Source organism: Polyodon spathula, chromosome 19, assembly GCF_017654505.1.
Source record: "Polyodon spathula isolate WHYD16114869_AA chromosome 19, ASM1765450v1, whole genome shotgun sequence".
Taxonomy (NCBI): Eukaryota; Metazoa; Chordata; class Actinopteri; order Acipenseriformes; family Polyodontidae; genus Polyodon; species Polyodon spathula.
Genome location: NC_054552.1, coordinates 34,710,114 through 34,998,471, shown reverse-complemented (window position 1 = coordinate 34,998,471; position 288,358 = coordinate 34,710,114). Strand labels below are relative to the sequence as shown.

The following is a 288,358-nucleotide window of genomic DNA, read 5'->3' as shown; positions in this document are numbered from 1 at the left end:
AGGACAACATTTTTGCTGCTCTTTTAATTAGCCTCTATTCTTTTATTGGCCTGATTTCAACGCCATCTTTTTCAATTAGATCGCTGGTTATTTTGCACGGTGAAGATATTTAGATTGAAATATCTACACAACCGGGGAAGGCCTCAGGATCGTCCTGTTTAATTTCGTACGACTGTGATCACAGTCACACTGTCAGCGGGGTCTGATAGCCAGCACTCTGAGGGCACTGCACACTGCTATAGCTGAGCCCCTATTCATTCACATTCACACCCCTGCATCAGTGCAAGTGGACCTCGCTGCCAAGCTGTGGCGCTCACCTTCTCTTTCGAATGCCGCTGCATGAACCCGCGCAGCTCCTCGATGTGGCACTCCACTTCGCTGGGCTGACTCCCGGGCTTCGTGACCACGGTGAGCGTGTAGGTGTTGAGCCGAGGGTGGTGCTTCACCAGGCAGTCCCCTGAGAAGATCGGCTTCGACGCATCTGCCCAGGGCTCCAGATCTGCACCCTCCTCCCTGAGACAGACAAAGAAACACGGGTGAGAGCGTGGCCGCTAGCAGACAGCGGCTTGGAAAAATTTCACCTGCATCACCCTTCCCACTGAATACACCAAAGAATCACTTTCAATACTCACTCCCGTTTACAATGTTCCTTTTATTCCGTTTTCATATTTCACGAGCCCTGAATGGGGCGGTTTACTCGAAACAAATAGTGGATTCCAACAAAGAGTGGAAAATGCAGCCCTGTGCATTTTCAGGTGTCAGACACCCTTGCTGTGGTCAATTGGCACTCATAGTGTTTGTTAGAAGGAGATTCTGCGTGCCCATCTTTCTGTGCCCAGCACACCCTGAAATCGAGTCAGTCTCTGCTCTCCAGCGCTTGTTTATTTGACGGTGTGTATTTAAACAGAACCTTTAGCTATAGTAACAGCAAGCACACGGGCAGCGTACCCCACCTTGTTTCCATCATGATTATCGGTTAGGAGTGTGGGTGGTGCTGCGGAAGCAATCCTTGCTCAGGACACTGTTCCTAACAGCTGGTTCACAGCTCCAGCAGGATATCATGGAAACTGAACCAGGGCGAATGCACACTGAGCTCTCAGGCCAGCTCGTCTCAGGAGTCTGAGCACTCAGTATATTCATTTAGCAGGCAAGGAAATAAGACTCCCATTGCACAGAAGTTTGATCCATTCCTAGTTTTACTATGAGCTTATTAAAAACACGCCTGAGCTTGTTATGTACACACTGTGCCTAATCAAGCTTGCACTAAAACATGGAATGGGTGAAACTGCTATGCAATAAGAGTCTTATTTCCATTCCTGAGTTATACTGTAGCACATGAGAGCATAAGCACTACTGTAAATGAGTGTATTTGTTTAATACAACCACTTGTGATTTTAAGGTGTACTCCTCCCATTAAAGCGACCCAATCACAGCTTTCTCTGCAGTCAGGAGAGAAACAGGCATGTGCACTTCATTATAGAGAAGGGAGTTTTTAAACCAAATACAACACAACTGTCTAAAGACTGGACCAGATGGCACAGCAGTAAATCTGTTTTTCCTTTGAGTCAGCGGAAGGAAATGTTGAAAATTCTTATTACCTGTACTTTTAATTAAGAGAACAATAGAAAGACAACAAAGGATTTGCCAAGGAAACCCAGTGACGTGACGAGCAGAGAACTGAAAGAACGTGGAAGGAGGCGAGCACTAGCAGCCCTGTACTGTAGAAAGCAGGGTGTGCTGGATTAGCTTTGTTATTATAGGGAGAAAATGCATCGGATCACGAAATGGAAATTGACCATTCGACATCGGTCTTGGAGGAAAAAATCCAGGCGTGTGCAGCTAGTCCAGAATCAAGTAGCAGATATTGTGGCTACTGTCCAAACCTAACAGCAGGCTGCCCATCCATAAGAATCCCACAGAGACACATATACACACTCCTCTAACCCAGATATGCAGCTTCATCTCCAGCTCTAGAGAAGCTTGCCCTGCTCGCTTCACATGCATGCACCCAGTCTACACTGCACAGTGTAACCAGACCCTCAGGAGCTCAGATCACATGGGATCAGCATCTCTTATCATGGATCGTGTTACCTGAGAAGAGCATCGCCTTTCTGACAGCCAGGCAACACAGGGACAGCCTCCTGAATTTGCAGCAAGAGCAGGCAATATAGTGCCCACTACATTATTATATACCATGTGAAATCCACTTCTTCAAACAGTATGTTAGCATATGTGAGGAATATTAAAAGATGATAATGATTTAAAGACGGCGCCCACATTAAGAAATGATTGTAAAGTTTGTGATCGCCAATGTCTGTTGGCTACTCACTGTGAGAACAGCTGTTGCAGCTGGCTGTAGCCTCTATCGTGTGCCAGGCTGCCAGGGGTGGCGCCCTCTGTGTTGGGGAGGGAGAGTGCCGCTCTGCCTCCCGGCTGCTGCAGGAAGAACCAGGCCAGCCTGTGCAGCCCTCGCCTGGCGGTGAAGTGCAGCAGAGTCTCCCGGGGGGGCATCGCTGCAAGAGAAGGGAAAAAGAGAGGAGGTCATACACACAATCACAGAGGAGAGAACATATAGGAGGGGGCAGTCAGACACAATCACAGAGGAGAGAGCAGACAGGAGGGGGCAGTCAGACACAATCACAGAGGAGAGAACAGACAGGAGGGGCAGTCACACACAATCACAGAGGAGGGAACAGACAGGAGGGGACACCCACGCTTCACATAACTTCTACAAGGTACCAGCTTGTACTGACACATTCTAGCAATGGCACCTTTTGGCAACTGTATCAAATCAACTTTCAAACATAGCAGTGAGCAGCTCTGCTGAGCTATTGCTAGGCATCTCTAAACAGCAGTTGTTTCCAAGGAGGGGCCCTTGGCAACAGTTTTATCAGGAGAAGTGATAAGAGGTACTGTATTTGTATATACACCAATGGACAGCACGTCCACACCTGCTGGCATACACTTACACTGTGCACTGTACGCATGCACACAATCTCCCGTGGTTGTGCTGCTATACCGACCTCCCCCACAAAAAGAGAAAGCTGCAATAATCTTTAAATAGAATCTCCAGGATGTCCAGCCTCCACACCCACATGCTGGAAAACCCACCACTCCGGTCCACTGCCCTCCCCATCCCAGAGGAAGATACACTGCCACACACAAGAGAGAGAGTGCCCAGGAGGAATCACTGCAACCACACTGCAGGTCCCACACACGAGAGAGAGTGTCCAGGAGGAATCACTGCAACCACACTGCAGGTCCCACACACAAGAGAGAGTGCCCAGGAGGAATACAAAGTGGTGAGCCACAACAAAACTCTTACTGTAGTTTAAACTATACAAATCTCAGCCTCAACTGCCTGTGTGTTGAATATCAAATCCATCCATTCATTAAAAACACACACACACACACACACCACCACTGTCATTGGATAAAAGAGGTCTCTGCTGGACTGGAGCAAACTCCACATTATGAGCAAATTCTGCCTGACAAAAAAAAAAAAAAAAAAACACACACACACACACACACACACACACACACATATTTCACATGCCCAAGTTCCACCCCAGGGGTCATCCAGGCGAGATCCTGGATGGAGAAAAACGACTATGAAATATGAAACGGTTTTGAATACAAAGTCAGAGTCTAGGTCTGCATATAAACATCAGTCTGGAATTTCAACTGCTGGCCAAAAAGCCACATACATTATTCCCTAATTTAGTCACATTTTATTTAACAAAATTTCACAATCAATACCTCTCTCTTGCTCATAACTTGTTCAGAGTTAAATAAATAAATACACACACTTGATGAAACATCTGACAACAAAGTAACTTTTTGTGTCTTCAACCAAGCAAAATAACCAAACCATTACGCCTGGATCTGTGTCAAACATTTATTTAGTGTTTGAAGTTATGGATATAAAACTGGCACATTAAAACAAAAACCACAAAGAAATCCCTAAAGACTTATCCAATTACACTGAAGCAATTAGCTTTGACTGCTAAACCAGATAGCATTGTACTTATAATGCTGTTGGCTTGCTGAGACTGCATTTACAGTATCAGATGCAATCATCATTCCAATGAAATTTCAAAAACAAGGCGGCTTAATGCAGTGATTAAGGGTGTCTGGGTCTGGTATCCGCATGGCATCCTTCTGTGCATTATTCAAAAAAGAAATCTTTTGAAAGCTGGATATAGTGTCCCTTTTATTTCCATGAGCAATAACAATGATCCACTCTCTGTGACTGAAATGCTGTAAAAATGACACCTCATTGTCTGCATAATAACTAGCAAACCCTCCCCTTGCCCGGTGCTCATGTTCTGCAGTCTCCTGTAACGTGCCCTCCCCTTGCCCGGTGCTCATGTTCTGCAGTCTCCTGTAACGTGCCCTCCCCTTGCCCGGTGCTCATGTTCTGCAGTCTCCTGTAACGTGCCCTCCCCTTGCCCGGTGCTCATGTTCTGCAGTCTCCTGTAATGTGTGCTTCACAATGCTCAGCTCTCTCCCCGCTGAGGCTTTGTTCCACTGATCCTGTTTATTTCCAGTAGGAATCGCTTAATGGTTTTGATTGTGGTTGTGAATAGCCTGGACCCCCTCCCTCCTCTCCCACAGCCACAGGTTCTAAAACCCTTTAAATGGGATTAGTGAACTCACACACACACACACACACTGCAGATAACTAAATGCATTAGAGAGAGTGTGAGCATTTAGATAAGGGAAGACAGGTTGGAAAAATTAAATAAAACATGCAAGTTCCAATTACTGTCTAGAGTATATTCTAAACAATACTCTCAGAATGGCCCAAACTACATCCAGGGTCTTGCTCCCAATTTTAAAGTCCCCCATTCAGAGAGTATGTATTTAAGAAAACAAAGAGAACCCTTGAGCTGGTGCTGCTCACTTGTAAGTTTGGGGCGTGAAGTAACACAATAGTTACTACAGCTCTGAACCTTGCTGCAGTGACTTTTAACCTGCACACAGATTAGAAGGGCAGAGCAAGCTCAGAGGAAAACCTTGGCTGTGTTGTCCTGAATCAGAGACCTGTGACCTGTGTTAAGCGGATTCATTCACTGTAAGGAACCTGTGTCACGTCTCCACATTCATCCTGCAAATCAATGAGCAATCAGTGAGGCTACATTTCAACATCACTGCACTTCACATGGGCAATGTGCTTCTTCTGAGGCCAAACCAAAGTGAACTCTTAACTGGGGTGGGAATGTTTGTTTTAGTGTATCCAACATTGCAATCTAGACCCATAATATAATGGTGACCGAACCGAGAGCAGAAGGGAAAAAACAGCTCAACACAGAGCCAAAACAAACTGGGTGTCTGTGTTCCTTTAACATGTGAGCGAACTGGCGGAATCAGGCCCCTTGAGATCAGTGAAGAAATGGCATTGCAGGTTTTCACTTTACATACAGGGCTTCCAGCACCGAGACCCGCGTTCCAATCCCGCCCCTGTAGCATCAAGAACTAGAAATCACTTGATGGGTCTCCGCCACTGAGCCCACAGACACTGCCATCAATGTGATTTAAACAGTGCACACACTGCCACCTGGTGAAAAAATGCAGAATTCAATCAGAATTATCTGTACAGCCACTGGATTAATAATTGTCAATGGTAATTAATACAGTGCACCACAAGGCAAGTGTTAACGTGTTTTGATGCAAGCAGTCGAGCAGAGCCCTCATTGGCCCACTTGATCTGAAATGACCAACAGGGTTAACTATGTCATGACCAGCTTTGCAGGACATGAGTTCCATACAAAACAAGTTTCAAACAGTTTAATTTAAAAGGAAAGGGTTAAAAGACAGACAATCCAGACAACAAGCGCCAGCTTTTACTCACCCTGACTAAACCCAGTGCCACACATCGCTTTACTCCATTACCATTGCTCATTATTTATCATCTCCCAGATAATAACCTTTCAAAGCGACAGGGGCTGATCTAACCCTGCTCATCCTAGCTGTAAAAACCTCCTCATATAAATTCAGCAAACATTAATCATGTATCTGCCGCTGTGTGTGCTGTAGAGTACAGCTCTTTCTAACCCAGGCTGCAGATCAAACGCACCGTCACAGTGGAATCCATTAGAAACAGCTACAACAGAGCAGCTTTGCGACAACATAGACATTCTGCCAAGCTGACGGGGGCACCTCGCTCCATCCAACTCTGCAGCAAATTCAGATGCCGTGGGCATGTTTTTATTCTTGAAATTATTGAAAACATAAAAAAAATGCTAAAAGAGGGCAGCCAAAATGATGTATATAGTAAATATTAAACCTTTTTGCCTTTCCCCCCCCCCCCCCATTGTTTAGCATCGTAGTGACCGTTCCCTTCAGCAGTATGTCCAGTGTCCACTCAAACACACGCACACACTCACCATGGTGGGAGCCCCCCTCTGGACCCAGCACACTCCAACCCTCGGGCAGGAGCAGGTGTTGCAATGCCAGGGTCACTCTGTCTTCCAGCCTCTCTTGCTCCTTAGCAGGGATCTGGAACTCATCCAGCAGCCTGGCGCTGTCCAGAACGTCTGTGCAGCCCGCGGAGCTCACCAGGACCTGTGCCACTTCGAAGGCCACATCCTGAACGAAGTGGAAGCCCTGTTCCGCCACGCAGCCCACAGGCCGGCCCGGAGTGGAGGTGCAGAGGGTGACTGTCACCTCCTCACAGCAGTCATGGGCTGCAGGGAGAGTGTACAAGCAACATGGGTACAAAGAGATCTCAAAGTGTACACTACGGAAATGCAGGACAGTCCACTACAAAAAGCTCTTTGAAAATCATTGCACAAGGACTGTATAAACACACAGAGCAGATGAGGAGGAATTGCTTACATGAAGATGTTTTTTTTAATGGAAATATTTAGATTTAATATCCAAGAGCAGGTGAAAGTGCATGTTAACACCCTGCTGGCTGAGAGATCGGTCTTCCCTTTTAATCACTGCTGCTTGTTTTAGAGCACCCTCCAGAATCTACTATAGCTCCTCTGGTAGCTAAGAAACAGGCATCACACTAAACATCATGTCATCTCTGTTAATACTTAACACACCAGAACACAACTGGCAGGTCTGGAGGAAGTGGGTTATTATTTAAAAGACATTTAAAAAGGTAGTGTTCTGCTTTAGCAAGGTCAGTAGATAAACCAGGCATTCCCTATTTAAAGAACAAAGTCCACAAGCAAGAGAACAAGCAGAGTTCACAACCACATAGCCTGCAGAATTGGTCGGGGAGGCGCTTCGAGGAAATCCAATACATGTGACAGCCAGGGACATTTCCACAGCTTCGTTAACCTACACCCGAGTGATCCAAGCCAGACGATCCAAGTGATCCAAGCCAAGCCTGGCACTTCCCTCTCCTTGTTCCAGGCAACCAAGTACAGAGCTTTACTGCTGTAGCAGGTATGGGGCAGGTAGCTGAAGCAGTGCCTTATCCTTGCCCGGGACAGTAACCCCACTACAGGCTCATCTCAATTCACTCCTGTTCACACACTACAGTACGTTTCTCCAGTCTCCTGTTAGCCCTTACTTGCAGTAATAAATGAAAGTGGCTTAGTGTTCAGGAGCTTCGGAAATGCTCCTGTAGCTGAACGCAGCCCAGGTATTGAAGCTGCTACAGCATTCCTGGCCAGGAGAAAGCTCAGCATTAACATTGCAGAGAAAACTGAAATACAGTGAAGACAACAAACTCCTCTGAGGTTTCCACTTCATCCCAAGCATCCCCAGAAAGACCCAGCGCTGTTCTTGCACTTCTACTTGCAACGATGCTTACGCAGCACAGCTGTCTGCTTTCTGAGCTTCGGGAATGGTATGTGCAAACGGAGCAGAGGATACCAACACAAGGACATCTTGTGCTCCATTATGTGAATTCCAGCAAGCTGCACAGTATCTACAAAGGGATTTCAAGACACTTGAGACTTTCAAAAGGAGCCCCAGACCATTGTTTGGAAAGCGGCGCTCCACACACTCACTGCCCAGTGTATAAAAATAGCAATGTTTTATTCCTGTTGATAAAGACAACTTAGCAACCTCAAATACTTTGCTAAAACGAGCATTGGGTTCACTGCAGTGGGATTCGAGAAGGAGGCAGATCCTTTTATGAACAAGGATGGCCTGATAGCAAAACAAAAGCTCTCGTTTGTGAGGGTTCTATTCCTAGTCAGTGCATTCAAGTGTTCCAGGCGGAATGCTGCAGATTCATGCAGGAACAGCAGAGGCAGCGCACAGAAGAATAAATGGTGCTACAGACTGGAATCTCAGCTCTACAGCTTTCTCATTGCAGAAATAACCACTTCTGTACTTTTCTTTGACTGACCCTGAACTCCAAGCAGCTTACATATTAATACAAACTAAACAGGGATTGAACAGGCTCACGCATACAGGCAGCTTTCGCTTTGTTTTTTCATTTATTGAAGAACCCAATGATGAGTAATGACCTGTACCATATCCATTATACAGCATGAATGCTTCTTACTCACATTCAGCAGAGAGAGTACAGTCAGAGCCCCACAGTTTCTGTAACTCACGTCACATTAAGGGTGGTGTGGAGTGCACTGCCATGTAATCTACTCAGTAAAGGACCTGTAATAACTGGATGACTCTGATTCAGTAAAGCTTACCAGGACAGATGGCTTGGAGAGTGTCAGGGTTAACCCTGTGTGTGCTGGTGAGGTGCCTCTGAGCGGTGCCAGCGAACAGCAGGTAAAACTCCAAGCCATCCTCGTCCTCAAAGTGGTCTTCATCACACAGCTGGACCGTGAGGAGACATTCGCCCTGCAGAGAAGGAAAAAAGAGCAGGCTGGATCAGCATGGCTTATTGAACAAAGCAGGCAAGGGTCAGCATGGTCTGTTTCCACCAGATTCCCAACCCACTTTAACCTTGTCTACACAATGTTCTGCCCATGACTGTGCTGCCACTTCAGTGGAGCATCCAGATCCACCCTCAAAATATAAATCAAAAAAGCCATTTCAGAAGGGGCTGGGGATGCAGCATTCATCTGCTGTTAACATCAAATCAATCTAACCAATACAATAAAAGCAATACAAAATACAGCCTGATCTGAACTGCAAGTTCAAAACGATCCTGGATAACTAGGTGGCTTTATTTTTTAAATCAGTCACTTCACATGAAGCAAACCAGAACTCGACGCATTGTAATAATGTAGCCTGCAAGGAAACAGATAAGACAGGGGACAGCTATGTTTCCTGTGTTTGTCCCACTTATTTATAGGCTTATTTATCTAAAAGTGGGACTGCAATACAAATCTGTGACTAAAATAATTGTTGCCTAATCAGATTGTACAGGCCTACAGAACCACCAGTGCTGAGTCCTGTCAAAACTCCTGCCAAGAAACATCCCGTCTCGACTCAGCCAGGGGCCAGGGCCCCTCTGAAAACACGCCGCTCACAGAAACACTGAATTCACAAGAGGCACACACGCTTACTGCACATCACACAAGCACAGAATTATCAATGACAAACTGACACGACAGGGATGGGAGAAAAAAAAACTCCTATTGCATAGCAGTGTCACCCATGCCAGTTTTTACTATGAACTTGATTAGCCACAGTGTATAGGTAACAAGCTCAGGGGTGCCTTTTTAAGCTCACCCAGTACACTCAGAAATTGATCAAACTGCCATGCAATGCAAGTCTTATATCCACCTCTATCAACATGGTCACCTGTCCCTGCAGTGGCTCAAGACAACTAGAGATTGTCGAACCTTTCAAAAATGTTAGCAGCAGCATCATTAAATTGTACACATCCATGCAGTAGAGGCATGATAAAACTCCAAACACACATTTAATCAAGGGTTCTCAAATTCATGATTCACCAGGTTCAACAGAAAAGAAAAAAAACTGAAATCTACAAAATCAGCAATAACATGGTGCAACCAGCACTGTATTTCACACAATGCCACACTGCCCCCCCACATTCCAAGCACCACACCGCTATACAGTTACAGCAGACAGTCCAAGACAGCAAGCCTTGTCCTGCAGTCAGGACATCACGCAAGGCTGGCTTTGCTCTCCCTGCAGGACATATTGTCCTGGTTACTGTATATCCAGTCTGCTAATACCAGAGCGCTGGCGCCCGTGATCCTGAGCAGGACAGGCTCAGGAGACTTCACAGCTGTTGCCACGGACACAAGACGTTTGTGGGTAGAAATGCTGATGGGACAGTATGGTACAAGGCTAAGAGAGGCCACTTCAAGCTTGCCAGACTGGTCAGCTTTACAGAACAAACAGTGCCCTCAAGGTGAGGGGCACTCAGGCTTCCCAAATGGGAATGTCAACGTGTCTCAATCTACCTTAAAGCTTCAACAGATCCAGCCCAAATGAATTGGTGCTACATTTAGTTTTACATAAGACAGCATCTCCCTGTCGCACCCTATTAAATATCCAAAAAGAAGACAGGTTTGTTTTTTGTTAAGTTTTGTTTTGAGAAATGAGCTCCTGGAGCTGTGAATTGTGTCAGCGGAGGGAAAGCTCAGATGCAGACAGACAGAGGGGTAATGGTGTGGAGTCTGCCCCCAAGCACAGAGCAGCTGCACTCACTCGCTCGCTCACACAGCAAGGCCAGATCCAAGGGCACACTAAAGAACACACACACTGTGGATTGCACAATGGCAGTCTTGCAGATGTTCTCCAAAGGAAACTGCTACACATGCAGCAACGGAAATAAATCATTTTAGGGGGTTAAATTCTTATGAATTTACAACATGCATGGCTACGAGATCCAGCTAACAGTGTGTTTGTCTAAAGTGCACAGTGGGATGACTCTGGTGTCCAACGAATCCCCTGTTCCCCTCCTTGAGCCCTCATCTCTTGCATACAATATGGATTGAATGGCACAGTGCAGCCTGGAGAGGAGACCTGCCCTCTGCCTCTCATTGCAATGTGACAAAGAACTTCATGAAATCACATCGAAAGAGGCAGTGGATTGCGAGAGAAGGCATTGCAATGCGAGAGAACTGAAACCAGAGACACCCTACCCCCTTCCCTCTTTCAAAAGGGTGCTGACACTTCATGTATCCAACAGCCGCTTGACTTGAAGCCTATTTTAATATTTTCTCACTGCAGCTGCCTGAGAATGGGCAGTGCCATATTAGGGGGGTGGGTCACACTTATTTTTATCTCTCACTACTTTACTTGGCTCAAGCAAAGCCATCTCGTGAGTGTAGCCCTGCAGTCTGAACACACACACACACACACACACACACGGCTCAAAAGCCACAAGCAATAAAACGTGTAAAAATGCAGATTCTCATTTCCTCTTCCATTATATGTCAAGTCACAGAATCAGTCCCTCCTCTATTCCTGCATCTAAAACTTAGGCAATCACCCTGCTGTAATACTCAATGATGCAGCAGACAGGCTAGCTGAGGTGCCTACTCCCCCCCCATTCACTTTAATAGACAGGTGGGACATGTGCAGAGCTGCGGCTGACAATGTGAAGCACATGAAATACTGCAGTTGCACAGGCAGAGAATAAAACAGCCAGGATACTTCACCTGCATGCTGAATCAGAGACGCGGTTTGAAGCTCAATGAGCCCTGATTAAATCAAATACAGGTTCCAGACTTTCATTTTAAACTTTGGAACCCACCAGCTTCGAAACACTTTAAATCACTTCTGCATTTCCCATGCAGCATCCTGCCCTCCCTCCTTCCCCTCTATGTGTGCCTTGTGTAAATGTTCTCAGCAATGACCTTTGCTGTGTTGTTTTTCTAGGAGGGGGAGGGTGTGTGCGTGTTTGAATTTCGCACTCACTAAAAGGTGAGGATTGATACAGACTCGTTAATGTATTTCTGTCTTGGAGGAATGTTAGAGCAGCAGGGAGGGCCTCTATTTCAATGATTTAAAACAGCCAGTCTTTATATGTGTCGACCATTGGATCAACTCGATAACCTCTTCAAAATGGGGAAACCCATCATTAAACAAGCTGTTAGTCTTCATTACCACATGGTAATGAAGACCAACAGTCTGTTTAATGATGGGTTTAGTGAGGAACAGAATGAGATAATGAACTGCTTGGAGACCAGCATGGTTAGAAAGGGGACCTGGCCTGGTTAGCTTGGTTTTCTGTAAGATTTCCACCAGGATAGCCAATATAAAACACCCCACCAATAAAGCTGCAATACATAAACTGACTCACAGCAATGAATCAAACCATAAATACAGTGTATACAAAAGGACAAGCTTTGAGAGTCAGCTGCTGGGAGGGGGTGAAGGTTTCATGTGGCACGGATTGGTTTTGATTACAGAGATTTAAGGACTAACAGTATTCCTAAAATATTGAAATATAAAATCACCAGAAATTGAATACAGAGCTAGTTCACCATCAGAATCTGTCCTAGTCAAGGTACAATTGATAAATTAATCATCGTCTATAAAGATAATACAAAAAGCTAGACGATCATTCTCTACTGTCTGGCACAATGGCATAAATGCACATAGCAAATTGTGATAATGATCTCCATCCATTCAATAACTCCCACAGCCCTGGAGATAAGATTAAACACACACACAATCTCCAAAGACAAGCAGCTCAAACACTGACATGGTCTCCTCTTGAATGGATGCAGCCAGCCCAGCTCCTCAAAGACGATACAAGAGTGGGTGTGTGTAAATCACACAGCAGAACACCAGGAAACACAGCCCTGTGTTTCTGATAATTCACAGCCGTGAATCTGTACAAGGATTGCCTACAGCGTTGACACCTCCCTCTCCTTCTCAGAGTCAGGGCCCTGCCTTGCCAAAGGACATTTCTCAGTGAGCAACACCCTTTCTGTTTGAGCATGTTCTCAAATTACAACCGAATCTATTTCCTGAATATCTCCTTTGTCTGCCCAGTCAGTCAGATTACAACGGCTTCCTGTGCAACTTAAAGAATTGGAGAATTTGAATGGAATAAATGAGTTAAGGGAATTACTACATAATTCACTGGTCTTATTAGCAAAGTCCTATATAAACAAGACATGACTGCAGCAGCTCAGACCTAGAAAACAGAGACCAGATCAATATGTGCATGTCAAAAATCAACAAGTAAATAATGGATGTGAACTTTAGGCAGAAATTCAATGCACTTACATATAGAGGAGCTTGCTGTGGATTCAGTTTCATGACACTGGACACTGCAAAACAAAAAGGAAACAAACAATTATATTTAGGAATATAATAAGGTATGCAGGAGATCAGACAGTTAGAAAGTGAACTAGCTAATTGTATTCATACCCCCCCCCCCTTGTACTCTCCTCCTCAGAGCTGGGATATACAGCATGCTGCGTGTAGATATAGGCCTGTGTGTCCACTGTACTGCAACTCAAAACCCAAAGTCGTCATGGAAACAGGTGTTCATCTGACATGGAAAGGCTCATCTGTGTTCTAATGCAGAGAGAAGTTCAGGGACACTGCTTTTTGAATGATGTCAGGGAGTGAAGAGCGTTTCGAGATTGATTAGAACGCTCATAACAAACAGTACCAGTGTAAAGCACAGGTTTACCCAAAGCGTCAGGTTACAGTGACAGGAAGTGCAATGGCATGCCTGGCCTCACCTCCTCTTCAGAGAGGACTCCTCTCGTTTAGCAGCACCAGTCAATGTTCAAATGGAGAAGAGATTTCCATTTACTGGCTAAAAATACTGCACCGTCTGACCTGCTCTTAAATACACCAAGAAGACAAAACAATACTAACTATCATCAACAATTGTCTCTTCACTGCTAATACAAGGGTACGGTCCAGACAGGATTCACCTTGCAGTCAAAATAAGGGCTATACACTGAAGGCTTGGAGGAGAGTAGGCGTTGCAGGAGAGGATGTTTAAGGTAGCTGGTTTGGAAGCAAGGACATTTCCTTCCACAACACTTTGTTACAAAAATACAACAAAGAAGCCAAAACAAAAAAGATAAAAAACACAAAGGCCTTGGCGATCTATAAAGTGTAAAGTGTATAGGCACAGTGACCATGGAGTACTGTTCCTTCACTGGGAAATGCAAGCTGCAATCTCATGCTGACCCTCAACACCTAGCCTCAAATTACTTGAACTGCACAGACTATTGCTGGGTTCAGGACATGGAGCTGTTTTGAAGGCTTCCACAATAAAAGGAGCCATTAAACAATGATCTCTGAAAAGCAGATTACACCTCCAGCATTTCAGCTTCAGAAGGAGAGTCTAAACAGTGTGCAAAGGCATTGCCCAGCCCTGTATTATAAAAGGCACCAGCTCACAAGTTTACCACATTATATAACTGCATAAGCACCCATGTACATCACACTACATAACTGCATGTGTAAAAACAACTTTGTCCCGTGCGTTCTTGCACTTTTAGTGTGAATATACTGTAGTTGCACCGATGAAGGCACTAGCCAACTGTACAATTGTACATTTGTGGCAGGCTTGTGTGTTATTGGAAGTGCACTGCTCCTGTGTTATTACATGCAGGGGAGTATTGTGTAGATTTGGCCTCCCTTGTTCTTGTGCACGTGCCTGGTCATGATCACGGAAGCTGGGGTTAAGTAATCAGGATCATGCCTCTCTGAAGGGACTGGAGCCCAAAACACTGAGTTGAACCAAAACCAACAAGCAGCTCCACTAACTCGCATTCAACAGCTACAGGTTACAAGAACGCGCACAGAGGGGGGAGTTACTCCGTTTCTGTTCGGGTTTGTTTTCTTCCCAGGGCAGCTTTGGTCCACCTGTGGTTTTCAGAAGCATTGTTATAAATGCCGGCTGTCATCTACACATGTTGCTGTTGGGCTACTGACAAGGACCCCTTCCAAGACTCAGCAGAGCAATTACAGAGACAAAAAATAAAAGAAACCATTAGCTTCCCAAACCCCAGCACTTAACGATTAATTTGTGACGGATTTTCAACAGCATCTTTTATTTTAACAAGACATCCCAGACAAAAACTACAGCAATGGTTAGAAGAGAGCTTTCTACCTGCTTATTTCTCTACTACTGAGAGCAGTCAATTGCACTGTAGGGTATGCCTTGTTTGCACATATACTGCATTTAGAGTTTTAATGTCATTTGCACACATTGGCACACAAACAACTTAACCGTTGTAGTATTTCATGGTTACACCTGATGTGAGTGAAACAATTTGACCTTTCTGGACAGAGTCCTCTTTGAACAGGGCTGAGAGCACAGCAAGGTGCATGCTGTGGACAGAGTGCTCTTTGAACAGGGCTGAGAGTTGACAGCCAGCTACATCCTGTCAGGCACTTTCACCCAGCACAATACATCTGCAGAGGTTTATTTTAGAATGGCAGATAAAGGGCAGCGAGACATTTCAGTTCTGCATCAACCGACATCAGCTGCAGCCAGGTCCACAATGTGAGCTTAGACACACAATATTTTAACAAAGAGGCACACATCTATTCTGGAAATGTAAACTGCACAGGAAATGTAAGTGTAGTAGTGAAGTTGTTCATGCAAGTATTGCAAATAATACTTCAACCCTAACCCTAACCTACCTAGTCCTTCAATATTTCCAAGTACAAGCTTAAGTACAACACTGAAACGATGCAAACGATCTGTGAGCTTGCTACAGCATGACTCATTATAATAGATGTCCATTTTGCGGCAACAGAAAAGGGTTACTACTTATTCAGCATCACATTGAACACATTGAACAGGGAGACCTGGAGTCCAGTCACACACTGTGGGGGTGTCGCGGCAAATAGGAGGACAGGCAAACACAATGCAAAAAGAGAAACATCGGTACCTATTCAAAACACCTTGGACATCAAGTTTTCATCTATAAAATCTGCACTCGCTGATGCAAAGCGTGTAAAGTGTCTGAATAAATTCCCATCACATGCCATCAGTGCCATGCTTTCTGTCCATGGGGGGGCGTGTACTGGACCCCCTACTGTAGACGGAGTTTCCAATCTTTTGCCTTGACCCTGTAATTGCCAGCAGAGAGTTTCCCTGCACATAATGAAGTTGCATCCCATAGACAGTCCTTTGTCCAGAAGCTGCTGTGACGTCAAAGCAGAGCAGCTCCCAGCGGCTCCAGTAACAGTCCTCACAGCTCGTGCCATGAGGAGTCTGGTCAAGGCACGTGGAAGGGGCTGTGATAATCAGGCCAGGACGCTGGTGAAGAAGATGGAAGACACTAGTGCGCCCACCAACGGTCAAAGCACTAGCTCTCCACGTGAAGAGCCAGTAGGGTTGAATACTTAACTACCAGGTTATTAAAAACAACAACTGTGCACTCTGTGGCTATGTTATGCTATAAATCTTTCTTTCTTATCTTCAGTGCTATTTCAGTACGTTTCAGCTCTTCATGCAAAGAGTCTGTCACTGCTTAACCAACAGGCCTGACTGTGAGCAAACAGGAAGTGTGCAGGTTTGTGTTATCGCATTGCTGCAGCAGCAGAGGAAAGAGCACAATGGAACGTTCTGGTTAACGTACATATTTAGGGCAACTCTAAATAGAGTATGCTGCGGTCCAGGTTTTCAGAGACGACACAATTTCGAGGGGCAAGCCTTCCTTGGAAGGTTTTTTTTTCTGATAATTTAGACTGCATGCAGACTGCCTGTCTGTACTGTACTGTACTGTGCTTCCTATTACTGACTGGGACTGGGGCAGCATGCAGACTGTCGGTCGGTACTGTGCTTCCTGTTACTGACACAGTACAGCACAGCATTCACACATTTTTGAACTACGAACGGCACGAGCACACTGCGACAGCAACACCATGCAGTTGTCAAATTCTTTTCTCTTCTCTCCTTTTGGTTGGCTGGTTGTTTACAGCTCTTGGCCATCTCTTCAGTACAGCTGAAAGTCTAAACGACCTGCATATTTGGTTGACTGAAAAACCCATAAACCTGACAAATCCTTCTATTTAAAATTAAGTAAAGAAAAAGAACTGGCAGTTAAATGATGCATTCATGTGCTGAACTCCACAGCACAGAGCAGAGAAAGGCAAGGGAGACAGGACTTGGGCAACTAATGGTGCTCTCGATTCTTAGTACAAGCTCCCTATTCTTTCCACAATACATAGGGTACTGTTAGAGTCAGGAAGGATTAAATCAGCTGTCTAATTCTACCCACTGATCTCATCCTCTTGTCATAAGCCCTCTGTCCTGCAGTCCCCATTCCAGTGCTGTAACTCACAGCCCTGCACAGGGCTGGTACACACTAACCCGCCGAGTGCAATCAGAGCTCCTCTCTGCAGAGAGCAGCAGGGACACACTAACCCGCCGAGTGCAATCAGAGCTCCTCTCTGCAGAGAACAGCAGGGATGCAGCCGGGCACTGGAACTCAATCACTCAACAACAAGGCTGTACAGAGGGCCTGAAAAAACTTTGTTTCAGGATTCTGTAAACTTCAATGAATGCTACAAAACTGGGTGTGCGGCTCTCGGATCTTACCTCCAAGCACTGCAAATGGTTCCCATCCAGTAGCTGTAACCACTGGGTGGATGGAAGGGTAAGGGTTTGTAAAACGCATGTGAAGCGGGTTCTGAGGGACTCAGCCCTGTACAAATCCTCTGCACCCAGAACATGAGAAGGCTTGCTCGTCTCTCTCGAGATGAGGAGTGCAGTGAACAGTGCCAGAGCTCATTACTGAAGGACATTGAGCCACAGGGGATCTTTCTATGGCTTTTAAACTGCAGCATTTTCAATAGTGTGCAAATCGTCTTTAAGGTGGTCCTGTAATTTTTTTTTTTTTTTTCCCCTCTCGCCAACATCAGCGGTTTATGTTGATCTGGCTGCTGCCCCTAATTGTCACTCGTCACACCCAGTTTCGAGAAGGGCCAATGCTTGACCAAAAGGGCTAACCAGTGTAGTCAACAGCCGCAAGTGTTTCAGAGAAGTTTCTCTTCTGCACATCTCAAAACGAGATGAAAAAACCATAAGAAACTGCTGGGTTTTTTAATCTCCACAACCCACGTGTTGGCAGTGCACCACCACAACAGAGCTGGCAATACTGTACTGTAGCTGTGGGTGATATCACAAGATCTCTGTGGGCACTGCACTGCACTGCTGGCTGCACACAAAGCCTGACTGTGGTGGAGAGTAATGTGAACACCAGCCACAGGCAGCGATAAAACAACAGCAAGCGAACAGGACTGCCAGCCCAGAACTGCAGGAAAACAAGTTGTGTATGTGAAGGCATGCAAATACAGCTTCAGCTAACACCAGCCACAGCACACGCGGGAGCGGACTGCACTGCACTGCACTGGGGCTGGCACAGGCTTCACAAGAGACACAACACATGAAAAAACAATGTCTGTTAAATAAGGGTGGAACGGAATAGAGCAAAAAAAAAAAAAAAAAAAAAAAAAAAAAAAAAGAAAAAAAAAAAAATCAGCACAGGGCGCGAGGTCACCGCCAGATTCAAAAATCACAGGGCGCGAGGTCACCGCCAGATTCAAAAATCACAGGGCGCGAGGTCACCGCCAGATTCAAAAATCACAGGGCGCGAGGTCACCGCCAGATTCAAATCACAGGGCGCGAGGTCACCGCCAGATTCAAAAATCACAGGGCGCGAGGTCACCGCCAGATTCAAATCACAGGGCGCGAGGTCACCGCCAGATTCAAATCACAGGGCGCGAGGTCACCGCCAGATTCAAATCACAGGCTCCTGCATTTTTAAACACCGCCTGCTGATTCTTTTTTCAGTTCATGTTTATAACAAGTAACGGATATACTGGAAGGAATTGAATACCTTTAGAACTAGAAACCAACAACAGTCGTCCAGTCCACTAACTAAGCAACATTTTACTATACTGCTATAGACAGGAATGCAGGATTGGCAATAAAGTTCAAATGTTAAATAGCATTGTCCTGGGCGTTCTCCAGGGGTTCAAGGGCTGTGAGAAACATGCCACATATTTACTGTACCAGTCATATACTGTCTGCATTCAGAGCTGGGCTCACCCTCAACACCATGCTGGTGACAATGACATCTGAAAGAGATTTAGGTCTCCACCACTTCTGCGTACGCACACCCTGGGCTGCTGCTCATCTTTCTTATAATAAAATACAAAAAACTGCCTCACAGCAACAAAGGGCGTTTTACTACAAAGCTAAACCAAATCTCATTCTTGGACAAATTCTTCTTGAACCCCTGGACTCGGCAGCTGTTGAGATGTGAAGCTGTGAGACTTCTTGCACACACATTCAAAAAGAAGACTGTGCTGTCTGAGCTGCAGAACTGAGCAGTGAGATAGCCCATGCCAGAGAGGAATGGCTCACAGTGCACAGTCTGTTTCAGACAGGCCAGCTGATTCTACTGTAGGAAGACTTCTGCAGGGTGGAGCTCTACAATGCAATACATTCACATTGTGGAAAAGTTGTTTAAGTTATGATTGTACAGTACATGCTTCAGCTTTACCCAACCCAACATGGTTCTGAGTGAGTGAGTGAGTGAGTGAGTGAACGAGTGAGTGGTTGACTGTTTTTCACTCTCCCATCAGTAATATCAGACAACACGCGACCCTGCCCTGTCTGTATTGAGGCGTTTCAGGTGTCGGCTCCCTTTCAAACTGGAACAATAGAAACTGCAGGGGAGGGACCTGGACAGGCTTGTCATTGCTCTGCTACCCCCAGAGTAACTCTAGGAGCCCGCATTAACCCCCCTCCTCACACTCTCTCACTCTGCTCTTTCCAGGCATATCTGTAGGAAGCAGATTGTTTCAGCTGCTTCACATCCTGGTGCACAACCTATCACCGCAGCGGCCCTCAGCTTTCAAAAAGCACCGTCTCTACCAACAATCCCCACCCCTCCCCACTCACCACTGTGCACTGCACAATTAGATTCACTAATCAGTTCTAAACACTGCCTTATAGTCCTTGATGAATGAATATGGTACCCATTTAAATACCCAGCTATATGGATCCTCTTACATTCAACTAAACACAGACACACCAAAACAGCCAAGTGCTGGTGAAAGCAGCCTTGCGACAGAGCAAGCGGTTAGTAAACACAGCATGAAGGTCAAACAGCCCATTACCGACCGGCTGCAAAAAACTACAAATCATTTACCCACAAGAGGAGATTCCAGGTGCATGGTTTGGAGAAGCACTGTGAATAAACAAAACACATGGGCCAATCCACAAAAGCCAGCAAGCCTGTCTGAAAAACTGCACAGATTCCAGAGCCAGCCAGTTTTCATCTCTGTGCAAGTCTGTGCTGGAGCATCACAGGAGGCACAGCCAGCAACACATCCAGGCTGTTACAATGAGAAGTTCAACTTGTTGAGAAAAACATTGGGAACAGTGAGAAATAGGTTACTACGGAGAGGAGGAAGAGAGAACTGTGTACGAGAATAATGTGGCAGATTTAGTCATCCTTTTCAGAATGCTCTCCACCTCGAAGGGAGTATACGGCAGCACAACCCTTGCCACTGCAGGAACTCCCTGTTTCCAAGCACAGTAGAAGATAAAAATCAAGCAATTACTGTTAGACACAGTCACTGACTGGCTATGCACGATTACCAAGCCAAGGTGGAGTGCTTGTCAAGCATTATTCCCACCCAAAGAGACTCACAGCACCAGGGATTCAGGCTTGAAAAGCAATCTGAATGCTGGCCGCATCACTCCTGCGTGTTGCCGTTTAATAGAAGGAGCTTGTTGTATTCAATGCAAAATCATTTTGAAAGGAAAAGAGGACTTGACATCTCTTTAACAAAGAGGGTTCATAGAGAACGGTTCTGGTCAATACAACCGGTGAAGTCAAAGATTCAAACCTCTGTCGGCACAGAGTTTCAAACACTTTGACCTTTCCGTTAATGCCTGCTGCTGCACTGAAATCACAAACAAGTTTAAGAGCAGTCTACAGTATCAAGAAAGTCTCTGTGAGAGCGAGAGCCAGACTGAATCTCGCAATCTGGCCACGCTGCTCGAGGAGGTTTAGGAAATGCAGACTACTGAACATGTTACTGGAGCTCTTTGGATTCAAAACTGGGCCAGCAGCTGGTTCTGTATGGCAGTAGGCCTACACACAGGCCAAGACCGGGCCTCACCCTCACTTTGTTCACTGCAAGCTTTAACCCTTTCCCTGCACTGAACAGTGTGTCTGGCTTTCACGCAAACCTTGAGTGTAGGCACTTAAAACATACAGAAAAGTGGGTCAACAATATCAGCACCTAAGAGGCAGTATGAATGTGTTCATGATTTTCAGCTGCATGGCTTCCTGTCCCAGTACACCACACACAACGTGCTTTCAGTTCACACTGCAGAGAAGTCCTATGCCTGTGCAGAGCACAGACAATTTCAAAACAACTGAGCACACAAGAGGAACACTTACATAACCAGCTGTGAAGGCTCCTATTCACATGATTGAGATTTGAAAATACACCTCGGGTAAGACGTCCTATTTGGGACGGTACCAGGGTGCAGCGATTCCCGGCTCACTACGGGCCTCTTCGTTTGCCAGGTCCCATTAGTTAAACAAACCTGCTTGTTTATCTCCCTGAAAAGGGAACAACATTGGGCTTAAAGCATGGAAACCAGCCAAGAACTGCAGAGTCTGAAAAGCTGAGGAGAGCTGAATCCATAAAGAAAGACAATGAGACATTAAAGACAATTTTAAAACGATCCAAAGAAGGTCTAAAGCTGAAATGAATGGAGGAAAGTGTTAAGCAAAAAACTTTTAAAAAGTGTTTAAAGATGTGGGGTTAAAACTTAAACCACAACCACATACAAAACTGCAAATCAAGCAATGCAACTTTACATCTCCTCTCTGATACACAAGCAATGCAACTTTACATCTCCTCTCTGATACACAAGCAATGCAATGATACCCGCCTCAATCTTATAAACAAGCAATGCAACATTACACCTCCTCAATCTGATAAATGCTCCAGAGCGTCGTGGTTTGAGGTTTTGTTGTGAAAGCAGGTGATGTAAAAGCTTGTGCTGCTTACATCCAGTTAGGCCCAAGCACTGATATGACTGGCTACAGAGAACAGAACTCCCATACACTGCAGGGATGGAAATGAGACTCGCATTGCATAGCAGTTTGATCCATTCCTGGTTTACTTCAAGACACACCTGATCTTGTTATCCATACACTGGCTAATCAAGCTCATGGTAAAACCTGGAATAGGTGAAAGCCCTATGCAATAGAAGTCTTGTTTCCATCCTTGCACAGGGTGCACATAATGAACCGCGGGTTCAGGAGAGCACTCCAGCACGAAGGGGGAATACACAGGGTGCACATAATGAACCGCGGGTTCAGGAGAGCACTCCAGCACGAAGGGGGAATACACAGGGTGCACATAATGAACCGCGGGTTCAGGAGAGCACTCCAGCACGAAGGGGGAATACACAGGGTGCACATAATGAACCGCGGGTTCAGGAGAGCACTCCAGCACGAAGGGGGAATACACAGGGTGCACATAATGAACCGCGGGTTCAGGAGAGCACTCCAGCACGAAGGGGGAATACACAGGGTGCACATAATGAACCGCGGGTTCAGGAGAGCACTCCAGCACGAAGGGGGAATACACAGGGTGCACATAATGAACCGCGGGTTCAGGAGAGCACTCCAGCACGAAGGGGGAATACACAGGGTGCACATAATGAACCGCGGGTTCAGGAGAGCACTCCAGCACGAAGGGGGAATACACAGGGTGCACATAATGAACCGCGGGTTCAGGAGAGCACTCCAGCATGAAGGGGGAATACACAGGGGAGGGTCAGGTTATGGAGACGGACGCACGATACCTAGAGATGGGGAAACCAGCCAATATAAACGGAACACGCCAACAATGATCATCCTGTGAACGTCAACATAGAAGAAGCAGGGAAAGAGGCTCCGACAGCACTGCGCACAGGAAGCTGGCCAGACATGGTTACTGTAAAACTGCAGATGTGCTTGCATATCAATCACAATGAAGAGAAACTGGAACCCATTAGAAGGGATAAGGAGTCTTTCATTGAGCCAGCATGAAGGGGGAATCCTGGGGGGGGGGTGGGGGTGGGGGGGGGGGGGGGTTATAGCATTACCTTATGCTCCTGCACCAACAGGATGTGAAACAACACTGAATTGAAAATGAGACTCTGTCCTCTGCTAGAGGGATACCATCCTCATAATACTGTCAATTAAATACACACAGCGGGGGGGAAAAAATAAATAAATAAAATGTCAATAAATCTTACCCAAAGCAGATTTCAAGTCTAAGCATCGAACATTCTTTACTTCAAAATAAGAACTCCAAAAAAAAAAAATTAAAAAAAACACACACACACACAGTTCTGTGTATGAAACAGAGTTTTCCCCAACAAATCTCTACCTAATTAGTCATCTGATTAATGATTTCCAATCCTGTATGGATGGCCCTGTGTATTGAATTCCGATGCATTTAAAAACATAAGATAAAGTCCCGACATCACAAGGAGAAATGAGAACAGTGTTAAGGGACTAGTTCTCTCTGAGGTTAATGGTAACACATTACAACACTGACACACTGATCTCACTTTATCATCAAACTTCTTCTGTGGTGTATTGATCCTCCTCAATTGAAATGCTTTTACAATATATAGCAGACCCTGGCATTAATGCAAGGGTGCTGGAACTAGGGGTGCTGGGGGTGTGGGAGCACCCCCTTGGCTTTGCATGGCTTCCATCGTATACAGGGGTTACAGTTTTGTTCAAAGGCTTTCAGCACCCCCACTTTAAAAACTGTTCTAGTGCAATTGCATTGATGCGGTACAGCCAATATCTTATAATAGATAACTTGTGTCTGATGGAAATTCATTGCATGAACATATTTGCTTGCTGTTCAATTATTATTATTTACCAATAAATATATGTTATTACAAAATATAGCATATGGGTCTGTGCAAGATGCAAGCTGATTTCCACCCACTCCCAGATCCGAGCTGGGAAACTGGATGTACAAAACAGGCCACAAAGCCAATGAATTGGAGGAAGGAGGTAGAAGGAGAACCAGACCTCTCTCTTTAGAAAGGGAGGGCAGTACAGAACAGCTTACTCACACACACCAGATCTCCACTTCTCTACCTGCATCGTCCTGTCACGTGACTCACACAATCAGCTCTGATCACTGCTACAGTGAGCGAGGGATGCTGCAAGCTTACTCTTTATATATGAACAGCACACAGGTTTTACTACAGAGACACATTGTCAGAGAAACAGCTTCCCAAGATGCACACAACTCAAACACCTTGATGTGAAAATCCCAACACCGACACTAAGAAAAAACAAGCATGTCCCATAGGCTTAGCTGGTTGCCGAATGCATTACAGGGCAACCTGCAGTTCAAGCAACACCCAAGCTTGCCATGTAAATACTGGGGTGTTTAAGGTTAACTGGAAAAAAAACATTTTTTAGGACAGGGAGCACTTCATTCTGAGAAAATTGCAGCAAGAGGGCAGACGGGTGTGTTTGCATCCGGGACACATACAAGCAGAGCACCAGAGGAACGCTGTAACTGAACACATCAGGCACCACCTGGCTTTGTCTTTCAAACAGAGCGTGCAGCTTTGTAAACACTACTGTCATGAGTTTAACTGCTACAACCATAAAGAACGGCTTTGAGAGATTTATTCAATGATCACGCATCGGTTTCCAGGTAACAACTTCAAAAATCACTCGCAATTAACACTGATCAAAAAGAAACAAAAAATAAAAAAAATCAACATTCCCCCAGTCTTGTTCAGATCCACATTCCTCACCCCACTGCAACTTTCTCTGGGGAGCAATGCATCACAAAGAATGCGTTCTTCCTCTCCAGATAAATCGCAATTGCATCTATTAACAAGAGCATGCATTGTATTTCTACATTTCTCCCTTACAAGGAAATAATTTCCATATTTACGGTTCCTTGTGAATACATCTGATTGTGAGTCGCAATGCAAGTATAACAATCCATATGATGTATGGATGATCCTTAATGAAGAAAGACAATGATGTGCACTCACAGCACGAAAACTCAGAGCTAAGGACTGCTCTTAGAACTAGAAGGGGTCAGGTAGGGTCCTGTTACCTGGGAGTAAAATCAACACATTTTGAACCCTCACCCTCACGGCCTTGGGGAGGAGGTTGGCATTCGACTGATCAGCTTCCCGGCAGAGACTACGCTAGTTGTTCAAGACAACGTGACACTCACTCCCCACCCCCCAAACACTACACTAAATGCCATGCCTGTGCTTGACAGACCCACTGCATAGTTGTTCCTAACTTCATGTCTCTGGGCTTTCCTGCCAGCTAGAAATGAGTTTGTGTGAACAAAAACAAAGCATCCCTGGGAGCACAATGTAAGGGTTTGTCAAATCACATGGAACTCTTTGTAAATGTGAGAAAAGACGCTGTCAATGACCGGCAAGTGGATAAATACATTAGAGGTACAGTTCTACTGGCCATGCAAGCATGCCTCATGGCAGAACAACAATTCTAATAAACCCCAAAATGTATCTTGTAGTGCCGAGATCTACTCTGAGGGGAAAAAAAAAAAAGAAAAAAAAAAGCCCAAATGCAAAATGTGGAAAGCCTGGTATTGCCTGGTGTAGGAATGCTACACCCCAAGGACTCCTATTTGAGGTTTCCTGGGTGCTAAAGTACTGTAGATACAGTATGATGAAATGCTGCCACACACACATAAAGAGATGGTGACACAGAGACAGACAGACAGACGACAGACAGGGCGCGCACACGCACACACACAGAAACCAGCACCCAACACGTTCTCAAATCAAACTTGATTTATTTCAGGTCTTCTGGTGGACACTGATTCTCAACAATTTCATTCGGTTGTAAAAATGTCTTAATTTTACAGTACTCAACACATTAACAAACAGTGACTCATGATCAGGTTGATGTAACGTATGCAGTGTAACAATGAAACACTTGAGTTCGTCTTTAGACAGGTGGAGCAATTAACCACGATGCAGTGTAGACTTTAACCATTGTTTCTATGAATGCATGTAAACAGCTGTTCCACTTAGTGTTATGCAGGTGCTGTTTGTGCTTCACACGCTTTGCTTTTGACAGTGTACTTTATCGGGACTCTAGAAGCCATTTCAGTTGGAATTTTAGTTTTATTTTGATTTCTTTTTTGGCAGACACATTTTCTTCTCAGTATTTTCCTGATACAAGCACAAGTTCTTCACAAAACTCCAAACAAGGAAGCCAAGTTGGCCCTTTATCTTTCATGTCAAAACCTATTCCAATCGCATTCTTTAAAGCTTAACTAGCCAAATGTTTACTGGCACTGCAGCTAAAGCAGCATGGATAGACAGATAAACAGACAGAGACTGGGTTAGACATTAGCTAGTTACAGCAACACAAGGAATGTGTAGATCACTGGGTTCATCACACAGTACATAGCCACACAGCCAGTGACATGTGGACAAGCCCACCCCAGCTCTGCTCTGCTCTTTATGGGCTGTTTTGCTGAGTTATGCAGGTTCTCCTTGTTGCAATGATCTGTATGAGGCTCATGTTGTAATGGATTCTGATTTCTATATTGTATTGCATGCTGTAAATGAAGCACACCAGTTCTGGAAACCCTGGAGGTTATTATGAACGTGCATTCAGACTGCATATTGTGTGTGTTTCGAAGTGTTCAGCAGCTGCCTCTAATCAAGGTGTATCTCTCCCACACTCTTTGCTGTGTCAGCCTGCAAGCAAAGAGAATTGGGTCCGAAATAGAGTTCAAGAGAAAACACACGCCACTTTTTAGAGGTGGCCATCCAACACTAATAACATCACAGTAAGGCACTGGATCAAAATAAAAACCAGACAAGTGAATATGAATGTGTTGAATCGGTTTATGGAGCTTCGGGTGTGGCTGAAAAGTTTGAAATGCCTGAGCTCCACTCTGGGAAATTCCCAGTGAAGTTACTGCTAAAAGGTACCAATGGGAAGTGTCTAGTATACAGTATATAGAGAGCGCACAGGACACTAAAGACCACTCAGTCAGCACTAGCGCGGGTCTGGAGCAGCCTGCGGGCCAGCAGCATTAACAGAGCTGGAGGTTCAGATTCGCTGCTTGACCTTGCAAACCAGGCTGCTGGGAAAAAGAGCAAAGAGGTATTAAAAGCCGTCTGCCAGCAACAATGATTCTATAAAGCTGTCACTTTGTAAAGCCAGCGTGCTGTGACGTCAGCCTGCATGTCCAGAAGCACACGGGAGAAATGCTTCACTTCAATTGGAATTGTGAAACAAAAACGAATAGAAAAAGGAAAGAAAACCCAAAGGACAGATCTAACCCGTTAGTTCTGGAGTGTTTTATCATGCAGTCAGTGATTCTGTAGGAGAGTCGAGCTGGGTGGTTACAGCTGTATCACTGTGTGTTACACTGTACAGCACTGTGTCTAGACTTGGACAAGTGGACTGGGAAACCTTGTAACAATTTCGACTGAATTCCGCCTCGTGTTTAATTGCTTGAGCCTGCAGAATGAAAGCATGTTTAACTCACATTGTTAGAAGTAACATCGGGTTGCCATAAGAATTGATGGGGCTGAGCCCAGTAGAAAACAAAGCGTTACAGACAGTGCCCTGCTTCCAAACAACTAGAACCACCTGGCTGGGCTCCAGAACCCAAACTGAGGCAGAATGGCCTACAGACAACAATCTTTATGCAGCATATTTTGAACGTTACGGGAGGGATCAGAGAGACTGTACGATATCCAGGTTCAATTATACACAATAAAAAGTATTTTCCACTCGCTTTCAATCCAAACCTCTGTGTTTGGAAACGCTCTCAGTTTGCAAATAGACTAGTTTACTATGGGCTATCTCGGGGGGTCTCTAAAGTATTGCTGGAATTCTCTCGCACGGTCAAACCAAGGACCTCACAGTGCAGCTATAAACAGAGCCAGCCTGCCATTCAACATGGCTGCAGGGATTGTACACTTCAGAGACCTGCGTTCACACGCCGGCTGGTCATAAAGGCTTCATTTCATTCAACGCGAAGTGCATCTTGGTTTTAATCGCCTGTCAATATCTCAACAAAAAGTTAATAACTGAAAAACATCAAGAAAATTACATATACAACGTCAAGGCACTTGCGTCAATAACTCAATACTGTGGTCTGTATCTTGGCGGTGGAGAGCATGTGTTTTTAATAATTAATATACAGCATCACGCCTAGCCTCTTACATAGAACAAGACGTCAACGCACGACAAAAAAAAATAAAAAAATAAAAAATACGAAAGACTACCTCCCTTTAAAGCAATTTCCAAATGACTTACAAAGTGCACAAGGTTTATATTTACTATATATATATATATAATATATATAGTATATATATAATATATATATATATAATAATAAAAATGTGTGTGTGTGTGTGTGTGTGTGTGTTTAAACAAGTTTAAAACAAGGCCTTTTTGAACTGCTTAAAGATACAACGAAATGACGTAATTTATCCATAAACCTGTATTTTGTGAATGTTTAAACTAAGGCTTGATCCTGACGCTAATAGAAGCTTATAATCACTGAGGAGTCTACTTGCTGTCTTCTCGATTGCAGCAATTATTACCAGTACAACTGCTCTTTAAAACAAAACAAAAACTTAACGAGAAAGTAACTAAACAGTACGGTACTCGCCAATTGTTTTGCGTCGCAGTCGCACCCGTTCCTCCAATTGTTTTCATGGGACTCACTCGATTACATGGATACTATGTGAATCGCCCTGCATTATAGTCTCGTCCCGAGTACAAATAAACTAAAAAGACCACTAACCTGAAAACTCCGGATCTCTACGCGATTGTCTCTTTAAGTTGTAAGTACCATCGCCGCAGTCTGTGTTGTATTACAAGTTAGAAAAGCACAAGCCAACATATGTAATTCAAAAAAATACTTCTGTTCCCGAAAAAAACACTCCAGAAATTCAAAACCAATCCTTTGAAGCGCTGCCTCGCGGTTACATTCAATTGTTCATTCGAGGATTCAGGCTCAAAATGTTGCCCCCGTTTCTCGTTTTAAAGGGATAGGGTCCACTTGTTGCAATCTACAGCAACTTCTATTCTTCTGGGACGCGCTCGACGGAGCATGTCTGGATAGGCGGAGCTTGGTGTCTGTGGGGTGAACCCGGAGAGTTCCTCATCGGTTACTCTAGCTATCAGTCAGCGTCAGCTCTTATATTATTGGCGCACCAGAGCACTGATTTCATTCTTGGCCAGGGGGAGCTGTGTTATAAGATTTAGTCGGCTAGTCCTGTATGGTTCGTTGATACATCATAAAGAATGCAGCTCTGCTGAGGTCTTGCACACTGCAGGTGTGATCCCCTGAAGGGCTGCTGGGGGAGGGAGGGAGGGAGAGAGGCAGGGCTCACACCAGCTGTGGTTTCATGTGGAGAGCATTGCTTCAGGGCCAGTGCAGTAATGCAGGCTGGGTCACCAGAGCAAGGAAGGTGTGAGGGTGACCTATGAACCTTGGTGAAAATCTACCCATCTGCCTCCCTCCCTGTGCACAGATCTGCTCAACACCCCCGCCCCCCCCCTCCTGCATTGCATCAGTGAATTCTCATTGCATCAGTGAATTCTTCTTCAAGAGGCAATGTGGTCCAGTGGTTAAAGATAAGGACTTGTAACCAGGAAGTCATTGGCTGAAATCCCAGCTCAGCCACTGACTCATTGTGTGACCCTAAGCAAGTCACTTCGCTTCCTTGTGCTCTGTCTTTCAGGTGAGATGTTGTTGTAAGTGACTCTGCAGCTGATGCATAGTTCACAACCCTAATCTTGTAAAGCACTTTGTGAGTGGCTGTCCACTATTAAAGGTGCTATATAAAGATTATTCTTATTATATTATTGTGGGTGCTGATGTAGGCCTTTCCGGGGGCCTCTGCAACCGTTGTCTTCCCCTGTCTCCTCTGGTCGTGACAGGGCACAGCGCTTCTTTATTACCTGGTGTCAGGGTAGGGGTGTCCTAATCTCATGCTGCTTTCAAAATAAAATCCATTCAATACACAACTAATTACAGTTATGTAATTAACCACTATCAGAGCTTGCAACAGAGAGCGATATTATCACACTGACACGGATTACCAGCGATATTTTGTTCCAGGGCCTGGTTTAAGAGATTGTTTGGAATGTATAATACCATCCCATCTACAATAGAACAAGATGACTAATTACTTTAAAGAGAAACACTGACTCTCTGTGAGCAGTGATGAAAGTATACAGGTGTGTTTGTGAATGGAGAGTCTCTCACAATTCAACATGAAAACCAGCAGCCTCCCATGTGGAAATCCCCTCCAGTGTGTGTGGGGGGTTTATTTCACTCTGAATGTAATATTGCACATGTCATCACACACCGTCCTGGGATTGCATGCAATGAAAATGCATGAAGGATAAACACAACAGGGCAGACCTGGTGTATAATGGGTACAGCAGTGACCTCTAGTGGAAAAAACAGTAATGTTTGATTTATGTTTTAACTACATCATGCCACTGCACAGTATGTGTACCAATGTACACTGCTATTTAATTGAAGCTGGTTAAAAAGGAACAGAACCATATCAAACATATTCCATCTGCATGTGGGATGTGTTTCTGCATTCCTAATGCACAGTCGAAACAGAGCTCTTTCTCACTCAGCGTGAACCACGACCTAAACTATACTACCAATATCCACCTTTCTAAAGGATGAACCGGGCCTCACACATTTCACAAAGGGCTTTTTCTAGGTTTTGTATTCATTGCCGTAGATACACAGTTCTTTGGCAGAGCTGCCCACCAGCAGAGAAGCTGAGGGCATGTGAAGCTGTCAGAGCAGTAGGGGGCGTGGCTGCTGCTCTCCACTGATTAAGAGACACCACATGAAATGTATGTGTGTCCTTCTTGAATGATCCTGTGTGTTTCCTGTACCAGAGGGATGCGAAACTGGGCTGGGGGCTCTGTAATCTGGTCATGGAACCAGCTGCTCGCTCCAGGCTCATGCGTTCAGGGGAAACGTGAAGGGAATTTCAACATCTCACCTGAGGCTGATACTGCATCAGCATGGGCCAAAGACATCGACAGCTAGCCAGAGATACTGGAAGAGAGATGCCTCATGTAAAAATGCACAATGAAGTTTCCAAGGTCATTTCTATACAGTTCAATGATATATTCTGAACACATACAGTACAAATCTATAGATATTATGAGGACAGAACCAAACAAACCCCAAAGTGTTCGTTCTCTGATCGGAACCGGATCATAGCATTAGTGCATTTCCTTTTTCAAGGAAGTGCAAAAGACAAAAGCAAGTAAAAAAGAGTTTTGAAAACAATTGGGAGTGTTTTAATACAAGTTGTTCGGTGTGTCCTGGGCAGCTTCCTGCCAGCGCAGTGCTGTTAAAATGAATGGATTTCCTCTCCGACTCCAAACGGGACCCTTTGTCTGCTTTCCACTAAATAAGAAATATGTCCTGGGTATGGTTCTCGTTGTCTTCATTCTTACTGAGCTCAGTGTATATCTGCACTGTCTGGAGCTGACAGCCTTGGAGGGAGTGTGAGAGCAGCAGGGCAGCGGAGCGGGAGGGAAGGAATGGCACTGGCACACCAGCTATGTCCCAGCACCCCTGCCAAGAGCAACAGGCAGTAACGGCAGCTGCTGACAGAAAGAAAAGCCAGGGAGCTATATTTAACCTCAGAGTTATTAATATAACCCCAGGTGGGTTTACAATAGGTCTGTAGAGAATACAATGTACAGAACAGGGAGTTGCTACACGCCCATATAGCCTGCTAGTTTAAAATAAATTATACATATTGTTTCTAAAATGATATTTAAAAGGATAGTAATTCTAGTTGCATCAGTGCGACAGGACTAGATCTGGACAGAGTGCGAAATAACTACATGGCGCTGCCCTCTAGTGGCAAGAAGAGTCTATTTACTCTTACAAAGTTGTGTGTGTGTGTGTGTGTGTGTGTGTGTGTGTGTGTGTGTGTGTGTGTGTGTGTGTGTGTGTGTGTGTGTGTGTGTGTACGTTGAGTTTGAATTACTCAGTTAACACTACTGGTATGCAAATACAGATTATATCAAGTTAAAGAAGGAATTGAAATGCATTGCATTACATTTGTTTATATATGAAACAGTCATAATGCTTTTATCAGCTTTACCTTATCAGATCAAACACGCTGGCACAGCATAAGACCTCGCAAGAATCAAAGCGATGGACTTAGAGCCCCGATTTACACGCTTCATATAAGCGTCATACATTAGCTATTATTACATAAAAACACAGCTGTCAATTCTGAATGCAAACTAAAACATTTCTGATTGTGACGAAGGGAGGCTGAACTGTGTCTGTGTATCGATATATAAAAACGTGCACCTTTTGATGGGCTCATGGAAAACTATCATCTCCGTTCAAACTGCTTGCCCGCTGCAGTCATACTAGTGCTGTGTCGCTAATGACCGCCAGGTGTCACTGTCAGATCTGTACAGTACCACAGTGCTGAGGATCACAACAGCAGCATCACATCTAAAGATCTGCTTTGAAAGGAAGTGCAGCAGCAGCGAGCTGATTGGTCATCATTGTCAGGCCATTGCACACCAGCAACAACTTCATTTCTCATCTTAAAAGTAACAAAGCATGTTCGCCGGCTAAAGTTACCTAGATCTATCCATTTATCACGCAGACTTCAAAATGATGTGGTCGACATATTTCAAATACAGTGTTATCTTAGGTAATCCTTATGAATGGTTACCCTAGTAAAAGCAAAGTGGGATGAAACACGGTGAAAGCATGGAAAAGCATCAGTAAGCATTGTAAAGATTAGAGAGGTATGATAAAGCATATTAATAAGCATGGCAAGCCTGGACAACTATGGTGAATGCAGAGTAGAGCCTTGTGAAAAACAAGATAAAACTGCAGCAATACCATGTGAAAACACTGTGCTAAACCTTTATAAGGGCAGCTATTCCAAGAGCAGCTTGTTCTGTGAAAGCAGCCGTGTGTGTGTGAAACTGGGCAGGGTACAGTAACAGTCCCATCCCAGAACATGAGCCCCTAGAAAAGGGATGCCTTGTGTGTTTTGTGCAAGCTGATGGTGCCCCTGCAGAGAGCAGTATGTGAGGAGGCTGCCGCATGCTGCAGAGAGGAGAGAGCCCCCGGTCTTGTACATTCAGGGAGTGTGTGGGTGAATCGAGACTGACAGCAAGACGTATGGATGGAATCAGCGCTCCTTGCTGTACCGGGAAGCCATTCAGTGTCTCATTAACATTCACTGCCTGCCCGGACTGCATCACTGCTTCAAGAAACTCTCACAAAAACACAGGATCCCTGCTGAAACCCAGCAGGAGACTCTGCAAAGTGTTGCTGTAGCCTGCATGCCAAGGTAAGGCAGATTGCACGTTCTGCATACAGGGGAAGGGAGTAAGAATCACTCATCACTGAATGCTTTGGAAATTCTGGAGTAATAGCAGTATTTGAGTAGATTTGCATTTGTGTTTAAACATGTACACAGCCAGGATTCACACCAGTGATAGGGCAAGGAGGCTGGAGAGCAGCTATCCTCTCTAAACAGCTGGAATCCATGGAAAGAAAGCATTGGAAACACTCAGTGTACAATGCACATTGTGTTGTGGTGGTGACTCTAATGTAGTGTTATAAACCAGTACATCAATAAATAAATCAATACATTAGAGTTTACTGAACTGGGAGCTGCTACCACTGTCCTTAGACTTGGTATATTTGTTTGAGGATAACAACGACAATGCCATCTTGGTTTTTGAAGACACAGTTTAACTGTTTAACTGTGCGTGTGTTTCGAGCCTCAGTTGGTAAAATTATGTTCTGACAAACATCCCAAACTATTATCATAACTATTGTGAAGGCCTCATTATATACTGTGTTTGTATACTTCATTTAACAATATTATCAATTAGGGTGTCTTCAGCATGCCTCCCCCTTTGTGCTGATTCACATGAAGCTGGGGAGGCGAATCCTGCCAGGCTCCTCAATATGCAGCACAGTGTTGGTACAGTACTGTACTAATTAAAGGCTAATGGATGGTTACAATAATAAGACTACAGTGCACAGTAATTACCTGACTAGCTTAATATAACCCTCTTACTGAATGCTTAATAAGAACAAAGCGAGGAGGGAGGAAAATAATGTGACATGATGTTTTCTTTATAAGACACTGTGATTTGATTGAGTTGCACAGGAGCCAAGGATTCTCTGAATCCTCACTTTTCAGCCCTAGCTTTGTGTGCATCAGGTCTGAGACGGTATGTAGGGTGTAATGCCATAATGAAAGATTACAGCACAGGCACATGGTTATCATTGATCTCTGCCACGGAGTTTGAAAAACCCTTTGAACAGTATTGGTACAGCAGGTGAGTTCCTTTCTTGCTGCAACGATGAAGAGGTGAGTCCATGGAAGTCATGATTTACTTTCGTTACACTTTATTTAACCCGTCTACCTGTATGTGGTGCATGAACTCAACTGCAGTCACTAAGAAGAAGACACAATGTGATTACGTTGTCATGAACTCAACTACAGTCACTTAGAAGAAGACACAATGTGATTACGTTGTCATGAACTCAACTGCAGTCACTAAGAAGAAGACACAATGTGATTGCGTTGTCATGAATTCAACTGCAGTCACTAAGAAGACACAATGTGATTACTTTGTCATGAATTGAAGTGAAGGTGTAAATTGACCGTGTTGAACTGTTATAAAGCCCGTTTGTTATATTACTCAGTGTTTGTACCAGAGTGTTAATATGGCAAAAGCAGTCCAGTTTAGTCCCCTCCCCTTCCCTCTCCTTCGCTCCCTGCTTCTGGATTTCAGTGTCAGGCTGACGTGTGTATGTTCCAGGGTCTGAGGTACCTGACTGGGTTTTTTATGAGATGTCTCCCCCAGCTTGTGCTGCACCTGGCCGGGTTTGCCCAGAGCTGCAATATGCTGTGATCTGAGCTGGAGCCAGCTGTGCAAAGAGAGGGACAATGAGGGGAATCACGCCAGCACTCCCTGGCTGCCAGGCTCCTCTGTATTGACTGTTCATTGAGCATTTGTTCTGTTTCCTCTCTGTCGTTGTGCCTGGCTGCATGTTGTGTTTTGTGTGTGGACAGACAGTGCATTATTTTTATAGGAGTATCATTCTCTTATCTAGGGCCTGAGAATGGAGTTTGTTTAGGAAAACAAATTAAACTAGCCCACAGGGAAAAGGCATTCAAAAGGCTAATGTCTGTAATAAATACTTAGAAGAAAGCAGTCAGTTAAATGTGGCACATGTCTGATGTAGAATTTAAAATACACAAAAGAATTTAAAACCTGTTCAGCGCCTCTAATCATTTGTTTTTATGGAGAACCCCCCAACCCCCCCCTCCCCTTCAAGCTAACTGATTTTCTGCCTAGAAATTAAGAATGATAACGAATAAAACTAAACTAAGAAAAACTTAAACATCTCCTGGAGCTCTTTATTCAAGATGTATAGAAGAGAGAGGGGCTTTCTGTTGGGGTCTGTGTTGTGCATTTATAGAAGACACAGGCTTTCTGATGGGCTCTGTATTGTACAGGTATAGAAGGTTTAAAGGCTTTTTGTATTCTAGATGTAAAGCGTGTTTGAAGGCTTCAGTACAAGTCTCAAAACTCTGATGAGGATGTGACTTGGCAGACCCTCCCCCCTCCCCGATTAGATTTGAATGAGAATTTGTGTCGGTGCAGGTCAGCTGTGAGGAGGGAGATGGGCTGGTGATTAATGAGACAGGAATGTCCCTCCATTCTGCCAGGGGATTTACACGGGGCGGGGGGGGGGTTACTGCAGTGTCCCTTCACCTCGTCAGGTATTACAGCCCAGCTGAGAGGATTACAGCAAATGAGAAAGAAAAAATGAAATGAAGGCAGCTAAGCAGCTTGTAGCTTGGTATTGTGGTGTATGATAACCTAGAAATAATATTAGAACAGGAGGAGGGGTATCCACAGATACACGAGGAAACACAGAAGTGATGATGTCACGGCTCACACAGCAAAGGCTTAGCAGGTATTCCTATTGCCTTTACCTGCTTGGTGTGAATGAACGCAGCACCACCTTGCACCCCAGTACTGCCCAATACTTGCATAGTACCATTACAATACACAATACATACTGTATATGTGTGTTTTACATGGGGAACCAGCTGCAGCTGTACTGCAGTAAAGAGCAGTGAACTGCAGTGTTGCAGTGATATCAGTTTGCAACTGAACTGCAGTAAAGAACAGTGAACTGCAGTGTTGCAGTGATATCAGTTTGCAGCTGAACTGCAGTAAAGAGCAGTGAACTGCAGTGTTGCAGTGATATCAGTTTGCAGCTGAACTGCAGTAAAGAGCAGTGAACTGCAGTGTTGCAGTGATATCAGTTTGCAGCTGAACTGCAGTAAAGAGCAGTGAACTGCAGTGTTGCAGTGATATCAGTTTGCAGCTGAACTGCAGTAAAGAGCAGTGAACTGCAGTGTTGCAGTGATATCAGTTTGCAGCTGAACTGCAGTCTAACCACGGTGCTGCAGGTTGACCATTTAATCTGCTTCAACAACTGCTGTGCATGTGCCATACAAACTTGCTTTGATCAGAGATTTAAACAAAGGTTGGAGCCGATGCAATTTGGAGGTCATTCTAAGCAAAGGCTGCTCTGTGTCTAAAAGAGAGTACCCAGTCTAGTGCTGTGATGTCGAGACATGAGAGCATAATAAATAAGAAGCACTGATGTACTACAGATTGCAAGTGGCAGTCTCATTAGTTACACTGGTTTCACGGGGAACTGTGTGATAGATCGCAAACACGCTGGTGCTATTGGAAATAAAGAATTGCAAAGATAAAGGAGCTGTCATACAAGCAAGGGAGGCAACCACCTGTTAGTCAAACAGCATTCTCCCAGACTACTGCGCAAACTCTCACCGCTTATAAATCCGCGCTGGACGAGAGGGAGCCTGTGTTTGTGACGTGGTGGTTGAGGCTACGTTGCAAAGCTATTTTTAAAAACAACCTTTGAGATAAAAGGCAAATCAATAAAAAAAAAAAAAACTGAGAGAAACAACTTTGCAAGCCCTGCGCTGTGTACCTTCAGCCTTTACTGGGATGAATAAGCTGTTCAGAGATATTGAAACCAGTTTAACCAGCTACCTTGTCAAGCGTGGGTGTCAATTAGCCCTGTTCATTTCCTTCCTGTCCTGTTTGGCAAGGACCCGGGTTCATAAAATATTCATGGTTGACATTCAAGTGAGCCAGAGTCTGGCAGGGCTGCTTGAGGGGGGTGGGGGTGGCTGGAGATGGAGACATGGCTTGTCGGGAAGTCGAGTGGGGAGTCTGTGGTCTATATTTAGGCTTTGCTGGGGTGGAACTAATACTCTTTGCACTGGAATTATCTGGCCTCGGGATTAGGGAGCTTTACCTCTACTCTCCATAATGATATGCTGAACTGGGACGAACCAAGCTAGTGTGGTGGGCAGGGGGCAGGGAGCAGGGGGCAGGGGTGTTGTGTGCGTCACCTGGTGCATTGCGCAATGAATTCTGCCACATCGTCTCAGGGGGTGGACCCAGCTAGAAGCACCCATCTGCTCCTTAGCTACCTGTATAACATGTGAGGGTTTACAGCTGTTCTGACAAATATATCCCGGAAGAGCAAATGTTATTTACTAAGGGAAAACAAGGAACTCCCAATAAGAGAAAACAGAAATGGCAATCTTAAAACACCATCAAGGCCAGCATACAGTACTGTCCACAGCTGAAGTACACCAAGTCAAACTGGGATGCACTCATTAACTACCAGTGCTGTCTTTCCACCATCGTCACAACTGTTTTCATATTTTGTTATTGTTCTGGGTCAACACCTTGCTGTTGATGGTGGTGTATCCAAATAATCTTCCCCTCCTCTTTACATCCAAGCAGCTGTGTTTGTTTCCTCAGCGTGTGGACATGCTCAGCATGGTTGTGAGGGGGAGGTTTTATTCGGTTGCACCTCTTGTTATGGTCTGTCCAGCTGCACCGCTCCAGTGAATATGATATGTTGTTCTGTAGCCTTTTCATCACTGGGGAGCAGCGTCTTGAGAAGGTAACCAGATTCCCTGCTGAGATACGAGGACACTCCCATTTTGAAAAACCACTGCATAAGAGCACTGAGTGCTTTAGACTCATCGCTCACTTGTAATTTTGAACAATGAATTGTCTACCAGTCACTCAGCACTGTTGATTTCATTGCAGTCTCCTAGGACAGACATTTCAGCACCTGGGGGTTACTGGGACCAGACCATTCTGAACTCCTGCAGTGTTATCAGTGGCGTCATATATTTCTTGTCGGCACCCTGACTGCAGCAAAGTGATATACAGTTCAATTAGGCTTTGGGAAAAGGTCTATATATTTTGTGATCGCTTGTTGCTGGTTTTTCATCTCTCCCAGCCTGATAGCTTTGCAGCTTTTCATTCTCAAAATGTTGCTGCTCTAAACACAGTTAAAATAATTGGAAAGCCTCGGGAGTAAACAACGAAACTAACTGTCACCCCAAAGTCCTGACATTGCAGACAGACTTGGCTGGAACTGGTCTTGATACATTAGCTGATTGGATGAAAACGGGCCCTCTCCAAGCAAAAAGAACAATAAAGTGCCTCTGAGGCTTTTAAAGGGTCGTTGAGGCTGGGAAAGCACTTCCACACTGAGGATGGTCGCAGAGCTCGCTCACATGAAAGCACCACTGAACACCACTGGGATTCTTTTACAGATACTCTTTTATACTCTGTTGAAAACTGCAATCATCCTGACGTGGTCAACGTTGGGGCATGAACCACATCATTATCTAATCCCACGTCACATACAGTCCGGTTATGTAGAGTTATCCATGAAATAAGCAGCAAGCCTTCATGTGATGGAGGCTCCCATCATGCCAGGTCAGTGTGACGGAGCCTCAGTGAGGATGTTAGTGCAGCCAGAAGCTCGTCCAGGGAACAGGGTAAATAGCTCTTGGTTGAGAGCAATCCTTACTGGGAGCATGGTTAGTTAATTGGTCCCACAGTGATCCTGAAGTGAAGTGATGATACAGTAGGTGCAAGCAACGTTATACAGCCATTTGAATGAGAAGGAAGAAAAACACCCACACATTCAATACGAAGATAGGGCATATGAAGAAGACCTAGCTTAATAGGTTTTTAGTTAATGTTTTTTTTTTGCATGTATTATTCAACAAAAGCAATGAGCAGAAGTATCTGCTAAGTTATCGGAATGCAGACCAAGTGCTTCTATTGTTCTTAAAGGACACCACCAGCTGCATTTTGGAATCAATATCTCTACAGGTACTGAAGAGATGGGATGATCCGCTCTCACCAGGGAGTAAAAGAATATGAAAACAATAAAATCGTTTTACAACACACATGAAATTGTAATTAAACATGTGGTTGTGAGTTTCTGTTTTTTTGCTGCTTTGTTTATAGCTATTGACAATCTCACTTTAAAGAGTACGTTATCAAGTTGGAACAACACACACACATTTTTGTGAGCAGAAGCAGTTTTGGATTCTGATTTGATCAGTGGAAATGTGAACTAGAGCTCAGTGAAGACGTTCCCATGGGATCCCATTACAGCACACTGGCAGCGGTGAGGTACTATGGCACTGCAATGGATCACCAGTCCATATCTTTACATGCTGTTACAGTTGCAATGATATGCTGTGGTATACCAGTGGCAGCCTCATACCACTGTACCAGCCCCTATTGTCAACCCTCAGTATAGACCCATTGCCACTGCCTTGCCGTTGAAGACCATTGGGGTAGGGAATCTCTTGCACTTTTTATTTATTTTTATTTAAAGCAAACCTTCCTGTAGTATTTTGTACAAAACATTTTTTTGAGTGTGATTTGAATGTGCAACACAGCGCAAAAATCTGTCCTCAAATTTTTTTCTATTTTTTGTACTGTACTGTACACAGAGCAGGGCGGATGCTGGTGTTTACCTGCACTGATGAGAAGCCTGTGGGTTTCAACTCCCCGGGCAAAAAACAGCAGCCATCCACAGCAGCACCCAATCACTGCATCCTCCCTGCTACAAAGGTGAGTCATTTGTGTTCAGCATCATCTATTTCCTATTTAACCGCAAAGTCAACACATCTGTGGTATTAGGCAGAACCCTACCCCCCTCCCATCTGCTGTTGTCTCCCTTCATGTCTCCCTCCCTCCCTCCCTCCCTCCCTCTCCCTCTCACTCGCTCTCTCGCTTGCTCTCTCGCTCACACGCACACTCCAGGAGCTTGTTGCTAGTGAGCTCGGACGGACTCTACCATTTCTGCTGGCAGAGGCTGAGAGTGCTTCTCCTGGGATGAGCTCAGAGGATCTAAAGGTTCCATCCTAATCTCCTGTTTTGCAGCTTGGCTGGCTGCTCGAGTGATTCAAGGGGCTAACTCTCTCTGGATCTTGTTTTGCACCCTTTTATATTCGGAGAAGAGGGAAAGCTGGTGCCAGGGGAATGCCAATTTCTTCTGGTAAGAGATCTTTATTTGTGCCATGTTTGGTTGGTTGTTTTTTGTGTGTTTATTTGAGGAAGATCTTCTCTTTTGAAAGCAGGCTTCCTCAGGCAGAATCACAAAGTTTTTAAATATTAAAAAGACGTCAACCAGAGAACTCTCTCTAAGGGGTTTCTCAAACAATATTGTGGGGTGGATTTTTTTTAATAAAAATTAATAAAACAATTAATTAAAAATATTTCCAAAGAGATCAAACATACATTAGACATAATTAACAATCATTTATGATGTTTAAATATCTGACTCATTTTATAGCAATGTCTGGAGATAATACATTGTCAAAGTAAAATAAGGCGTTTTAATTTAAATTTTATTTTTACAGCCCCTTTGTAGCAAAAGCACTAGATTTCGCAATTCATAAACAAAATGGGCATTGCAGAGAAAGTTGCTAGCAATGGGGTTGAGCCTGTATGAAACCACACGCTTGTATGATATAGCACTTGCAACAATACTACAGTACAGTTTGCTGATATCTTTGTAAGTAAGAGAGCTGCAGTTGTGCTACAGAATACACAGAATGCTGGTGAGGGGATCTTTCTGTTCTAAACTGGACTCCTTTTTAATGCAGTGGGGGCTCGGGGGGGGGGCAAATTGAACATAAGAGATCATGCATTGTTTACTATGAAGAAATCTTTTTGTCTTTCCAGAGTCTTACTGCACTACACTTTGTTTTTTAACCTAGAAGATGCCCTATATTTGGTGCTCTTGAGTCACAGCACAGGCGTTTCCCCCCCCACCATAGCAATCCGTTGCGAGTTCAAAAGATAAAACACATCACGCTGAAGGTGATGGGAGTGGACATCTAGTTCAATGCAGTAATGCAGTCTTCATGTAAATGACACCATATAGTAAAACTGATCGAGACATTATCGGGACTTCATCCATACCAAAAGAATGAGTGGCACGGTTTCGTTCAGCTGTCCTTCACAATGTATATTAAACACATACTGTATTATGCATTGATTTTCTATGTACAGTATATGCTGCTTGGCTAGAAGCTTGTTAAGGGTTTACTGTGGGCTTTTGTATTGAAGCTGACTAGAGTTAAACTGGTGTGAAATACAAGGTTAATATAATTGAATGAAGTGTCCAGAGGTATAGTCAGGTCCTTTCATATTAAAAGATAATCAGTTTTGGTGTGGTGTTGAGATCACTGGTGTGAAATACAGGGTTAATATAATTGAATGAAGTGTCCAGAGGTATAGTCAGGTCCTTTCATATTAAAAGATAATCAGTTTTGGTGTGGTGTTGAGATCACTGGTGTGAAATACAGGGTTAATATAATTGAATGAAGTGTCCAGGGGTATAGTCAGGTCCTTTCATATTAAAAGATAATCAGTTTTGGTGTGGTGTTGAGATCACTGGTGTGAAATACAGGGTTAATATAATTGAATGAAGTGTCCAGAGGTATAGTCAGGTCCTTTCATATTAAAAGATAATCAGTTTTGGTGTGGTGTTGAGATCACTGGTGTGAAATACAGGGTTAATATAATTGAATGAAGTGTCCAGGGGTATAGTCAGGTCCTTTCATATTAAAAGATAATCAGTTTTGGTGCAGTGTTGAGATCACTGGTGTGAAATACAGGGTTAATATAATTGAATGAAGTGTCCAGGGGTATAGTCAGGTCCTTTCATATTAAAAGATAACCAGTTTTGGTGCAGTGTTGAGATCACTGGTGTGAAATACAGGGTTAATATAATTGAATGAAGTGTCCAGGAGTATAGTCAGGTCCTTTCATATTAAAAGATAATCAGTTTTGGTGTGGTGTTGAGATCACTGGTGTGAAATACAGGGTTAATATAATTGAATGAAGTGTCCAGGGGTATAGTCAGGTCCTTTCATATTAAAAGATAATCAGTTTTGGTGTGGTGTTGAGATCACTGGTGTGAAATACAGGGTTAATATAATTGAATGAAGTGTCCAGAGGTATAGTCAGGTCCTTTCATATTAAAAGATAATCAGTTTTGGTGCAGTGTTGAGATCACTGGTGTGAAATACAGGGTTAATATAATTGAATGAAGTGTCCAGGGGTATAGTCAGGTCCTTTCATATTAAAAGACAATCAGTTTTGGTGCAGTGTTGAGATCACTGGTGTGAAATACAGGGTTAATATAATTGAATGAAGTGTCCAGGGGTATAGTCAGGTCCTTTCATATTAAAAGACAATCAGTTTTGGTGCAGTGTTGAGATCGCTGGTGTGAAATACAGGGTTAATATAATTGAATGAAGTGTCCAGGGGTATAGTCAGGTCCTTTCATATTAAAAGACAATCAGTTTTGGTGCGGTGTTGAGATCACTGGTGTGAAATACAGGGTTAATATAATTGAATGAAGTGTCCAGGGGTATAGTCAGGTCCTTTCATATTAAAAGATAATCAGTTTTGGTGTGGTGTTGAGATCACTGGTGTGAAATACAGGGTTAATATAATTGAATGAAGTGTCCAGGGGTATAGTCAGGTCCTTTCATATTAAAAGATAATCAGTTTTGGTGCAGTGTTGAGATCACTGGTGTGAAATACAGGGTTAATATAATTGAATGAAGTGTCCAGGGGTATAGTCAGGTCCTTTCATATTAAAAGACAATCAGTTTTGGTGCAGTGTTGAGATCGCTGGTGTGAAATACAGGGTTAATATAATTGAATGAAGTGTCCAGGGGTATAGTCAGGTCCTTTCATATTAAAAGACAATCAGTTTTGGTGCAGTGTTGAGATCGCTGGTGTGAAATACAGGGTTAATATAATTGAATGAAGTGTCCAGGGGTATAGTCAGGTCCTTTCATATTAAAAGACAATCAGTTTTGGTGCAGTGTTGAGATCACTGGTAAAGGGCAGCAAGCAACACAGCACTCGCAGTTCCATACTTGTCCACAAGGCTGCCCTGTGCTGGATCTCGTTACTCTTATAAGATGTATGAAATGATTTGAAATGGTTCAATCAATCCTGTAATGGATGAAATTCAATATCCAACGCTGGGTTTGCTTTTATGGGTTCATCCTTTTTATTCAGTAAACAGTGGGCAGGCTCACACTGACGTTTTAAGTTTCTGATCCTTTTTTAAGCACAAGAGCCTCCCTTGAAAATAAAGCAAACACTTATTAAATGAAACACCTCCAGAGACACACTGCCGCTCAACACGAACAGCATAGATTTGTTATGACAGTTTGGCACTGGGGGTGTGATATCACTTCCTATTGAATTGCTATTGAAATTAAGTAAAAAAAAAAAAAACAATTCTTGATAAATTCCACTCTTGTTCATAAGTGAAAACAGATGCAGACCACAGTACAACAAACTGCCCTTACTGTCAGTGTTAAACCGAATGTAAAGAAGATTCAAATATATTGTGCTTTTCTATTTATTTTTGTCTGCTCTTCTGTGAATTTCCATTCATTGTGCAGTACAGTCGGTTATTAGCAGTGCACAGTTTTGGTTCTGAAAGCAACGTTTCTCTCTGTGGTTTTGCTGAGCCAGTCCCTGGTTATTAAATGTTAATGTGATGTACGTTCAAAGTGGCTGCTGCTCTTTCTTCTCTGCTGTTTGCTGCCTCTCTGTGTGTTCTGTACTGCTGGGTCTGGCTTTCATTTCATATATGTTTTCTGCCGATCATGACCTCTGTTTGAAAATGTTCTTAATTGTGTTTGTATATGCTTTTTAAACTTCTTGCTTAATGCACACAGGGAGCACAGTTCGTTATCTCGAGGAGCACTTGATTTGAATTGTTTTCCCACTGCACCCTAAACATTTTACTGCTTCTTCTGAGTCAAATCTCTGAGTCCATCGACTTTTACTTTCTGTAGAAGAGGTTACCATGTTGAATTTAATATTTCACAATGCATTACAAAGGCGTAGTTCATTATCCCTGAACTCATGCTGTAGTAGTCATTGGAAAATATAATCTCACAATAGCTTCCTGTTCTGAATAAAAGAGGCTTTCATTCTTCATTTCTGTAGTCAGGTCCTTACTAAAGCTGACACATTGCATTATTTTTTGGGGAAAGGATAACAAATAGCATGGAAAGCGAAAGCCATGCAATCCTGTTTTCTATGATGAAAAATAAATGTGCTTGGAGAGTACCTGACAGAGTTAATGATTGGTTTATGAGCAGCGAGCGCTTCCGCAGTATAGATTAGTCAGCTGGAAGCAGCTGTCATTGGTTTGTGGCATGCACATTAAACTGAATTGCTAACTTTAAAATGCCCAGCGCCTTGAAGATAAGAGCAGACAGTGGAAGATATTTCCAGAAAGGGGACAGCGATTCAGCACAGGTGGTATTTTGCGTTCATGCTCTGGCCTGGCATGACAGATCAGGGTTCAAATCACATCAGTATTTGTTTAGTAAAGTGGTGTGCAGTAAATGCCCCTATTGTTTGAAGTAGCAGTTCTCATGAGTGGTTTGCAGAAATACTCACAGTTGGGCATGGAAGGATGGGCACGGGGGTCTGAGTTGCTCTCTCACTCTTTAGGGAGGCTTGAGGCTTCACAGTGTAAACATAGATTTAGTTGTCAGAGCGTTTACCTGGGATTAGCCTGCATTGTACCCATCTCCATTCCTGCTGTAGCATCACAGACCATCACCATCTCCATTCCTGCTGTAACATCACAGACCATCACCATCTCCATTCCTGCTGAAACATCACAGACCATCACCATCTCCATTCCTGCTGTAGCATCACAGACCATCACCATCTCCATTCCTGCTGTAACATCACAGACCATCACCATCTCCATTCCTGCTGTAACATCACAGACCATCACCATCTCCATTCCTGCTGTAACATCACAGACCATCACCATCTCCATTCCTGCTGTAACATCACAGACCATCACCATCTCCATTCCTGCTGTAACATCACAGACCATCACCATCTCCATTCCTGCTGTAACATCACAGACCATCACCATCTCCATTCCTGCTGTAACATCACAGACCATCACCATCTCCATTCCTGCTGTAACATCACAGACCATCACCATCTCCATTCCTGCTGTAACATCACAGACCATCACCATCTCCATTCCTGCTGTAACATCACAGACCATCACCATCTCCATTCCTGCTGTAACATCACAGACCATCACCATCTCCATTCCTGCTGTAACATCACAGACCATCACCATCTCCATTCCTGCTGTAACATCACAGACCATCACCATCTCCATTCCTGCTGTAGCATCACAGACCATCACCATCTCCATTCCTGCTGTAACATCACAGACCATCACCATCTCCATTCCTGCTGTAGCATCACAGACCATCACCATCTCCATTCCTGCTGTAGCATCACAGACCATCACCATCTCCATTCCTGCTGTAACATCACAGACCATCACCATCTCCATTCCTGCTGTAGTATCACAGACCATCACCATCTCCATTCCTGCTGTAGCATCACAGACCATCACCATCTCCATTCCTGCTGTAGTATCACAGACTGTCACCCTGCACCTCCTTTACATCTTGAAGAAGCTGTAATCCAGCATGGTCCCGTTTTAACTTGATTACAAACACATTTTCTTTAGATAAGCTAAACTTGCTTTAAATTATACAATTTTCTGAAAACTGAAATATTATCTGTTTAAAATTTCTACAGAACATCATTTCTGAGTAGCTGACTCTGAAATTGTCAAGATATCAAGTTTTTCCAGGACACCTTTTCAATGCAGAAATAAATTAATCATAGATTTCACACATCTTCCTCCAAATAGGACTTCAGTCTGCAGCTGTTGTACATGTGTTATACAGAGTTAAATAAATCTCTTACTGACAATGTGTGTTACTCAATACCCTGTAATCACACATTAATATCAAAGGTTCATGTGCAGCCCCTTAACTGAAGTGTTACCTTTCCCTTTACTGTGTTGTTCTGCAGTAATAAATTAATCAGGATCCTGGTGCCCTGGCTGGATTTAAACCAGAGGAGTTCACAGTGGAAAGGTAGCGTCCTCTAAAACAAGGACAATCTCACTGTGCCAAGAGGATTACTGCGCAGTGCCTGCCAAATAAAGGACTACAGTATATGAAACTAACCATGACACTGCAGTATTTATTACACCCGTCATGCGAGGGACGTCGTGGGTCTGCATTCTTAACCACGACACTGCAGTATTTATTATACCCCCGTCCTGCAAGGGACATCGTGGGTCTGCATTCTTAACCACGACACTGCAGTATTTATTATACCCCCGTCCTGCAAGGGACATCGTGGGTCTGCATTCTTAACCGTGACACTGCAGTATTTATTATACCCCCGTCCTGCAAGGGACATCGTGGGTCTGCATTCTTAACCACGACACTGCAGTATTTATTATACCCCCGTCCTGCAAGGGACGTCGTGGGTCTGCATTCTTAACCGTGACACTGCAGTATTTATTATACCCCCGTCATGTGAGGGACGTCGTGGGTCTGCATTCTTAACCATGACACTGCAGTATTTATTATACCCGTCATGCGAGGGACGTCGTGGGTCTGCATTCTTAACCATGACACTGCAGTATTTATTATACCCGTCCTGCAAGGGACGTCGTGGGTCTGCATTCTTAACCGTGACACTGCAGTATTTATTATACCCCCGTCATGTGAGGGACGTCGTGGGTCTGCATTCTTAACCATGACACTGCAGTATTTATTATACCCGTCATGCGAGGGGGGTATAATAAACCAACTGCAGCTAGTTCAGAATGGCGCTGCCAGGATCCTTACCAGATGTAAAAAGCGTGAACACATCACCCCCGCCTTGCCTAGCGATACTGGCTACCTGTAAAGTTCAGGATTATTTTCAAAACTCTCCTGGTCACCTACAATGCCCTTCACCACACAAGTCAGGAGAACCTCCTCAACCTGCTGACTTGCTATACTCCTGCCCGCAAGCTGAGGTCATCTGACTCTGGTCTGCTGCAAAAGTGCACCACACTTGGAGAACGCTCGTTTAGCTTCATGGCTCCGACTCTTTGGAACTCCCTCCCAGCTCTGGTGCGTGATGCACCCACCTGTTCTCTCTTGCTTTCCAGGCTGTTTAAGCCTGATATCTGCTATTGGCTGTTGTGTTGTTGTTATTATTTCATGTATTATGCATTTTCCACTGTATTTGTATCTGCACTGTACTGAGTGCAGCTTAAAAGGAAACTTTATATTATTTTAAATGAATATTACATTTTCCACCTGTTTAAAATCATATTATGTGTCTGGATTATTGACTATAACCGCTCCTCAAGACAGACTGTGGGGAAGTGCAGTGGGGACACATATTAGTGGTGCACTGTGCATGCCATGGATCCACCCTTCTAGGAAGCTAAGAGGCATATTAATAAAACATCAGCACAGCAGTACAATCCGTAACACTGCACTGCTGCAATGCACCCTCTGCGCTGATGTGTGTGAGCAGATTAAATCACTTGCTCTTAGCTGCTTGTCTGTTATTATTGAATTAGCAGACAGCGGCTTTTCTTGTCCCGTGGTAATGCTAGTTGTTTTATCTTCATCGGTAAAAGCCAGGGCTAAGTGTCACTCACTAGCTGATTACATGTCCTTTATTACAGTGTGTGAGTGACAGAGTATCCCACTGTCATCCCCTGGGGAAAAAAAAACAGCAAGGCTGCAGTGAAAGGATATCCTGCTGTTGATTCTTTTCATTTTTTCTGAAGCGGTAATCTAAAGCTTTGGGCAGGGGACAGAATGAAATGTCCGCAGTCATAAGCAGGATTAAACCCCGGCTCTCATCTGTCAGGAATGGGGATTTCAATACATTTCTACTCACTCACAGTGTTTCATCTGTCTCGCGATCTCTTCCCTCTTCTTTTCCCTTCTCTCTTCTCTCTGAAGTGGAGTACATTTCATGCAATAGATTTTTTTTATAGCAGCAAAGAAAGAGGCTGTGAAGAAGTGACATTTCCACCTCCAGCTCCAGACATACAGTAAATCCGGGAATGAGTGCTGGAGGCTCCACAGGCTTTGAGGAGTGTGTGGATGAGGCTTAGCCCCATGGGGCTGCCAGGATTATTATTAATACTGCCATTATGATTAATGTAGCCTGGGTGTAGTTATGTATTTATACTGGGAAACCTTTCTGAGATTGTATAATACAGCACTCGCTGGAATGATGAAGAAATCCAAAAAGGCTGGTGCTACGAACACATGATTGCTAATGCAGAATTCAATAGAGATGCTTCATAGCCCTTTACAATGCTAATCTGTGCCCACACGGCACTACGTGTTGCACAATGCTACCACGTAGTGTAGCATACAGTCTGTTTAAAGTCAAGGTCCTACACTGAGCTGAGCGCAGGGGCTACTGATTGCCCAGCCATTGGGCATTTGGTTTGGAAAATGAACTCAAGGACAGAAATGGTGGGAAGTGCAAATTCAAAAACCCTAAAAGCAACTTAATAAATCCAGTGAGAAACGTAGAGCATTAACAGTGAGGTGTGAGTGCTGGAGATCAGAGTGAAGCCGTGCACAGTACCCTTCTCTCACTGGGTTAATGCAGCCTGTGGGCTGTTTCAAACTCTGAAAACCTGTGAGGATTGAATGACGCTCTCATCAGGGCTGTGGGCTGTTTCAAACTATGAAAACCTGTGAGGATTGAATGACGCTCTCATCAGGGCTGTGGGCTGTTTCAAACTCTGAAAACCTGTGAGGATTGAATGACGCTCTCATCAGGGCTGTGGGCTGTTTCAAACTCTGAAAACCTGTGAAGATTGAATGAAGCTCTCATCAGGGCTGTGTGCTGTTTCAAACTCTGAAAACCTGTGAGGATTGAATGACACTCTCATCAGTGTTGTGGGCTGTTTCAAACTCTGAAAACCTGTGAGGATTCAACGATGCTCTCATCAGGGCTGTGGGCTGTTTCAAACTCTGAAAACCTGTGAGGATTCAATGATGCTCTCATCAGGGCTGAGTGCTGTTTCAAACTCTGAAAACCTGTGAGGATTGAATGACGCTCTCGTCAGTGTTGTGTGCTGTTTCAAACTCTGAAAACCTGTGAGGATTGAATGACGCTCTCATCAGGGCTGTGGGCTGTTTCAAACTCTGAAAACCTGTGAGGATTGAATGAAGCTCTCATCAGGGCTGTGGGCTGTTTCAAACTCTGAAAACCTGTGAGGATTGAATAACGCTCTCATCAGGGCTGTGGGCTGTTTCAAACTCTGAAAACCTGTGAGGATTGAATGAAACTCTCATCAGGGCTGTGGGCTGTTTCAAACTCTGAAAACCTGTGAGGATTGAATGAAACTCTCATCAGGGCTGTGGGCTGTTTCAAACTCTGAAAACCATCTTGTCCTCGGAAGGGGTAGCCTGTTAATCTCTCAGTTATAGTTTAATTGATGTTTCTTTAAGCAGCTTGTCATTCAGGCTGTTTAAAAGTTCATTCACGAACTGATGTTTTTCAAGCTTCAAGTAAAAAAACCTGAAATCCCATAAAAAGACAGTTTTGATGTACATCTCAGTACAGTATAGCATGCACTTAGTGGCTCCGCCAGGTGGCGCTTCATTTTGTAGACAGTAGTATTGCGCTGTGTAGTATACTCAAGCGATCTTCTGTACTCAGATATTTGTATCAGCCCCCATATGTTTCATTTAAAAGTTCTTCAACAAATCACTTTACCATTGAGTGGCTTCATGTAAATGCTTGTGTCTGCTCCGGCTTCTCACTCCAGGTCGCATTCACTTCACAAAGCTCTTACAATAAGGGAGGAGGGATGGAGGAATACTCCACAGCCCTCGATGACTGAGACACGCTGAGGGATTGAGGTTCTCTCAGTCACTGGGATTAGTGTGCAGTGCAGGGGAGCGATGGAGGAACACTCCACAGCCCTCGATGACTGAGACACGCTGAGGGATTGAGGTTCTCTCAGTCACTGGGATTAGTGTGCTGTGCAGGGGAGCGATGGAGGAACACTCCACAGCCCTCGATGACTGAGACACGCTGAGGGATTGAGGTTCTCTCAGTCACTGGGATTAGTGTGCTGTGCAGGGGAGCGATGGAGGAACACTCCACAACCCTCGAAGACTGAAACACGCTGAGGGATTGAGGTTCTCTCAGTCACTGGGATTAGTGTGCTGTGCAGGGGAGCGATGGAGGAACACTCCACAGCCCTCGATGACTGAGACACGCTGAGGGATTGAGGTTCTCTCAGTCACTGGGATTAGTGTGCTGTGCAGGGGAGCGATGGAGGAACACTCCACAGCCCTCTCTCAGTCACTGGGATTAGTGTGCTGTGCAGGGGAGCGATGGAGGAACACTCCACAGCCCTCGATGACTGAGACACGCTGAGGGATTGAGGTTCTCTCAGTCACTGGGATTAGTGTGCTGTGCAGGGGAGCGATGGAGGAACACTCCACAGCCCTCGATGACTGAGACACGCTGAGGGATTGAGGTTCTCTCAGTCACTGGGATTAGTGTGCAGTGCAGGGGAGCGATGGAGGAACACTCCATAGCCCTCGATGACTGAGACATGCTGAGGGATTGAGGTTCTCTCAGTCACTAGGATTAGTGTGCTGTGCAGGGGAGCGATGGAGGAACACTCCACAGCCCTCGATGACTGAGACAGGTGGAAGCTCCAGCCAGGCAGAACTTTGAATGTTGAGCTTGTTCACTGGAAAGTACGCTTCAACTTGTTTTCAAACACTAGCCCTAACCCTAACCCAAAACCCTAACCCTAACCCTACCCTAACCCTAACCCTAAACCCTAACCCTAACCCTCCACTAAAGAGAGGCAAAACCGTCTGAAAGGCTTCCACAGGCATCCTTTACAGTATATAGTATGAGAACAGTTCTGAGTATGCAACAGACTTCCTTCCAATCTGTTTCATTGCATTCTCAGCCTGGTTAATTAATGAAGAATTGTAATTGAATTGAATTGAATCAAATGCAACTCCTGTGTATAATGTGGATGACTAAGTATGCATAAGACTCGTGACTTCTATACTTCCCTAGTAAAAACCCTACAGCATAGAATACTGCAATCCCAGTATACTGCACACTGTGGGAATGGTTTGCAAGCTGTACATAACACAGAAATGCAAATAAAGTACGTTACTTTATACAGATATACAGGGTCTGCTGAGAGGATTTTCTATAGCAGCAAGAGAGTGAACGATTATCTCACTGCAAATAAAGGTCATAGATAAAGAAAAGGGTATAAATGCTTAAGAGTCACCAGGGATCTAGTGAAGACATTAAACTAGAAAGTGCATTAGTGCATCCCCAGTCTCTGACAGAAGCCTCAAGGGGTCTCTGCTATGTGTGGATGAGTGAAGTCCTGCCCTTTTCATGCATAAGGACTCTATTCATTTATTTGAAATGTTTTACTTGGAAACCTATTGAGGTTAAATCAAGCACTTTGCTTACATTGACACTCAGTGGAAAACACGTTTGAGCGACAATGTACAATAAAATACAGTCCATACAGTCTACCCGTCCATACAGTCTAACCGTCCATACAGTCTATAGGTCCATACAGTCTACCGGTCCATACAGTCTATAGGTCCATACAGTCTACCCGTCCATACAGTCTACCGGTCCATACAGTCTATAGGTCCATACAGTCTACCCAGTCTACTGGTCCATACAGTCTATAGGTCCATACAGTCTACCCAGTCTACCGGTCCATACAGTCTATAGGTCCATACAGTCTACAGGTCCATACAGTCTACCGGTCCATACAGTCCATTTAGACTATTTGTATTCTTTCCCTTTACAATGCAGCCCAGCGCCTAGTTTTTTTTTCATCACAGCTGTGCATTGGTCTTGTTTTGAATGATTTTTCATCAAGAAGTCCCAAATCCCTTTCCTGATCAGTATGCTGCATCCCTGTCCCATTTACACACACACACCCTTACTCTCACACTTATTTCCCTGCAATGAATTCCATCTGCAACTTCAGAAACTGCGATTTGAAAGATATCAGATGATGTGGTAGAAATTTTGAAGTGAAGTTTCTCAAGCAGTGCCTCATTTGCATGCAGGATCATGTGTGCTGAAAAGCAGCTCTCATAGTTTTTCTAGCTACCAGCTGCATTCAAGCTTATTAAAATCCTCCCTGTAGACAAGCCCATGTGCCCCCTGTTAATTCCTGCAAGTGGCCCCAGCCCCTGCAGTGTGAGCTGTAATGAGGATGTCAAGGTCACTCATGTTTAACACTCTCGAGGTTTCACATGCGACTCTGCCAGTGTGGTAACAGGCCCTGCGGCTGCCAAGACATATGAGCAGAGAAAGTTTCATAAGCAGTGCTTTTGAATTTTCTTCTTAAGACTTAAGCCTTGTCAGAGCTCATTTAAAATAATGAGATCTGAACGTTCTCGAGCCAGGAAGAGGAATCACTACCTGGCGCTTCACCTGTCAATGCTTAAAATGCCACTACAGAAATCCACATGCATGGAATACACACCTGCAGAGCATTTAAGCTGCTGTCTGGACTCGGATGTGGTTTAACAGCATTGGTAGTCCCTATCCTTTTACAGTTGCAGTAGAAGAGCATATTAAAATGCAGTAAAGCATAATAAAGTATAACGTTAAGTGGCACAGGCAAAGACAGACGATCAAAGGTGAGTTTGATAAAGCATGGTAAAGGCATTGTATTACCATATTAAAAACATTGGAGACTGCCCTTCTTGCTCTGGTAAACTTTCACAATGGAATAGTTATTAATATTACTAATTTTGTGCTGAATCTAAAATACTGAAAGGGCCTCAGCAGGCCACTATGCCCGCCATGTCGGAGCCTGGCACAGGAAACGGCTCCCAGACCCCATTCTGACGCACTGACTTCCACCACTTCCAGCTTCCTGCTGAAGCTTCGTTTTTCTCTTCTCAGTGATGCATTTCTCCCCTTTTTTCTGTACACATCTGAGGATTGTATCCATCATTGATCTAAGAATAGAACAGATGGTTATTAAGGCTTAATGCAGTAATGCATCTCTGGCTAAGTGGCTGCTGCTTGTAACATAAGATTTATTTCATCAGGGACAAGAGCCATCCCATGACTGCTCCAAATAAGAGCACAGCAAAAGAAACGAGAAAAAAGAGAAATACATTGCTCAGCTTTTCCTCAGGAGAAAGAGAATGTGTGTTTTGAGCAGGTAGTGTATACAGAGCAGGCTCCCTTCTACAGAGCTGCTTGGTTTGTTTCCTTCAGCCACCACTCCTTTCAATCAGCAATGGCAGCATTTCTGCAACACTTCGACACAGGTGCAAAATTCAAAAAGAGTCAACAAACAGGCCAGGCTGCCTTTGCTAATCGAATTTGAAAGTGCTCAGTTCCCAAGCTCTATGTCTATGGAGTTAGGATATTACCAGTTGTATCTCAGATAAATATCTCCACGTAATCAAATAATGCATTGACATTTGGCTGGGTATGTTGCATCAACCCACCAACCAGTGTTCAACCCACTGCAGCAAACATGAATGAATATCCAGCATCGCTGGAAGCGTGGTAAAGCACAGGACTGTGTGTAATCTCGGTGGTGACTGGGTACACAACCTGATACCAGGATTGATCGTGCTAATTGAGTTAATGTGCTTCTGCAAGAACAAGCAATACAACGAGTTTAAACAGTGAGTCTGTCAAAGCAGAAACCACAGACAGTTACCCTTGCAATGGAGGTTTGCGTTTCTGCCGCAGGAAAAAAAAAAGAAAAACTGCCTCTGGCCATAATGAACCTTGAAATGATTGCTAATTCAGGTTTGACTTGGGATCCATTACAGAACAGGGCAGGAAACTGAACCCTGCTTCATTATGAAATCCATTGCAGAGAAAAAACAGTCACGTGAAAGAGGTTTTAATACCTGGACAGCCTCCAGAGGTCTTGTGTTCATCTTGAGAGCGAGATACAGTATCCATCCTTGTGAACAGAGACGGTCACTGGATTCTGGATATACATAGCCTTGTGAACAGAGATGATTGCTGGATTCACTGCACATCTGTATATACATATCCTTGTGAACTGTGTGTTCATAGGTATGTGTATGTAGGGATCCATTCTATTCTATATTTGCTTACTTCCTGTCACATGAGATTCTATTGTTTTTCGTCTTCCGGTCACATGTCTGGATGTTTACTGATCCATACGTGCTCCTGTCACCTACATCATTATGGTGAGTAGTTACTGGATGAGAAGCAAAACAAACAAATCCGCTTTTACACAAACTCAAACCTGGAAAGCTCTAGAAAGAACACAGGGTTAAACGATTCCATCAAGTTCTCATTGTGCTTGTATGTTTAATCCTCAGTATAGTACTGTAATATTCCTGGGTGTGAAAGCCATTGCATTTTGTTTAGCACCCATCCTTCCTGGCAGGACATGTGTTGCTTTGTATTATTAATGCTTCAGGCTTGTATATAATGCATGGAGTGTGCTGCTAGGAAGCATGCGTGAGCCTGGATTGGTGTGAATAAAGCTTGTTTGCTTTGCAATCAAGACAGAATGCAAGTGTTGCATTAGCCTCCTTCTCACCACCTGTCTTTATTCAAGACACTCTGAGTTCGGTACAGAATGTCCTTTCATTTTGCCAAAATCCGATATTATCCAGCCTGAAAGCTGGCATTCATCCTAGTTTAACAAGGAAGAATTACAGGATCGCAGCAAAGTAACCCAATCTCAAAACCTTTTCAGAGCATTAGAATACACCCTCATATGTTTTTAGCAGCATCAGCTGAAAGTTTATTCCAATGTAAACTATTGATTTGTATACTGATATAGTAGCCTACAAGCATCCTATATGCAATGGAAGCATGTTCAGCATTGTTTAATACACTGTGTTTTCTAGCTGTCAGTTTTATTTACGCTTTTCCATCAGACATGCTGTTATTTTTAGTATTTCCCATAACTTTTGATTACTCTTTACGGTTTGCTATTCAACAGGAGCATCAGCAAAATTATAGTTAGGCTTGGGTAGACACTAAACAAAGATGCTTTGATAGAAATGTGTTCCTTAATTCAGTTTCATGCACAGTAGAAGCATGTTAAGCTGATGAATAGTCTTGAGATGGAGAACGAGTCGACATTTTGTATTTGCTTTCATGTGCTGTCGCCAAACCCATTTCCTTTTTCTTTTTTATTAATCTTTACTTAGAAATAATCCTGATTTGTGACATACAGTGAAATGAGTGCCGGTTCAATTTAAGAGTCATAAAAGGTTTTACCTGCAGGAAATACAACATTAATTTAAATTCCTTTTAAACACAGTTACTTGTGATACTGAGAATAACTGCTACTACTTTCTCTTTGCACTGTCAGAAAGATACTTGTATTTCTGTATTAAAGAAACAGTGCCCAGCAATCCTGTAACTCTTCTACTAAAATATGACCCTTATTCTGCTTATGTTCTTCTCTACTGTATATAAGCAGTGTACAAGTATAAGCAGTGTTTATTCACAGCCTTGTATGCAGACACAAACTGCCTTTTCCATGGACCTGATTATTACTGGCGAACCAGCCTCATTCACTTTGAATTTAGGGGTCTGCAATGCAGATAAGAAACGCTAATTGTATTCAATTAACATGCTGTCAATGATATGATATAATAAACGGAAACAGAAAGTACAGAGACCATTAAATAAAGCCATTGCTGCAGAATGCAGCGCCCATCCATGGTGGCTTGGTTGCACAGCAGTTGTAAAGGAATGGCTTGCTCCCGTGCCAGAGCGTGTTGAGAACGTGGTATTAGGTGGAGCTGTCCATGGTGCTGACAGCGATTCCCTGGGATCAGTCCATATGGAATCCATGACCGTCAAACGTCTTTGTACTGAAGAGGGGGCGGCAGCACTGGAACGGATACAGCATTACAGCAGCTTACTGGAGTCAGAGTGTTACAGTCCCTGCGCGTTTCTTTATTCTGATTTTTATTTTATTTTTAGGTTTGAAACAGGATTTTTTCCTATACTTTGACTTTATTTTGTTTTCCTATGCTCCTACTGTTATAGCAGAGCCAATATACAGTACTGTACTTTCATTCTCACCAAAAAATGTGCTGCAGCTTACCATGAGAGAAGCATAACAAACTGTAGCAAAGCCTGGTGAAAGCACGGTAAGGAACAGACAAGGAATTGTGAAAGGACAGAGAGACGTGGTAAAGTATAGTAAATACTGATGATCTCTTCTGAACACCCAGGTGCATTCTTTATACACTGCATCTTCTCCAGCCTACCACAGACCATGAAGAAGCAGCCAGAGACTGAGAGCCAAATTGAACAGTCTCGTTTGGAAAGGTATCCTGGGCGCACTGTCTTAGCAAAAACAGAGTTGCTAATTAATTGGCTGCTGTAATGAGTGCTTCATAGGAATGGCTGGTTTTGTGCAATTTGTTTTAGTGATGACTCAGGGCTGTGATCCAGGGCTGGAGAACAGTGCAATCTGAGATGTTAATTAGATACTGGAGAAAGGGAAATCTCAGGGGGAGAGAGAGAGAGAGAGAGAGAGAGAGGAGAGAGAGAGAGAGAGAGAGAGAGAGAGAGAGAGAGAGAAGGACATCTGCATCTCATTAGCATTAATAATTAATTACTGTAATTGATTCACACCTCACCCCTCCACCTTTATCAGTGGAACAGTCAGCTCATGATGATGCAGTATTAAAGATGGTTCTTACCCTCACAATATGTACTGTATCTGTCTTTCTAATTTCCTTCTTTTAATTCCCATCATACATCTTCTAAACCACACAGTAAAATGTTTTAGGTAAGCTTTTGAGGGGCAAAGAGCCATCATCTGCACACTTGATAAGTATACACATCAGCACCACCTGCTGGACATTTAGCACATTGCAGCTAACCCTATACAATGATTTGCTCCAAGAACCCAAAGCAGGCAAGGATTACCATGCCTTCCCTGTGATCTGGCAGATCCTCCCTGTACACAGTTTTACTTTGGTTTGTGCATTCAGCACTCAAAGCTAACAGAAAGGACTGAAAAGTGGAACGGATTTAATTAGGTGAATTAAGAGAATGATTTGGTTTGGAACCGTAGATAAAGGCAACCTTTACTAGCGTGACAGCTTTAATTCTGCTTTGCTCAGAGCTAAAAAGATGCAAAGTGCGCTGTAATGTTACGGATTAGCACTAGGATTTGTTCAGGTCCCTCTGATCCCATTAAATGACTGGAAATGTGAATACTTAATCCTACATAAAAAATGAGTCATTATAAAATATGTCACTCCAAGTCCAACAAAGAAATCAAGTCTGGTCTCGCAATTATGTTTCAACATAGTCTCTAATGCTTTCTGCTTCTATCTGAAAAAAAATTTGAATTGTATTCATGTAGGTTTCATCTGCTATGCTACTGCTTAGGATGTGCAGAATACCTTATGATATACCTTTGAATTCCTGCCTTCTTTCTTGTATTTTAGTGCAGGACTAGTGGCTCTGTCTTCAGGCAGACCAATTTGAAGGAACGGTGCCATGCACAATTCCCTACAAAGCAGCTCCAAAACCAGAGCACCTCAATCCAGTCTATAGAACAGCTGAACCTGCTTCTTTACACACATTGTGCAGCAAGCATTTCCAGGCTCGCCCGCAAGCAGGCAGTGTGTGTCACAGCTTGCCTTTCCTTGCAGTCCATGATGTCAAGCTGTTCTACTCTACCTTGTTAAGGTGGTCTAATCTAGTTGAATGGATTCTTCAGTGACTATGAAGGCTACATGAAGTTTTATATCTGTGTTCAGCAGGTGCTTTGCATATGAGGGGGTCGGGTTTGCAAACATAATTCTTATATAAATAGTTTTTTTATTAATCAGTGCAAGTGGTTCTTTGCCTCTGTGTCTGCATTATTTCTTGTCTGTGTAAACACAATGCCAGGTGCTGAACCCTTACCCCAGAAGGAAAAGGTTAGGCATTGTATTTTTTGATGACTTCTGTAGAACTGTATGTGAACAGTGCCCTGGAGGCAGCGTACATTTTCCAGAGCACACATATACTGTGTTAAAAACAGATGGTACTATTGTTAGGAATAACACAATGAACTAGTCTTTCTCTTTCCATATTTTGTTTCAATACTGAGGGAGTACTGGATAACTAGTGAGTACAGCTGCTGTGTTTTGAATGAGTGACAATGTCTGTGTTGATTCATGAATACTCAGATATGCTTTAATTGCATGGTAAGCATTGAGCCCTCCAAACAGTATACAGCATTGCTCGTGTGACCAAGCTTTACATGTTTTACCAGGCTTCAATACATCTTTTTTTCTTTCTTTTCTAGAACGTTGCCTTCTACAGAAATCAACAGCAAGAGGTAGTGGAATCCTGTTCGTCCATTTAAAGCCTTATCCCAAAGGAGAGTCCTGCTGTATATTTACAGAAAAAAGCAGCTCAAACACATCTAGAATCGTTTGCAACATCTCCAGAAGACTTTTTGTCTGAAAAAAATATATACCCTGGTCCGCAATTTTGGTTGTTGGAATCTGAGAGCACTGACACAAGCGTGTAGGGGGACTATGCCAGTATAGTCAACGCCTGCTCTAGGAGTAAGTACAGCGGCGCTCTCTCACACACTCTCTCTATCACGTGTTTCTGTCTGTCTGTAAGAATGGACGACCGCTACAGAAACAACCCTAATTCCTACCAGGACCCCCAAGGAGGCAGCAACACCTACTCAACCTTCAGGGAAGGAGGGGACCAGGGTGGCTACTACGGCAGCAATGAGTACCCAGCCCAGGACGAGGACGCGGCAAGTGACGCCACAGAGGGGCACGATGACGACGATGAGATCTACGAGGGGGAGTACCAGGGCATCCCCCACCCCGATGATATCCGGGCCAACAAGAAGGCAGCGCAGGCCCAGTACGAAGGGCAGGGCGACAGGCTGGCAGAGAGGATGCAAGACCAGGAGCAGTTGGCGCACCAGTACGAGGCCATCATCGAGGAGTGCGGCCACGGGCGCTTCCAGTGGACCCTGTTCTTCGTGGCTGGGCTGGCCCTCATGGCGGACGGGGTGGAATGCTTCGTGGTCGGCTTTGTGATGCCCAGCGCCGAGAAGGACATGTGCATGTCCAATGCCAACAAGGGGATGCTGGGTGAGTACCATTGGAAATGGAGATGGGATAATATCACACTGAGGTTGGAGAACGTACAGCTGTTGTGGATTGATTGAGTGACAGCTGAATACTCAGATATGCTTTCATTGCATTGCAAGCATTGAGCCCTCCTACCATTGAGACGGGAATAGGTTGGAACTCTCCTCCCACAGTCCAGTTTCAGAAGTACTCAAGCCCATTGTAAATGAAAAATTTGCACAGCCAGCTAATGGTATAGTCAACGACTTGATGAATCACACTGCTTGCTCAAGTGCACGCTGACATGAATAAATTTCTGTTTGCAAAGATTAATGATGCCTTCTCTTCTGAAGTTCAGGAGCCTGGCCTGCTTCATGATAACTAATTAGAGTGGCTACTGCTTGTATAGCATTCAGTGTCTCAAAGAGTCAATGCAACTCTGTAGGATTTTACTATGATGATAAAATACGTAGGGCGACCAAGAGATTGTGAATGTTGTACTGTATGGCATGCATGGGAGTAAGGTATCACATATAAGATGTAACACAGAGCTCCCTACAACACAACCACTGTGTATAAGAAATCCATTCCTCTGAAGCTGATGGGTCTGAATGTGAAACCTCAATACTGTATCTCTTCACGGTTTATTTCACGTCTTTCTGGTACCCAGCTGTAATGACAAATCTGATTTGCAGAGTGTTCAGTGTTTGCGGGTCCCCTGCTCTAACCATTTGGCCACACTGCCTTAGGTTTATAGCTCAGGCAGGAAAACAGTCTGAGCTGTTAATAGTGCAGTGCAGTGGGTTTTGGTTTTTTTTGCCTGTACAGAGAGTTAAGTCAGCATGCACTAGTGGAATTGATAGCTACTGTCCTGACCTTGCTTCTAGGATACATAAACCTGGCCCACTGCCCTTGATACATTTTGTGCAGAACTTTCCATACATACTGTAGTGCCAGTCCATCCTCTGAAGATTGTACAGGACAGTCCATACATACTGTAGTGCCAGTCCCTCCTCTGAAGATTGTACAGGACAGTCCATACATACTGTAGTGCCAGTCCATCCTCTGAAGATTGTACAGGACAGTCCATACATACTGTAGTGCCAGTCCATCCTCTGAAGATTGTACAGGACAGTCCATACATACTGTAGTGCCAGTCCCTCCTCTGAAGATTGTACAGGACAGTCCATACATACTGTAGTGCCAGTCCCTCCTCTGAAGATTGTACAGGACAGTCCATACATACTGTAGTGCCAGTCCATCCTCTGAAGATTGTACAGGACAGTCCATACATACTGTAGTGCCAGTCCATCCTCTGAAGATTGTACAGGACAGTCCATACATACTGTAGTGCCAGTCCCTCCTCTGAAGATTGTACAGGACAGTCCATACATACTGTAGTGCCAGTCCCTCCTCTGAAGATTGTACAGGACAGTCCATACATACTGTAGTGCCAGTCCATCCTCTGAAGATTGTACAGTTTGCAGTCCATACATACTGTAGTGCCAGTCCATCCTCTGAAGATTGTACAGGACAGTCCATACATACTGTAGTGCCAGTCCCTCCTCTGAAGATTGTACAGTACAGTCTACATACTGTAAGTCCGTCCTCTGATTGTACAGTACAGTCCATACATACTAGTGCCAGTAAGATTGTACAGGACAGTCCATACATACTGCCAGTCCATCCTCTGAAGATTGTACAGGACAGTCCATACATACTGTAGTGCCAGTCCCTCCTCTGAAGATTAAGTCCATCCTCTGAAGATTGTACAGGATACATACTGTAGTGCCAGTCCAGTTCTGAAGATTGTACAGTTTCCATACATACTGTAGTGCCAGTCCATCCTCTGAAGATTGTACAGGACAGTCCATACATACCCTCCCTCCTCTGAAGATTGTACAGGACAGTCCATACATACTGTAGTGCCAGTCCCTCCTCTGAAGATTGTACAGGACAGTCCATACATACTGTAGTGCCAGTCCCTCCTCTGAAGATTGTACAGGACAGTCCATACATACTGTAGTGCCAGTCCGTCCTCTGAAGATTGTACAGGACAGTCCATACATACTGTAGTGCCAGTCCCTCCTCTGAAGATTGTACAGGACAGTCCATACATACTGTAGTGCCAGTCCCGCCTCTGAAGATTGTACAGGACAGGGGTCAGGGGGGAGGAGGAAATTACATGTTGCTTTGGTCAGGGGTTATGTATGACCAAGCACCGGTCATACAGGCTGTAGTGCCAGTCCCTCCTCTGAAGATTGTACAGGACAGTCCATACATACTGTAGTGCCAGTCCCTCCTCTGAAGATTGTACAGGACAGTCCATACATACTGGTGCCAGTCCCTCCTCTGAAGATTGTACAGGACAGTCCATATACTGTAGTGCCAGTCCCTCCTCTGAAGATTGTACAGGACAGTCCATACATACTGTAGTGCCAGTCCATCCTCTGAAGATTGTACAGGACAGTCCATACATACTGTAGTGCCAGTCCTTGTACAGGACAGTCTACATACTGTAGTGCCAGTCCAGGAAGATTGTACAGGACAGTCCATACATACTGTAGTGCCAGTCCCTCCTCTGAAGATTGTACAGGACAGTCCATACATACTGTAGTGCCAGTCCATCCTCTGAAGATTGTACAGGACAGTCCATATATACTGTAGTGCCAGTCCCTCCTCTGAAGATTGTACAGGACAGTCCATACATACTGTAGTGCCAGTCCATCCTCTGAAGATTGTACAGGACAGTCCATACATACTGTAGTGCCAGTCCATCCTCTGAAGATTGTACAGGACAGTCCATACATACTGTAGTGCCAGTCCCTCCTCTGAAGATTGTACAGGACAGTCCATACATACTGTAGTGCCAGTCCCTCCTCTGAAGATTGTACAGGACAGTCCATACATACTGTAGTGCCAGTCCCTCCTCTGAAGATTGTACAGTACAGTCCATACATACTGTAGTGCCAGTCCCTCCTCTGAAGATTGTACAGGACAGTCCATACATACTGTAGTGCCAGTCCCTCCTCTGAAGATTGTACAGGACAGTCCATACATACTGTAGTGCCAGTCCCTCCTCTGAAGATTGTACAGTACAGTCCATACATACTGTAGTGCCAGTCCCTCCTCTGAAGATTGTACAGGACAGTCCATACATACTGTAGTGCCAGTCCATCCTCTGAAGATTGTACAGGACAGTCCATACATACTGTAGTGCCAGTCCCTCCTCTGAAGATTGTACAGGACAGTCCATACATACTGTAGTGCCAGTCCCTCCTCTGAAGATTGTACAGGACAGTCCATACATACTGTAGTGCCAGTCCATCCTCTGAAGATTGTACAGGACAGTCCATACATACTGTAGTGCCAGTCCCTCCTCTGAAGATTGTACAGGACAGTCCATACATACTGTAGTGCCAGTCCCTCCTCTGAAGATTGTACAGGACAGTCCATACATACTGTAGTGCCAGTCCCTCCTCTGAAGATTGTACAGGACAGTCCATACATACTGTAGTGCCAGTCCCTCCTCTGAAGATTGTACAGGACAGTCCATACATACTGTAGTGCCAGTCCATCCTCTGAAGATCGTACAGGACAGTCCATACATACTGTAGTGCCAGTCCCTCCTCTGAAGATTGTACAGGACAGTCCATACATACTGTAGTGCCAGTCCCTCCTCTGAAGATTGTACAGGACAGTCCATACATACTGTAGTGCCAGTCCCTCCTCTGAAGATTGTACAGGACAGTCCATACATACTGTAGTGCCAGTCCATCCTCTGAAGATTGTACAGTACAGTCCATACATACTGTCCATCCTCTGAAGATTGTACCAGTCCATACATACTGTGTCCCTCCTCTGAAGATTGTACAGGACAGTCCATGTCCACACTGTAGTGCCAGTCCCTCCTCTGAAGATTGTACAGGACAGTCCATACATACTGTAGTGCCAGTCCCTCCTCTGAAGATTGTACAGGACAGTCCATACATACTGTAGTGCCAGTCCCTCCTCTGAAGATTGTACAGGACAGTCCATACATACTGTAGTGCCAGTCCGCCTCTGAAGATTGTACAGGACAGTCCATACATACTGTAGTGCCAGTCCCTCCTCTGAAGATTGTACAGGGGAGAGCTGCCTGAGCTGCTGCTTCATGTGAAGGAGAGGCTGTGTTTAGTTTGCAGACGGATTTCATTGGAATCATAAAGGATCTAATTCAATTCACCTTTTAGCTGGGGAAAGCTAACATTTACAGTAATAGGTAGTATTGAATTAGCACATCCATTCTCTTTATAAATATTCCCTCATGTTTGATGGGGTTTTTTTTAATTAAAAGGAAAGAGTTGGGTCCAGTTTTACTGTGGTTTCCCATGGTAAAAGTAACCCTAAAGCAAGAAGGTAAAGAACCAATATGAACTCAAGCCAATATTAATACCGCTTTAAATTAGTATAACCGACAACATTTACTGTGCTGTAACTAAACTGTTCTTATACTATATTGCAAAAGCAATTCAAGATGCACTCAGTTTTACTGCAGGGAACCCGCGGTTCAGTGGCTGTAGTTTAACTGCACTCCACTCTGTTTCTGACCTATTTCTTCCCTAACTTCCTGCGGTTGCTTCTATTGTGGCTGTTGCAAGGCTCCTCAATCAGAGCTCTGAGTAATGCCAGCACACTGACAGGAGTGCTGTGAAGGTGCAGCTGTGTTGGGAGGCTTGTCATCACATACCTCCATATGCTGCAGAGGTTCCTGGAGACCCATGCTGGCTCTCTTGCTATCTGTGTGCCAAGCTTCTTGGCGATGATGCCATCTGCAGCTATCGCCTGCCCAGGCAGGGGTGGATTAGGACTGACTGTGGCTGGTTTGGTTTTACGCTGCCTGATCCTGAGTGTTAGTTTCTCATGAAACATCAGCAGCCAAAGCACAGTGCAGCAGGGTGTGGTTAGGCACGGCATGATTGCAGTACCAATGATATTGAGTGATCTCAAATTGCAGCTCAGCTAAACCAACAGTGCTGTTTTGAAAGCACTACTAGCTGTGGTTATAATAGTGCAGTTAAACCCCTGTTAACAATCTCCAGTGTGCACTGTGATGTATAAACACTCCCACACTCACACAGACACATGCACTTTATGTGCTGCTTGCTCCCTCCGCAGGACTTTCATTATAAATCAGATTCCACAGGGGCTGGTCCTTGCGTTATGCCTCCACTATAATGTGCTCTGGCTCCCAGCTCTTAACTGGCATGAGATGCCGACAAATGAATCTTGCCCGCTGTCCACAAAATGTGTAATCCTACCCGCTGTCCACACTGTGTGTAATCCTGCCCGCTGTCCACACCGTGTGTAATCCTGCCCCCTGTCCACACAGTGTGTAATCCTGCCTGCTGTCCACACCGTGTGTAATCCTGCCCCCTGTCCACACCGTGTGTAATCCTGCCCCCTGTCCACACTGTGTGTAATCCTGCCCCCTGTCCACACAGTGTGTAATCCTGCCCCCTGCTGTGTAATCCTGCCCCCTGTCCACACTGTGTGTAATCCTGTGTCCACACCGTGTGTAATCCTGCCCCCTGTCCACACCGTGTGTAATCCTGCCCCCTGTCCACACTGTGTGTAATCCTGCCCCCTGTCCACACCGTGTGTAATCCTGCCCCCTGTCCACACAGTGTGTAATCCTGCCTGCTGTCCACATCGTGTGTAATCCTTCCCCCTGTCCACACCATGTGTAATCCTGCCCCCTGTCCACACTGTGCGTAATCTTGCCCGCTGTCCACACCATTTGTAATCCTGCCAGCTGTCCGCACACACACACAGCATTAAGCTGCTTACTCCAGACCAGCACAGTCACATAGTAATTGCAGGGCCAGCTGGGAGACAACAGAACAGAACGGAACTGGTACAGCGCCTTTCATCCACATGAGATCTGAAAGGGTTTTCTTTATGAACACTTTGCTGCTCTGGATAAACAATACTTCAGTGAAACCGAAATAATGTGCCCCACTGCACTACTGCACTACAAAATGCACTGCGAGAAGTGACCAGTGATCATTTTGATCTTTGATTTAACATCATGTAATCAAAGAAACCTTAAAATTATATTGTAAAAGTGTACCAGAAGCCATAACAGTAGTGCAGTATTTCATGTTATTTTGAAATGTCACTTTATTCAATATGTATCCGGGGATCGGTAACATATGGCATACCTGGCTCTTCAAGTAGCAAATATGGCTCTCGAGTTGCTGGAGCATGTTTCCAGAGCTGTAGTTGTGAGTGGGTTTGTGTGCAGTACTGCTGCTTGTGTCCAGAGCTGTAGTTTTGTGTGGGTTTGTGTGTAGTAATGTTGCTTGTGTCCAGAGCTGTAGTTGTGAGTGGGTTTGTGTGCAGTACTGCTGCTTGTGTCCAGAGCTGTAGTTTTGTGTGGGTGTGTGCAGTACTGCTGCTTGTGTCCAGAGCTGTAGTTGTGAGTGGGTTTGTGTGCAGTACTGCTGCTTGTGATCAGAGCTGTAGTTTTGTGTGGGTTTGTGTGCAGTACTGTCGCTTGTGGTTTTACAGAGCCATCAATGGAATTGTGACTTCAGTGCTTGTGATTGAAAGGGCTCAGGTGCTTGGATAACCATTCCCTGACACGCACTCCCCGGCAGTCTTTACAGCAATGGATGAGCGCTCATTAATTTACAGTAACACCCTGTTCTTCACAATGCTGCATGTGCCGCTCCATACCGGCTCATTAAAAACATGAGAACCCATCCACAGCCAGTTCCCATTGAGGACCAATCCACAGCCAGTTCCCATTGAGAACCCATCCACAGCCAGTTCCCATTGAGGACCCATCCACAGCCAGTTCCCATTGAGAACCCATCCACAGCCAGTTCCCATTGAGAACCCATCCACAGCCAGTTCCCATTGAGAACCCATCCACAGCCAGTTCCCATTGAGAACCCATCCACAGCCAGTTCCCATTGAGAACCCATCCACAGCCAGTTCCCATTGAGAACCCATCCACAGCCAGTTCCCATTGAGAACCCATCCACAGCCAGTTCCCATTGAGAACCCATCCACAGCCAGTTCCCATTGAGAACCCATCCACAGCCAGTTCCCATTGAGAACCCATCCACAGCCAGTTCCCATTGAGAACCCATCCACAGCCAGTTCCCATTGAGAACCCATCCACAGCCAGTTCCCATTGAGAACCCATCCACAGCCAGTTCCCATTGAGAACCCATCCACAGCCAGTTCCCATTGAGAACCCATCCACAGCCAGTTCCCATTGAGAACCCATCCACAGCCAGTTCCCATTGAGAACCCATCCACAGCCAGTTCCCATTGAGAACCCATCCACAGCCAGTTCCCATTGAGAACCCATCCACAGCCAGTTCCCATTGAGGACCCATCCACAGCCAGTTCCCACTGAGAACCCATCCACAGCCAGTTCCCATTGAGAACCCATCCACAGCCAGTTCCCATTGGTGCTGCAATGATTCAGAGCAGTCCTTGGTGTTTATTATTCATGGGGAACGACCATCATCTTCAGTAAAGGTCAGTGGGTGAAGGCTGCTTCCATTTCCATGGGTAAATGTTGTTTCAAAACCCCATGCATGACAACTGTGTGACTCTCATGAACATGATGACTGCAGCACAGCATGGGGTTTTTCTTTTTTTAAATGGTGCTACTGTTCCCCCTGATGGACACTTGCCATAACTGCCGAACACAGAAAAGCTCCTTCTCCCATGTCACTTGACTCACAAGTGTGCTATCGATCGCCTTCCAGTAACAGAGAAGTCAATGAGGCGGTACTTAAAAATAACATTGGTTTGCCCTTTTTGTCTGGATTACAATGGGAAATGTATTCTCACACGATACAGGATGTGTGTGTGCCTGTGTGTGTGTGTGTGCCTGTATGTGTGTGTGTGCCTGTGTGTGTGCCTGCGTGTGTGTGTGTGCCTGTGTGTCTGTGTGAGTGCCTGTGTGTATGCCTGTGTGTGTGTGCCTGTGTGTGTGTGCCTGTGTGTGTGCCTGCATGTGTGCCTGTGTGTTTGTCCTTAACTGAAGTTGTTCTCTCTCCACGTTTCTTTCTAGCACAAGTACAAAGATCTGCCTCTGCAGTCGCGCTGCCCGGAGTCTTCTTTGCAGGATTCCTATTAGTAATGTAGGCTCTGTGTATGACTGTAGATGCGGGGGAGTGTTTCCTGATCTGCTGTACGGTCTCTGTCCCACAGCTATGCCAGCTAAAGGAATTGCTTTTCATTATTTTAGTTATTAAAAAAAGATAAAGCGCTACCCTGAAGGACAGCGTTCCTGAAATGCTGCCTCTTGTTTCAGTGTGAGGACTGATCCCTGTAGTACGCCATGGTAATAAATAAATAAATAAATAAAAACAGTTCTGTAAAGCACAGTACATTTATGATTAGCATTAATATCTGACTAGTTTTACCTAAGGTAACATTAGGTAGTCAAAGATTAGTCAGTCTGTAGTTACTTGTATCTTATATCTGCTGAAGATTGCTGTTAAACTTCACTAGGACACACCTATTTCAATACCAAAAAAATGGTGCAAATGCAGTACATAGCAAGTCTGAGAGATCAATCAATCTACAACACTCAAGACATGTGTTTACGACAGAAGCCACTACCTCGCTGGAACGACTCAGTGCACATAGACGTTAAAAACCTTTTAAGTCATGAAAACTGCTGAAGCATGGAATAATTCCACAGCGAGGGACCAGCATACAGCATAAGAGCCCTGTGAGACGGGTTCCTGCCTTACATGGGCAGCGCTCATAGTCAGTGATGCATGCGGGTGGCAGGCCGCTGACGCCCGTCTCCCTTCTCCTCCTGGCAGGATTGATAGTGTACCTGGGCATGATGCTGGGAGCATTCATGTGGGGCGGACTGGCTGACAAGATGGGCAGGAGGAAGTGCCTGATCATCGCTCTGGCCATCAACTCTGTCTTCGCCTTCATCTCCTCCTTCGTCCAGGGCTACGGCCTCTTCCTCTTCTTCAGGCTTGTCTCCGGTTTCGGGTGAGTGAGCAGAGGTGTGTGCGGGGTCCATGTCTTCTGTGGTCCACTCATTAGAAACACCATTAGAAAAACTCTTCTGCAGGCCAGCAGCAAAGTACAGCAAAGTGTAGCACAGTAAAAGCTTGGTAGAGCACAGGCAAGCAAGCTGAATCACAGATATGGTTAACCACAAGTACAGTATTGTGTAGTTGAAGCATGGGCAATTGTGAATTTACTGTGCAAATTTAACTTGGAAGTTTAGTTACATTGCAGTTCAAGTGTGATGATGCTCTGCACCTGTCCATTGCAATGTCCAAATAGGTGCTTGTGATGGGAAAGTACTGAATATAAATATATTTAAGAGAATCAAGTGTAATTGGAAAAAGATCCTCCATGCATCTGTCTAGCCCCACCCTTTTTTCTGTAATCCTGAGTGAAACCCTGCCCAGCCCCAAATGACTCCAGAGAGCATTATTGGCACTTGACAGATACAAACACACAGAGCTCCAACAGTGCCCCTGAGGCCGGTGTCATGTGTATGGAATACAGCCTCCATTGTTCGTGTGCTTTAAACAATGTGCACAGTCCCTCATCAGCAATAACACATCTGGAGAAGCTTTTTTTATTTAGATAAACGACAATAAAAGAAAGAACAATAACATCTGGCTTCCAGGTGAGATACTGTCACTGATCAGGGGCTAAAAACAATAAACAAACGTGAAATATAGTGTGCAGCAAGGAGTTACTGCAGGATCACAAGCTATTCGGCAGAGAGCTGCATTGGTAAATGTTAGAAAGGTTTTGTAGAGCATTGTTTACATAGTTTAACAATAGCACTGCATAGCTTCATGAATCTAAAATGAGTTCCTTCATTTTTTTTTTTTTATTTTGATGATTTAATCAGTGTTATGAATAAGGTTCCTGTTTCTTCCAGATCAGCGTCCAGTCCAGTCAAGGAAAGCTATTTTTGTGAATAAGCTGCAATGTTTCTAATTGCTTGTCCCTTTGCTATTCATGCTGTAGTGAGCAGGATGGCAGGCTGGAATTGATTATTGAAGGCTCTTGAGAGGCAGTGTAATACTCATTATCCTGATGAAAGCCTGCCAGGCCCACCTCAGCTCACAACCACTCAGATTACCACAAACCCATGAGCCGCTGCTCCATTGCAGCCAGAGATCAAAGCACCAGCACAGCCTGCAGGAGCAGGCTGCATCCTGCACCCATTTCCTTGAGTCTCATTCAGGAGTTTAGCGGGTCACTTCTAGGGTTAGGGTAACGTTTTGTTTTTACTGTTTTCACTCCAGTGCTCACGCTGCTATATTGAGAGGATTGTAAAAACTCCAGTAAAACTCGACAGGTGGACGGTTAGTTGAGCTGAGTGACGGCCTCTGTATCTCACTGCTTGCGCTGCCCTGTGCCTCTCCCCAGGATCGGAGGCTCCATCCCTATCGTGTACTCCTACTTCTCGGAGTTCCTGTGCAGGGAAAAGAGAGGCGAGCACCTGAGCTGGCTCTGCATGTTCTGGATGATCGGTGGCATTTACGCCTCGTCCATGGCCTGGGGCATTATCCCCCACTACGGTAAGAGCCACAGACCTACATGATAAGCATGCACTATAGAGGACTGAGCTGGTAGTACAGTAGTAACTATACAGCCTGCTTCATTAATGGAACCTGGCCCTGTCAGCCTTTGAGATTGATCCTCAGACACTACCCATCCATATCTCCGTTATGCAGTTAGACTACAATGTGAACCCAGCAATGAAGGTAAACAAGCTGGTAGGAGCTCTGTGTATTAGCCAGGTTATTACAGCCCCCTCCCTGTAATGCAGAACCCCATCCCAGACAGGCCCCTCTATAAGTGACTGTGTTTCTCCTCTAGGCTGGGGTTCCAGCATGGGCACCAGCTACCAGTTCCACAGCTGGAGGGTGTTTGTGCTGGTGTGCACCCTGCCCGCCATATCCTCCCTCATAGGACTCATCTTCATGCCTGAGAGTCCTCGCTTCCTGCTGGAGGTAAGTGCACTGAAGCACTTCAAACCTGCCATGTGCTGGTATCTCTTCCCAGGCTTTCAGCAGCTGGAGTGATGTCATCACACCATTTCTGTGCGTGGTGTTAAACACTATTGGGTGGTCAAAACATAGGTCCAATATGACTGACACAGTTAGGGCCCTGATTCAAGACTCAACAGAATATCTTGATTTAACTAGTGCAATAGTACCCCAAAGGGCCTTCACAAACCCTGTTTGTGTGTGTTTGTAACTGCAGCTAAACTGCCATGGTTTTTGTTTATGATAAGAACTAATAAAGCTGTGTTTGGTTTGATACAGAATGGCAAACACGACGAGGCCTGGATGATCCTGAAGCAGGTTCACGACACCAACATGAGGGCAAAGGGAGAGCCTGAGAAGGTGTTCACGGTATGTCAAATCTGCCATATAACCAGCCCGCCTTTACTGGCCTCATCGTCTGCTCCTACTAGAAATCCTCTTGACATGGGGAATCAGGGACACCTGATGGCTATTTCCATTGCATTTGTTTATCTGGGTCTCTCAAATGCTCCTTGTTTTTTGTTTTTTTTTTAGGTCTCTCAAATCAAGACGCTGAAGCAGGAGGACGAGTTTATTGAGATCCAGAGTTCCACAGGGACTTGGCACCAGCGATGGTTTGTCAGGATTATGACTGTGGTCAAGCAGGTAGGCACCCTTTCAGGTGAGATGTTGTTGTAAGTGACTCTGTAGCCGATACATAGTTCACAGACCCTAGTCTTGTATCTTGTAAAGTGCTTTGTGATGGTGGTCCACTATGAAAGGCGCTATATAAAGATTATTATTATCTGCAGTTCATGAATTATAGCGCATCCTTGTCATGAATGAATGTTCTGCAATGTGGTGTAAATCCAGAGGAGCGGGATTGTCCTGCTACAGGTGGCCACCGTGCTCACGTTGGCTATTGGTGTATAATGCATGTGTTTTGGTGTCTCAATTCAGGTCTGTCAGAACATCCTGTCATTGCTTTCACCCCAGTTCAGGATGAATACCTTGTTCATGGCAGTGGTTTGGTTTACGATGGCCTTCAGGTAAGGAAGTGTTTACTGTTTTCCCTTTTAAACTGTTTGGGTCCAATGCAGCAGATGAACATTTGGAGTTGTATTAATAAAGCAGCAGCACCATTGGTGCTGTAATGATTGTTGCAGTTCATCTTCACACTTGCATGCACATACTCTAGGGTTAACTGTTATCAAAGAGCCCAGTTCACTCCCCCCAAGCCAGCACAGTCATGTGCTGCTGTGTGACTCTCGCATTTCAGTTACTATGGGCTGGCGGTCTGGTTCCCAGACATGATTAAACATCTACAGAACGAGGAATACGAGTCCAAAGTGAAGGTTTTCTACCGGGAACGTGTTGAACATTTCACTTTCAACTTCACCCTGGAAAATCAAATCCACAAGGAAGGAAAATACTTCAACGACAAGTAGGTGCAGAGATTTCAAGCATCAGTTATTGATTATACATATATATATACATCTGTACATGGTACTAATCCTCTTGTTGCTTTGTTGATGTCCCTCCAGGTTCTATAAGATCGATTTGAAGTCTGTGACCTTCGAGGACTCTTTGTTTGAAGAGTGCTACTTTGAAGACATCAGATCCACAGACACTGTCTTCAAGAACTGCACCATCGTGTCCACTGTATTCTATAACACAGGTGCACATTCTCTCAAGCAGGGCAGAGAAATGACATTTCATTAAGACTTTTATGATGCCTATTTGTTGATCAGAGCAATGGCATGACTTTTTGTATGGTCCGGAAAGAGAAACATTGCAAGAGAAACTTGCTTTGGAAACATGGTTTACAGTGTCCAGATGAATTTGATACAACAAACATTTAAAAGAATGTCATTAAACGTATCTACAGTATATGTCTTATCTTCAGGGAAAATCAATGATCTAAATCTGGTCTCGGTTGATTGAAAGCCACCTTGATATGCTGAACAGCACTGTCGCTCTGCAGCAGTCTTGAATGATTGCTTGTATTTTTCAGATTTGTACAAGCATAAGTTTATCAAGTGCAAGTTTGAGAACAGCACGTTCCTCCAACAGAAGGAGGGCTGCCACCTGGACTTCAACGAGGAGAATGACATCCTTATCTACCTGGTCAGCTTCCTGGGCAGCCTGGCCGTGCTCCCTGGAAACATCATCTCCGCTCTCTTCATGGACAAGATAGGGAGGATAAAGATGATCGGTGAGAGACAAGGGGAATCACAATCACCAGCTATGCCAGTTGGGTAAAGCCACTGGAGGACTGGATATATTTAAACTACAAGCCTGAAACTACACACTGACCCAGATTAACAATGATCTTGGACTTAACATTAGGCAGTAACTAGATGTCCAGTAATTTCACATTTTCGAATGAGCACATTTGATCTACTTTTGCATTAAAAAATAATAACTCCCCTATTGTTTTTGTTGCTGCACCTGGCAAACTGGTTTTAACACATGCATACAAACTCATGTCCAGGAACTTGTTCACGTGGCTAAGACTTGGAAATGTGTATCTACTGCATTTCCCTGCAGGAGGATCCATGCTGATTTCATCTGTGTGCACATTCTTCCTGTTCTTCGGGAGCAGCGAGTCTGCCATCATCGGCTGGCAGTGCCTGTTCTGTGGCACTAGTGTGGCAGCGTGGAACGGCATTGAGGTCATCACGGTGGAGCTGTATCCCACGAGTAAAAGGTAAGGCATGAACTGACTTTCAAGTTGCAGCTCCTGACACCCTCTGTCTCATAATGTAAAAGGAGCAACTCATAAAGCTCTTGTGCATTGTTGTACATGATGTCATTAGAACAGCCTCACCATAGGAACTCCTTGTACAGTAAATTAAATGCCAGCGATCAAATATTCCAATAAAATAAATAACATACAGCAAATGCTCAAGGGAAGGTCTAAGCATGGTCTTTATACAGTGTATATGAGGGGGCACATCATATATAGGAACTCTCAAGTGTTTGACTGTGATAAGCACACAGACCCGTTTTCTTCTGCCTGTAGAGCCACAGCGTTTGGAGTCCTTAACGGCCTGTGCAAGTTTGCAGCCATCCTTGGCTCCTTCATCTTCGCCTCCTTCGTGGGAATAACCAAGGTGATGCCCATCCTGCTGGCCTCCACGGCGCTGGTGGCGGGGGGGCTGCTGGCTCTGCGCCTGCCCGAGACCCGGGAGCAGGTCCTCATGTAAGCCTGGCCAGCACAGGGGTGCCACAGGGGAGTCACAGCCCAGCAGAGCTGGGGGATAGACTGATACAGGCAGGACAAGAGAACAGGAGGGCTGGCTTTTTGTAAGCATTAGGTAGCCCCCTATATTGTATTTTTATTGCATTCATCTTCATTTATTAAAAGGGCAACAGTCAAGTGTATTGAATTGCTGATGAAAATGCAAGGCTTGTTTTGTGTGCGCTTCTTCTTGTTTATTTGTATTGCTCTGGACAGCATAAAAACCTGCACTGTTTAATTCTGTTACAAACAGCACTAAATGAGCAGCATCCTTTTAACTGATCTGCTCTGCTTACGGGAGGCCAGCCAAGGCTTTTAACAAGAATATGTTATCTGTTAGTACAGTTCCAGTATGATTCGGGATTGCATATTAAATGTGCAAATACACAATAAAAAGATCTAGATGTTTCAGCTTTGCACGGAACATTGTGTCAGTCTATCCTTTAGCACAGTGAATTCTAACTGCTGTTCTTATCACCTGGAGTCTATCATAGGCACAGCGCATTAATAAGTGGCCAGATTACTGTCCCAATATAATACACTGTCACAGCAAACTCTGCCCTTCCATCTGTCTGTGTGTTTTAATACAATAGTTCCATTCTTAGGGCCTTGCTTAGAAACAAGTGCAAGGGCAAAGGCGAACTTTCTCAGAGGAACAAAACCATTTGAATGGTATAAAACTAGCAAGAGCTCGGAGGAATGATTGTACTGAGCAAGTCCTCCTTGCTAGTTTAATACTGTTCGGCTTGCCTTTGCCCATTCCCTTCTCTATTATTCAAAACTGTGCTGGTTTGCCTCCACACTACTACTGCTCCCCACACAGACACTGTCAAAATATATCTGGATTTTAAATGAAGGCAATAATTCATATCCAGCCATACCGCAAAGGGAAGCTGCCTGTTAGTGTTCACCCTTGTCTTTAGTGTGCTACGTAGGGGATTATCTTTGCTACAGCTTCACTTCACTTTTTTTGAGGAGGTCACATTTTTCCCCAAGTGACCCCCAAGATATGACACCTAGGCCATGCTTTCTACAGGTGTTTCCTTCCCGTGCCCGCGGCAGAGTGATACCGTTAACTGTGCATCCTAACCCCAAGATAGGTTAGCCAGATAAAAATGGGACGTGCATTTAAGGTTACAAAAATTCTTCATGCTAGAGATGATTTTGCCAGCAGGTACATGTAAAATGGTTAAAACAAGAAAAAAGAGAAAAGGGGGGCACTGTATCTTTGAATACAAAGAGGGTGATCAGCATGCTGTTTTGAGCTTTTCAGTATCACAAAACAAGAAGAGTTTAAATGTCCTTTAAATGTCTACAATAAAGAGAAATCATAGTCTAACGGTACTTGCTGTATGTCTCACTGTAAATACAATCATGATGAACATTAGCCATTCCTGCGTTATACTGCATCGTTTCTGTCTGATTTAAGGGTGGATTCCTAAGCTGCTGCTTACTTATAGTGGCTGTTCTTAAGGAGCCAGTATTATATTCTAAGAAGCCGAGCTCTGACATTCCATGACTAAAGTTACTGCACCAGGATAGCACTTCAACATAATGGCATGGAAATGCTGTTCAATTGATTGCACACTGAAGGGCATTATTCTGAAATGACCATAGTAACTTATTTGTATGTTCACTCATAATTAAGAAGTCAGTCCTATGAGTCTCCATACCAAGTCAAGTGAATTTGCAGCCATATTACTTCGTACCAGTAAGTACGTTGCAGAGCAGTCAATAGCATTGACTGGTACAGGCACAGCGCCAATTTTTCCAAACCAAGAAAAACGAGCAAGGCTTTCTCCAAATCCCCTGCTGTCCTTCTAGAACTGTACGAGTGGCAGGAGGCAGGCCTTACACACATGCAACTGATCCGATTGGCTGATCTGTGCACATGTGCGACTCAGAGGAGTCACTGTGAGCGAAGGGGCAGGTTTATGAATACTGCTCTTAAATGTTACACTTTGAGTAAGTTAGTTAGTGAGTCTGTATGTCACGATGTATGGAAAGCCATAATGTTTTCTTGTTTTTATATGTTCATTTTTAAGTGTGTCTGATTGTTGTTGGAAAACGGAGACAGGTGATAACAATCTGTATTTATTTTTTATTTTGTTTGTTTTTTGTTTTGTTCTGTGACTGTCAAAATAAATAAAAACATGAATGTACATTGTGGTATGAGTCTGGATCTTTGAAATGTATTATACGCATGTGTTTATTGAATTGCTGGTGTATTTATGGGAAGGGAAGCTCTTCGAACCCTCCCCCGAGATTAATGAATGAGCCTAGCTCCACTGCCCTTACTTGCTCAATGCGTGCAGCCAGTCCTGCTGTTCCCAGCCCCTCACTTGCACACTCAGTTATATGCAGCACATGTCTAAACAAGGCAGGGCTGAGGTGTGGGGCACGGCACCTAGCAGGAGGATCTGTTTACTCTCAGAGTACAGTGTGAAAAAAACACAAGGATTTATTCCACTGCCATTACTAACCCATAGCCAGGATGTGTATAGTCACAAGGGTTCACAGAAGACACAAAATCTGAATGTTAGAATCCTGTCGTCCATATACAGTACGTATATACATGCGGGAGATATATATATATATACTATATATATATATATAGTAATGCAAATGCTGTTACAGGGCTAATATAAAAAAATCTAGAATCTATTTTGCATTTATTTAGATATCTGTATTACGGTTGGTAAAGCATGACAGCCACTTCACAATTTAAAATATTTAACTGACTTGGTTTATTTGTTTTCTAAAATCACTGCAGGGTTCTAAGAGATCAATGTCCTCTCATGAGAAGACAGTCCTGCGCTTCATCGCACACACCGAATAAGAATCCTGCCTTAGCAGGCATATAATGCATTCTTTCTGTGGTCTTTTTCTAAATCAAAATGGATTATGTTGCAAGCGTTCATCTAGCAAAATACTGTAGATATCTGTATTCATTATTTACCAAGTTGCATGAATCCTGTTGTATACATGCATTAACATTCATAGAAACCCATTTTCCAATTTTGCTTCCATCATGCATTTTGAATTTGACATCCATTTCAAATCTGTTTTAAATCCATTGCTTCCTGGAAATTACATGTATCACCACACCCACAATAACACCAGTAATAATGATAGAAGGAGCACATGTCCATAGTGTGTGTAAAAGCAATGGTGCGCCTCTCTTCTTTCCTATTATTTCTGTTGCTGCTGTGACTCCTCAAATCTCTATGAGGTTCAGCTAACAAGGGGAGCCCGTGTGGCCGACTAGGTGCCAATTTCATCTCTTGCAAGACACTGTTGTTGCCAGGTGCCAAAATAAGCACCATACCAAGATCCGAGAGAATGAACCTGAGCCAGCAGGGTGCTAGGAATGACTTCTTCCATGATGTTCCAGGATGCCTGTTTCTTGTTTTTTTCCAATGTCAGACAAAGGTTTTCATTTCTAGGAATGAGATGATATATTACTTACCCCTGAAAGGGAGGGGGGCAGCCAAACACTCTGCATGAAAGCCACCCCTTGGTGGAATACTTTTCTTCCAGTAAACGGTTCACAAGTTGACACGTAGCGCTAAAACTATGGCACTTGTACAAACACGATCAACACGAAGTGTGAAGCGATCACGCACACACAGGGCAGTGCTCTTTGCTTCTTAAAGAAAACGGTGCTGTTGCTTTTACCATTTCACCAACAGCTGCTTCATTTATTTATTTGTGTGTCTCATTATTACTGTTAATCACGATTGTTAAATAAAACATTTTAGAACGCGAGGAGAGACTGGGAAATGTCTAACGGGCAGACCCCTGCTCTCCAGTAATACGGTCCTTAATGAATGAAAGTGGGGTGATGCTCAAGGCTGACACACAAAAGGAAATATTGCACTACCCTTTACCTGGCAACACCCTAACCCCTGAAACTCGGGTAGCAGCCTCTAGCCGCTGCCAGAGCACAGCTGAGTAATTCGCTGTCATGGAGAGCGCTGAGGGGCTCATTACTGTTATTTAAAGCCTGTTCTCATAGCTGAAGTGTGAACTCTCACCTCTAATGACCTAAATAGGAGAAGCACAGCCCTGACACCACAGTGCCTTTCAGTAATTGCATTTCACACCACTCGCGTAATCATCATGATGCACACGTTATTAAATGTTAGAACTTTGCAGTGCTTTCTTCTTGCTCTGAAAGTGAATATCTAGCTCTTAAACTTAACCCTAAACCTACAGCTGACAAAATCGCTCAGTTCTTTTTACTCATAATTGCTTGTTACATTCAGCCTTCGTTTCCGCTTTGTGTTTGTGAGCAAGTCCATTGGAAATGGCCTCCCTTCAATTTCCTGCTCCATTAGGTTTGATAAGCATCTCTCTGTAGTATTGAAAATGCAGCTACTATTCTCCCTGTGTTTAAAGATGAAACTGTTAAGAATAGTTTATTATTCATCTTGAAATACCTAACTAAAGCTGATAATTAGAACAATATCAATAGATCTGTTGATTACTAGAGCTGCAAAGCCATCCCTCTGATTAGATATATATATATATAATATATATATTATATATATTAAGAGATATATATATATATATATATATATATATATATATATATATATATATATATATATATAATATATATATATATATATATATAGATATATAAATGTATCTGCAAAACTGCACCAGAAGGACCCAGATGCAAAATAGATAAGTTTGCAGGAAAAAAAAAAAAACAACCATAAACAAGACAAGAAATGTTTACCATTTTGCTTGGGGGTAAAAATTCACACTTGCTTTCCAGAGCCTTGTCTTTCCCAGGGACCCTGAGCTCTAACCCTGGCCACTGTTTCTGGGCTTTGATGGTCTGGGAAGGGCTGTTGAGGCCTGTGGAGGTGTCACTTCACACCTCAGGGTCCTGGATAAAACCAGGGCATTCTGAGCAGGATCACTGCATTCACCAGACTGACACACAAGAGACAACATGGATATCTCTGCACCACAGCTCAGCTACAGCACTCAGTGTCACTGGAACTACCCCAGTTCTGATTCTGAGTTCTACAGCATTTCTTCACCAGGGACTATCTCCCCGTCTTCATCCACTGACTTTCCCTTTTCTCCACCGTGCCACCAGCGATACACAGCCACTCTCAGGCCTGACACCGGCTATTCCAACGCAGTCCAGGCTTCTAGATCTCCCTCCTCTTCCAAGGATAGGCTGCTCTCAGTTCAGAAGCTGAGGAAGACCAGGTCGAAGAATCCCAGCAAGCAGAGACAGAGCGCCAGTGAGAAAGAGAAGCTGAGGATGAGGGACCTGGCCAAAGCTCTTCACCACCTGAGGACCTACCTGCCCCCTTCCGTGGCTCCGGCGGGACAGACCCTGACCAAAATCGAGACCCTTCGCCTGACCATCCGCTACATCTCCCACCTGTCCGAGCAGCTGGAGCAGAGCGAGGAGGCCCCATCCCAGAGAAGAGGGGCTGACGTCTCAAGGTGCCCCGCTTTACCAGAGGAGCTGTTGTGCTACCAGTCCAGCGCTGTGCCACAGGGTGCATTGCAAGAAGAGGGAACAGGGTACTGCCAGTACAGCTCCATGCCAGCGTGCACACAGCAGGTCGAGGGAATGGGATTCTGCCAGTACAGCTCCATGCCAGCGTGCTCACAGCAAGATGAGGTCCTGGACTCCAGCACAGAGTCACTGCTACAGTCCCCACAGTTTCCAGATGCAACACAGTCATGCCAGGTATGCAGAAGATGGTTATCTTACATTTAGCAGCATAGCAGCATTTTGAACTATTCTTACTTTGAATGTGTTTGTGTTTTAGTGAATAACATAGAAACGGTTATTCATTTAAATAGTGAAAATGAAACTGAATGAGTGACTGTTCTAACAAGACTGTTTTCTTTTCACTGTTTTCAGATGTACAGTGAAGACTTCAACAGTCAAGTCCTCCCACAGGAGTTCTGGATTTAGGATCAATCTCATACAATCACTTGACCGAAGTGACCAACGTCTACTGCATACAATCTTCCTCTTTGTTATTTATCTTGTTTTATTTATCTTGTTTTATTTTGAATTGCTTTTTATACTTCTTTCATGTTCATGACGACGGTCAGTTTCTAATTTATTTATACTCTAAATAATATATTTGATATCTAATATCTCTGATGTAAATACTGGTGAAATAAATATATAATAACGTTTTTATAAATTCTGAATTCTTCTTACTGGGTTTGATATTGTAAGAAATCAGCATAGTAAAGTGAAAGAAACTTCTTGGTCAGGGAGGCAATTGTTCACCTAAGCAATGTCCTAATTTGTCAAGAGTGTTATGACTTGCTGATCAGGTACATTGGTAGTTAAAACAAAAAATAACGCTGTGAATAAAGCCAATTATACCTGACCTAAAACCACACACAATACAATAAAAGAGTGCTTTCCATACCCACCATCCTACTGGCATCAGGAGGAAACCTACAGTACCAGCTCAACCACATGCCTGGTTAAAAGAAAGGTCTTTACTGTGCCTATAGTAAAGGTGTCTGCTGACTTGGCTACTTTATTTCACACAGGCACATGTTCAACATGGCAAGCACAGCCAATAGACTACCAATATCTCCAGACCCTGCACAGACAAGAGCCAACACTCAAATTCTAACAGCAGTGCTCTGCCTGCCTGGTAACCAGAGTAGGGCAGCATCCTGTACCAGCAGTGATTCATTAAGGGCAGTTCCAGACAGGCCACCAAACAGAGACAAGTACCACAGTGCTGCCCTATCCCAGCCAGGGCACAATGCACTGCTGTAGCTAGAAGCAAGCTCTCAGTTACAGAGCGCAGCACAGTGCAAGAGTGCCTTCTCGTCAGCACTTTGGGTGGGTGTAAGGACCACAGTGCACTAATGTAAACAGGAATAAAAACACCATACCGTTGACACCCAGGTTGTTGATTAGCATCTATTGTGTAGATGTTATATGAACTACACATTTTGCAATCTGACGTGACTTTAAGGTTAGGATTAAGTTAAAAGTTTGTAGTAAAATTATAATCGCAAGCCCCTCAAAGAGTGCATGTTCCTCCAGAATTTGGCTTGCAGGGTTGACTGTAGAGATTCATTAATCCTCTTCAGTTGAAAGAAGAGCTTGCCAGATTTACTTTGTTATTTACTGTCCGTAGCAGACAGCACTACACAAAGCACAGAGGAACTGTAGTTAGCATTTTAATTACATTTAATCAACAGACACAAACCTCAGCTGGTCTCCTAATCCTAATCCTTTACTGTATATCCACACTGCCTCTCCCTTTACTATATATCCACACTCCTTCTCTCTTTACTGTATATCCACACTGCCTCTCCCTTTACTGTATATCCACACTGCCTCTCCCCACACTGCTCTCCCTCTGTATATCCACACTGCCTCTCCCTTTACTGTATATCCACACTTCCCCTTTACTTATACTGTATATCCACACTGCCTCTCTCTTTACTGTATATCCACACTGCCTCTCCCTTTACTGTATATCCACACTGCCTCTCCCTTTACTGTATATCCACACTGCCTCTCTTTACCGGCTACCCACACACACATACCTGGGTTTCTTTGATCAGCACTGCGTGACTCTGGACTGATGCTAAACTGAGTCATTTGCATCCTAAATGAAGTCCTTATCTTTGGCACCAGCATGCTACTGTTAAATTGAAGATCCTAAAACAGGTTAGAACACAGGTGATAAGGATTAAATGAGACATAAAAAACAACAAAGATGCAAACAACCATTTAAAGATTAGATCAGGGTTTATTTATCATGGTTTATTTCTGCACACACACACACGCACGCGCACACACACGCACGCGCACACACACACACACACACACAAGCACGCACACATGCACGCACGCGCACACACACAGAGTAGGGTAAAAGCTTCTTAAAAAACATGGCAAACCGAGACATGGTAAATGCAAGGTATAACCATGGGAGAAGTATGAGGAACTGCAAACCTGCCGTGCAGTTTTACTCTTGTAAACTTTAATAAGGGAGCCCCCTTCCAATATCGCTGTGGTGGATCATTGCATTCTACCACACAGCCCTCTTGCATTAATAAAAGAATCGTGTCAAATGTGGCCCTCCCCCTCCCACACTAGTTCATTAATTGAATAAATGTGCACAGGCAGTCCCTTTGATCAAGACCTCTGTTTGCTTTTAAGCTTTAAGGAAAAGTCCATCAGAGGTGGGAATGTATCCACAGGGCAGCGGGGGCGGTAACCCCACTCATGTACAGACATGTAACATCTTTCCATCCTGTGCAGAATGAAACACTGGATTGGTTTTGACACCCAATGAGCCAACTGATCTAATACTAATGAAGCAGCTGACCTCAATACGAATTCCGTTCCAATCTTCTGAATGGGAATTTAGCGTTACTAATCCAAATACTTGGATTCAGTTCTGAATAGAGTACAGTACATTATTGCCTTTTATTTTTATAAAAGAGGAAATTGTAATTCCATTGTTATGTGAATTCACAATTGGGAATACACGTTCTCAGAATTCACACATGCAGCGTTCATATAAATGCAATGTTTGAAATGACAAAAGGGATCAAAACAGATACCGACACGTTCCGGATCAAGCTACCCAGCCTACAATAGACATTTAAATGTCCATACCTACATTTGTCAAAAAAAAACCCAAAACCTCTCATACACTCTGATGACAAATTCTGATTGGTTATATTGAAAAAGGCTTCCTGACATTGTGCAACTACATTAATGAAATAAATGAATAAATAACACCCTCTTCACTGAGCCATATAGAAACAATACCCTGCAATGAATTATGGGCTGGTCTGAATCGTTATACAGGACTCCGGCAATTCTCTTGCAATTCCCTCACTGTGCAGCTATTCACTGTGACAAGAGTATTGCCTTTGCAGTTATTTCTCAATGTGTAACATTAGCCTGCTAATTCACTCCGGGCTAATTAAAACGGGTTTATTAATGATCATCAGACAGCAGCAGATTGAGAAGGCCACTTACTCACACCCTGAAGTCTGGAAAATGATCCCTAAAGGAACTGGCTCTGTCTTAATTAACCAGTTCGAGTGTGAAAGGAGGAATGTGCATCTCATTAGAAATACCCAGTGACAAGATCCAGGGAATCAGGAACTGTGGGCGGTTTTATCAGTTTGTTGAAAGCACTTGATGTGCAGATAAGAACACACTGAGTGTATATTGACTGGGGGGGGGGGTCATGAAAGACATTAGACACTTCAGACACTTAGGAGTTAGACCCCCCAGCTTAAGAAGTTACCACAGATGTGTTAACTAAGCTTTGATCGCTGGACGCAAGGAGCATTTCACCTTGACTTGGACAAGTCTCCTAAACATAGACTTTCAGTGCCCCTTCCTGTGGGTATCAACATATACTTCAGTGTTACTGTAATGCACAGTATGTTGCTATAAATAAAATTTCTTTAAAAAATAAATCTGAATAATTATATGTCGGGGCAGTAGCCAGCCATGACAAATCACAGAGGCACTTGCCCGTGCACTGCAGCTAAGCAACGTGTACGAGAGCGGAAATAAATAATGATTTGCATTATTTTAACTGAGGCCCGTGCCTCAGGTGCCTCACAGCTGGCTGCAGCTTTGTATGTAATATGTATATAGGAATGAGGAATGAAACCTGTCTGATTGGAATTAATATAAACTCAAATGTTTCAACACCTGAAACCATCACTATGTTTATTTAATACTCACAGAAGGCACTGATACTTACTGGATGAGAAATGTAAGGTGACGCACATTTTGTGTACACTACTGTAATCCATTACTGTTTCAAGGCCCTGAACAACATAAATAAACAGCAGTGCATTTTCAACATATGTAGATTGTGTTTACTGGAAAAATATTAATTCATGCAATTAACAAGAGTGCCTTCGGATGCTTATTATTGTGAGTGACGTGGAGCATCACTGAGGATGTGTGAGTTATCACATACTGTACTTGTAATACATGCTTGACATTTCCTGGGAAGAAGTCGCACTATTAAGTCAAGAACCACCTAGATGACTGATTTATTGCATCAGAGCCGAAATAAGCATCACTTAGACATTAAAAACATGGTCTTTAACCACAGACATAAGCACATTCAGCCATGCCATTTAATAGACACTGCGTGTAATGCACAGTCCCCCACACAATGGGTAAATGCAGGTCTCATGTGAATATCAAACCATGACATTCCAAGACACGGATCAGTTCTGATTCCAAACCTGGATTCAACAGCAGCACTCAGGAGCTCTGAGCCAAGCGGCACTAAAACGACAGCAAGTGGGAACTGGAACCGGGCAAGGTGGCATGTCAACTGCTAGAAGTAAAACAGCTTAATTACACTCAAATACATTACACAGATGTAGAATTGTTTGATGTGGTCTGCATTTAGTTTAGAATATGTACGATCCATGCCACATGCCATTATAGCACAATGAATCTTCTATATACAAAGTTTATTATTATACCCATTAAAATGTCCTCATATAATAAAAAATAAATGATTGCATGTATTGGCAGAGGAATAATTTCCCATTAGGCACATGCAAGCTTGTACACATGTCCGTGTTACCAAGATCAAAATACTTTAATTAGAAATATAAACTGTAATAATGCTACAGCACATACTGAAACATGGAAATATGATTTCAAATTTCAGAAAACGTATGATGATTTTGATAGCAAAGTTTAACAATTGCATGTGTATCAACAGGTTTAAATTCCTAGACCATCCATCTCTTCTGTTTTAAAGCCTGCGGGTAAAATATCTCACTTCTTATGTGGGAATGTTACCTAATGACCTACCCCCCCCCCCCCACCCCCACCCCCACCCCCCCACCACCACCGCGGAGTGCTGCTGTGGTCCATGCAAGCATCACTTCACACTTCTGCAAAAAAAAAAAAAACATGAGAAAATCAGCAACCTTTCAGGTAAAGGAGGGGTGTCCCACAAATAAAAAACGATGCTAGCTTTCTAATCTTTGCAATGCGGTGGCGGGTGAAACAGGGTTTCAAATGTACTGAAAGGTTGGCTCTCTGCTCATCCAGATTGTCAGTTTCCTTCTCCTCACTCTCCAATGTAATTTAAGAAGAAAGCGTCTGAACAGCAAAGCGCTCAGTTCCTTGCGTACCTTATGGGGCAAAAAAAAAAAGGCGATGCAGTTAAAAATATTCCAGTTCTAATATTAACATGTGTGCAAATAAGTTGATACCTGATATTAGCATTAATTATCTTGTTTCAATAAAAAAAATGCATTGTTTATTTTGCTCTGACGCAAAACTTAAGGTAATAATACAATTATATTGAGAAGTGTATTGGTTTAAACTGTAATTGTCTCCCTATGGTTCCCAAATCAACACTTATCCAGCGGCACTTGTCTAAATAAGAGAGAAAGAAGTGTGACGGGCTCGCACGGTCTAGGTGACACACTTTATAGACGTGTGAATCTGGGCTGCCGAGTCCTTCTGAATAAGACAGGAGCCCGGGCGTGTCAGGGCTTAACAACGTAAATCAATGCAAATTCAAAACCCAAAACCACAACGTGTTTGCTTGTTTTTCGTAACCTGCTCAAGGGAGGCCCCTGCTTTACGCTCCATTTTGTTTATATGACCTCTACTTGTCTATTCATACGAATAATAGGCGGTTACCTTAATCAGCTTAATCGCCTGTTTATTTTGTTGTGTATCTTTATTTATTTGTGTTATATATAATTGTATGTGTGTGTGTATTTTATTCGTTACCTATCACACATAACGAGACAATGTCGCAACGGTCTTTTTTCATATCAAGGGAGGAATCAATCGGCATTAATAAAACAGATCTGAAAACAGCACTTTGTATTACATTCTATGTGCTGCACAAATACAGATTTCACTTTCATTCACGTTAGGAGTCACATGATGCAAAGTTTTCATCAAACTATAGTAACACAACATATTGTTAGATGCGTTTGAACGATACCGCTGTATATCATACACAGATTAAGCTGCTAAGTACTTGCATTCATCAAAAATAATGACTATTATGATATATAATATTAAATGAAAATGCATACGGAACTAACCTGATAATAAAGTAATATTGTATTTTTAAATTGGCTAAATAACCCAAGATTTACATAAGAAATATAAAAATAACCCACTGACCTAGGTGGCAGGCACATATACAAAGACAGAAAGTATATACTGCATATAAATTAAGTGCAGGCCCTTTGGACTGGGAGTCCCTTTTGCTTTTCCCAGCTAACCAATCAGATTGCTGTCGTTTTGCATATTGGAACATCATCATGGCGTTTTGTTTTGGTCGGTTGAATTTAATAAAATATAATTGGTAATTGATCTTATAACAACGATTGCTAATACAATTAAATATTACTAAACTGATCCCCTCAGTATATAAATATCGATTTATTTAAATTATATTTATTTATGATTTTTTTTTTTTTTTTTTTTTTTTTTTTTTTTTTTTTTTTTAAACATCACCATAACTAGAAGACGCGCATTGACAAAAACGTTCAAAGGTATATAGACCTTGAGTCTAGCAAAAAAAAAGGTTTAACGGCAAAGGGTGGTTGAAAAGCCGGCATTCGTTTGTTTGAGGGCTAGCCGGAAGATGATCCTCGGTGGTCCTGGGTGCAGGCTTCAAACCTGTAGCTGCCTAGCGGCAGAGTGGTTCAATTCCACCTTTCGGGCGATACGTTGCAATGTTTAAATAACTGCGGTTGACTTCGCATTGGTTTTGCTGCACAAACTCGATGGGTCGGGCTTTTGTTTCATTTATGTCGGGAGTGCGAGTGTGTCGAGCACGGTTGGGCTCAAGGTGGCAGGTGGACCTCTGGTGATATTAGGTAAGGCTGATGTCATATTAGATTTGACTGGCGTTACAAAAAAATAATAAAAAAAAACAGGTTTCAGTGTTATTCAACTTCAATGTGATACCTTGTATAAAGACTGTAAAGTACTGAAAGTCATTCCCTGGACCTTGTTGTATATTAGGAGCCCCTCTTATGTACTGTACTATAGGGCCAGTGTATCCGTGTAGTATATAATAGGATATAAAGATTCATATATTTCATATAGGAATCAATAAAGATTTTTTTTAGAAACTGCATAAACTAAACGAGTGACAATGATATACATTATTATCCTAACATACAGCATGTCTTTCTTTAATGTGCTACTGTGCTGGGTCTGAGAATGGCTTCCTCTCTGTATGTGGTCTGATCCCTTTGATAAAATACCTTATCAAACTTTTCCCTTGCCATGTAGTTCTGTCTCCTTTGTCACCCCCCCTACCCCAGCCTACACTCCTGTCTGTTTTATCCATGGTAGCAGCATCTCACACCTAGTCTTTCTCAGGGACCCCCTGCCTTCCCCGTGTTCTCTCCTCTGGTGCTTTGATGTCCTGATCCGGGCTGTGAAGGTGTAACTTGGCACCTCTCAATCCTTGATAAATTGAGGAGCTGCACAGCTTCCCTCAGTATATCCACCAGTATTGCCAGTAACAGAGACACTGCTGCCATGAACTCCACTGTCTCTCAGCTCCTGCTCCAGAACCACAAGACAGTCCTGGACTGCGATGCTCTGCTTGAGCAAGCCTGCAGCAGGTCAGACTCTGGCTACTACAGCGCCAGTGGCAGCCTCTCACCGGCCTCTTCCATCGACTCCTGCTGCCTTTCTCCTCCGTCTCTACAGTGTGGGGCGAGGCAGGAAGCCTATGACTGTGACACTCCCTTTGGCAGCCAGGTTTACCCACAACAGAGCCTCCCGGTTCAGACCAAGAGAAGGACCAGGTCCAAGTACCCTGGGAAGAAGAGGCAGAGCGCCAGCGACAGAGAGAAGCTGAGGATGAGGGACCTGACCAAAGCTCTTCACCACCTGAGGACCTACCTGCCTCCTTCCGTGGCTCCGGTGGGACAGACCCTGACCAAAATCCAGACCCTTCGCCTGACCATCCGTTACATCTCCCACCTGTCCGAGCAGCTGGAGCTGAGTGAGGAGGCTTCGTCCCAGAGAAGAGGGGCTGACGTCACAAGGTGCCCCGCTTTACCAGAGGAGCTGTTGTGTTACAAGTCCAGCGCTGTGCCAGAGGGTGCATTGCAAGAAGAGGGAACGGGAGACTGCCAGTACAGCTCCATGCCAGCGTGCTCACAGCAGGACGAGGGAACGGGATACTGCCAGTACAGCTCCATGCCAGCGTGCTCACAGCAGGACGAGGGAACGGGATACTGCCAGTACAGCTCCATGCCAGCGTGCTCACAGCAGGACCAGGGAACAGGATACTGTCAGCACAGCTCCCTGTCTGGGTCTTCAGCACAAGAAGGGCTGGGGTTCTCTCAGGATCAGCAAGAATACTTCCCAAGTCAGAACACAGAGCTAAGCATGCATCCATATTTACAAATCCCACCTCTGTCTTTTCAAGAATAGCCTCATCAGGATCAGGTATGGGAATGTCTTTTCTTTAATAGCATTTGTTTTAAAGATATACGCTTCGATTTCATCTAAAATAATAAAAAAAAAACATGAGAATATTCTGAGTTATTGGTTTTATAATCATTTGTAAAACAAAAAAGGACAATTAGCAAAATAAATGTGAGTATCTGGTAGTAACTCATGGGTCACTTGGCCAGTGCTGTATAAATAATCCATATTGTTTCACCGCAGTTCTGTATTTTATTTAGTTATGGGAAGCTGTGCAATGTTTATGTTAATATGCTGAGCTGTATTTTCTACGTTCACTAAAATAACAATTTTTCTTTTTGTCTTCCTCAGTTTTACTGCCAAGAATTGAATCCTCATTGCCAGCCTGAGGGAGAGTTCTTCTTATAGCAGCAGCAGCGTCATGCACCGCGTGGATCTGAAGAAACATTTTAAAGAGTTCACAGGCTATGTGGAGCATCTTTCATGATAAAAAGCAGCTCCAGTCGCTGTAAACTAAAAGCAGAAAGATTATTTAAATATTGTGTTGTAAATATGTATAACTTTGGTCAAAAAACTGTACAAAAATATATATTATATATATATATATATATATATATATATATATATATATATATATATATATATATATATATATATATTCACAACAGCATGTACAAGCAGACTACAACAGGGCACAAGCCATGTGTCCAGAGATCAAATATTTATTTTATTTAAACATTTCATTTTCTAATTGTTGTGTTTATTTGAATCTATATATTTATTTATTAGGTGTATTATTGGAGTTTAATAAAGCAATAAATAAATAAAAATACACGCTGTTGAATTGTTTTTGAAATAATCATCTGACATGGTGACATGCAATAGCCCGGCAGCTGCAAAGCATCCCAGTCTACACACATCACGATACAGGCTATCAGTACTGCATTTGTTAAACAGATTCCTGTTAGCTTTGTGAAGAATATTGCATTGTACAAATTAGTTATTATTCTTTGTTATTGTATTAAAACGTACCAAACATAACTTAATAAAAACACACAACGTCAGACATTACAGTAACAAATAGGTATGGAAATATAAAGATTGAATAAATATACCAAACAATATCCAACTCACGAGCTACTCAGCATGGGGTCCGGAAAATGTCATTGATACACGAGAGGCTTGCGGTTTTGCGTTTTCTCTTGAAAAGAAAACACAGCCCGTGTTATTCAGGGTCACTTGAAGAGTCCTGTGGAAGTGTCGGGTCACTCGAAGAGTCCTGTGGAAGTGCCGGGTCACTCAGAGGTCACTCACTCGGAGAGTCCTGTGGAAGTGTCGGGTCACTCGAAGAGTCCTGTGGAAGTGTCGGGTCACTCGGAGAGTCCTGTGGAAGTGTCGGGTCACTCGGAGAGTCCTGTGGAAGTGTCGGGTCACTCGAAGAGTCCTGTGGAAGTGCCGGGTCACTCAGAGAGTCCTGTGGAAGTGTCGGGTCACTCGAAGAGTCCTGTGGAAGTGCCGGGTCACTCAGAGAGTCCTGTGGAAGTGCCGGGTCACTCAGAGAGTCCTGTGGAAGTGTCGGGTCACTCGAAGAGTCCTGTGGAAGTGTCGGGTCACTCGAAGAGTCCTGTGGAAGTGTCGGGTCACTTGAAGAGTCCTGTGGAAGTGTCGGGTCACTCGGAGAGTCCTGTGGAAGTGTCGGGTCACTCGAAGAGTCCTGTGGAAGTGTCGGGTCACAGCTGAAAGAGCTGGATGGCTCTCAACAGCTGCAGCTGCGGTTATCTGCTTGACCCGTACTATAGCAATAACACAATCCAAAATAATAAGAAGAAATTCACGCAGAAATAAAGCAATACATTCATATCTAGCAGTAAAACCGTGTCTAGATTATCGTTAGGTGGTTTACAACACAAGCTGATAAACAGATATCAGAGCGGCTTTGCCAGCAGTTACCAAGTGATCCATTCTGACCTGAGTGGGTGAAAGTTGCCAAGTATCTCACTCCGAATCCAATGCTGTGGCCTACATGCAAATAAGTATACATTTTCAACACAGCATCCTCCACCACTGTTCACCTGTGAAGCAGGATGTGTAGACAGACAGCTGAGCCGCCAGCTTCTACAGAGGAACGCTGAAGAATCTTTTAACAGATCACATGGGAAAGAATGAGCGCATGGAAGCTGGTTTATGTGCGGTAGCGAATGTCATCTTGTAACATAGAACTGCTGAAACATGTTGAAACATGTGTTAACATTTCATGTAATTTGTGTCCGAAGCAGCGAATATATATATATATATATATATATATATATATATATATATATATATATATATATATATATATATATATATATATTATTATATATTATAAAATGACTGAACATGGTCATTTGTTTTGAAGTAAATTAAACGATGTTTGTGGGACAGCACTCACTGCCCGACATTCAGCTACAAGTTCATTATTATTAGTAGTCGTCCTAGTAGTGTAAGAGCATTGTTGTTGCAAACTTTAAATAACAAGTAGACTATAAATATATAACCTGCTTCAATATTTGACGTAGTTGTTAAATGGATTCATTTATCAATAGAAATACTTCACACTACTGTCCGTTCAGATCCCTTGTGCCTTTAGACAAAGAGCTAGCTGACTGACGCCTCTTAAAAACTCCTCATTCAAATACATTGATTGGAAACCACTAGGGATGTTATTCAGGCAAAAAAAGCTTCAGATACATATCTGTAAAATAAATAAATAAAGATAAATCCAGATTTGCCTGCAGTATTATTAATCACAAAATAAAGAAATAAACTACAAATGCTTAATTATGTAAATATGTCTTGTAGGTAGAGCCTTGTTCTTATTACAAGCTGCAGCAATGCAGTGCGTTTGAGTGCATTGTTTCTGCCATCTCCAGGCTCCTAATGAGAGAGGCTGGCTTAGCGTTTAGGGAAACAAACTTTATTTAATGTTTCTGTCTGTGTTTTTTTTTATTTATAAATAAATTCCTGTGTATCGCTAAGTTTGAATTAAATGCACATGTGTAGTACTTGTTTATTCAATATCTGTTTGAAGCGACTCACCTGTAATAACATTTAAAGCAAGTAACGCGTGCAGTTTTACATTCCAAAACCTCGTTCTCTCCTTGACACGTCCGGCTCTTAACTAAACACAGCCGCAGACGAGGTGTGAAACACTGACACGCCTGCAGCACAGGACTCCGTGGAAATACTGCCCTCCAGATAGATAGGTCATGGATCGGCACGCACCGGTCTATTATTGTGCAAAGGTAAATAACAAACACTAAATAACTGCTCGTCATGGGCTGTGATTGCCTTCACTCAATGCATTTCCCATTTACACAAACACCCATTCTATCAATCAGTCTGCCAGCCCATTAATACATTCAAAAGCCATTGCTCGCTGTTCACTAGTATGTCCTGTTTTGTTTTTGTTCACCTGAAGAGGAGATTTTGAAAGCTAGTGTATATATGTTCAATACATTTTTAATATAAACACACCCTCTATCTACCTATAGAGCCATTGCTCACTGTTTACCATGATCTTCAGGGTATGAATTCATACTGTATTGTGATTGTTTCATTGCTATTAATAAGACACGTTGTAACTGTAATGTTCTTATTGATTTATCCAAAGGGATTGCAAGTGTCACAGGGCAGGATAGGGTTATAATGTTTCTCCGTGTGTTCTGGAAGGAGATGGTCATTCTGTAGCCCTGTCATTAAAGCCTGATTCACTGTTAGGCACCCTCCCTGCTGTTTAACCCATGGGTGACAATCTAATTTCCTATTTGACACAATCACGTTGCTTCCTAATGCTCCTTAGCTACTCACATCCCTCTCTGAACTCCCGCTCTTTACAGCACTCAAGACATTACTCCCAATCAATGACAGCATCTTTCAAATCTTTCAAAGTGCACACTGACCATGTATATATAGGGAGCTCAGCAGCTTAACTACCCTGCCTGCATGCTGTATCTGTTTGCTGATCATTATTGCAGAAAAGTGTGTTTCCACATTTTAAAAAGGGTAATGAATGTGGATTGAATCCCATCTCTCAGAGCTATGAATATATCCTGCTCTAGCTAAACCTCACACTTTGATTCTGGGAAACTCACTCCAGGGACCCCCTGCCTTCCTCGTGTTCTCTCCTCTGGTGCTTTGATGTCCTGATCTGGGCTGTGAAGGTGTAACTTGGCACCTCTCAATCCTTGATAAATTGAGGAGCTGCACAGCTTCCCTCAGTATATCCACCAGCATTGCCAGTAACAGAGACACTGCAGCCATGAACTCCACTGTCTCTCAGCTCCTGCTCCAAAACCACAAGACAGTCCTGGACTGCGATGCTCTGCTTGAGCAAGCCTGCAGCAGGTCAGACTCTGGCTACTACAGCGCCAGTTGCAGCCTCTCACCGGCCTCTTCCATCGACTTCTGCAGCCTTTCTCCTCCGTCTCTACAGTGTGGGGTGAGGCAGGAAGCCTATGACTGTGGCACTTCCTTTGGCAGCCAGGTTTACCCACAACAGAGCCTCCCGGTTCAGACCAAGAGAAGGACCAGGTCCAAGTACCCTGGGAAGAAGAGGCAGAGCGCCAGCAACAGAGAGAAGCTGAGGATGAGGGACCTGACCAAAGCTCTTCACCACCTGAGGACCTACCTGCCCCCTTCCATGGCTCCGGTGGGACAGACCCTGACCAAAATCCAGACCCTTCACCTGACCATCCGTTACATCTCCCACCTGTCCGAGCAGCTGGAGCTGAGCAAGGAGGACCCATCTGAGAGAAGAGGGGCTGACAGATCCGAGGGACCCCAGGATGACATCCAGCTGCAGGACTGTTGGCATTCAAACCAGTCCCAGCAGCCTGATGGCAATGTGAGCATGGAGCCTGCAATGCCATGTCCTCTGCCTACACTTACAATGCAGTCATGGGAGGTATGTCAATACTAACATAGCACTTTTCCAAACTATTATTTGTAAAGCCTCTCATTGTTATATGTTTTGATTTGGAAGGCAAGGCAAGGCTCTCTGTAATTATGGACGAATATGAATTCATCTAGGATCATGCATATCTGAGTTCTGATTATTAATATTTTCTTTTCTTTATGTCTTTTCAGAGTTACAACAGCAACAGTTGCCTCTTCACAGAAAGTGTGCCAGTGGAGTACTGGGTTCCAGAGCAGCAGTTTCATTCCGGATGGTGTTGAGAACAAACTGTACATTATAAATATATAAAGAAGAATCCTGGGATACTTGTGCATCAATCTTAAGAACAGTGCTCTTCTCTAATTTATTCTTGTCATGTTTTTTTTTTTTTTAATTGCTGTGAATTATTTATTTTATTACTCAATTATTGTATATTTGTAAATAAGATACATGTGTTTTTATATTGATAATACAGATAAATAAAGGACTTAAAACATGCAATATATTGTCTGCATCGATACCAGCAGTGGAGATTGAAAAGACCATTCAAATTGAAAAGACACTTCAAATTGAAAAGACAATTCAGACCCACTAGCCTACTAACCCCTAAATATACCACCTACACCCAAACCTAAATTCTACAACTAACCTAATCTCTACACCTAACCCTAAACTCAACCCCTAAACCTAATTAATTCAAAATTAAAGTACTTTTTACTATTATTTCATCACGGCTTTTTAGCGCCCTCTAGCGGCTACTACACCGGGCGTCCATTAAAGCGCTTGATCCGGACATGCTGTACCTGTTGGCCCCATTCCTTTGCGATGATTTTTGCTTGATAACGTCCCATTCAATCCACTGATCTCAGTCAGATCGGCTGGCTGTTCATTAACTTCATGCCCCATTAGCTATGTCAAGATAGCGCAATAATAATGCATCCGCATTACATGTAGATACTTACCGGGATGTAATTGCTATTAACCCTTGCGTTATTAATCATTTGATTCAGTAAGACGTTTGTATATTGAAAAGTTACAATGTGACGTCTCTGTCAATGTCACGGATATTTCCACCGATTACACAAAAGCCCTTATCTATCACAGCCCCCTTCAGACGGCACTTCGTTAATGTGAAAAACAGCTGCAGTTTAACCTCAGTGTATGATCACATTGAATCGGGACTGATAGTGATCGAGCGGTTGAACTGCGCTTGCAGTTTCGTTGCACTGAAGTCTTGCCTCTGTGTTCTACTTCAGAGGAAGCTATCCGAAGCACTTGTCTTCTTGACCTAGTGACTGTTACGATGGATGTAGTGTATGATGTACGAGCGCTTTTGAAGTTCTAGATGAATATATGGTTATTGCAGCTGAATGCCAGTTCCAGTGCACAATGAGGTGTCTCTCTACTGTCCTTCTAAAATGTCCTTTCCATTTTAATTGAACTGCAGCGTTCTGATCCTTTGATGGCACTGCAGCCACACACACACTCACATATCGATTTCAAATGTGTCTAGTTTGTTTTAGAAAATGCTAATTAGGCTTAAAACACACCGAGTCACCTTTACAGGTATGTGCCAATTGAAAACGACAACTGACTTCTAAAGACTTCACGCAAACAAACCTCCCGAGGGGTGGAAAGAAAGACGGGGAAGAACCCCAGGCAACTGACACTTAAAGCCCTTTGATTTCCAGCTTCAGCAAACAAATGAAGCCCATTAGCTCAGCAGACGCGCTCCACAGATATGCAGTCAGACTGGGCTAACTTTGCACAGAGCCGGGTCATCGCTAATTGAATATTATCACACTGGCTCGCTAATTCTACCAGCCAGTAGAGTATAACAAACATAATGTATTTCACATCTTCAGATATATTTGATTTTAAATTGACTAAAAACAGTACTCTAGAGATAATCTGAAAAACGTCTAGATGTCTGCTTGTACATGCTGTTATATATTAGGTACACGGCCGCCGAGAGCCGTCATGGGCCCCAGGGAACGATTGGTATGTAAAAATACATATTAACACGCTTTAGTGCGTCCATAGCAATTTAATACAAAGTTCCCTTTTCAGACTGCAGTCCGTGTATCCAGGACAGTTGAGAAAGGATCTTACAGACGCGGTTGAATTCATAAAGGCATTAACAATGCAGTCGTACATGTAATCAGCGCTGTACTTCAACGATATCTCTGTTATTCGTTATCTCTGGTGATATTAACAAGCATGAATTGCGTTTTCTCTTTCACAAGGCTAGTTATTGTTTATCTGATATTGTATCACATGATAATTTAGGTGTCATTCAGAGAGTCCTGTACTGTACAAAACATGTCTGTTGAAGACAGTTTGTTCAGACTTGTTTGACAATGCAATAAACTGTAGTTAATAATGTACATACAAGCTACACAATAGTGTAATAAAGGGATGCTTCTAACTGGGCGTTGTTCAGTGCCTGTATAGTATATATTGTGTACAAGGTTTAACTGCTCTGTGTTTAAAAGCAGCGTGTCTGGTCACAAGAAGCACTTTTAAAAACTGACCTGTGGTGCTGCTGCTGTTGAGAGGGAGTGGATCAGCTCAGCTATGACTGGATATGCTTTTACTGTATTTGCAGTGTTTTTAACAGTGTCAGCCAGTTTAACACTACAGTACTCAAACCGTTTAAACGACAGGCACTCCCACGACTTTATGAAAACATTTCCCTGAAATCTGCTGATGGTCTGTGTCTCTGCTAACGTAAATGCAGCTGTTATTAATACAATCAGACTGAGCTACAGACTGCTTGATCTACACAGAGCTGGGCTGCCTCAAAATAACACACATGAGGAACGTTAGGCCTGTTTTCAGTTGTATAACCAGGGGGAGACCTATAATGCTAAATTGTGTGATTCTGCAGAAATGACCTGTACAGTACATGACTCTGAGCACACATTACCTGTACAGTACAGGACTCTCTGAGCACACATTACCTGTACAGGACAGGACTCTCTGAACACACATTACCTGTACAGGACAGGACTCTCTGAACACACATTACCTGTACAGGACAGGACTCTCTGAGCACACATTACCTGTACAGTACAGGACTCTCTGAACACACATTACCTGTACAGGACAGGACTCTCTGAGCACACATTACCTGTACAGGACAGGACTCTCTGAGCACACATTACCTGTACAGGACAGGACTCTCTGAAAACACATTACCTGTACAGTACAGGACTCTCTGAACACACATTACCTGTACAGTACAGGACTCTCTGAGCACACATTACCTGTACAGTACAGGACTCTCTGAACACACATTACCTGTACAGTACAGGACTCTCTGAACACACATTACCTGTACAGTACAGGACTCTCTGAAAACACATTACCTGTACAGTACATGACTCTCTGAACACACATTACCTGTACAGTACAGGACTCTCTGAAAACACATTACCTGTACAGTACAGGACTCTCTGAGCACACATTACCTGTACAGTACAGGACTCTCTGAGCACACATTACCTGTACAGTACAGGACTCTCTGAGCACACATTACCTGTACAGCACAGGACTCTCTGAAAACACATTACCTCATAGCAGTTTAAATGTTTATTATGTGCTTTATTGCAGATTCAGTGCAAAACAACTTTCACACATTGTTTAGTTTACAAAATACAAATATAATCAATATGTACTTTAATAGAACAAATATATTCTTAATATTCCTAATAATCCTGTTGACTCTAAATTCTTGTTCCTTTTTTACAAACTTAAACCCGTTATAAAAAGTCACGTGGCAAAAGCCTAATATTTCTAGAGCATTTTTCTGTGCTATTCACATGTATAAACAGTAGGATCAGTAGGAATTTGGGCAGATGAAGTGGAAGGAGTGTGTTTATTAATCACTTGCCTATGTGTTGTACACTCTGTTATATCTCCAACAAGCACAATTATACTGCCAGTACAGGACCCCGTTTTAATATTATGAGGGGAAGGCTTCCAGGCTGTCTGTGGGGAAGCTTGGAGTGGGTTATGAAAAATATTTCACAGATTAATAAAGACCAGCTTTGAGCACACATTTGTACAGTACAGGACTCTTCTTTCTCTTTCTTTCTTTCTTTCTTTCTTTCTTTCTTTCTTTCTTGCAAAACAACTTTCTTTTAATTTTTTCTTTCTTTCCTTCCTTTCTCTAAATTCTTGTTCCTTTTTTACAAACTTAAACCCGTTATAAAAGGTTACTGCAGTGAATCCATTGCAAAGTCAGTGAAAGTATAGAAAAGCATGGGTAAATCATGGGGAACTGTTGCGAAGCACATCAAGTGCTTAGCGAAAGCACAGGAAGAGTGTAGAAAACTGCACAATTACAGGGTAAATGTTCTCTTTAATCTCTCTCTCTCTCTCTCTCTCTCTCTCTCTCTCTCTCTCTCTCTCTCTCTCTTCTCTCTCTCTCTCTCTCTCTCAAAGTCTAAAGTGACATCAAGTTCCCTCTTAAACCAGTCCAGCACCGAGGCTTTGTTTTCACTCAGCCACTTGATGTTGTTCTCTTTATCTCTCTCTCTCTCTAACCCTCTCGCTGCCCACCCTGCGAAAAGCCAGAGGACCCGAGAGAGCAGCAGAGAGGCTTCACTAAAGTTTTCACTCAGCCACTTGATGTTGGCCTCGGGTCCTCTCTAAAGCCTGTTCCAGTGCCCGCGTGCCCGAGCCGAACCCGACCTCGGCATTATCCTTCTGGAACTGCTCCAGCTGTTTGGGAACACAGAGGGAAGGGGAGAGATGAGCTGCATGACCAGGACCCTGGACCTGGAACTGGCACTCAATTAAACAGCAATTAGAGCTAATTATTGCGATAAATAAATGATTCTGTGATAAGGTTAAAGTCTGTCTCTCTGATCTTATTAAGTTAAATCTCTGTTCCTTTCTGTACAGTAATGCTATTTTCATCCACTAACAATGACTCTATCTGCCCTGTTTCCTGACAGCAAAGTGAGGAAGTCACAGTGGGTGCAAACCCTGACTACACCACCGAGTGGCAGCAGAGCACAGCTTTGAGTCTGCAGGATGAGGGGAGAGCATGGTGAGGGGTGAGCAGTACAGTGTACAATCTGGACAGGGTCTGAATCAGGGATTGTAACCATACCCGATATAAAATACATCACATGGGTCCCTTTGTCATAAGTGCACTTCTTCTGATTTCATATTAGCACTTACCTGTTTGAGCTCAAACTCCGAGGAGAACCTCTGCGTCACTCCGTTTATAAGATTTGAAAAGGAGAAGGAGCCTCCGCCGTACCTGAGGCAAGATAAAATGTATTGAAAATCACCCCCTCCTTGAATTGCATGAACCCTTCTCACTTGTTTTTAATAATCTTCACTCCGTGGTGCAGCGTTTACACGGCAGGGATGGAAACAAGACTCCCACTGCACAGCAGTTTGATCCAGTCCTGGCTTTGCTAGGAGTTTAATAGGACACATCTGAGCTTGTTACATATACACACTGCAGCTAATCAAGTTCACAGTAAAACCTGGAATGAGTGAAACTGCTATGTAATGGGAGTCTTATTCCCACCCCTGCACTGTAAATACATATTGGCTCAGCTAGGCAGCACACATCTAACACAGAGGGGGAGGTAAAGACAAAGCCATACTCACTGGTTGTAGATAGTCTGCCACTGAGATCGAATAAAGTCCCAGGCCAATGACTGGCCCACGACGTTGCCGGCAATGTAGACGATAGTTGAAGTGGCATCCTGCTTCCTGATTTTGTCTGCCTGCAGAGAATACTCCAGATACCTAGAGCAGGGGGGGAACGAGCAGCAAAGAAAAAGGACAGTTTGTTACATCAGCCAGGAAGACGTGTACCTCATATATATCTGTGCTACTGTTTTGGAGAGGATGACAAGCGGTTGAAAAGGCTTTAACAGCAGTAAGATCCTCGTTTCTCCTCAAAGCTAAGAGCGCCTAACTTGGTATTAAGTCACCTGTGCTTGTGCTAAAGGACGCTGCTTCGACACTCAGCACTGAATTTGTCAGCTGCTGGGCTGCTTGCTGGGCTGGTCTCGAGTCTGTCTCACCTGTTCAAGATCCAGGGTTGGGTAGCGCAGGACAGGGCTGACCTCAGCTTGTCAGCCTCGGTAGCGATGGTGGCGTTCTTGAACATCTCCCAGCCGAAGTCCCACTCGGCCGCCCCTCCTGTGGAGATGGCACTGCAGTAGATGCTGGTTCTCAGGTTTGGCTGGATCCTGGTAGAGTTAGAACAATACAGAACGTTATCTTGTATTAAGATCAGGGGTTTTGTTTTATTAAGGATCTAAACAGCAGATGCTGCATTTATTGTATTGCATGTGTTGAAGTTATTAAGGTGTAAGGAGGGATTATACAGGGTTAAAGGGATTTTAGATCATCAGTAAGGGCGCATTTGAAATGAATATGAAAGTTACGTTCAGTGCGTGTGGGTTGGCTGTGCATTTGAAATGAGTATGAAAGTTCCGCTCTGTACATACGGGTTGACACTGGGGTTGTCCATCCATTCCTGGTAGAGGCTGGATGCCAGCTCTTGACACTTCTTCACACCGTTCTTGCAGGCAACACTTACAGCATTGATCTGGTTGTACCTGTATCCATGCAGACAGAGCAGTGGTTATCCCTGGCTCCAGAACCACAGGGCTTTACATTACCATCATCATCATACTAATAACATGTCAAAGATAGGATTCCCAGCCACTGTTGGGATTTCAGCTTGAGCATACTGGAGCGAAAATATTTCAAATTGAGAAATAAAAAGCATAACGTCAATCTGAACCGTGCATAGATCTCATCTATCAACTATTTCTGACAGTGTTTTTAACCAGAGAAGCACGCAAGCAAAACACATGGCTTACTGTTCAGTGTGTCCAGGGGGTAGCACTGTCCAGTTGGAAGTGATGACTTCATAATAGTCAAACAGAGGGGTCACTTGCTTCCTGAGGTAGGCCTAAAGAAGAGAGGGTTGGATTGGAATGGAAATGATGTGATATTTTTCTGTGTTCTGGTTTTGGACGGGATATCACGTGTCACTTTCTGTGTTCTGGTTTTGGACGGGACATCACGGCAGCTTTGTGATGGTGACTCACCTGCATAGGCCCATTCACCTCAGTGCGATCGAACATGAGGGAGAAGTACCCCAGATTGTCTATAGACGACTCCCAAGGCATGTACTCCCTGTCTTTGGAGAGGTACTTGGTGGTGTCCAGAGCCAGTGTGGTCGGGATATACCTTGCTCTTTAAGAATGAGAAGAAAGACAACCCGTTGTGATTGTTTTCACCCTTATTACTGTATGTATCCATGGTGATTCTAGTGACTAGATTAAGATACACTGCAGTATAACACTCATCAGTAAATTAGTTTCGGCGATTGTTGAATCACAGGCCAGTCTCCAAGCAGAACAATCTCATTGTGCAGGTCGCCTGGGTTACCATGAATCTATGAAGACCTACCTGGCCAGATTAAAGGCGTCGTCAATCAGCTGGGCTCTGTTAATGACAGGGATCATCTGAAGACAGAACAAGCAGGGAAGTGCTCAGGATACAACTGATGCCATTCATTGCAGCTCTGTGGATTATAGCTCGGCTAAATGGGAGGTTGTACAGCTCTACTAGTCTACGCTCTGGGGTAGATACAGATATCTATGTTATTTTAGCTGTGGAACTCTTACCTGCTATGTCATGTACTCTGTGTTGTAAATGTATGGAAAGTGGAATTTGCCTGTGTGGTAGTGAAAGGGTTAAATGGGGAGTTATGGGTGCATTCTGGGAGCTGTAGGAGTTGTAGTTCTCGCTCCCTAAAAATGGCCACCTGCAGACAGGTACTGTTTAAATTTCTTTACTTTAAAAAATACTTAAAATTCAGGATTAACAATCATTTGAAATACCTAACTTTCCTTTGGTGTTGTATATTACTAATTGTTGACTATTAAAAGAAAGTGTATTATTTGACATTAAGTTTATTTTACAGATGTTTCTGTTGTATTTATTTGTAAAGAGGATTATATGAATGAAGCACCTTGTATGATCGCTGAACCACATTTTCAATGAAAAGCCACACTGAAGGCACTCACAGTATGATCTGTTTCCATCTGATGAAGAAGCCTGTTCCAGTTCTCTTTGTCGTAGTTAACCCTAAAATATCCGGTGCAATTGATGTTGGCCAGCAACCATTCAACTCCAGTGGTCTTCATGTTAGCATTAGTGTCTGTTTAAAAAATAAAGAATATGAATAACCTCAGAACATTCATGCACCAAACAGGAAACCCCATTAGCAGGCACTACTACCTCATGGAAGAAGATGGCAGCACATTCAAATTGAAGGCCTTGATTTTTCAAACAGGAAACTGAAGTCATTTAAACTTACGATAGGAGATTAGTTACCAGACACTTTTGGTATGGTAAGACCACGGACAGAAACACAGATTGGAGAGTGGATAATACAAGTAAACAAAGTGTCCATACCTGTGGTTTTGCTTAGCCAGTAGTGAGGTTGTGCATTTCCTAACTTCGTCCAGCTAATTGGGACATACCAGATGTAGCTGTGAGACAGGAAGACCATGGTTACTTGAATAGGACAATACCGTTCCTTTGGGAATGCTGGAATAAAATGCATGGAATAGTCTACCAGGTGAAGTAGTGGGATCTAAAACACTGGGAACATTTAAAAAAAGACCCCCCCCCCCCCCCCCAAGGGGAGAATGGTGTGCTAACAGGGGATGAGCCTTGGTAGGCTGAGTGATATTTTCTCGTTCCCAAGCGTCAGTTGAACGGCACAGACAACTTACTTGAATGGTGAGGTCCTGTTGACGACCGAATTGGGGTCCACAAGAAAGTGATTCTGGGTGACGAGACCGGTCATGGTGTTGATGGTTACAACAGGGAACCCCATCTGAAGTGTCCATCTGTTCATGATGTCTGCCACTTTGTGTGGCAGAGCTATCGTCGAACTTTCCACTGCCTGGTAATGATGAACACAAGAAAGAGTTCAGTCAGGTCCACAGTATCACAGTAACGGGGCGTCAATAACAGGTTAGCGTTTACCCTCATTAATCAGAAGACTAAAATATAGAACTATCCTTGCATCCAGTCCTGTATTTCCACTTGTCTGTCTCAAGTTTTTCTTTTTATTCTCAGAATAAGGCTGATAATAAGGTAAGATGATTCAGAATGAAGACGGTGGACTTTGACGGGACCCTGTATGAAAACTTACCATCTGCAGGTGAGCCCAGAGGTCCTGGTACACAGTGTTGCTATACTGGAACTCTTTCAGGTACGTCTGGAAAGAGAAATTGTTTTTGTTGTTTAGAAATAGTTCCCTCTCTCACACATATCTACACACATGTATTTGTTGGCTGAGCCGCATGCATCACAGTCCAAAGGATCATTTCAAACTCCTGCTCTGCTAGTCTCAGGTGCGCTCAGACGAGTTTGTAAGAACAAGGATGACTGTTTAAGAATCTGCTGCTGTTAGCACACAGCATGGGCAGGGTGGGCTGCAGTAACACATAGCAGTGCCATTGTTTCAGTTTCTATAAAGGGAATGCTGTTGTCTGGGCTGTGATACGAGTTGACTCACTCGAAGTCCCTCAACAAAGACGTCTTCTGTTAGGAATTCAGACAGCATCCTCAACACTGAAGCTCCCTGAGAAAGAAAAAGAAAAAAAGGAAATTAGATTGAGCTGGTTGTGCCTTTCCTTCCAAATGGAGGAAACTTTTAATTTTCATTTGTCCAAATGAAACATTGAATACACAGAGCATCATTGGGTGGCCTGGAGGTCAATTGTTGAAATCTCTGACTGTTTTGAAAGAGCGTCCCATGCTGTACCTTGCTGTAGGAGATTGAGTCGAAAAGCTCGCTGATCTCCGCAGGGGTGTTGATCTCATCCTCCCGAGAGCTCAGAGGGTGCGAGGAGGCGAGGGCGTCTACTCCAAACACCCTGTGCACATCGTTGAGCACAATCAGGTCTTTCTGAAAGCACAACAAGAGGAAAGGACCATGTGCCTCTGAGAGCAAGGAGGTTTGGAGAACACTGAGAAGAAACCACTCCCTGATCCACAGGGCTATCATTGCAGATCAGGAGCTTGCAAATCCGTTAATCAATACTCTAATAAATGGGCAGAGGAATAAATAACGTACAATGTTCCAGCTGGGCTCTGCATAATCAGCTCCAAGATATTCAACGTAGGAAGCGAACCCTTCATTCAGCCACAGATCGTTCCACCAGCGCACTGTCACCAGGTTTCCAAACCACTGGGGACAAAGAAGAAAACAACGTGCACGTGCATAATATTCAGTTCAGGACTGCTGTTGGCTTCTTTAGCAACAAGGAAAGAATATCAAAGGGGATTTAATTCAGGAAACCTCACTTTGTACGCAGTCTAAGTTCAGAAAGTGTCAGCAAGGCTGTGTTTACCTGGTGGGCTAGTTCGTGAGCGATTACAGTCACGATCCTCTCCTTGTTACTGGTGGAGGAGATGTGTGGGTCATACAGCAGAGCGGTCTCGCGGTACGTGATCAGACCCCAGTTCTCCATGGCCCCGGCATTGAAGTCTGGTAGAGCTATCTGGTCTAAAAGTTAGGAAGTGAAAACAAAGGGAAACACAAACAAGCAGCATTGTAACTTTCAGTCATGATATCCTGTATAAAGTGTCCTCCAGTAAAAGCATAGCACTGTGTAATAAAGCACAGTGAAAGCATGGTAAAGCATAGGGTAAGCATTGGAAAGCCAGGTAAAAAATACTGAAAAGCATGGCAAACCATGATAGTCTATGGTAAACACATATTCAAAAGCACAGGAATTTTGAAGTGAATGTTAAGGCAGTTTGGCCAGTACACCATATCTTATTACTTACACAGACGATGTGTTGCATGCTGTATGTGGCTTACCTGATTTCGGCAGGGGGTATGTTGTATTGTAATAGGATTCAAAGTACTTCAGGATGGGCCCTGTAACATTCATTGCATAGTCTCCCTGTCTCTCGGTGATGGCTTTTTGGCGAGCCCAGATTCGTATCTGAAAAGCAAGCAAGATGTAATGACTATTCAGGGGCCCATTGTTTGTGTTATTATAATACTGACATCACCTAACTGAGAGGACTCAATAATACCATGACTGCTCCATTTTCAAACCAAGCCTTACAGACTGCAATGACACTGTGGGGCTATGCTGTGACATGAAAGCATTACAGATGCTATAAACAGCAACAGACTGCTGCAGTGAATCCAAGATAACACAACTGAGATTACAGCATGTATCACTAAGGGCCCTGATTGGGCTGGATGGATATCAGCCAGACAGATGTTTCAACAAGGATGTTCTTCAGTGTACACAATTATCTACATTACTTGACTTTCTTTTACTTTTTCCTTAGAATTCAGATGTGTTTAAAAGCTATGGATAACTGTTGCATGTTTTTTAATTAGCAAGGAGTCAGAAAGTTAATTGACGATAAATAGTTACCAAGACGTTGTCTGACATGCTTTCTATGAACTTAAAGTCAGAGACTATAAACGCTAGCAGGTAGGTTGACATTTTTGCGGTTGGTTGAAACGTAGTGATGTTCACTAACTTCCCTTCGAGAGTCTCCTGCGTCGTCGCTGCAAGCAAGAAATACATGAGGGGATATAAGCACCGGGAAAAAGATACCACACCAGTTAGATATAGGATACAGCATTTCAGGGAGGATGCATCGAGTGAGGAATAATACCATGGAAATGAGGAACATTCACATGGGGAGTTCAGCGGATGTGTCCTCCAGTTATGACATCACCACATGGAATGCAATTCCCTAGTCTTGGCTATTATATGTAGAGATCATTTCTGAGATGCATTTTTAATACATAATTAATATAATGTGAATATATTATTAGAAAGTGCAGTGGCAGAGAGCTGGATTATTTTACTCAAGTTCTTCAATTGAGGATGCGAGTCACTCACTAAACTATATAACACCAGCCAGTTACTATACTCTGTGCAAGATACCTGGGAAGAACCCTTACCCTGCACAGGGCTGTTTGACAGGGCCACACGATCGGGATCATGGATCAGGGTGATATTGAAACGGGCTTTCATGGCTGGTTCATCGAAGCAGGGGAAAGATTTCCTTGCATCTGTGGCCTGCATCTGCGTGGTGGCGACAATTCTGGAGGAAAAAAAAGAAACAGATAGATGAGAATGATTTTTATAAATCACGGCTGGTCTGTAACAATAGCTGAATCTGTACTGGTAAGCACAGACAGCATGTGCAAATATACCATAAGAGTCTTTCTAAATCAACACAGCATTTCAAGTCCTGTATATTCCAGTGCAGTCATGTAGAGTGCATTCAATAGTTACAGTTCACATCTGTTGTTGATAACCGTGTTGCTTAGAAAACCTCCCTGGGTTGTGAACCTCCCCACACAAGCACTCATACTGAAATGACCTGTCATGATAAAGTAAGGAAGGGGATCCTTCGGGCAGAACTAACGACACACAGCCCTCTGAGTAAAGCACATTGTATGAAATACTAAACTGGACGTGCGTCTGCTTGTTCAAATAATCAAAGTGGCCGCAGTTGTTTGGGTTCAAGTCCTAGTACGATACCTATAACCCTAACACATAGCTCAGGGTCTGAGTCACACATTTAGTGTGCCCACATTGAAGGGTTCAACCAAAACAGCAGAGAGGCTAAATCCGATCTTGCCCCGTCTCTCTTACCAGCATTAAGAGATGACATCTGGCAGTGTTGGTATACAAGCTTAACATGAAAACATTTTCAATACATTAAAGTATTATATAGATTAGAAAAGCGCTCTTACTTCTTGACTCCATCCTCCATGTATTCACTCCTATAGAAGCCAGCTAAGTCATCGGCCAGCTCTCCAGCAAATCTGGTGGACAGCGAGTAGGTCTTCCCAGCTTCCAGGTTGCTTTGAAGCTGGAGCACCAGGAACTCAGTCGCTTTCTCCATCCAGCTATTAGTAATGGCTGGTGGAGTGGAGCCAGCAGATCCATACAGTTCCGCTGGAGCTGTCAAGTTCAGCTTTTTGCTGTGAATCAGAATAAGGTTGGTCGCCTTCACGCACTCAAAGATGACGACGGACTTCCCAGTGAAGGTGTAAAGGCCTTCTGTAGGTGTCAAACGAGGCCAGAGCTCTACAGAATATTCTAGTGGCTTCAAGCTGTCCGGTAGCCTGACCCTGTTCCAGGGGTTCTGGGGAGGTGAAGTGGTGCTGGAGGGTTTCGTGGGTGCCGTGCTGGATGGTTTCGTGGGTGTCACACTCTCTATGTTCTTGGCTTTTTCATCGGAGTAGACCACCGCCAAGGCGATGATGGTGGCTATAGAGGCGGCTGCCAGCAAGATGCCTACAACAGCCAAGGTCTTGCTAATGTAGAACCCTTTCCCCATGTCTGAGACAAGACTCTAACAAGACTCGTGGGTAAGAGGCTGATCCCAGATCTGAGGGGCTTTTTATCGCTCTGCTGTCACTGTATTGAGTTAATGGATGATGTATTAACTTGCAGAGGCTGCTGGAGAGAGAGAGAGAGAGAGATGGGGTTGACGTTCACTTGGATCCAGCAGGGTCAACAGTTTTCATACACTCTGAACCGTCCTCTTTCTCTCCAGCCAATCGTCCCAGGTGAGGTGAATGGAAAGCACAGTCCCTTTACCAAGCCCTGTTTCAGACAAAGGTTTGATTAATGATAATGATAATTTTTGTATTTATTATTAATATTATTGTTTGGTTATGTTTTTGAATGAGAAGTGCGGTTTCATAATAGGTGTACAATTTTATATAACAGTTGCTGATGGTCAATAAAATATCTATGAATTATTAACAAGCAGACAGTAGAGCCTAATGGCTCATAAAATAAGATAGAGTTATTAATTTACCCATAGAATCAAGAGCAATATTGCAAAGAACAGGTAATAAAGATAGCAGCAGTTTGTGAATATGTTTTCCAGCGCAGTGCATGCTTATAGAGATCTGCAGTAAACCTACAGCTGTGCACCTGAATCTGTACACAGTATGCTGTATGAATGAGTGACTTTCATTTTCCTTTTTTTACCAAATCTGATGAAATGAACTCTGCAGTAACATTGAAGAAAAAAGGAAAAAGAAAAAGACGATAGGTACAATAAAAAAATGTAAAAAAAATAAGCTAGATCAACGCATATCAAACACACTGTGGAACTGCTGTGGGACACATTGGATCCACAATTAGTAAACACACGGCAGTGTGGAATTTAGAAACAGTAAAGGAAACTTCAAAAGTTTAATGACAAGCATTTTGACTGAACTGATTCCGACTGACTTGCTCCAGCTGACCTTAAGGGGTCAGTTTTGGGTCAGGTTGGGCCATTTAAGGTGCGTTCCAGATTTGTTCCGGTCAAAATACTGTGTTGGATCAAACCCATCTTTCATCTATTAAGAGAAACACTATGCACATTTTTCACAGCTTCAAAGTGCATGACAAGGAATAGAACTAGCTGAGAATGCAAAGGTTATGCTACATCTGAAGCACTGGGGGTCTTGTGGAATTGTTTACAACAGTGAGATCAACTCTCTGGATTTTTTTCAAGCTAGGTGGTTTGAAAGTTACTTTAATGGATGGGGTGTGCTGAATAATCCCTTGATAGTCAAACAGGATAACCTGAGCCAGGTTCTGTGTACCACTGTGGTCGAGGGTAATTCCCTTGGCAGTCCGCTCAGTCTGCCAATGTCTACAGTGAAATGTGTGGTCTGTGAGGAGTGATATAGTACCGGCACTGTGCAGAACAAGCAGCCCTCCAGTAGCTCCCTGAAGGTTTGCCCCAACCCCAAGGCTAGCAGTGAGCTGTGCTGCACCCAAGACTGCTGAACACATTGCTGTGGGTTCATGAGGAGCAGTCTTCAAAGCAGGGCTAGCAGTAGGCTCTACGAAAAGTAGCTGCAAACAAACTTTTTAAATTCAAGCAAACTTGTATTCAAGTTTTTAAAGATAACCCCAGTCCTAATAAGGAATGGGAAACAATGCCCAACTTGATATCTCTTGGTGTTCCGACTGCACTGAATCAAGGTTTATTGAGTGACCCCCGATAGCAAAGTGTCTGCAATCTTACCATTACTGAACTTTGATATTGTAAAGATCAGATGAGATTAAAAACAGCAATCTCATCCTCCAATAACAGCTGTAGACTGCATTTCAATATGAAATAAAGCTTCATAAAACAGCACTAAAGGTGCATACCGAAAGGTGACTGCTGTGCTTTCCAAGGCACACCTTTTTAGAAACAAGGTTCAGTTAAACTGGATCTGGAACTTTAAAATCACACACCTTATTTTTCACAATGGCTGAAACTGCAATAAGATGAAACAGATAAGGACCCCCTTTAAAAAACAACACATATATTTAACCATGTTATGTGTTGAAATAAAAGAAAGCAATAAATAATGTAACTTGCCAAGCTCAGATAACACTGGTGTAACACTGGCTGACCCCTGCAGTGAATTGCCATTGTCCAAAAAAGGAAAATTCATGAACTCGTCATGGTGTTCTCTGTCCCTGAAGCACCTGCATCCCTTAGCTGTGAATTTAGACATTGTAGACTAAAACAATTTGACCATTTTATAAACGCATACAAGTGACTAGAGGCATACAGATATTAAATATCCCCCACAGTATTTGCTAGTTATCTCTTTATTAAGCATGGTGGAAAAGATACATGGAGACATGGTGTGTGCATCATGGAGGACACAAGGAGTTAAAGTGAAGTTCAGAGGCTTTTTCACATTTCACATTGTTCTAATCAGCCCCTGCGTATTGGGAGTTTGTTTCAGTCAAATGGAGGGAGTTATGCAATTATGTCCTTGCAGTTTTTCCAACATCACTTTAGTGAACACGCATAATTTAACAAAACCTCATTTTCAAGTCAGCTACGGCTCTGCCAGATATGTTAAACAAGACGTAAAGGACAAGTCTGCCCAAGGTTTTACGATATTGCAGGCTTTCATCAATGTGTATCTTACCAGACTCTTGCATATTACAGAGCTGCTGGCATATTACATCCGTACCACTGTAATCCAGTATAGCCACTGATAAGCACTGCAAACCCATTGCAAAGAACAGCACATGCAATGTATTCAAATGAGTCATTTAAATGAAGCTCTCTGTTAAAACACTTTTTGTTGTTGTAACATTAACAAAGACTGTAAAGGCCCCCTGTGTCTTTTATATAGAACCCTATTTTAATTCATATAGAACCCTATTTTAATTCATATAGAACATAGAACCCTATTTTAATTTTTATAGAACCCTATTTTAATTTATATAGAACCCTATTTTAATTCATATAGAACCCTATTTTCATTTATATAGAACCCTATTTTAATTTATATAGAATACTATTTTAATTTAGTTTTTGAAACGGCTCTGCTTCAGGTTTCATATTTTGTTACGTAATTTTTTTTTCTTTAAACAGACTTGTTTCTGTAAGTTGTTTAACATGTGATTCAAACACTTCACCCAATCTTCATCTGTGCGCCAGAAAGGAATTCAGAGCACGTATGATTGGATCAAACACTACTACCAAGTGGTAACACCTGTGCCGACCTCGTCACTGTTTCATATCTCAAGGTCCTACTGCCCCCCTTTCCAAATCCCACGGAAACCATGTGCTCAAAGCCGAAGCTCAGACCAAAACGAATTTGAACATATTCAGGAATCAGTTAAACCTGAAGAGGGGTATTGGTTCCCAGACTTTATTGAGCAGCAGTGTGTTGCTTCACAATGCTGTCCCCAACACAATGGAACCAAAGATAAAATGGAAGCATATTCCAAAAATAAATCGAACAGAACTGTGGCAATAAAAGCTACTTGCAGTAGTGGATTGAGGGAGGTGGATTTCAGGAACCTCTACAGGCTCGCCATCACCTGAGTGCAGTAAAGAAATCCACCAACACATTAATGCAAGGAAATGGATCCCAGATACCCTCCAAGCTCAGCTGCTGGAATAACAGACACCCACAAGGTCTGAAGCGTTGCAGGCTCCGTTTCCAGAGCTTTAGCCAGTTCTAAATACAGCGCTGATGCAGCTGCTGAACTAGATGTTTCCCTTCCAGCTTCCTTCTGAAGATACACCACAAACCTATGGCTTCTAATTCACCATTTCTTCCTGGGACTTTCATTCAGCGTCTGCAGGTGAGCTAACTGTTTCCATATGTACTGTACAAAGCTGGTCACTTTGCATTGTTTGATCAACAAATAAAGTATTTGTATGTACTGTATGTGACCCCTAAACCCTAAACTAAAGCCAGCCAAGAGCTAAACCCCACACCCTTTCGCACACCGCCGAGCATTCAAACGTTAAACTAGTAAACACAATAAGCTTTTCTGTAATGACCTTTAGGCACTCAAGGTCTAGGGTCAATGATGTTTGACCTCATGTCTTCCGGTCGAAGGTGCAAGAAAACAAAGCCATCACTCTGCTATTGAGTGTTATTACAAGCAGGCTTGCTGAGTGCAGTGAAGCTGGCATGGGGAGGAGGAGGAGGAAGCTGATTGACTGTTCAGCATCTTGTGAGCCCGCCCCATGTCAGGATAGAAGTTGCTGATAGGCTGCGGTGGAAAGGTCACTCCCACAGGAACGTGGTCACGCTCCAGTCACGTCCATCAAGGCCTTGCTCGATCCATCTGAGCAGCCTGCCACCCCACTGGGGCTCACGGGGTTAATCTCTCAGGACCTGGCTCTCCCATATGGGAACACCCAGGCTCAGGGAATTACACATTTTCACATTTCATCATGACCATATGCTATTCAGAACATGCATGCTCTTCACATGCCCATCAAGAATGGTACTTAATATTCGGTGCCACCTGTATTCATAGCATTTGCTGTTATCAAAAAGCACAAGCACAGAAAATGGACTCTGGTCTGTAAAATGTATTTAGTGATGCTCATTGAGCAAAATCCTCAGTGTGGTTCTGTGGATCATCATCCCAGGCAGCTCTAAGCAATTCCTCACGCAAAGCAGCAGGGATCCTTATAGCAGAGTGGAAGGGAACTGAGCTTCCTCAAAGCAGGCAGGAAGAAGAACCAATTACTGCACTAGCTCTTCTTCCCTCTAATATTAAACAGAGAATGAAATTAACTATAAAATAAACAGGTTGATGCTCAGCATGTCTGCTATTATTTCTCTTTGTAGCTTTACTATAAAGTAAGCCCATTCCAGGGACCCAGGATCGCCCTTATTCTCAACCCAGAGGTATCAGAATAAAAAAGTGGAACGGGAACGGTTTCATCCAGGGCTGCAAAAAGTGCCCAAATACGGCTATAAATTCCCTATGGAATGGAGCCACTATTTTAGTTTAAAAGGGTTTTTATATTTTTGCTGAGTCTGAACAATGTACTGTTGTTCTAAATCCCACTTAGACTGTCACCTCGTTAAACAATTCATCTTTGTGATTTGTAATACATTTTCTACCAAACTAAAAACAGGTGCTGTTCTGAACCTTACTGTTTATACATACCCACATGTACTAATTTTCCCCTCTATCATGCAATCATGTAATTGTTTACCAATGCAAACGCTTTCAACACAAAAAAAAAAAAAAAAACAGCAAGGAAGCCAAAATCAGTAAACCATCACGAACTCAAATGGAAACTTGGATGGCTTCTTTAACATGTAAGAATAAATGAAACAGTAAGGCTGGGCAACAGTGTGCTCGGACACATGACACATCCCCAGTGAGGTTACACTCACCCATCAGGAGATGAAACCCACACATTACACACAAAGCAGGAGACGCTCAGCCGAGAGTCCTGGGCTGACAAGCTCTCAGGGTCGCTGTCCCTCTGGACAACCTGCTCCAAAGACAACCATTCTAGTCAACTCCCGGCCAGGAGATGGTCAGAGGCAATCTTACATGTTTATTTGATGGAGGTCCATGATAACAGAACAGGTTGGCAGTACAGCCACTCCTCGGAGTTCCCTGGCCAGCAGATGATCTGCTCCCCTGTGGATCCCTACCAGTAGTACAGTGCCATGCATTGCTGTGCAAACAGAACGTCCTCGTACTTTCTATTAAAGTCCAAGCCAATTGAAAAAAATAGTTTCGAACAGTCCATTCCTTGTCAAAAAATCCCTTTTTCTTCTCACCAATGTCCAAGCCTAATAACCATTCTCATTGAGTCCCACTGACATACAAATGACCACCAGTTACACGCTGAGGCTTTGTCTTCTCACCTGAGTCTACCCTGATGTCTCTGTGTCCTCCAAACTCATTATCACAGGTACCCTTTACCAGTGCTCCCAGGGGCACAGCTTGCCAGAGAAGTCCCAGAGATAACAAGCTGCTTCCAGTTTGGTATTTAAATGTACTTGCTCCACCGGGCCTCTGCCTAACCAAACTCTATATTGTTGCCTACTGCTTTTAATTCTGTCGTTTTATTGCCATGTAGTAATTCTGTTGTTATTGTGCTTTGAAACGCTTGTTCAAGAAACTCTCTATAAATCAAGATCGCATTGCATTTTTTAGGCGCTGTCTACACAAGGATTTGGCATCACGCTGAATTATTTTGTTGCTCCAATATGAACTTCTTGTGATTTTTCATTGAGCTGTTTTGAGTTTGTCTAAATGAGAATCCCAAATGCCAGGACTGAAGTGTTCTTCATTCCCTGTAAATCACAGGACAATGTGATCATTCAACTCTGCTAGCCCCATCTACTCTACACGTCTACTGACAGATTTCAATTTCAAACATCACACTATAATAACAGCACTGCTGGCTTCCAAAGCAGAGGCTGGGAGGGCTTGGTGCACTTATCTAACTGTTAGCACCTGGCTCTCAAGTTGAGCCATTTCCTTACAAAAGCTACTTATTTTGAGTTTGAAAGTTTTGATTCCCACTGAGATGCTGAAGGAAGCATATTCCAAAGCAGAGTTCACACAATGATTTTCCAAAGCACTCTTCCTAATTTCCACGAAGGAGCTCAAACCTTGAAAGCTTCAAACAGCGATGGTACTTGTAAGCAACGATTTATTAAAGATGAGAACAATTATCATGTTTACATGAAGAAATGATTCTGTTAGACACCTTGGAAGAATTAGATTCACCAAGTGCAATTAGAAAAAAAAATAGAAATACATTTTAGGGCAAGCAAATAAAATTATAAAAAAACTAAAAACTCACCTTTAAAGACTGAGCTCTACATCTGAAACCGACCAAGGCTCAGCTGGAATGATTTAAAGTGTATGGAACACACACAGGATGCTTGCATTCCTAAAACTGCTCTGAGACTTCACATTTGCAGGGGGAGGATAAAGCTGGAATTCATATTAAACTTAAAGCAACACAAAAATAATTGCACACTTACGTAAAGTTAGTAAGCAGCCGGAGAGCCAGGCAGTCTCCAGAACCACAGGCGTGTCTTCTTTAAGTAACCCAGGCAGAACTGATGCAAAATGAGTGCTTTAGACTGCCACTCCCAAGAAAACCATTAATCAGCTGCCCACAAGGATACACAGGCATTGCTGCAGTACTGCCAGTCATGCAGTCAGCATGCTGTAATGCAAGCAGCTCAAACAAGTTCCTTAAAGCTGCACAATTGTTTTATGTTGTGTTTTTTCATACCCACAAAGGAAACTATTGTGTTGCACATACTGTACATCGTGATTGGAATCTATTGGAACCTTCAGTCAATGGTAGAGACCGCAGTGAGTAAGAACAAAGATAGACACCTTCCCAAGAAGCCACCTCAGAGCCACAGGCATTCCAAGGGAGGAACGATTTATTAGAGCTGGCTTCCTGATCAAGATGGAGCATTACTGCATTGCAGTCCTTGCTATTGGTTCTCATCTGTCTTTTAGGAAGTTAGAGGAGTCTTCCATTCTACTGCAAGTGTACCAACTCCTTCACCTCTAGAGTGCCCTCCTCCAGAGACAGAGAGCTACGCTCAAGTCTATTCATCAGTGGCTGATCCAAGTATGGCAGCTTTTTATATCATTAAAATGGGGTCCACCGAGTCTCTGTTCTTGTAAAACGACATGTCAGTGATGCGGCTAATGCTTCTGATGCCTTAGAGGAGGATAATGTGATGAGCCTGGACTGAGTGTGCTGTGTGTTGCTGTCTAGAATAGAACTCTTGCATCAGGGGCATGCCTGAATGTCACTAAGCACCACATGATGAGCACAGTCAACACAGCCGGTTGATTACTCCACTAATGAGTTCACCATTCTTTTGACCACACGGATGACAAGATACTAAAATACAAACCCACAGAATTAGTCAGAGTATGTGAGCGTTGTCTGAATGCAGCACATGGTATGACTGAGCGAGGAAGGGGTACTGCAGTAGAAACAAGCCCAACAGACTAAAATAGAGGAGAGTTACATGCCATATACTGGAAACACTTTCAAAAGACACAGTGGAGAAGATTAAAGGACATGGCCTTTCCTTTCGATAGCGCATAACTGGAAGGAAGCAAGAATTAACAGCTGCTATTTGAAAACTGTAAAGGTCAATAGAAACACCACGAGATAGCAATGGGTGCTCTTGAGAGCACACTACACACCCCTCTTTTCCTGGTCTGCTCTTTGATTGAATCGAGAACGGAATGTGGTGAACATCATTATTCAAACTGCAGTTCTGATCAGAAAATCATACAAATCAGATGCCCGTCCGACCACACTACTATGTGTGTGCGATGCCTGGACCAGCACTGAGGGATACAACGTATCTTTTCACATCCTGTAGAGAACTCGAGCTGTACCAATATCTGCAGGCTTACATGCCCCCTTCCTCCTTCCCAATCTTGCTGACCTGCAGGATTTTTAAGGACAATCAGAATCATTATCCCTGGATAAGGATTAAGGACCCATTTATAAATATCTATTTTTTAAAGTCCATTATTTACACGCTTTAAAACCACTATCGCTTTAAAAAATAAACACACGGTTAAGGAGCTAACAATTTATTTATATAATTTAAACAGCACCTTACATCCTAGACCCCAAGGTGCTTAACAATAATAATAACAATAGGTACAATTAACGTAATAATATGCATGATTAACATAACAATATGTACGATTAACAGTAACTATTTACAACACCTGACTGCAAAACAAATCCATTTCACCAAGCAATATCATTTGAACTGGGGATTTTTATTGTACAGTAGCTTAGGAACAATACAAGAACAGCAGTTTGAGAACAAAATTAATGATGCAAATATAAAGCGCGGTTAGATTTCTCCATTCAAGCGGATGGATTGAAGCCCTGTAATGCCTATTTCTGCACCACATCTGATACAATGCTCAGCTACCCCGATACATAATTATTTTTTAAATCCAGCCTCACAAGCATCACTTTTCATATGCAGTACATTATGTTTTGCCGGACAGAAAAAAAATAAAAAGAAATGGAATCTAGTTACATAAATAAAGTTGCTTTTCTTATTTCAAAAAATCCTTGGGCAAGACAGGGTTAAAGCCCTTGCTTTAACCTCAACTCCTGGACCTTCGAAGAGGAGACGGAGCACAAAGGGAGAAGATCTAACTGAACTGACTCAGAACTCTGTGGTCATGCTGTACCAGGCATTACTTCCAAGAAGCCATCAGAACGATAAAACCAAAACCAAACAATACAAACAGCTGTACAGAGTGCTGGGTGGGAGGAACAAAAAATGGGCCAGCAAATCTACCAATCTTTAAAGAAAAGGCACCTCCAAAAGCCATTGAATACAATGTAAGGGGAGACTATACTGAAACACCAAGGAGTTAATTGGAGCACAATTCTGACCAGAGTACATTGAAATGAGTATATCGGTGTCACCAGATTTGCATCAAAGCATGCTTTTAACATGTAAAACAATGGGGTCATGAAAACCTGGAGGTCTCATTGTTTGTGGCTTTCCTGTCTATAAAGAGACAGTCACTAGAGCCCAGCTCTGTCTCTTTTACTAGCACCCCACTAAACCTTTGAGATGTGGAGTCAGTAGCATGTGATCCCTCCTGGTACAACTCTGTATGGCCAAGTGCTGCAGGTCTCCTTGGCAGCGCTGGATTAGACGAAGGGCGAGAGGTTGGGCACTTTGATGTTGATGTCTCCGATGTTGATGTTGCGAGGGATTTCAGGGAGATTCATGTTCTTCACGGCAGAGACCGCTCGGGCCGGAGCAGCAGACAGACCACCCTAAAAAAACAAGCAAATCAACAGCTGAGCTTTCTACTGAAGCTGGCGTTCCTAAATTCAATTCATTTTACTGGGATACAAATACATTCACCTAACACTGCACTGGACACCTGGAATGTGTTTCCTGTAGGGTGTGCTGTTGTTGTTTCAGCTTGGATCATTTGCTATGCTTATTAAAACAAAAACACCTCTAAAAAAAACTCTGTAAGGCTCATTGTAGGAAGTGTAAGCATTGTAGTGCTGTGCATTGAATCCCACAGGTAAAGCATTGTAGTGCTGTGCATTGAATCCCACAGGTAAAGCATTGTAGTGCTGTGCATTGAAGCCCACAGGTAAAGCATTGTAGTGCTGTGCATTGAAGCCCACAGGTAAAGCATTGTAGTGCTGTGCATTGAATCCCACAGGTAAAGCATTGTAGTGCTGTGCATTGAATCCCACAGGTAAAGCATTGTAGTGCTGTGCATTGAAGCCCACAGGTAAAGCATTGTAGTGCTGTGCATTGAAGCACACAGGTAAAGCACTGTAGTGCTGTGCATTGAAGCACACAGGTAAAGCATTGTAGTGCTGTGCATTGAAGCACACAGGTAAAGCATTGTAGTGCTGTGCATTGAAGCACACAGGTAAAGCATTGTAGTGCTGTGCATTGAAGCACACAGGTAAAGCACTGTAGTGCTGTGCATTGAAGCACACAGGTAAAGCATTGTAGTGCTGTGCATTGAAGCACACAGGTAAAGCATTGTAGTGCTGTGCAATGAAGCACACAGGTAAAGCATTGTAGTGCTGTGCATTGAAGCACACAGGTAAAGCACTGTATTGTGCTGTGCATTGAAGCACACAGGTAAAGCATTGTAGTGTGTGCATTGAAGCACACAGGTAAAGCATTGTAGTGCTGTGCATTGAAGCACACAGGTAAAGCATTGTAGTGCTGTGCATTGAAGCCCACAGGTAAAGCACTGTAGTGCTGTGCATTGAAGCACACAGGTAAAGCATTGTAGTGCTGTGCATTGAAGCACACAGGTAAAGCATTGTAGTGCTGTGCATTGAAGCACACAGGTAAAGCATTGTAGTGCTGTGCATTGAAGCACACAGGTAAAGCATTGTAGTGCTGTGCATTGAAGCACACAGGTAAAGCATTGTAGTGCTGTGCATTGAATCCCACAGGTAAAGCATTGTAGTGCTGTGCATTGAAGCACACAGGTAAAGCATTGTAGTGCTGTGCATTGAAGCCCACAGGTAAAGCATTGTAGTGCTGTGCATTGAAGCACACAGGTAAAGCATTGTAGTGCTGTGCATTGAAGCCCACAGGTAAAGCACTGTAGTGCTGTGCTGGCCCTTCCTGTTTGAAAACCTTACATATAAAAAGTGATGAACTCTTGCCTGAGTTGAAGAAAAACAAAAGTTCCCTGAATCAGTAGTCTGAGTCATCATGACCTACTTCCTCTTCAGCTCTTTATTTTTATGTATTATCTATCTTGTGACAAGAAGTCATAACATGGCTCTGAGATCTAGACAAAAGGGCCTATTGCTCGGAGCTTCAGTTTCACTCTGCGAAGCCCAGGGACTGCACCTCCTGTTCACGCTGTATACTCTGTGAAATAACTTGAATAAAAACAATACATGCCAGATTTATCTTTTTGCTTCCAGCATTTCCACCGTTTTTTCATAGATAATCAGCTTTTGTGAGTTTTGTTTAGAAGCTGCCTGGATTACAGAAGCAGTGATTTCCTTCTGAAGTTATGAAGTCTGGTAAATAGTAATCCAGCTATGCAAACCCTTTCAGCTTCTCTGAATAGTTGAATTTCTAAATTCCCCTTTTAACATGCTGCATGCTGACAGGCATCGCTTAAACCACAAAGGAGCCTGTTCGAAAATGTCTAAATTGCATGATGACATTTCCTGCCTATTCCATTACTGAGTACCAATCAGTGATCACGACAATCTGAATTTGATACCTATGCATTATACAAAGGCTCATTTCTTTGCTGATCGTGGTTGGAGTTTTTTTTTTTATTCAACTGTATACGGAGATATGGACCAAACTGTAATAAGATTAAATTGTATTGCTTTTCTGATCAAATTAAATGTTGTCACTTCTTTACTTACGAAAGCAATACTATTTAATCTCCCTTAATATAAGTTTTCAGATTGCCAGGAGACGCTTTCTCATTATCATTGACTTAGCAGGATAAAATATATACATTTAACACAGAAATAAAAAAAAAGGGTCACCAAATTAAAAAGAGATTTATCCTGCCTGTAAGGCAGCTTACTTAGGTATTTTTAAAGAAGAAATGTCAAATTAAACAAGGATGTAATTCTTTTTTTTTGTAATTGTATCATATACAGTACTCAATGTAAATATGTGTTTTAAGAAATTCAGTGGGTACTTGGAGACCTGCAACTATTCTATTTCTTTATTGCTAAAAACAACATCAAAAACGTTTACAACATGAATTTCACAAATGTCAAAAGAACTAGCTCACAAATAATTTTGTATTATTCACTAACATACGTTTCTTAGAGGATACCTGTGGTGAAAGTAAATATAGACTTATTTCAATAGAAAATATGTTTCCAAATACTTGTGTCATATTATTATTGGTCATTTTAGGTATAAGGCTGAATTTGCAGGCGGCACTCACCTCTGATTTCTCCAGCCGGTTCTGATTCTCTACCTGAGCCACAATCTCGTTCATGTTGGTCTCCAGCACCATACCACCCATCACCACCTGCTGGAGAATGTAGTGCACCTGAAGAGAAGAGGACACAAACGCACACAGCTAAGACCCGCTGCCCGGGGTGGGTAAAGTAAACACGATGGACACGACACAACATGGCTACACACAGTATGCAACAAGAGGTTCATTTCTGCTTTTGTAAATATCTGGGCTGTTCCAAAAAACACGCAGCACCAATGTTCAGCACTTCACCTAAACATTATAGAGTTTTTCCATCATACGCGTGTGTGTGTGTGTGTGTGTGTGTGTGTGTGTGTGTGTGTGTGTGTGTGTGTGTGAGAGAGAGAGAGAGAGAGAAAGAGACAGACTTGTGCTTTGCGCTCAGTCCCTGGTGCTAGATTCTTGCTCAGTGCCTCTGGGACTGTGGGCTACATTTACACTGGAGCACAACAAGCTACTCCTTTCACAAGCCAGTATTGAATTTTGTAAATGAGGCACACGCTGGTAAAAGAGCAGAACAGATACACAGCAGTGATCAGATTGTTCACTAACTGATTGAATATGTTTTGTATGAAGGGAAGTATCAGGAATGTTGTTTTATACCCTGGCAAAAGTACATTGGTAGGAAGGGAGACGACACTGAAGAAGCCCAGATGAATACAGGCAAAGCTACATGGCCTCTGTAAACCTTCAGACATGTGTTTAATATTTCCTGATATGTTATCTCTCTCAGCAGGGTTCTTCTGAGTAAACAGTTACATGTAATAAAAAACGCATTGAACTGAATCTAGCGATAAACTCCCAGCCTCCCGGCCGAGACTCTGCATCAATACAATTTGAATACTTTTTTTTTTCCTACAGTATAGTAAAATACCACCGTTGAGTTACATATACTGTGTAACTTTTACATCTGTGTTAAGGTTAACCCTGCTATTGAAAGTTCCCAGTATCTTGGGGTCATGGACTCATGGAATATTATGTAGTTACGAAAAGGGTTTTATTTGCTTTCTTTCTAGTATTTCAATTATACAGAGAGATGACCTGAGCACTCAAAGGGTCTGCCAAACTGAACCCATTCTGAATAGCAGCTCTTGTCCTGCTGTTTCCTGGACTCCTGGATTGCAGCTCTGTGGCACGGGAACAAACAGCTGTTAACAGAGCTCCTCCACTGTCTCCTGCTTTTAAACCAGAGAGGAACGAGGCAGCAGTGAACAGCTCAATGCATGAGCCTGCATGATCAAGCTCCCTAGTCGTGCAAGCAAAAGGCTTAACCAGCCGACACAGGACTGGGATCCCAACCCTCAGAGCAGCACTTACAGTACAGTGCAGGACCCGCTCCACTCCCATAACCATAGCTGTTTGATCCAGTCCTGGTTTTACTGGGAGTTTAGCAGAACACACCTGAGTTTGTTACCTATGTACTGTGGCCTATGAAGCTCAAAGTAAAACCTAGAATGGGTGAAAATGCTATGCAATGGGAGTCTTATTTCCATTCCTGCACAAGAACTGGAACCACTTCAGGTGGAAATGAAGGGTCTCGGGTTGGAACTGTTTAGTGCAGGGGTGGGCAATTCTGGTCCTGGAGTGTCTGTGTCCCTCCTGGTTTTTGTAACAACTGTACCCCCAAAAAATAATTAAGTCATTTAGGGTGAAGTTGGAACAAAAACCAGTAGGGACACCGGCCCTCCAGGATTGGAACTGCCCATCACTGGTATAGTGGCGTGCGCTAGAAAGCTCATGCATCACTTCCAGAACTCGTGCTGGAACCGCTTAGTGACGTGCGCCTCGCTAGAAAGCTCATGCATCACTTCCAGAACTCGTGCTGGAACCGCTTAGTGACGTGCGCCTCGCTAGAAAGCTCATGCATCACTTCCAGAACTCGTGCTGGAACCGTTTAGTGACGTGCGCCTCGCTAGAAAGCTCATGCATCACTTCCAGAACTCGTGCTGGAACCGTTTAGTGACGTGCGCCTCGCTAGAAAGCTCATGCATCACTTCCAGAACTCGTGCTGGAACCGTTTAGTGACGTGCGCCTCGCTAGAAAGCTCATGCATCACTTCCAGAACTCGTGCTGGAACCGCTTAGTCACGTGCGCCTCGCTAGAAAGCTCATGCATCACTTCCAGAACTCGTGCTGGAACCGCTTAGTGACGTGCGCCTCGCTAGAAAGCTCATGCATCACTTCCAGAACTCGTGCTGGAACCGCTTAGTGACGTGCGCCTCGCTAGAAAGCTCATGCATCACTTCCAGAACTCGTGCTGGAACCGTTTAGTGACGTGCGCCTCGCTAGAAAGCTCATGCATCACTTCCAGAACTCGTGCTGGAACCGCTTAGTGACGTGCGCCTCGCTAGAAAGCTCATGCATCACTTCCAGAACTCGTGCTGGAACCGCTTAGTGACGTGCGCCTCGCTAGAAAGCTCATGCATCACTTCCAGAACTCGTGCTGGAACCGCTTAGTGACGTGCGCCTCGCTAGAAAGCTCATGCATCACTTCCAGAACTCGTGCTGGAACCGCTTAGTGACGTGCGCCTCGCTAGAAAGCTCATGCATCACTTCCAGAACTCGTGCTGGAACCGCTTAGTGACGTGCGCCTCGCTAGAAAGCTCATGCATCACTTCCAGAACTCGTGCTGGAACCGCTTAGTGACGTGCGCCTCGCTAGAAAGCTCATGCATCACTTCCAGAACTCGTGCTGGAACCGCTTAGTGACGTGCGCCTCGCTAGAAAGCTCATGCATCACTTCCAGAACTCGTGCTGGAACCGCTTAGTGACGTGCGCCTCGCTAGAAAGCTCATGCATCACTTCCAGAACTCGTGCTGGAACCGCTTAGTGACGTGCGCCTCGCTAGAAAGCTCATGCATCACTTCCAGAACTCGTGCTGGAACCGTTTAGTGACGTGCGCCTCGCTAGAAAGCTCATGCATCACTTCCAGAACTCGTGCTGGAACCGTTTAGTGACGTGCGCCTCGCTAGAAAGCTCATGCATCACTTCCAGAACTCGTGCTGGAACCGTTTAGTGACGTGCGCCTCGCTAGAACTCTCATACATCAGTTCCTTAAATAAATCCCACAGCTTAGATTTTATGATGTTTGTGTATTGTGCTGTTATCATTATAGTGTGATAGAAAGGTCCAATCTCACCAAGACTTGTGAAAGTACAATGCAAGGAAACAGTTGATAAGATTCAGAATGATAATCATGTACTAATAACCAAGTCCAAGAGGGAAGCTGCTGCTGCTTTCCTCCTTTATTATTATTATTATTATTATTATTATTATTATTATTATTATTATTATTATTATCGAGAGTGACTAACAGTTGTTAAAAAATATCATAGTATAAAGTATCACATTATAGTTAAGAGCAGCTATAAAGTACAATAACGTCAGTGGCTGATAAAATCAAAAAAGAGTAAAATAAAGAATGCAGAAAATAATTACATTTAAGAGCAAGTTCCCGAAAAGCAGTTCACTTATTGTGAAAATATCTGCTAATGCGAGTGAAGTCCAGTAGTAGAATACGGCAAGGTATGGAGCAGTTCAGTGAAGGTACAAGCTGATGCAAGCACTGGTACAACTGGGTGCCATATAGTCCAGAGTTGTGGGTTTACAGATGGTTCTGATCACCTGACAGTGCTTTCTGACTGGTGACTGGGTCCACAGCCTTATTTATATCCAGCTTTCAAAGACCTTTGTGGACTGCAGTGTATATTTAGAATAGTGACATTGAGTTTTAATACTGTTTAAAGATTGAAATATCGGAAGGGGTAGTGACTGACAGAATAAGAAATGACTGGACACCCACACGCCTTCACCTCACAATTCTGTTCAACTTGTTATTTCCCAAAGATTTGCATGCTTCACTTGGGTGTGTGAATGTCTATTTCAAAGGTTGCATTTGACACAAACAGTAATCAATGTGGAATTGGAATTCAAAGGTATTTATTTAACCAGGATAGAGCCCTTGACACACACATCTTACTTCCAAGGGGGTCCTGGCAAGAATCCCAGTGTAACAATGTAATAAGTCTGAGGTACGATACCAACAGCCAAGCACTGGGGCCACCCTTTTAAAAATCTAATCTGGTAAAAAGCATGGCAGTGTAGTAAAGCATAATAACAAAGACAAAAAGCACAAGTACACTAATGACATGAATAATGTAAATAAGCTTCATTTGGACTACTAGACGTTGTAGAAGACGTGGAGTATTGGAGGTATGCATGAGACATGTGTACTGGACGTGTATAAGGTTAGATGTGTCTATCCATGTGTAGCAAGCAGAAGTGAAAATAAATCTCACCTCCATAATCCTGCTCGACAGTTTAATGTGAGTGAGGAATTTATTGTAGCTTACTATCAGAAAAAGATACAATAAAGATGAGATGATAATTCCTATTTCCATGCGGCAGTTTGTTTTACTGTACTCTGCAGCCATCTTTAAACATACATATACATGTACTTGCTGGAGGTATCAAACTCATTGTAGTGTAACTTAGCTGCCTTGCATGTGAAGCATGCTGTGAGCCTGTACACTGACACAGTTAATCCAGCTGTAAACTTCTTCTTAAACATGTTTCTGGCTACGGGAGCAAGCGTTTGAGCCAACAAATGACACTAGTTATTAATAAAAGCAGAAGAGAGAGAGAGGCCATGCTCAGGGACAGGTTCCACAATCTCATGAGACACGTAGAGGTTTGGTAAACGCTGCACTTTGTAAAAAGCTGTTCTTACACTGCAGGTTAAGGTAAACGTTTCTGAATTTCAGACAGTCACTGCAGGATTGAAACAGGATTTCATAAATTAAAGCATTGTAGTTTATTCCTCATCACATGACTAATTCAGATGCATTTGTGGGACACGTAAGGGAGTAAAGGTCTAGACTCCACCATTCCATATTGAATTTGAAAATACCATCTCATTCAAATAGTTGAAATAATTAAATATCACCATGCAATGTAAAGAAAAATTGGAAATAATTCAATATAAATTTACGGAAAATAAACTTTTTTGAAAAAAAAAAAATATTTGAAAACATTTAATAACTTTTGCAGAAATCAAACAGTATTTGAAAATAACGAAATACTAGTACAATAGTGTAATAAAGTTAAATATATTCAACCATCTTTATCTATGGAAATGTAATGAAAGCCTAATGCATATGCTGACTCCAAAACAGGTTAACCCCTGTCCTAGTTAGCTGTTCAAGAGAAACTAATTACACCTGCTGCCATTAGCACTCCACTGCAGGATCGGTGTCCTGGGAAACTGTGCTGCTGCAGCCAATTGACACTAAATTAAGAACTATAAACACTATAAATAACAAACTGGGAGGCACAAGGTTGGTAAATCAATGCACGAGTGAGTGAGTGTCATGTGAATGTGTACCAATACTGCGCTCTTCCTCGGTTACAGCTCAATGAACGTTCAAAGCCCTGCTAGGAAGGACAGTGGGAAACAAAGCTGTACACAGAGGCCCTTGAATTAACACCCTGGTTTTGATCCCCACCAGCTGGCCCAGTGCATTTTGCCCAGAGATTGATTCTCCAGACCCTTTGTGGTGCAGAATAGGGTCTCCTGGACCACAAGCAGTAACAACCTCAGAGGTTCACAATCCAGCGACCCCGCTGAACAATACAGAAAAAAATGGGAGATCAAGCACGACAAACGTGACAGCTTTGCTTCAGGGTTAAGCAGTTATACTGTGCAGCTCATATTACACACACACACCGTTAGAACCATGGAATGGTTTGCTCACGTGTGGCAATTCAGCAAGCCGTTTGAATCAATAAACACAAACTTAGCATTGCAATCATTGTAAATGATTTTTATCAAAGCCACTCTACACTTTCCAGGTATCGAGGCATCCATCCTGTACCCTACATTATCAGCATCCTGATACAGCAAGGTGCAATAAACTTTATCAGGGAATGCAGAGCAGGGCCAATGAACTGTTACACCATTACACCTCGGCATTGTTTTGTAACAAGCTAAAACAGTTCCACTCACCTCTCACCAAGACAGTGGATGAGGTTCCTTCTTGTTAAGCGTTAGATTATGGTATAGATCAGTTTACAGTTTGACCATGGTCTATCTCCAGGTGTTAAACCCCCATTGTTATGGGAGAGATGTCTCTGTTCAAGGTTGTTCAATTAAAGTAAAGCTGAGGGACCGGGAGACCTAGTTTGTGGCAACTTTGCTGTATCAAACCACAAGTCTCTCTTGTTGTGCCGTTCAGTGTCCTGAAACAAAGTCTCCTGAAAGCAAGTTCCAAACCACAAAGTGGCTTCCTGTTCCCTCAGCTTAACAATACAACCAAGTGCATAACACAGACAGAAACAAACATCCAATGATCCTTATTAATATTACTATTCATATTTCACAGCATCGAGCTGGAACTGGTAACCTCAACAACATGTTTAAAGTTGGTCTATCTGCTCATATGGTCAACACCCATAACCTCCTCATTTCCAAGGACTGGACCAATGGCCAGACGGATAAACAGTGAGGCAGCGTTCAGTCTCACACAGGCTCACTGGCTTGATTGTGTGGAATTCTGCAGCCAGCAAGACATGCCTTCCTGTCGAAACATGTTGAAATAAACTACCAGCCCAAATCCTGGGAAACCTGCTTACTGATGTTGGCGCACCAGTGGAAGAATTGAGCGAGTGACTTTAGGAACCAGACCCTTTGCCACAGACACATGTGTGTGGTGTGTGTGTGTGTGTGTGTGTATTAAATGCACAGGGGCAGGTTTTTACTTGGTAGACGCTGGATACTCTGTGTATACATTGCAATGGCCCTTACCTTATCCACGTGGAATATCAGATCCAGCTCACAGACATTTTCAAAGCATTTATCAAGAGTTTCCACAAAAACCTGAAAAAAGGAAGAATAAATAATATCATGGACTAATTCTCCAGACCTGGAAACCCTACAAAAAGATGACAGCGTTTAACTGCCAACAACAAAAAGAAGCTGCGTTTTAATTACTAGAACCCCAACACACAATAAGTCAAGGGGTTATCTTTGTCTTCAGTACAGGACTGCAAACCCAATTAACAGATGCAAAAAAGTGATAAACACAAATGACCAACATATTTTAAAAGCCTCATTGCTGAAGGTGATCTGATGTGATCAGATAAACAGAAACTCACACAGAAACAAACAACCCTTCCACGTGAATCACAGGTCTAATGATTACTGTGCAGTTAAATACGTCACTGGATGAGGAGGATGGCTATTTATGGTAGAAATGTGTGTTTTTCCCAGCACTAAACAATGCCAGTTTTATTTCCCCTTGTGTTCCCAACACATGACACGGCAATCCCATGTATGCCTGGTTCATCACGCACCCATACCTAACTAACAGTGCTGCATGTGTGTTAATGAAAAATCAGCTTGTCGAAATCAACCTGCACCTATCGGCCACTTCAAATATTTACTATTAATTAAATATTTGGAACTGGGTTAATGTCCATTTCTGTATACTATCTGATACAATTCTTAGCCACCCCTCTGTATTATTATTTTTTAAATCCAGCCTCGCAAAGCAGATATTTTTCATATGCAGTACATTAGGTGTTGCTGGACAGAAAGAAAGAAAGAAAGAAAGAAAGAAAGAAAGAAAGAAAGAAAGAAAGAAAGAAAGAAAGAAAGAAAGAGAACATAGTTACATAAAGAAAGTAGCTTTTCTCATTTGAAAACTCCTTGTGGATTAGAGTTAAACTCTGGCACATACAGCATTGTGCATCAGAGGAACACACCCTGCAATTGCTACACAAGCAGAGCTGCAGCCAGACCCTCTATTTGGGAGATTTTTCCATAGCTCATAGCAAAATGACACATCCCAAAAACACTGCTATCCCATGGCGGTGTCTTTCTAGGAGACATCTGGGGTGCCTGCACAAATTCAAACACCAAAGCAGTTTATGTCATAGTTGTAAAAACTGAAAAGCAGCTGGAAAAGTAGTACGAATTGGTGCTTGTCTTTATCAGTGTAGAACTGGAACTCTAACTTGGCACCATTCGTCCCAGAAGTGCATTTCAAGAGTAAAGCGCCCTCTACAGGAATCCACACGAAAATCTTTTCATGTCAAACTACAACCACAGTGAAAACAGGGCGTGTTTCCATAGCGACAGGCAAAGGGTCCAAGGTCTTTACCCATTTCCTCGACACAAAAACAATTCTTCTTTAAGAAAACTAACTAATTACAGCAGCAACAACAAACTGGGCATCTCCATGTCTGAATCATTTTAAAATCTACCATATGACAATAACAGCACTGTACTTTATTTTACAATATTGAGGTTATCATTTTACAATAGCCTAGCATAGATTTGCCCATGCCCAGTGCTGTTGTACTGTATGAGGAAACATGCTGTAGGGGTATTAATGCCAAGCATGTGCTCAAGGACTATGCTGACTAAGGCTTGAGACAATCCTTGACTGGTATTCCAACCACTCACTTCAGCTTTCTTAGAGATACATAAAGGTGTCATGCCGAATACAGCTTGGAACACAAGGCAACTGAACTGTATGCAACTACGCCACCTTGTGGATCAGCATTTAATAATAATAATAATAATAATAATAATAATAATAATAATAATTAGTTCTTTCTCAGCAGACACCCTCATCCAGGGTGACTTACAATTGCTAAGAATAACCTGACAATATTGTATGATTTTATGAGTATATGAATTAATAGTCAATTTCAGCTTACTGATCACTTCCGAATTTATTTTTTATATATATATTTTTTTTAAATGCCCTGTCCAGGAGACAAAATAAGCCCTTCTGGCACTACTGTCTTTGCTAATTTCTATCACTTCAGAAATAATACAAAAAATAAACTGCACCGACAAACGTTCCGAGCTCAGAGAAAACTATATATATAATAATAATAAAAAACAATATTACATGATTGTATTACACAATGATCTCAGATTTGACAGTGGAATTACACTTGCTGGTTTAGGTTCAGAGTCCCCAGTGCTGCAATGAGAAGCGCTCTAGAACTAAGAGTGAGTAAATGGATGAAAAGGGACCCTCATTCACTAGACCCCTAACAAGCTCCACACCAACCTGTATGAGGTCGAGAATCCCCAGCTCGCTTTCACAGGAGTCCACACAGAACACGAAGTACAGGGTGGCGTAGTGTCTGTAGATCAGCTTGTAGTCAGAGCCTCCGATTAAACTGCAGACATAACGCAGCCAGACAGACAGACAGACAGACAGGGTTACTGCACATGCTGAAGAGCAGGGGCTGCAGCAGTTCATTGGGTATTGTGATTCTGACCTCACTAGTATTTCAAAACAGTGGTGTATCTAATGATACATGATCATCAGCATTGTATAGCTGCTCTAAATGGTTCCTGAATGAATGCATGTGATCGGTTGTTGATATGAATGCATGAAAGCATACTTTGGCTTCAGTGACGACCATTTGATCTTACCACACGTCATGTGAAGCATGCCCACCAGGATGATAGCATGCACTGTGATACACATGCATTGTGACCTATCCCAGATCATGAGCTGGTTATGAGCATCCCTAGAGAACAATGCCTTTATTACACTGAGCTCTCCCTCACCTCCCACATCACATCTGAAAGCTTCACAAGATTACTGTTAGCTATGGAACCAGCCAACAACAGCCAGCTGTTCTGAACTGTGTGGTTCAACAGTCCTCCCCCTATAGCCCTGCAGCCTCTATCAATCATCCGATACCAGCCCAGTGTAGCAGAACCCCCGAACTGTACCTTCCTCCTTCCAAGAAGTTACAGATGTTGTCATCCCTTTTAGACACCAGATGGAACGTTTCTCTGATTATTTGCTGCTGCATGTCCTCAGGCTAGGACAAATGGAAATAAATATTTAATTTAAAAAAGAGAGTGGGGTCCAAAGGGATGCACAGGGTCAGAATGATAAACGACTATGACAGAATTCTGGAAACGGACCCTAGAGAATAACATTTTATAATGAAACTGAAACTGTCGGACACCTGCAGCTGAAATAACACCATCTGCAGAATGTGACGCGTCGAGAAGACATCTCACGGTGAGGCAGTGAGGAATTAATATAAATGTGAGCAATTCGTCTGGTCAATAGTTGCACTTGACGTGTGTAATATTCCTCAGTTCAGACACAGTATGCATCTTGCTTTTCTCCTCTGCGCATCAACCGCATGCCATATTAAAACAGTAATTTAATAAAAGCCACATTGCAATATGCGTACTACACCGCTTCCCCACAAAACACAAAATCATGAATAATTTGCTCAATATAATAATTAAAATTTCTGCAAAACACATCCATTTAAAAGGGGTATATAAGATACTCGCTACTTACAAAGAACTGGTAAAACCTAATAAGACGTGGTTTTCCATGATTATTGAAGATCAAAATTGATTTGATCATTGTCGTTTTTTCTAAGTACTCTATTTACTGTTTTTAAGAGAACTCTCGCAGTAACGGTGTCCACTGGTTACTCCAAATAGTGTCCTACCGGAAACAAAGGCACACAAACAACAAAGACTCATTCGTTGTTTTTGACATCTGAGTGACTACATTTTATTTTTATAATCATTATAGCTGTCTTTAGATGTTTTTAAGAAGCAGTTTAACACAATGATTAATTATTACGCGATTATGCTCAGTAATAAAATGTTAACTGTGACTGAAATTTCAATCTAAGGGGTATTAAAACCATTTTGTATACTGAGCTTTGTTCATGATGACTGTGTAGGGAAAGACGCCGGTTGTCCATGACAAAGATATTCCATACTTTTTCCACCAGTTCTCAGTCAACTGGTCGACTCCATTATTAAAGCTAAAACTACATTATACAAGACAAGAGTGCGGAGACTGTGCGCACACTGATCACAAAACGCAGAACAACAACCCGAGAGACGAGCTAGCATTTAAATACATGTAAATAATGATAGGTAAGTATTAATGAAATCATTACAAATTGAAAGAATGAATCGGGGCTTTAACTACTTCTTGTACGCATACCGTATAGTAACAGTTAAATACATGTAGTTAATAATAATAATAATAATAATAATAATAATAATAATAATAGAAGCATAGAGTTGACTTTAAAAATGCACATTTCGACAGCATGGATTTTATTTTTTAAACCAAAAGGAATGAATATATATACACACACACACACACACACACAGAGGTACCCTCAGGACAAACTGACCAGTAAGTGACACGATGCACCTTGCTTAAACTTTCATGAGAACTACATACAAGCAACCCTTGAAGCTAGAGTCATGTAGAATTAGGAAAGTCTAAATTGCTTGTTTATTGCATGTCATTTCATTTTCTCAGACCAAAGTCTATTGAATTGAGTCATGTGTGACTTTTTACATTATTTTTAATGAAATTAAATAAGTTATAACCATGTTTTTTTTTCTGATCTTTTTTCTCCCGGAGATAGTTTACAGTTGTATAAACTGTCCACATTTACCCCAGCCTGCCGTGATAATTAGAACTGCGTTTGCAGCAGTAGTGGTGCAGTTTTCCCAGGGTTTCCCCGTTTTCTTTAATTAGCTTTACCTTCCCTCTCTGTGGTTTCCATGCTTTCTCTGTGCTTCGTTACGCTATGCTATGCTTTAACTCTTACTCTGGTAATATTGTATAAGGGGGCAGTGTGAATGATTCAGGTCCTGGCCCTGGCTTCAGCACTGCTTTGTGTGTTAGGTGTCCATGGCAGCTCACTGCTCTGTTCCCATCTGTTCAGGTACAACCGGGTCACTGCCATTGAGGTTGCCCGTGAGAACGGTTTGAAGAAGTGTCGAGAGCTGGCCTCCAGTCTGTACCAGGAATGGATGGACAACCCCAGCGTCAACCCGTACGTACTCAATAATACCTTTACAACTCATTCATTTCAGAATGTTTACTACCTTTACAATTCATTCATTTCAGAATGTTTACTACCTTTACAATTCATTCATTTCAGAATGTTTACTACCTTTACAATTCATTCATTTCAGAATGTTTACTACCTTTACAATTCATTCATTTCAGAAAGCTCTATGGTAAAGCATCCCCAGCAACTGGAGCATACCATGTTTTATACATGTGCAAATGGTACAATGATAGCTCCATCAGTGCCAGTGTGCTACGGTATCAGGAACACTCAATTCTGACCATCAAAGAACTGAGTGACATGGGTATAAAGGGAACTATTGAGTCTCCAAATTGAATGGGAAGAGACAGAGAGAAGCTGGTCCTTCTGTAGAGCAGTCTGGGATTTTTATGTGGCTACTTTTTAATGGACTAAATCTATTTAGTCAGGATCAAAGAATCAGGGGGGGGGAAGACTGAAGTCTTCAAAATCTTTACAGGAGTTGGTATAGTTAACCAGCACCATCACTTTAAACACAGCACAGAAACCAGAATCCGAAGACAGTTAGAAATTAAGTGGAGTTAGACTTAGGACAGATGGAAGGAGACAGTTCTTCACACAGAGTGGTGATGGGATGGAATGGGCTACCTAGTTATGCTGTTGATGCTAAATCGCTTGGATCCTTCAAGACCTGACTTGACAAAGTTCTGAGATCAATCAACTACTAGGAACCAGACAAGCTTAAATGGGCCGATACATCTTCTTCTGTTCAAACCACTTTTGTTGATTGCCATTTAAAGAAAAAGGCACCGCTGGTCACCAGTCCCTGCTCCTGTTCTGTAGGTATCTCAAGTACACTCTGGATCCGGAGAAGATCTGGAAGATGGATTCCATCCCAACTATCAGCTACATCTCTAGAAACGTGGTTGGCCAGTCGCTGGTGTGAGACTTCATCCGACCCTACTCCACCACCAGGAACTTGTGATAGAAGTGCAATATTTTTACAAGCCTTGATTGATTCACACTGATTCCAGGCTGATCCATCGAGCCCTTACTCACTGCTTCACTAGAGTGGTCTTTGTCGGCTCCCCGTCGCCCCTGTTTATAATACCTGGAAATATAAAAGGGCTCTCTAGAAATACATAGGAGTTTTAAAACCAGATTTTTATAATTACATTTTAATGGCATTTTGTAAAAATAAAAATACAAAAACTACAATGTGTTTTTTTTTCTGAATATTATTTATTGGGTATACTTTGTTTTTTTCCCCCTTTCGACAGTCACAAAAGTATATTGCAAAATGTAGTAAAGCACATGCAAGCGTGAAACTGAACAGCAAAGGGTGGTAAAAAAATTATTTTGCTGTTCTGTACATCTGACATTTTTATCAAGTATTTATTTTTTACACTGGAAACAATAAAATCCACAGAAAATAAGCTTGTTCCACTCTTACAAATACATGTTTCTAATATTGATCTATATGTATACAAATACAGTGGGATACATTAAGCTTTACACAGATTTGTTTGAAGTATTTCAAGATATTTCACAAGCAGAGGGTGAACTGCGTTATACTGCATCAGACAAACAAGACACAGGACATAGGAGTGCAGTACTGACTAGCACACAATCAGATACAAGACACACGACACAGGAGTGCAGCACTGTCTAGCACACAATCAGATACAAGACACAGGACACAGGAGTGCAGCACTGACTAATAAGGAACTAACACAAAGAAAAGACTGGCATAAAGAATAGAGATAAAGAACGGACCTTGCATCTACGGTCCTGGAAATGCGGAGGTTAGGTCTCTGTGTTTTGAGATGCCTTGCGAGAAGGCTCTATATCATCTGATGAAGTTACTGCTGAAGTTGTCAGTTTCTTTTCAAACCAGTAATGATCTTGATAAGGACATAGAAATGTGTAAACTACTACTTGGATTCAAATCTTAAACCTGGAGAGTTCCTAAAAATAGCTTGGGATTTATCCTGGAGTGTCCAAGACTGTCTTGTTAACCCTGGTAATAACCAGTGCACTCCTGGGCTGAAAGACTTGATTCGGGAATCAAAAAAAAACAAGGCATGTGGAAGTGACACTCCTGCAAACTAGAGCGATCCCATCTCTTAACGGAACGAGACAAGGCTTCAACTCTTCCTGCTTCAGTCCTCCTGAAAAAGAGCAGCAGAGAACAATGTTTAAAAGAGCTATATCTCCCCTGCTGTGTCTCAGATAGTAATATTGAATTACTATCCCCCGGAAACATTTCTATAGGGCACTGCACCACTGCTCTCTGCCTCTCTCTTTACCCACGCATCCTCCTCGGCAGCGTCTCCCTGCACAGCTGGTTTAGCTGCAGCTCTGCTCTCTGCCTCTCCTTACCCACTCATCCTCCTCGGCAGTGTCTCCCTGCACAGCTGGTTTAGCTGCAGCTCTGCTCTCTGCCTCTCCTTACCCACTCATCCTCCTCGGCAGCGTCTCCCTGCACAGCTGGTTTAGCTGCAGCTCTGCTCTCTGCCTCTCTCTTTACCCACTCATCCTCCTCGGCAGCATCTCCCTGCGCAGCTGGTTTAGCTGCAGCTCTGCTCTCTGCCTCTCCTTACCCACTCATCCTCCTCGGCTGCGTCTCCCTGCACAGCTGGTTTAGCTGCAGCTCTGCTCTCTGCCTCTCCTTACCCACTCATCCTCCTCGGCTGCGTCTCCCTGCGTAGCTGGTTTAGCTGCAGCTCTGCTCTCTGGCTTGTTGACCATGATCTTGTCGGTCCAGGAGGCCCCTGCCTTTTCATCCCCAGCAAAGTTGCACTTCGTCACGGAGCCCCCGTCCAGCCTGGCTAAAGAAACTGATGCAGACACAGACACACGCTGCTGTGATAAGCCAGTCGCTAACACAGAACAAAATGGATTTAATGCAGCTGAAACTGCCGGTAATCTGCACTTACATACGAAGGGACCGTCTCCTTTAGTTTTCAGCCGGAGTTGCTGGCCCACCTCTAACTCAGTCTTGTGCATTTCCCCCTCCTGGATCCAGAACGCTGCTGTCTGGCTGGGAGAGTGCTTCGCAGTCACCTTCTCCAGCTCCGCTTTGCTCACTGTGGCCCTCAGCTCCTCCACAGACAGCCGGTCTGTCTCTCCTTTAGCCTCCACCGCTGCATTGGAAAGGCACAACGCAGCTAAACAGTGAGCACACAATCTGGTAGTGTTCTACTCATCTACCACAGAGGTCGATTGCTGAGGCTTGGTGTGTAGAACACAAGAGAGCCGTAAAACAATATAAAACAGCAATGTCCCCAAGGTTCTGTCAGGGGCTCGACTGTCTCTTTTTGGGTCCCTATTGAAGAAAACGGAGACCCTTGTGTCTGTACCTATAGCTGCATGCACCACAAAGCAGTGCTCTGGGTTAGTGTGCCTCTAACGTGGGAGAAACACACAATATCCTGAAACAAAAACAAGCACCCAGTTAAAATAGAGAGTCTGCAGAAACAAGCACCCAGTTAAAACAGAGAGTCTGGAGAAACAAACACCCAGTTAAAACAGAGAGTCTGGAGAAACAAGCACCCAGTTAAAACAGAGAGCCTGGAGAAACAAGCACCCAGTTAAAATAGAGAGTCTGGAGAAACAAGCACCCAGTTAAAATAGAGAGTCTGCAGAAACAAGCACCCAGTTAAAATAGAAAGTCTGCAGAAAAAAGCACCCAGTTAAAACAGAGAGTCTGGAGAAACAAGCACCCAGTTAAAACAGAGAGCCTGGAGAAACAAGCACCCAGTTAAAATAGAGAGTCTGGAGAAACAAGCACCCAGTTAAAATAGAAAGTCTGCAGAAAAAAGCACCCAGTTAAAACAGAGAGTCTGGAGAAACAAGCACCCAGTTAAAACAGAGAGTCTGGAGAAACAAGCACCCAGTTAAAACAGAGAGTCTGGAGAAACAAGCACCCAGTTAAAACAGAGAGTCTGGAGAAACAAGCACCCAGTTAAAATAGAGAGTCTGGAGAAACAAGCACCCAGTTAAAATAGAGAGTCTGGAGAAACAAGCACCCAGTTAAAACAGAGAGTCTGGAGAAACAAGCACCCAGTTAAAACAGAGAGTCTGAAGAAACAAGCACCCAGTTAAAACAGAGAGTCTGGAGAAACAAGCACCCAGTTAAAACAGAGAGTCTGCAGAAACAAGCACCCAGTTAAACTTACTGAAGGATGACATGAGATAGCCTGTGTTGACCTTCCTCGTCTCGCTGAAGTTCGGCTCAATTTCATTTCCTTTTGCGTCAAACTTTCTCCGGTGCACTCGGCTGGGTTTGATGTACAGAACATAATAGCGATCCTACCTCGCGGGAATGAAGGACAACAGATAAATTAGTGCAGCTCACAGGGGGTAGGGAGTGATTAAACTCTTACATTCCTATTTAATACAACTGACCGTTGTGCTTTTGTAATACAGTACAGTAAAGGAGTACTACAGTGTGCACTGTCCTTGGCTCTCAGTTACTGAGAAGCACTGCCATCCTTCCAATACCTTGTGAGTGTTGACATCAGTGATCACGTGACGCGACACATCAATCAGCTCACCTTCCAAAATCACTCCTGTGCCGCTTAAAAACAAACAAAAAAAATACTGATACAAACACAGATATAAATACAAATACTGATACAAACACACTGAACCTGTCAAATGCTCTCATTTTGTGGAATGCCACACAAGCTCTAGAGCTAGGTAAGGCAAGGATCAAGTCAGATGCAATTAGGTCCACTCACACAATCTAATCAGAACAATTCTGTTTTTTTAAGGAATGTCAATTACTGGTCAATTAATGATAAGTTGCCCATATAGCTCTGTGTTCAGAGGGACAGTTCAGGCTTTTCAACTCACAACCCAGTGCATTCTGGTACGTTTGACCAATCTCAGGTACCATTCTTTTAACAGAAGCAGGACTACGCTTACCAGAATGCATTGCGTTGCGACGTGAAACGCCTGAACAGTCCCTCTGAACACGGAGACATAGGGTCACCTTAATTAAGGACTTCCCCAAAAGCTAATAATAACACCAAATAACTTATGCATTATTATTATTTAGTAAAATTAATTTAAATTACTAACTATATTAGTGGTGTGTTACAGTATTATTTGTTCTAGTGAGAAGTTTTTTCCGTAAATCAATAATACAAAAAAGAAAGACAGACTCACGTTAAGATGTCGAGTTCTCAAAAACGCATGTTGACTGAGAATGGTGACCCGATGTTGCGGTTCCGTTTGGGTGTGCATAATACTACTACTAATAGCCCTACTACTACGACTACTAATAATAATACTTATTATTAGTAGTCGTAGTCGTAGTATTGTTATTATTATTGTTATTATTAATAGTAGTATTGTTATTATTAATAGTAGTATTGTTGTTGTTATTATTATTGTTGTTGTTGTTATTATTATTGTTATGATGATGATGAATGTGTACGCTACCTTTGATACACAGCCGGCTGCCACACTGCACTCACTGTCTCGTTGTGTACAGGTTTATTCTGCAACGCCGTGTTGTGATAAATGCGACTCATTGCAAAAGCGGACAGATTTACACGAATATCTGATGAATCCCTGAACCCGGAACGCTTGCCTGAGACTTTACTTCCTCATTCTGTCGCTGAAAAGGGAAACTGGACTTTCAAAAAAACAGGGCCGGGGGGGAGTGGTTGCAATCGACATACAGGTTTTAAATCATCGGTCTTAGAATAGATCTCTGCTTTCAGTATCTGTGTTCTTTATCGGGCATTATAATCATAATCTAAATTATACGGTAGATTGGGGAATGGCCAACGTGTAAGATTGTCTGACCGTTACTCCGCATGTCACCACCAATAATGGTGTGCTCCCATCAATTTCCAAAGGTTTTTTTTTAAAGCACTTTCATAACAATGTTTCCAGCTTGTGAAGCGATTGTTGACTTTGCAGAAAGAAACACACATCTCAGATGTTGTGTCTATCTGCACACGTGTCTGTGTTTCAGTAGCTGGCATATAAAGATAAACATGCTGGTTTAATGTAGATTTTTACAACAGTGTGTGTGTGAAAGCAAAGTTTTTGACTTGTTAATCGTTCAATTCTGTGTTGTGATGATTTAAAGTTTGAAAGACGGACTCATACAGAAGCCCTCCAGTAACAGTTCAGATTCGAAAGTCTTTCTTGTATTACAGTACTTCCCTGCCTATAAACTGCACGCCCACTGAAACCACTTCATCACATTAAAAGGCACTTGGGGAAAATATTTTCTTTATTAATCCAAACACTGTCATGCCTAACACACACATCATATACACATACCGATATATTAAGAGCACATGTAAATGTACATGAACGTGCAGTTCTTTCGTGGACAATACACAGTTACAGTGGCTTCCCTTCACACAGTACAATCCTGGAAGTATTTTAGCCCATTTGAAATGATTGACCAGAAGAGTGATGAGGTCAGCTACCCCGAGCTGGCTCTCCTTCCTATCCCTGCAAAAGCTCAATGACCAATGCAGAGCTCTGTGTGGGTCCTCAGCCAAGATTTGAATCACGCTCGTATGACTCAACCTGCACTCCAAGCAGGAGCTGCTGGAGGCCTCCACCATCCCGTCTCAATACAGCACTGCACCGCGGCTCCACCATCCCGTCTCAACACAGCACTGCACCGCGGCTCCACCGCCCCGTCTCAACACAGCACTGCACCGCGGCTCCACCGCCCCGTCTCAACACAGCACTGCACCGCGGCTCCACCGCCCCGTCTCAACACAGCACTGCACCGCGGCTCCACCGTCCCGTCTCAACACAGCACTGCACCGCGGCTCCACCGCCCCGTCTCAACACAGCACTGCACCGCGGCTCCACCGCCCGTCTCAACACAGCACTCACCGCGGCTCCACCGCCCCGTCTCAACACAGCACTGCACCGCGGCTCCACCGTCCCGTCTCAACACAGCACTGCACCGCGGCTCCACCGCCCCGTCTCAACACAGCACTGCACCGCGGCTCCACCGCCCCGTCTCAACACAGCACTGCACCGCGGCTCCACCGCCCCGTCTCAACACAGCACTGCACCGCGGCTCCACCGCCCCGTCTCAACACAGCACTGCACCGCGCCTCCACCGCCCCGTCTCAACACAGCACTGCACCGCGGCTCCACCGCCCCGTCTCAACACAGCACTGCACCGCGGCTCCACCGCCCCGTCTCAACACAGCACTGCACCGCGGCTCCACCGCCCCGTCTCAACCAGCACTGCACCGCGGCTCCACCGCCCCGTCTCAACACAGCACTGCACCGCGGCTCCACCGCCCCGTCTCAACACAGCACTGCACCGCGGCTCCACCGCCCCGTCTCAACACAGCACTGCACCGCGGCTCCACCGCCCCGTCTCAACACAGCACTGCACCGCGGCTCCACCGCCCCGTCTCAACACAGCACTGCACCGCGGCTCCACCGCCCCGTCTCAACACAGCACTGCACCGCGCCTGCACCGCGGCTCCACCGCCCCGTCTCAACACAGCACTGCACCGCGGCTCCACCGCCCCGTCTCAAAACAGCACTGCACCGCGGCTCCACCGCCCCGTCTCAACACAGCACTGCACCGCGGCTCCACCGCCCCGTCTCAACACAGCACTGCACCGCGGCTCCACCGCCCCGTCTCAACACAGCACTGCACCGCGGCTCCACCGCCCCGTCTCAACACAGCACTGCACCGCGGCTCCACCGCCCCGTCTCAACACAGCACTGCACCGCGGCTCCACCGCCCCGTCTCAACACAGCACTGCACCGCGGCTCCACCGCCCCGTCTCAACACAGCACTGCACCGCGGCTCCACCGCCCCGTCTCAACACAGCACTGCACCGCGGCTCCACCGCCCCGTCTCAACACAGCACTGCACCGCGGCTCCACCGCCCCGTCTCAACACAGCACTGCACCGCGGCTCCACCGCCCCGTCTCAACACAGCACTGCACCGCGGCTCCACCGCCCCGTCTCAACACAGCACTGCACCGCGGCTCCACCGCCCCGTCTCAACACAGCACTGCACCGCGGCTCCACCGCCCCGTCTCAACACAGCACTGCACCGCGGCTCCACCGCCCCGTCTCAACACAGCACTGCACCGCGGCTCCACCGCCCCGTCTCAACACAGCACTGCACCGCGGCTCCACCGTCCCGTCTCAACACAGCACTGCACCGCGGCTCCACCGCCCCGTCTCAACACAGCACTGCACCGCGGCTCCACCGTCCCGTCTCAACACAGCACTGCACCGCGGCTCCACCGCCCCGTCTCAACACAGCACTGCACCGCGGCTCCACCGCCCCGTCTCAACACAGCACTGCACCGCGGCTCCACCGCCCCGTCTCAACACAGCACTGCACCGCGGCTCCACCGCCCCGTCTCAACACAGCACTGCACCGCGGCTCCACCGCCCCGTCTCAACACAGCACTGCACCGCGGCTCCACCGCCCCGTCTCAACACAGCACTGCACCGCGGCTCCACCGCCCCGTCTCAATACAGCACTGCACCGCGGCTCCACCGCCCCGTCTCAATACAGCACTGCACCGCGGCTCCACCGCCCCGTCTCAATACAGCACTGCACCGCGGCTCCACCGCCCCGTCTCAATACAGCACTGCAAATACAGCACTGCACCGCGGCTCCACCGCCCCGTCTCAATACAGCACTGCACCGCGGCTCCACCGTCCCGTCTCAATACAGCACTGCACCGCGGCTCCACCGCCCCGTCTCAACACAGCACTGCACCGCGGCTCCACCGCCCCGTCTCAATACAGCACTGCACCGCGGCTCCACCGTCCCGTCTCAATACAGCAGCACTGCACCGCGCGCTCCACCGTCCCGTCTCAATACAGCACTGCACCGCGCCTCCACCGTCCCGTCTCAATACAGCACTGCACCGCGGCTCCACCAACCCGTGCCAGCAGCATGAGCTACACCAACCCATCTCTGGACAGCACTGCACTGCAGTGCCCCTGCCCCCTGTCCTGTAGTAAGCATGTTCTTCACAGTGGTGGTCTTCAGGGTTAGGCTGGGAGCTGGGCTGCACTCCCTCTCCCCTCCTCGTACTATTTCTTCACTTTGGGAGAAACTTCTTCCAGGGTAGCTCCTCCTTTCCGTTTGAGTTTTGAAGTGCAGGCGGCTGCAGCAGGAACGGAATCAGGACTCTCCTGGAATCCAAGAAAACAGAGGAGCAGTTTTTAAAGAAAGGGCTGTGATGTGTAGGTGAGGAGGGGGTGGTGCATGATAAGGACATCACACTGTGATTCATGAGTGTCCTCCGAAACTGGACTGAGGGCAGTCCTGCATTTCAGAACTCCCCTCAGTCCTAACAGAGTACCTGGTCAGGTGAGACTTACTCACTGTGGAATCAGTTCTGAGGGGAGTTCTGAAACCCAGGGCTGGGTGCAGGACTAGTGTGTTCTTCTAATGCTGAACTTCAATATGGAGCACAGTGACAACCAACTATCCCAAACTCAAACTGTGATAATCTTCAAAGAGGAAGAAGTCATCTGGCCTGCAGGGCCTTCTGTCTTCCCTGGTAACTCTTACTTTCATGACAAGGAGTTTAAACAAGCACACAAACAAAGAGCTGCACCTTACTGAGACCCTCTTGCACAGAGGTGTCTGCTCTGCTCTCTTCTAACAGGATTCTCTCAGCTGCAGCCTGTTGTTCATCTGTCAAAAAACAAAACAAGCAATGCTATAGAAGCGTGGTTGGTATGGTGCGTCTACATTACACAGTAATACGAGTGGACCAATAAACCCTTACAGTAGCATATTGAAAGTGTTTCTGCATTGAACTCCCTCCCTACGTGTTTCTGCATCAATATAGCTTGTCCACATCAAATGGTGTTTAAGATGCACGGTAGCAGTTGACATTTTATTGAAGTCCCGTTTAGCCAGATATTCTCATCTCTAATTTGCATGTGTGTAACTCTTCTGTAGTCACATATAAAGCTAGATGCCCGCAATTCTGAAGCTTTGAAGAAAGTGTCGGAACCCCTCACCAGCTAAAGGAATCTTCCCCAACTGAATCTGTAACCAAACGCTCTGCCTCTGACTCCAGTGTCCCGGAGGCTCCACCTCGTACAGGCGATCCCGCTGCTCTGGGTGTGCCAGCAGATACTTCCTGCAGACTGAGAACACAGAGACAAGCAAGGGATGAACCGCACCCACACAGACAAGCAAGGGATGAACCACACCCACACAGACAAGCAAGAGATGAACCGCACCCACACCTCCACACAGACGAGCAAGAGATGAACCGCACCCACACAGACGAGCAAGAGATGAACCGCACCCACACAGACGAGCAAGAGATGAACCGCACCCACACAGACGAGCAAGAGATGAACCGCACCCACACAGACGAGCAAGAGATGAACCGCACCCACACCTCCACACAGACGAGCAAGAGATGAACCGCACCCACACAGACGAGCAAGAGATGAACCGCACCCACACAGACGAGCAAGAGATGAACCGCACCCACACAGACGAGCAAGAGATGAACCGCACCCACACAGACGAGCAAGAGATGAACCGCACCCACACAGACGAGCAAGAGATGAACCGCACCCACACAGACGAGCAAGAGATGAACCGCACCCACACCTCCACACAGACGAGCAAGAGATGAACCGCACCCACACAGACGAGCAAGAGATGAACCGCACCCACACAGACGAGCAAGAGATGAACCGCACCCACACAGACGAGCAAGAGATGAACCGCACCCACACCTCCACACAGACGAGCAAGAGATGAACCGCACCCACACAGACAAGCAAGAGATGAACCGCACCCACACAGACGAGCAAGAGATGAACCGCACCCACACAGACGAGCAAGAGATGAACCGCACCCACACAGACGAGCAAGAGATGAACCGCACCCACACCTCCACACAGACGAGCACTCGCACTGCACTCACACCAGCTCACAGTGTTTATGATGCACAGGTAATTACAGTGGATTCATTCCTTATGATGCAAGGATCAGCTGTCTCCCAGCTCACCCATTAGCACTCTATAGCTTGTTCCTTATTGCTTGTTCCTTATTGAGCCTCTTATTTAGAATAGCGTCTGCAATATTCTCACAGGCTACAAGAAAGAATGAAAAAAAGAAAGATAGCCCTGTGGGGTACCTTGGTACATGGCTGTGGAGACGGGGTAGCTGATCCCCAATACCTCCTCCCCACTGAAGGAGCTGCAGTAACCCTCCAGCATCTCCAGGCACAGCCCCCTCCTCCTCCAGCTCCTCCTGACGAACACAGTGTCCAGGACAGGGAGCTGGTAACACAGGCTGGTGCAGCCGCCACACAGGCTACCTGCAGTGAAACTTTCATTAGAGGCACTGTCATTATACCTTACCACCATTGACCAACAGCGCTGTGCAGGCACCACCCGATAACCAATGAGACCCACCTTTCCTCTTGACGGTGTAAAAGCCGGCCGCCTCCCCTTCTTGCCACAGAATCGTGGCCTGCTCCGTTGGGGGGTGGGGGGTGAAGAGGGGGTTGTCCTGGTCTGGGGGGCTCTGGGTCCCGTTAACAATCTGGTTCAGGATGAACAGGACGAGCCTCTCTCCCACAGACAGCACCTACAGTCACACACACAGCAGGGTACAGTACACACACACACACCAGGGTAGAGTACACACACACAGAGCGGGGTACAGTACACACACACACAGCAGGGTACAGTACACACACACACACACACACACCAGGGTACAGTCACACACACAGCAGGGTACTGTACACACACACAAACACCAGGAGGCTTTACAACAGGCCTGCGCAGCTACCCTACCTCTACAAGCCCGTGTCTGGAGGGGTCGGATGTCTTCAGGGCTTCCTCCACACCCCACCAGCCTGAGCACAGGTAGAGAGCCAGCACTGCTGGGAGAGAGGGGCCAGCGTTAAACCCAAAACAGTGCCTACACAGAGCAGCACAGGACTTGCACTGCACACTCCCCCTCCCTGCTCATTTTGACATGTTTATATTTAGTATGAACTGTATTTGTGTTACTTTTACTGGTTGCATTGGAACAGGAAGGTCGACACTGGAACAGAGCCTGTTATTTTTTTAGACCCTGCACATGTAACCATTTTCACTGGATTCTCAAACGAGTATCTATAACCACTGACCTCGATCCTGCTCACTCAGAGCCAGGACTCTGTGCCTGGAGTGCTCCTCTCCGAACAGAGACAGGAATGACACATTCGATGCTGAGATGTTCACCTGTCGGATACACGTGGGCAATATTAGCGTGTGTGATTTGCATGCACTGGAGACACGATTAAATATATTTAAATACAATTACAAACAGAACGAACCTCTCCTTCCCCATCAGGCAGAATAAAGCGCTGGGTTTCGGATGCATCGCCACTCTGCAGCGCTGCAAGGCAGTGCTCCCCGCTTCTCCCCAGGGACTCGTAGTCAATGCCAGACAGAATATCCACTGGGTAAGCTTTCACTTGAAAAGAGACGCCAGGCTGTGTGAGGTGCGGTTCACTGAGCTACACCGGCAAACAAAGCGGGGCTGCAGAAACGAGCAGCTGTCCACTGGGAATATCTCATTCCTATCGATATTCTGACACGACACCTCTTCCACAGATTACAGGATACTCGGCTTTTTACTCAAATAAAATAACCGAACTAAAATGATTTAACAAGGTTTATTCCTATTAAGGGGAACTTAATCGCCGTTTCAGTTTTCCCTGTACGAGCTATAAATGCCGCGACACCGACGCTACAGCTTGTGTTTTTATTTAAAACTTTTGCTCGCAGTGTTTGTTGGAGAGATTAGAAGTTATGTAAAATTGGGTCCTTTCATAATAATAGCAAGATTTGCACAAATAAACAACACGATAACTTTTACGGAACGACGCAAATAGGAGAATACTAAAACACGTCCGAGTTTGATAGCAAGATCTCTTACTCCACAACCTTGAGCTGCAGTGGAAGTATGTAGTAAGCATGTATAGCGAGCATGCAGGTTCGTGTTATATACAACTCTGTTAGTCCTGTTATTTTCTTCCCCGTTAACTTTATTTAGATTTTTTCCCGTGTCATCTTTCTCGTAATCTTTTTACCTTTAAGTGTTTTCTGTTCCCGAGTCTCCAGTCTCTCCATTTTCGGCGCAGGTGACCCGACCTGGCACAACAGCGCCGCCTGCTGGTCCTTCTATAAACGTCATTGCCGCATACTCACTGAGATTTAGCAAATATTGTAGTCACTCAAATGCTGACAATTAAAATTACATATAAATTGACCTTTTTTTTTTTTTTTTTTTTTTTTTTAACAGAATTTAACCAACAGATTCAAACACCCAAGCAAGAACGCTACACAGTTTTATACTGACCTTAAAAAATATTGGCGGTGCAATTCTATCAGTTAGCCAGAAGGTGGTGCTAGTGTCAAAGCCTTGAGCACACGAGTTAAATTCGTGTTGTTTTCTGTGAAAGCCTATTCACCTGTGTTTTGTTTTGTTGTCCCTTCTCGATTATTTTGATATTCTCGAGTGACTGCAGGCGTTGTGCCACACAGCGCTTCATTAAGGCGACAGAATCACGATCCCTCCGTCGATGCGTGTTCCCTGCAGTACGGGGTTCTTCATGTGACACTCAAGCGCATGAAAAACGCATCATTTGCTAGTGTTTTGACCGGCATCGCTCACAGGCGTACCTTTTCTGTCTATAGGGAGCTTTCCTGTAATTTAATAAAGTCCAGGGCAAAAATAAACTATTCTGATGAATGAAGAATGAACTTTCCTGTTTAAAGCTGCTGCATTATTATCTCTCCTCCCCTATCCTCATCATGGAAACATCAGAGCTTCTCTGGGAACATGTAAGCCTTCTCAATAAGGTAGTCCTGTATGTATTGTTTATATACACACATAATTCATTGCTTAATCCAGCACAAGGATCTGGTCTCTTCCTAAGCAGGACAGCAGATCGAAACGAGAGGTGAATTTGAAGAATGCAGTGCAGTACCCTTCACCCAGGCAGGTAAAGGGGGTGGCTGGCACGACTGCTTTTATTGCAGGATGTATTATTTTCAGAGTGCACGTGTTGTGTGATGCAGCATCGTTCCGGATTCCGTCCCCAGGCGATGTGATGAGGTTAAAAGCTCTAAAACCACACATGCAGATGAGCCTGGCTCTTTTGCATAGCGGTTCTGACGCTCACTTGCAGTGTGTGAGGTGCGCAGATAGCTTGATAAGACTGTGTTTAGAATGGTCTGTTCCCTGTAAGTCCAGGAAGACCTGCTTAACCAGGAGACCCCTGTTTCCCACCCCTCCCTTTAAACACTGGCTCTGATTTACTTCAGTAATGTACTGTACAGTACGTGGTGAGGGAGGTGAAGGGAGGGGCTTTGTGTACAAGTAACTTCACATTAGCAATTTGGTTAAGCAGTTGAGGAGTTTTTAAGAGCTGCTCCTTGCATGACGTGGCGGAGCAGCATATTACAAGAGGCTTGCCACCTGCTTCCTTTCTGAAAGCACAGCTGCTTCCCTGCGCTGCCCATCCCCTCGTTATGTCTGCGGTGCCAGCGGGGTCCTCTCAGTAATTTATCAGGACAAGCTCTTTGCAGGGCATCCCGTTCTATTCAAGGCCTTCATTCATTATTTTGTTTTCTTGATGTCGGCGTACCAGGACCCTCCTCCCCATCCCTGCCAGAGCAGAAAGAGGAGAGAGAGAGAGAGAGAGACACAGCCCATGCCCCCTCGCTGAAGGAATGCAGCCCCTTTCTCGCACAGTTTTCATTCTGGCTGCTTTGCTAAGCAGGTAGTGCTCAGAGCTGCTTGCCTGCAAGACACAGATTTAGATCCTGCTTGGATACAATCTGAATATAGGCGATAAAACCCTGAGCCTTGTTCGTCCATCCGTCTGTGTTTGTGTGTCTGTGTGAGTAACACAGTGTGAGTGTGCGAGTTTGGATGTGTGTACGCTAGCCCATGCATGAAGGTGGAAAACATATATATCTCCAAATACTGGTAAAAGGTGTGATGCACAAAGCTTTGAAAAACATTTTCTCAATGAAGGTCTGAACCTTAGCTTCGGGAGAGAGGACTGGCCCCTCCACACAATGCATCCTCTAATCCTGCTGAGAAAACAGAAAACAGCACATAACTTACCCTCCCTAGGTGTGATTCGCCTGCCTCCCCAGCCACCTGTCTCCACCCAGTGTATCATAGGGGCGGGGGACTCAAACCAAACTAATCTTCACATGATTCATTCAGTGTGTGGTGTGGTGTGTGTGTTGAGGGGAGGGGGCGGGGTCTGATGTCTGCTCTGCTTTAACAAATGAGCTGGCTGATTGGAAAAATGTTTGGAGAGTGACAAGGTTTTCAGAGATGGTGTTAAAAGTTACTTAACCCTGAGTAGCATGCAAGCCAAAACATGTACAAACTTCATCAAGTTGTACAGTAGTACAGTATATCCCTGATGGAGTCTGGGATCAAGCTCTACAGTATATCCCTGATGGAGTCTGGGATCAAGCTCTACAGTATATCCCTGATGGAGTCTGGGATCAAGCTCTACAGTATATCCCTGATGGAGTCTGGGATCAAGCTCTACAGTATATCCCTGATGGAGTCTGGGATCAAGCTCTACAGTATATCTCTGATGGAGTCTGGGATCAAGCTCTACAGTATATCCCTGATGGAGTCTGGGATCAAGCTCTACAGTATATCCCTGATGGAGTCTGGGATCAAGCTCTACAGTATATCCCTGATGGAGTCTGGGATCAAGCTCTACAGTATATCCCTGATGGAGTCTGGGATCAAGCTCTACAGTATATCCCTGATGGAGTCTGGGATCAAGCTCTACAGTATATCCCTGATGGAGTCTGGGATCAAGCTCTACAGTATATCGCTGATGGAGTCTGGGATCAAGCTCTACAGTATATCCCTGATGGAGTCTGGGATCAAGCTCTACAGTATATCGCTGATGGAGTCTGGGATCAAGCTCTACAGTATATCGCTGATGGAGTCTGGGATCAAGCTCTACAGTATATCCCTGATGGAGTCTGGGATCAAGCTCTACAGTATATCCCTGATGGAGTCTGGGATCAAGCTCTACAGTATATCCCTGATGGAGTCTGGGATCAAGCACTACAGTATATCCCTGATGGAGTCTGGGATCAAGCTCTACAGTATATCCCTGATGGAGTCTGGGATCAAGCTCTACAGTATATCGCTGGTGGAGTCTGTTAACTCTGTGATTGTTGTGACCCGTTGTTGTGCTTATGTGGGCACTTGTGCCACCCTTCCCTGCCCTGCCCTGCCTCTTGGTTTTAAACCTGTGCATCTCACATCCGTCACAAGGCAAACCACAGCATTCCCGCTGGGAATAGCAGGCGTTCTTGGAATTCTTTGGGGAGGGGGTGGCTTTTGCTGCAGATCTGAGATCAGCTTTTCCAAAGCTGTGGTTTTATCATTAAAGGAGATCATTTCTCGCTCAGCTGTTGCATTGTTGAAGGGACTCACTTGGCATCTGGGTTTGAGAGACGGGTGGAGAGCTGAAGTTTGGGTCAAGCTTGGCATCTGTGTGCGGAACAGAATCACAAGGATATACCATAGCAAGGCACCTGACCTCCAAGGGGGGTTACAACATCCTCACCGCCAGCTGTCGCTGTGTGCCGCCCCGGAGTCAGAGCGATAGAAGTGCACCCCCTCTGTCACGCTTTTCACTTGTTTATGAATTCCTTCCCCTGGAATCTGCAACAGAAATAGGCTGCCCTACCTCCTGCAGTTACTGCTGCCTGCATTTCAGTGCAGATCTCACAGCACACTTCACTGTTTTATCATATAACCTGTGATGTTAACAAACATGGCAGCTGCTTTTATGTATTATTATTGGCAACTTTTTTTTTTTTGTTGTTATTAAAACAAACAACCATGGATAGCCAGATATTAAACTCTTTGATTTTTGTTTTTAACAAATAATACAATTTAAAAATGGAAAGTGGAAATTTGTCTTTGAACAATTCCAGAATGGCTGTACTCCCCTATAACCCCATTTCCACATCAAAGGCCGTGTTTACGAAACACATCCTATTAAACTGTGATATCACAGATTGAGTAACGGACAGGAGCTTGATCGTTACGACAGGAGGGGAAGAGCTTTCTCCATAGTTTCCCTGCTCTGTAATTGGAGACTGAGCCCTGCTTTCTGTAAACAGGGCTCATTTTAGACTTAACTACCTGCTTAACTACACGAGCCACTGTAAACAAATAATGACGTTTCTCCCTGTGCCCTGAATCTCAGTGTGTGGATGAGGCAGTCCAGTAGAGCCCTAATAAGGACAGCTTGCAGCAATAGTCAACTCGTCCACTTTAAAAATGGTTCCAGTGCCGCTGCTTGTTCCTGTCGTGCATATGAAGCTACACTACCGTGCCGCTGGAAGCACACTGAAAGATCTGCCCCGAATCCCAGAGCCCGAGCTCACCTTAGCTGAGATTAGTTTCCAGTCCAGCTGTCATTAACAGTAGGTCAAGCGTCACTCAAAATAATAAGAAGCTGCTGACTGCAATCTGCAAGCCTCCTAACATCCCTCAATCCTCATACCTCAAGAGACCTTCCAACACCTTGTAGACTTCCACCGACATGCAGGTTACCATAGCAACAGCATAGCAAAGCATGGTAAAACTCAGGTAAGCATTGTGAAGCGCGTAGAGGTATGGTACACTGAAAAACATGGGAAAAGTGCAACATTAGAGCACAGGTTTTAAAAGAGCATACCCAGACTCTCTGCTCATTGGAGGAGGTGTGTGTTCATAGGGCAGCCCCGTCTACCTGGGTCACATTTGAAATATATGGCTTTGTGATGCATGTTGGCATATATTTGAAATGGACTGATAGATACAGTAGATATTTAAATGCTGAGTGCTATAGCCTCACCTCCTCTCCCAGAGTCACTCTAGCACTTGCCAGCCTTACTGCATACCCAGAACAGTGTCATAAAAGGTACGTCCTGAAGTGACTCTCAGTAATCTACTGAATTAGCTGGAAAAGCAATCCAATTGAGCAAGTAACCTAACTGACCAGATACCCTGAGGCTTTTTCTGACGTCTCTGTATTGCTGGAAGGGAATATAATTCACTGTATGTGTGAATGCATAATCTAAATAAATCCTAGTGTGCATGTATTCAATACAAAACACACATCAATACACATGAACCAACTAGTACTTCAATCTGCACATCTGGAAATGTCCAATTCAGGAGGACTGACGATGTCAAGCTAGACTCCACAGATCACCTGCTGGACTGGAGCAGCGTCATGCTTTCGGGGCTGCTGCTAACCTGCAAAGTGGTTAAAAAACTGGACCGCATCACTGAAGGATGACTCAACCACATTGAAAAGTACTTTGAAAGGCTTTTAAACAGTGGGTTTAGGGTGATGAGCTGGAAAGTCGAATTAGATCTACTGGAGACGAGTATCCAGTGATTGCATTAATAACCTCCCTGAACCAAATGATACACAAACCTGGACCTGACCCCAAATACTTAGCGATGAGTACATTGTGTTCTGCAGCCAGAACTACATATTACCAGCCTGTTTTTAAACTAAATAAAGTTTAATATTCCCAAAACTGCTCTGTATGGCCCATTGGTTCTTTGACATAATTTATTTAGATTGGTTCAATTAATACCTAACTAAGTTTTAACTCCTCAAAACAGCCCCTAAATTACTCACCATTTAAAGCAGTGAGTAGTTTCACTGTACGCCCCATCCCCCCACCATTGTGAAACCGGGTATTCAAATCAAACCTCTTAGTTCAATTGTAATGTGCCACTAAAACATGCAGGTTGACTCAGAGAGTGGCAGTGTCTCTGCCACCAGCAGAGGGTGCTTTTTCCAGGTTGGTTCAGGTCTCTCTGCACTAGCTGTGTGGATACAGAGATAGCACACCTGTGCGTCCTCACCTGGCTTTATCCTTCACAGTCACTGCATTCCCACACTCGCCCGCACAACACTGATCACAGTATAGGGGCGACACGCACTGTTAAAAAAACTTCATCGATTCAGGCCCCGACAAGAGGCAAGCACAATGTTTAATACAACATAGCTGAAAACCCCACTGTGTATCGTCTTTGTATTCTGCAAGCTGTCATATAAACAGCCTGGCACATGAACCCCCATGAATCTCCACTGTCTTCAGGCATTAGCTGCAACCCTACTGAGAATTGCAGCAGCTGCTGCTCAGCTGGGAATGAAACACATTTACTGGTTTCATACTGGTTTACAGCAATCGGATAGATGTCAGAGTGTAGTGGACACAAATCCCTTGACTACACAATTTAACGGTAATAAACTGATTTTTTTGTGTTTAACTATAATAAACCAGCAATGACCAGTTGAAAGCCAGGATAAGCCAGGGCTGGAGATTGCTGGAATTTACACCAGGGCTAGAATGATGACAAAACAAATCATGAAACAGAGACTTATTTAGCAGGAAACAAGAATCTCAGTTTGGTGGGACCGGGTTGTCACCCCCTCCTCCGACATCTTCAGAACACATCACAGCAACTGCTGGGCTCTTCCAGTAGGAGTCGCTGTGGTCAATGCTACAGGACACCCTAGCAGATAAGCGTGTTTTTTAGCTATTGCACCAGGCTTCATCTGACACGCTACCACGGATAACGATCGTCCGCCGCTATGAGGGAAAGAAGAGTCATGCAGGAAAAATCAAGGTCAAAATATAATAAAGCTTATTGCATTAAACTACTAATCTAAAAATAAAAGTAATACATCATTATTGTGTTGTGTAAAACCATCCAAGATGTAATGCGTTTATATCATGAAAAGTGCGATTCATGGGTGAGTGAAATGTATAAAATAAACAGTATATTTATAGAACAGCACAGTGCCTGGGGCCCTTACTAGTTGTGTGCATTATGGATGAATGGCGATTTTAATCCCGATCCGTGTTTTTGAATGAAACTCCACGCCCTGTTTTACACTCCGCTGGCTTGGTCCCGATGTCATTAGCAAAATATGCGCACATTCAAAATCTGGAGTGGGCTTTAATTGTTCCACAGTGGATCTGGATCCAGATATAACATTTTCTAGACTTACTAACAATTTAAAAAATGCCGTAAAGCATTCCATTCGTATGCAGAGGGGTGGTTAAAATGAAGGCTCAAGGGCGCTGTTTAACGAGTCGTGATTCATATCCGTGGTTCATTGCTTACCAATAAATACTAATATATGTAAGCAACACTATAGATACGCATTGCAGTAAACTGTGCTGTTTGCTTATTAACTTACCACCCGCGTATTCGCACCCATCCCCCCCATGACGTGTCGTGTGATGGTGAATCTGATTCTCATGCGCACGTGTTGTTTCTCAGTTAGTTCTCAGGTCTATCACTGGGGCAGACTGACCTAGTCCCTCATTACTAGCACTACACACAAAGTAGGCATGCCTCGGGCTAAGCCACAGACTGCAGTGTGGGAAAGTTATTCTGTTTTGTTGTGTACAAACAGTGATTGCAAGTGCAATCAATTTAGTTATTAGTCACCCTGAAACCTGCTATTATTTATTCATCACATGTTTTACATGAAAAGCGCAATTCATGTCTGAACAGTCCTTTCAATTATAAAATCAACACAAAACAAGCCACTTCCTATCAATTATCTGGGGTTTGAAAAAAATGTACAACCTGAAGACTGGCGCTGATTCCCAGAGACTCCTAACAATCAGAAAGCAGTTTCTGTTCCTGGTGTCTGGTGGTAACTGCGGATGATAAAGCATTCTTCATGTACTGAGATCCTCAGAGCTCATATATTGTATTGAGATCCTCAGAGCTCATGTATTGAGATCGTCAGAGCTCATGTACTGAGATCCTCAGAGCTCATGTACTGAGATCCTCAGAGCTCATGTATTGTATTGAGATCCTCAGAGCTCATGTATTGTATTGAGATCCTCAGAGCTCATGTATTGTATTGAGATCCTCAGAGCTCATGTATTGTATTGAGATCCTCAGAGCTCATGTATTGTATTGAGATCCTCAGAGCTCATGTATTGTATTGAGATCCTCAGAGCTCATGTATTGAGATCCTCAGAGCTCATGTATTGTAGAGCTCATGTATTGAGATCCTCAGAGCTGAGATCCTCAGAGCTCATGTATTGTATTGAGATCCTCAGAGCTCATGTATTGAGATCCTCAGAGCTCATGTATTGTATTGAGATCCTCAGATCTCATGTATTGAGATCCTCAGAACTCATGTATTGAGATCCTCAGAGCTCATGTATTGTATTGAGATCCTCAGAGCTCATGTATTGATAGAAACACACAGGGGGCTGAACTCTTAATTGCTGAGGTGTGGTGTGCCTGTGACCTCTCCTGGTGGTGCCAAGCTCAACACTGCAGCTCTGAAGACTAGTCATCATTCTCACCAACAAGCAAGGCATTCAGCTGTGGTAGACCCCTCCCTGCTCCCTCTCTCTCTCTCTCTCTCTCTCTCTCTCTCTCTCTCTCTCTCTCTCTCTCTCACACACACACACACTGACACACATAAGCATACTGTATACATGCTGTAGATCTAGACAGTGATTCGTCAGGTAGTGAAGCATAAACCCAAATAGAATGTGAATAGAGGCTCTGCTCTGATGAGGTTGTCTTTCTCTGACAGGCAGGCTGGGTCTTGCTCCCATTATTCCAGCTAAAAGAAATCCAGTACGGAAATCCAGCTACAAGTCTGTTTCTCAGTGAACCTCTTTGAAAGGGTATCTGTGCAGATTAGCTGCAAGGTGCACTGTCTCATATTCCAGCCCTGGTCCTCTTCAGCCATTGGATTACATGCTAAATATGCTATATACTGTAGATACTGTATATTCTGTATGTATATCTATATACTGTAATATAATATAATATACTGTACATGGTGTTATTGAGGAAGTGAAAAAAAGGACCTGTCTTCCCTGTGCAGGTGTTCCCTTCAGGGACTAAAATGAAACTTGCAGAAATCCTTAACAAATGCTTCACCAGCAATGTCTTCACAAATAGCTCGCACTGAAGGGTTTGTCAGAGGATTACTGAGTGAGCCCTGGGGCAAACAACATGAATAGAGATAGTTTATAGAATATACATTCTGAGTTGTGTAATTAAAGTACCACGCAGTTTAGGTCATTGAGGTTTATCCCTGTTTATAGTCCCATCTGCAACAGTAGTCTTGGTTTGTTTCCACTCCTTATACATGAATCTATAGGTAAAGAGCACAGAGCTCAGGCTCCACATATTTGAGCCATGCAGCCCCAGCACAGTGCTGTATAGGGCACAGCCAGCGCAAATACAAGCACAGCACAGTGTCATAAAACATACTGAAAGCACCATAGAGCCCAGGGAAGCACTGCAAACACCAGGGAGATGTGGTAAAACATACTGAGAATACAGCAAACCAGGGTAAACTCTGGGAAATGCACAGGATAACCATGGGAAATGCACAGTGTAACCATGGGAAATGCACAGGATAACCATGGGAAATGCACAGTGTAACCATGGGAAATGCACAGTGTAACCATGGGAAATGCACAGTGTAACCATGGGAAATGCACAGGATAACCATGGGAAATGAGGTGTAACCATAAGAAATGCAGAGGATAACCATGGGAAATGCAGTGTAACCATAAGAAATGCAGAGGATAACCATGGGAAATGCAGAGGATAACCATGGGAAATGCAGAGGATAACCATGAGAAATGCATTCAGGTAAAACTGTAAAATGACAATGCAAATGTAGTGTGGCAAGCTTTTATAAGAGCAGTCCTGTATGGTTTTAAGGAAATCGTTTTATGAGCTGTTTTCTTTTTTTCTCCTGTAACCATTGTAATATAAAAATGAAATACATGTTGTCATTCCTTGGAAATCGGTCGTCTGTGTAATTTACAAAATGCATTTTACAAATGTGTAACACCAACCAATAAAACATTAATCATATATATTAACACCCTCACACACAGGCTATTGATCTGGATTCAACATCAGCAATGAGGTCCCGGCAATAATTCATATACACGTCATATCCTCTCATGCCAGAGTCAATGGCAGTCTTACAATTGCCCTAAATGGATCTGGGAATCATTTGGTAAACTTAGCAAACCACTTGAAAAGTCCGCTCCATTTGCACGGATTTTATATAGGACTCCATGCCAGTTCTTCCCAGTCTCTCGGCTTAGTGTGTGTGAGTGAAGCGAGGCTCTTGTTGTTTACAGCGTTGACTCGACTGATCAGCAGAGACAGACATCGAGGCAGGATTTAACACGGGCACAAGCTGGTGTTGCAGAGACCCATGCAAGACATGTAAAGCGCTCATTCTACTAGAATATCTCGGATTTTCTCCACAATTGCAGCTTTTTACTGAAACTGTCGGATTTACTAGTACATACATACACCATTCTGGAACACGTTCCCAGGAAAAACAAGGGAACTGTTAGGCGAAGGAGACCGACCGGGCAAAGCCAGCCAGCGAGCGAGAAGGGGATGCAGCTGACGAACCATTTTCGTGCTGCTGCTGCTAGTGGCGCATATTTTGGAAAAAGCACCACTGCTGCTAGAAACCGAGGCTAAGCGAAGAAAGAGAGTTTGCATGTTTTCATTCATTTTAGAAATTCCAGTTTTCATTCAATACGCGCCGAGTCTGCATTCGGATTTCAAGTGTTTGTTTGTAGTTGTTGTTGTTTTTTTACACATTTGCAGAATTCCGTTTTTTACGCACCGGGAGATACCCGCTGGGGTTTGGTTTTGTTTGTAATATATGGTGTGTGTTTCCCCCCTGCGCTCTCCCAAATGGAGGTCGAAGACAGACACTGTTACCAGCGGGACGGTTGCGGCACTTCGTGTTCTGAGCGAGACTTCACAACGTCTTCATATAATTGGCAAGCCTAACGAAATATTTCCGTTTTTTTTTTTTTTTCATCATTTATTTATTTATTTATTTTTTTGAGGGGAACACTTATTGAAACATTAAACAGTCGAGTACGAGGAAGCAACGCTCTCTGTCTCGATTAAGTTTTTGTTTTTCCTGTTAAACAAACCGATGAATATTTCTTTTTTTTTTTTGTTTGTTTTTTTGTTTACCTCGAAGGAATACGTTTGTGGGGGGGTTTCTTGGGGTGGGGAGGAGGACAGTAACATTTGTTTTCATTCAGATAATTTTTGGATTAATAAGAGGAATGACTTCTGGATCCGGACGTGAGCCCTTGACCTTATTTTGGGGTCTTTTGCTGTCAGTCTGTGTGATGTGTCTGTGGCCCGCTAATGGAGAAAGTAAGTATATCATGTTGATTATCACAGCAGTGGAGTGTGTGTGTGTGTGTGTGTATATATATATAATTTAGGAGTAGTTTATGTGGTAGACTGCCTGCAATTAAACTTGTTGTGTTGTTTAACCAGATTAGTTTAGTAAATGACCCATTCTCTTGCAGTGTGTTCACAGGAGTCACACTCAGGCAAGCCCGTGTGTAGCTTCTCTGTTTGCAAATTGACGCACGTTTCTTTTAAATAGACGTTATATTAGGATAATAGATTACACAATGTAGATAATTATGTTGATATATTACTTGGCGACTGCTATTGTAATTTAGTGCACGGCGTTAGCTGTTCCAGTTCTGTAACAATTCTGCTTGCGACTATTATAATTGTTTTGTAGTTACTGGGCTGCAGTATTCTTTACACTTCTAGTATAGTTGCACGGTTTATGGGGTGAAATAATACTACGAATTACCTCGAAACAAGATAATAATTTGACGGAATTGTTTTCTTTTTTTTGTTTTTACTCGTAACTAGGTTTTAAGGCTTTCAGTGTGCGTGCTTTTGTTACTACCGAGCTAGTTAGTAGTATTGACGCGGACACAAACTTTCTATTGATTCATATCACATGGAAACCGCTTAACTTTCCTTTTCTGTTTTTATTAATTAATATATATTTAATGACCCCAGCATTTTGTACAGCACGGAATTGTATGACGTTTCCCTGTACAAATACACAAAACAAAGATCAACAAATACAATGTTAAAACCGTCCATCCATTTTATTTGCTGTAGCGGTGCAGAATTTAAAGCGGGTTTGTTTTAAAGGGAAATGTGTGTACAGTAATATATACAGTATGGAGTGTTAAACCAGAGCACAGCCCAGCGCTTGAAGCAGTGCCCACCCAGCACAGCACGTTATCGGGGTGGCTGCCTCATGACTCCACTGCAGTCGACAATCGGTGTGCAATACGCAATGTTATGATGCAGTTACGACGAAAATGTAATTTAGAAAATGTTTTTAAAAAAGTGTCTTGGGAGGGAAGCTCCTGTATTTGTAGTCGATGCATTCGGTTTGTGCGATTCTACTGTAAATGTGAGTGCAGAGATTTACACTGCACTGCGCTCGCCAGAAAAACAGCGTTACCCGAGGTTTGCTGCTACGGTTGGTCCGGCCATTTGTGGAAATGTTAATGCCACTATTTTTTCTTGTTATTATTTGTTTAAAGGTTTTGTTGGGTTTGAAGTTAGTTCTTATTCTCGGATCAGTTTGAGACGCACATGTAGAATAGTTTACACATCACGCTATTCAGCCAGGTAATCTTATCAGTTCAATACAGGATGATTGATACGAGCTGAAGCGCCAGCTATTGACTTTGTTATCTACAGCAAACGGATGTTTCTGTGTAAAGCTATTCAAACAAAAATAAACCTACATAATAGTAATGATATAATAGCACGCATTACTGAGCACACACACACACACACACAAACACACACACAAAACATGCAGCCAGTATTGTGGACAACTTTTAATGCAGCAGTCCAATAGTCCTTTAAAAAAAATATATGCACACCGTCCCATTTCAGAATGCTTGTGAGCTAATGTCCACGACAGTAGGACACGCTGCACTGTATTTATGGAGATTGTACTATAGGGCAGTACGTGCTGTGTCAGCTCTTTACAACCTCTAGCACATCGCGGGAGAAATGTTTCTGCAGACCCCGAATCTCGGCTTCTCTAGCGGGCTAGCAGCTAGACCAGGACACGGCCAGCGGCGGAGTGCCGCATTTCAGCCAGGTCCGCCTGAACACGTGCGCACCGCTGATAGAATTGCACCTTTAAATACAAATCTGACTGCAGAGTCACTACAGTAAGAACATTTCGATTTAGGCTAGGTCCGTGTACATTACAAAAATACATTTAAAAAAGCACCGAGGCGTGCTCTACTCGTTCGCATGTGTCCCGGTGTTGTGACGGTTTCTGCATCAATGCATTGATATCTATATCTACGGTGCACCCCCAAGTGAAACAAATTGGTTACCCGTGAGCGCCCTGGACAGATACGCTATGCTAATATAAACCAGTTAAGTTTGTAAAGTTCATTCATAAAGCCAGATAAAAATAGAATCGTACGTGGATTTATTTCCCCTTGTGTGTGTATTCTTTTTTTAGTGTTATTCTAATGCATTGGACACGAGTGATACAAGGATGATTATTAGCTATATTAACGTAGACCCACGGCTGTATTGTAATACAGTACTTTGTAACCGCTTCAAAATTAATTAATAAATATACGCAACACTTTCACGACAATAAGCACAGATGCTAAATTATTGCATCGTCATAACAGCAGGACACAGAGAGCTGGCCGTGTCCTGAACTTTTTTTTTAAAGGTCTTGAAGGAGCTAAATCACTTTTTTAAGATGTTAAATGTTGTGGGGTGTTTTGTAATCGCAGTCATTTGTAAGAGCTGCAAACCGCAGGTAGAGAGGAAATGTTCGCATCTCGCATAGCTTTCCCGATTTACAATGCAAAAACGATTGACCGGAATGTACACTAGCAGGCTAACGCAAGCCGTCAGAGTGTCTTTATTCTTTTACAAAATGCCGTGTTTGACTGAGGAAAACACTAATAGAATAGTAAACATGTCTTTAAAAAAAAAACCGTATTGTTGGCACTCAATGGATTGACTTTGAGACCATAATGACTTTGTTTTGTATTCATTTTAGCACAAAACGAACATGCTTTTGTATTACTGAATCCTGTGTTCTTTTGTAATACAATTACAGCAACGCTTGAGTTAATTAGACAACACAGGCTGTGATGCTCATCTTATCAGTTATTAAACACAACACCTGCTTGTTTTCTTCTGTCTAACAACACTCCTTATTTTCCACGTGTTCTGTAGAGTACACAAGCCCTGTACCCAAGACGGTGTGCGTGCCCGCTTATAACCCAAACATTTGCTTTTCATGATCTTCATGAATGTTTTGCAAGTGTGTGTGTGTGTGTGTGTGTGTGTGTGTGTGTGTGTGTGTGTGTATATATATAATATATGTATATATATGTATGTATGTGTTAATCTCTTTGCTGTATACGTTGATTCACATGCTGCCTTCATTATTAAATACATTTACAGGCTGTTCCGCATTCATCTAGGATGCCTATAAAAAGGAAACGGGCTAATTCCATTTAATGTACACTGGGGGGGGGGGGATCTATAAAGCCTAAGTGATGCCAGAGCTCAAACTTGCTAACAAAACAAACTAACCCCCCCTTCTCCAGGCTGGTACTGTTGTGTAGCTTGCTCTGACCCAGAAAGAGACATTTCAACAAACCTCAATTGTTAGAACCCTTGATAACATTGCTTTTATGCCATCTGGTCCACTAGAAAAGTGATTGAACGTTTCTGCTTCGGGGCGGGTCCTTCGCTCTGTTACTGAGGGCTTGATGTGCCTCTGCAGTCCAGTGCTTTGCTAGTTTGTAACCCTTTGAAGTTTCCAGTGCATTCAATAAACACACACAGTCTACAAGTACCAGAGCTGCCCTGCGTTGGCAAGCAGGAGTGCTGTATTCCCATAAGAGGACCAGTTTGTGATTCCCTTAACTTGTAACGCCACAGAATGTCATGCTTTTATGCAGTAATAATTTAAGGGTTTTATAAGTTTACTGCTGAAACAGTGTTTTTTGTTGCTTTACATTAATCCTGCATTGGAATGTTTCATGTGTTTATTGCTTGGTTGCATGATTCCAGAACGCTGGAGATTGGATAATTCCATACCTGTATGATGTGATCGGGATATGACCCCCCCCCCTTTTCTTTCTTGGCTGTAGAGGAATAGTAATGGCAAATCTGTATCTTTAGATACAATGCAGTGCAAATAAGGAACATTATTCCAATTAACAATAAATCAATCCATGTATATACATTTAAAATAAGTGTGTCCAGTCATTTCACATTAGAGGGGCATCTTGTTTTTACCCGTCTTCGGTATGAGTTCTGTTCTTATTTGTACCGAAATGCTCGTTAAAGATGTTGGTTTTTATTTACACAATGCAATGTTCATTTCATGGGGTGGGGAAGGTGTCAACAGTTTTGTTTAGATTTCTGGGTAGAAATGGACACGTTGCACCCAGGTGATTGAGCATTTGCATCACGTCTTTGAGGGGAACAAAACAAAGCTGTTAATTTAAAACAAGTTGTGTGCAATAAACAGCAGTATGAGAGCTTGTACTACCCCGTGCTTTAAATAGAACCATTGGACAGAGGGAGTGCAGAGAGCGAAGGAGGCCAGCTCTTTCTAGAAAGAGTCCGTTTGGATTGTCTGGGACTCCAAAGACTAATTCTTTCTTTGGCTGAGGACTGAGGTGTTGGAGGGGTGTACCAATAACCACAGCCACTTGAATTGATCCGCTTCCTTTCACAAGTAGACCAAGCCTCCAGCCTTTCTGCAGGCAACACATTGAAAACACAGTGAAACATTGTGTCCGACCAAACAAAAACAAGCCAATTCATTGATTTATACTTTTTCGTTGACCACGGGTGCAATGAGCAATGGCAATAACATGCAGAGAAGTGACAGAATTCCCACGTTTACAGTGTTTACAAGTTTATTTAATAAAATGCCCTGATGAAAATGGTTTAAAGAACAGCAGTGAATGAATCAATTACAGTCTACAGTACTGTACAACTCGTGTAGGTAGATTGCAATAAGAATTAATAAGTGTTATTTTTACAAAAACAAACCACAAACTCTGCTCACACTGTTGACTGTACTTTTCGCTACTGGCTTGTACTGCCCAATTTGACGGCTTAAATAGCAAAAGTTAACACACGTCCATTATACAGAATTAACTGGGTGAACAAAACCAATAACAAACAACTTAGTTTCACACAGAAATCAAACCTCGTTGATTTGTTTTGCATGCAAAAACACCCGCTTTGAAAGTTCTGCTGACAAGCTGGTTATCCCGAATAACCTGAGCTTTAAATCCAGTGGGATGAGAGCTCATTTTTTGCTTCTCACTCGTTATGAACTGACACTGTAAGCAGCTGCACTTGGTAGTTGCGAATGAAGGAATGAACCATCCGTTTCCAGTCAGAGGTCAGTCATGTGGAACGACAGTGTCGTGTTATCCACTAGTCTTTTTAATAGTTTGTATCCCTTCGGTACCGAAAGTGAGTGTCGGGTTACGAGTAAAGCGTGGTGTCGAAGTAAAAAATGAGAAGTTGCAGGATGGTATATATTTTATATGAAGAAAATTCGGGAACAAGACCGCGTGTGGAATTAAGTGAAGGAGTCGAGTTCTCCACCCGTCTCGTGAACCCAGGCTGACCCTATAGAGATATATATATATTTTTTTTTTTTGTAGTATTTTAGGCTGATCCTATTTATGTGGTATTGCCAACCCATCTCTATTCACATGTTTCAGTAGCTAATGAATTGTATTCACATAAGCAATTTACAAGAAAGAAAATTACAGTCTCTCTTAAACATTGGTTCAGCAGTACTGTATGAGAGCACAACAAAAGCTCCATCGGACATTGTGTGTGCGTGCGTGTGCGTGTGTGTGGTATGACGTTCATACCTGGAGTGCTTCACATTGTTTTTTATAAGTAAATAATCCGAGCATTTGTTTGTTCATCCTCTTTCTTATCTTCAGTAAATAGATTGACTGGCAGGAGGCCAGGGTTGTGAGCCCCGTTCACTGCAGATGACAGTGATATAAAATGACATTTCAAATGAACTGCTTGCGAGAAGCTTGAGTGGAGCCTGCAAGTTACCATGCAGGGACTCGGCCAGCGTGAGGCAGCAGCAGGAGTCCTGCAGAGCAGTGCAGAGGCTTTCACACAGCAGGGAGGGCACAATAATAAGAATAACAGCAACTGCAGACAAGCGTTTAGAAAGGAAAGCAGGCGTCTCGTGATCGAAGAATTAACGCTCCCTTCCGACACGGCAGGCTGGCAGTTACTGCAATGAGGGCTGTGAAGTAGGCAAGCTGTGTTGCACCCACAGTGAGTGTGTGAGCTGGAGAGAGGAGAGACAGTGATAGACTGACAGAGCGATCTTAGTCACCAGTGTGCTCGTGAGCAGAGAGGAGAGAAATCGTGTCGCTGCTACAGTATCCAGGCTCATTTGCGAGTCTGTTACTGCAAACCTGCATCATTCATATTGTCATGGTTTTAACAGGGCGTACAAAGCCGTTATGCTGATGGGCAGTGTCAGTGTTCTGCCTGGGAGTGGATGAGAGATCATTAAACGGGTTGGGGTGTGTGCAGGTTTTATATCTGAGACTAGCTGGCTCTGGTGATAGCTGAGCATGAGGAGGGTGTGCAATAAAGGGATCATGAGCCCCTGGTGCTTGTGCAGCTGAAAGGTAGCAGGCTGAGTGACAAGCCACTTCTGTACATTTTTCAGCAGGGATTGGTGTTTTCACTCTGACCCTGAGTGTCAGGAGTTGAGAAAAACAACTGCTGTGGTTCATCCCAGGGACTTTGTGATGTGGGTTACCTCAGCTTTAAAAGAGTCCAACCGTTCGAAATGCACCTATAGTTACATTTACAAGAAGAATACATGCATGGATGCATACGTTCGTACCCATAACCCACGTATATCAATTGAGTAACAAAAATATGAACCCTTCAACAATTCTGTCTCTCTCTATGTCTGCACCAGAAGCTTTTCCTACTGTTTCACTTCAGAGGTACTGAGACTGGAAGCAGAATAGACTGGCTAGGTTTAGATGAGGGTTAAGTAAGTACAGTACAGCATTTCTTATAAAAGTTTCCCATAATAAAAGCATAGCAAAGTGTAATAAAGCACAGTGAAAGCATAGGTAAGCATTGTAAAGAACAGGGAGATAGTGTATGATAAAGCTAATTAATAAACACAGCAAACCAGGGTAAACTATGGACAAATGCATTATATAAGCATGGGCAAACTTCCAGAACGCTGTGGTAAACTTTTATAAGGGATACTGTATAGGGCTGAGTTTGCACACCCTTCCCATAGATGTTCTTAAAGACCTGTTGCTTGGGACTGGGGGGGCGGGGGGCTGACCTTTGTCAGGAGCTGGGCTGAGGTGACCTTTGATATATACTGGCAACGTGTCGGGCAACGCTGCTCTACCAGTGAGCAGGAAAGCTGCAGCTGAAGCTGCAGAGAGTCAATGCACCAGTAAAGTTTCATTAAGCTGACACACAGTCAGCGCACCAGGTTCAAGAAGCTGCACACAGTCAGCGCACCAGGTTCAAGAAGCTGCACACAGTCAGCGCACCAGGTTCAAGAAGCTGCACACAGTCAGCGCACCAGGTTCAAGAAGCTGCACACAGTCAGCGCGCCAGGTTCAAGAAGCTGTACAGAGTCAGCGCGCCAGGTTCAAGAAGCTGTACAGAGTCAGCGCGCCAGGTTCAAGAAGCTGTACAGAGTCAGCGCGCCAGGTTCAAGAAGCTGTACAGAGTCAGCGCGCCAGGTTCAAGAAGCTGCACACAGTCAGCGCGCCAGGTTCAAGAAGCTGCACACAGTCAGCGCACCAGGTTCAAGAAGCTGTACAGAGTCAGCGCGCCAGGTTCAAGAAGCTGTACAGAGTCAGCGCGCCAGGTTCAAGAAGCTGTACAGAGTCAGCGCGCCAGTTTCAAGAAGCTGCACAGAGTCAGCGCGCCAGTTTCAAGAAGCTGCACAGAGTCAGCGCGCCAGGTTCAAGAAGCTGCACACAGTCAGCGCGCCAGTTTCAAGAAGCTGTACAGAGTCAGCGCGCCAGCACAGTGTTCATGTGCTCCGAGAGCAGCGTACAAGCACAGCACTCGCTGAATCCCACTGGAATGATCAGTCACACAAACACAACATTTTCACTCTATACACTCGCCTTTCACACGCATGTAACATCGTAATGCTGAGTGTCTGGGAGCCAAACCAGCAAGGTTTGAAAGTTTTTTTTGGATGATTTATTATTGCATTCTGCACAAAATACGACCTCACTATCTTAGAAACAAATCACCTGATTTACTTCGAGCATCACTGCTTTCGACGTTGGTTTAAACATGTCATTGTTTAAGCCCTTGACTCTTAGTAAGGTCCAGGCAGCATGTGATACACACACGTAACCGGCTCATTTGGCAGTTAAAAGATCTTGACACACTGTATCCCCGTCCTTTGTACTTCCACTAGGGCTGCAATTAAAAGGCTGTGAGCTGCAGTGTATAAAATAGTTGGTTTATCTGTGATTTGCTGGTTTTGGGTGGGGGGTGCCAGGCAGACATTCACTAACATCTTGGCTTTTTGTTCAACATGTTGAGTGGTTGGATAACAGGAATAATAAGAGCCCTGCTTTAAAATAACCCCTTTCTTACCCCACCCCCTCCCTTCCTAGTCACGGGCATTCCTGAAATTCCTTAAAGGGTTAATGACAAAAGGAGAAAGAAATAGGAAATGGTTTTTGATCTGTGTTTAAGCTAGACCACCCCCATTCCCCACACGCATGCACGCACGCAAACAAACAAACCACTTTTATAGCACGCACAGATTTTTGTTTTTAGTTGTGTTGCTGGAAGGAGTAACTTTTTGAATAATCCCTTCCATTGCTTTACAGTGTCGTTCTGAGGTTGCAGGCAGAATGTGTGTTGAATGTTTATGGGCTGCTGTAGGTAAGAGGGTGGGTGGAGAGGCATTTACTGGTGAAGACTCTGAAGTAGGAATGTCTTCCCCCCCCCCCCCCCCCCCCCCAAGGGCCTGCTCAGGCAGGCTTGAGTATGAAGAGGTGACAAGGAGCAGCTGTACTGTACAGGAGCAGCGGCCCATCTCGCACATGAGCAGCTGTACTGTACAGGAGCAGCGGCCCATCTCGCACATGAGCAGCTGTACTGTACAGGAGCAGCGGCCCATCTCGCACATGAGCAGCTGTACTGTACAGGAGCAGCGGCCCATCTCGCATATGAGCAGCTGTACAGTGCAGGAGCAGCGGCCCCTCACACAGGAGCAGCTGTACTGTGCAGGAGCAGCGGCCCCTCTCACACAGGAGCAGCTGTACTGTACAGGAGCAGCGGCCCCTCACACAGGAGCAGCTGTACTGTACAGGAGCAGCGGCCCCTCACACAGGAGCAGCTGTACTGTACAGGAGCAGCGGCCCCTCACACAGGAGCAGCTGTACTGTACAGGAGCAGCGGCCCCTCTCACACAGGAGCAGCTGTACTGTACAGGAGCAGCGGCCCCTCTCACACAGGAGCAGCTGTGCTGTACAGGAGCAGCTGTACTGTACAGGAGCAGCGGCCCCTCACACAGGAGCATCTGTACTGTACAGGAGCAGCGGCCCCTCACACAGGAGCAGCTGTACTGTACAGGAGCAGCGGCCCCTCACACAGGAGCAGCTGTACTGTACAGGAGCAGCGGCCCCTCTCGCACAGGAGCAGCTGTACTGTACAGGAGCAGCGGCCCCTCACACAGGAGCAGCTGTACTGTACAGGAGCAGCGGCCCCTCTCGCACAGGAGCAGCTGTACTGTACAGGAGCAGCGGCCCCTCACACAGGAGCAGCTGTACTGTACAGGAGCAGCAGCCACCATTGTTCTGCAGTGAAAGCTGTTTCACAGCAGCAGCTTATAAAGACTAGCTCTCCATTGAGACCTGTCTTGCTCAGGATCTTCTGATTTTGAAACCTGAAGATCTCCCTTTCTTGTGACTGGCTTTCTCTTAACCCATTAAGTACCAAATACAAAAAAAAAGAGCTGTAGTGTATTCCTGTAATTTAATAGTTACCATAAGAATATGACAAAAGGGAAAATTCAAATAACAGGTAGATTGCCATCTAAAAAGGCTCCAAAAGATTACAAAGTGAAGCCTGTCCGCAAATAGCATTTTACTGAGAAAGATTCTGCACGGCATTCAAATAAATACATTAACAAATCCGATAAATAGATGCAGCAGAATGTTGCCCTCCCTCCCTCATCATGGTGGGCTCTGCTGTGTGTTCTGTGTTTTTAATGCAGGGTGTGTGTGTGTATTAACAGTAAATGCAGAAACCCTGTGCAGTGCAGTAATAGCTAATCGGTGTCATAACTCTGTGACTTGAGAGCAAAGAGTTACTAAAGCCAAGCTGTTTGTGCTGCTGCAGCTCCTGCTGCTCTCAGGGTCGGGGTTTTGGAATCGTGGGCGTCGGGCTGTGACCAGTGCACACGCGTGTGTGTGTATGTCTGCGTGCGCGTGTGTTCGTGTGTGTGTGGTTTTGGTTGTGTCTTTAGTTATTGTACTATAGAGGATTAGCCTTTTATAAAATCAGGAATACTCGTCACAGCAAGGGGGGAGCAGTTGTGAAATATAATCTGTACTATGAAAGTATGTTTGTGTTACAACCTGATCCACTTCCTCCTTTGTGCCCTGAGGCCTTGCTACACAACATCCTAGTTTGCACCCTGCAGTACAGCACCTTATCTCCTGAACCTACAAGACTATAGCTTAAAATAATACCAGCTATTTTGGTCCTGGGGTGAATGTGCCCGGTACTTAAGAAAACAAAGTTATACAGTAACTGTGTCCTGTAGGAATATTTTTATACACGGCTCTGAATTCCAATCTCCCACAAAAATCTATTTTAAGAATGGCTCTCGCTTCCCCCAAGATCCCTGCACAGAATGGAGTTACTGTACAGTCTGCTGTCCAGTGTCCTTCACCCCCACTGCTCTGAGCGAAGGGATGGCTAAACGAGCCTGGCAGATATGAGTCCTTGCTGCTCACTGTGCGCTCCTGCAGGCTGGGGCCTGATTCTTGCAGTTATGATGTACAAAGAGTTCCACTTGCTGGGGGCAGGGGGGGTGAGCACTGCTTCAACTGTGTCTGTTAGCCACCTTGGTACTGTGTAGCCTGCAGCCTGTGGTGGATGTCTGTACTAGAGCCCCCTTGTAGTGTGTTGCCTGTGATGGCTGTATGTACTAGCGCCCCCTTGTAGTGTGTTGCCTGTGATGGCTGTATGTACCAGCACCCGCTGGTAGTGTGTTGTCTGTGATGGATGTCTGTACTGACGCCCCGCCCCCTCTCTTCCTCTCCCCCCTCCAGTCTGTGGCCCGAGCATTGACATCCGGAACGACATCCATGAGCTGAAGCGCCTGGAGAACTGCACGGTGATCGAGGGCTACCTGCAGATCCTGCTCATCTCCACGGCCAAGGCTGAGGACTTCCGGGGGCTGCGCTTCCCCAAGCTGACCCTCATCACTGACTACCTGCTGCTGTTCCGCGTCTCGGGGCTGGAGAGCCTGCGGGACCTCTTCCCCAACCTGACCGTGATCCGCGGCCGCATCCTCTTCTACAACTATGCCCTGGTCATCTTCGAGATGACCAACCTGAAGGACATCGGCCTCTACAACCTGCGCAACATCACCCGGGGCGCCATCCGCATCGAGAAGAACCCCGACCTGTGCTACCTGGATACAGTGGACTGGTCCCTCATCCTGGATGCCGACTACAACAACTACATCTCCGGGAACAAGCAGAGCAAGGAGTGTGGGGACGTGTGCCCCGGCATCATGGAGGACAACCCGCTGTGCACCAAGACCAACTTCAACAACAACTACAACTACCGCTGCTGGACCTCCAACCACTGCCAGAAAGGTGAGTGCCGGGGCTCTGCCCCAACCAGCTGTCAGGGGGGGCGGGCTGAGCAGAGCAAGAGCCAGGGGAGCAGCAGCACCAGTCTGCTGCGATTCATTGAGAAACTGGGCGATGTTTATGATGCACTTGCACGTGTCCTGCAGGTGCACACCATCACGCTTTACTGTCTTTATGCTGGTTAGCTTGTTGAAGTACAGGAAGAAATTATAAATGAAAAACTGTGCCTCTGTGTCTAAGGTGTTTCAGGGAGCGGGAATGAAATGATGTGGCCTCCTCAACATGAAGCCCCTTTCAGTAGAGCCTCCCTGATATTTAGCATTGCCGCAGTGACTGTAGTGCTGTGTGGCACATGCTCCTGTCTGCTTGTCTTGAGAGCAGAAAGTTAACCCGAGTGACAATGCCAGCCAGGAGCTCCGTTGCTTGGAAGCTGCTAGCAGTCTAGCATGGTGTCTGATGGTGCCTTAACTGGCACAGGTTGGAATTGTTTACGCCTTTTTGCATGTGTAATAAATCTTTTAAATGTACTGCTGACACAGAAGATTCATAATGCACTAATGTAATCCCCCCATAAAAACTCCCGACAACTGCATCATGTTGCACAAAATAAATCCCAATCACAACACAACAGCGTTGCACCATAACAGAGTGGAACCAAACGGTCAAAACACTCTGTTGCTAGGTGAATTTTATTTAAAGCAACGCTTCGGGCAGTACAATAATGTGTCATGTTTGGGTGCTCAGGGGTGCTTGTATGTATGGTGCCACCTCCAATAACACGCAGTGCTTAGTCTCGCTTTCTATACCAAATTAAATGACAATAAACCGCCAAGCTGTTTAAGTGCATGTTTGTAATATCAGTAAACTGAAGATTTTGAGGCGAGTCTTGTTACTGCTACAGATACAGCCTGGATGACTCTTACTGTTCACATAAGAGAGCTGTTTGTTTTATTTCTGCTGTTCCTGCAGACAGACCCCTTTGAGAAGCAGGGGGGCTGGAGACGGGCTTGGCTTCTGCATGCCTCTCAGAGGCTGATCCTGCGTGAGTCGCCGGGCTGCAGGCTGAGCCTCGCTGTACTCCCCGGCACAGTGCTATGGGAATGGGAATGGCGGGAACTGTCTGAACTCCTTTGTGTTTCCTCTACATGAATTACAGCAGGGCTGGCGGTGGCAATTTTGAATAGAAACATTTGAGGACTTGAATGTCTTTATCAGTTGATAAGGAAACGTGTGGTTTATCGATGTAGGTGGTGTGTTTTTGTAGTTAAGCATCCACTTCTTTGAAATAAGGTGCAGCATTGCTGAGAACAGGAAACGCTAGAGCTTTATATAATGAGCCAAAGCAGTTTATACAGTGCGCCCAACTCGGTGACACAGACAGGCAGAGATAAACAGGAGGAAGAGACAGCCAGATGGAGTTAAAGCTACACATTTCCATGATTTCTCTCTCTGTCGCTCTGTGCGTCCTCCTTGCTTTGTTTTCTGGGTTGTTTGTATACATCACTCAGCAGCATCTTGGCAGGGGACATTTGTTTTCCAGATGCGGGACTGGGGCTGCTGTCCAGGTGCTCTGTTTTGCGTGCAGAGTCCCAGTGTGCGGTGGCCCCTGTGTGAGACAGTCAGTCTCTGCCTTCAGATAACAAGGAGGTGGGAGCTGCTCTCAAACCTGAGAGGTGTTGCTGTTAAGTGGTTCACAGATTGCGGGAGAGGCAGCAGAATGTAAATAAAGAACAGTAATAAAACCAACCCAAGTCATGACTGCACAGTTCAGTGCAGGCCAGTCTAATCTGACTGTATTGTGGGGTTTCAGTGCAGGTCAGGCTAATCTGAGGGCTGGTTTATCGGCAGACTTGCAGGCTCTGTTTGAAGGACAAATGCTCTAGCAGTGTGTTGTATTTTTTTCAGATAATTGCCTTGTTTTTCTTGAACACAGATGTTTCTTGAAGGGCGCTCGTGGTTTGCTGTCGTGTTTTCCGTTGTCTTTCACAAATTACTTGGCCAGGAGTCCCCGCCTTGCACTTTGGGGTAAATGTTTGATTTGGGTGGCCGTTACATCACTTCATGAAACCACTGTTGTTTTTGCAACAGCAGTAACGTTGTTTCCATTTGTTCACATTGCTTTTAACCCTGTGGGACTGCAGGGATGGAAATAAGACTCCTATTGCATAGCAGTTTGATCCATTCCTGTTTTTCAATTAGTTTAATAAGACACACCTGGTCTTGGTATCTACACACTGTGGCTGAATCAGACTCAAAGTAAAACCAGGAATGGGTGTCTTATTTCCATCCCTGGACTCCGAGTAAGGGTCTGAATGCACACACTGTAGTCAAATAGATTTACAAACTGTAGAGGGTTAATTCTGGTGATGGTTTACAGTAGCAGTGTATTAGTGGAATGCAAGGTAGTTCATTATCTTTTTTTTAACATTTTTTTTACATTTATTTATTTTTTTAAAATTGCCTGTGAGAGGACTGACTGAAACCCTGTAAGGTCCTGGCTGGGTCTGGGTGGAGGGAACAGGTCTGGGTGGAAGGTTAGTGTTAGGGTCTGGGTGGAAGGTTGGGGTCTGGGTGGAGGGAACGGGTCTGGGTGGAAGGTTAATGTTAGGGTCTGGGTGGAGGGAACGGGTCTGGGTGGAAGGTTAGTGTTAGGGTCTGGGTGGAGGGAACAGGTCTGGGTGGAAGGTTAGTGTTAGGGTCTGGGTGGAGGGAACAGGTCTGGGTGGAAGGTTAGTGTTAGGGTCTGGGTGGAAGGTTGGGGTCTGGGTGGAGGGAACGGGTCTTGGTGGAAGGTTAGGGTTAGGGTCTGGGTGGAGGGAACGGGTCTGGGTGGAAGGTTAGGGTCTGGGTGGAAGGTTAGGGTTAGGGTCTGTGTGGAGGGAACGGGTCTGGGTGGAAGGTTAGGGTTAGGGTCTGTGTGGAGGGAACGGGTCTGGGTGGAAGGTTAATGTTAGGGTCTGGGTGGAGGGAATGGGTCTGGGTGGAGGGAACAGGTCTGGGTATGGAGGGAGTAGGTCTGGGTGGACGTAGAGGGAGGCAGCGGCCGGTCTTTCATCTTGCAGGGGATTTGTTTCGAAGCCTCACAGAGGCCTGGCCCCTGAGTGGGGAAGGGGGCTGAGCGAAAATGTCACAAAGTGTACAAACAGAAAGGATTGTGTGCAAATATCAGAAGCAAGGAGCGCATGTACTTACTGCCCTAACCCCCTCCCCCCTCTCTCAATTCATGTACTCACTACCCCAGCCCCCTCCCCCCCCCTCTCAATTCATGTACTCTGGTCATCCTGTACCCCCCTCACTCCAGTGACTTGTTTACTCTGAGTTGCAGGTCTGAGGTGCTGCTGTCTGGTGTGTGTATCAGGCCTGTTGCTTGTGACTCTGTCCCCACGCAGTGCTGCTGGCGTGGCATGGCTTGAATATCCCCCACGGGTCTGCCTGTTCCAGACAGGCATGTGTTTCACCCACCAGGCCAGTGCAGGCCTGCTAATCAACACAGGGGTCAGGTTCATTTCAGGGAGGGGAGGAGCTGTTGAAGCCTTGATCTGGCCTTGAATTGATCGATCTGCTTAAGGAGAATGCAAGAACATCCCGGAGATGCTAGACACGGGAACATGAACACAGAATAATAATTAGAATAGTTACAAGAACCAAAAAAAAATCAGCGTGAGAAACACTTGGACTAGAAAGAGAATCAAAGGGTAACAGTGACTCTTTGTGTTATACCTGTGGCGAATCTTAATGATTCAAAGATGCATTACTTTTCTCTTCTAACAGAAACACATGCCAGCCTCCCGTTTCCTGTAAACAATCTATTGTTACTTGTGTACTTGCTGTGAATCTGCGTGGCCCGGGGCGGAGGGACCAGTACAGTGTGTATGTGTGTACGTGCCTGCAGAAACACTTGGCTCCACGCTGTTCATAAAAAGCATTACAGGAGGGTAGAGCAGGAGAGGGGAGGGCTGTCCCTTTTAAGTGGGCATATAATTAGGCAGGAATTCCAACTGGCTTAGTCATAGCTGCGTGGAGCGGATAAAGGGAAAACCGCAGGGTCGGCCATTAGAGACTGACTCTATCATTCCCAAAGAATGTGTGTGAGTAAAAGAAAAGAGAAGAGGGGAGGGGGTGCGTGGAGCAGGCAAGTTCTTGTGGCGTGGTGGCTGTTTGTTTAACCAACATTCTTCAGCTCCTGAGCTGAGTCACAGCAGGCAGCTGGTGTGCTCCGTTTTGATTAAAAAATAAAAGAATAAAAATACTAACAGGGAGTGGAGTGGCACAGGAAAGAACAGAAAGTCCTGTCTATTGTCCTGCGCCTTTGTTTTGGAGAGAGCAGAACAGGTTTCCCTCAGGGCACATGCTCTCACTCTGTTTAGCACCTTGTGAGCAGCAATGGTGATGCGCAGTGGTGACACGCAGTACTGCACGCTGGCTTTGGATAAGCGTTAGAGGTGGCGTCTCCTGGCAGTAAGGATATTCATGCAGAACTTCAAACACTCCAGAGCTGAGCTGCGAAACGTACTGGTCTAGTAGTAGTAGTAGTCCTAGCAGTAATAGCTGAAAAGCGAATGAACAAAACTACTCGTTAATTTTCTACTCAAAGCCTGGCCCCTGTCCCTGCCCCTCCCCAAGCATGGCTTCTCCAGCCATGGCTGACAGAGGTCTTATAGCATACGCAGCAGTGTGTGTGCGCGTGTGCGTGAGTGTGTGTGTCTGACTCCAGCTTGCTTGTCTCAGTCAAAAAGAGAAAAATATTCTGGCCTTGTATACCAGCCTGTTGTTTTCAAACAAGGGCTTAAGCGTTCCTGCCACTAGCTGAAACACAAGCAGTCCGTGGGCTGAGGCTGGAGGCAGGGCTCCCCGCAGCCCCTCCGACTGCAGAGAAAGGGAATGATCCGCTGCAGACTGGGATTGAGCTCTCCTGGCTTTTATATAAAGGGAGGTGGGGGGGGGGGGGGGGGGGTGTAATGAATGTCTCAGTGTTGTTTTTGTAGGACAAAGTGCTTTTCGTTGCATTTACAGACGAGCGAGGGAGGAAGAGGGAGTCCATATAATACGCTTTTGTAAAGCAATGCCGTCTTTTATTATTATTTGTTTAAAGTGATTATTCTGCAAGGTGCTGCTTCTGATACTGTTGCCCCCTGAATTGTGTGTGTGTGTGTGTGTGTGTGTGTGTGTTTATTTATTTATGAATGGCCTGTATTTAAAACAGGAAAGTCACTCGTTGTAGGGAAACAGAACATTTCCTGAGCTCCTCGTAGCCTGTGACTGAGTCACTGTGATTAGAGGGGGCTGCGCTAATTGTTTCCTCTCTCGTTTAGTGGCTCATTGAGAGAGTCAGTACAGGGCCTGGGCTGCTACGGTTCAGTAGAGCGCAGTGCATCAGTCGGAGCAGGTTGACACTGTGAACCCCCAGTCTGTGTGCCTGTGCACTGGAGAGCAGGAGCAGGCAGAGACACTATGAACCCCCAGTCTATGTGCCTGTGCACTGCAGAGCAGGAACAGGCAGGTTGACACTGTGAACCCCCAGTCTGTGTGCCTGTGCACTGGAGAGCAGGAGCAGGCAGAGACACTGTGAACCCCCAGTCTGTGTGCCTGTGCACTGGAGAGCAGGAGCAGGCAGAGACACTGTGAACCCCCAGTCTGTGTGCCTGTGCACTGCAGAGCAGGAGCAGGCAGAGACACTGTGAACCCCCAGTCTGTGTGCCTGTGCACTGGAGAGCAGGAGCAGGCAGAGACACTGTGAACCCCCAGTCTATGTGCCTGTGCACTGCAGAGCAGGAACAGGCAGAGACACTGTGAACCCCCAGTCTGTGTGCCTGTGCACTGCAGAGCAGGAGCAGGCAGAGACACTGTGAACCCCCAGTCTGTGTGCCTGTGCACTGCAGAGCAGGAGCAGGCAGAGACACTGTGAACCCCCAGTCTGTGTGCCTGTGCACTGCAGAGCAGGAGCAGGCAGAGACACTGTGAACCCCCAGTCTGTGTGCCTGTGCACTACAGAGCAGGAGCAGGCAGAGACACTGTGAACCCCCAGTCTGTGTGCCTGTGCACTGCAGAGCAGGAGCAGGCAGAGACACTGTGAACCCCCAGTCTGTGTGCCTGTGCACTGCAGAGCAGGAGCAGGCAGAGACACTGTGAACCCCCAGTCTGTGTGCCTGTGCACTGCAGAGCAGGAGCAGGCAGAGACACTGTGAACCCCCAGTCTGTGTGCCTGTGCACTGCAGAGCAGGAGCAGGCAGAGACACTGTGAACCCCCAGTCTGTGTGCCTGTGCACTGCAGAGCAGGAGCAGGCAGAGACACTGTGAACCCCCAGTCTGTGTGCCTGTGCACTGCAGAGCAGGAGCAGGCAGAGACACTGTGAACCCCCAGTCTGTGTGCCTGTGCACTGCAGAGCAGGAACAGGCAGAGACACTGTGAACCCCCAGTCTGTGTGCCTGTGCACTGCAGAGCAGGAGCAGGCAGAGACACTGTGAACCCCCAGTCTGTGTGCCTGTGCACTGCAGAGCAGGAACAGGCAGAGACACTGTGAACCCCCAGTCTGTGTGCCTGTGCACTGCAGAGCAGGAACAGGTAGACACTGTGAACCCCCAGTCTGTATAGTTTTAGACATGACCAAAGCTGTTTATATCCTGTTTTCCTGGGACAATTTAGCACTGTCCCAAATACTGCTTTCCCGACAGCAATAAATGGTCTTGGATCTGAACTGTGAAAAACAAACAAAAGGCAAGCAAAGACTGCTGCCTGCGTCAGAGCAGTGAACGAAAGAATGAGAGGAAGTGAGCACTAATGTATTCCCGTCCTTCTGCCCAGTCCCACAAAGATTGCTTTTGTTTGTAGCTACCGTGATAAGATTTCTAGGTCTGCTACAGTGTGTGCTGCTCTACCTCCATGGTGAGGTCATGTTTTACACACTTTCTAGAAAGTTTACTTGTTGGGATACTTTTTTTTTTTTCTTTTTTCGCCAGCCTGAAGCAAATATTTTTGACCACAGTACTGGCGCTTTGATTTTCCAAACTGCAAACATAGCTGTAGTTAAAAGTATAAAATAAAAGAAAAGCCAGCTAAAATGTCTCGCCAGTTGTTGCTCCTAAATATAACCGTTCTTTAGAATTGCAGTTATTTAGTTTGTTACTCAAACGTGCAAAAATAAAAGCGTAGAAATAAGCTAGAAGACTAGCAAATACAAAGCGTCTTTAAAATGTACTTCGTGGAAGATCTATGGAGAGACCCACACGAGTGAGAGAGTGCAGTATTCCAGCACTGTTGGGGTTAAGGTTTATGTGTTAATTTGTATGTGTGTTTGAAACATGAAAGGGGATCATCAAATTACAAAGGAACTCAAGCACTTGCTGGGCTAATTGAAATGGCTGGTACACACACACACACACACACACACACACACACACACTCACTCTCCCCATTAACCCTTTGTTGGCAGGAAGGCAGCTCGGCTCCGAGGGGAGAACTCGACTCTGTTTGAACTGTCATCCGAGCCAGTGGCTATGAAAGGCCAGTAATATCCATTCTCCAGCCTTCTCGCTGTGATCTGAGGTGCTCTGACCACAGAAACAATGCAGCAGAGAATGAGAGAAACGGGACGGACTTTAATGTTTTTCAGCTGTTGTAGTTCACGTAATAAAAAAAACAAGAAAACAATAAAAACCCCAAGCTGACACGTTGCCTTCTCGTCCGCACAGCCACCGTCAAGCTCCTCTCTTCTCCTTTCAGTAAACCTTTTTCAGAATGATTTATCTGACCACAAGATAGGGACTGCAGCACTCACAGCAGCTGGAAACACATGCTGTGCAGAACAGCAGTGTGCTCAGCTGCTGCACAAACCTGAACGAGAAAGAAGCTTGTAGGATGTTTTGAAGAGGAGGTGGGCCTGTCTTCCTCCTGTTTCCGAGCAGGCTGTTTGATTTAATCCCCGACCGCATTATGGTTGTCGGCGCGCTCCTTAATGGGCAGAGGTGGCTGCTGTGTGCTGCTATTCCTCCCTGACACTCCCCGAGTCTCTGCCTCTCTCCTGGCAGGCTGACACGGGCTGCTCTTTCAGAAGACTGTCCGTCAACGCGGCGTGAAGGAAACAAAGTGCTTTTGGGAGCTGGGGTGGCCCTGTCCCTGTGAGCGAGTGAGTGTCTGTGTGTGAGTTCCTATATGAATGTGTGTGTTTCTCTGAATGTGTGTGTCTGTGAATGTGTGAGTGTTTATGTGAATGTACTGTAGAGGGATGTGTTTGTAGTAGACATGAAAATAAAAAAAATAAAAAACTGTCCAGGTCATGGATAGGGTGCTGTACTGTACATACTGAACTGTAGGGTCATGGATCAGAGTGGTGTACTGTACATACTGTACTGTAGGGTCATGGATAGAATGCTGTACTGTACATACTGAACTGTAGGGTCATGGATCAGGGTGCTGTACTGTACATACTGAACTGTAGGGTCATGGATCAGTGGTGTACTGTACATACTGAACTGTAGGGTCATGGATAGAGTGCTGTACTGTACATACTGAACTGTAGGGTCATGGATCAGTGGTGTACTGTACATACTGAACTGTAGGGTCATGGATCAGAGTACTGTACATACTGAACTGTAGGGTGATGGATCAGAGTACTGTACTGTACATACTGAACTGTAGGGTCATGGATCAGAGTGCTGTACTGTACATACTGAACTGTAGGGTCATGGATCAGGGTGCTGTACTGTACATACTGAACTGTAGGGTCATGGATCAGGGTGCTGTACATACTGAACTGTAGGGTCATGGATCAGAGTGCTGTACTGTACATACTGAACTGTAGGGTCATGGATCAGAGTGCTGTACTGTACATACTGAACTGTAGGGTCATGGATAGAGTGCTGTACTGTACATACTGAACTGTAAGTGTGCCTTTAGCTCCTGGGGACCCCCGCATTGCCATTATTTAATGAGGCTAATATCCTCATGCATGTGTCATCAGTGGATGCCTGCACAATGTCTTTTTTTTTTTTTTTTTTTTTTTTTTTTTTAAACACACTGTCTGTTTCGGTGTGCACTTTGTGTGTGTGTGTGTGTGTATGTATGTATGTATGTATAGCCACACACACACAGTGCACGCTGTTTCTTTCTCCTGACCTCCATGGCTTGTGATGCCTGCGCAGGGCACAGCACACAAACCTTGATCCCTGTCTTAAAACCTTTTGTCTCTTCTTTTTTCTTGTCATTGTTCCGGGGAGCTGACAGTAGGGCAGCTTTGAGGTTCACAGCCAGGTTAGCACCGAGGCACAGAGAGGGAAGATGATGCACTTTTGAAACAAGGGTTCAGGAGAAGCACATGCAGTGGGCCTGGTGTTGTTTAAGAGCTGCTATCCACGTACAGCCTGGCTCAGTGTCTGCTGCGTTCAGAGCCACGGCCTGGGGCCGTATTGTTAGTGGAGGACAAAGAGGAAGGGGGCTCGGCTTCTGGAACAGTAATCGCTTACTAACAGAGAAATCATTTACTCTGCCCTAACGAAGATGGAAAATATTGCTGTTTCCAGGTTCCCTTACTCTAGTGTTCCCAGCTAGCGTGGGAATGTGGAACAGGGAGGTGGGGTGGCTGTTTGCACTGCCAAGGTCAAAGTGATTGAGTGTGTTTGTGTCTGTGTCTGGGGGTGTGTGTGTGTGTCTGTGTCTGTCTGTCTGTGTCTGTCTGTCTTCGTGTGTTTTAATAGAACTCCCTGCAGGGCTGTGCCTGTTTAATGTGTTAGCCCCACTCTGCTTGATTTTGTTAATTAAAGAGGGTAGAGGTGCATTAGCGTGTCTTTCACCTCTGCCTCAGTTGTGACTGCACAGAATGTTTGTTTACAAGCTGCTGAGCCTTTGAAATCCTAGTCTCTCTCACTACCTGCCATCCCCATCCGGGCATTAATTACAGGGATCTGGAGAGCCGGGCTTGCCGTCACCTTAAGTGCGCTTTTGTTTAGGTTCTATTTTCTAAGGAATAGGAGAGCTCCTGCACCGCGTTTTTGCTGCCGTGATTAAAAGTTGAGGGCGGTACCTGGGAGAAGCGATGAGTTGTCTTGCGAAAGGTGTGCAGTATAAGAGAGAACAAGCAGAGGCAATGCTTGTGTTTTTATTTCCACTCCCCTTGCGCGGGGCAGGAAGTGGCACGGTGCTCAACACGTGTACGCTCCGGGCCAGGCTTGTGCTCTCTTGTAAATGAGCTTGTTTTTAACGGCCTACTTTGTCTGGTTTAATTTTAAAATGTATCTTTTTTTTTTTTCTTTGTAAAGACATGCAGTGACGCTTCTGCTAAACGAACCTCTCCAGGGTTACAGTAGTTCCTTTCCCCTCGCGTCAGGCGGTTTTATTAAGGAGAAGCCTCTAACGCTCGGCCACCCAGGCAGCTCAATAGTCCCTTGAGCACAAGACTAAAACCAGAGGCTTTAATTCCAGTGGGTGTGCCTGTGTGTCTCTGCATTAACTGTTAAGCATCCCCCAGCTTCCTTGGTGCCTCCTGCGTAGATCAGCTATTGTAGCTGTTGTCAAGTTCAACCTGTTGGTGCTTGCTAATGTAAAGTCCCATTTTTGTCTTGATGTTTTACTATTCAAAACATGATTGGTTGGCGTTCTCTTGCCACACGACTGGAAGTTGCACTTCAGCCTGCTGTGTACTCGACTTTGTGTGAGAGAGAGAGACGTAAAATAAAAAAAATAAAAAAAGTTGCCCAGTTTGTTTCTTCTACAAAGATGTCTTTAGATGCAGAGACTCTTAAGCACAAGTCTGCATACCACGTTGTGTGTTGTACAGCCATTTAACCATTTCAATTAATTTCCTCCCACCAACTACCTCATCAGAATGACATCATCTCTACCAGTCTCAAACAGCCCAGGAGTAAAAGGTCTCCCAGCCGCTGATGAATGTTTGCATGTCAGGCAGCATCTGGAAGCTAACCTGTGCCTCTTGCTTATACAGTAGTACAGCTCCATGCAAGAGCTCTGCTGGCCCAGCTCCAGATACCTCTTTGTGCCATGCTGCTTCACGCATGCACACGCATGTGCAAAGAGAGGGAGGCATGCTGGTTCCTGAGGACCACTTAAGGGTTTGCTTTTCCTTTCCTTATGAGTCACTCATTTTGTATATATCTGACTCATTAGTTTGTTGGCTGTTTTCTAGCCTTGTCTTGCTGAATGGGACAGGGGGAATGCATTCAGCCACACACACAGACTCACTCACACAAACAGCAGTCTGTGAAGGAAGGCTCTTATTAGAGTAAGCTTTTAGTTAGCCATTGACTTTCCTTGCAATTAAATTACAGAGGGCTTTTTTTTTATTATTTTAATTTTTTTTGTTTTAAAAGCAGGAATAGATGCAGTGGATGCTTGTCGCTTTCACACAGCTTTTTGTAAAAAAACAGTTCCTCTGCCGTTTGCTGCTGCCTTGCTCATGTAGTTCTTGCAGTTCTTCTTTGTTGTTCTTCTGTTTTACCTGTTCTGAAGTTTAAACGCTTGCTGCTGGAAGTATCCAGAGCTGAAGGTTAGCCACTTGAGGGTGGCAGGGGAAACTGTACAGTGTCCTTATTAAGCATGTTGATGGAAGCTTGGCTTGGTCACAGAGGCTCTGGAGCTCCTCTTGTGGGATTGCCCTGGATACAGCCATGCAAAAACCCTGTGTGAATCTCTGGCAGCGGGGCTGCTCTCTCAGCTCCCTGCCTTTTTTAATAGGTCTGTTTTCCTCCTGACCGGGACTCATACTCTGTTGGGAGCAGCAGCTCCTGCTAAATGCTTCAGCTGCAAGAGAGATCCAGGTCCCTGAATTATCATTCCCCAGGTCTGAGCGAGATCCGATCCCCTGTGTACGTTCCAGGACAGCATGCTCTTAATCCTCCCTCTTCTCTCACTTGGGGGGGGGGAAAAAATCTGCAGAATCAATCATTGTTAGCAGCTACACTGGTGTAGCTAAAGTGTATGAGCGTAATAAGGATGCAGCTGAGACCAGCTGTACTGTTTAGGGGAGTTTCAATTGTATACCTGGATCCACAGGAATTCTGTTGTACAGAGAGTTGATCAAAATAAATCTCTTAAAGATGTTTAGAGATCTGCAATTAAGAGCAACTTTCCTGTCAGTACGCCAGCAGTTCCTGGCTCAAAGCCCTGGCAATACAGTGCTTATTGTTATCACTGTATAAACTGACCTTAAGGTCACAGACGTGCTGCCTGGAAAGGAGGGTGTGAAATTCCCAGGACCAGGCTCCAGCCATCCACCTGGAGTAGAGAGGGGCACTCTGGTGCAGACCTGGAGACTGTGCTTCAACCCTGCCATGTAGGGATTGGTCAAACATTCAGACGAGCATTGCGTGAAATGTACTTGTGGCAAGTAAAATGCATTGGTCCCTATTTACAGAGTTTATAAAAGACTATCAAAAAGAAGCTAATGTGTACTGTAAATGAGTTCTGAAATAAACGTGTTCCTTCGACCGCACAGAACAGCATTCCTTCGACCGCACAGAACAGTGTTTCTCCTTTTAGTTTTGGATTTGAAAGGGCACCGGGAGATTTCTTTACTGTCTAGTGCTGTACCGTATCAAACATGTAAATATCCGTTTGAATTGTGAAGGTGCATTCGAGTAGGAACCTGTATGGGGTCACGTCACTCTGGATTGTTTAAAGCCTGCTTTCCCATGGCTTCTCAGCTGTCCTAATAGGCAGGCTTCCTCCCACACCATGCCGGTAAAGAAACAAACAAAACAAGAAACCCGCTCTCTCTTTTTTGTGTCTGTAATTGCAGGGATGGCATTGTACAGTAAGTGCGTCTGTGATTGTGTGTTTTATAAACCGACACACCCTTTCCTGGAATCTGTGTTCAATTTTCCCATGTAATTACACAGCCTGTAACTGCAAAGATGAGGGCTTGCATAAATGGATTCAGATAAGGTCTGGTGGCAGTGACAGGCGCTCTCAACAGGGTGGGGGACGGCGGACACCTGTTTGTTATTGCTTCATCTCTGTCTCACTCGATTTGATGCTCGCTACTGTAGTCGTTTTAGTGGAAGTTTAAGGCATGGAATTGTTTTGTACTCGCAATGGACAGAAAGTTCCCCAGGACTGAAAACCCAGATGATTGGGAGCATCAGTGTGCTGTTTGTTACATTGTAGCCGTCTGTTCATATTCAGCCAGGATCCTCACACTGTCAATTGTGTTTGTGATGAACACCCTTCCCAGCGGCCTCAGCAATTTTCCTTTGTCTGCTTCATTTACTCTGCATTGCCAGCCCAGGAAGAAACCCTTCTGTGCGACCACGTTGATTTAGACTAACGTTTCGGCTGATGCCCAGGAAAGGCATCCCCAGTCCGGCTGAACTCGGGCAGAATTGCTGGCTGCCTGTTCATCCAATTGAACAGTTTTCTGAATAAACCACATTGTGGCTAACCTTTGCCCAAGCAAGCCAGCATTCCCTCCCCTGTCCTTGTATAGGAGCTACATGCAGTAGTAATGCTGTCGATCGCTTCATCTGCGGTTCTTAAACATATTCTAGGCTGTGCAGCCCTTATTCAGGGTGTTCTGTTACTGGCTGTTACATTGAAAAGCTCCACAACTCTGCATTAGAGATTTCTGGGTCAATCTCAATTTATAAATCATGGTTAAACCTATTTATTTAGTTTGGCATTTCCATGAAGTAGTGACACTATCGCTTAAACGTCAGTCTTGGTATCCGAGTTCAGATGAGTTCTGTTTTCTTTTAATATTTTGGCTTTCATCTTTTATTGTACAGTGCTGCTTCTTTTTTTTTTTTTGGATGACTTGTCAAAGTTTCTTTATAAAACCAAAGCTTTTTATTTTGTAAATTTTAATTTGTCTGTATAATCCCTCCCTAACCACTTAGCTTAACATAAAATACACATTTCTAACTTAAATTTTTATTCAATTTTTTCTTCGATTTAAGATTAAAGAAAGTACAAATAAAACACATTCGTTAACTGTATTGATTTTTTTTTTATAAACATGACAAGTTGTGCTCCGATTTGAATGTGTGTAAAATAAACAACCCTGCTGTACTATCTCGTTTCCAGGTAAAGCGTTGAAGTGTTGAATTTAAATGAAAGGAAGTAATGTTGAAACTGTACAATGCACTAGTAAGACCTCATCTTGAATATTGTGTGCAGTTCTGGTCACCTCGCTATAAAAAACATATTGCTGCTCTAGAAAGAGTGTAAAGAAGAGCGACCAGAATTATTCCGGGCTTAAAAGGCATGTCATATGCAGACAGGCTAAAAGAATTGAATCTGTTCAGTCTTGAACAAAGAAGACTACGTGGCGACCTAATTCAAGCATTCAAAATTCGAAAAGGTATTGACAGTGTCGACCCAAGGGACTTTTTCAGCCTGAAAAAAGAAACAAGGACCAGGGGTCACAGATGGAGTTTAGACAAAGGGGCATTCAGAACAGAAAATAGGAGGCACTTTTTTACACAGAGAATTGTGAGGGTCTAGAATCAACTCCCCAGTAATATTGTTGAAGCTGACACCCTGGGATCCTTCAAGAAGCTGCTTGATGAGATTTTGGGATCAATAAGCTACTAACAACCAAACGAGCAAGATGGGCCGAATGGCCTCCTCTCGTTTGTAAACTTTCTTATGTTCTTATGTTCTTATGTTCTAAAGCGGTTTTATTAAAATGATTTCTCGCCGCCTCATCAATGCATTTCCGTGGGATTCGAGTCAATCAGACCACAAACCTTGCTCACTTTGCTTGTTATCGATCAACTATTTTGATCTGAATGAAAAACAAGTAAATCTGGATTTATTGCCATTGGTTATGTGGGCTGGCCCATTGAAGAATGCTGAAATGACTGGAGCACCGCAGTGCAGGGGGCTGCTGAAATGATTGGAGCACAGTGCAGGGGGCTGCTGAAATGATTGGGGCACAGTGCAGGGGGCTGCTGAAATGATTGGGGCACAGTATAAGGGGAGGCTGCTGTTCTTGAAGCAGGCTCTGCTGTCCTGGTTTGCAGATCATTTGTATTGGCTTGCAGTGCTCCAAGTCCTGCTCGCTGAGCTGTCCTCTCCTCCTGTTGAATTCAAGACCAGACTTTGTTGCGTTGCAGCTGGGTGGTAAATCCCCTACCTTTCTGTGGATGTGGTTTGCAGGTGCGGTTAGTGTTACAGCACTGGTGTATCAAACACAGGGCTTTATTGCCAGGGCTTTTACTGTCTGTTTTAACATTGTGACCGGTGGAGAACCCACTCCCTTTCACTTGTGAGTGTTTGTTACTGCTCATCGTCTGTCTTCCTGAAAGCTTTGGGCTAAATTGGCTGAAAACCCAGTTCTGTCTGTGCTGGAATCCAAGAGTCAGTTAGTTAAGAGTAACTGGTAGAATGGTCTTCCATTGATTCATTGATCAGTTGATTCATTGACAGACTAAATCAGCGCATATGACATGCTAGTTAGAAGAAACTAGCTTGAAGAGCCGGAGTGTAACAGCACTAATCCAGGTAGACAATGAGAGAGATACGGTGGAATTCACATGGAGCGCAAGCAGAAAGCTACAATCGCCGCTCTGCAAATAAACACGCCTGCCATTGGGCTGAGCCAAGCCAGCTGGGAACTTCCTCTGCCCCTTCCTCTGCTCCGTCGCTGAAACTCCATGGAGTGGGAAGTTTACAGTGGGTGTACTTGCTACTGGCAAACAGACCAAAGGATTGTTTACGTGTTTGTGTGTGTGTGTTTGTGGTGGGGGGGTGTTTTAAAGCAGGTCCTTGCAAAGTAAACAGAGTTTGGAGAAGCTGTTTGTATCGAGCCCAGGGGTCACCAGCAATGCTCCCTTGATATCTGACCAGGCTTGCGTCGGGATGCCAGGCACACGCAGCACTACTCGCAGATACTGGCAGATCGTCCTGTGTTTGCCGAGGGGGGTTTAGTCGACACGGGGATTTTGAATTGGGGTTACCCAGATTCGTTTCAGGAGAAATGGGTTTTAGAAAGCATGCCCATAGCTGTGTCTGTGTGCATTTAGTGATTGGAGAAAATATTTTTTCTCTGTTCTTTTATTGTGAAGCGTGGCTGGGGCAGGGGGTTGTTTCCGGCAGGACTGTGCTGGAAGCTCAGCACAGCAAACAGTTAGGATCCTGTTGTGAGCCCAGTCAGAAGTGGAGCTGCTGGACATGCCTGTGCACCCACCTGAGGCTGTGCATCGCTGTGGTGGATGCAGTGTGCAGCTCCACAGTACAGTGAGTATAATGGGATGCAGTGTGCAGCTCCACAGTACAGTGAGTATAATGGCATGCAGTGTGCAGCTCCACAGTACAGTGTGAGTATAATGGGATGCAGTGTGCAGCTCCACAGTACAGTGAGAGTATAATGGGATGCAGTGTGCAGCTCCACAGTACAGTGTGAGTATAATGGGATGCAGTGTGCAGCTCCACAGTACAGTGAGTATAATGGGATGCAGTGTGCAGCTCCACAGTACAGTGTGAGTATAATGGGATGCAGTGTGCAGCTCCACAGTACAGTGAGTATAATGGGATGCAGTGTGCAGCTCCACAGTACAGTGTGAGTATAATGGGATGCAGTGTGCAGCTCCACAGTACAGTGTGAGTATAATGGGATGCAGTGTGCAGCTCCACAGTACAGTGTGAGTATAATGGGATGCAGTGTGCAGCTGCACAGTACAGTGTGAGTATAATGGGATGCAGTGTGCAGCTCCACAGTACATAAGTATAATGGGGCTGTGCAAGATCCTACTGGCTTGCTGCCTGAAACAAGCTAAATCAGTCCAACTTGGACAGGAGAGGAAAAAAAAACACACTCTCTGCCCTGCAGTAGTAGTAGTCCTGTTACTACTACTACTGTCAATGCTACAGCTGTAAACAATCAGCATTGATTTTAAACACTCATACACAGAGAGAGAGAGAGAGAGAGACTAACCCTGTTACTACCTCTGTCAATGTTACAGCTATAAAACAATCAGCATTGATTTCAGACACTCATTCACAGAGAGAGAGAGAGAGAGAGAGCACTCGACCAGCACTGTCCTCTAATAATGTACCCCCTTACTGGTTTTAAAGACTTTCTCGCTCCAGAGCTTCTAATTTAAGGAATGTTTTTGCTTAATAAATGAAGTGACGCATGCCCAGTGCTTGTGTGCGTGCATGCTGTGTTGTGCAATGAAATGACTCTACTACTGTATGCATTACATAACCTGTAAAGAATGAGGAGTCTCGAACCTGCTCTCGTCGACCCCTCTCCCCCGAGCCAGTCTCAAGAGCGAGGGGCCTGAGCAGGACCAGTGAGGAGATCACAGTGAGGGGCTTTTCAGTGTGTGTGGGGGTGGGGGGTGGGGGGAGTGTTTCTGTTCTTCAACCATTATATATATGCAAAGTAGGATTTGAGTGAACAGCATGTGTTTCTTTCATGTTTAGCTACAGTACATACAGTACACATTGGAATTTGGATTATGACAAACAGGCTTGCCATCTCTAAAAGCCATGTAGAGTTGTGTAACGACAGTGGATTTGTTCATTACTTTGTGTTGCTGGAAGCGCACAAGCACACACAAGCACACACACACAAGCACACAGCACACACACAGAAGCGCGCGCGCGCACACACACACACACACACACTGGTGTTTAGTTAAATCCTCTTGGGTCGTTCATTCCGCGGACAGTGATTGTGTTTGTGTCTCTTATCTGCCGTCTCTTCAGTATTCAGTCAAAGACACAGTCCCCTCTTTCACTTGGCACTGAGATAGAAGGGATTAGCTTGTTGATGTCTACCTGTCCAAGAGCATGCTGGACTCGCACGGCATTGAACTGGGCTGGCTGATCTGTGAAGGGGCCGGTTAACTAAAAGAGAACAGTGCAGTTCAGCCCCAGACAGATGGCCAGCTGACAGGTTAGTAGCCCGTTAGGGTAGCAGCACAGCAGTCAGGGTAGCCAACGCAGAGATTCAAACCAGGCGCCCAAACATACTGTCGGACAGCTGGACTTGCAAGCTTAGTGGAGTGGTGTGGGAGGCAGTCTGGCTGCACGCTAAGCACGTTAGCACTAGGCTGATGCAGCCTTCCTATGAACTGCTGTAAGCAGCTTGGTACACTGCCCGTAAACTTGAGGAGCCTGCTGCAGTACTGTAGCATGGTGGGTAGCAAACTGGCAGACTAATTAATTGTAATTCCAGCCCTGGGTATTGTGCAGAGCAGTGCGGTGCAGTGCAGTGCAGTGGGGAATGTGTGCTAACTGCACTGTACTCTACCTTCTGAAATGGAACCTGGAGAGCTGAATCATGACATTAGTAAGATCAGGCTGCATATGAAATAATTGGGTTGCGCCTCTGCTGATGGGGCTGTCAGTGTGACAGGCTGCTTGGCTTTTGTTTTGTTTTTTACATGTAGCAACTATACTGTAACCCAATCCCTGTTCTTTTTAGCTTCCCTAACTTCTATTTTACTTCACTAAAATAATCTGCAAATATTATATTTGATTAAATATTGTGTGCAAAGTGCAAGTTTGCGTAATGCAGTTATTGCAGCAGGCTCCTCTCGGTACTCTGTAGGTGTCTGTTTTTGCACAGAAGCCTCCGCTGAGCGAGTGGAATGTTTTTGCCTCCTGACTCTGCTCCGTCTCCCCTCCGAGGCCCCACCCCAGCCTGTGAGTGACACAAACCCAGCCGCCCTGTCTCAGAGAGGCTGGCCTGCGTCATGCTCATTATGAAATGGCCCCATTCTGTGGGCCTCCTGTACCATCGAACCAACTCACACCCCACCTCCCCGTAATTAGCTGTTAAAATATTTATACTGGTGCCTGAATGCATCTGTATGCGTGTCTCTGTGCTTGTGTGTGTGATCTCGCTCTCATTCTCTGTTCGTTCACAGAGCTTGCAGCCTCTCTTTTAAGGCTCTTTTCCAGGTGATGTTTGTTGTGAGATGGTGTGCATTTCTGCTCTGGAGAAACAAGCACACACAATAATAAAGTACATTTTATTTCTGCATGCTAACAATGCATTATTTTTTGCGAAAAGTATTTCATACAGACTGCGTCATTCTCTACTTCTGTGCTTCTGAAATGGGACCTTACGAGAAGCTTGAAAGACATTGTGTTGAAATTGAAGTTAATTTTGAACAGAGTAGGAAAGAGTCTGTCATGAAACCCTGATTTTATCATTGCTGGGAGCTGTACAAACACCCCTATTCATGAGTGCATTTCCAAAGGGGGAACACGACAGTCAGACCCAGTTCATTAGTGGTGTGTCACATTGCAGGTCTGCATGCGTCAGAATCTTGGGACTGTATCAGAATTTCCACATGTTCTACACTGTGGGCTCGTGTTCCGTCAGTCCTGGTACTCTTGAGGACGGGTGTGTGGCACAGTGTGTCTGTGTGTGTGATTATATTAAAAAAATATATATAAAATGCATCTATATGGTCTCTAGAAAACCGCTTATCCAATTGATGCATCATGGCGAGGACATCCTTTAGCGCAAGATATGAAGAGAATCAAAGTGTGGGGATATACAATAGGAAGGGACCTGCCCATCCAGAGGTCATGCGTTACATTCATTATGTAAAATCAGCTGTGACGGGAAGCTTGTTGCAGAGGAGCCCCAGTGCTTTGTAAGGGGTGGTGGCTGTTGTAGCTGTGAGATGCTTTCTCGTAGTGAGGTGGAGAGCTGTCTTTTGGAGAGGAGCCCCAGTGCTTTGTAAGGGGTGGTGGTGGCTGTTGTAGCTGTGAGATGCTTTCTCGTAGTGAGGTGGAGAGCTGTCTTTTGGAGAGGAGCCCCAGTGCTTTGTAAGGGGTGGTGGTGGCTGTTGTAGCTGTGAGATGCTTTCTCGTAGTGAGGTGGAGAGCTGTCTGTTGCAGAGGAGCCCCAGTGCTTTGTAAGGGGTGGTGGTGGCTGTTGTAGCTGTGAGATGCTTTCTCGTTGTGAGGTGGAGAGCTGTCTGTTGCAGAGGAGCCCCAGTGCTTTGTAAGGGGTGGTGGCTGTTGTAGCTGTGAGATGCTTTCTCGTAGTGAGGTGGAGAGCTGTCTGTTGCAGAGGAGCCCCAGTGCTTTGTAAGGGGTGGTGGCTGTTGTAGCTGTGAGATGGTTTCTCATAGTGAGGTGGAGAGCTGTCTGTTGCAGAGGAGCCTCAGTGCTTTGTAAGGGGTGGTGGCTGTTGTAGCTGTGAGATGCTTTCTCGCAGTGAGGTGGAGAGCTGTCTGTTGCCTGCTCGGAGCCCTTGCATGGGCCACTGCTTTGTGAAATGCTGTTCCTGTTTTTTTTGTTCTTTCACACATCTGGATTTTAATATGTTGAATTTCCTTTTCTGGAGGAGGAGGAGGACATCTAAATAGAAAAGTGCAGTAGCCACATACAGCACGGCTTTCTTAAAGGGTGCTTAAGGACTGTTTTATTTGATTGCGTGTTCCCATGTGTTGCTCCAACTGTTTTTCGTAAGGTGTGTGTGTATTATTTATTTTATTTATTTATTTTTTTTTACATTGTGACCACTTTTTTTTAAACTTAAATTTGCATTCCCTACCTCAAGATGGCTTCCCATGTGCCTGCATGGACATCTCAGAACTACATTTCCCATCATCCTCCTGCTCACATGTAACTGAGATGGATTTCCCAGTGAGCAGGAGGATGATGTGAAAATAAAAAAAATACACCCACCTTATGTAAACAATTGCAGTAACACAATCAAATAAAAAGGTCCTTATGCATCCTTTTAAAGGGAGGGCTTTCTGTTCTGTCTGTGTGGAGCTCAGATACGGCACAGAGTCCTCCTGCTTCAGCGTCTCTGCGGTCACCTCTCTTGAACTGGAGAAGGGCACCAGAGCAGATCCAGATCAGTGGAAACCTGCTGAATGTCAGACGGGAGGGGGGAGTTTGGCTGTGAGGGATGGAAACTTCACATTACCCCATTTACAACTGAATAACAATCTTAAATGCTAGTACACTATGAAGGTGTTTTCTTGGGCTTTTGTTTCTCAATCATCTAGTAGGGTTTAGTATGCGAAGCATGGAACCAACAGAATGTTTCCATCGCTACCTGCTTGAAGGTTCATTTGAGATCTTCTACCCTGAATTGAGGGATTCAGTCAGATAAGTAGTGGTTGAGTGACAGATGCCTGAATGCATGTTCTGTGAGTGAGCTTGTGTGTGCAGACAGCAGCAGAACATGGAACAGTGGAAGCAGTCAGGTGGAAGGGAGCTGACGGGGGCTTCTTCTGTGCCTCATGCTGCCAAGGAGGAGCTGCTGCTGCTTAAAAACCTTTATTTGTGGGGGGGGTGGGTTCTGCTGAGTGATTATTGCTTGTAGTTTTTTAGAGCACGGGGAATGTGCAAGAAATTGACCCAGGACAGGTACAGCTGTGATACTTAGAGCACAATCCTGAGTTACAAAGAGATGTGACCCAGGGCTCTCTATCCCTGCCTCTCCTGTCTGACCTGCTGCAGCAGGGAGAGACTACCCCCCTGCCCCCCCCGCCTTCTGCATCATTGGTCTCAGATTTGAATTTTTTTGATAACAGAAGACACCTTGACTGAGCGTAGAGCAGCGAGAGCTGGCTAACCTGTCTGGACACAGACACAGCCCAATGTCTCGCAAAGCCTTGCAGAAGCCACAGATTCTGCTCCCGTGTGTGGTGCGTTCTGTCCTGCAGGTGGTCTTATACCTGTCCACTTACCTGAATAGTTTAGTGGGCTACAGCACTTCTAGCATGGGAGACCAATCTCTGAAGTAGCACAGGAGAGAGGAGGGGGAGACAAAGCTACTGTACAGTAGAGACTCCCTGTTACTTCAGAAACCAACCAAACGCTAGCGTGAGTTTCAGTTTCCCTGAAGCCATGAGGGTGTCAGGTTTGTTAAGAGGAGCGGAGGGAGGGAGGGAGTGAAGGAAGCACAAACAGGATGAAGAATGTATCAAAATCTGAAGAGGAGGGGGCAGGGGGGAATGGAGAGCAACAACACAGTGTCTCCCCTCCCCTCCCTGCTCTCCCTCTCTCTCGAATCCCATTTCAGCAGCTGAAGTTGTTAAGCGGCCATTTTATGAATGAGGATCAGTGAGAAGGGGGGGGGGGGGTCAGACGCTGGATGCTGCACAATAACAGAGAGGAGAGGAGGTGCTGCTGTGCTGCATCTACAGGCTTCCAGGCCTGGTTTTGTTCTGTAGCTTTCTTTCTCTCGCTTTATATAGTTTTTGTGGGGTTTTTTTGTAGTTTTTTTTTTTTATTTTTTTAATTTGTTTTGTTTTTGTTGTTGTCTGTTACAGTACGCAACAAGCAGTTCCTGGTTTATCATGGCACTAGCAGGGGTCTGTACTGTTCACAGCCCTGATCAGATCATAGCACCAGCAGGGGTCTATACTGTTCACAGCCCTGATCAGATCATGGCATCTGTTAAGATCACAAATGGTTTATGTCTTTATCACCCAATTGCCATTATAAAACAAAAAAAAAACTTTCACTGTACATGGTACACTTGACCAGTAACTAATCATTTAATAAGACCTCTCTGATTCGTGTGTATGTTTGTATTGTATACATGCAAACCTATGTTCTCACAAGTGTGTAGATATGGCATGCCGTGTAGATACGACAGGACACACGTCTTTCTGATTCACCGCACGGCTGTGATCGAGCGACTCCCTGCTGCATTTCAGATTCATCCAGGAACAGAAGAGACGAGCGAGACTGGAGGAAGACAAAGTACTGGTTAGAGTGCTCTGTCTCCTCTCTCTCTCTCTCTCTCTTTCTCTCTCTCTATCTCAGCCGGGGATCACGCAGGGCGCAGACTCCACTGCCGGGTTACAGTCCAGCTCTTGCCCTTGTTTCTCTGCTGCAGTATTTTGCAGGAGACCAGGATTTGTGACAGCTGTTGCAGATGAGGTCTAAGCCTATAATTCCAGATTTAGCCTTTCTGTCCTGCAGTATCGCTGTACAATGAGCGTTCCACTACACTGCTCCCCCACCACAATTTAAACATGAATTAAAAAATAAATAAATAAAATGAACTACAAACAAAACCATAGCAATTAAAACAAACTTGCTATTGTGAGTTTACTTACCCACTGTACCCCCCCCCCCCCCCCCATCCTATAAAAAGAAGAAACAAGCCGGTCGTTGTAGTGACTTCCTAACATGGACGCTGTGTGTGTGTGTGCGCCCGTGCCCCCTCCCAATGCTGGAATGTGGTCCTTGCCCTGCCTGTGTGTGTGAAGGGGTGGGAGGGTCTGGGGGCCTGAGAGGGGATGTTAGACCAGGCGCCTCCACCCTACAGCCCCCTGACCATCGTAAGCACCACCCTGCTGGGGGCTCATTGGAAGGCTGATTATCTGTTGTTATGCTAACTGAATTAAAGCTCACTCACAGTAATGAAGAGACAAGCGATTGTCTAACAACCCCCCCCCCCCCCCCCCCCCCCCCCACACCACAACAAAAACCAGCAAGCTGCAGACAGAGAGCTGGAGGGACGCAGAACTGGAAGACTGCAGGGAGGGGTGCTGCTGAGAGAGACCGAGGAGGATAGAATGAAGAAAAATAGGGGGATGAAACAGAAGAGTGGTGTGGGGGGGAATGAAAACAAAAGCAGAATGCCACGTCACAGCAAATTAGAAACATGAAGGATAAGAGAGGGGGAGAGGAGCTGAAACAATGAAAAGGGAGCGAGAAAAAAAACGAGATTAATACATTGAAATAAATAAACCAGTTGTGGTTATGTGAGCAAGCGAGAGGGAAGATGAAACAGAAAGAGAAGAGAATGATGGGCAGGATCAAAACCTGTTGAGATATGGGTTCACTGTGACTTGTCGTCTCAGAAGGGGAGGCGAAAACCAGTACACAGAGAGGAGAAGACTGAGAGATTATCAGACATGTGAACTCAGTAAGGGTGCAGCGTGAGACAGGGCTGCTGATTAACATCCTCGCATGTCTGTTCCTTTTGAAAATCTAAGCAAAGAGCTGTATTTTACATTTTTATCATTTGCATAACTGTGAGCCAGGTGCGCACAATGTCTGTCTGTCCTCTCTGGTTGATGAGTGTTGTTACCGGGCTCCAGAATTCACACACCCGTCCCTGTGTCCTGGGACAGTTCACATAGCAGAATTCACACACCTATCCCGTCATACCCAAACCTTTATTACTAAATATTGAAAATCTTTCCTTCCTCCAGCAGCCCCTTGTATTCCACTTTGGGGGAATGTGTTCTGGAGCAGCCCGCGCTCTTCAGGGTTATTGAAGGACTCCTCTTTGAACGCTGTGCGGGGGCACACTTTGTAGTTTAACACATCTGTACATCAAACACGATCATTAACATAAGAATGAACAACTGAGGCACGGTGGATCTTTTCAATCCAAATCGTGATGCTGTTACTGTATACCGTATGCAATGCCATCGTCTCGTGTTGTTGAAAATCCTATTCCTTTATTGAGTAAGGGGCCCAGTCCTCATGCTGGTGAATGTATAGGAAGACCGTATCATGTTCCACACAGGGATGCATGTTTAAATAATCACAGCATTCACAGTGGGCAATCGTTGGATGCAAGCGTCTGTACAGTACATGGGGGGTTGTGACATGTTTTAATATACAGTAGAAAAGAGCATTACTGTAACAGGTGAGAAGCCATGGCTCGATGTCACTTCTTTTTAAAAATTGTTTTATTTAGTAGTCGCCAATTGATTTAACCCTCTTTTTCTCCCAATTTGAAATATCCAGTTGTATTTAGGCTCAGCTCACTTCTACCACCCCTGCGCTGACTCAGGAACTGTGCTGCCACCCCAGGCTGCAGTGCGCTCTGCATTGGAAGCCTCTCTGTGTGTTGACTGGACAGCAAGATTGTCTGTTGGTGATCCAGCCAACATCCCCAATCTACTCTTGCACATGGATCTCTCCAAGAACTATTCCTTTTAAATCAGGAACACTAAGCATAGTTTGGAGCTGAGCATAATCTAATCCCATAAGTCTTGAATAGGTGGAATTCTTTCTACTTTAAGATGTCCTTTCTCTGTCTTTGTAACAAAAGGGGGTAAGGTAATCCTTGGAAAGGTTTTTTAGTAAAGAAATCCTGGCAGTTTGTTCCTTTGGGACGTGCTGTTCAGAAGCGAGGGTCTGAGGGAGGGGACGATTGGGGGGGTTCAGGCTTCACCGCTACCCTGACTGTGTCTGTCCACTCCAGTGTGGGCATTGCAACCTGTATTGTAGCTGGACCATGCTTTTCAACGGCAGGATAATGATCTCGGATCGCTCTCTTTTAGTGATTAAATGACTTTGTGTTTAAATGAGTAAACAGGCTCATCTGTGAAATCGGCTGTGCCGGTTTGAATTCTACGGAAATGCAAATCCTTTACTTTGCATGCTACAGTAGTTTGTTGTGACTGGCGCTATAGTTACAGTGCAGATGAACTACAGATGTGAGTCGGCCTTACCTCAACAACCAAGATATAAATTCAATATTGCACAGTGAAGGGAAGCTCAGCCGCTGTCCTGCCCTGCTCCGCCCTGCCCTGCAGTTCCTGGCTCAGCAGCAGGGCTGCAGCTGTGCATGGAGTGGCTGCTGTTTGGTTTCCAGGTCGCTGGGGAGAGGAGCCGTTTTCTCTGTCTGTGTCTCAGGGGGAAAGGATGGTGCACGGAGCTCTCATCCTGTCTACCTGGAATACAGACCAGCTTCATGATTTAGAAAGCGCCTTTTATACAAACAAAACGAAATGCACTTTGGAGTAAGTGATGAGTTAAAGCTTCTAATCCATGAAAGATCGTATGAGCTTTCACCTGGACTCTCAGATCTGATACCCGCCCCGCTGCCCAGGAACTGCTGACACCAGAGCATTCCCACGGCCTGCCAGTGGAGCACAAATGATACCAGAACTTGATAAAGCAGAGAGATACGTGGTGGGAACAGAAGAGAAGAGTGGTATCAGAAACGCCTTGCTTGATGTGGAGTTGTGTGTGTGTGTGTGTGTGTGTGTGTGTGTGTCTCAGTGCATTGCAGCTCACTGGAGTGTCTGAGACTGCACGGAGAGCAGGCCTGGTGAATGCACACAGTGTTTATGTACTGTGCTGTAGCATGTGTAATGCTAGTGTGCAGGGCTGTGTTGAATAATGGCTGCAGTGTTTACAATATTCGTCACATCAGAGATGGGGGCTAGGATAGGGGGTACAATAAGTGCACAGGGCTGGAAAGAATGTTGTTTTTGTGGAGTGTGGTGAGGAGGAGGGGGGGGGAGCTGTGCTAAGGGTACGCAAACCTGAGGTGCAGACTCCCAGCTGCTGAAGCTTTTGCACCGGTTATACAGTACATTGCTGCCTCAGTGCCAGATAAATCAATATTCAGGTTTGTTTTCTGCCACTTATTTTTTTAGAAAACAACCCAGCAGGCCTTAAAAGTGTTGTGCCCAAGAGTCAGGATGTGATAGATTTTTTTAATGTCACTGTCTGTGTGCGTGCGTGTCTCCTCTCTGTCTGCCTGTGTCGCTCGCTGTCTGTGTGTGTGAGTGTGTGTGTGTGTATGTTTAGCCCCAGCAAGGATTAGGAAAATAAGCCCTCTCTGCTGGTTGTTTATAAAGGTGAATTTCCAGGCTCTTGGCAGTGAGGTGATGCAGAGGTGTGTCAACACGGGTGCTTTGAACATGAAAGAGCAACGAGACTTCTGCGCAGGGCTGCCTGCAAACAGAGCTTTGATAGGGCTCGGAGAGAAACTGCAAACAGGCTGGCTGGAAGCACTCGGAGTGAGGTTTAGGAAGAAACAACCAAAAACACTTCTACTGTAATGTTGCGCCCCTCGTCTGTATTTCAATCTTCGATTTCAAACTCTTTTGTTTGCAGACTTGAGTCCAGCATGTGCTGTATCTCTGTTGCAGTATGGTCATATAGATTGTGATTCACGGCTGTATCTCTATTGCAGTGTGCTCATGTAGTCTAGTTTATGATTCACTGCTGTAGCATTCCACAGTATCTGTCTATGTGTATAGTACCAGCATACAACCCATTTCTCTTTAACATCGTACAAAACGTGGTCTTGGATGACAAAGCATTGACAATCAGCTTAAGAAACACTACAGTAGCCTCGGTAGTACAGATACAGAATAAACAGTTACTGTACTGCGTGTCCTGCAGCTGATGGGTACTGCAGCAGACTCTCATTCTTCTCCGTCACCGGCCCCCTGCTGGCCGGCAGAGGTAGTTGCAAGTGCCTCCTCCTCTCCAGACTGTGTGTGGGGTCTGAGGCGACAGGGAAACAAAGGGGATATTTTTCGAATCGCTGCCTTGCCTGGTTGTGTCGTGGGGGGGAGGGGCAGCCCGCCACACTGCTTCGAGTGGGGGGGAGGCTTACAAAGCCGCTGTGTCCGTGGCAAAACATTGCACAAAGGAGCTTTATTTCAATTATTTATGGAAGTGTATGTTTGATGTGGGGCCCAAGCACTTCCTTTTTCTCGTTCTCTCTCTCTCTCTCTCTCTCTTTCATTCCTTTCTCTTCCTACTGCGTCATCTGTCTCTCTCTCTCTGTGTCTCTCTCTCACTAGCTCCTCTGTTGTTCTTTTTTTTACATGCCTCTCACCTCTCTACTTATCTTTTCCTCATCCTCGCTCATTAACTTCTTTCCCATCTGCTGTAACCTCTCCCATCTCTAACCTGTTGTTTCTTTCTTTATTTCTCCTCGCTGTTGTTTCTCTTTGTTGTGCTGGAAAGGGGTTCACACATTCCACAACTGTAATCAATCCAAGCAGGATTTCCCAACCATGTGCCGCTGTGTTCACAAACAAACAAAAACAAAATCCCTCTTCTTTTTTTTTTAAATTAAGACTGCAGTGCAGGACAGCAGGCTGTCAGCTCAGCTCTGCCATGCTTGGTTACAGAGAGACCTGGTGCTTGAGCCATGCAAAGGAGACGTCTATCCCATCTGTTTCTACTCCTTTCCCCCGCTTCACCAGCAGCATTAAGCTTCAGTTTTTCTTGCACTTCACCCTCCACCACTCCCCCACAGCTCACTCACTCCCCCTACCCTCCACCACTCCCCCACAGCTCACTCACTCACTCCCCCTACCCTCCACCACTCCCCGACAGCTCACTCACTCACTCCCCCTACCCTCCACCACTCCCCCACAGCTCACTCACTCACTCCCCCTACTCTCCACCGCTCCCCCACAGCTCACTCACTCACTCCAACTACCCTCCACCTGAACTGGAACACCTCAGTTCTGCCTCAGTGCAGAGTGCTGCTGCCCCCTCACTCACCCCTCCAAGCTCAGGCCCATCATGTTTCCAGGGAGGTGCACCCAACACCATCCAGTGCATGGGCTCCAACACTCATCATTATAAAGCATAGTGAAAACTGTACTTTTTACTTGAAATAAAATGTAAAAATTGTGTTGCAGTAAAATGTGATGCTTAGTTTGACACCGATACTTTAGTTATATATTACTAAACTTTCTAACTAAAAGACAGTTGGTTATACTTTGGCTGGGGGAGGGGGTGTACTTTTAAGAAAAGTGCTGAATTTTTCCTTCTCTGTCAATCCCTCCTTTTTTTCCTCTCCCCCTCCCTCTCTCCCTCAATCGCTATTGCACTGGAGTGGCCATGTGAGGTCTGGGTGTCCCTGAAAGAGGGGGGGGGGGGGGCAACGAATCGGAGAGGGAGAGAGCTTAGCGTAAACTACTCAAAATAATCTGAATCAAGAATGATGTCACCAGCAGCCACTGAGGGGTGTGGGCTGTGGATATTTGAAGCCCCCAGTCCTGCCCTCTCCCGATCAGCTGCCCGATCGGGGGTCCTCATCCCCCCTTTGGAAACCCGCTCAGGACTCGGGAGAGTGAGGGCAGGGCACAGGACAGCAGAGTCCATTGTCTAGTACAGAATAGTAACAGTGGGACTTCATAAGAGTGTGTTTATAAAAGTAATTGTTTCCTGAGTGCTTAGTGCTGCACTGACAATTAGTTCATACTTTAGATCAATATCTTGGTGTGCGTGTGTGTGTGTATATATATATATATATATATATATATATATATATATATATATATATATATACACACACACACACACACACACACACACACACACACACACACACACACACACACACACACACACACAGTAGGCTGTGTGTGCTTACTGTAGTTTTGAGACATTAGCAGTAAACCTGTCTATTTTAAAACTGTTTTGTTCAGGATTCTTTGGGTGGATATCACGGTCTGTTATAAGCATGTGGGTGGGCCAGCCCTGAGCTTCTCCCCATTTAGGGGGGGCAACAGTTTACACCACACGCATGGTTGAATCCCTTATTTGGTCTTGTTAATGTATGCGTTTTATGAATGTGTTGGACATTTTTTTTTCTTTTGTTTTTATTTTTACTCTCCCTTGCGGTTTCCCAATTGCCGCAAAACCCCAGTGTAGTTTTTTTTTTTTTTTTTTTTTTTTCCCTCAAAAAACTCTTTTCTCTTTTGCCAAATCAAGAGCCGCTAGTATTTTCTGAAGGAATGGGATGTTGTTTTGGAGAGGTGGCAGACGCACGCTCCCTACCCAAAAATAAAACAGCAAGTAAAAACAAAGGAGGGGAGAGGGGAGAGACACCCCTGCTGGTCAAGTGGTTTGTGCCACTACCAATGTATCTGTTGCTTCTAGCAGAAACAGCACAAGTGTGACTTTCCCAACAGCAAATAAATACCAGGGTGGCTGTGTGTGCTGTAGAGTACAGTCTCTGCATGGTCGTTAGTGAGACATGCATGTGCTGTAGAGTACAGTCTCTGCATGGTCGTTAGTGAGACATGCATGTGCAGGAGGGTACAGTCTCTGCATGGCTGTAGTGAGACATGCATGTGCAGGAGGGTACAGTCTCTGCATGGCTGTAGTGAGACATGCATGTGCAGTAGGGTACAGTCTCTGCATGGCTGTAGTGAGACATGCATGTGCAGGAGGGTACAGTCTCTGCATGGTCGTTAGTGAGACATGCATGTGCAGGAGGGTACAGTCTCTGCATGGCTGTAGTGAGACATGCATGTGCAGTAGGGTACAGTCTCTGCATGGCTGTAGTGAGACATGCATGTGCAGTAGGGTACAGTCTCTGCATGGCTGTAGTGAGACGTGTCTACAGTAGGGTACAGTCTCTGCATGGCTGTAGTGAGACATGCATGTGCAGTAGGGTACAGTCTCTGCATGGCTGTAGTGAGACACGCATGTGCAGGAGGGTTTAGTCTCTGCATGGCTGGACAAAGCTGGGGGATACCCTACACCAGAAGCACTTTTCATTTCATACAGTAGGTTAGAATACCATGTGTGTGCATTTGATGTGTTACACCCTGGGATCATTTGCTGCATACAGCACCATATTACTGTAGAAGGCAAAAGTAAAGCCAGGAATTCTACATTAACAAGATCAGAAGGGATGCAAACAGTAGCCAGTTTACAGATGCACTGGCGCATTTGTGGTGTTCTTGTATAAACTGAATCAGTGGAGACAGGAAGATATGTCCCTGGGACGCCAGTTATCTGGCCTGCTGGAATAGCACAGTGCTGGGTACAGATACAGTCATAAAATAAACTATTCTGCACTGGAAGAGTACTTGAGCAGTAATGCTGTAAACTGAAAAAAAAACAGCACCCTGTGTTTGAAAGGGTTAACCTCTGGCCAGTGGTGCGCTTCCTTGTGGCAGTGTCCAGCTATCCAGACGTCCCTGTCGGTTGGGAGGTCAGGACCTCGGGTATGTTTGAGGTAATGTCCATGTTTAAAGGGAGATGCTAGGGTATGCTGTGGCTTGTGAGGGCATTGCCTGGGAGAGAGATATTCTACCCCTGCCTTCAGCGCTGCAAATTGCTAAGACAATTACTTCATTAATTATTGCGGAAGACAAAATGTGGTATTAATGTTTAATGGCGCTTATTCAAATACTTTCATGGAAATGGGTTTGAATGGGTTAAATAAAAATTATTTTTATTAAATCCCCCAAAAAGATGCCTCAACCAGCAGTGTGTTAATAATACAGTAAAAACCTGTTAATTAAATGGGACTGGACCAGGATACAGAGAGTCCTACTGTATATAACTTCAATTTAACATGGACACACACACACACACATATAACACACATTGTACTGCAGTGGTCGTTAGACTGTGTATTTTACTGTAAAAGCTGAAGGGTTAAAGGATGGGGAACTAAAAGTAATGTTGCAGTTTTTCAGCTGCTTCCTGGTGTCATGTTGGCCCTACATTTTTCACACGTAAAAATTAAACAAGCAACAAGAAAGTGTCCATTTTCTATCTTGCAGTAAAAACTCATTCGGTGCCAGCAAACGTAACCTGTTTTCACAAACATGTTGTTTCATAGCAGCCAGCCCCAGCAGGGATGAGAAGTCCTCAGATGAACTTGGAGAGTTTCCTGAGTTAATAAGGAAGAAGGCTGAGGCTACAAGGCTGCCTGAAAACTGAAAACACCCAGGCGTCGTTTACACGCTACAGATGTGGTGTGTGTGTCTGTCTGGGGAGGGACAGTCTGAGAGCAGGGCTGCAGTGCACACAGGTGAAAGGGGGGGATTGTGTGAACATGTGAGGTTCTGATTGAGTAAACCACTGAGTTTAATCTGCAAAAGCTCAGGGAAGGCTCTCTGCTCACCTGCTGTAGAGCTTCGCTCAGCCTGCATCCTGCAAGGTGACCTGCTCACTGTCACACAGCTGCAGGAAGTAAAACTAGTGCAAAACAGTTCACTAAATACCACTGAAGGGGTTTGCAGGCATTGCAGGAGAATGTCATTTAACGATTTTACCCATCAATACTGGAATGGTGGCAAGCTCCTAGTTGTTTAGTGTTGATGGTTCTGCCGATTTGCCTTTCCTAATGCACACATTGAAAATCTTTAGCTTGTCATTAGTGTCCTGTTGATGGCAATAGATGGGAGGCCAAGGGGAGGAAGCTTTTGGGTACGCTGGGTCACTGCCATTGGAAGTGGCTGTAATTGGGGTCACCAAGGGACTAGCCAAAGGTGGAGCGCATCCCACTGATTGGTGCCCTAAAAATCAGTGGATCTTGCCATTTATCAGGGGTGTTTGTGCATTTGTGAGGGTTTGTGTGCGAGGCTGAGAGACTGAATCTATGGTGTTTATATTAGATGTTATCTATTCAAAGCGCCTGCTAATTTTCGAGTCATTTTTTTGTCTCTGTTATTTTCTTTTACTGATTTAAGTCCTGGGAATTAACTCCCTTTATTTGTGTGCTGTTCAATGTTGTTACAGCAGCTAAGCAATCTAAAAAAGCCCTTCTGAATCAATTAAAAGCTGTATGACAAGTGCTTTCAATCTCCCTGTACAAAAAAAATAAAATACACATCCAAAACAACTGCTTTATCAGCTGTTATCCCCAGGATGACAATGCAGAGTGTGGTCATTTCTGAAGTGCCCCAATCTGCTCACAATTGTTGCCTTAACCCCTGGTCTGTGTCAGCGACACAGAGGCCAGCATTCCCTCTGTGAGCGCTCTAAATATTTTCCTGCTCGCTATACAAAGAGCCTGTTTGCTTTGCTTTAAATATGATAAATATGCTTCAGATACCAATGCGTGAGTCATCGCAGGTGGCGTTCGAAGCTGCACAGACCATCCTTAATTCTAATCGCTTCACAAACAGGAAAAGTAAACATACATTCCATGCTGGAGCCAACTAGTTCCCGAGGCCTTCTTGACTGGCACCGCCGAGCGATGGGGCCTGCCGCAGCTTTAGAAAATACTTTTTAGTTTGGTCAGCCCCTCTAGGTACTCTGTTGCCCTTTTCAGTACAAAGAAAAGAAGGCAAGCTGTTTCTAATTTGCTGTGAATGCAGAAGGCTTCAGTAACGGCAGCTGCATACCAGCAGTTTGTATTTCGTTTCTCTTGTTTAGGATGTTTTGGGCGTTTCAGAGGGGGAAGTTTTTTCCCCCCACTCTAATGTGTGCTGCTACTCCAGGTGTTGGACACATGAATGACCACTGACTCTGTGTCTGCGTTCTCCACATTCTTCGCCTCCCACTTTTAAACACTGCAGAAACATGTTGGAACACAGGATAGACACCCGAACCCCAAGCTACAGACAAGGAGTACAGCACTCTTGAGGTCAGCAGAGACTGGACCGGCACAGGTTTTGTTACTGCACTTTAGTTTAGAATTGACTTTGTGCCCACAGGGCCAGCACAGGTACATCTCAATAGTGTAGCACTAATACAAAGAGACCTTTATTTGAATAGGGATGGCAGACTAGTTTGAGCCATTCCAGGTTTTACTAAGAGCCTTGAGACCTTGTTGAAGTCGCTTGTGATCTGTGGATTGTGGCTCAGTAATAGTTGTTCAGACTGGAGCGGATCACACTGCTCTGCAATGGGAGTCTAGTTGTTCTCATGCTAATTCCCTGTTGTTTTTGATTGCCCGCTGCGCTGGCACTCCAGCTGACGGTTGGCTCCTGCAGTCTGAGCCACACCGAGGGAAACAGTTTCCAAGTGCCCGTGGCAGGATGATGTCACCCGGCACTCCATGTTTGTGTTTTTGTTTTTCTTTATCCTTTTTGACATGTTAGTGATTTTTAAAATGGTAATCTTATGTGGTGGGGAGGGGAGAGGCTGGAGGGTGAAACAAACTCAAAAGAACTGTGAGTCAGCCGTTGTAATGTGTCTCTTACTGGCATATCATGTAGTGAGGACAATTTTTATTTATTTTTTGCTGGCAAGGGCTAAAATGCCCATAGCATAATTTGCTAATGTCTTCCCAAAACATTTCCCTTTTAAAACATGCATCATTAACAGGTTTGTGTTTAAAGCCGTGCTGCAAGAAGAGTGTGTGTTGTTCACAAGTCTGTTTGCATAGTTGTGTGTTAATGAAGAGTGTGTAGTGTTCACAAGTCTGTTTGCATAGTTGTGTGCTATACATCAGGGTCTTGTGTTTATGGCAGCACCAGTATTTTACAGATTAAGTGAGCCAGTTCTTAACCCTATTAAGGTGGTTTTGTCAATGTTTTAATCGCTGTCATAAATATGCATGTCAAAAGGCACAGGCCTTGGTGTTGACTGTATATACTGTAGCTGTGTGCGCACAGTCTAGACTAACACTTTCATACTCAATATCTATTATTCTTATTATACACAAATACATGTGATTTATAATGTACTGCCACTGTTATCCTGCTGAGTTACAAACGTTCCAGATGTGGTGCTTTCCACTTGTTTAACCCTAAACTTTAAACATATAGGAAATTAAATATAATACAAATATTAAAACCAATACAGTGAACATGAAATGCTTATCTCTTGGCTTTAAAAAAACCAAACAAAAATGATAAAGCTGGATATGGTTGGAAGTTGGAAAGGAGTGAGATTTAATCTAGATTTAATCTGGTTCTAGTTTTGCCTCACACAGCAGTGAGAATGAAACACACCTGAATAAATGTGTTGCAGGCCATCCACTTTATACATTGTTATGTAGTTAGTTACACTGATATGTATTTATCTTTAATCCACCAGCTTGTGTTATTTTTTTGTGGGTAACCAGGCAACCCATGCAGCAGGGTTATGATGTCATTGGTATAAAATGAGAGGCAGTTGTTGCATTCGGGGTCGGCTGCACTCGGACGGGCGAGCGGAGTGACTGTCTGGCTGCACTCGGACGGGCGAGCGGAGTGCCTGCCTGCCCGCACTCGGACGGGCGAGCGGAGTGCCTGCCTGCTTGCCTGCACTCGGACGGGCGAGCGGAGTGCCTGCCTGCTTGCCTGCACTCGGACGGGCGAGCGGAGTGCCTGCCTGCCTGCCTGCACTCGGACGGGCGAGCGGAGTGCCTGCCTGCCTGCCTGCACTCGGACGGGCGAGCGGAGTGCCTGCCTGCCTGCCTGCCTGCACTCGGACGGGCGAGCGGAGTGCCTGCCTGCCTGCCTGCACTCGGACGGGCGAGCGGAGTGCCTGCCTGCCTGCCTGCACTCGGACGGGCGAGCGGAGTGCCTGCCTGCCTGCCTGCACTCGGACGGGCGAGCGGAGTGCCTGCCTGCCTGCCTGCACTCGGACGGGCGGGCGGAGTGCCTGCCTGCCTGCCTGCACTCGGACGGGCGGGCGGAGTGCCTGCCTGCCTGCCTGCACTCGGACGGGCGGGCGGAGTGCCTGCCTGCCTGCCTGCGCTCGGACGGGCGGGCGGAGTGCCTGCCTGCCTGCCTGCACTCGGACGGGCGGGCGGAGTGCCTGCCTGCCTGCCTGCACTCGGACGGGCGGGCGGAGTGCCTGCCTGCCTGCCTGCACTCGGACGGGCGGGCGGAGTGCCTGCCTGCCTGCACTCGGACGGGCGGGCGGAGTGCCTGCCTGCCTGCCTGCACTCGGACGGGCGGGCGGAGTGCCTGCCTGCCTGCCTGCACTCGGACGGGCGGGCGGAGTGCCTGCCTGCCTGCACTCGGACGGGCGGGCGGAGTGCCTGACTGGGAGGGTTTGATTTGTGCTTGGATTAGACAAATTGCAAGCATGCTTCCTGTTTGCATTTCTCTTCCTTTGGGCCATTTCTTAGGAACTCCATTACTGCGACGCAGTCTGCAGGAAACACAGTGAAGTCGCTGCAGTTTTCTATTGCATGTTGCAATTAATAATTTGATTCCTATGTTGCAATTGTGGATAACAGGCCCGCCTCTCCTCACAGGCCTGTGGCTTGATGCTGTTAACAATCTTGATTTCTTTGTACCAAAGGCTACATTCCTCAGCAAGGCTTATCTCCAGCTTTAGGAGCTGTGCTGGGGTTTGTAAACTGCTCTTCCTTGACCATCCACGGCTGTAAAAGTAATATGATATAAAAAATCCTGCTTTAGTACCTACTACTTAACCTTGCCTGTTGCGACGCGGCTTGGCTGGGCTGCCTGTAACATCAACACTGATCACTGTGCTTAAGCAGCTCACAGGCCCTGGGTGCAAAGCGAATGTTCAGAATAAAAAACAAAACTACAAAAACACAAGCTTGATTCATCTAGGCAGGGGTATAAAGGTCAATGGGATCAAACCACTAGAGATAAAGATTAAAGAGTGAGCTGCTTCCTGTGCTGTCAGAAGTGATTTAGATACAAAGACGAATTAGGAAAGGCGTGCTAGCGCTGTACCAGCTAATGCCTGGGAGGTTTCAGGCATGGAACCCCTGTCTCCCAGACCCCCGTTGGCATGAACCTGAACCTGGGAATCTGGGGGTGTGCAAGATTAGCACTGCTGTCTGTGGCTTCTCCAAAACTCAGCGTAAAGGCTGTTCATTTCTGTTTAGTTCACCGACCATGTATGAAAAAGCTGAACTGAGTGTTATTAACCTTCTGACGTTGCCTTTGAATACGATTGACATCGTTTTGTAGTGTTTGCTTAAACCGATTAGATTACAAGAAAGACACTTAAGAGCTTAATTCTTAGAACTGGTTTACAATTGAGACTTTCCATCCACTGACTTTTTGATGAAAAAGTATGACATTTTGTTGCAATGAGTGTGTAATTATTGTGTTATTGTATTTGGGAGATTATTGTATATTGCTATTAATAACTGTGCTGTTAAAATAGTTTTAAACTTCACATCCAGCCCTATTCATCATCTTTTATGCACTGTGTTTTATTTGTTGTACATTTCAGCTGTCATCATAAAATGTATGTGTGATTTAAATAAAACGGCAGCAGTTTTAATAATAGTGGTATTTGGTGTTAATTTTTTTTTTTCCAATAAATATAGATTGAAATCCTTACTATACCGAATACAGACGTTGTGACTGTTTGTGCTTATTGAGTATGACGGGTGTTTAGTGCTGCACCATTGTTAAACTTTATCTGTCTGTCTCTCAGACAATCATGTGCGTCACACAAATAGCCACAACACACTCAAAAGATGCAGGGAATTTGTAAGCAACCATGCTGCTAAAATTGAGTGGGATCTAATCTTATATAACACCGCTGGTACACACTGTCTGTACTCATGTCAATGGCTTGAATTTCCCTGCTGCTGTGCACAGAGCGTCGGCAGACAGGTATTCCGGGGCACTGATCAATTTCAGATCATGCGCGGATTTCTAAAATTTAAAAAAAAAACACAAAAAAACTGGAAACAATCAGAAATAAATAAATATCACATGTAAAAACCGCATAAGAATTTAAATCCGCTAGTATCTGCGTAGGATTGTGGATTCATCTCTGCCTAGTAGAGATGAGGGTTAATTCAGTTCAGTAGTACTGTTCTGTGACGACAGGTTTGATTGTTGTTTATTGGACTGACCGATTTGATATATGTGTTATTATTGGGTTCATGCCACGTTGGTACCGTGTGACTCGCTGCAGTGGTTTCAGAAGGACGGGGGTTCTCCGTTGCCATGGTTACTGCCCCCCTCCAGCCTGGCCCCCGCTTTCTTCACTCTGCAGGACTTGTTTACCACATTCTACTCTGAGACTCAATAGCGTGTCAATCACCACGGAACCCCCGCCCCGTCCCTGCCATTGGCCGGTTTCATTTCCTCCCTGCTCTTTTTCCAAAATCCCATATTTCCACAGACAGTTGAGTGACAGCGCCGCCAGATTGGCGGTTTTCCAGACAAATTTAATTTATTTTAAAAGCATCTAACGGATAAATATTGTCTTTGGCGGTTTGGCTATTTTACCGTGTATGTTGTGTTTTTTCTTTTCTATTTGTTTCGATTGAGGTTCTTCAATGCCTTATAATATCATGACCTCCCCGATTTTGTTTTTTCCCTGGATCTCAGCATCTAGTGCAATTACAAATCACACAGATGCGCACATACTGTCATTCGGCAAATCCCACTCAAAACGCTGCCCCGTCTGCTTACCTCACGAATACGGGGATTGCGACACACAGGCAGTTTAAGGGGTTCTTGTTTCATTGTGAAATAACTCTTTTTTTTATTTGTCACCAATTTAAGAACTGCATCGGTACAATTGGAATTGCATTAAAATGTATTTGTAAAGACTGTACAAGCTGACAGTTTAATTGTACACAACATTGTGAAAACGCAGTGAATCTGCGTGATTTTATATAGCATGTGCTCAGCAGATGGGTTACATTTTGTCTCGGGTCTATCCAAGGCGAAATGATTTGTAATAATGTGTGTAAGATGAAGGGACGGTATCTAGACTGTGAAGCAAGCTTGTGATTGAACTAGGCGCGTACTGCTTTCCATCTGCCCTGGACCTGGTTCTGCTGCATGACCTGAAGTCACTTCTCCTTCGCATTACAATGCGCTGTTCTTGCTTGGAACGATAGCAGAGGCTCGCTATGGGGCAAGTTGGAATCCACGGAGCGGAATTCCCTGCAGTCGGACTGGATCGGAACTGCGGCATTTTTTTTTTATATAAAGCAACATTCATACGGCTGCTTTTAAGTTCTACGCAGCGGTCTGACGATGCGAACGTATGTTTAAGGTCACCGACACTGAGACGAGCGCCCTTTTCCAAACAAACAAACAAGTATAATGAATACACATGTTTAAGCGCGTACTTAATTGCTGTGTAAAAAGCTGATGGTTTTTTTGTTGTTTTGAGTATATAACTTTTTTTTTTTTTTTTTTAAACTCATGATACTGGTGTTTACAGTAAAGATAAGAACTAACTTATGATTAACTAACTCGTTATTTTGAAGTGAAATGATTCAGTAGGCTGTATTCTGTGGGTAGTATTTTGTCTGTGCAGTATGTGATTTAAATGACTGTTATTTTGCCCGTGTTATGTTGAGGCCTCTTCAAGTTGCAGCCTTTCTTGGAAACAGCAACAGTTTACCAACACACAGGAGTGTGGACCTGTGAGCACAGGTTTAGTTCATCGAGAGCACTTCACAAGTTTAAGTTCAATTCAGTTTTATTTTTATGTAGCTTCTTTTGCAACAAGTCGCCTCAAAGCGCTTTACAAAGGCAAAAACAATATATATTACTGAACAACAGTAAACATTACAATCTATATATATATATATATATATATATATATATATATTATATATATATATATATATATATATATATATATATATATAATATATATATATATATATATTAAAATATGATTTTAATATAGATAAAATAAATATAAGACAGTAGGAACAATATGGGGGCAAGAGGATATCGGCTCATCTGGATGGAAACGCTGGGCTATAGAAATGGGTTTTTAGTCTAGACTTGAAGACATTGACTGAAGGGGCTTCTGTAATTGTGATGGGCAGGTTGTTCCATAATTCAGGTCGATTGATTGCTTTTGGTAACCCTTTAGTCGGTCAGTTTACTGTGTGTGGTGTAGCTCAGTTAATAACTGACAAACAGCATGCTTGACACATACTCGTTTATTTTAATTCAACAACAACACAGCAACAAAAATATACCCTCCGAATAAATAATAAAAAAAGAATCGCACAGTATATCAGTCATTTCAGAAGGAAATACTTCTGATAATTTCTGGAATGCGTCCCGGTAAGGCTAAATATCCGAAGTGTTGTAGTTGGAGGCGACGGTCTCTCCTGCTGGTAAAGATTGTCGACTCTCAGGTTGTACCCCTGGAACAGTGTCATTTCCTTGTGTGCTCTCTGCACCTCACACTTATCTCTTAAATAAAGTGATGGTTCTTTAGCCAAAGAAAACTCCCACCTTTCACCCTTTGCAGTAACAAGTCACAAAAACTCCTGAGTAATAATGACTCAGTCTCTCGGCTTCTCCAGATTTATTTGTGAAGACTCGTCTTGGCTTTATTCTTTCTTTTCGAAGGGAACGGTTTGCCATTTGGTCTTGTTACAGTTTCAAAGGGTTCTTCTTGCAGTCTTGTTAGGAGGAAGGACATGTTAAGTTTGGAGGAATCAAAGCAGTCAGGATCATAGGTACCGCCACATACCAGCGCTGTCTCGTTGGCACGTCGGGTGCTTTCTTCTGCGATCTGGAAGATACGTGGCGTGTGAAGAGTGTAGGGTCCTTGTGAAAATGACAAAACAAAGATTGCTGTCCCGAGGGTGTGGAGAAGCTGGTACAGCAGGGCAGAGCGCCATGCAGAATGGGCTGCTTTTCATTTGATCCTTCATTTAATTTTGTTGTGGTTGCAGTCTGATGTTCCAAACACAGCTCTGCTGTAAGTGTTTAACACCCGTGCTGTATTTATTGCAACATCATACAAGAACAGTCTTTCAAGTATAGTAGGTTTCTGTGGGCAGTTTTGTGATCACAAGGATGAGAATGAATAGAGAAGCCTCACCCAAACCACTATCTTGCATAGCATAAAAAAAATAATAAAAAAAAACACAGTACAAACAAAAAACAAAACCTTTTGATTTCCTTCATAGTGTCTCTAATTCAGGGGAGGGTGGCCCCACAGTACAATCGTTCTCTTTCTGGCTTCTGTCGACAAAGGGACAGGGCATGGATAACATCTCTGTTAAAGCAAGCTTTCGAATGGAGATCGTTGTAGTAGACATCTGAACTTGCACAGTATTTGTGCAGGGATGGAAATAAGGCTCCCACTACATAGCAGTTTGATCCATCCCTGGGTTTACTATGAATTTAATAAGACACATCTGCTACCTGTTCACTGTGGCTAATCGAGCTCGTAGTAAAACCTGGAATGGGTGGAACTGCTATGCAGTCTTATTTCCATCCCTGTATTGTTTTTCTGCCTCTGCTGTTGTAGTCATTTTGACAAAACAAATCACACAAAACCCTGAGTAAATTGCTTGTGTCTCTGTGCTTGTCAAGTGTTCAGATACAGTGGGGAAGCACCTGCAGCCCAGTCAGGCTCGTCCTTTTTAAGACTCGCTGTGTGATTTACAACCGGAGAAACAGTCAAACACAGGCTCTGAGATTTCAGCGTCTCCACATTAGGTCAGAGCTGTTTGTGACAGAAAGTGGGGAGGGGAGGGGAGGACAGCTGTCACGTGATTCCAGTAATCCAGCATCACAAACAGCAAGCAATCACACAGCCCCTGCCTGCCTTCCTGCCTGCTCGCTGGGATCTGGGTCATGGTTCAGACACAGCATCCCCGCCATGTCTGTCTGGCTCATTTCTTGTGAGCACAGAATAACACGTTCTGATGCTTTCCAGGCAGGAATTCAACACACAGCAGCTACATTGGGGTTCAAATCAACTTGTTACCTGGCAGTGAAGGGTTAGTACTCCTGTGTTGAGTGTCTTTTTCACTAAGATGTTTAAACACTTTTTAATAGTCCTCGTCTGCAGCCTAAAATGAACTTGAATTGGCTTTATGCAGCAGAATTCCCTGTTTTGTAAACAGCCCTCCCTGGTCAGCGGCTCAGCCCAGAGAGAGAGAGAGACAGAGACAGAGTGCTGTTTGTGTTGAAGAAGCAGACCCCTGAATCTCAACGCAGGGGCTCTTTTCATCTAAATCCTCATTAGAAACCTCAAGTCCAGCCAGACTGCGGAAGATTTTTTTTGATTCAGCTGCAAGAGGAAAATTAAATTGTTAGTGTTTTTTTTTTTGTTAAAACAGTGGGCTTGACCCCATGGATGTTGGGTCACTAGAGTTCTAGTTTATAATGCTTCTGACGTGTGTGTGTGTGTGGTCTCTGAAACACCACAGCCCCAGGGAGCTGGACACTAATATCTTGCGCACCCCCCAGGAGAAAACCTGTTCACATGAATTGGTGTTTTTGTTCTTGTATTTGAAGATGCACAGTGTTATCATTGGAGCCCACTGAAAGAGTAAGACACATTGAACAGTAAACATCTCTCTTAATCTGTACTTGAATGACCCTGCTATTTTTAGAGAAGATGTTTTCCAAGGAATGTGACTTATTCTATATAGAGAAACAACCCTTTTGCAGAGAGCTGTCTGACAGAGCAAGCCAGAACAGGAACTAATGACTTGTTATATTGCTGAGGTCAAGGTGCGTTTCATGTAACCCTTACATGGTGTTGGAGTTAAATGTGAGCCTGACGAAGTGTTTAAGGTACAAGTGTGCTCACCAGAGGCTTCAAGTATCTGCAGTTAGTGGTATTTCCATAAAAGGATAATAAAAAAAGAAAAAAAAATGTTGATTTTAATTTTAAACCAGCTGTTTGTGTCCCACCCACACAGACATTCAGCTGAAGGCGATTCACAGTTCACAGTGCCTCTTGTACATTTAAAAAAAAAATAATGATGATAATCATCATCGTCTAGGGATCGGGAGATGGACAGCTCATTATGGTGACCAAAGGGAAGGTACTGTAGATGAAACTAATAACCGTCAAGAGCACAGCCCTTGTGCTGTCATCTCCACTCGGGTCCCGTTAGCATCCATCCAGCAGCCTGCACACTTGGGGCTGGATCCCTTGGCTCCCAGGCTGCTCCTGTGGGGGCGAGCCCCTACTGCAACTTGTGAAAACCCACAATGTCTTGCGTAGCAGCGCATACAGCAGAGGAGAATGGAAATAGCACTGCGTTGCATAAATGCTCAGTCCTCTTCAGACGGAGAGCGGGGCTGGGACGAGGGGCTGGCAGGTTGCGCTGGAATGTCAAGCAAGCAGCTGATTTTTGGGAATGTTGTTTTGTACTACCCCTGCATTGAGGACATTGCACAGATCTGATTCACAAGAAGCTCTGCTCCAGCTAGCCTGGTGAGACCCCTTTGGGTACATGTCCAAGATTGTAACTCTTTCTTTGTCTCTTTAAATACAAATAAACGAGCAAGTCATTTTGGATGACACACCTGGTTCTCAGAAGTAAATATCTGTGTAGTTAGAACAGTTCATGATTAAAGCATCTTCCTCCTCATTCCGGCAGCCATTGGCTCGCCCGGAGCGTGCTAGGCGTAGTGCCAGGGCTTGGTTGCTAGGAGACGGAGAGTTCTGTGAATTTGGAAGACCTGTCAGTTCCCCTGATCGGAGGGTTTCAGACTGGCATTGTGGAGCAACTCGATAACCTTCACCCCTTCGGTACTCCGCAGCGGCTTCTGTCCACGGAGCTGGGCTGCCAGCACTGGCCAGAGAGGCTGGAGCATGGAACGAGGCCGTGGATGCAGCGGTGCAGTGCGTTCGCTCAGTGCGCTCACTGAGAATGTGCTTCCAAGATCAGATGAGGACATACACAGGGCTGAGACTGAGTGGCCTCAACAGTACTGTCTGCAGACACTCAGTCGGGGCTGTGGGGGTGCTGGCAGCACGCAGTGGGACATAATAATAATAATAATGATAATGATAATTATAATAATAATTTGTTCCTCGCGTCCTGATACACATTTTAGACATTGAGAAACGTTTGTCTTTGGATTTATTGAGTGTTTAATAGTTCTGGATGTTGCAATGATATAATGTGCTGGCATTCCGACATGCTGCTACTGCAGGACAGCAGGACGTGCGTATTGTTGGGAAACTCTGTTTTTTTAATCCAACACAAATTGGGCTGTGCAGTCATCTGCTTCTTCACTTGAGGGTTTGCATTGGCTCATCAGTTAAAGGCATAAAAGTATTAATCCCAAATGAAGCTGTGCTGTTTGCTGGTGTATTTGTGTGCAGTATATTTGGCTTTTAAACATTCGATCAGTCCATGGCTTACTCTCCACCGCTACTGTATCGTGAGGCACCGAACTAGACAGCTACGTTATTGAGCCACCAAAGACCTGAATGCAATCATTGTTTGGTAATGATTTTGACTGCAGTTCTTGACAACATTGAATAACTTTCATAGTTTGTTATTGTGTTGCAAGTTTTCCTTTTTTTCTGGTGAGTATCTGTGGGGTCTCAAGGAGACGTGTGAGGTTCTCATCCCAGTTCTCTCCTGTCTTGGCAGTTTGCCCGGAGGAGTGTGAGAAGCGGGCATGCATGGACTCCAAGTGCTGTCACCCGGAGTGCCTGGGGAGCTGCACGGTGCCAGGCAACGACACGGCGTGCATGGCTTGCCTCCACTACTACCACGAGGGCCACTGCGTGCCCAACTGCCCCCCTGACACGTACAAGTTCGAGGGCTGGCGTTGCGTCAGCAAGGAGTTCTGCGCCAAGGTGCCCGGCGCTGACCCCAGCGAATTTGAGAAGTTCGTCATCCACAACGGGGAGTGCGTGCAGGAGTGTCCCTCTGGGCTGATGCGCAACGAGAGTCAGAGGTGAGGGGCCAGGGGAGAGGGGCTGGGGGCAGTCTGCTCTATTTTAAGGTAGAACTTACAAACTGAATCAAGCAGACAAATATATTGACTCACTCTTTCAATCAGTACGCTGATGAAAGCATTAGCTGAAAGGGCTGAGTACTTGTAAGTTTAACCTTATGGTTTTAATGTTTAGAAAGTAATAGATGAATTGCCACTCTGTTGTCGGTAAACTCCTTGGAATGTTGCCAATAGCTGGGGTAACCCAACACTGCTACATATTCATAACATGATCTATATAAAAATAAGTGAAGATCGTTTCGATAGTTGCTTCTCTTGGTGTCCTCTTGCATCTCCTCACTTCCTCCTCCACACAAAAGCTCAAATAATGCGCTTCAATAACAGCAATAAAGGGGCTTCTGTTCTCTTCATTAGGAGTTTAAACAGGAGGCTTCTTGAATATATAATCTCACACCATTGTCATTTATCCTTTCACAATGGGATCTACCGGTATTGAAAGCGCTGCTTCATCGTAGCAGTGCTACCTCAGCTGCCAGTGCCTTATAAACCATTTAAGATCATATTTTGTGACTTAATTTCCAGATGATAAAGACCCTGTTTGAGATTCTTTGTACTCAACTATAGCATTAGATTGAAGTTCGATTGATGGGTATTGTACAGGAAAAGTTGTATTCTATGGTTCTCTGTGGAAAGTTGCACTCCAGATGTAAAGTAAAACACAACAATTTAAAACCCCTTTCTAGCATTAGGTTTTGGCTGCGGTGCATGTGGTGTGAGAAATGTAGAGTTCAGACACGGTATTTGTAGATAATGTTTAGAGCCCACGATTTCTTACTTTCAACAGTAGCCTTGTAGAATTAAACTCCTACATAAAAACAGACATTACGAATCTGTCTGTTTACACTAGGTGCTTCCATTGTCTGGTGAAAGAGGATGTTGTTTTGTTTTGGGGTCATGGACAGAGCGTTCTGCCTGGCAGTGGCAGGGTCCGCCAGCGTTTTCTTCTCAAGGTCTTCAGACTGTCTGGCACTGCCTGCGTCCTTGACGGCTCCCTCTTGTCTCCCGTCTTTCCCACAGCATGTTCTGCAGCCCCTGTGACGGGCCCTGCCACAAGATCTGCGACTCCAGCGTCATCGACTCCGTGGACACGGCCCAGTCCCTCAAGGGCTGCACTGTCATCGGGGGGAACCTGGTTATCAACATCCGCCGTGGCAGTGAGTACTGAGGAGAGGCATTCTCTAACGGGAGGCCCTGCAGGATCGTCTGCTTCCATAGAGGACAACAGTGACACACTGTGGCAGTGCAAGTTCACGTCATGTGATAGAATATCTGGCCACCAGGTGTCACTGTTGCTAAACCATGTTTATTCTAAGGCGGTGGAACAAAGATAAGTAGGAAACTATTATAATATTATAATAATATTTTTCCTGCTAGTTAGAAACCCTCAGTGATTTTCCAGAGCAGTTTTTTTTAGCCCAGTAAGAGTTAGGACAATGGGGAAACAGCAGTGAGAATGTGTCTTTGACTGATTGCTGATTTGCAGTTTTGATTTACACAGCCCTCTTCTCTCGTGTCTCTCCCAGATAACATTGCTTCGGAGCTGGAGAGCTTCATGGGGCTGATCGAGACGGTGACAGGCTTCGTGAAAATCCGCCACTCTCACGGACTGACCTCGCTGTCCTTTCTGAAGAGCCTGCGGTACATCAACGGGGAGCAGCGGCTGGAAGGGTAGGTCTTGCGGGGGTGGGGTTTCAATGTTTTCCTTTAGAAAGACGCTTGCTTTCAAAATGTTAACTTGCTGCTGAGTTTCTTTTTAGTGCTACAGTAGCTGTTATGCTTTTGTGTTTAAACTTTTTGCTTTGTTTGTATGCTCTGCAGCTGGCAGTTTGTGTAGTTCTATGATGTTTAGTATTCTTTTGAAGACACCGCCCCTGCAAGGGGGGAGGGGGGGGGGGTTTAATGGAACCCATCCCACCAGATTCACTCTGTCTGAAGAGGGGCCAAGCCTCTGTCTCGCAGCATGCTGAGCAGTGCTGTCAGGACTGGGGAGGGAACGCGTGTGTTTATAGCTCTGAAGGGAGAGATGAGGAGGATCATCGTTCATCTGTTCATCTGTGGTGTTCTTTTATTCCTGCATTGAGGAGATGGAGCTTCTCATTCTCAGAGAAATCTCTCCTTTTTATTAAGGTTTCCTTGGAAACCAAGTCCATGATTATGTATTCAGTCACAGGTTTCCTGGAGTATATGGGGAAATAGTTCTGAGATACAGACACTGAAATGTCAAAGTGAGACACAGACTTGCTTGCTAGTATGGACTGCAGCCCAGCATAACGTTCTTATTGCCTCCGCTGTTAAAGAAATATGGTATTTAGAGTGGCAATGTTGCAAGATTCCCGCAGGGCCGTGGGAAAGCTTGTGTCCCTCTGATTGTTCTCTCCCAGGATAGAGTTACAGGCAGAAGGCTGTGTCTGAGGAGGGCTGGCATTCCTCACATTCCACAGGGCTCAATGGAACAAAGTCCTGTTAGATACAGTACCCCCATTGAAAGTGTCCTTGTCTGTAACCCCCTCCCCTTTCCCCACACACACACACACATGCATAATACGCACATGCATGCATACATACATACAAACACACACACACATTATTTGTCATTTCTCTGCTGTTTTCATGTTGCTTTCCTCCTTCATGTTGCCCAGCTCAGTTTTGCTGTACTCTGTATGTCCAGTACTACAGAGTCATGTTGATTTGCACATTCTGTTGGTGATCTTCCATGTTTCTGTGAAATACGTTGAAGAAAATTCCAAAGAACGCAGCGAATCCACTGCTTGAATAAATACAATCGACTCCCTCTCTCTACTCCAAACTGCCCTAATATCTGAAACCACCATAATGAAAAGCAAGCTGTAGAAACCAAACCTCAGGATAACAATACACTCACAGCAAAAACACGAAGCCAGAGACGACACAGAGCGTGGCCCAGATTGCACTGCATCGGCTTCTCCTGGTGCCATTGCCACTGGGATTCAATGCTGTGTTGATGGGGGTCCCCTCTGCGCACCCCCTTGACCAGTCCAGTCCTGTCTCTAACGCTCAGGTTTGTCGTTTGCCTGCAGGAACTACTCCTTCTATGTGCTGGATAACCAGAACCTGCAGCAGCTGTGGGACTGGGGCCGGCACAACCTGACCATCAGAGAAGGGAAGATGTACTTCGCCTTCAACCCCAAGCTGTGCCTGTCCGAGATCTACAAGATGGAGGAGGTGTCGGGGACCAGGGGGCGGCAGGGCAAGGGGGACCTGAACCCCCGAAACAATGGAGAGAGAGCCTCCTGTGAGTGGAGAGAAGGGGGGGCTGGGTTGTAAGCAGCACGATGTAGAACGTACACTAGCACTTTATTTAGATCAGAGCAATGCAGGGTATATATAGACATCTGAACAAATCTCTTACTTGTGACCAGCTGCTTCTGCATGGGGTAGATGGAGTTTGCTTGTTTCAGCTCACTTGGTGCCACAGAGGAGGCTAGCTGTGAAAGAACCTACAGCAGGAAAGAGATACCAAGACATTACATTACATGTGTGTGCACAGATGACACAGAGAGCTGCAAACACAGGGCTGTACAGCACAGGGGGGAGAAAGACCGCTTGTGTACTTTTAGTCTTTGCTGTTTAACCCTCGCGGTAACTCCAAACTCTTCTCAGTGTCTTCACAGATAGATAGGGGTTGTTGCACGGAACGTAACTGGATAGTAATAGTCACCTGATGATTTCGATCTCAAAACACATATCGCATTACTAACACTGCCTTAGGGCATGTATACAAAGAGATCAGATTGAAAACAAAACCCCATAGAATAGACGGCAAACCTTGACGCCTGCAGGTACGGCTTGGTATTGCAAGTGCTCATTCATCTGACCTACATGCCTCTGTCCTGGAGCTGAAGTCGTTACAGGCTAGTCTGAAAATCCCTTCTAGAATAAGAGTGCTGTGACAGAAACCTGGCAGCGGGACGCTGTGCACCGATACAGGGGGCACCCCACGCTGAAATCTGCAGAGTCAGGGTCTCCTGTTGCTCTGTGGTTGGGGAGACAAGCAGGAGACCCTGCTTTTGCTCAACCTCATTTAGTGCATTGTCACGCTTTTAGTGGGTGACTGTGTTGCCTGACCCCTCCCCCTTGCTCTGTGTTGCAGGTGGGAGCTACATCCTCAAGTTCAAGTCTAACAGCACCATGAAGAACAAGATCAAGCTGACCTGGGAGAGGTACCGCCCCCCAGACTACAGAGACCTCATCAGCTTCATAGTCTACTACAAGGAGGCGTGAGTATCTGCGCTGTACACAGAGAGGGCGTCGGGGTCAGATCTGCAGCATTGAAGCTGAATGAAGAAAAGAAAGCAGAGAGATGCATGCAGTACGTAGCGAACCTAGACAGCCTTGGTATGAATGGGGTCTCTATTACAAGAGGTTCTTTTGAAACTGGTTTTAACCCAGCGCTCCAATTCTAATTTGGCAGCCCTTTATAGAATGGCATGGTCATGGCTCCATTTGCCCCAGAATGCCATTCCACGAGCAGTTTGAAATCTCATTGGCTCCCCACTGTAGCGTTGCCAGTGTAAGTGCCTGAGTCGTGTGTAACTTGCTTTGCAAGCCCTCGCCTCACCGCTCCTCTCCCTCGCTGCACAGGCCGGTCCAGAACATCAAGGAGTACGACGGGCAGGACGGCTGCGGCTCCAACAGCTGGAACATGGTGGACGTGGATCTGCCCCAGGAAAAGGACAAGGACCCCGGTATCCTGCTGGCCGGCCTCAAGCCCTGGACCCAGTATGCCATCTTCGTCAAGGCCATCACCCTGACCACCACGGAGGAAGGGCACGTCCACGGAGCCAAGAGCGAGGTGGTCTACATCCGCACCAGCCCCTCCGGTAATGCTGCACCCGTTTTCACAAGGCCTGCTCGCACTGTTTCACAGCACCACACATTACTGCTCACGTTTGCATCCATGATGCATTTGTTTAAATTTTTATCCTTATTTTGCTTGCGGACAGCGGTTGATGTTCACTCCTTTTTTGATGCTCAAATAGCATTGCGCTGCACGTGTTTAGTTAAGCAGTGTGTAACTTCCTCTTTCTGTTTTGCACGGCAGTGCCTTCGGTCCCAGCGGATGTGCGCTCATATTCCAACTCTTCATCGAAGCTCCTGGTGAAGTGGTCGACCCCCACCCACCCCAACGGAAACTTCACCTACTACCTACTCCGCTGGCAGCAGCAGCCCGAGGACAAGGAGTTGTACCTGCACAACTACTGCTCCAAAGGTGAGCCGCTGGGACTGCTTTGTGTGCTGGAGCACTGCCTTGGAGCGCCAACAGGAGAGCCTCCTCTGAGCTGCAGGCTCTGCATGAATAAACAGGGAGCAGGTTGATGCTGTGAAGTCCAGCTGCATTAAGATTTCTCAATGGAGATGCTGGGAACCAGTGATGCATGATAATAATTATTATTGTTGTTGTTTTTTTAATGCTTTTTCTCATCCTTGAATAAAGTAACTAATTCGTCCATGCAAGAGCAGTGGACAGTCCAAGATTGCTTACAGTACAAGAACTCTTAATCCATCAGTAAATAGTTCCATGTTAAACCCCTGGCTGGGGGGCTCGGCTCAGTCCTGCAGGTACTGGACTGGGGCTGCAGCGCGGGGAGGAGGCTGGTAAGGAATGCTGACCGTTTGCAATTGTTTTCCCAGAACTGAAGATCCCCATCCGGATTCCGGCGACGGGGGCCATCGACCCCGACGAGGACACGAACCCGGCGAAGACGGAGCTGGGAGGGGGGGAAAAGGGCCCATGCTGCCCCTGTCCCAAGACCGAGGCCGAGATCAAGGCAGAGGCTGAGGATGCCTCCTACCGCAAAGTCTTCGAGAACTTCCTGCACAACTCCATCTTCGTGCCCCGGTACGATAAATGTACACATGTTGATAGTGATGTGTACACATGTATTATACTTTACTACACACATGGAGCTTGATCCTGGATGCTCACGAACTTGCTCTCCAAACAGCTGCTGGGTATCTCATGGCTTCTCTCAGTTGAGATCTGTGAATGCTTAGCATGCTGAAGTTCCCTCATCTCTGAACCGGAGGGTTTGCATCACTGGAGAGTCAATACAGCAATCCAGAGATCACTGGAGAGTCAATACAGCAATCCAGAGATCACTGGAGAGTCAATACAGCAATCCAGAGTCCCTGTGGTGCCCTGTCCCGGCTCTACCGCGCTTCAGGGTTTTGTTTTGTTTTCAGGACGTCACGATCAGGAATCAGAAAAAAAAAACAAAAGCCAGAATGAGATTTACATGCAGAGAGAAGCTGTGTCCGGAAAGGGGTGTCTGTGGTTCCTAGCACTGAAGCATAGTGACATGTGCATTGCATTATCCTCAGCCCCCCTAGCGGCAGTGAATGAATGTCTTCCATTCCCCACTCTTTGAAAATGTGATACAGGAACAGATCAATGGTGCTTAATGCCTTCCAGTTCTCTGAGAGGCCTTTTCCGAACTGTATTTACAGAAGGCTACATGTACCTGACTGCTCCGTAACTGGTTTGTGAAAATCTGCCACATTGAATCATTTGTGGTAGAAGTATAAGGTCTGGCAAAACACAGTACAGTTTAAAAGTCTTTCAAAAGTTTTTTAAATAAGTCATACTGGGGAAAATCAATCAAAAATTTAAAAGCAAGGGAAATGTCCTTTGTTCTAGACTCCTCCTCTTTTTTTTTTTTGGAAGTCTGGCTCTCGAGGAAAAGGCTGACACCAGAAAGCCGTCGGAAGCCTGAGGCGTGCTTGCGAGCCCAGCCCCCGAGCCAATAGCATGCTTTACTAGGAGCAGAGCCTGTGGGAGTAAGAGCCTCCCAGTTTCTAGGAAGTTTAAGAAGTTCTGGATTTGCACAGAGTAGCTGAAAGAAGAGGACATGTTTTCCATTCTATTTTTTTTTTCTCACCTCCCCCACCTCTTTGTTAGAGATGTTTGGTGTGACTGGTTGCCAGGAAATGTACAGCAAAGCCATCTGGAATACTAATGAAGTAAACGAAGAATCCCATCCCGGCAGCTAGGATAAACTAGTGAAGAGAGCTGGGCTGGGGAGGAGCAGGGAAACCACTGCTGGGGATGTGACATGACAGAACCAGGGTCCCCCTGCCCCCAACCCCCCCATCTCCCTGTTCAAATCCTCCAGGGTATTTTGGCACAGGTAAAGGAAGGGAAAATGAAAATGTCATTTGAAAGTGAATGCCTCTTTACAGTAAACAGAAGTGAAGGTATTCATACAGGTTTCAAATGCATTCATTTTATTTATGTGCATTAAAAGAATCCTCCCTATCCTGTAATTGATGCACGAACCTCCTTCCTGACAACTCGCAGCCAATATGAGGACATTTTATCGTCCTTTTCATTCCTGTTTGGAATCGAGGGCAGAGAACTCTCCAGTAAAATGAAAATTTGTAGGCGTATGAAAGTAGCCAGAAACCAGTTTAGTTGCTTGAAGGAGCAGTTAGTGTGGAGACTTGGGAGTGCTTTCAGTTTAGACTGGTCCCAGTGGAAGGTATAATGAAATACCAGAGACAGCAAGATCTGGAAATGCAGACGGCTCAATTCTTTCTTGTTTTTATTCATCTCTAGCAAGCCGCCACGCCTAGAGGTGAGCGTTTCTTTGGCTCTTGAGGAAGAATCAGCACCTGGACGCTTCTGAAGCCAAGCTGTGCCACTGAGCCGGCACCACAGCGTCTGGCATTTCTTTTCTGCGTCTGTGATGCAAGTTCAGGCAGGGTTCAGGGTTGAAGGAAAGCTGTAGGTGTGGCAGTAGAATGAATGAGAGGGACAGTGCTGTTCTAGCCACTTATTTGAAATCCATTCCCCTGACCAGGAGGAGGTAGTCTGTACGTCAGCCTGGGCTCCACTCGTTAAGAATCTGCATCACCGTGGAAAGACAAGCTGGTCATTTGATAAATTGAAAGAACACAGCAGTACATTGTGTGTCTTGGCATTGCCACGCTGTGTCTGTGTGTCTCTCATTAAGAAAAGCCACCACTTACACAGACAATGTTGCATAGGCTCCAAGGGTCATGGGATGGCTTACCCGTTGTGGAATGCAGTATTGCTGTCAGTTCTTATTTTTTGTGATATTTATTTATCCAGATTCATTCCAGAAGCATGCAGATCACCAGCTAACCCGATCAGTTTAACCTCCCACCTCGTTTTCTTTCAGGAGGGATTTGAAACCCTGAGCTGTTGAATCTAATCTCCCTTCTTTCTGTGGTACAGCCCCACCTCTCTGCTCTTCCACTGGCTGTCCTGTTCTGGGTTTGTCGCTGTGTGTGTTTTACAGGGCCAGCACTGCGCTCCCACTCTGAGACGTGCAGCCCTACAGCTGTCGTGAGGAGGAGACTTCCCATCTCAGACAGTAATTAGAGGGGGCTTGAACTCCACTCAAGCGGTAGGCAGAGGAGTTCTCCGTGTATATCTGAGCATGTTTCCTTACGGTGTTGCAGCTGTTAAAACAGGTCACAATGGTTGCGAGTGAACTGCAAACCGGGTTTGAAATGAAGTTATTGAGCATTATGGGATGTGTTGGTGGAATAAGGACCAGTGTTAAAGAAGGGAGCCTGAGATATGTGGAATAAGCAGCTCAGTCTTTCACAGTTCTCTGTGGCTGTAAGTTCTCTGTTGAGGACCATGTACAAGAGAGCTGCACTCATTTAAAGGGAGTGTTTCAGACCTGTTTGTTACAGACCCCTGTGACACTGCAGGGCTGGCTCTCGGTAAGGTGGAATTGAATATTGCTGTGATCCTTTTAAAGAGTTACATGCTGTCTTTGTGAATGAATATCCTGTTTTTCTGTCATTGTTTTTTCTTTGGTTGAATAAACGTAGGACCATGTTTTAATTTTTTCAGAGATCCAAAACGAGCGAAAATGTACTCGTCTGTTAGAGGTGGTTTTAGGTAAGGTGATGTGCTATCGAGCTGTCCACTCTGTCCTGATGAGCTGATCACCTGCTTCATCTCCTCAGTGAGCACTACATCCACCTGTGTTGCTTCTGTGTTTTATTTCCATTATTTTGGCTTTAATTGATGTATTTATTTGTTTTGTTGTTCCTAGAATCTTTTTTTATTTATTTATTTATTTTTTTTTAGTTTTATAGAGTACATTTAGAAATAATAGTCCTCTCTCACATGCTGGATCAAGGTTCTGGCTGTTAGTCATTTTTGATAAAGATTCCTGAACAAAGTGTTCCCAGCAGAAACCAGTTTCTTTAAGTTACTTGGCTATACAGTAAATATTCAGTAAGAAACATAATGATAATCGGAACCCTTTTGTTTATCATAGTCATTTGTTTGTTTGTTTGTTTGTTTTGGTCATTTAGTGATTTATTTTCTTTTATATTTGTGTGGGTTTGGTTGTTGTAAAGGAAATCCTGCCAATCTGTGAAGTGGTGTTCATCTTTGCCAGGCGCCTTCAGTAAATGCAGCGCTTGAAACATTTTGAAAACAGAAAATACCTACCTGCCTACCCCTAACCACTCTGCACCCTGAAGGACAATTCTGTCTTCAACATTCCACTCCCTGAGTGGCACTGCCACTTGAGAGCTGTCACGATTCTAAACCCTGGGTAACACATTTTAAATGTGATTGACAACTCCACACACTTTTCCTTTCACCTAACTAACAACCCCACCTTAAACAGCTAACGTCTCTGTCAGCCCAGTGACAGGCGCTGAAGTGACAAGACAACTCTGTGCGATGTAGGTTCTTCTAAGAAACCTTAGCAAGGAGCTGGTGGGCTAGTCTTTCACTGTTTACTCCAGATGGTTCCCTTCATGGATTAGGTTTGAGCTGTGGGTTGTGTGCTTTAAAGGTGCCGGTATGTTGACTCGGAAGTGAAGGGAAGGTAGTCCTCAGTTAGCATGTTTTTTTTTTTCTGGTGCTTTGTTCCACACTGCTGTGTTGTGTTGTGCTGTGCTGATTTAGCAGTTGGAAAGTGGTTTCCTAAAGTGGTAGCTTATCAGTGGTTTTGTGAGCGTACAGTGCTTCTCCGCAAAAGCCTCCACAAGTTTTTCAAACTGTATCAGTTCTTTCTTTCTCATGTCTCTCTCCCTCTGTCTCTGCCTCTTTAAGCCTGTGCCTTTCTCTCTCCGCTCGTGGGGCTCCACACTAAGCTCCTCTGGTCCGGACTGGAGTTTGCAGATGGTGCTCCACACTAAGCTCCTCTGGTCCGGGCTGGAGTTTGCACACAGGGTCTGATCTCTCCTTTTCCTCTCTCTCTGCTTGTCACAGGCCCTTGGACCGCAGGCGGAGGGAGGTGTTTGCCATGGCCAATGCCAGCTTCCCGAGGGGCAGCAGCAACATCACGGGGCAGGATCTGGGTGCCAACGTCACAGGATCGGAGAAGGCGGAGCGCGAGTACCCCTTCCATGACACCACAGTGAATGGCAAGGAGTGGACGGAGATCTCACACCTGCAGCACTTCACCGTATACCGCATCGACATCCACGCCTGCAACCACGAGGTTGGGCAGGGCTGCAGCGCGGCGAACTTCGTCTTCGCACGCACCAAGCCAGCAGGTGAGCACCCTCCTCACTGTCGGCTCGGTCTGTCTGGAGGAAAAGGCAGCACCGAAGTGAACATGTGGAAATGGATTCTGTTGACACTGGCTTTCTTGTTTAATGAAAAATGTTTTTTCTACTTTCGTTGTCATCAAGTGACTGATGAATGAAGGGATTTGATTGCACAGTATCGAGTGCCGTGGTGCAGCACCTTTTGTCTTGTTAGCATCTTCCATAAAAAAAAAATGAAAGGAAGGGACTCTTTTAAAGCACTTCACCCTTACACTACTGGTAGATACATTAGACATTTGTTTTAATGGTTTTACATGAAATAAACATGAGTATATTGGACCTCGTGCAGGGCAGAATGAGTTTCAGGTGAACATGTCTTAATTACTGTTACTGGGAATACCTCCTTGAAGGATATGTTACAGTAATCCGCTGTGTGTCTGCCTGAACTGTTTATCTGCTGTGATCAATCTCTTCAGCAACGTTTGTTTATTATTGAACAGAGAAGACTAGAGATTGTAGATCCCACCAGTGTTTTCGTACACTGTGTTGTATGTGCTCCGTGCGCTGCCATTGCTGGTAGTGTCACGTGATCTGTTCAGTGTGTTGATGTGTAAATAAATCCTGTTCACCTGCGGGGGGGCGTATCACCTTCAACCTCTGTCTCGATCTCCTGCCTGTCACTCAGCAGCGAATGTACGCACCCCCACGACAGACAGCTACGCTGTCACAAGCATTAATACCCTGTGTCTTTCTAAACAAGGGGTTTAGGGGAGCTCCTTAATATAAACTCAATCTCAAAACAGTAATTGTGCGAAATATAGTAATTGTTACAGCTGTTTATAATTAGTATTTCAAATGGGATTCATTTATCTGATTTTTTACATATCCGTCCTGACTCTGGTCCCATCGCAGTCGGAGACACGACAGATTACTGTATAAACAATTCACTTTTTTAAACATTAACCTGCTTAGAAATACATTTAGAAAAAATAACTAAGACACTCTAATTACTTTATAACAAATTCTTGGGATCTTCTTGGGATTTATTTATTTTTAATGGATCCATCCATAAACTAAAGGTTTGAATTGGTGTGGCTTTAGCCGCGGTTTTACAGCAAGAATGTAAAATCTTGTGTGTTCCAGAAAAAGTGGATGACATTCCGGGACCAGTGACATGGGAGAAGCTGGAGGACAGCAGCATCCACCTGAAGTGGACGGAGCCGCTCAATCCCAACGGACTGATCCTGATGTATGAGATTAAATACCGGCAGAATGCAGAGGTGGGACTGCCTGTTGCACTGCTGTGCGATTCCTGAACACCACTGAAATACAGGGGCTGCTTTCCCTGTGGGTTTGCATGCAGTTGTCGTGCATAGACCTGAACACAGGCCTGCGAGGCAGTGCTGAGAGTTACAGCTGCTTTTAGCCTGCTCAGTAATTACAGTAACACGGTGCTTCGGGCAGGGAAGTCTTGTGCATAATAGGAGGGGTAGATCAATAGAGCTTCAAGTGCAGTTTATCAGGCTGTTAAACGCATTTTCTCCAATAGCCAACAGAGAAAAGAAAGCAGTAGCCAATCATAGTTTATTCTTATATATTCTACTGTACTTGACTGTTACGCACTGCCAGCGTATGTTTGGAAATGCACTGTATACATCATTAATGTAGCAATTCCATTTAAACTCCATCTCCCCAATCCCTAAAGGTGAGGAGGGGGCCCTTTTAAAAGTAAAATATCAACATACAGAGCTACCTCTTAATAATAAAAAGGTGGAATATTGAGCACAGTTATTTAGTGGAGTGTCCTTATAAATGCAGCTCTTGCTGTTTATTGTCAACACAGACTAACAGTGGATCATTGAAACGTGAAGTATCGCTCATTCTTGGTCTTTGTCTCTGTTTCCCAGCTGGAGAAGCACGAGTGTGTGTCCCGGCAGCACTACAGGGACCACAGAGGAGCCCGGTTGACCCGCCTGGGCCCGGGGAACTACTCTGCCCGGGTCAGAGCCACATCCCTGGCTGGGAATGGCTCCTGGACTGAGGCTGTGCACTTCTACGTACAGGCAAAACGTGAGTGCAGAGAAAACACAGCACAGCGGAGCACTGAGCAACACGAGCACTCCGTTCCATTGCACTGGGGATTCTTATTGTAGGAGTGAGTGCAGATACACAGCACAGCGAAGCACTGAGCAACACGAGCACTCCGTTCCATTGCACTGGGGATTCTTATTGTAGGAGTGAGTGCAGATACACAGCACAGCGAAGCACTGAGCAACACGAGCACTCCGTTCCATTGCACTGGGGATTCTTATTGTAGGAGTGAGTGCAGATACACAGCACAGCGAAGCACTGAGCAACACGAGCACTCCGTTCCATTGCACTGGGGATTCTTATTGTAGGAGTGAGTGCAGATACACAGCACAGCGAAGCACTGAGCAACACGAGCACTCCGTTCCATTGCACTGGGGATTCTTATTGTAGGAGTGAGTGCAGATACACAGCACAGCGAAGCACTGAGCAACACGAGCACTCCGTTCCATTGCACTGGGGATTCTTATTGTAGGAGTGAGTGCAGATACACAGCACAGCGAAGCACTGAGCAACACGAGCACTCCGTTCCATTGCACTGGGGATTCTTATTGTAGGAGTGAGTGCAGATACACAGCACAGCGAAGCACTGAGCAACACGAGCACTCCGTTCCATTGCACTGGGGATTCTTATTGTAGGAGTGAGTGCAGATACACAGCACAGCGAAGCACTGAGCAACACGAGCACTCCGTTCCATTGCACTGGGGATTCTTATTGTAGGAGTGAGTGCAGATACACAGCACAGCGAAGCACTGAGCAACACGAGCACTCCGTTCCATTGCACTGGGGATTCTTATAGTAGGAGTGAGTGCAGATACACAGCACAGCGAAGCACTGAGCAACACGAGCACTCCGTTCCATTGCACTGGGGATTCTTATTGTAGGAGTGAGTGCAGATACACAGCACAGCGAAGCACTGAGCAACACGAGCACTCCGTTCCATTGCACTGGGGATTCTTATTGTAGGAGTGAGTGCAGATACACAGCACAGCGAAGCACTGAGCAACACGAGCACTCCGTTCCATTGCACTGGGGATTCTTATTGTAGGAGTGAGTGCAGATACACAGCACAGCGAAGCACTGAGCAACACGAGCACTCCGTTCCATTGCACTGGGGATTCTTATTGTAGGAGTGAGTGCAGATACACAGCACAGCGGAGCACTGAGCAACACGAGCACTCCGTTCCATTGCACTGGGGATTCTTTTGTTGTTTTATTTTTGTTGAACAGCTTGCGAGACTTGAGCGGCTGGATCGCCAGGGTGCTTGTGGTCTGTACCCAGGCTGGCGTGCTCAGTGTGTGTTTTCTTTGTGCAGCCCCGGAGTATGAGAAAGCGCTGTATCTGATGATTATCATCCCCATTGTTGTGTTCCTGATCATCACGGGGCTGGTTGTCGCTCTCTACGTCGTTAATAAGAAGAGGTAAGAATGCACAGGAGTTGAGAGGGAGCCTCTCAATACTGCAGCCCTTAAAAAACCCCATGAGAAAGGCAGACTGCTACTGGTTTCAATAAGCAGGGATCTTCAACAACCTTAACAAATGAAACATTAAGCTGTCCAAGATTCATGCTGCTAGTCAGGGGAACTGTTGAATTAGTTATCGTAGGGTTACTTGGCGCTGGAGGAGTTGCGTGTGCTTTCATAGTGTTTAATAGGTGGGGTCTTGGTTTTCAAGCAGGCTGTTCTGCTGCTGCAGCCCCGCCTCATGATGTCTGTTTTTGTTTTCTTTCTGCAGGAACAGCGACCGGCTGGGGAACGGGGTTCTTTACGCCTCTGTCAACCCGGAGTACTTCAGTGCTGCAGAGAGTGAGTATCACCTGAGCGCCTCCATGGGAGAGACTACAAGGAGCTGCAGAGAAGCGAAGCTGAGAGAACAGAGACCTAGAGAGGGACGGTCCTGCAGCTTGTAGAGAGAAAAACACATCGTGATGTACAGCACAGTGCAATGCTGTCAGTGTGGAAGCTACTTGACGCACAGACGCATACAGCTGCTGTAGTTGCCCTTCCCCACATCCTTGTATTGTTCATTGCAGTATTAAGAGTAATTGAGCAGGCTGCAGTACCTAACTCTCCCCTCCTCTCAGTGTACGTGCCGGACGAGTGGGAGGTCCTGCGGGAGAAGATAACCATGTGCCGTGAGCTGGGCCAGGGCTCCTTCGGCATGGTGTACGAGGGCATCGCCAAGGGCGTAGTGAAGGACGAGCCGGAGACGCGTGTGGCCATCAAGACGGTCAACGAGTCGGCCAGCATGCGGGAGCGCATCGAGTTCCTGAACGAGGCATCCGTCATGAAGGAGTTCAACTGCCACCATGTGGTGAGGACCATCGCGCCCTTACATAATCCCACACTGCTTCCACTCAGCCCCCATACACTTCCACACGCTCCCACACTGCTTCCACTCAGCTCCCATACGCTTCCACACGCTCCCACACTGCTTCCACTCAGCTCCCATACGCTTCCACACTGCTTCCACTCAGCTCCCATACGCTTCCACACGCTCCCACACTGCTTCCACTCAGCTCCCATACGCTTCCACACGCTCCCACACTGCTTCCACACAGCTCCCATACGCTTCCACACGCTCCCACACTGCTTCCACTCAGCTCCCATACGCTTCCACACTCCCACACTGCTTCCACTCAGCTCCCATACGCTTCCACACGCTCCCACACTGCTTCCACACGCTCCCATACGCTTCCACACGCTCCCACACTGCTTCCACTCAGCTCCCATACGCTTCCACACGCTCCCACACTGCTTCCACTCAGCTCCCATACGCTTCCACATGCTCCCACACTGCTTCCACTCAGCTCCCATACGCTTCCACTCTGCTCCCACACTGCTTCCACTCAGCTCCCATACGCTTCCACATGCTTCCACACGCTCCCACACTGCTTCCACTCAGCTCCCATACGCTTCCACATGCTTCCACACGCTCCCATATGCTTCCACATGCTTCCACACGCTCCCACACTGCTTCCACTCAGCTCCCATACGCTTCCACATGCTTCCACACGCTCCCACACTGCTTCCACTCAGCTCCCATACGCTTCCACATGCTTCCACACGCTCCCACACTGCTTCCACTCAGCTCCCATACGCTTCCACATGCTTCCACACGCTCCCACACTGCTTCCACTCAGCTCCCATACACTTCCACACGCTCCCACACTGCTTCCACTCAGCTCCCATAGACTTCCACATGCTTCCACACGCTTCCACATGCTTTAACTCTGCTTCCATACACTTCCACATGCTTCCACATGCTCCCACATGCTTTAACTCTGCTTCCACACTGCTTCCACACACTTAAAATCTTTCACACTCCCTCCCCCTTTCACTTCACTCTGTCCTAAATAAAATAAAAATAAAAAGTGAAATCTAAATTTAGGACTGTAAAGGAGCTAAGTTTTGTAAATGTAGTTAATATTTAGCAGTCCAATAACCCTAATCAGATATATGTGAATGTATTACCAAGTGTCTGTGGCTGACTGCCTGTCTGTCTGTCTGTCTGTCTGTCTCTGTGTGTGTCTGTCTGTGTGTGTGTGACAGGTTCGTCTCCTGGGAGTGGTGTCCCAAGGCCAGCCCACTCTGGTCATCATGGAGCTGATGACCCGCGGAGACCTCAAGAGCTACCTGCGCTCGCTGCGCTCCGAAGCCGAGGTGAGCCGCCCTGCCCGGGATAGTTTTGACGTTTAGGATCGCGTCAGCTTTAGAAACTCCGACCCTGGGTTTTAACACTGCCTTGTTTTATCGTGTTCCCTCGCCACAGAAGAACACGGGCCAGCCCCTGCCGCCCCTGAAGAAGATGATCCAGATGACGGGGGAGATCGCTGACGGCATGTCGTACCTCAACGCCAACAAGTTTGTGCACCGGGACCTGGCGGCCAGGAACTGCATGGTGGCAGAGGACTTCACCGTGAAGATCGGAGGTGAGCCGCTCCCCTGTGCCTGTGTGTTTGTACCCGTCGACTCAGGACAGAGGAATAGCGGCCTGGTACACGTGCACATTACACTACTGCTGAACATTCAGAGCTCTTAGAATAGCTTTAAAGAAATGTCATTCTCTAAAAAAAGGGAAATTTAAATATTTTTCAATGGAAATAAAGCCCCTGTGTATCGGTGTTTAATCGCAGCATAGTCCTGATTTTATCAGGGGTGTACTGGGAAAGAGAGTTTATCTCCCTCCCAGGCGGTAGTGCCCTCTCTTCGGGGTCTCAGTGTTCACTTCCCTGTCGTGTCTCTCTCCTTTCAGACTTCGGCATGACGAGGGACATCTACGAGACTGATTATTACCGCAAGGGAGGGAAGGGGCTGCTGCCGGTGCGCTGGATGTCCCCTGAGTCCCTCAAGGATGGAGTGTTCACGACGAACTCCGACGTGTGGTAAGAACTCGGGCTTCACCCTGACAGAACCAGGGAGCTACAGAACCAGGACAGGACCGTTTTGAGCTCTGTCACATGAAAGCGAGCTAGTGGTAATGATAGAGAGCTCTATTTAATGATCCACATACCACTGATCTTTAGTGAACTGTATTAAACCAGTCCCCTTCCTCCAGAAGGAATGAAAGATATATATATATTGACCCACTTATTAACGTTACATTGACATATAATAGAAAAATCAGGCTAATCAATTTCAGGGCAGTGGTATTAAGACCAAGTCGTGTTTAATTGGGCCTCTCTGGAGTTTGTACAAGGCCAGGCCTGCTTCTTATGGGGATGTGGCTCGGTTGTTGGCTGGGAACGGGACACCGAGACAGGAGCATCCATTCAGCTGCTCCCCAGGCAGAAAGGTATTTGGCTGGAGCTCATCAGGTTTCAGTTCCTATAGTCCGCTCTGCAGTTAGTACATTTAATTACAAGGAAACCGGCAGCGTTTAATACACGAAGGAACAAGAAAATCATTGTTCTCCTTCTCCAATAATAGAGGAGCCCTTAGCAGTATGTGAAATAAGATACACTGTACTAGAAAACTCTGCAAGAAAATTGCAGTTACCAAGCGTCGTACTAGTTTGGGCAACCTGCTTCCCAGTCCTGCTGATCTCAAAGAAACGAAAAACAGAATACTTCCAGTGCCACTTCCCGAGACTGTCCCCCGGAAAACAAAAGAGGATTCTTATTTTCATTTTTTGTAGATCAGCTGGTTTATTCATTCGCTTCTCTCTCTTTCTCACTGGCTTGGTTTGTCTTGCTCTGTTAAAATACAAATTTCCCCAGATGTTTCTAAATTACAGGTTAGCCTCTGCCAGCAAAAAAACATCTGACAATCCGCCCACTCAAACCCCCCCCCCCCCTTCGCTTTGAAGTCGGGTAGATTATATCCCTGATCTCCCAGTGCAGCGCAACACTGAAATTATGCTTTTTCTTTTTTTTTTTTTTTTTTTTTCTTCTTCTTCAGTAAAGTCTTATGTAACTCGCTCTAAAGCCAGTTTAGGTGCGAGTCAGTGTTGGAATTGCTTTGCTGGGGTGCTTTTGCATTGTCTTCGGTCTGCAACCAGATGTGTTGCTAAAATGAGTCTTTTAAGTCCTAATGAATAAGTGTGTGTGTGTGTGTTTCCCCTCACTCCTTAATGTATACAATTTTTTCACTACTCTGGCCTACGGATTATTGATGAACAAAACACACCAAACTAACGTAGAGCAGCACAGAGAGAAGAGAACAGGATCATTGTGCTTGGTTCAATATTCCTGTGAGAAGAGGACAGGATCATTGAGCTTGGTTCAATATTCCTGTGAGAGAAGAGAACAGGATCATTGTGCCTGTCTCTGCTCCTCTCTGCAGGTCGTTTGGGGTGGTGCTGTGGGAGATCCTCACCTCTCTTCTCTCTGTGCAGGTCGTTCGGGGTGGTGCTGTGAGAGATCCTCACCTCCTCTCTTCTCTGTTCTCTGTGCAGGTCGTTCGGGGTGGTGCTGTGGGAGATCGCCACGCTGGCAGAGCAGCCGTACCAGGGCATGTCCAATGAGCAGGTCCTGCGCTTCGTCATGGAGGGAGGGCTGCTGGACAAGCCAGACAACTGCCCGGACATGCTGTGAGTTCAAATTATTATTGGAATTATGGTCTCCTATCTGGGTTTGCAGGAGACTCAGACGTTGTGGATAAATTCACTTCCCCTTTTAGTAATGTCCCTGATTCTTTTTCTTTTTCAATATTTCACCCAAAGGAAAAGTAAACTCCCTGCTTTTGATTTAAGTAATTTGTAGCCCCCCCCCCCCCCCCCCCCCCCCCCCCCGTTCAATGACGATGTGTGTCTCTGTGCCAAGGTGCAAGCCTGGCATAGCTCTTTAAGTCAGGACTGACGAGTCCCAGAGGATCTCTCTCAGTAAACAGATCCCTCAGGCTCCTTGGAAAGGATGTTTTCACTAAGGGGTCAGGCCTGCTTGGCATTCCTGGGACCATGGCAAGCATTCAACACACTCTTTGTGTCTGTGTGTCAGTGTGTCTCAGGGTGTCTGTGTCTGTGTGTCTCAGGGTGTTTGTGTTTGTCTCTGTGTCTCAGTGTGTTTATCTCAGTGTGTCTGTGTGTCTGTCTCTGTGTCTCAGGGTGTTTGTGTCTGTCTCTGTGTCTGTTTGTCTCAGTGTGTCTTGTTTTGTTGCTGGTAGGGAAGCAGGTGGTATTAAACACAGCAACTGATCATGTGATAAACACTGCTGCTCATTCCTGCAGTTGTAATGAGCCTGTAGGATTTCAAAGGGCTGTTGAGTGAATGAGTGAGTGTTGGTGCAGAAATAAAGCCAGCGTTTGAGGAATCGCAGGGGAGAAAGAGCCAGCGAGTGACCAAGGACGTAGGATCTGTTCAGAGGGACAGATTGGAAGTGGTTCAAATATGCAGGGAAACTCCCTGTTTTAATATTTGTGTAACTTTGTAGTTTTAACAATAAAAAATAAAAAATACACACGCTTCGTCCAGCTCCCACATTGCAGTGTCAGCTCTTGCTTCTGCCGGTTTTCCCCTCAAGCTGTGTGCAGTCTTTCACACTAAGATGAAGTGCTTTGAAACTCTGCTGAAGAGGAGCTCTCTGTTTGCACTGTGATATTACAGGACATATTACACCAGGGACAGAGGGAGGGAGATTGTGGCTGTGCTTGACCTTGTACAGTTCTTATTGTTCTTGTTCTTTCTGTTCCTGATGCAGATGATAATGATCCACTGACTGAATGAACTCGCTTGCAGAGTCGGTGTGCAGGCAGGCCATGCCTAACCCTAACCCTGTTTTGACTTCTCTCTCTCTCTCTCTGCCTCTCTCTCTGCCTCTGGCTCTGCCTCTGTCTCTCTCTCCATCTCTCTCTCTGCTGTGTGTTCTGCAGGTTCGAGCTGATGCGGATGTGCTGGCAGTACAACCCCAAGATGAGACCCTCCTTCCTGGAGATCATCAACGGCATCAAGGATGAGCTGGAGCCACCATTCCAGGAGACCTCCTTCTACTACAGTGAGGAGAACAAGCCCCCCGACATGGAGGAGCTGGATCTGGACACCGAGAACATGGAGAACATGCCCCTGGACCCCTCCTCCAGCCTGCAGCCCTCCTCGGCCTGCCCGCCCCCGCAGCAGCAGCAGCAGCAGGCCCCCGCCTCCTCGGCCCCACAGGGAGGCCTCGCTCCCTCCTCTGTGTCCTCCTCCTCCTCAGCCCTCGTGCTCGACAAGCACCCCGGACACAAAGCGGCGGCCAACGGGCCCGTGCTGGTGCTGAGGGGCAGCTTCGACGAGGCACAGCCATACGCTCACATGAACGGAGGCCGCAAGAACGAGCGCGCCCTGCCACTGCCGCAGTCCTCCGCCTGCTGATCCACCCACACACCACAACAACACGCCACACAGAGGAGGAGGAGGAGGAGGGGGGGAGGAACAGGGTTTGTTTTACTGAAAGTGGGAGAGGGCGGTGGTTAGAAACAAACAGATCGACAAGAGCCTACTGTACTTCAGTGGATTTTTCATTTTTCTATAATTGTTGTTGTTGTTGTTGTTATTATTATATTTGGATAGAAATTTAAAAAACAAAAAAAAATTGCTGCACGGTGGAGAGTCGGGGGGGGTGGGGGAGATTTGGCACTTCGGGTTTTTTGTGTTTTGGGGGGAGTGGGATTTATTTAATAAGAGAGAAAAACACTCCTCAGAGCCCCTGTGCTGCTGCTGTGGTGGGCTTCTTGGAAACTTTGCAAGGTTTAAAAATAATTATATATACACTAATTAAAGAGACAAATATGGTGAACATATCTGCCAGCGAATCCAACCGAAAAGCACTTTGTTTTAGTTTTTGGGGGGGAATGAGAGAGGGGCTCCCAGGTTCTATTGGAAACATCCTCCAGCCTCTCTCTGTCTCTGTCTCTCCTATCTCTCTGTCTCTCTCCTATCTCTCTGTCTCTCCTCTCTCTCTCTCTGGAACACTCAATCGATAGGTTATTTATTTTGGTGGGGGCGGGCTGTCTTCCTCAACGTGTGACTAGAACTTCTGCTTTGTGTATTCCAGTTATGGGAGGGTGGGTCAGGGACTTCTTTCAAATCTGCCCAATTTTTGCCAAAATTGAACTTCTATGTTAGTCCCGTCCCCTCCCCTCCACCAACTTGTTTTGGTTTGTTTTTTCACGTTACAGTGAACACAAAGGATTGTACAGGTTTGTTGTTCCACTGCGCATTTCATCCAAGTTTTTCCTTGTCAAGAGGAAGAATGGAAACCATACTAAAAAAAAAACCTGCTGCTTCACGAAAGCAAAAAAAAAAAAAAAAAAGGACCTTACGCCAAAAAAAAAGAAATAAAGCAACAAACAGGAAAAAAAAGGAAGGGATGGATTTTAAAGAAACAGGAATACCAGGGCGCAACAACCAAGCAAACACACTACAGCCTCACAACATTGCAGGAGGTAAGAAAGGGTGATTCTCCAGGTATTCAAAGACTTGTCAATGATATCTCTTCGCTCAACAAGATTTGAACATTTCTAACGTTAACAAGGGTCTCACAGTTGTATGTTAGACCACGGAGCATTTGCATACATCGTTGTTTTGTGTCACTTTTATAACTTTTTTACAGCTCAGATGTTCATCTAAATGTCTGTACAGACAGAAGCTGCTATTTTATTCTTTCTCCTCTGTGGATGTAATCTATGAAACCCTTCAGGTCTAACCCTCTGCAGCTTGTTCTTATGCTTTGTACTGTAGCGGGGAAAAAAAACAACAAAAAACATAAAAAAAACACAAAGAAAAAAAGGTTTATTTTTTAATTGCTTTAGGTTTTTCTCCTCCCTCTTTATCCCTAAAAGGTTCATCTGTTTTTGCAACAAATTCTCCAATGCCTTCTATTTTTTTTTAACGGATACATTTCCTGTTTTTTTATTGTTATTATTATTGTTAATAATAATAATAGTAATAATAATAATTATATTATTATTATTATTATTATTATGGTGGTTGTTATTTTCTTATGGACACCTTGGCTCCACGTGTGAGCACCCGCTAGCGCCGCCCTTGTGCCGGTTGCTTGCATTGCGATTGGCGGGGTCAGCGCCCCTGTTAGCTGCGCGGGATTCAAACTCAGGTCAATATAACGGTTTTGCTATTTTCAGACATTCTCAATATTGTCCGCTATACAAGTCATTATCTTTCCTTTTTTCTTTCTCCCCCTCCCTCTGACAATCCCCTTTACAGCAGATTTTTTTTTTTTATTTTGTTGTTGTTATTATTATTATTGTTATTGTAATTATTATCATTGTTATTATTGGGTACAGTAAGTGATGATTTGGCTGTGGCTTCTAGATTTGAAGCATGCTTCATTATTTTAATTTTTTTTCTATAAACTTTCATGCTGATATTTTAACCCATCCTTCGCCAAAGAAACAAAAGCTTGTTTTTTCTGATACAGTAGTTGAGTTTTGGCCAGTTGGGACCCCCCTCACCCCCACCCCCACCCCCCGTGACACAAGGAAACAAAAGAAGAAAGGACCCTAATGCACACCACACCAGGAAAACCCATCAGAACCAGGACCTTGTGTATTATGATTATTATTATTGGATTAATCAGTTTACCATCAAACGGAAAGCCTTGTACCCTGTTCCTGTGCCCCTCTTATCATTTGCAGTCTTGGTTGCGCAGTTTGTTTGACACTTTGCATATGTCTTAGTAGGAAGGGTTAAATATCAGTGCACATGATTGTGGTTTATTTTTTGTTGTTGCTTTCAGCACACATTTCAGTATAGTAATGGTTTTGATGCAAGATTCAGTTTGTAATGGCATCTCTGGTCTCTGTCCTGCATACTGTAGAACTGTCTCAACGCGTTTCTTTTTTTCCTGAGAAGGTATTCTATTCTTTGTAAGATCTTTTTATTCAGTTAGAATCACTGTATAACTCGCACCATGAATCCTAGTACCGAGTTGTATTTTTCTTTTTGGTTTAATTATCGGGGGACTTTGTTGTTATTCTTATTATTTTTCAAACATTTATCTACCTCATTCTTTTTGTGTATAAAATGTAAATACATCTCACTTTCCTCAGCTGCCTGACAGGACAATATTACCGTTCTCTACACCCGGGTAAACCTCATTAATACTACAAACCACAAACTCAATTGTCGGAGAGGAGGGGAGGGGAGCTCACAGGGGAGAGCTAAATCCGTTATCAAACACACGAATGCAGAGACGGGGGTAGGGAAGACTAGTCCTGGATTCCAGTCTCTGTTGTGGTCCGTATAGAAAGTATTAATGGAAATCAAAGGATGGGATAACACGCTCCACTGTGGGGCGGCAAGGGGTTAGTGATACAAATCAAAGAGCTGCAGTGCATTTAAATCCATTGTCATTGTGAACAAGTTTAGCGTCTAGAGACGTTTGTGTGTGTTGGATTTAAAGAAGGAGCCTGAATGTTCAAGGGAAATGTCTTGGTTTTTATTTAACTGGTTCTAACCTCCACTACAGATATCTCCCCTCCACTTCTTCACACATTGATTTCTACAACCAGAGATCCTCAGATCATACAGCTGGCTAAAACTGTCTTATTATTATTATTATTATTATTATTATTATTATTATTATTATTATTAAGAAGAAGAAACATGTTATTGTACTGATATGTAGATGGGTTAAAAACCCAAACCCCCATGAGAAATGTGTGTGTCTGGCTTTATATCCATGCAGCTCTGATGGGAACGCTGAGAGTTCAGCACTGTGTAGATTGCTGTGTAGATGTTGGATAGATCAATGCTGAGGGGAGTCCCAAGTTTCAGGACTGTGTAGCTGTGGCTTAGAGAACCAAACCACCACTGTGTCTCTGTTGTGATCACCTATAAGTATGTGTGTAGACTGGTCACTGTGTCATTCACAGACTGGTTCATTGAATTCATTAGCTAGCTCAGGACCCGATGGCTCTGTGTAGACTGGTCACTGTGTCATTCACAGACTGGTTCATTGAATTCATTAGCTAGCTCAGGACCCGATGGCTCTGTGTAGACTGGTCACTGTGTCATTCACAGACTGGTTCATTGAATTCATTAGCTAGCTCAGGACTCGATGGCTCTGTGTAGACTGGTCACTGTGTCATTCACAGACTGGTTCATTGAATTCATTAGCTAGCTCAGGACCCGATGGCTCTGTGTAGACTGGTCACTGTGTCATTCACAGACTGGTTCATTGAATTCATTAGCTAGCTCAGGACTCGATGGCTCTGTGTAGACTGGTCACTGTGTCATTCACAGACTGGTTCATTGAATTCATTAGCTAGCTCAGGACTCGATGGCTCTGTGTAGACTGGTCACTGTGTCATTCACAGACTGGTTCATTGAATTCATTAGCTAGCTCAGGACTCGATGGCTCTGTGTAGACTGGTCACTGTGTCATTCACAGACTGGTTCATTGAATTCATTAGCTAGCTCAGGACTCGATGGCTTTCACATCTCCTGCAGCAGATCAATTGCATTTGCAGGCCATGGGCTTTTTGACAGGGTCTGCTCTGGCAGGCCTTGCGCATTGCCCACAGGAGTGCCTCTGTCAGGGTTTTCAGGAAGGGTTTTGGTCCTGAGGTTAGAGTGTGGAAGGCTCTGTGTAGACTGGTCACTGTGTCATTCACAGACTGGTTCATTGAATTCATTAGCTAGCTCAGGACCCGATGGCTCTGTGTAGACTGGTCACTGTGTCATTCACAGACTGGTTCATTGAATTCATTAGCTAGCTTCAGTCATGGAGAGGTGTTGCAAAGGGCATCAGGAAACAGAGATGGGTCATGTGGTAGGGGGATGTCACTGACAGCCTGGTCTCTCGCTCTGCCTCAAGCTAAGGCTGATGGCAACGAGCGCTTCATGTTTTTTTGGAGAACTTTGGGGAAATAATAATAATAATAATGGAGAGGTGTTGCATCATCATCATAGTGGGTCATGTGGTAGGGAATGTCACTGAATCGCTGAGCTAATGATCCCATTGACTGATTCACACACACACACACATTCATATTTTGATCTCCAGTAACAGTGATCAGGAAAGTGAGTTGGGTTTGTGGCCTGGCCTTTCACGAGCCTCTTCAGAAGAGATGAAGAATTCTGCTGCTGCTTCAGACGGCGCTGCAGTTTTGTGATGCGCCGGGAACGCAAACCGGAACGTACTTATGGGGGGCCAGACCCTTTCCGGAACAATTAAGCACAGAGCCATGGGATTGGGAATTAAGGATAGCGATTGGAAATTTGGGTTGATGCTCTAGTGGCAGAAGTGCTTCTCATGACGAGATATCTGAGGTGAGCTGATCACTTTTGTTAGTGATGGAGATAACCTAGGCCTTCAGTCCATTGCTGCTGTTCATGTGAAGAAACTGCCGTGTTTTACAACATAAAGTGCTGCCTGATTTCTCTTTGTCACAAACACACACACATACAAACACAGGACAGTCATGTCCGGTAGATTACGGGTAGTCTGATGACAATAACAAAAACGGTTTACAGATACATGTAGTGCAATTTTAGTATCAGTGCATTGGGGACCTGGAGGTGGACTGTGTGTTTCTTTTCAGAAAGGTATATGTGTAAACACCTCACTTCATTACGCCTAAAAAACGCATTGCAATAATGGGCTTCAAGGTTACAGTTTTGATTTCCAGGCACCAGTATATTATCCTTATTACCTTTGGCATTCCTACATGCTAAAAAAATAAAAGGGGGGGGGGGAGAGGAGACCTTGATCTGCTGAAATGTGTGTGATATATATATATGTTTGTTTATAACTGTTCCATTTGTGTTGCCGCCACAGCTCTTGGCCTTGTGTCACTCCGTTGAGAAGGGTCTAGTGGTTTGGTTGGCAGCCGGTTCTGTATCTGATGTGTCCTGGTTTTTGTTAAAACAAGCCCCCTCCTGTTCGGGTGAGGGGGATCATGTCTTTGCTTGTCATTTCTCTTGCTGTATAGTCATAGATAGCAGATGGTTATTTTTATTCGAAGACGAACCCCAATCGGTTCTTGTTGGTTGGTATCTGGGTGCTTGTGTTTGAGACACCCAATCACAAACATTGTTGCACAGCTCCTGGTCTCTGATTGGACACTCAATCACAAACATTGCTGCACAGCTCCTGCTGGTCTCTGATTGATTGGCTCCACCCATTCTAATTGACCCAAACTCTATCTAGGGAGATATTCTTTGTTATAATTTGCTGCCTATGTGCCAGTGCATCACCTCAGATTAAAACAAAGAAAATCCCACCCGTGACCAGGTGAGAGTATCGGTCTCACCTGTGCAGCTGCAGGTACCCCAAACACATTGTGTATATACAGTAACATTTTTGTTTGTTTGTTTTTGGAGGGGGGGAATCGGTAAACAGCAAACGTTGTGGGTTTCTTTTGAATGGATTGGCCAGAGAATCACTCTACAGCACCCAGTGGTGAAATTGAAAAGAATATTATTGTACAAAGGGTCTGGCACCTCAGCAAGGCAGGAAGGTACACCCACCCGCTTAAGCCTTTTTAGTTGCTTTCATGTTCAGTTTTTTGACCAAAACTGACTGCTCCACCATCTCCAGAGCAGTGTGAAATATGCAATACTTTGTGGTTTGTTATTTGGTCACTCAGAACCATGTACACTTAACCAGGGGGTGGGTGGGGGGGTTATATCTGTGTATATAAAACAGGGTCATCAATACAGCCACAGCCCACGAGAGCCTTCCTGACCCTACTGAACCGGGAAAGGACACACCAAAACATTGCATACAAGCGCTCTCCTTTCTTTTTCTTTGTGCAACACATTAATCACAAACACTGTGAATTTCAAAGTAAAAAGATTGACCCGGCAAAAAAGAAATTACTTTGATTGGTTTGCAGACTTGCAAAGTCTACTCTTTCCAAAAACCCAAAACATGACCATTTAAAGCAATTCAGGGAGCACTGAGCTGTCTGCTCGCTTTTAACATTGTTCTTATGCAGTGGTAACTGGATTTGAGGTGCTTGTTTTCACCCAGTCCATTGACTAGCCAGTATAATCTCTCTACTGTATAAACAATGCATTGACTCCCTAAGAAATTGGACTTCTGTGTTGCACAAACTTTTTTTTATTAGGTGCCAGTTCTTCTAGAGGGTTCCATGTATGTATATACATTTGTATTTATGTGTGTGTGTTTATACACACACACACACACACACACACACACACACACACACACAAATATCACTTGTTTTCTTTGATTTTACCACTGGAAAACCTTACGGATCTGACTTACTGCAAACAGTACACTTTCCATTGTTTTCTTGTTCATAAATAAATAATTAAAGAGCGAGATGGCAAATTTGTTTCATACAAATAATGACTTTGCTTTGTGTAAATTATTCACACAAATTCCTGTGTTTATATTAAAAACATGATTCAGTAGATGATTGAACTTCGTTTTTTTTTTTTTTGTATATTCTGTTGTAAGAATTGATTTCTGTTTCTGGATTCTTTACATTTTATGAAAACACTTGTCTGTTTTGAACGGCTGAAGAGAATTTTAGTTTCTCTTGCTCTTGCTTTTTTTCTAGTAGTTACACTACTACAAGATTTAAGTTAAATAAAAATAATTCTGTATGCAAAATGTTTTGCTGCTTTGTTTTTGTGTTTCTGGGTGAATTCATTGGGTTTGACTGCCACAGCCTTCATTTGATTTCTGTTTGTCTCAGCAGCCATGCAAAGCAGGACAATCCCAAACCACTGCCGCCTGTCCAGGAATCCAGTCTAACTGCCATGGCTTTGCTTGTTAAACAAAAACAATGTATGTCTCCTCAGTATCGGGTCTCTAGCCCTGTTACACACACTGAAAGTTGCATTGTGGATTCTCTTACACACTGAAAGTTGCATTGTGGATTCTGTTACACACTGAAAGTTGCATTGTGGATTCTCTTACACACTGAAAGTTGCATTGTGGATTCTCTTACACACTGAAAGTTGCATTGTGGATTCTCTTACACACTGAAAGTTGCATTGTGGATTCTCTTACACACTGAAAGTTGCATTGTGGATTCTGTTACACACACTGAAAGTTGCATTGTGGATTCTCTTACACACTGAAAGTTGCATTGTGGATTCTCTTACACACTGAAAGTTGCATTGTGGATTCTGTTACACACTGAAAGTTGCATTGTGGATTCTCTTACACACTGAAAGTTGCATTGTGGATTCTCTTACACACTGAAAGTTGCATTGTGGATTCTCTTACACACTGAAAGTTGCATTGTGGATTCTGTTACACACTGAAAGTTGCATTGTGGATTCTCTTACACACACTGAAAGTTGCATTGTAGATTCTGTTACACACACTGAAAGTTGCATTGTGGATTCTGTTACACACACTGAAAGTTGCATTGTGGATTCTGTTACACACACTGAAAGTTGCATTGTGGATTCTCTTACACACTGAAAGTTGCATTGTGGATTCTGTTACACTGAAAGTTGCATTGTGGATTCTCTTACACACACTGAAAGTTGCATTGTGGATTCTCTTACACACTGAAAGTTGCATTGTGGATTCTCTTACACACTGAAAGTTGCATTGTGGATTCTGTTACACACTGAAAGTTGCATTGTGGATTCTCTTACACACTGAAAGTTGCATTGTGGATTCTGTTACACACACTGAAAGTTGCATTGTGGATTCTCTTACACACTGAAAGTTGCATTGTGGATTCTCTTACACACTGAAAGTTGCATTGTGGATTCTGTTACACACTGAAAGTTGCATTGTGGATTCTCTTACACACTGAAAGTTGCATTGTGGATTCTGTTACACACTGAAAGTTGCATTGTGGATTCTCTTACACACTGAAAGTTGCATTGTGGATTCTCTTACACACTGAAAGTTGCATTGTGGATTCTCTTACACACTGAAAGTTGCTTTGTGGATTCTCTTACACACTGAAAGTTGCTTTGTGGATTCTGTTACACACACTGAAAGTTGCATTGTGGATTCTCTTACACACTGAAAGTTGCATTGTGGATTCTCTTACACACTGAAAGTTGCATTGTGGATTCTGAAAGTTGCTTTGTGGATTCTGTTACACACTGAAAGTTGCATTGTGGATTCTGTTACACACTGAAAGTTGCATTGTGGATTCTGTTACACACACTGAAAGTTGCATTGTGGATTCTCTTACACACACTGAAAGTTGCATTGTGGATTCTGTTACACACTGAAAGTTGCATTGTGGATTCTGTTACACACACTGAAAGTTGCATTGTAGATTCTCTACCCTAAGCTGCTGTAGGTTTCTGTATCAACCCTTTTTTTAAGTGAATGATGACAGTCAGATCCAAAGCCTGGTCTTGGAAGGGTCTCCCGGAACACCACAGATGGAAGCTGAAGAATTCTGGGATGTATAGGGAGCATTGGAGCGCTCTGGCTGCTACACCAGCATGGTTCCAGAGGGTCAGGACCAGCCTCTCCACTGCGGCTGGGCTGCCCGAGGCTGGAATGTGGAGGAAGATGGTTCTCCTGCCCCCTGATACAGGGAGGTTTTATAGACAAAGCCACACCGGCACCTGTGAAGGGATTCAGCATCGTGTTACAGCAGTCAATCCAACACTTGACTGTGAGAGGCAGGAATTCAAATGGAATTTGCATACTCTAACGACTCTAGACTTCTAACGACGTGGTCATGGTAAGTGTCCCACCTATTCATATGAACAGCTTCTTACTGTAAAGTGAATAAAAATAACAATTGTATCTCTGTTTTCACCCTTAATCAAAACTATCTGCTTTCCCATAAATGTGTAAATGACAGCAGTGGCTGACCAATCAAAAAAAGACAACTTTTTTATTTGATTTATTATTTTAGAATTTTATAATGCAATATCTATTAAAAGCCACAAGGTGTCCCTGCAGTGCACTCTGTTTTTTATTTGGTGGGTTTTTTTGTTTTTTTTTCTGCCAGACTGTGCTGCTGAAGCAGTAAACCTCAGCTGCTAATGCAATGCAAGCTATGAAAGCACATGCATGGGGCTGCTGTTTATACTCTCCACACAACTGTTCACTTTTTCAAGGATCTAATACAACACACACACACTCGACACGTCTCGGTCTCAGAGCAGCATTAGACCGTTTCCACTTACAAGCCTGGCCTGAACCGTCTTCGAGTCCACTGGCTTTAAAGAGTGATTCCACTTGTACCTGGCTCCAAGAGTCTTTGGATCTAACATGGAAACTAAAGTCGATTTTTTAAATCTAACATGAAATACTGTACTCCTATTATGTCTTCCGATAGACTTCTGCAATGTAATTTTGTAGTTTCTTTAATTACATAATGTTAAATAAAAAAATCTGAATTTATTTATTTATTTATTTATTTTTATGTATGTCTTTATCCTAAAATTGTAAGTGACGCAAAACTTTTGACCATAGCTGTACACATGGGAGGAAATGTTAATATCGTGCACTGAGGCTCCCTGAGTTTAGGGCCGTTTCAGTCTTTGTTCATTTACAGGTACCACAGGTCTCCAGCAAAGCCTTTATATTACACAAGCACATTCTTTGAGATTAGCTACAACCTCACAACCCTATACAGAAAGAATCTGCTTTTCAGGGTATTACTGACCCAGCGTGTCTCAAGTAGGTGACCTCCACCCCTCTGTGCTTCACTGTTTTTCAGTGTATTACTGACCCAGCATAAATAGAATGAAATGTATCCATGCATAAACCACAGAACACTAAACGACCTCTGAAGAAGTGGGACTGTACTTGTGTATATAATACAATAGATTTCTCTTTCTCTGTGTGCTTTTCAGGATGCGTGACCTTGAATAAATAGATTCCATCCTGTATAGAAGTTTCACCGCAGTGCAAGTGCATATAGCTGGTGTGTGCACTGGACTTTTCTCCTAGGTAGCATGCCAGTGGAGCCCCTGCAGTATAAATATCTTCTCCTGTGAGCCTGGCAGGATGACCAAAGAGGCTCCACTGGCCCCTCAGCAGGTCCTGTCTGCTGCATGGCTCGAGGTTTGCTTTCAAGGATGTGTTAACGAGGAGGCCCGGAGCATTGCCTCCCAAACAAACTTCTCCAAACGTCTTTATTAGTGATGGAAACATTGATTAGCCACGCTCACTAAAACGGCTGGCAGCTCAAATAAAGCTCCCCTGAGGGAGGGAGGCAGGCAGGCAGGCTTCTCTTTACTGAAATCAAACTCCATCTTCTGGCAGAGAAGTCTCTGTGTCACTGCAAGGGGCTGGGCATGACGGTAACAGAATAAACGCGGTTCAGGGAGGCAGAGGGTTTCACATTTCAAAGAGGATGTTAGTGTTGATTTAATACAGCAGGTGTGTGGACTAAAAAAACAAATGGGAGAAAGTTTTCCAATAGTGTAGTTTGCAAAACATACGCAACACAAAAGCACTTGCTGCTTCTCCACAGATCTGAATGCACAACACTAGGCGTGGAGTCTGTTATTGTTAGGGGGTGTGTCAATTAAAGACAGAACAGAAAGCACTGCTCTTAACGGGAAGTATTAACCTGTGTGCATTACTGTACACAGAACAGATGAATCCACCGCAGGGAGTTCTGGGGTGCTGTTCAGATGAATTCACCAGAGGGAGTTCTGGGGTGCTGTTCAGATAGATACATGGCAGGGAGTTCTGGGGTGCTGTTGAGATGGATCCAGGGCAGGGAGTTCTTGGGTGCTGTTCAGATGGATCCAGGGCAGGGAGTTCTGGGGTGCTGTTGAGATGGATCCAGGGCAGGGAGTTCTGGGGTGCTGTTCAGATGAATCCACCGCAGGGAGTTCTGGGGTGCTGTTGAGATGGATCCAGGGCAGGGAGTTCTGGGGTGCTGTTGAGATGGATCCAGGGCAGGGAGTTCTTGGGTGCTGTTCAGATTAATTCATCAGAAGGAGTTCTGGGGTGCTGTTGAGATGGATCCAGGGCAGGGAGTTCTGGGATGCTGTTGAGATGGATCCAGGGCAGGGAGTTCTGGGGTGCTGTTGAGATTGATCCAGGCCAGGGAGTTCTGGGGTGCTGTTCAGATTAATTCATCAGAAGGAGTTCTGGGGTGCTGTTGAGATGGATCCAGGGCAGGGAGTTCTGGGGTGCTGTTCAGATGGATCCAGGGCAGGGAGTTCTGGGGTGCTGTTCAGATGGATCCAAGGCAGGGAGTTCTGGGGTGCTGTTCAGATTAATTCATCAGAAGGAGTTCTGGGGTGCTGTTGAGATGGATCCAGGGCAGGGAGTTCTGGGGTGCTGTTCAGATGGATCCAGGGCAGGGAGTTCTGGGGTGCTGTTCAGATTGATCCAGGCCAGGGAGTTCTGGGGTGCTGTTCAGATTAATTCATCAGAAGGAGTTCTGGGGTGCTGTTCAGATGGATCCAAGGCAGGGAGTTCTGGGGTGCTGTTCAGATGGATCCAAGGCAGGGAGTTCTGGGGTGCTGTTCAGATGGATCCAAGGCAGGGAGTTCTGGGGTGCTGTTCAGATTAATTCACCAGAGGGAGTTCTGGGGTGCTGTTCAGATGAATCCAACAGAGGGAGTTCTGGGTTGCTGTACGACCTTCCACACGATCCGACATTAACGGCAGATTTTATTGAATTTTCCGGGCGGTAAGTCGCTTGTAAAACAACCTTGCTTGACCAGTAAGTAATTTACCATGTATGTGAGTGTAAAGCGGGCAGGATTTATTTATGTATTACTGGATTCATGCTAAACATGCTAGGTTATAGATATTGCCCCGTTCAGTGTTACCCGAGGAAGCGGCGGTACGTTTTCAAAAGTAGTAAAGTCGATGAAAGCTATGACTTAATGTAATGCTATTGTCACTGTACCACAGAAAGGCGCCGATGTGCGGCTGCAGCATTATTAACACAGCTTGATGACGTGACACGATTACCTGCAGTTACACGACATTAACCACCAGAGGGCGCCAATAAACACACACACACACACACACACACACACACACACATTGGAAGCTGGGCTTTCAGTGATGTACGTTACAGCAGCCACTTTCAGAAGAAAAAACACGTACAGATTAATTCTTTATATTCACCTACCTATCTGTTATAACATAGCTTCAGGGTCCACTGTGTTTTATATGTGGGCTCTAGGTTACACGTCTGGCTATCCCTGTACCTTTTTAAAACTTCCCCGGACAATTCATTCTAACTTTCTGTGATTCTTCATCCTCTCAACGCAAAGTGGTGCAATTGCATTTGCTGCAAGATCCACCAATCACAACACGACTTTTCGCTATTGGTTATCCATCCTGTCCATCCAAATAACTAGTCATTCGTTAGGCTATGTTTTAGGGGCGTGCTTAGTTTTTTTTTTTTTTTTTTTTTTTTTTTTTTTTTTTTTTTATCATTCTAGTAAATACGTCACAGTTTTAGTAATTAATTGGTTACCGTTCATGTTAGTTCTTATTAAGCTACCTACCGAATGAAGAAAATCATACTGGTTCTCTGATTCTTACTGTTGAAAAATGCCGAGTTTGCATATTTAAAAAGCGTGTACAGTTCGAGATCAAATGGCAATAATGGCTAGGAGGTGTTTTGTTTGGTTTTTTAATATTGAAAATACAGAAACCGGGGAATGCAAGGAGTCCACATGCAAGTGTGGGGGTAATAGCACTGTTTGTTTTCGTAGTGTAGCGGTTATCACGTTCGCCTCACACGCGAAAGGTCCCCCCGGTTCGAAAAAGGTCTAGGCCCGATTCGGAAACAGTTTTTTTTTTTTTTTTTTTTGTTTGTTTTGTATTTATTTCTATATTATTACATTGATTAATTATTAATACAGTTAAGTGATGAAGTGCTGCTTTACATCAACGTGTGTATTCAAAACATCACTAAACAGACTGTTTTCATTTATGTAAATATTGTGTAAATCAGTTATCTTCAAATCAACAGCGTTTTATTTACAGGCATGTTCTCTTCTGATGTGCCAAGTTAAATCACTGGGCAACTAAATATTGCATGTATTATTACACTACAGAAGTAGTAATGTCGTATAGATAAGAGGTGGTACAGTATGCTAACATTGGCACTGAATTACATACAACCATACTGTTCCATTCCAGCATCGATTGCATTTACAACCTTTGTCCACTAAAGGGTGCCATTTCCTTCTAACGCTGAAGGCCTTTTTTTCCATTTAATCGAATAGGGACATTCGTGCTTATGACTTAAAGCCCCGCCTCCTTAATTCACAGACAGTGAGCACTTGTCAGAACCTCAGGCAGCGTCTAGCCAGAGAACGAGAGCTCAGCGTGGAGCGCACACTGTAGAGCTACTACTACCAAAAAAGAGAGACATTAAATAAATAAACCAGTCATCAGAGAAGGGAGAAACTTTTCTTTTGTTGTTTTGCTTTCTTTCTGTGCCGCACGAGAAGGCAGGAGCGATGTTGCATTTCAGCAGAACGTTCGAGAATGAAAAGCTGCAGCTTCAGGAGTTGAATAAGAGGCTCAGCCAGTACCTGTCCCGGGTGAAGCAGCTGGAGCTGGAGAACGCCTCCCTCCTCACGGAGATCAACACTCTGAGGCAGGAGAGGACAGGGGAGTGGGAGCAGCAGCAGCACATGGAGGAGCTGCGGGAGCTCCGTAGAGTGGTGAACCAGCTGGCTCTTGAGAAAGCCCAAGCCGAGATGGAGCGAGAGAGGCTGCGCAGAGAATTCCAGCTGCTGCAGGAGCTGATCTGCCAGGAGAGTGGTGCATGCAGGGACATCCACGGGGAGCTGACAGGGTGTGACAAGCACCTCCAGCAAGCCTGCTTGAAGAACCTCGCCCTGGAGGAGCACCTCCTGAAGCTGCAGAGGGAGCAACAAGCCCTGGAGGACAGCCATAGACAAGAGATCTGTGCGCTCCGAGAGCAGCTCTGCTCCAGATTCGTGCCCATGATCACCCAACGGGGCCAAGGATCCCCGGCACTAACCCTGGAGGAGGTGGAGGAGTACATGCTGAGCCTATCCCAGGCCTGGGCCCACACCGTGGAGCTGCACCGCACGAGGGTTGAGGAGCTGGAGGAGTCCCTGCGGCTGGACCAACAGAGGCAGGAGGAGCTGGGCAGAGAGAAGAGGCAGAGCGCCGCTCAGCTGGAGAAGCTGCGTGAGGAGATGCACAGGCAGAGCCACATCCAGGAGGGACTGGAGAGCGAGTTCATCAGCCTGCAGGAGAGCTGCTACCAGGAGCTGCATGACTACCAGGTCTGCATTTTATTTCATGTCTTTAGTAGTTGTTGGTTGCCGGTTTTCGCATTGGAGAAAAAGGATGTGTTGCCATAAAGTAAGGAGCTGCTGTATCTGAGCACAGAAGCACCTAAAGCGCCTGCAATGGTTGGATTTATCATATATCATGAATGGAGTTGTAATGAGTGGTTTACTTTCTGCTTGCTTTGTGTCATTGTGTGTTCTGTCCTCTCTGCTTTGTGTCACTGTGTGGTCTGTCCTCTCTGCTTTGTGTCACTGTGTGGTCTGTCCTCTGCTTGGAGTGGCTGGACACCTCTAAGATATTTAGAGCTTGTAGTATGTTATGTTGACACAGTGGTGCCTGGATTAGAAGAACTCTTTGGCACTTTTGAGTGGAAACCCCTCTAGTTTGTATTTGTTCATGTTGCAACTGTTCAGAGCTAATACACATTTACTGATTTTTAACAGGCTGAATGTAGAGGCGAGAATAGTGGCCTTACACAGTAAATACGCACTGTGTGGAACAGAGCTGCCTTTAATAGCGCAGGTGGGGTCACTTTTAACAGCACAGCCTCTGCACATGGATATATTGTTGCTGTCATTAGAACAGACAGCATCATCATACCATCTGCAATGTGTCTTGCACTATATGGCGGGCATTGCCTACAGTGGCCATGGTACAGGCATTCCTTAGCACAAGCTTTTGAGGCTGTTTTTTTTATAGATAATGGATTGGAAAGCCTTGGTTTTGCATGCTTTGAAAGTGTGGGCTGAGGTGGTAGCAGTACTACAAAGGACGAGCAGCGAGGCACCAGCAAACCTACTCAGGTTCCAGCTTCTCGTCTCTCAGGAGTGGTTTCAGTGTCCGTGAGGGAGCTCCTGCCTGTTCACAGCATCACTCAGTGCAGTCCACTGTGCAGCTGGCCTGTCACTGTGGAGGAGAGCCAGGGGAGGCTATGGGAGACCCTTCACTGTACTCCCCCTCTTAGAACATCAATAAAACGCCATGGTCTGTTACAAAGAGGCCATGCTAAAGCAAAGTGCACCACCAGACCTGCTGCAGCTGCATTAGTTAATGCTATAACTAGCATCAGCCTCTTAAAGCAATTTACCAGCTGCTCCGCAGATCATAATAACCTGCCTCACATGATAGTATTAAGCTTACAAGTAACCTTGCACCACGCCTCCCTAGGGGGAAGTAAAGACACTGCCACAGTAAAAAGCAGGACATGGATCTTTAATGATCTGTTTGGGTTTGTTTTGCGTGTGGTTGGACTGCAGGAAAGGGTTACGCATTGCTCAATACCTGGAGTGCATGTTGAGCAATGCTCTTTTTGTGTGATTCGATACTGTTTGTGTCTCCAGGTGCTGATTGAGCAGCTGGAGGAGGAGAGGAGAGAGCTGAGCGTCGCCATCGCAGAGAAGCTGAAGGACCACCAGGAGCTCATGCAGGTGAAGATGGGGCTCAGCATGGAGGTCGCCGCCTACAGGTAGGACTCTGCATTGCACTCTTCAATTTCGTGCCAAGTGACCATGATAACTGTCTTGAATTTTCAACATCTTCTCCAAACTTTAATCAAAGACTCGTAGCCTCCTACAGCCTGTCAGGTTGCCTTTGTGTATAATTTGATAAAACGTTGATTTTGTAGGAATCTTACAATAAGTTACAGGTTTTGCCAGGACTGGCCTCTCATATGAGGGCCTCCTTTCTGCAATAATAGCCTTCAGATGCATTCAGTTGTAAAGACCCATTTATTTAGAAATACTATTAATCACAACTCAGGGCTGTTGGGAGCACAAAGCTATTTCCTTGAACTGTCAAAGGCAGCAGGCTTATAAAGCATGGCTTAGAGTCAGTACACAGAACATTTTACTGAAGAGAAAAAAACACCACCTCCCTCTTTCACAGCTTTTTAAAATATTTGCACAGCAACATCATTTCTGTATTCAGCTGGGACCAACTGCAGGCCTGCATTTACAATGCTTACTGTCTAACACAGAGTGGCACACTGAGATGTAACCAGCCAGTCAAAGAGAGATTTCACACTCTGAGCCGAAATGCATTTCACTGTAACAATACTGAACATGTGGAAGTGCCCTCTGATGTGGGTTCTCTCCCTGCTAATCACCTGCTCAGCAGTGATGCTGACCCCTTCAGCTGAGCTGGTACACAACATTACAGCTGCAGTTTTCCGTTACTAACAGTTCCCCCTATGTTTAGAAAGCGGTAGCTTACTGTGTGTAAACTCACCACCAGCGTGCTTGAATACTCTTCTGATGCAGTTAAACAGCAGCTCCTCATCACCATGTGGTGTGTATTAATACATCACCACTGTAATAAAGTACCAGCTCAGAACTGCGGAGGTGCATTTCACAGCACAAGCTAAAGGAACAAAGGATTCATTGTACACAGGCTACCCGGCATAGCAATTTTACACATAACAATAAACCATTTGACTCGTTTTCTGGACCAGAAAGTGGCCGCTCATGCCTTTGCCAATATCAAATAACACACCCTAACGGCCCCATTCTGCTGCACTGCCGTCTCGCTCTGAATGAGAAACGGAAAGTGCAGTCTGAGAGCCTCTGTTTAATGAGGGTGCAGTGGAGAGCCAGGGCAGCGTCATTACCAGCTCCACTGGCCCCTGTGTTCTGTTTAACGAGAGTGCAGTGGAGAAAGCATCATTACCAGCTCTACTGGCCCCTGTGTTCTGTTTAACGAGGGTGCAGTGGAGAGCCAGGGCAGCGTCATTACCAGCTCCACTGGCCCCTGTGTTCTGGCCCTCACAGGCTGATTGTTTAGCTCATATGCTTTGACGCTTGGCCAAGCCCAGAGCAGGGTTACACGGCCCCATCTCAAATGTTATGTGTTTCTTGGAACGTATTTTTAGTGATTTCATACATTGCTGTAGCAACAGAGCAACTGTTGTCCTAAAGCGTGCCAATAGCACTTACTAAATCATTCTACTGGGCCCCTTTCAGCTGCTTCTGTAACCATTTCTGTGCTCTGCAGTTTGCAATGTTTCCCACTGCATTTTACTCACTGTATTAGCCCCAGTTAGTCACCTAATATGTGTGGCTGTGCTTCACCAGGCTTGCAGTGCTGTTTGCTGTTCTGCATTGTGCTGTGGTTTGCACGTGTGTGACAGTGGAAAGTTCTGCTGGCATGCATTGTAAACACTTGGGAAGGCATGGCCAGTGTGTTTCCAGTCTGGTTTCTCTCACTGGGGTGTACAGCTGCACTGCCTGCTAGCAAAAACACTGTCAGGAACAAGATAGAGGTGCCTGCAAAGTGTTGTCAACACCATTCCTTTAGGATTCCTACAGTATACTCTTACTGTGCGCTATTCTACAAAGCTGACTCCTATGGTAAAACTCTTAACCCTATTTGTAATAGGAGTAGCCTGTGTCAGCTTCCTGTGTGATTCCCTGTGAAGTATTTTGTGAGGGTAACTGCACAGTAACAAATCGAAGAGGCTGTGCATTATAATCAATCTCAAGTACATGTTATCTCAGTTATCTGGTACTGCAAGTCACTGGCTTAAATGGTTGGCATAGCGCTGAGGTTTCAGCCCTCGCTGAACGGTATTTTTAGCGCCTAGTCAGAGCAATGTTAACTCCTATTTAAAACGTGTGACTTATCAGATAGTTACATTGACGTCTTCAATACGAAGTACACTGAATTTTCAGGTAAAACTACCCACAATGAAAATAACCTACAGATTGGGATCCTGACACAAAGCGATCGAGTGCAGTAGCGACGGTTTCCTGACTGAATGGGCAGCAGAGAACATTTTGGTCATTAATATACAACACTGACCCTCTCGTGGTTGCCAGCGGGTTATTCTGCTGCCGCTGTCAGGGTACTTCTAAAGGGCAGCATGTTGTTCCAGCTCAGCCTCTGGGTATTTTATCAGGGACTGTATGCCCTGCGGAGGGAGCAGTGTGCTTACAAAGTGTCAGGGCTCCACTTCGGGGTTACTAATACTTCCCCACGCAACTCACTTCTGCTTCTGAACTGCAGGACCCACCACAAGCAATACTAAAGCTTGCAGGATTGTTTACTGAAGCCTCACCACAGCCATTGCATTCTCTTCACAGGGCACTGCTAGAGGGGGAGAAGAGGGAAACATACCTTTGGACAGACCAGCATGTGAGACAAGCACCCAGAAATGGAGGTATGCTTCACTTCACAGTCATTCCCAATGATGTCAGTCTGTTTCTTGATTAATGCACAGAATGGTGGCTGCATTAGAACCCACTTTTCAATACACAGGCGGTCTAGCATTGAGCCTGGATAGGACAATTCTGTCTGTAGCATAACTTATTTTAAGATTAAAACCCTTTGTTTTTAAATGCACACAATTGGTGCACAAGCCCTTAGCCTCTTGCTATTTGTGATTCGCCCTAAAGATGCATGGACTCATTTGTCCAGATTGAGCGCAACCTTGCTATTTTGACTGTGGAATTGTGATATTTCCGATGACGGTACAGAACTAGCTCTAATGAACTGTTGCACTCTTTGGGTTTCTTGTTGTTTCATTAGGTATTGGAAAGCCAGCCCACACATACACGGTAAAGCACTCAGCGGTGAAGAGGGAGGACGGAAGGAAACCGTTTCCATTCAGCTCACACACAGACGTTAGATATGAGGAACGTGCCTCCAGTGCAAGCACAGTCTCAAGGCCAGGTCAGGTCAGAACCTATGAAGCGAGCAGAACAGTTCCAAGTGGTTTCTCAGAGAGAGTCCTGCTGGGTGGTACCCAAGTGCCTTCTGCTGCCAGAAAAGTTGTCTCATCATCTGCAAGAACCATACAGGTCTCCTCTAGTTCATCCAGGGCAGTTCCCCAGCAGGCCGAAAGAAAGAGCGTTGAAATTAAACCAAGGGTGTTGGTCGAGAAGACCATGAGATCAACAGAGGTGACCACACATCCTGCCAGAGATTCTGCTATTAACCTTCAGAGATCCAGCAACGAGAACAGAGCAGGGCCACCTACTGCAGATCAGAAGCCGACACCAGAGGACATAACCAACAAGAGGATTGTTACATCACCCGTCAAGGCACCTCAAGATCCAGAATCTGCTGACGAAAGCAAGGTAAAGATTACGGAGGTCACAATCGCCAGGAAAGAGTCAACTGAAGAGGAATCTGTGGACCTTAACGGATTCAGAGTCAACAAGGGACAGGTTCCAGAGAACAAAGAGGTGAAAACCACACTTCAGGGACTCCAGGTTCAAAACGGCACTGGTGCACAAAAACAAGGCTTTGGAGAAGATCATCCAGGGGGTCAAACTGCTGCTAAATACTTCAGTGAGCAGCAGATTCAAATTGATAAAAAACATAAGGAACAGATTGCAGGTGCAAGTCCAGAAGATGAAAAAAGATCTATAACAGAGGAAACAGTCTTGGATACCATAACCATGGAAGACATTCTTCAGCAGGTGGTAAATCCGTCTGGTTTGCAGACGACACTCAGCTCCTCTCCCGACTCTAAGGTCACCTACCACGTTGAAAAGACAGAGGTGGAAGATGGAACAACCAAGACCCAGATTTTCTTACAGTCTACCGTGCGGGAGGACCTGGACACATCCAACGATTCCGTTCTGGAGGAGCTGCTAAATAAGGACGTGAAAAGAACTGCTTTAGAGGATATCAGAGGAACCCCGACAGGAAGCATGATTGAAAACCTTCTCAGCCTGGGCATGACCGGATGGGAGAATCGGGAGAACATGGCAGTCAATGTCGAGATTATCGAGGAACCACTGGAAAATCAAAGCGATGAAGAAAAAGAGGAAAAGCTCTCATCGACATTCTTTCAGATCGAGGAGCTTGAAAACGCTCCCCTGGATGTTAAAGAGTCTGTGGGCAGTGAAGAGGTGCTGAACGTAACCATGACAGCTGAAGAGCTGAGGAAGAGGCAGTTTTCAGACAGGGACCCATCCTTTCAAACCTGGGTCCAGGAAAATGAGTATTTTGTGTCCATGCCAGATGATTACACGTCTGAACATCAGGAAAGCGGCCTTTCATCTTTCGACTGCTATGGAACGAGACAGGAGTGGTCAGGAGACGAAAGGTACTGGCAAGAGGAGCCAGGACCCAACCAGGAGCAAAGCTTCACTGATACAGTGATGAAACATTACAGGAGAGAACCTCAGGCTTCAGAGCCAAGAGCAGAGTTTGACAGAGCAGAGCTCGATAAGCAGACTTCGTCTGAGTGCGTCATAGAAGAAGAAATCAAGGTTCCACGTAAAGTTCAAGAATCAGTGTTGGAACGGCTGAGAGAGGATGGGGACAGTCCAAAAGAGCAGCTGAAAGGGACTTTTGAGCAACTGAAAGGAACGGCGTCTGACAATTTGACAGAGGAGCTGGCTATGTTAACCAGCAACAGACAGGACAGCTCCGATAACCTGGCTGTTGATATCAGAAAAGTACAGCAGTCTTCTGACAGCGGTGTGGTGACCATCGTTGCAGAAATCAATGTTTCCCAAAATCTTGATGAGTCAGGCCTCCCGGAGGGACAGGAGGAAGAAGTTTCCGAGGAGCAGGTAATGGCAGCGCTGCGATCTACGAACCCCCAACTCCACGAAGCACTAAGTGGCAAGGCGGGAGAAAAGATGGCCCCCCCTCACAGCGCAGATGACAAAGAACCGACGATTACAGTTTCCACAGATCAAGACGTGAGAGTGCAGGGAATGAGCTGGACCGCGAGCAGCAAAGACGCAGGGAGCCCAAACGCAGAGCACTCAGCCCCCGACATCAACAAATCAGTGAAGCACATTAAATTGGGTCCCTCTGAGAAATCATTCACTTTCCAGATGGATGTCTCCCAGGTTGCAACTTCCACCACTGGCAAGGGGCCCCAAGAAGCAAAAGCTTTTAATTCCCAGGCAGAGTTCACTGACGGAGCCAACGGGAGGGCAGTCAGGGAGGAAGTCTATCAGTACGTGCAAAGGACCGGGGAGGAAGGGGAGGAGCAGGTAGAGATGTGGGATCCCAGCCAAGGTCAAACAGCAGCACAGTTTGCGTTTTCCAAAGCACTGCAGCAGCAAAGAATAGTGGCCCCCCGATCAGTGATCAGCGAGGAACAGAGAATTGCGGCTGTTTACCTGGACGAAGATGACGAAGATTAGCTGAATGGACGTTAAGAGATGCTGAAAAAGATTTGCTGCTTGGTAATTTGGATTCACTAGCAGCATCAGAGATAACAATAGTACCCCCCCTCCCCCCCCCGAAATCCATGCTGTAAAATCAGATGCAGAGTATATTTTATTCCACTTGAGTGTGAGTTTATACCTGAAAGTCAGTTCTGAAGCTACGATGCTCATTCAGGTCATGAATAATCATCCGTAACCATCAGAAGCAATCTTTAGCCAGGATTTTACTGCTTCTACTTTTGAATAATTATAATGCGCAAGTATGTAACGGTTTTGCTTAATCATTACAGGCCTGGGCACACCTGAAATCCAATTAGGTTCAAAACTCTTTTAGATTTCTGCACTACATGATTTCAAAGATTAGTTTCAATGTGACAAAATAGTTTCTGTCTCCAAGCTTCATAATAATAATAATAATAATAACAATGCTCATGTTCTAGGATACATGACTAAAGGTAGATCACTCCCCGACACACCTTTCTAGAAATCTTTGAGATGCCGTGCAAGGTCCTGCAGATTGACTGCAGTGTGCGCGTGGTGCTCCTGATTGCTGATGCTCAGGCTGATACAGTAGCTTGGTAAACCACACCACACAACACACTGCTTTTGTAGCTGACGCGTGCACCCTGTAGCATGGAATGGCTTCAATGGCATTATCACAGCCACGTTGTAAACATGCTGAAGATTTTTGCTTATTGTTCTACTTTAACTGGGAGAAGAGCAGGTTTTTTTGTTTTTTAATATACAAAACTTTGTGTGCTGGTTTTGTACATCTAACCTTGTACGCAGTGTTGAGTTGCGTCTCTAGCATGGGACGCTGATCTGCAGGACAGAGCTCACTCACTGCAGGGCGGAAAAAACACAGCCGCCTCATAGAAATACCCTTTGGGCATTCCCGATCCCACACTAGGGGGTTCATTCTGTGGCACTGTTCACCTGCAATGAGTAACCCAGCAGCCGAAGCAAAGCAGACGTTGCTGCTGGACGAAAGGAAAAGGTTTTGTTTCTAAGTCTAGGACGATGGCTGAAATATGTTCTCTTAATGTTATGCATATGTTTATAAATATGACGCAGCGTCACCTTTTGTGTAAGACCTGAGGTTTATCCATCATGAACGGGGCATTTTGCAAACCCCCTTTCTCCAGATGTGTCCCTTGAAAGTGCCCTGCCTGTCAGTTCTGACCGCACCTGGTCCTGTGGTGTGTGCTGCCCTCCTTTCCACCCTCATGCCAGTACAGCACGAGACCCCCAAACACACGGGTTCCGACAGGGGTGCTGCATCTCTTGCTTCCTTTATTTTAGAAAAACTGATATGCATGTTCAAATTTTTTGGCAGCTTTGAATTTGTATTTTTGGTTTGACACAGGTCAGCATAATTAAGAAAATAAAATAAATAAATAAATAAATACTTTCCGAGTTGTTGTTATTCTTGGGAAATAACCTTGACACGTTCTGTTTGGCACAATGGCAAAAGCACTGGAGGTGGAAATAGATAATTTCCAAGGTGAGTCCGAAGCCACTCCAGGTCTGAGGTATTGATTAGAAGCCTTTTTGAGTTCCCATACAAATAAAAACAATTTAAACAGCAATATTACTTGAATAATATACATGTTTTAAAGAGAGTCTGGGTAGAAGGCATCGAATTTCCTGGACCCTCTACAGCACTTTCATGGGAAAACTGGCCAAAACACATACAGCACCTCATGGAAAAACTGGCCAAAACACATACAGCACTTTCATGGGAAAACTGTCTAAAACACACACAGCACTTCATGGGAAAACTAGACAAAACACACACAGCACTTCATGGGAAAACTGGCCAAAACACACACAGCACTTCATGGGAAAACTGGCCAGCAGCACTCAATTCAGTCAGAATTACTGCAGAGCGCTATGCTATACTCTCCATTGAGCAGTGTGGGATCAGGGAGGTGGAAGAGTTAGCCTTCTCCTTGCAATGGCATTTCGGTTTTGGCAGCAAGGCAAGCGACCACATCAACAAAGTAAGTGTTTGCATTTAAAAATAGAAAAAATGTCCCTGCATTAAGAGGAGGCAGTCCAGGCTTTATACACTGACAGCACTCTGTGGAGCAGCAGCTGTAACCATGGTTACCAGCAACAGAACATGATCTCACCACTTAAGTGTTATCGTTCAGGGTCTCTTCAAAAGGTTATTCGTCTCAGGTTCTGTAAACTTAGTAAGCTGTGATTGAGTGCAGGATGCTAGCGACCCACACGGCTCCATACAGCAACACAGTCATTCTGCATTACTATACAGCAGCAACACAGTCATTCTGCATTACTATACAGCAACACAGTCATTCTGCATTACTATACAATAACACAGCAGCAAGCTAGTCATTCTGCATTACCATACAGCAACACAGCAGCAAGCTAGTCATTCTGCATTACCATACAGCAACACAGCAGCAAGCTAGTCATTCTGCATTACCATACAGCAACACAGCAGCAAGCCAGTCATTCTGCATTACCATACAGCAACACAGCAGCAAGCTAGTCATTCTGCATTACCATACAGCAACACAGCAGCAAGCTAGTCATTCTGCATTACTATACACACAGCAGCAAGCTAGTTATTCTGCATTACTACACAGTAATGTTTGAAGGTCAAGTTTGCTTGTGTTTTAATGGTCATGCATTCCTTTTCGATGAACAGCTTGCGAGGGTCCGGAATGCAATACAATGATCTAATAAGCAGAATTCAATTAAATAAATTCAGTTAAAACCGAACGGAACATGGCAGAGTCTCTAAGGGCTAACCCGTCTCAATAATCTCCAGTTGAAATGAAAGGGGGGAATTAATAACCAGTCAGAAAGATGCATGCTGACGCAGCTGAAATGTCAGTCACAAACGACTCATTTCAGAAGCAGTTTGGAGTGCAGTGGATCGTTTAAACAAGCGCAGCTGTTCCTGCTGGATAAATACAGGCTCCCAGAAGATTTCTCTTCAAGCTTGCCCTTGAAATTTTAGAAGAGCCTGAAATGCTGTAACCTTGGTGCATGTGTCCCAGGACACTCATAAAAACAAGATATTTTTACCTCATTGAGATTTTTTTAAGGTTTTAAATAAAAAAAAAAAAAACATTCCACTACCCAACTATTCTAGGATCTAGTTGCAGAATTATATTTGGCTGCACCAGCATGGGGCTTGGCTTCGGAGACGTTTTTATAAATACACTGCACAATTCCTAAAAACTCAAACGATGCAGACCTGGAGAAGGAAGGCAGGAAAGAAAGCCCCGCATTCAAGTGCTGATTAGAACAACAATCTCTGCGCACAATCAGCCCCTTAATTCCCTAAAGCCTGCCTATTGTGCCCTGCTCCTCGAGAGCTGGCGTAGGCCAGCGCTAAGCTGTGAGCGATGTGTGCCTCGCCACCCCTCCCTGCAGGGCAGTTACTCGGGGCAATGGAATGCACCTGAAAAAGAAGAGAGGTGATTTAACTGGAAAACACCACCACTGACCACGAGCAACAGACGCTTGATTTTCCTTTTCAGTCGAGTCTTACTGGAATATTTCACGCCTAGAAACTCAAGGAGGGGTGTATATTCAATCTGCCTTAAAGCTCTAGGTTCTCAACGCCATTTACTTCCGAATGTAAAAAAAACAGATTGCCATTCGAAAACAACAACTTAAGATGACCTGCAAACTCCTATATTAAAAGACTGAGTTGTTTGTTTTATGGTTTATCAGGTGTACTGTTTTATTCTTCCAAGGATGATTTGGAGTGAACAGGTTTGAGAATGTAGCCCTGGGTCGTTAATCCCATTGAGTGCTGGGGTTTGTTCTTCAGTGGAAGAGATCTGTCACTCTCTAGATATTAAACCCACGGATACTGGACCTCAAGAGGGTTCTCTTGGTTGATTCTTTTGACAGGAATAATTGATCAGCTATTCCATTGGCTTTGATTTATGTTTGGAGGGACTCTTTATAGAACCAAATAGGTTGATCTAACCTTTAGCAATGGGGATTAGGAAATGAAGGGGAGAGACTGTTACAGTCAGCTGAATGTAAGGAAGTGCAAAGCACCTTTCCCAGGCTATACGATTAACATGCCCACAGTGGAGAGCTCCCGCGCTGCACCTGCAAGCCCACACTGGAGAGCTCCCGCACTGCACCTGCACGCCCGCACTGGAAAGCTCCCGCGCTGCACCTGCACGCCCGCAGTGGAGAGCTCCCGCGCTGCACCTGCACGCCCGCAGTGGAGAGCTCCCGCGCTGCACCTGCACGCCCGCAGTGGAGAGCTCCCGCGCTGCACCTGCACGCCCGCACTGGAGAGCTCCCGCGCTGCACCTGCACGCCCGCAGTGGAGAGCTCCCGCGCTGCACCTGCACGCCCGCAGTGGAGAGCTCCCGCGCTGCACCTGCACGCCCGCACTGGAGAGCTCCCGCGCTGCACCTGCACGCCCGCAGTGGAGAGCTCCGGCGCTGCACCTGCACGCCCGCACTGGAGAGCTCCCGCGCTGCACCTGCACGCCCGCAGTGGAGAGCTCCCGCGCTGCACCTGCACGCCCGCAGTGGAGAGCTCCGGCGCTGCACCTGCACGCCCGCACTGGAGAGCTCCCGCGCTGCACCTGCACGCCCGCACTGGAGAGCTCCCGCGCTGCACCTGCACGCCCGCACTGGAGAGCTCCCGCGCTGCACCTGCACGCCCGCACTGGAGAGCTCCCGCGCTGCACCTGCACGCCCGCACTGGAGAGCTCCCGCGCTGCACCTGCACGCCCGCACTGGAGAGCTCCCGCGCTGCACCTGCACGCCCGCACTGGAGAGCTCCCGCGCTGCACCTGCACGCCCGCAGTGGAGAGCTCCCACGCTGCACCTGCACGCCCGCACTGGAGAGCTCCCGCGCTGCACCTGCACGCCCGCACTGGAGAGCTCCCGCGCTGCACCTGCACGCCCGCACTGGAGAGCTCCCGCGCTGCACCTGCACGCCCGCACTGGAGAGCTCCCGCGCTGCACTTGCACATAAGGCTTTGTTTTTCTTTCTTTTAATGAAAAAATGGAACAGAATCTTGGGACCATGGGCCTCTATTCTGCCTCAAAGGACTGGAAACAAATGCTTCTGTTTAGAACCTGATTTGGTTACGCTTCTTGCTACAGTACAGCATGTTTTGCTTTGTGTTGCTCTGTGTTGACAGCTCAGCGAGCATCTCAAGAGAAGACTTTATTTGGTAGGAACTTGGCCTTGAAGCAGCAACTAAGAAGATCCTGACCTTCAAAGCATTTTCCCAAGCAAAGAATGCCTCATGCATCCTTTTCCAAACCCCTGGCTGTTTGCGATCCCGATGATGTTATTGCAGAGCAGTTTCACCCATTCCAGGTTTGACTACCAGATTGATTAGCCACAGTGTATAGGTAACAAGCTCAGGTGTGTGATTAGACTCATAGTAAAACCAGGAAAGGATTAAACTGCTATGCAATGGGAGTCTTATTTCCATCCATGGATCCTGCAAGCCCAGCCCAGGAGGATTCAGAACCTGCTTCATATCAGCCCCCCCCCCCTCCCTTCACCTGTTTTAATATGTAAAGTTTCTGCAGTATGGATCACATATTAAACAGTGCACTTCTACAGCACACAACAGGAGCAAGATGGTGTTTTTCATTTATTTCTTTTTTTGTAATGTAAAAGCGAGTAAAGGAATGCTAACCCATGACTTTAAATACATTATTATTATTATATTATTATTATTATTATTATTAATGTATACCCACACTTAACATACACAGCACAAACTTTGTATGTGTGTATGTCTAAATACTATTGCACTACACTAGACGTACAGCATGTTTATCAGCTGTCTCATGCATTTTTCCAATACTTGTTTTGCAGCATCCTGAAAAGCTTTGTTGGTTTTTCCTTTGTTTCTCTCCAGGCAAAAGTCCTAATAAGGCAGCTGGGATCGATGCGGACTGACTGCCAGGAATTCATCCTGCACAAACAATCCCAGCCAGAGAGGAAGCAGGATGAGAGGCAGAGGGGAGCTCCAGAGAGGAAGAGCCTGTGAGGCTTGAAGATCTCTGATAGGTAAATACCTCACAAGTGACAGAATGCATAGCTGTGAAATACAATGCTCACACTTTCACTATGAGTCTTCTACATCAATAATCCACAAAAAACTGAACACTGTAAAATAGTGAAGGGCCGTTATATAGAAAAATACAGCGCTTTTAAATTTACTGCCTTCACAAGCACTGCAGCCAAATACACAAAGATGTGTGTATAATTCTAAACTAACAGGCATGTGTGTATCTATGTGTGTGTGTGTGTGCATGTGTGTTGTATTAGTTTTGGTTTTTAAGCTCTTGCTTCAAATAATAAAGACGTTTGCTGTATAATTGTCTCCGCTGATCTGTTTCCATTTAGCTCTGGGCTGTTCCACTATGACACTGTCCAGGAATTCCCATTACCGGGGCTCACTGTGTGGGAGAAGGGAGCTGCTCTGCTGCACTGACCAGCACTGTTTGAAACAGGAGAAAGAACGATCCAGAATCATTGCTAAGCAGCTCTACTGTATGGCAGCGCTATAACCTTTGATTGAATTAGAGCACTTGGCTCTGAGACATGGCCGCACATGCTGGAACAAACTTTTAAAGACGTTCTTTTCTGATATCACGCTCATCTAAAAAGAAGGTCTTCGAACGTATAAATAAACCAGTACTGCCATCTTGTGGCTATTCTGTGAACTAGACAGCGGGAATCCAAAACAGCGGCTTTGCAGGGAAAACACCGGGCTGTTCGGGGGTAAACCCCCTATTATCAGCATTCATTCCCGGCACTGACGCTGCAAACAGCCTGCTTCATTGTTCTGCTCTTTGTCTGCTGGTGTTCAAGCCTCACAGAAGTGAGCGCATGGCTGTTCATTTTGGAGCCCTAGGGTTACGACTTTTAACGGGAGCCAAGTCTCATCAATCCTACAACAATGGGCAATGGGCCAGACTTACTGAGCTTTCGCTCCACTGCAGAGTTTGCACATTTTTGTTTTTTGAAAAAGGAAAAACAAACTGTTCATGGCTGCAAAACCAGTGACAATGAGTTGAGTGCGCGTATCAAAGGTAATCAGCATCGCGGGCTGTTTACTGCCAACAGCTTAGTAAACATGGCCCAGTGCGTCTAAACAATAACTAACTAACTAACTAACACACACACAACTATGTAGCATTGTATATGTTAGGTAAGACAGGCCAATAAAAAGTACTTCACGGCTTGTGTCCTCCAAAAACTACATATCCCAGAATGCAACTCGGTTCCATTCGGAGTATTAACCAATGAACGTTTGCCTTACCACGCTGTTGGGGCGACCTCCTTGAACTACCGAGTGACGTTCGTGGTTGTTGCTGGTTGTTGGCGAATGGCAGCTGAAAGGAGGTCAGTATGTAAACAGAGAATGGACAGACAGACTGGAGAGTTTTAAACAGTTACGAGAATGGCTGTGTTCGTTTACAGCAAACGATCTTGTCAGAGAGTTGTTTACTGTGGGTTAAGAGTCAGTGGGCTCTGAGAATGATTGCAATTCTCAACAGCTATTATCTGACTAGTCTGCAAACAGCTCGCTATGAAGAGGGTAAAATCCGGGCATTGTTATTGATTATTAAATCAATTAATATGTGAAGATGATCATTCGTGTAAACGAAGCCTTGTGCGCACATTACTGTAGATGAGTTATCATGATAATAATAATAATAATAATAATAATAATAATAATATAATAATAATAATAATAATAATTTGTTGCAGCAGTGCGTGTGTCGTGTCTCGCAGTGGCAGATGGTATACAATAATTCACTTCTCTTGTATTTTTTAAACGATTTCGAGGTGCGGAAACAATGTCCCGAGTCAGGCTTAAAGTGGAGTAGCACTAAAATAACAATCCATCTTTTAAAACAGCCCGGGTTAAACAGCAATACACTTTTTAAACACACCGGAGGGGGATTTACGACTTTGTTTCTGGTGCACATGAAACTTTGGCCCTGAAACCCGCTGTGCTTTATCATCAGCTTCAGCACGATCAGGGCTATGTTGTAGCAAACACAGAGATCTGACACGGATAGGCGCTTTCTTAGGAAGATAAAGGGAGCAGTCCAGTCTCTGTTCACTTTTTATCACCTTCCAATGTAAACACTGCTCAACCGTTAGAAAACAGTTGCTACAAACAGACGCTGCTACTTTAAACCCTTTACTTTTTTTTTCAGAAATCATTACAAATCTCTTTATTTGCGTTATTTTCCACAAACCACAACGTAGGTCCCCTCCACAGACCCGATAGCGAGGAAACCCATGGGGGGCAGGTAGGGCCATGGCCTCTGAAGTCCATGAGACGATATGGATGGCAAAGCAGGAGAGGCACAAGAACCTGTTTCTGAACTACAGGAACCTCAGCCACTTCCCTCTGGAGCTGCTGAAGGGGGAGGGCCTGCAGTATCTGGAGAGGCTCTATATGAAGAGAAACTCCCTAACCAGCCTGGTACTAGCTTCCACTACACTGTGTACTGCGCTCCTCTGCACTCTTGCATCCCACTGATAGCAATAGCAGATCAGAGGGTAGTTGTTTAGTGAACTGGTAGAGCTGCATGGACCGATTTGAATGTGATTGAGCTCTCCACAGGTGAGGGTCCTTGCTGTTGGTCGGGCTGATTCACCATTCACAGTGAAACGAGTGAAGAAGCAGCTGCTTGGTTTTGTGTGGGTCGTTGTTCTCCACAGAGTCTAACAAAAGCAGCAGGCGCCACAAATCCAGGCAGCTGTTTCTTCATTTTGTTTCACTTTGAATTTGTAGCCTAGTCAACACCAGTGACCCTCACCTGATTGCCAGCAACTGATTTCAGCACTGTAAACTGGTAGGTAATCAGAGTCCCATTATCACAGAAAGGTTCAGTGATGGTACAGTACAGAGTCACTTATCCATAAGTCTATTGCTGGCAGAGAAAGGCCCTTCCAGTAATTTTCAGTCTTGCAGTGGGTCCTTGTTAATTTCATGGTGCAGGTCAATCGATTATCTAGACTGCTTACCTCCCCCATTTGTCCTGTTACTTGACGTGGCACATTGCATGTAAGAATGCTACACACTGAATTTTGTTTTTAAAAAGCACAGTGATGTAGCCTACACTGTAATTGTACCTTATGCATTGTAATTCATTCATTCCCAAATACACTGCAAACAACTCAACAGTACCTATACATGAGGCAAAGTCATGGAAACATATCTTTTTTTTTTCAGCCAGAAAATGTAGCCCAGAAGCTACCTAACCTGATTGAATTGTGAGTATTATGAAAACTTCATCTTTTAAAGAAAAAGCTCAATGCAGTGCTCATTTCTAAGATATATGTAGAGTACAATGCAATGCTGTTTCAACCCAGCAGAGGGCAATACCTTCTGTACATTTGGTTGCATTGAAAACGTCACATCAGAGCCACTGCATTCTTTACTCCCGCTCTTTTGGTGTATCAGAGTTGTTTTGAAAAGCAAATTTTCCAGCTCCTGAAACAGGTTGACCCTTCAGATTCTCCAGCAAGGGGTAGCGGTGGAAGCATACACCGCTCACCTCTTTTACTATATGTTATATTCCTAGTTCAAATACAGCGATTTACCAGTTTTATCCACTTACTTAGTCTTCTGCTTTTGAAGTGGTCCAGTTACCTGCTGGAACCAGACTTGGGTTTTGTACAGACTCTCTTCCACAGATTCCTCCCAGGTGTCCTCTGAGGCTAAAGCACATGCCATGCCAAGTCTGGTACAGGGGATACAGCATGGGGAATAAGGAACCCCTTTGAATGAGATTTCAGCTGCTTTGCTTTGGAGTCCGGTTTAGAACTTGCTGAGCATCCCTTGTGAAGGGCAGTAGGACCTACAGTTGCTCACTAAGAGCTGCAGAATTGAGCTATTACTTATTGCTCCGTTAAAGCAGCTTCATGTTCTCAATGTATCTTGCTGGGTAACATCCATCAACCAGAAGTGTAAAAATCTTCTATATATTTTTCTACAGCCTAACATAGCAATTATTTGAAACACAGACGTATAATAAAAGCTTGCTTCAGTGATGTGGAAATGTAGTTACTGGGATCATTATCCTTCATTATTTGGCAGGGTCCCAAGGTTCGTATATTTTGCCACTGATTCTAAAAGCCTTGGCCTCACTTTCACTGTGTCAGATTACAGTTTTCTCTAATAAGCCATGGTTCGATGAGAGTCGATTCTCTTGCTGCAGGATTAGTTTAAATCCCATTGCTTAGTGTGGTAGGGTAAGCATAGACAGTGACATGCTATTAGACACAGCAAGGAAATAGCACCGGAGAGAAGGGCACAGTGCCGAAAGCAGTTATAAAAAGCCAGTGTGACTCAATGCAATCTTTCTCCTACTGACTGATTTTTCTTGCAAGAGTGTAAAAGCACTTCACCACCTTGCATTACCTTCCAAACAAAGTTACAATTCACAGTGTGTATTTTGAGCCATTTCACGTATGTAATTATCAGGGACTCCTCCCTTACAATGGGAAAGAATGGACAAGAGCTCTCTGTGTATTGCAGTAGCTATTCTAGTTTGGACAGTGGTGTGGAAGGTGGGGTTGTATGTGGATGTGATGTCCTGTGATGCATGTGCACCACTAGAGGGAGCTAAAGAATTGCTCAAACATCCTGTCCTGTCTTTTCACTTGTTAAAAGTACTGTAAACATCTCTTTGCAGCCTTAATTTACAATAACATTTATTAATGACTACTGGAAGCAGTGTTATAATTCACACAAGACTTCTACTGCACATTGCTTTGCCAAAAATGTCAAAAAAAGCTTAATTTCACTTCTTTTTTTCTTTAAGGTACCTTCACTCGAACAACTTTGTCATTGTGCCAGAAGGTAATCAAAGATTTATCACAGGACCTGTTATCAGACTCGCATTTGGCAGCTTGATGAAAGAATACGTGGTCTTCATGCAACAGTGGAACATTTCAGTGTTTCAATCACAAGATTCAGATAGCCTACAGTAAAACACAGATCTCTCTCACACCAGTTTTATCAGTTTATCTAATTTGCAAGTTGTAAAAATGAAGAAGTGGTTGTGCCACTGTTGCATGTTGCACCTCTGCTACACAGGAGGAGTAACAGATGAGTTTCTAGTGAAGACAGGATGTTGGGTCTCTGTTGCAGGGACACCTGTTTGGAAGCACGACAAGCATTAATTATAGCAAAGGTGCAGAGCGAAGATCATTCCAGACCCTGTTCAAAAGGAGCCCTGCCTTTGGCCTAGCACATCGTCTTCCTTTGATTCCTTTAAGCTAGGACGTTGTTCTGAATGTGGGATTTGCTGTTATTTCTGAGGTTTTCAGTGTGTTGTTTGTGCATCCCCCTGTACATTCAGCGTGGGATTGTTTACTGGCATGTCAGGCTTTCCAGAAGTTAGAAATGCAAGCACAAGAAAGATTTATTTTTGATTCAGAGAACAGAAGCTGACAAGTAAGCTGACATATGTCTCAAGTAAGGAAACCTTGGGAGAATCTCATGTGGGTAGCGGTGGGCTCCTGTTCCTAGGAATCCTAAACTAGGATGCATCTTTGAGTATTGTATTGTCACACAGTGTATGACTGTGTCCTTGATTCTGATTGCATTGCTCTATTGAAATAATGATTAGCAGAAACCAACATCCAAAGGGATTTAACGCCATTGGGTCAGCCTTGCAGCAATTAGAGGGGTTGAAACTAACCCCATAATAACAAAACACTACATTGCACTTTACAGTACTTGCTTAGCAATATCATAGATGAAGCAAGTACATACGCAAACCAATACACATATTAGAAGTGGGCTTTGGTGTGCTGGTAATCACCTCAAACCTGGGGCAAGGAAGTGACATGTGTGTTACATATTACATTCTGTAAAATTTCTAACCCACAAAGGTTTTTAGCACCCTTCTGGCTGATTCACTCATTTTAACACTGTGCTGACGTAGGAGGCAGGTGACAAAGCTACTTGCAAGGGTTCGCTGGTAACCGTGTTGCCAAATCACATAACAACATAGCTATTTATGGGTGTTAAAATGTCACTCTAGAAGATGTGCTCATGTTAGAAGAGAAGGAGAGGGATGCAGCTGGGTAGGATAACAGCATTGTTAGAAGAGAAGGAGAGGGATGCAGCTGGGTAGGATAACAGCATTGTTAGAAGAGAAGGAGAGGGATGCAGCTGGGTAGGATAACAGCATTGTTAGAAGAGAAGGAGAGGGATGCAGCTGGGTAGGATAACAGCATTGTTAGAAGAGAAGGAGAGGGATGCAGCTGGGTAGGATAACAGCATTGTTAGAAGGTAATAGAGTAGTTGGTATGATGTGACACCGTAAACCACAAGGTTGCTCTGTGGTCTTATGTTGTCAGTAATAATAATGATGATGATAATAATAATTTGATGAATACAGGGTTAACCCAATATAGAAACTGTTCATTTGCTTTATATGACAATAACAGTAGGTTTTCCATAATACTACTACTAATACTGCTATGCTTTGTGTCTAGCTATAGGCTCGCTAGCTAAACTGCAGTCCCTGGACCTGAGCGACAATGCCTTGCAGGCAGTCTGCCCTGAGATTGGCCGGTTGAGCTGCCTGCGACACCTGAGGCTGGCCAGTAATCGGCTGAAGTTCCTCCCTGCAGGTACGATACACTGTGTGCCCTGGACATGCTGCTTTACATACAAGGAACTCTGCAGTCTGACCTACCCTGGACATTCAGGGGAACCTTTCACTGTTAGCACCAGGGGCGGAGAAACCTGTATAAATTAGCAAAAATCACAGGATGACAAGATAGCGTCTGTGTTGATAGGCTTATCCTTGCACTGTCAACTGTGAAAAAAGAAACGGTGACAGAAAATAAATAAATAGTAGTGAATAAATAAATGCAAAAAATGGGTTGAATAGGGAGTATTGCTTCCTTTAAGGAGAAACAGTAAAATGACATTTCACTTTGCATGCTGAATGCACACACATACCTTCACCTCATGTCCATGTCAGTACTGCAGTGAACCCCCCCCCCCCCCCCCCCCCCCAATCAATCAGGAAACTGGAACAGTATTGAATAAATACCCTGACGTGCTCATAACAGTTGTTGAAAGACACTGTAAAGTCCTGACCCTCCCCATTCAGTGAAAACGCTGAGTACTGTATCTCAAGGCCAGTACCCTGGACTCCTTGTTTGCTGGTCCTCTTAATGTACTATTATAGGTCTTCGGGGCCTCTTTCCTATTGACACTGGCAACTCATACAAAGGCTGTTTGTTTGTTTGCTTGTCTGATTCCCAGGTTTTAGCAGCGTGCAGATTGCTGTTTGGCCCCGGTCCCTGTCATGCCTCTATTTTTAAGCCTGAGTGTCTCTTGATGATGTTGGCTGGGTTCGCTCGAGTCTCTCGCTAATGACTCCCGAGCAGACACTTCTTTCACTCTGGCAGCGCCCCGCTTCACTTTTTGGTTTCCTGATTTAGTAGCGGGGAATAAAAATATGCACTAACGAAACAGGTTTGGAATGCCAGGTGGGCAGGCGTCCAGGGAGCGCGGTGTTGTTTTTCCAAGCAGGCACCCCCGGGGAGCTGCAGAGAAAACACAGCGAGTGCAGCAGGGCTTCTATTTCATACATCTGGGATTGCTTGAGACTGTCAACAACCACATCACCTCTCCCAGCCTGTTACCTTTGCTATTGAGCTATGTATAGAAAGAAATAATTTGAACCACAAATAAATACAAATAAGTGAGGACATACTTTTTAACATCTTTTCTTTTCATTGAAAAAGCAGCATAGGGAGAGCAGGTACAGTATACTTTTATAATCTTAAACAGAGGCGTGTCTTAATACTGCTGCGCTTTAACTCTATTGATTCCCTAAAGAGGGATTTGCTGATCCCCTTATTAACATTTTTAAAAACACAGTAGAAAGATGTCTGTGAGCAAGTTTACTGGCATTGTGGTCACTGTTTATAGCTCCTCCACTCTTTAAAGCATTACAGGCATGAAAATAAGACTCCTGTTGCAATGCAGGTTGACCCATTCCTGGTTTTACCAAGAGTTTAATAAGACACAGCAGGGCTTGGTACCTATACACTATGGCTAATCAAGCTCGTAGTAAACCCTGGCATCTGTGAACTGCTATACAGTTGGAGTCTTAAATCCATCCCCGCATTAATTCCATGCTAGAGCTGTGGCTCGGAGTGCTAGAGGGAGGTTGGAGACAAAAGAAAGAGGTTACATTTCCAAATGCAGGTGCAGCCCGTGCCTATAGGTGGGGCTGCTGTCCTGGATATTAAACTTATGAAGTCAGTGTCTGTGCTTCACGTCGTGGGCATAACCCCTAGTGGGTATGCACTTCGTTTGGACACCAGTGGAGACAGGCTGGAGTGGGGTCTGTGGTTAGCACTGTTTCCAGGTTGGGTTCAGGACAGGTGCCTTGAGAAGGTGGTGGATATGAAAATACCGGCGGGACACCTAAATATCTGCTCCATGCTTCAGGACGAAGACGTCAGACAAGAAGTGGCTTGGCGTTTTTCAGTTGCTTGGTTTTCAAGTGGAGTGACAGTAATGAGATCAGTGGCTTCCTTGCCTAAATTAACATCAGCTAGTCCAAGATTAGTACTAATCATGGTCTGTGAAACCAGTAGCTAAGATAAAGCAAAGTGGAGGTCTATATCTATATATATATATATATATATATTATATATATATATATATATATATATATATATATATATATATATATATATATATTGCTGTGCTTAAGAAATCTTTCAAGTTTCGGTTAACTGAGATGGCTGAGAACTGTTCATTTTCCTTCTAAGTGGGGCTTTCTTTTTTTTGGTTGTGAGTTTTTTTAGAAGGGTTTAAGGGACCATAAACAAGATGGTGAATGATACTGGTTAAAACTCCATGTAAATATGTGTTTAGCTCAGTCGCAGGTGTTTGTGTTTGTTGGTGTGCAACGTGTATGTGTCTGCAAAACCCCCTAACTGAGGCTGTGGCTCTTGTGACGGCAACACCACCACCACCACCACCACACAGATCAGTGTGAGCATTAAAGGACAGCTTGAGGAGGTGAAGTAGGCCAGATGCATGCAGCTGAGCTTGACCCCGAGCCCTTTGGTATCTCTGCTTACAATGGTAGCTCTTTTATAGTAATTCTGACTCTCTGTTTTTATTTGAGGTGCGTTGTGTGTCAGAGACGCAGTTCATGTGCGTCTCAACCTGGAAAACGTCTGTCCGTAGACGTGTTGTTAGAAGAGGTCAGATTGGGAATGGATGGATTGTGTGCTTCGCTCTCCACAGCATAGACTTCTGTGGCTCTCGCGCAGACCTCTGTGCACACAAACCAAACACCAGTCTAGGCGCTGAAAGTAAACATGTTTTAATTGATTTCATAAACCGTACAGCTGTCTCAGACATGCTGCCCTGCAGCGGAGAGTCTGTCACGGCACTGCGGGCAGCGTTTGAGGTGGTCACTGTCCGTACGTGCACTAAATGAAATTCAAAACTCATCCTGAACAACTGCTGGATAGACATTAAAAGATCAAGGAACGCAGGTTTCTCTTACTAATATGGGATCTTTTTAGCTTTTTATTTTATTTATTTTGCTGCTTTTATGATTTAATTCGTGTTTTTCTTTTTTTCCTTCAGGTTTTTTTCTTTTTTTTCATGTGATTGATTTTACAGGCATTGGTCCCTCTTCTACTGATCTAAGCAAACACCAGAGAGGACTGTATTTGAATGTTTTCAACACATGACTGCACAGTATATTCCGCTATTTACAGCATTATAAAAAGTCATAATTCAGTGCTGATTGTGCAGAAGTAACCGCGAGATTTCTCATGCATGTACACTTAGAAAGAAAAAAAAATCTTCTACAGCTCCTGAATAAGGCTACAACATTTCAGAAATATTTCTGTAGCAGTGATGCCCAATGCAGAAACTGGTTTTCAGTGATTTTGCTGCATGCTTGAATTCTCTAGAATTCACTGGGTGTTCAAACTGCTTGTGTGGGTAGGATAAGTTAATTCTGATGTGAACTCGCTCCCCAGCTTTCCTTAAGTGTGAAGGTGAACAATGAGGAGTTTTGCATGAGGGCGCTGTCACTATATTATTTAATCCTAGTGCGAAAACAGTGTAGCCTCCATAAGTGTACAGGAATGAGATAATCCTTTTCTTTATGCTTGACTTTTAACCAGGAAATCAGCAGGAAGGTTCACTGACCAGCCCTTCATTGACGTACAGTGCATTTCGCACAAGTCCACAAGTGCACAGCACATGGGCCATCGCAACATATCTCTTTTCTCTAGCCAGAAAGCAAACACGTCATGACATTAACGCTGACAGGAAAACTTCTACTAAGCGTCTCTCCCTTCCTCCCTCTCTTTGTGTATTCGTGTTGTTTTGTATTGTGGTATTAGAAAATTAGTCAAGGGTACTGATTAAGACCCTTCATCTTTTGTGTGTGTGTCTGCTGCTGCGCCCCGGGTGTCATTTCTTTTCACGCTTTTCTACCCACTTCCTGTCCTCTTTAGTGGCTCATTTGGTTCACGTGAGATCTGCTGTAGAACCCACCCCCACCCCCCCCCCCCCCCCCTCTGGGTTTACGGGCAGACACGATTTTGATATCATAACAGTTGCGATAAGTAGAGTTTTGCCTCGGATCAAGAGCAGGACAGAAATAAATGTCAGTGTTTTATTACAGAAGATAACAAGGTGTCAATTTATAAAATTGCAAAAATAAAAAAAAATAGCTCAACGCCAATAGTGTGAAGGAGATTTTGAAAAACTCAAATTGTTACAACAAGTAACAAACTTTAAGTGCTCGAATGAGTCCTGCAGAAACTGATTAGTAAACCCACGTGGGCAGCTGAGGCGAGAATGGCTGCACTATACTATATATGCAGTACAGAGTGAGGTGGATCTGAAGTGAATCAGTTATCAGCAGTGGATGTGTGCAATGATTAATACGCATCTCTCTTAGATTCCCCTGAGCGCACAGACACACTGTGCCTTTGAGGCCACTGCAGCAGACTGACCACACAGTTTCGAAGGGAGGGTGGGGGGGCTGTTGGTTTTCCTGCCCCAGTTATGGCTAATTGCAGCAGGAACATGATGCACGTTTGTGGGTTTCAGTCATTTTAGCGCTAACTGCAGAAAGATGTATAACATGCTCAGTTTATTGTACTGAAATTCTTAATGAAGTGTATAAATAAAAAAAATGTATAGAAGCAAGGCTTGTGTGTTTAAAGACCTTTTCCCAAATGTTACTGAAGGAATGTTAACTAAGAAACTTTCCTGCAGTCCTCAGCTAATGAAGGGATTGTACAGTGTGATTGAGTTTCAAATTCTTTTTATTTAATGGCAACATTGCAAGAATCATAGGCTAGTGTTCAATCAGGATGCACGGGGCTAAACCAGCCAGAGATTCAGAGTTAGTGATCATTAATTATGAGTGTCCAAGCATCACCAGGCATGGTTTTCATATTCAGATACCATGTTATTTATAAAAGTCTTTACATTTCCTGTCAATGGTACTCTGTTCACTGTAAAACATTACTTGTTACCAGTTTATTGTATGACAGTATATCGGTATCATAAAAGGTCACTTTTCTTTATAGTTACCCTGTACTGCATTAATTGTTTTTAATCTATTTCAAAGTATTATAAAACAATATAACAACATTTATTCAATACTTAAACCTGAAACACGGGGGGCCTCTGTCAGTCTGAGGGTTAAACGCACTAACTGTGAGCGCATTAACCTTTGAAGACGAGCGTCTGTGTCGGTAAGCGGTAAGCAGAGGCCGTGTGATGCAGGGATATCAATAATACAACAAATAGCGAGTCCTGCTGCCTCATCTGGTATGAAAAGACAAGCACTTCAGGTAGCTTCTGAGTCGCTGCTGGCTTCTATGTGGGTCACAGGGAGCTCTCTGCTGAGGGAAGGAGATTAATGATCTTCTCTGAAATTGTTTCAGCGCCACCATTACTGCAGCACAGCTTGATCCAGCCCTGAAGCTCAGGGCTTGCTTCCCAGCTGAGGCTGGCCCTGTTCTGTTCCAACGACCTTCATATTGCCCTTGTTTTTTGGCGCGCTCCCCTTTAAGGAGTTCCTGGAAAGCATTGCTTTCTCTGCACCAAAGCGGAGCACCGAAACCGAAGTCAAGTAGTACGGTCAGCAGCTTTATTCAGCTCAATAATGTCTTTGAAGTCTTCAGTCCCTGAAGGTTCTTAAAGGAGCGTATGTAAGTGTGTTCTCTTTTTTGTGAGTAGTTGTGGAGGCTTGGTGTGGATGTTTCACTAGCCAACGCAGTGTTGCTTGTGTCAAGGGCCAGAAGCGTGCTTTAAACACCACTGCAAATATAGGTCCGGAATCTCGGATGAGAAAGGGAGTGTAATGGTGATCTAGGTATAGGAAATCGATCATGATCCTGAACATCAGAAGAATGCTGATACTACACAATAACCCAATGCAAAAATAAAAAATACACAGACAGGTGCAAGTCTGCATCATACAGTATTATCTAGTTCTGTGAGTGTCCCTTTAGGGGGCAGCAGAGAGATGCTGTTTTCCTCCAGCAGGCTCTCAGAGAAGGCTCCTTGCTGGGGAAACTGTTTAGCAGAGTCTCAATTACCAGCCTATCCTGTCGCAAATCACCCCTCTCTGCTTGTCCTCACGCTGAGAGCTGTCAGCCTTTCTTTGTTGAGTGCTTGCTTCCAATTTCACTTTTTTTATTATTCCTTTTTCAGTATAGCAAGGGGTTGAGATAAATGCTATTAAGGTGCCTGGAAAATCTAATTTGTGTCTTTCTTAGCAGACATCAATACCACTCATGCCTTAAAAACATGAGTGATGATTCTGCGGCCAGCATGTTACTGACTGAGTAACCTGTGCATGCTGTTTGTTCTGCCCTGTATGTGAAGGATGGGTTGCCTGTTGTGGTCTTCAGAGGCAGGCAGGCTGAGCTTTCGTTAGGAGAGATGACATTCATTTGTCCGTAGTGCTGTTAATGAATTAGCAGTGTCCTTCATCAGTGTCTGTTACACTCTACCCTTGTGCATGCCTGCAAGCCCTCCACAAACACATCGTACACAAACGTAGCATGCACCGCCACTGCCTGCTACTTGAGAATTAGCCTTTTGCCTCAACACGCACACAGCTACCACATGGAGAAAAGCCCATAAACTATACACAAAATCAAACAAGTGTACTTATCTGTGCACACACTTACAAACGTGTACTGCATATCATTTTCATAGAAAACAAATAAAAAAAGAAAGAAGAATCCTAGTAGTTAAGAGCAGGTTAACATGCAACAAGTTTGCATATGGACCATTTGATTGTCAGATGGGTGCTTAGGGGCACCACATGGACTTGCAAGGCACTTAGCACTGAAAATCTCCTGTTTGATTGATTCCTTTTACAGCCAGAGTTGGCGGTGCCTGAGTCCCTCATCTTAAGCAACCACATGTTTGCACCTAACGAAAAGACAAAAAATAATGTACATTTTTTTTTTATTTCCAGTTGGATCTGTACATGTCTCCATACAGTTTGCCTGTTAGCAACACCTGCTGATAGGCACAGGTCCTGAGCAGCTTGTTTACTGTCTTCACAAGTCCCAGCGACTGATTGCCTTGCCTCTTCCTTAGCATCAGTGTGATCCTCTGCTTAAACCTTCCTTCCCTTGCAGAGATCGGGGATCTGAAGCACCTGGAGACCTTGGACATCTCCACTAACCGGCTGACCACCCTGCCTGAGAGACTCCACCAGTGCCTTTCCCTGCAGTGCCTGACGGTCGACCGCAACCACCTGCGCTGCTTCCCCAGGCAGCTCTGCCAGCTGCCCAACCTCACCGAGCTCTCCATGGCAGGGAACAGCCTAGCTTTCCTACCCCTAGGTGAGGAAGAGGGAGTCTTCTGTCTTCTGCTGCATTGCAGAGCAATTGGTTTAGGTGTTGCTTTAAGTGGCATGTGCAAAATCTTGGTCTTGTGGGGGGGGCTAGACAATTTAGACATGCTTCTGGAGGGAGCCCTTCAATGAACTGAATGAATTGCACGTTCCCTTGTTTTGTAACTCATATGCATTATCTTTTCGCAAATCCATTCAGATTGCTCTTTTTAGGATTCCTTGTCTGCCGTGCCATTGTCCAGTTCAGCTCATAGTAAAATGCGGAATGGCTTGAACCATGCTGTGCAATGGGAGTCTTTTATTCCTGGCAACATCACAAAAAACTAAATAGTGGTAATTGCTGACTTCAGGTTGTCTAGCCGTACAAGGGTAAAGTCTCTTTTTTTCCCCAAAACTCCCCTCACCGCTGGTATTAACAAGCCATTTTTCATTCTGCAGAATGGCCTGGCAGGATCTCTGAATGATTGAACACCTACTCAGCCAGAAGTGTTTTCATTTCCCCGTCACGGAAATGCTTCTGGTTACTTTTGGTAGATCACAGATACGGGACTGGAAGAGCAGAGGGTATTTAGCTGTACCAGTAAAAGAAACTTGCCCTAGGAAAGCTAACTGAGCTGATCACTTGCGTGCTAGAGAGATTGAACATTGCGATTTGGACGCTAGTCACTCTTCAGTGTGAATTGCATTGAAGGAAGCCTTTTAGAATGAGAATTAACATCAAAGCCCATCACACAGCTCCCCGCTGCAGGTTTTCTAGTGTTGACTCGCTGCCAGTCATTTGGAGCTGATTTTCCACCTATCAACGTGGAAAATCAGAGAAAGGGATCATAACTCACCGGGCATGGAAGAAAACAAGAGGATCAAGCTGGTGGAAAAAATAATAACTCATTATTTAGACCTGAAGTGATAAATATGTTTTGCAAACCTTTTTTTTTTTTTTTTTAATTCAGATAGCTTGGTAGTGTTTTTCTTTTCTTTTTTTCTTTGCAGTGCCTAGATTGTCTGACTCCATCCTGTTTTATTACAGGCTGTAAATCAAACCCGTACACTTAAAGGCTTGTCTGCTTTTATTAAAAAAAAGAACAGAAAGAAAATGAAATGCCTGCATGTTCCATCTAAGCACAAAGGGGGTACCTTTGAGACACAGCAGTGTGTCGGGTGTTCCTCCTTGCGTGACTGTTAGCTTAGAATAGGGGCAGAGGGTTCGAATCAGAATAAAACACTGTCAAACACTGGGATAAAAACAGATGAAAGTACTCTCACACTCTGGTTTATTCATTTATTCATGAGTCAGATTGTGTGTGTGTGTGTTTTTTTTTTTAGGAAAGAATCTTCCCCGAGGAAAGAATCAGTATAATCCTTTAATGCTGAGGATATATATTTTTTAGTTTTCTAACAAAATTAAGCCAGCTTGCAGAGTGCTGTTTTTAGCCATTTGATTTTGTAAAGCGCTAGCATTTTGCATGGCTTGCTTACTTAAAAGATGAGAAGACCGCGTCTCCCTTGCCAGCTGTACCGGTGTGCTTTCACATGGAACGATGCCTCACGCGTTTGCAGCCATGCGTCACGTTATACTTTCTGAAGAGCCAGTTCTGGGTTCAGGTCGTCAATATCACAGCTATCTAACTAGTGCTTTCTTTGTGTTGTTTGGAAAAGCTAGCTGGGATTGGCACTGGGATCTTTCCATGATAAAAAAAAAAAGATAAAATGCCACTGATACAAAAAAATAATGAAATTGCTGTATATCTAATAAACTGGAAATGGTTACTCAAGTCACATTGACTTGAAAAAAATACCTACAAAAAAAAAAAAACGTTCCCAGTGCACTTCCTAACTTGCATCTTGCATTGATTCGTTCTGAATACTTAAACCCAGAAAGTAGCAGCACATTCCTACATTTCTATTGGAGGATTGTAACACGCTTGCAAGGTTTAAAACGAGATGTTTTTGCCAGAGATTTAAAGCTGTATTACAGTATGATAGGTAGTATTTACATGCTCATGAAAATCGTGGCGAAATGTGAAAAAATGTCTAAATACACAAAAACCCCAGAAGAATATGCCCCTGGCCATAAGGGTTTCACTGTGGAAGACAGCAAAGGAAAGAAGGTACAATTGAAGTGTGCAAGTACTGTCAAGTTACTACACCTACTGTGACAGAAAAAAACGAAAATAACTGAAAAAAATAATTCAGAAAACATTTACATATAACTTGAAAAGAGCTAAAAATAAGCACCGAAAAAATGTAATTAATAAAAACCGAAAAACATAAGCCACCAAATCCAACTGAAAGCTGAAAGGTGTAAAAAAAAAAAAAAAAAAACCTTGAATTTTTAATCTTTCTTTTTAAATATATATATATTTTAATATTCCTATAAACATATCAGGGTTTTCAAAGGTGACATAGATGGAGCTTTTTATTTCTTTTTGAACCAAGACACTCAAGGGTTGTTTGAACGTGCTTCAAACAATAGCACAGTGGATAACACTGGCCGTCCTTGTTTCGTGCCAGCCATGTGGATGGCATATGCTGATACCATGATGCAAAGACTAGAATCAGCGTCTTGTTAGGGATTCGTAGCTTCTGGTCATTCCCCAGAGCATGGCTTTGATCTGAGGCAGTACTGTTGAAAGCAGCCACATGAAAAGACCCTGGCATCGCGCTAGTCTTCCACAGATGGACAGCTTCCATGAGGTATAAAATCGACCCAGCCAGATGTGAGGTGCAGGAAGTCGTGACGCTTCGTTCTGAACGTGTTAGCGAGCAGTCTCTCTTCTCCACGTCTGCAGTGCTTTCTTGTTGCGTGATGCTGGTTAGTGACTCCCTCTGGGAGCTGTAGGGTTGATTGGAATTTAAACCAGCACACACTGGGGCAGCCCAAGCAGATCTTAAGCAGTGGAATGACGTTTCATTCTTTCAGGGTTTAGTGGCGCAAGAGTCATGTCCAGATGTATTGACTTTAACAGGGATTTAAATGATGCTGTCATTGCATTGCAGTTTCACTTGTTCCATTTCCCTCGTTTTAATAGAAGCTTGATTAGCCACAGTGTATAGGTAACAAGCACAGGCGTGTCTTATTAAACTGCTAGTAAGACCAGGAATGGACCAAACTGCTCTGCAATGGGAGTCTTATTTCCATACCTGCTTTAATGCCAGGGGAAAAAATGGGACCTTTATTTTACTAGAAGAACTTTAGGCTTGTTTGCAAAGCAGAAGTTCTTAGTCCTGGGAAATTTGAGTTTCTTGTTCTTATCGTTCATGTTTTGAACATTATCATTGTCCATAACAAAACATGCCTTGAATCATCCTTTAGTTTTTGTAAAATAGAACCTTTTATGTCATATATTTTAACTTATTACAGTGGTTGGCTTTTCTTTTTAATGCAGTATTAAATATTCAGTGTTGTTGCTGTCTTTTCAACTCCTCTGTGGACTACAAGGTCTGAAGCATCTTCTTGCCCACTGCCTTTGACAGATGGTCTTGTTTTTAAACAGAGTTCCTCTTTCTCCCTGCTCAGCTAACCATATCAGGCAGGGTCATTGACTGGATAGGATTACAGTTTAACAATCAGGACACACAGGTATTTTTCCACCCAGAACAGAGCGTGTGCTGCTGCCCTGAGATACCTTCCAGACTTGTTGACACTGTCCTCTTCATCACACTGTGAACGGCTCTGTGGGGGAGACGTTCACCTCCTGGGCTCTCTCTGCTCTCGCTAGAACAGTGTCCGTGCCTGTGTATGATAATGAGCCATGCATTAACACAAAACACACAAGGAAAATAAAAAAGAAAGGATTGCCTTAGGATATGCAATGAAGGCTCATCCAAAGCACACATCAAGGACTGTTAATCCAAGTAAGGGATTCATATGCACAGCAGAAAGCAGTTCAGGTTTTCAGAGAGTGAAGGTGAGCTGACGGTGAGTCTTGTGAAGTGGTGGATTGATGACTGGGGTGTTTCTGTCAGATCTAGGACGCTCCCGGGAGCTGCAGTATGTTTTTGTGGACAATAACATTCACCTGAAGGGCCTGCCGTCCTACCTGTACAACAAGGTCATCGGCTGCAGTGGGTAAGCGCCAGTCTTTGGGGAGAGTATAGACTTAACCGTCCCATTGCCTTGCTTCACTTGCAGGAGACCATATGCTTTATTACCTCTATGAACAGGTAATGACATTTTTTATTTAGTTTCACAGCTTCTCAGTCTCTGTTCTCAATAACGAATCATAGCAAATGTAAATGCAACCTAACAATGTGTCCTTACATGCAAATGCCACTCTAATAGCTGAACGCTATACATATCACTCAGTTGTGGCTAGGGATTCAGGCGGGCTTGTGGCCAGACAAATAAATGAAAAAGATGACATAATGTAAAGTTTTATGCCTCCAATGCCAAACAAACCTAAAATAAACCATTGAGGATTGTTAAAAATGAATCGACGAATGAACTGTCTTCGCTTTGGTGATTGTAATTGCAGGTGCGGCTTGTCCTCACACACCTCAGATCTGAAGCTGCTCTCCATAGCCTCAGAAGAGCTGAGTATTCCCGTCCCGTCCGAGGTGAAGGCTGTGAGCTCAGAGACGGAGAGGGTGGAGCCTCTGGAGGAGCTGGCAATGAGGATCCTCCACAACATGCACAGCGACCTCACCAAAGGTGAGCAGGAGAAAGGAGGGGAGAGGGGGAGAAAGAGAGAGGGGAGCTGGCAATGAGAATCCTCCACGACATGCACAGTGACCTCGCCAAAGGTGAGCAGGAGAGAGGAGGGGAGAGGGGGAGAGAGAGGGAGGGGAGCTGACAGTGAGGATCCTCCATGACATGCACAGCGACCTCGCCAAAGGTGAGCAGTGGGGAGCTGGGGAGAGGGGAGAGGAGGTGAGAGGGGGGATCAGTGAGAATGATATTAAAGCACTCCTGTGACTGGTCTGATCTCATTTTAGATTGAGAGCGAGCAAGCTTCTTCTTTGAAACTTGGCTGATAAATCTTTGAAAGTTTCTTTTTTTTAACGTGCAAAACTGGCAGAAGACAACAAGCATATTTATCTAATGCTCTTTTCCTTCATAAACGCGGTCCAGAGAGAAAGCTTGGTGGGTTCACTGAAGATTAAAAGAACATGAAGGTTATATACAAGAAGTAAGGGCTGTTGAAAATGTCAAGGTTGGTGTGCAGTGCAGGTAAGCCATGTGGATCTACATGAAATGAAAAAAAAATCTTTCTACACATTGTTAGACTGGAATGACACAGTTTACACAGCAGAACACATGTGCTGTACTTCACTATGTTGGGGTTTCACTGTGTGTATGGAACCTGCTCTGCCCTGGAGAGCCTATGTTGGCACTCAGCCTGGGGATAATGTTCTATGGGTGAGACTGGAAGTCAGGGCCACTTCTGCTTTGAATATGTTAAATACACGTTTCAGAGCAAGGGCAACAAGAAAAAAACAATTGAGGAATATACTTCTGTGATATGCGTTCCAGGTAAATGACACAGAACTGCTGAGACCGTTCCCATGTCTGGTCGGCTTGGGACCATGTTTGAAAGGTAAAGGTCGGTGATCTGCACATACAAAATGCCATGTTGAATTCCCCAAAAGAAACCTCTCCACACCCAAGCAACGAGTAAGGGCGCTGCAGGAGAGGTGCCTGAAGTGATTATTGATAAACCTGCTTTTTTAGGAAACAGTTAACAGGGCCATGCCGCTTGTTTCCACGGCCCTCGCTGGAGAGGAGATGGTAGCTCGCCGTGCATTTCTTCCAAGCCTCTGCACTGCTGAGTGCGAGAGAGACTGAAAGAAGCTCCTTTTGCACATGGATTTCCTTGTTCTCGTTTTATAGGGCACACATGGTGCAGAGAAGGAGGTCTTTTTATAACTGAGGTGTAAAAATATATTTCCAATGTGTCTGTCCGACCAGAACAATAGAGTGGTCTAATCTGGAGGAAAAGTGGTAAGTGCTGACAAGTGTGTTGGAGTTAGTGGGTCCTTGCAACTAGTGACAAGTGGCATTAAAGCACTAGCCACACACTTCAGTGGGAAACATTTTTATTCTTTTTACTAGGTGGGAAAAGGTCTCGGTTCAGTCATTACTCACGACTTGCAGTAGTTTCAAGAGCGTCTTTGTGTGTGTGTGTGTGTGTGTGTGTGTGTGTGTGTGTGGTGTGTGTGTGTGTGTGTGGTGTGTGTGTGTGTGTGTGTGTGTGTGTGTGTGTGTGTTGTGTGTGTGTGTGTGTGTGTGTGTGTGTGGTGTGTGTGTGTGTGTGTGTGTGTGTGTGTGTGTGTGTGTGTGTGTGTGTGTGTGTGTGTGTGTGTGTGTGTTGATGAAATGCCCCAGTGCTTAATAATGGATCCTCCTCTTACCCAGGGTGTTCGATCCAGCCTCCACTCAGTAAAATGTTTGGTTCACAGCACTGGGCAGGCCCCTGTTTTGTAACGACAGGCTGCAGCAGCACAGGTACCAGGGTGCTAAAGAAGCTCAACACGGGTATGTGATAGGCCACACAGAATCCACACAGACGAGGGCTCTGAATCCTGATGGAGCTACAGGTCCTGGGCCAGGCCACCGGGAGCGCTGCCTGTTCAGTTTGTTTAAATGAATCTAATGAGGGCCGTTCTTATTGCACTGCCTTTGTCTAACCCAAGGGGCAACGGCTTGCTTGCTCAGGCTCGGATTTGGAAGTTGTGGGTTTGATTCCAGGCCAGTGTTGACTCTGCCTAGGTGTGAAGTCTAAAATAAATTAATGACTGTGGCAAACTGCAGCTCAAGGGAAGCTTGTCTTTGTCTAATAATGCAACTACTGTGCCCAAGTTCATTAGGACATTTGAGATAGTCTTTTTTTTTTTTTTTTTTTTTTTGGTGCAAAAAGTGAACACTGCTATAATTAAATAGTTTCAGAGTCATAAAAAAATGATAGGGGCAAGATCAGGATTACTCCCCGTGCATTCAGGCGGATTGTTAGGTGTGCCTGTGTGATAAAAATAAAACGACTCAGTTTTTTCTGTTTTTGTGTTTAGTTCCAGACTTGAAGTACCTGCCCCCGATCTCATTACCCAAGAGCTTGTTGGAGCTGCTGCAATGCCCTCTGGGACACTGCCATCGCTGCAGCCAGCCCATGTTTACCATTGTCTACCCCAAACTCTTCCCCCTAAGAGAGACACCGCTGGTGGGCGTGCACCGCAGGTAATGACTGAGGATCCCAGTGCGGCCCCCAGCCTCCTCCTCCTCTGACACAGAGAGAGACAATTAATACCCTGTGAACAGCCACCAGTATAGTAGCGTCTCCGGCAGTTTCAGATTGAACCTGATTTCACACTGAATGTGTGTATCTCTAAACCTGGTCTTATTCTAACTCTTCCCTAAAAATACTGATTTGATTTGATTGTGATTTTTAATTTTTTTTTCTATCAATGATTTTATTGCTGAGTTGGGTCATCAGTAAAGCCATCAGTGCACACACTTGATGTATCCGACTGTCTGAATCAAGAAAAAGGCAGTTAAAGTGTCTTAAAGTATGGCCTGACACAGTGACACATTGAACACATCAGTGAAAAGAAACCCATATTGCATTGTGCTGCTTTTCAGTGGCGTTCAGGTAGCCGGGCTGGAATGAGGAGATCAGCTAATTGAAAGGGAAGGCAGTGCTTGTTGGTTTCCCTCAACAGGGGAAGGGTGTGTAGCCTCATGCTGTGAGTTTGTACAGTGCCTCGCTGTGTCTGCATGAAATACAGTTTTGTGCAGTAACAGCTCGTGTTGTGGTTACCTGGGCAGCAAGCCAGCAACACCAGATGAATGTAGTAGTGGAGGAAAAAAAAGTCTACCTGCGATTTCATTAAACTGCAGGGACAAGAACCCATTGAGATCATTGTGTTCATTGAATACGGTTCGAATGGCACCTTCGATGAAGGACAGTACAGCTGATCCTTTTGATTAAGAGCTTCCCTTGCCCTGTGTGGTAGTGTGCCAGCTCCACTAATCCACTGCCACAGGTACAAGTCCCTGCCAAGGATGTAAACATGAGATGAGATCGTAGTGATAAGTTCCTTCCAAAAACCGTGCCGATTTTGAAACATTCGCTTGGATTGATGAACCCAATTGTAATTTTAAGCTTCACAGATATTATATCAACAACAAAAAATCCTTTTGAGATCTAACATTTGTAGAGAAGTTCCTGTTACATTGCCAACATAGTCCTACGATATGTACAGATCACGCCAGGAAAGTTTGAATCAGCAGTCAGTAATGCATGAGGACATGCAAAGACCCATAGCAGCATATGAGTGGACAGTACTGGTTACTGTGAATAGCAGTAGTCTTAACTATCATTACACATTGCCTTGACGTATACATCTTTCAGTAATGCCAGGGAGCTTGCCAGTACCAAACCCCTTCAGCGCTCCCACATACCCCTAACACTGCTCTTCTTTTACATGTGTTTTTTAACAGGACGACAGTGAGCTTTGTTGCATATTGCTGCTCCAGCAAGTGTGTACGAAAGTTCGACCTTCAGAGCTGATTTTAAATAAGCAACTTATTGGAAGGACCTTATCATAGGAAAAAAAAAAGATAATAAAATAAATCTTAACAGACCTGAATGCCCTTCACTGCCATTGACAGAACTGGAAGGAGGAAGACGAAACAGTGCGTGTGCCCCCCCCCCCCTCCTGGGCATCTCAGATCTCATTTCCAAGGTGCCCTGGTGAGACGGCAGCAGATCCTTGAAGGTTTCTCTTGGAAAACGATTAGTTAAGAGAAACCTGAAATCTCCAGCTATCAGAAATACGGGACGTCCCATGTGAGAACTGGGGTAAGGTGTGATGGAATCCAGCTGAGGAGAACTACGATCAAAACTCTGAAAGATCTTGCTTGGGGTGGTTTGTGTAACAATATCTAATTTTATCCAAATGCATGTATCATCCATTGTGTGAAGAAATGGTGATTTTAATTGTTTTTTTCATTAGAATAATAATAATTTGTAAACGTTTGCAGACCCTCATCAAGAACACATCATGTCAGAAGCTCTTATTATCATAAGTGGACACTCTTGGACTGAGAGTTACTTGAAAGATTGATCATTTAGCACAGGCTTTACTGTTTTTTCCCCCAATTATTACCGGTTTAATGTTTGTTCTTCACTTGTGATTAGTACAGTCTGATTAACTTGTGATTTTCAGGAAAAGACCATTGCCGCCAGCTGATCTAAAGCTTAAGTCGAATGATTAAGCTGCAGTTCAAGAAAAGTTACAAAAACAGCAATTAAAAGTCTTGTGGAATTCATTTGTTACAGGTTTTAAACCTCAATTTTTGCTTTGTAAAAAAAATAAAATAAAATCAAGGCACAAATCTGTGAATGTTCTGTACACTGTGACATTGCAGAAGCTGTGCAATAATATCTCGATCCTTCAAGGCATTAAAATATGGCAATCGACACATGGTCTGCAAAAGGTGTGGGTTACTTAGCATCTACTATTACATTGCGATACACACAAAAACTAAATAGACCATCATAATGAGAGAATTTAGCAAGAACAATCCGTTCTTGAATTGGCCCAGTCACCCTTTCGTAGCTTTTGAGGTTGTTTGAAAATTTCTTAGTGCATTATTCATCACAATGTAATCCTTTTTGTGAGATAGAGACTATGTGTTACCTTAAGGTCTGTTATCTGCAATTTTCTGGCTGTAGAAAGGAGTGCAGAAAGGAAAGATGCTGTGTTTTTATTGCTGTGTAACATCTGTAGAGGCAAAAACCTCTGACGTTGTTGGGGAGAAGGTGAAGAGTTCTTGAAAATACATTATGGGCTGCATCCCACCTTGTCAAGAACCAGGAACGAATTCTAGCAGCTGAGACAAGTCAATCCTACATAACAACACCTATTTGATTCCTCTAGCAGCTGTGTTTGGGTTAACAATGCTACTGGTACCTCTCTGCTACTCAAGGAAAGCTGGACGATGGAGCAGCTCAAACTGGTCCCAGTTGCCTTGTATTTTCTCAGCTAGTGCTACGGTACCTCTCTGTACCCACATGTACATTTTTCTTGCTGATTTGTTTAGTCATTTTTACTCTCTCTATACCGAGTCCGTATTTCATTCCATCTGTCATGTCTAAAAGAAAAAATAATAGCAGCATATTTACATTATCTGGCCACAAGGGGATGCTATGCACAAGAAAAAACATCTTAAAGGTGAAGAGATGTTAGCCACACTGTTAAAGTGTTTAGCACATCCCTAGTGAGGACACCAGAATAAGCAGATTATTCTTCAGGAATTCCTGATACATTTAAATGTAGGCGCCTAAGTTATCCTCTTTTCATACTGTGCTGGGAGCTCCGAACTTATTAAAATTGTCTGGGTTTTTATTCACCCTTACCTTCTGAACTTTGGCATCTCCACTTCATTCGTTTCAGAAGCAAAATTCTCTAGCCAACATGCTCCTATAGAGACATGCACTCTGCCCTCCTTTTTCAGTCTTTTTCATCACTCTGCTCCAACTGTGACATGAAGTACACAGAAACGGCTACGTCTCCAGCTGCTTAATCCACCTCTTTGAGCCTCCTTTAACCGGATGTCTCCAGAGTGCAGCTTTGCTATTAACAAGTGCTGAGAAGAGGAGCCCTGGCAGAACCAGACTCCCTGTGAACAGAGCTGGTGACTCAGTAACACCCAGTGGCACCAAAATCAATCAAATTGCTAAATCCTTTGCAGGAGAAAAGGAGGCTTTCATGCAACAGGATGTTCCTGTTCATCGTCGGGATGGTGCGTACTGCAGGATCTTTATGACGCTGATGCATTTGATCCTGTTCATCATTAGGGTGGACTCTGCATAATAAAGAACATGCCTGAACATGGTTCGAAATTAAAAAAAAAATAATAATATTCCTAAAGCATGCATGTGTTGTTACTTTATACTTTCGTTGAAAATAAGAAGGTACAGAAAGACGAAAGAAGTACACCCGCTGTTTGGCCAACGAAAGCCCTCTGCTTTCATGACAGGGCAGCCTGTATGGCTTTCAGTCAGGAAGTCCATCGGATGCCCCCAGAGAGCTAGGGGGTGGGGGGTATCCATGGAATGACTCTGAGCTGCAACATGTTTGGTTTCATGAGGAATCCAGTAAGAAGAATCTCTTGATGCCAGCTCATTTTTGGTTTTGTGAGGAATCCAGTAAGAAGAATCTCTTGATGCCAGCGCATTTTTGGTTTCGTGAGGAATCCAGTAAGAAGAATCTCTTGATGCCAGCTAATTTTTGGTTTCGTGAGGAATCCAGCATGAAGAATCTCTTGATGCCAGCTCATTTTTAATAATCTGTAATTTGATGAGCTGGTATGGCGAGGCTGTTTATCTTTTGCATAAAGCTCAGTGAATATTGCCCCAGTGGTGCTCTCAAGAGAACTCTGAAGGGCTGAAGTGAAACACAAACACAAACACCTGTCCTGTTCAGAATGGTAGAAACAGCTGAATAAAGAATGAAAGGCGATGGCATGTGTAAGATAATTTGGTTATTTATGTTAGATCCTGGGGTTTAGAATATCAAATGCGCCCTTTATGAGGTAATGCAATACTCTTATTCATTTATTCAAATCAGTGTGTTTATATTTTTAAAATGTGTTGAATTTAAAGTTAATCCTATGCTATTTTGCAGAACACGGTGGCAAACCAAAGATTCATGCAATGACGTTTCCTATGAAGCAGAGGTTCTAAAACCAGGGTAGTTCTAAAAACCATTCCTGCACTTTTACTAGAACAATGAAGGAAGATTTTCATGTAAATATACTGTAAGCTGTTTTACCATATTGAGTTTGTAGAATTTCCTGGGGACTCCTCGGCAAACGTTTGTGGACCCCAGATTTCGAGCTGCTGCTACAGAGTACAGTGTTAAGGGACAGTAATTAGAACACCACTCTGCTGTCTCAGAGAGACTTGTTATATAAAAGAAGTATGATTTTATCACACAACTCGCCCTGAGACCCGGACCCTGCACTGGGAGGTGTCACGCTGCGTTTGCATACAGAATAGGATCACTGTTCAGCAGGGAGGCCGACAGGCCCAGAGCACATTGATGTGATGAATTTTACACACGCTAATATCTCCATGCTTTTTTTTTTTTTTAACACAGTGTGGGCGTCAGCCAGATTCAGAGCTATTTATGATATAATATATATATATATATATATATATATATATATATATATATATATATATATATATATATATATATAGTATAATGTTCTGCAGCACAGAGAATGTGTGGCCCTCTGAATGGCATGTATAGGAGTGGGGATTGGTACTTGTATTTTGGAAGGTGCATTCAGATGCACCTGGTGGGTTCCAGGGATGCTTGTGTCAGGTCCGTTGTATTTTTGCATTTTTCCCCACGGTTATCCTATGCATTTACCATAGTTTACCCTGGTTGGCCACATTTATGAATATGCTTTACCATACCTCTGTGTGCTTCACAATGCTTAAGTATGCTTTTCCATGATTTCACCATGCTTTATTACACTTTGCTATACTTTTACTTTGGGAAACTGTATTAGAGGGAGCCCTGTATAGTGTTAGTGGGGGGTGGAGAGAGGAGGCTAAATTCCCAGCTGGCAGAATCTTGTGTCCCTCCCCCCATCTCATTCCCCCTCCCCCATCCCATTCCCCTTCCCCCCAAGGTTCCATGCTATACTCTATACTTAATTCAAGTTCATTTGCTCAAACCTCCCCTGCCTGTTAACTGTCATTTCCAAAAGGTCTGAACTCCTCACCATAGGAAGAGTTCCACAGCTCTCTTAAGAGACAATAACACTGAAGCGGGTTTAAACTAGCAGTGTTTCTGGAAATATTCTATGTTGAATCGAATATTGGGAGATAAGGGCTGCAGCTGAGTGGTCACGGAGAAAAGCACTATCCCAGTTTAGAAACTCTTTCAGGAATGCCATCATATTGAAAAGCACTGTCCCAGTTTAGAAACTCTTTCAGGAATGACATCATATTGAAAAGCACTGTCCCAGTTTAGAAACTCTTTCAGGAATGCCATCATATTGAAAAGCATTGTCCCACTTCAGAAACTCTTTCAGGAATGACATCATATTGAAAAGCACTGTCCCAGTTTAGAAACTCTTTCAGGAATGCCATCATATTGAAAAGCATTGTCCCACTTCAGAAACTCTTTCAGGAATGACATCATATTGAAAAGCACTGTCCCAGTTTAGAAACTCTTTCAGGAATGCCATCATATTGAAAAGCACTGTCCCAGTTTAGAAACTCTTTCAGGAATGACATCATATTGAAAAGCACTGTCCCAGTTTAGAAACTCTTTCAGGAATGCCATCATATTGAAAAGCACTGTCCCACTTCAGAAACTCTTTCAGGAATGACATCATATTGAAAAGCACTGTCCCAGTTTAGAAACTCTTTCAGGAATGACATCATATTGAAAAGCACTGTCCCAGTTTAGAAACTCTTTCAGGAATGATGTCATATTGAAAAGCACTGTCCCACTTTAGAAACTCTTTCAGGAATGACATCATATTGAAAAGCCCTGTCCCACTTTAGAAACTCTTTCATTAATGACATCATATTTTGGTAACTCAGTGGTGTGTAACACAGGGGGTGGTCAATCTTGTGTGTGGCTCTTTGAGTTGTGAGATAAAATCCTGCTTTTTTTTTTAAATGTCACGTCTGTCTGAGGCAGCAGAATGGTGTTCTAATTGCAAATGTTTTTTATTTCCTCAGCCAGTGGATGGGCTCCTGAGTGCACACACAGTAATCCAGTCTGTATCAGCCAATCTGTGGACAAGCCTTCCACTTGGCCACACTAATCAATCACATCCATGCTGCTAATCCCCTGCTCTGACACATGGCTCTGGTCATTACAAAGTCGTCTGCTTCCATGACTATCCATTCCCTATCCATTCACCTGTCCATCCAGCTATCTTTCTGTAATTACTCTCTACCACTGGGGCCCAGCAATTAATCCCAGCCTCTCATATAATTGACATTCATTTTTACGCACAGCATCGGGCTGTAAGCAGTTCATTATTCACTCACTGTAGCCTGACCCAGAGACCACGCTTGGATATGGCCCTCGATGGCTGGGGCTTTAATAAAAAGACCTCTGAAATCTGTGACCCACTTTCTTGATGTTCAAAAGTAAAAGGAATGCTATATGCTGTTTAAAGAAAAAATGTAGTAAGTGCTAACTGATAGGTATTAAACCAGCAGAAGGATGCCTGGATCCACCCCGTTGGAAATGCCAGCAACGCCCAGCTCTGGTTTGTTAGTGGTACGGGTTTTCAACTGCTTATACTTGTTCAAGAGACTGGGATGCTGGTTATTATTCTGGATTGAGTACAACCCCAAATCTTCAGTCAGTTTTTTTTAATGAATGAAGTTACTGAGAACTCATTCTGGATACAACAGCCCACTGAATGCTTGCCCTAGTCCCCTGCTGATACTGGTCGCCATGATGATGATGATGATGATGAATATTGTTGTTAATTATTTTTATTTTTTTTATCCGTGGAAGGAGTGTTATTCTCTTGATCACAAACATTCTTTTTCATACGGTTGGGCGTTTCTTTACTGATTCAGTGCACCACGCATAGAGCTGACTTGCTGAGGAGGGCAGATGTGTTCAGAAGCCAGCTGAGGAGACAGGAAAGAGTAAGTGTAAATGTTTTGTCTGAAGTTTGAAGCTCAGCCTGCCTGAAGTTATGCGTTGACCGCGTCTTTAAATGTAGCGCGCCAAGGGGACACCGTACAGTTGTACTGTACTGGATGTCTGATGCTATAAATGGTGCACAGTGCGGTGTTGTAGTTTCATGTTATTTGTTGTTGGACTTTCTTGTGTCACTGTTGTTCCCTGTAGTAGCTCTGAAGTGGGGTAGAAAAAGTAGAAGCACACTGGAGAAGAGATGTTTCTTCTGAGGCTGCAAACGAAATCATTTCTAATAAAAACAAACCCTTTTGGAGGTTTGTGTCATGCAGTTAGATCCAGGAAATCATCTGACCACAAGCAGCAGCAATCTGAGTGAAATAAATAAATAAATAAAAGAATGTGCAGGGAATGGGTTTTTGTTTTATTCAGGTGGAATCCTGTACAAGTGGGCTGTCGCAGAATGTTTGCCTCTTGCTTTTTCTTCTCACCATTCTGTAATTTCTACTTTGTTCTTCAGGCATCTCCCATAGCAACTGTGCCCTGAGTGTAGCCAAAAGAAGCTGTCTGAGCACAGAGCAGACTTGATTTAGGTAGCCAGATTTCAGATCCTCTTCGTCTGGCAGCAGGTGACCTGACAACTGAAGGCTGGCCATGGCTAATGAGGAATGTGAAGAATGCACTTAATAATTACACTGAAGGGGAAATTCAAGCTGTATTTTACAGGTGTGGTATTCTACACTCACGATGGATATTGAATAAATACATTACTCATAATTCCATTTCTCTAAATTAGCCGTAATTTATAAAGAAAAAACATTTCAATAAAAAA

At 44.6% G+C, this 288,358-nt stretch overlaps 10 protein-coding genes, 2 long non-coding RNA genes and 1 other non-coding gene across 21 annotated transcripts in view; 8 read left to right on the top strand and 5 right to left on the bottom strand.

Moving 5' to 3' along the window:
• Positions 1-28,957, bottom strand: part of LOC121294716 (A-kinase anchor protein 13-like) — a 76,496-nt gene extending 47,539 nt beyond the window's left edge. For all 5 annotated transcript variants that reach the window (XM_041218750.1, XM_041218751.1, XM_041218752.1 and 2 more), the window contains exons 1-6: positions 28,681-28,957; positions 13,096-13,139; positions 8,622-8,775; positions 6,390-6,689; positions 2,330-2,513; positions 318-513 (exon numbers count right to left, since the gene is read on the bottom strand). In XM_041218750.1, coding sequence (XP_041074684.1) covers positions 318-513; positions 2,330-2,513; positions 6,390-6,689; positions 8,622-8,775; positions 13,096-13,128 — 867 coding nt within the window. In that variant the 5' untranslated portion in view covers positions 13,129-13,139; positions 28,681-28,957. The remainder of the gene's footprint in view (positions 1-317; positions 514-2,329; positions 2,514-6,389; positions 6,690-8,621; positions 8,776-13,095; positions 13,140-28,680) is intronic.
• An 11,144-nt stretch (positions 28,958-40,101) lies between these two features.
• Positions 40,102-76,258, top strand: LOC121295079 (synaptic vesicle glycoprotein 2B-like). Its single transcript, XM_041219395.1, has 13 exons — positions 40,102-40,368; positions 58,594-59,407; positions 68,227-68,407; positions 69,815-69,966; positions 70,268-70,401; positions 70,717-70,806; positions 70,972-71,082; positions 71,377-71,465; positions 71,696-71,860; positions 71,961-72,094; positions 72,431-72,631; positions 72,967-73,126; positions 73,442-76,258. Exons 2-13 carry the CDS (start codon positions 58,921-58,923, stop codon positions 73,623-73,625), a joined length of 2,088 nt encoding a protein of 695 aa, XP_041075329.1. The 5' UTR covers positions 40,102-40,368; positions 58,594-58,920; the 3' UTR covers positions 73,626-76,258.
• Positions 76,259-78,356: 2,098 nt separating this feature from the next.
• On the top strand, positions 78,357-79,415 carry LOC121294566 (mesogenin-1-like). Its single transcript, XM_041218353.1, has one exon. The coding sequence runs from the start codon at positions 78,627-78,629 to the stop codon at positions 79,413-79,415; it is 789 nt and encodes a 262-aa protein (XP_041074287.1). The 5' UTR covers positions 78,357-78,626.
• A 6,887-nt stretch (positions 79,416-86,302) lies between these two features.
• trnastop-uca lies at positions 86,303-86,391 on the top strand. Its single transcript has one exon. It is a non-coding gene; the product is annotated as a tRNA-Sec (tRNA).
• Positions 86,392-92,418: 6,027 nt separating this feature from the next.
• Positions 92,419-93,335, top strand: LOC121294564 (mesoderm posterior protein 2-like). Its single transcript, XM_041218352.1, has 2 exons — positions 92,419-93,003; positions 93,246-93,335. Exons 1-2 carry the CDS (start codon positions 92,419-92,421, stop codon positions 93,333-93,335), a joined length of 675 nt encoding a protein of 224 aa, XP_041074286.1.
• Positions 93,336-97,674: 4,339 nt separating this feature from the next.
• On the bottom strand, positions 97,675-113,302 carry LOC121294563 (aminopeptidase Ey-like). Its single transcript, XM_041218350.1, has 21 exons — positions 113,218-113,302; positions 105,863-106,721; positions 105,062-105,204; positions 104,523-104,659; positions 103,949-104,075; positions 103,476-103,630; positions 103,199-103,312; positions 102,887-103,030; positions 102,638-102,703; positions 102,272-102,337; positions 101,847-102,019; positions 101,524-101,600; positions 101,133-101,266; positions 100,513-100,568; positions 100,149-100,296; positions 99,918-100,009; positions 99,540-99,650; positions 99,111-99,278; positions 98,689-98,829; positions 98,248-98,329; positions 97,675-97,782 (listed from the first exon to the last, which is right to left on the bottom strand). The coding sequence occupies exons 2-21, from the start codon at positions 106,450-106,452 to the stop codon at positions 97,675-97,677; spliced, it is 2,832 nt and encodes a 943-aa protein (XP_041074284.1). The 5' UTR covers positions 106,453-106,721; positions 113,218-113,302.
• Positions 113,303-115,172: 1,870 nt separating this feature from the next.
• On the bottom strand, positions 115,173-137,445 carry LOC121294729 (AP-3 complex subunit sigma-2-like). 3 transcript variants are annotated; one of them, XM_041218776.1, is made up of 10 exons: positions 136,210-137,445; positions 135,265-135,340; positions 134,940-135,072; positions 133,698-133,904; positions 133,435-133,598; positions 128,657-128,748; positions 127,980-128,091; positions 125,699-125,770; positions 118,863-118,970; positions 115,173-116,220 (listed from the first exon to the last, which is right to left on the bottom strand). In XM_041218776.1, the coding sequence occupies exons 1-10, from the start codon at positions 136,299-136,301 to the stop codon at positions 116,092-116,094; spliced, it is 1,185 nt and encodes a 394-aa protein (XP_041074710.1). In that variant the 5' UTR covers positions 136,302-137,445; the 3' UTR covers positions 115,173-116,091. The 3 variants fall into 3 exon arrangements, with proteins under 3 accessions (XP_041074710.1, XP_041074708.1, XP_041074709.1); XM_041218774.1 differs by lacking the exons at positions 133,435-133,598; positions 133,698-133,904; positions 134,940-135,072; positions 135,265-135,340; positions 136,210-137,445 and adding an exon at positions 129,246-129,386; XM_041218775.1 differs by lacking the exons at positions 125,699-125,770; positions 133,435-133,598; positions 133,698-133,904; ... (1 more) ...; positions 135,265-135,340; positions 136,210-137,445 and adding an exon at positions 129,246-129,386.
• LOC121294731 lies at positions 129,445-131,939 on the top strand. Its single transcript, XR_005946819.1, has 3 exons — positions 129,445-129,841; positions 130,651-130,761; positions 131,602-131,939. It is a non-coding gene; the product is annotated as an uncharacterized LOC121294731 (long non-coding RNA).
• On the bottom strand, positions 131,981-133,426 carry LOC121294730. Its single transcript, XR_005946818.1, has 2 exons — positions 133,362-133,426; positions 131,981-132,929 (listed from the first exon to the last, which is right to left on the bottom strand). It is a non-coding gene; the product is annotated as an uncharacterized LOC121294730 (long non-coding RNA).
• Positions 137,446-139,482: 2,037 nt separating the features above from the next.
• Positions 139,483-143,998, bottom strand: LOC121294450 (protein FAM169B-like). The gene is made up of 9 exons (XM_041218139.1): positions 143,866-143,998; positions 143,107-143,246; positions 142,918-143,011; positions 142,580-142,665; positions 142,193-142,367; positions 141,913-142,095; positions 140,774-140,902; positions 140,362-140,441; positions 139,483-139,933 (listed from the first exon to the last, which is right to left on the bottom strand). The coding sequence occupies exons 1-9, from the start codon at positions 143,903-143,905 to the stop codon at positions 139,832-139,834; spliced, it is 1,029 nt and encodes a 342-aa protein (XP_041074073.1). The 5' UTR covers positions 143,906-143,998; the 3' UTR covers positions 139,483-139,831.
• Positions 143,999-153,968: 9,970 nt separating this feature from the next.
• On the top strand, positions 153,969-231,253 carry LOC121294410 (insulin-like growth factor 1 receptor). Its single transcript, XM_041218078.1, has 21 exons — positions 153,969-155,051; positions 166,082-166,633; positions 210,265-210,574; positions 211,652-211,788; positions 212,158-212,302; positions 213,691-213,905; positions 214,764-214,890; positions 215,255-215,493; positions 215,715-215,882; positions 216,305-216,512; positions 220,881-221,167; positions 222,305-222,441; positions 223,069-223,231; positions 224,567-224,672; positions 224,986-225,056; positions 225,335-225,564; positions 226,803-226,913; positions 227,023-227,182; positions 227,506-227,635; positions 229,147-229,281; positions 230,560-231,253. The coding sequence occupies exons 1-21, from the start codon at positions 154,958-154,960 to the stop codon at positions 231,035-231,037; spliced, it is 4,203 nt and encodes a 1,400-aa protein (XP_041074012.1). The 5' UTR covers positions 153,969-154,957; the 3' UTR covers positions 231,038-231,253.
• Positions 231,254-244,870: 13,617 nt separating this feature from the next.
• Positions 244,871-254,394, top strand: LOC121294725 (synemin-like). The gene is made up of 4 exons (XM_041218766.1): positions 244,871-245,851; positions 247,199-247,323; positions 249,935-250,011; positions 250,380-254,394. Exons 1-4 carry the CDS (start codon positions 245,051-245,053, stop codon positions 252,962-252,964), a joined length of 3,588 nt encoding a protein of 1,195 aa, XP_041074700.1. The 5' UTR covers positions 244,871-245,050; the 3' UTR covers positions 252,965-254,394.
• A 5,905-nt stretch (positions 254,395-260,299) lies between these two features.
• LOC121294815 (leucine-rich repeat-containing protein 28-like) lies at positions 260,300-287,773 on the top strand. Of its 3 annotated transcripts, none has more exons than XM_041218922.1 (10): positions 260,300-260,374; positions 261,251-261,470; positions 262,224-262,264; positions 263,818-263,855; positions 265,502-265,639; positions 272,681-272,887; positions 276,865-276,967; positions 277,374-277,549; positions 279,904-280,069; positions 281,333-281,440. In XM_041218922.1, exons 2-10 carry the CDS (start codon positions 261,303-261,305, stop codon positions 281,400-281,402), a joined length of 1,107 nt encoding a protein of 368 aa, XP_041074856.1. In that variant the 5' UTR covers positions 260,300-260,374; positions 261,251-261,302; the 3' UTR covers positions 281,403-281,440. The 3 variants fall into 3 exon arrangements, with proteins under 3 accessions (XP_041074856.1, XP_041074857.1, XP_041074855.1); XM_041218923.1 differs by lacking the exon at positions 281,333-281,440 and adding an exon at positions 287,740-287,773 and having other exon boundaries at positions 260,330-260,374; positions 261,199-261,470; XM_041218921.1 differs by having other exon boundaries at positions 260,330-260,374; positions 261,199-261,470.
• The last annotated feature ends 585 nt before the right edge of the window (positions 287,774-288,358 follow it).

What these genes read in the sequence shown, in the direction of transcription:
- LOC121295079 (XM_041219395.1), top strand. Translation starts at nt 58,921, where the DNA reads ATGGACGACCGCTACAGAAACAACCCTAATTCCTACCAGGACCCCCAA. An exon ending in TTATGACTGTGGTCAAGCAG is followed by an intron (nt 71,083 to 71,376) that starts GTAGGCACCCTT and finishes GTCTCAATTCAG; the next exon opens with GTCTGTCAGAACATCCTGTC. An exon ending in TGGTTTACGATGGCCTTCAG is followed by an intron (nt 71,466 to 71,695) that starts GTAAGGAAGTGT and finishes CTCGCATTTCAG; the next exon opens with TTACTATGGGCTGGCGGTCT.
- LOC121294566 (XM_041218353.1), top strand. Translation starts at nt 78,627, where the DNA reads ATGGATATCTCTGCACCACAGCTCAGCTACAGCACTCAGTGTCACTGG.
- LOC121294564 (XM_041218352.1), top strand. Translation starts at nt 92,419, where the DNA reads ATGAACTCCACTGTCTCTCAGCTCCTGCTCCAAAACCACAAGACAGTC. An exon ending in CCCAGCAGCCTGATGGCAAT is followed by an intron (nt 93,004 to 93,245) that starts GTGAGCATGGAG and finishes ATGTCTTTTCAG; the next exon opens with AGTTACAACAGCAACAGTTG.
- LOC121294563 (XM_041218350.1), bottom strand. Translation starts at nt 106,452, where the DNA reads ATGGGGAAAGGGTTCTACATTAGCAAGACCTTGGCTGTTGTAGGCATC. An exon ending in GTCAAACAGCCCTGTGCAGG is followed by an intron (nt 104,660 to 105,061) that starts GTAAGGGTTCTT and finishes TCTTGCTTGCAG; the next exon opens with CGACGACGCAGGAGACTCTC. An exon ending in CAACCCTGGATCTTGAACAG is followed by an intron (nt 98,830 to 99,110) that starts GTGAGACAGACT and finishes CCCCTGCTCTAG; the next exon opens with GTATCTGGAGTATTCTCTGC.
- LOC121294729 (XM_041218776.1), bottom strand. Translation starts at nt 136,301, where the DNA reads ATGAGTCGCATTTATCACAACACGGCGTTGCAGAATAAACCTGTACAC. An exon ending in CAGCCGGCTGTGTATCAAAG is followed by an intron (nt 135,341 to 136,209) that starts GTAGCGTACACA and finishes TTTGTTTTTAAG; the next exon opens with CGGCACAGGAGTGATTTTGG. An exon ending in AGGAGACGGTCCCTTCGTAT is followed by an intron (nt 133,599 to 133,697) that starts GTAAGTGCAGAT and finishes TGTCTGCATCAG; the next exon opens with TTTCTTTAGCCAGGCTGGAC.
- LOC121294450 (XM_041218139.1), bottom strand. Translation starts at nt 143,905, where the DNA reads ATGGAGAGACTGGAGACTCGGGAACAGAAAACACTTAAAG. An exon ending in CTCCACAGCCATGTACCAAG is followed by an intron (nt 140,903 to 141,912) that starts GTACCCCACAGG and finishes CTGTGTTCTCAG; the next exon opens with TCTGCAGGAAGTATCTGCTG. An exon ending in TGCAAGAGGGTCTCAGTAAG is followed by an intron (nt 139,934 to 140,361) that starts GTGCAGCTCTTT and finishes CTTGGATTCCAG; the next exon opens with GAGAGTCCTGATTCCGTTCC.
- LOC121294410 (XM_041218078.1), top strand. Translation starts at nt 154,958, where the DNA reads ATGACTTCTGGATCCGGACGTGAGCCCTTGACCTTATTTTGGGGTCTT. An exon ending in GTGGCCCGCTAATGGAGAAA is followed by an intron (nt 155,052 to 166,081) that starts GTAAGTATATCA and finishes TCCCCCCTCCAG; the next exon opens with TCTGTGGCCCGAGCATTGAC. An exon ending in GACAACTGCCCGGACATGCT is followed by an intron (nt 229,282 to 230,559) that starts GTGAGTTCAAAT and finishes TGTGTTCTGCAG; the next exon opens with GTTCGAGCTGATGCGGATGT.
- LOC121294725 (XM_041218766.1), top strand. Translation starts at nt 245,051, where the DNA reads ATGTTGCATTTCAGCAGAACGTTCGAGAATGAAAAGCTGCAGCTTCAG. An exon ending in AGGAGCTGCATGACTACCAG is followed by an intron (nt 245,852 to 247,198) that starts GTCTGCATTTTA and finishes TTGTGTCTCCAG; the next exon opens with GTGCTGATTGAGCAGCTGGA. An exon ending in ATGGAGGTCGCCGCCTACAG is followed by an intron (nt 247,324 to 249,934) that starts GTAGGACTCTGC and finishes TTCTCTTCACAG; the next exon opens with GGCACTGCTAGAGGGGGAGA.
- LOC121294815 (XM_041218922.1), top strand. Translation starts at nt 261,303, where the DNA reads ATGGCCTCTGAAGTCCATGAGACGATATGGATGGCAAAGCAGGAGAGG. An exon ending in GAAACTCCCTAACCAGCCTG is followed by an intron (nt 261,471 to 262,223) that starts GTACTAGCTTCC and finishes TTTTTTTTTCAG; the next exon opens with CCAGAAAATGTAGCCCAGAA. An exon ending in CTACCTAACCTGATTGAATT is followed by an intron (nt 262,265 to 263,817) that starts GTGAGTATTATG and finishes TTTTTCTTTAAG; the next exon opens with GTACCTTCACTCGAACAACT.